Genomic DNA, 288,358 nt, shown 5'->3' with positions numbered 1-288,358 from the left:
TTTCGTTATAGTCAGGGTATGAAACTGCTACACGATTGATTTGAAATTCCCCAATAAATGTATTGGATGCCCGCCAAGTTTTTTGTTTAGAAGGGTTCATTTTAAAATGTGTTGACATGATCTTAAGGTTAAAAATATTTGCACGTTTCAACAAGTCTTTGGCCATTTTGGTTTGTCCATTTATGCACAGGAAATCCACCCATTGTTTTCTTATATTTTTTTTCTTTTTACCTAATTGAGCATTAAAATCAGTAATTAAAATTTTAACATGGTTTGGCGGAATTTTCAAGATGATGCTTTCTAACGTTTCCCAGGCTTCATTAACGTCTTCAGACTTTTACGGCTATCCTCATTGACTGGCATATGGGTATTAATTAAAGTGTATGCCTTATTTGCGCATTTACGAGAAATTGTCATAATAATAATGGGTTTTACCTCTGTTATTAATTTAAAACATATTTGAAGACTGCAAAAGCATCTCCCAGATGTCATGCATTATTAAGTATTCTTTTATTAGTTTTACTTTTAAAAGGACGATAATTACCGAAATCCATGGTGTTATTGTCTGTCATTCGTGTTTCTTGAAGTGCCAAAATTTGAATCTTCTGTTCTTTTAATGTATCTCCCAATTCATGAAGTTTACCTGGTTGCAAAAGTGTTTGTACGTTAAGTGTTGCAAAAAATGCATTTGTTTTGGTTTCGTTGGCCAGAGTGTAAGCGTATTGTCATATCGCTGGTTTTGGTTGGGAAGTATCTTTGCAAGCGGTTGCTTTTGCAGAGTCGAGCACGGGACACGGACCTGTTGTGTTGTGTTGTGGGTATCTCTGCATGGGAAAGGCATTATTATGGAAGTTCAAGTGTGGCTGCAAGTGCTATTATTGTTAACTAATGAGATATGGAAGTGGATTCAGTGACAAGTGCGTAAAGAAATAATTAAGTATGAGCAGTGCCACCGATAACGTTTTTGAGTATCCGCCCGTTTGCGTGTCATACCGTACATCAATCATTCACGCCGTGTTCAGTCTCCCAGAATGGACTAATGTGTATCAGTAAAATAGTTTACCACGAAAGAGAGCATTCAAGTGCCAGTGTCTTGTAACGAGCATGAGAACGTGCGTTCGGTCATCAACAATCATCAACAATCAGCCGCGTCGCGACGGTTACGCACACGCTCATACAAGTGAGAACTGGGAACTGTAAATTAACTTTATGAACGGTGATGTATTATTTCAAAAGTCAAGAAGGACTGGTACCAGATATCTGTGTGTACGTGACGAGTGTAAGAACTTTCGTTCGATCATTCGGCTTCCGAATCATCAACGATCACTCGCGTTGTGTCGGTTACGCGTACGCTTGTCCAAGCGATCATTGTGGAAATATAATCATCATCATTGCCTGTGTATCTATCGACGAAGGTTCGGCTAGAGTAAGCCTGTAAAATACGTGTGACGGCGTAAAGTGCAATATTGACAGACATTAACGTCGTCATTAGTACTGTGCAGTAACAAGGGACTGATAATTGTGGACAGATAATCATCTATAATGTTAATTTGCATCAACACTTACGACTTAGAGTGTAAACAGTGCATCTTTCGATTTCCATATCGTCTCAGAATATAATTATTCATACCAGTCGTAGGACAGTGTTATGTTTAATATTGAGTGGCTCCCCTAAACCCGCTTGCATATTTAGATACATTATTTCAGGCAAGCCAGCAGCAGTGTGGAGCAGAACAATACGACTGCCGCGGGAGTACCAGGTACGTGGTGTGGACAGGGCGCACGGTAGAAGCGAGAAACAATTTAAGGGTCCCCCACCCAGTTTGTAACCCGCGAGTGTTACGACTATGACCTCCTCTTTGAATCACACTGCATTTTAACCTGGCCGTCCCAGAATCCGAAAGACGGGTTGCTCCAGTAATACTGGCGGTGGAGTGACCACCTGGGGTAATATTGTGATTATCAAAATGCTCCTTGATGATTGTACTGGGAGTCAGGTGGGGGTTGAGTGGACTCATTGAGTGAACTCAGAGTGTTAAGACTGGAAAGGTTAGTTCCAGGATACAAATTTCAGCCGCACCACCGGGGAACAGACACTGACCACTTTGCCACTTTCTACAAGACAGACGCAAAGTGCATTTGGTTTTATTCTGCCTTGATCCGGGACTGATTATCCTGTATTGGCAGCTATCCACCATATCTGGTGGAACGTTCATTACCCGCCACCTGTGGCCCGTCCAGTACCTAGGCAAGGTCGGCTTCTTAGACTTTTCCTTACAAAGTCTTGAAGCCTGGACGTCCTCATTAATTTATAACCAAAATTCCGTCGCATCTTCTGTGAGAAATTAGCATCAGATCGTCGAAATGTGTTTCATATTATACAATTAAACTAAAAGAAAATTAAAAAAGGAATTTACATCGATTCCAACATGAGACACTTACAGTGATGATTTACGATATTTCATATTCAATTAATGGCGGCCGAAGACTTCCAGCACAAAAAGTCACATTCGTTCTATCAATACCCTCGTCAAGGAGGGCGGAAGAGTGGACAGAGGTTCAGGGCACTCTCTTGCCATTTGGGTGGGAAGCGGACCTCAAACGGTTGAGGATGCATAAGGCAGTGGAAAACTCTACATGAAAGACATATAAAGTGTATCCACAGGACATGTGCAGTTTAACTGAAAAAAATGTTATGATGATCTCTCCATTGGCAAAAGATTCCAGACTAGTCACCCAGTTGGATCCCCAAGAGGGGACCGCCAAGGAGGAGGTGACCACGAGAAAAAGACTGAATAACTAACTAAAGGATAACATTCCACGAATAGGGATTTTGGAATGTTAGAAGTTTGAAAATACTACGAAAGCTAGCCGACCGCGGTGGCCGAGCGGTTCTAGGTGTTTCAGTCCGGAACCGCGTGACTGCTACGGTCGCAGATTCTAATCCTGCCTCAGGCATGTATGTGTGTGATGTTCTTAGCTTAGTTAGGTTTAAGTAGTTCTAAGTTCTAGGGGACTGATGACCTCCGATTTTAGGTCCCATAGTGCTCAGAACCATTTGAACCATTTGAACGAAAGCTAGAAAATCTGAAAATGGAAACGCAAAAGCCCAGTCTACATAAAGTTGGGGTCAGTGAAGTGAAATGCAAAGAGCATAAGGATTTTGGATCAGACGAATGTAGGGTAACGTCAAAAGCTGCAGAAAATGGTATAACAGGAGTAGGATACGTTTCGAACGTGAAATTAGGGCAGTGAGTGATCGATTACTGCGAACAGTTCAGTGATAGGACTGTTCTCATCAGATTCAACAGCAAACCAGCGCCGACAACAGTAGTTAAGGTATACATGACGACGTCGCAAGCAGAAGTTGAACAGATAGAGAAAGTGTATGAGAATATTGGACGGATAATTCAATACGTAATGGGAGATGAAAATCTAATAATAAGAGGGGACTGGAATGCGACTATAAGGAAAGGAATATAAGGAAGAGTTATAGGAAATAGGGCTGGGTAGTCGGAATAAGAGAGAAGAAAGACTAACTGAATTCTGCAGTATATTTCAGGTAGTACTAGGAAGGAAAGTGCGAAAAAAATCTTGTGTAACAGATTAAATACTTCTATTGAAAAGTGAAAAAATGTTCAGGGAAAGACAGGAACATAAATAACTCAGGAATGAAATGAATAGGAAGTATAGGGAAACCAGGACGAAGTGCCCGCAGGAAAAATACGAAGAAACAGAGGAAGAAATGATCATCAGAAGGACTGGACAAGTAAAAACAACCTTCGGTGCAATTAAAAGTGTGGTGTCACCGCCAGACACCACACTTGCTAGGTGGTAGCCTTTAAATCGGCCGCGGTCCGTTAGTATACGTCGGACCCGCGTCTCGCCATTATCAGTGATTGCAGACCGAGCGCCGCCACACGGCAGGTCTAGAGAGACTTCCTAGCACTCGCCCCAGTTGTACAGCCGACTTTGCTAGCGATTGTTCACTGACAAATTACGCTCTCATTTGCCGAGACGATAGTTAGCATAGCCTTCAGCTACGTCATTTGCTACGATCTAGCAAGGCGCCATTATCAATTGCTATTTATCTTGTGATGCATGTACCGTCAGACCGATGTTCACCAATTATGGATTAAAGTTAAGTATTCCAAAAGCTACGTACCTTTTTTGCTAGTAAATTACTTTACCTGTTCCAGACCTCACGCCAGCCTGCGTGAGCTTAAACGCGTGCCTTTCGGCTACCTCTTAGTGGCTTGGCTATCTTGCCAAGTCACAACAAAAAGCAAGGGCGGCAACGTTAAGATTGCAATGGGGTTCCACTGTTAAATGTTAGGGGGACGGCGTGTGTGATGATACAAGAAGAAAGTGGAACTGATATACAAGAAATAGGGGATGCAGTGTTAGGATTTAAAAGAGCTTTCGAAGACATAAAGTTAAACAAGGCATAAGGGTTAGATAACATTCCATCTGAATTTCTAAAATCATTGGGGTAAGTGACAACAAAACGACTATTCACATTGGTTTGTAGAATGTATGACACTGATGATATACCATCAAACTTTCGGAGAAATATCATCAGTTCAACTCAGATGAGAGCAACAGGATATAATTTCGAGAAGTGCCTCACAATCAGCTTAACAGTTCACGCATCCAAGTTGCTAACAAGAATAATGTATGTGTCGTTCGACACTTTCCCGACATAATAACTGCTTTAAAGGTTCACTCGCCTCGCGTCGGATAATGTTGTGGAAGCCGCGCAATATTTCAACGAGACAGCTGCTCGTCGTCTTCAGGTGATAAGACGCACGAATAGACACGCTTTAGTCATCCAGTATTTGAAAATGAGCACACCTAGTGACTTGCAGCAGACTTTACGAAAATGATGAAAGAAAAAAAGATGAAATAAAAAAGTTTGTCGTTTAGTATATTTTCGCTGTTCATGCAGTGAAACTGCTGCCTGAAGCATGAAGTTTTACTTCTTTACTACTAACTGTAGTCGCGATACATATTCGTATATACCACTGAACGTACCAGCAAAATTACATCACTATACAACTAATAGATGACGTCATAATTCTAAGATGCGTGAAAAAGTGCTGCATCATGCATGACGTTTTAATTTTTACTTTTTTACGACTAACTTTATTTGCAACATATTTTTCAGACAGTATCAACATATGTTGCTGAATGTACCTACAAAAATATATCTTTGTACAACACATAGTTTAGGAGATAAGACGTCATAAATACTGAGATGAGTGAAAAACTGCTGCATCATGCACGACGTTTTTATTTATTATTTCGGACGATGTACCCCAAAAATAAAAAAAAATTAAAAAAAACTAGAGCGCTTAGTATGTTGTGCGGGAAGTCAAACCGATCGGTTTTCAAGAAGAAAACCTTATCGTAAACGCATGGTTTAGTTGCTGGAGAGGGTCTAACTACGAGAACGAACGGTTTTGATTGTTTGTTCCGATTCGTTTTGGTGTATTAAATACGGAAGGTATGCAACCCTTTAGGCATCTGTGTACTGCGGATGGACGACCTGAGCCTAATAGCGTTCCTGCGCATGCTTTACATTCCGTCGCACAGCCCTTGTGTGCATCCTACTGCGGACCTTGTGTGGTCTGTCAGTGCAGTAACATTGTTGAGAGCAGTTCGAGATGTACAGGGTGAAGCGCGGTAAATTGCTGGTTTGGGAACGAAATAAAAAAATAATGAACACTTATAAACTTACATTCTTATTTTTCTCATATTTGACAATAATGGAAGTTTCTAACTACGTGGTTTAAACAGTAGATCTGGCAGATGTCTACCTTGACAATCCAGACACTGCCACAGTCGTTTTCTGAAATTCTCGTGCACTAAGGTGATTGTAGGCCAGTTGAGATCCCCGAGCCGTGAGATAAGCCTTCCGGGAAACGTTCGCCTCAAAAAATTTATGGTAATGCCCGCAGTGTGTGCAGTGGTACCGTTTTGTTAAAACCAAATATTCCGTAACTGCATTGCCTCGAAAGCCGTTTGGAAGAAGTCTTGCAGCATAGTGAAGTAACGATCCGAATTCGCATTTACAGCACGACGATTTTCCTGGAAGAAGTAAGGGCTAATTTTGCCTACTTATGGTATGGCGCACAACACAGTGACTGAATGCAGGGGTCTCTGGTGATTTCGCCTGGGGTTCTTGTCGCTCCAGAACCGCAACTTCTGTTTGTTTACACAGTCACTGAGGTGAAAATGTGCCTCATCAGAAAAGAACGCATATGAATCACGGGGTATAGTTGCTAGCATGTCTTAACAAGATGTTCTTGATGTTACATAATCCCATACTGTCAACTGCTGGACCATACACATTTTATACGGGTGAAAATTCAGTTCATTATTAAGAATCCGGTGGAGAGAACGTCTTTAAATGCCAAGAGCAAGTGCGTGTTCCCGAGCTGAGCGTTTCGGAGACTGCAGTACTGCTGCTCTAACTCTCTCGACATTTTGTGGTGTTGTAACACTTCTCTCAGGTCCTCTCCGTACACATGACACATCCCCTGTTGTTCTTAATGCATTTACCCAATTTAAAATTGATTGCCCTCTAGGAACACGTCCGCGTGGGGGTGCTGCAAAACGAAAAGCACGCTGCACTGCAATGATCTACATCTACGTGACATCTACATCTACGTGATTACTCTGCTATTCACAATAAAGACTCTGGCAGAGGGTTCAATGAACCACCTTCATGCTGTAAGCGTAGGCTTCCGCGGCCGCTGTCTTCTTCAATAAAATTCTTCAGGGTATCAGACCGCATCGTCATAATTTAAAATGCGCCAACGTTTCGGCCCTGATTAAGGCTAGCTGCAACGCTGGCCGAAACGTTGGCGCATTTTAAATTATGACGATGCGGTCTGATACCCTGAAGAATTTTATTGAAAAGGACACCTTCATGCTGTCTCTCTACCGTTTCACTCTCGAACGGCACGCGGGAAGAACGAGAACTAAAATTTTCCCGCGCGAGTCCTGATTTCTCTTATTTTAACGTGATGATCATTTCTCCCTATGTAGGAAGGTGGCAACAGAATGTTTTCGCAGTCGGAGGAGAAAACTAGTGATTGAAATTTCAGGAGAAGATCCCGTCGCAACGAAAAACGCCTTTGTTTTAATGATTTCCACTCCAATTCACGTGTCATGTCTGTGACACTATCTCCCCTATTTCGCGATTATACAAAACGAGCTGCCCTTATTTGTACTTTTTCGATGTCATCCGTCAGTCTCACCTGATGCGGATCCCACACCGCACAGCAGTACTCCAGAATAGGGCGGACAAGCGTAGTGTGAGCAGTCTCTTTGGTAGATCTGTTGCACCTTCTAAGTGTTCTGCCAATGAATCGCAGTCTTTGGTTTGCTCTACCCACAATATTATCTATGTGATCCAATTTAGGTTATTTGTAATTGTAATCCCTAAGTATTTAGTTGAATTTACAGCCCTCAGATTTGTGTGACTTATCGCGTAATTGAAATTTCTTTATTCGGGGTCAATTGCCACTTTTCGCACCATACAGATATCTTATCTAAATCATTTTGCAAGTCGTTTTGATCATCTGATGATTTTACAAGACGGTAAATGACAGCATCATCTGCAAACAATCTAAGACGGCTACTCAGATTGTCCCCTACGTCGTTAATATAGATCAGGAACAATAGAGGACTTATAACACTTCCTTGGGGAACGCCGAATATTACTTCTGTTTTACTCGATGACTTTCCGTCTATTACTACGAACTGTGACCTTTCGGACAGGAAATCACGAATCCAGTCGCACAACTGAGGCGATACTCCGTAGGCACGCAGTTTGATTACAAAACGCTTATGAGGAACGGTGTCGAAAGCTTTCTGGAAATATAAAAATATGGAATCAATTTTACATCCCCTGTCGATAGCACTTATTACTTCATGAGTGTAAAGAGCTAGTTGTGTTTCACAAGAACAATATTTTCTGAATCCGTGCTGACTATATGTCAATAAATCGTTTTCTTCGAGGTAGGCCTACTTCATAATGTTCGAATACAGTATATGTTCTAAAACCCTACTGAAAATCGAAGTTAGTAATATAGGCCTGTAATTCGGCGGATTACTCCTACTTCCCTTTTTGGGTATCGAGTGGTAATTCTAGAAATACAGTTCAACACAAAATGAGCGCTCCTCACGTGTCCACAGCATTATCGCAGCTGAACAACAATTGAACACAAACCTTCCGTCGGTCACTACAAATCACGTCCACTCACCCCTCTATTCGACCAACAGTGCCGCCATAACGTGAATTCTAAAATAGCAGTTTACCACGCTCCAACTTGTAGATTACCAGTCCACAGCTGCGGAAATGACAGACATGGTGCATTCATAAGGCAAAGGCAGTGGCAGAGCTACTGCAAGATTGTGTGCGGAACGTTTACCAAACAGACGTTTCGCTCATCATTCCACGTTCGCGGCATCGAGAGACTCCTCAGAAAAGCCTGAAAGACGCAAGTAGGTAGTTTCGGCATGAGGTGTGCCCCTTGTACAGTAAAGTAGTAACACTACGTGCTTAGTACTTGCTAACACTATCTCCAGTCTACTGTTTGTCCTCTGGTAGGTGGTGAAACGCGATGCGGGTCGTCCGCTCTCGGCTCGAGCACAACAGTTGGAAGAGAACGTGCTGACAATGTTCGAAGAGAACCCAGCCACCAGCACTCGGCTGGAAGCACAGGCACTGCACGTGGGTAGAAGTACCGTGTGGTATACTGTCCATGACCACCGGCTCCATCCATACCATCTGCAGAAAGTCCAGGCATTACGGGAGGACTACCCACGACAGTTCAGTTTGTGCAGTGGCATTTACAACAATGCATACACCAGCCACAATGCCCGCGCTTGGTACTATTCACGGATGCATTCACGTTTACTAGAGAAGGCATATTAAACTTGCACAACATGCACGCTTTGGCGGACGAAAATCCACGTGCGCAGGCGATTCAAAATCACCAACACAGGGCCAGTATTGGCATGTGGGTCTTATCACTGGGCCATATCTACTGCCAGAGAGGCTAAAAGGACCGATCTACCTCACATTTATTGGAGATGTTTTGCCTACTCTATTATATATAGTGCCTCTAAATGCTCGGATGGACAAGTGGCTGCAACATAATGGAGCTCTGAAGTTCCAGCACACTTTGACATCGACGTGCAGAATCATCTCAACGTCACATATACCAGTCTATGGATTAGTAGAGGTGTACCAGCTCCATATCCACCACAGTCGCCAGATACGACACATCTTGACCATTTTCTGCGGAGTAATGGTGTATGACACAACTGTAACGTCAGTGGAGCGATTGAATACTTCAAAGGCGATCGCATGTCTTTGCTCATGTGGATGAAGCTCAGTACCGCTGACCTACGCTCTGCATTGATATAGGAGGTACGCAGTTCGAAGCCCATTTGTACTGTAGACAGTGCAATGTGTTACTCATGCTGGGTTTATCGACATAATGCGGAACGCACACTCGTCTCAGACTTCGACGCTCTCCAGCGCCATGCCGTGCACTTCTGAAAACTAATCTGTATGGTTTCCCGCACAACATACTAAGCGTTGACGGTGTTTCTTGTGTCACCCTTACAGCAATAGATGTAACTGCAAACTTATATCGTTTACAGCACATAGTTCTGGAGATACCATGTCATAAATATTAAGCCGTGCAAAAATGAAACTGCAATGCGGAAATTGCTAAAATTAAACTGCAATGCGAAACTTGCTATATAGCTGAAATACTACAGTTACGTTTGAAATATATTAAATATATTTGAAATAAACACTCAAGACGAAAAGACACTGGTATACCTGCCTAATATGGTGTAGGGCCCCTGCGAACACGCAGAAGTGCCGCAGCATGACGTGGCATGGACACGACTGACGTTTCAAGTAGTGCTGGAGGGAATTGACGCCACGAATCCTGCAGGGTTGTCCATAAATCCGTAAGAGTACGAGAGGGTGGAGATCTCTTCTGAACAGTACATCGCAAGGCATCCCAAATATGCTCAATAATGTTCATGTATGGAGAGTTTGGTGCCCAGCGAAAGCGTTTAAATTCAGAAGAGTGTTCCTGGAGCCACTCTGTAGCATTTCTGGACGTGTGAGGTTTCTCATTGCTCTGCTGTAATTGCCAACGTCCGTCGGAATACGCAATGTACATGAATGGATACAGGTGATCTGACTGGATCCTTACGCACGTGTTAGCTTTCAGAGTCGTATCTAGATGTACCAAGGGTCCCATATCACTCCAACTGCATACGCCCCACATCATTTCAGTGGCTCCACCAGCTTGAACAGTCCCCAGATGTCATGCAGGGCCCATGGATTCATGAGGTTGTCTCCATACTGTACACGTCCATCCGCTCGATACAGTTTGAAACGAGACTCTTCCGACCAGGCGACATGTTTCCAGCCATCAACAGTCCAATGCCGGTGTTGACGGGCCCACTTGAGGGGTAAAGCTTCGTGTCGTTCAGTCATCAAGGGTAGACGATTGGGCCTTCGCCTCTGAAAGCCCATACCGATGATGTTTCGTTCAATGATTTGCACGCTGACACTTGTTGATGGCCCAGCTCTGAAATCTGCAGAAATTTGCAGAATGGTTGCACTTCTGTCACACTGAACGATTCTCTTTATCCGTCGTTGGTCCCGTTCTTGCAGGATCTTTCTCCAGCCGCAGCGATGTCGGAGATTAGATATTTTACCGTATTCCTGATATTCGCGGTACACTCGTGAAATGGTCGTATGGGAAATTCACCACCTCTTCGCTACCTCGGAGATGATGTGTCCCATCGCTCGTGCTCCGACTATAACACCACGTTCAAACTCACTTAAACCTTGATAACCTTTCGTTGTAGCAGCAGTAATCGGTCTAACAACTGTGCCAGACATTTCTTGTCTTATATACGCGTTACCGACCGCATCGCCGTATTGTGCCTATTTACGTATTTCTGTATTTGAATACGCATGCCTATACCAGTTTCTTTGGCTCTTCAGTGTGTTTTACATGTGTCTACTCGGGCAAAGTGACGGGTAAAAAGCTGATCCTCAAACGATTTGAATCAAATTAGTACACGTACTAGTTACGATCTGGAAAAAAATACTGTGGGAGTGATAACCACCAGCGTTCTGTTGGCATGAGCGTGATAACTTGCAGAGGGAAGGGGGGAGGGAGATGGATAGACAGAGATGGGGAAGCAGGAGCAGGACATAGATAGGGTGAGGAGGAAGCGGACAGGGAGAGAGGTTAATGGGAACTGGACAGAGAGAGGGTAATGGAGGAGATGGACAAAGACAGGAGGAGGAAGAGACAGGCCGAGAGACAGGGAAGAAAGAGATGAACAGAGAGAGGGGGAGGAGACAATAGACAGAGGAAGAGCATGAGATGAACAAAGAGGGGGAGAGCAGGAGGAGAAAGAAAGGAAAGAGAAGGAGATGAATATGGAGAAGGGGAGGAGGGAATGAACAGAGAGAGAGAGAGAGAGAGAGGATGGGATGGACAGAGAGTGGATGAAGGATGAGATCTACAGAGAGAGGGGGAAGAAGAAGATGGACTAATAGAAGATAGGATTAAATACATACCCGGGCAACATTGGTTGTTCGGCTAGTTGTAAGAATACAAAACAGGCGATATACCCAACAAAATATGAGACCCTTGTATGGCACTATGTTTCGGTTCAACGAATGGATAGGGCTACAGACACGAATATTTTCAGACTCCCTCATACGGCCACTTCCGTAGAATTGTTCGACGCGTACTGGAGTAAAGGGACAGCCCATCCCACGACTTTGTGCGCTCAGAATCTGCACGGTAAATTTACCATCCCAAAAAGCTGTATTTCAGGAGCACTGCAAGTGAGACATTAAAACGAACGCCTGACGGCTACGCGCGTTCGCCCTTCTTCCCTTGGCAGGCTGCCAAAGACCGTCCAGGCTCGCTTAATTTGCATTAATCCGTGGTCTGGCCTGTGCTACTTCGTAACTCGGCTACTGCGGACCCTCCCATGCTCCAGGCGAGATATGAACATGCAGATTCCGCTTCCTTGCGCCACGTGACAGTTCTGCACCACGCGACAACTCGAGATCACGCGCACCCGATAATCTGCAGCACTATCTTGTTATTGGCTATAATGGCGATGTAGAGCTCGTTAATGGGCGCCAACATGGCATTTAGCGCCCACTATCTAGCTGAGATGGCCTTGAGGAAGAAATACTACTAAGTGTCTTTCGTTTCCAACAACATCGTCCTCGGCACAAATTATAGGAAAGGAGGAACGAAGGTTATCTGTCGTTGGCTTATACAACCAAACATTGCCCTTACATTTTCCTTCTATTAAATAATAATAATAATAAGAGTCATTTAGAATCAATCGCTTTGTGTGCAGGGGTGAATGTCATCTGTAAATGACTATTCTCTCCAGTTGAATGTTTCTAGTTTATACAACCTTCTGCTGTCCAAGTTTTGACCACTGTTGGTTGTTACACCTTCTTCCAGGAGAAAATTAGTATTTTAACTTATACGTTTTTGGACACCTCATATGTTCCAAAGATTAAGTTTTTATTTCTTATGCCAATGATCACTTTTAAACTGACCTCAGATCGGAAACACAGTCAATTAAGATAAATACATATTACAAGACTTATAGCATATTATAACAAGCGCAAATTTTTCGTTGGTTGGTACTCCATGTAACCTAAAAATGACTTGATGCTTCTGGGATTAAGAGCTGAAACGGTGTGTATAGTATGCACCATTCCGAAGAGAAAGCATTGTACAGTAAACCGTCTCTAATTCGGAATTCGCGATAGGTTACACTAGTTTTTTATCGTGAAATGAAACGCCTTCTTAATGTACCAGAAAACATTAGCGCCACTCTCCTTTATTGTAAAATATTAAATTCATCCCCTCAGTTCCATTCGCTTAAACCGTGAGTAACTTATGCACGAGGGGAGTTCAGCAAGTATGTTACACATTATTATGGGAGGCCAAGCAGCCTTCATTGAATGCTGCATGTGGCGCTCCTTTTACTATTTTAAGCTAGTTTGGTTTTTTTAGCCGTTTTTACAATTACGTATGTCAAATTAAAGATGTAAAATATTTGAGATTTTGGTTCAAAAATGGTTCAAATGGCTCTGAGCACTATGGGACTCAACTGCTGTGGTCATAAGACCCCTAGAACTTAGAACTACTTAAACCTAACTAACGTAAGGACAGCACACAACACCCAGCCATCACGAGGCAGAGAAAATCCCTGCCCCCGCCGGGAATCGAACCCGGGAACCCGGGCGTGGGAAGCGAGAACGCTACCGCACGACCACGAGATGCGGGCGAGATTTTCGCAAAGTGCCTAAGGAAACATTGTCATTTATCAAAGAAATGTAACGCGATCCAAAGAAATTACACTGAAGAGCCAAAGAACTGGTACACCAGCCTAATATCGTGTAGGGCTCCCGCGAGCATCCAGAACTGCCACAACACAACGTGGTATGGACTCGACTAACGTCTGAAATAATGCTGGAGGGAACTGACACCATGAATCCTGCAGGGCTGTCCATAAATCCGCAAGAGTATCTACATCTACATCTACATTTATACTCCGCAAGCCACCCATCGGTGTGTGGCGGAGGGCACTTTACGTGCCACTGTCATTACCTCCCTTTTCTGTTCCAGTCGCGTATGGTTCGCGGGTGGAGATCTCTTCTGAACAGTACATTGCAAGGCATCCCAGATAAGATCAATAATGTTTATGTCTGGGGAGTTTGGTGCCCAGCCAAAGTGTTTAAACTCATAAGAGTGTTTCTGGGGCCTCTCTGTAGCAATTCTCGATGTCTAGATTAGATTAGATTAATACTAGTTCCATGGATCATGAATACGATATTTCGTAATGATGTGGAACGAGTCGAATTTTCCAATACATGACATAATTAGGTTAATTTAACAACATACTTAAGTTAATATAACAACTTTTTTGTGTTTTTTTTATTTTTATTTTTTTAATATTTTTTTTCTTAATTTATATCTAAAAATTCCTCTATGGATACCTCTGAGGTACCGTATTGCCCTGCTGGAATTGCCGAAGTCCGTCGAAATGCACACTGGATATGTATGGATACAGGTTATCTGACAGGATCATTACGTACCTGTCACCTATCAGAGTCGTATCTAGACGTATCAGGGGTCCCATATCACTTCAATTGCACATGCCGCACGCCATTACAGGGCCTCAACCAGCTTGTACACGTCCATCCGCTCGATACAATTTGAAACGAGACTCTTCCGACCAGGCGACATGTTTCCAGTCGTCAACAGTCCAATGCCGGTGTTGACGGGCCTAGGTGGGTTGTAAAGCTTCGTGTCGTGCAGTCATCAAGGGTACACGATTGGACCTTCGGCTTCGAAAGCCCATATCGCTGATGTTTCGTTGAATCGTTTGCACGCTGACACTTGTTGATGGCCCAGCACTGAAATCTGCAGCAGTTTGCGGATGTGTTGCACTTCTGTCGCGGATTCTCTTCAGTCGTCGTTGGTCCCGTTCTTGCAGGATCCCTCTCCGGCCGCAGCTATGTCGGAGATTTGGTGTTTTACCGGATTCCTGATATTCGCTGTACACTCGTGAAATGGTCGTACGGGAAAATCCCCACTTCATCACTACCTCGGAGATGCTGTGTCCCATCGCTCGAGCGCCGACTATAACACCAAGTTCAAACTCACTTAAATTTTGATAATCTGCCACTGCAGCAGCAGTAACCGATCTAACAACTGCGCCAAACATTTCTCTTATGTAGTTGTTACCGACCGCAGTGTCGTATTCTGCCTGTTTACATATCTCTATATTTGAACACGCATGTCTATACCAGTTTCTTTGGCGCTACAGTGTATTACGTAAGGTTGATAGTCGCACCGAGATTGTTTTTCCTGCAATGGTTAAAATATGATGCTTCAGGATTCTATAAGAGAATCTATCTCTCTGTTTGACACGTCTACCTGATACGTGGAATTGTTCTGTAAGTGCGAACTGTTTTACTTCTATAGTACCAGCATACAAGAATTCCTATTTTCACTCAAGTAATTTTGAGCATCCTGAGTCACCTTTTGAAGCCTTTTTAATCAACATTTTTGGTCTTAGTAATTGTATTAACTGTTGCCTGAGTAGACGTGTGGGATATCGATCTCCATTTTCGACCGATCATAATTTCAGTATCCGCAAACGGAAAACTGATATGGTCATTATTAACTTACGAAATTCGATACTTTTACTTGGGCTACATTGAGGCTGAGTCTCTTTACGTAATTCAACTCTGTCTTAACACAGCCAAAAAGGGCAGATGCTACTCAGTAACCCTTGCTTAAACCGAACTCAGATACATGATACCAGGGGCGTTCAATACGTAGAGCAGGAGATTTTTCTTTGCGGCTAATTTGGTTGAAAAATTGCGGAATTTGTTGTAAGACATCGTGGAATGTTTCTGCTTCAGCCACTATAGTTCTGATACGTGGCGGCGCTATACGTAGCCCTCAAAATGGTGTCTGTGATGGAGGTGGGTTCCAGGCAGACGGAAAACCAGAGCATCGCACATACTCAAAGGCGCTTGCAGAATGTCTACGAATGGCGAATGGCTCTGAGCACTATGGGACTTAACCTCTGAAGTCATCAGTCCCGTAGAACTTAGAACTACTTAAACCTAAGTAACCTATGGAAATCACACAGATCCATGCCCGAGGCAGGATTCGAGCCTGCGACCGCAGCAGTCGCGCGGTTCCAGACTGTAGCGCCTAGAACCACAGAATGTCTACGGAGACCTGGCAATGAACAAAAGCACGGTGAGTCGTTGGGCGAAGCGTCTGTTATCATCGCCGCAAGGTCGCGCAGACCTATCCCGCGTGCCGGCCGGCCACACAGCTGTGACTACTACCCTACTAAAACTGAAGAAGCTACTTCAGCGTGACCGTCGCCATACAAATGCGAAAGAATTTCTGCTTCTCCATGGTAACGCATGCCCACAGTTATGTCTGTGCACCCGAGAGAAGCTCACAAAACTTCATTGCCCTGTTCTTCCTCATCCACCTTACAGCTCGGATCTCGCACCTTTCCACTTCCATCTGCTGGACCCAATGAAGGATGCAGACGGTGGCAAGCAATCAATACGTGGATTTTGGGAAGATTATTGATTCAGCAACACGTTGGTTCCGACATCGACCAGTTAAGTGGTACCGTGCGGGCATACAGGTCCTTCCAGTATAGTGGCGTAAGGCCGTCACGTTGAATGGAGATAATGTTGAAAAATAGCGTTTTTTAGCCAGCAGAGAGGGAAATACACTGAAACGGCAAAGAAACTGGTATAGGCATGCATATTCAAACACAGAGATACGCGAACAGGCAGAATACGGCACTGCGGTCAGCAACACCTATATAAGACAACAAGTTGCGAGGTGCCGCGGTGGAGAAGAGTTTGTACCTCTTTAATTCAGACGAATTTTGCATGAGAACGAGACATGCACTCAACCCACCCCTTATCTACCAGCTAATTAATTATGCGCACAACGGTAATGGAAGGAAATGATGGTGGACCCTGCTGGTTGGTAAAATAAGGAGTGCACACCCACAATAATTTAATAAAAATCGTAATCTACTCAAGAAAAGAATTTTATCGTAATAAACAACAGGAAATGGGATTCTGCCTATATCTACGAAATGATATGCGGATTAAATATTACAATGAGATTTATTATACAGGGTGTTACAAAAAGGTACGGCCAAACTTTCAGGAAACATTCCTCACACACAAAGAAAGAAAATATGTTATGTGGACATGTGCCCAGAAACGCTTACTTTCCATGTTAGAGCTCATTTTATTACTTCTCTTAAAATCACATTTATCATCGAATGGAAACACACAGCAACAGAACGTACCAGCGTGACTTCAAACACTTTGTTACAGGAAATGTTCAAAATGTCCTCCGTTAGCGAGGATACATGCATCCACCCTCTGTCCCATGGAATCCCTGATCCGCTTATGCAGCCCTGGAGAATGGCGTATTGTATCACAGCCGTCCACAATACGAGCACGAAGAGTCTCTACATTTGGTACCGGGGTTGCGTAGACAACAGCTTTCAAATGCCCCCATAAATGAAAGTCAAGAGGGTTGAGGTCAGGAGAGCGTGGAGGCCGTGGAATTGGTCCGCCTCTACCAATCCATCGGTCACCGAATCTGTTGTTGAGAAGCGTGCGAACACTTCGACTGAAATGTGCAGGAGCTCCATCGTGCATGAACCGCATGTTGTGTCGTACTTGAAAAGGCACATGTTCTAGCAGCACAGGTAGAGTATCCCGTATGAAATCATGATAACGTGCTCCATTGAGCGTAGGTGGAAGAACATGAGGCCCAATCAAGACATCACCAACAATGCCTGCCCAAACGTTCACAGAAAATCTGTGTTGATGACGTGACTGCACAATTGCGTGCGGATTCTCGTCAGCCCATGTGCTGGCCAGGGCAGCAGTCAAACATTTTCTGTATCCAAAAGACACCTACAGGACCTGCAACATGCGGTCGTGCATTATCCTGCTGAAATGTAGGGTTTCGCAGGGATCGATTGAAGGGTAGAGCCATGGGTCGTAACACATCTGGAATGTAACGTCCACTGTTCAAAGTGCCATCAATGCAAACAAGAGGTGACGGAGACGTGTAACCAATGGCAGCCCACACCATCATGCTGGGTGATACGCCAGTATGGCGATGACGGATACATGCTTCCAATGTGTGTTCACCGCGATGTCGCCAAACACGGATGCGACCATCATGATGCTGTAAACAGAACCTGGATTCATCCGAAAAAATTACGTTTTACCATTCGTGCACCCAGGTTCGTCGTTGAGTACACCATTGCAGGCACTCCTGTCTGTGATGCAGCGTCAAGGGTAACTGCAGACATGGTCTCCGAGCTGATAGTCCATGCTGCTGCAAACGTCGTCCAGCTGTTCGTGCAGATGGTTGTTGCCTTGCAAACGTCCCCATCTGTTGACTCAGTGATCGAGACGTAGCTGCACGATCCGTTACAGCCATGCGGATAAGATGCCTGTCATATTGACTGCTAGTGATACGAGGCCGTTGGGATCCAGCACGGCGTTCCGTATTACCCTCCTGAACGCTAACCTGCTAACAGTCACTGGATCTCGACCAACGCGAGCAGCAATGTCGCGATACGATAAACCGCAATCGCGATAGGCTACAATCCGACCTTTATCAAAGTCGGAAACGTGATGGTACGCATTTCTCCTCCTTACACGAGGCATCACAACAACGTTTCACCAGGCAACGCCGGTCAACTGCTGTTTTTGTATGAGAAATCGGTTGGAAACGTTCCTCATGTCAGCACGTTGTAGGTGTCGCCACCGGCGCCATCCTCGTGTGAATGCTCTGAAAAGCTAATTATTTGCATATTACAGCATCTTCTTCCTGTCGGTTAAGTTTCGCGTCTGTAGCACGTCTTCTTCGTGGTGTAGCAATTTTAATGGCCAGTAGTGTATTTGTCCACTGGATACCCGTTTATCATCTGCATTTCTTCTTGGAGTAGTAATTTTAATGGCCAGTAGTGTATTTCTGGCTTAGTCAGCCATCAGATTAGGCTCCAATAAGCTGTTCCCAGAGTAGTGGAGATGCAAGAAGTATATAGATGACGAAATTTGGTGTGAGGTACCTGTGACAGATGTTACATTCGGTATCATTCCCGTGAGAAAGACCGCCTGCATAATGCTACTGCTCTATGATTGGCTGCTGTGTTCGGAGCAAGGGCGCCAAAAGTTAAAGTATAGTTATCATTATTAGTTAAACTACTCATTGGAAAAACTTCACTTTTTAATATAAATATCTCTCAACAGCTGACTATCAATCAGTCATTTTAGAATTATTAAAAATAATTTAAATCAAAAACAAACAACTGACGAAATTGCAGACGAAGCACTTCGGAAGCGTTCGGGTCACGCCTTTTCTAGTATGGCGGGCGAAGTGTTTTGGGCTGTTCGTCACTCCGGATTAGGCAGTCGAGAAGAACAGACATGTTGTCTGTCGTAGGATGTATTTCCAATTTTTATTTAATTTCCTGTTCGTCACTCTGGATTAGGCAGTCGAGAAGAACAGACATGTTGTCTGTCGTAGGATGTGTTTTCAGTTTTTATTTTAGTTCCTGTTCGTCACTCTGGATTAGGCAGTCGAGATGTACAGTCATGTTGTCTGTGGCAGGATGTGTTTTCCAGTGTTCAGTATTAAAAGATTCACTCTGGTAGTCATGAGGCACAGAAACGTGCCACATATAGTATAAAGATACGAGTCCATTTTCGTAAACATTGTGTTTGATCATGTACTTTGCTGTATCAGAAGGTGTTGTATTAAGATCATGTAGTCTTCTCGAGTGGCTATATTAAAATACGCGAGTGGCATCCCAAAGAAGTGATAGATTATTTCAGAACAGAACCTCGCTGAAAGTCAGTTTCAGCCTCAAGATACAGAACCTACGACCTGCGTGCTGTTTTCTACGCTGGGGACAACAACTTGAAGACAGCAGGTTAGTGAACTATAACACAACCTTCATATTCCACACAGTGCAGTGCAAACAACTAGGCGCCTCACGTGTACTGCATGCACAGAACAAATGTGCTCAGTGACACGTCATCTGCAGTAATGCAGAGGAGGTAAAGGAGGATGATCGTTATTAACACCAACAATCAATTCCTTCTTCCTTTCTTGCCGTAGTGTGTGTGTGTGTGTGTGTGTGTGTGAATCAAATTGTTTAAACCCCTATACTAACTATTTAATTAACATTTCATGGGGTACATTGTCTGAAGCAACATTTGTGACATCTTCAAAATATGTGTGTGTTTGACAACGCACCGCACATTGCCTGACACCAGATTTAAGAAGTGCTGAAGCAGTTCGTGAGGTGTACCACAAGAAAGTGCGCCAGGAAGACTGGGGCAGTTTAGAGTCCATGGCAGAATGAAGAAGTGTAATTGTTTAAATACCCCATGCTAGTTCCTGTGTCATCTGCAGAGCAAACTACAGCTCTCTCTCTCCCTCTCTCTTTGTACTGAGCAAGGTGGCGCAGTGGTTAGCACACAGGAGTCGCACTCAGGGGGATGATGGTTCAAACCCGCGTCCAGCCATCCAGATTTAGCTTTTCCATGATTTCCCTAAATCGCAAATGCCAGGATGGTTCCTTTAAAAGGGACAGCTGATTTCCTTCCGCATCCTTGACACAATCGAAGTTTGTGCTCCATCTCTAATGACCTCGATGTCAACGGGACGTTAAATTCAGTCATCCTTCCTCCCTCTATTTGTATACAACATTTAGTTCAGATCTTTTTCAAAGTGTATTTTGAGTCAGTCTGCTACATGTTTTGTGACATCGTCAATTTGTGTGTGTGAAATACGAGGGTGAGTCAAATGAAAACCTTAAATTTGTAATAACAAATTCGAAATTTCGCGCCGTTATCCTGTAAGTTGGTAAACGTGCTACAAACAGCGTGCAGAATGACCTGTAGGTGGCAGCATAGTGCAAATGCACACTTACCATCGCAGTATCAGTATAAAGATGGCCGCCCCACTTGCAACTTGCACCAGGGAAGAACAGCGTTCTGTTATTCGGTTTTTGCGTAGTGAAGGTGTGAAACCTATCGAAATTCATCGACGACTGAAGGTTCAGTACGGTGATAGACGTTCGTCACAGCAGCAAGTCTACGATTGGAGTAGGAAGTTGGTGTGACTTCAGTGAAAGATGCTCCTCGTCCAGGTCAGGTACAACAAGTTGTGACTCCACAGAACATTGTAGCAGTTGAAGCCATAGTGAAAGAAAACCGCCGAGTGACACTGAATGACATTGCAGCATGTTTACAGATTAGTCATGGGTCAGCATACCACATTGTGCATGACGTGCTCCAGTTTCACAAAGTGTCTGCAAGATGGATGCCATGGCAGCTGACTCCTGAAATGAGAGAACGACGTGTTGATGCTTGAGAAGAACTTCTTCGGCGCTTTGAATAAGAAAGTGATGGCTTCTCTGCAAGAATAGTTACTGGGGACGAAACCTGGGTTCACTTCCACCAACCGGAAGCGAAGAGAGCGAGCAAGGAATGGCGCCATTCCTCATCACCAAAACCAAAGAAGTTTCGAACAGAACCATCAGCAGGGAAGGTTATGCTGACTCTCTTTTGGGATCAAAAAGGCGTCATTTTGGAGTATTACATGCCTAGAGGGACCACTGTCACCAGTGCATCATACACAGATCTCCTAAAAAATCATCTGCAGCCTGCAATCAAATCAAAGAGACGTGGATTGCTGTCAGCAGGTGTCCTTTTGCAACATGACAATGCAAGGCCCCACACTGCCCGAAAAGCAGTTGCAACAATCACAGACCTCCATTTTGAGTGTCTTCCTCATCCACCATACTCACTATACCTTTCCCCCAAGTGATTTCCATATGTTTGGACCACTCAAAGACACAGTGGGAGGAAAGAAGAGGTACGCCACGCGGTGCATGAGTGGTTGCGAGGACTACCAAAAGAATTTTTTTCTAAAGGAATTTATGCACTTTGTAAGCGCTGGAGGACTTGCATTGAACATGGGGGAGATTATGTTGAAAAGTGATACAGCTTTGTACCACTTCTACACAATAAATAATGTTTAAAAAATATTTAAAGTTTTCATTTGACTCACCCTCGTAGCTAGTGCGTCTGTCTTTTATCCCATACATCATGATCATGTAAACGGATATTAATTATTAATTAACTTCAGCAGTGTTTCTGTATCGATTCCCTGTCAGGCATTTACTTTGGAAGGAAGACGTCTCTTGTAAGTACTGTAATCCAACAGGTTGGTTCGCGCATACAGACCACTCGAGATGGCAGGGGACGCCGACTGGGAATTTGCTTTCGTTCCAGGGATTAGCGGTTCTTTACGGGGCTGTGGAGCAGTCGACAGCCACCACCAGTGTAGCGAGCCCGCTGGCGTTTCCAAGTCCCTTTGGTGCATCCCGAGTCTGAGCAGGCTGCGTGGGTGGCGAGATGCGAGAAAGTTTTTCAGATATGTTTGAGTAATCTATGTCAGCGTAATTACGTGTTTCGTTACACAATCGAAAATAAAAAGTACTGCAATTGTTTAAATATTCCACACACTGCAATCGATGTCTTGAAAAATTCTTTGAATTAACTGTATTCCGTACACCACCTTGTATCCTGTAAATTGTTTAAATAAACAGTATTCCACACATTGTCTAAACTGTTTAAACGATATGCCATTCACTGCAATCGATTTCCCGCCAAATGACCAATCAAATGAGCAGTTTTCCGCCCATTTCCATGTGGGGAAGGGGAGGGGGAAGGCTGGTAACCTTCCCAGAGGGGAAAGATTAATTAATTGATCGATTAAATTAACTAGTCAATCAAACTAGTATCAAAAGTGTGCTTGTGTCAGCGAGTAGAGTTCCCAGAGGGTTGAGGAAGAAGATGGGGGAAGGGGAGTAGGAGGGGGAGGGGGGTGGTTTCTCTGAAGAATGGATTATCCGCAGGGGTCATAATCCACTTAGCAGAACAATGAGTTAAGAACCTCCCAGTCAAAAGAGAACATTAGGTTCGCTCCTAATTGTATACTTGCCCCTGGTGTAGGGAATCTGCAATGTGTGCTGATAATGCCGTGGCCCCTGTATTGCCACCCCGCCCCTCTCCCCCCCTCTAATTAACCATACAGTACAGTACACAGTTTACAGTAACCTCAAAATACAGCCATAATACAGAACAGAATAACTTATGCAGAAATCTACAAGATGTCATTCTCACTCTAGCCAGTTGCCAACACCATGATAAAAATTCCCTAAAATCTCAGATCTGTGGTGCCATTTTCATTTGCCTGTTTAAAACTGTTACATAAAAAGCATGATGATTTCATATCCAGATAGTCTTCCAAAGAAAGTCAACCTCAAACTTTTTTTTTTCTTTTAGAGGTGGAGACCCTCCACGCCCACCGACATGATGGCCAACAAAATGTCTACTGCCATATCTGCATAAGGGTTAGTTTTCACTAAAGTGAAGTGTCACAGGATGTGGGCACTGCGATGTTTGTGTACGTCTGGTGAAGGTTAACCATTAATACGCGCTCATCTGGAGATAGATTAGGTCGAAAGTCGAACGAAGGGTAGTGGTTTGAAGGGCAGAAGGAAAGAAAGTGCCAAGGCAACAGCCAAGGGAAGAAAACCTCTGTGATGGTTAGGTGGGGTAGTAAGAGCAGTAGGGGATGTCTTGCTGCCTGCGACAGGTCATGCAAGGCTAGGTTTAGTTAGTAGCGGGTATCATGCAGATCGATACCTTTGACGTTGTGCAGTGCTGTTAGTCGGCGGCTGCCGCTGGGTGCCGGTGTTGATCTCTCGGTCAGCGTCAGCATACCTGTAACAGGTTCATCATCGTTTTGTGTCCGATAGATCATATATCAGATGCACAGTGTAGGGTGATGTTGGCGATTTGTTTGTGCATCAGTGTGCGAGCTCGTCGGTATCACTGCTGTAGCCTGTTGGTCGGCTTTAATAGCAACTGTCATATCCAGTCAACGTTGCTGATACGCAGGGGCTTGCCATCGTTTGTCGCTTGTTGGTGTATGTTAGCTTGACATAGGTGGTAATGCCCTAACTAGTAGTGTCTTTGGGTGCTTATGCTTCCACCTATGGTTGTGATCATAGTTTCCCAGAGTAAGGATAAAAAGATTGTTCGAGTGTCTCCAGTTCCTGCATGGTCATGTGGCGTGTTTTTTGAATACTTCCTTGAGGGTTTCAAGGCGGTATTCATTGTGAAGATCCACGGTGTGTGTTTGTAGCGTGGAGCGTTGATAATGATATGTAACGCATTGTTCTGTATTATCTGAGGGCAGCGCAGGTGTGTAGGAGCTGCATATCCCCAGACGGGAGCTGCGGATGTCATCAGAGGTCTAATCAGTGTCATGTATATGGACTTCGCCACCCTCCTATTCAGTGTACTTTCCCTGTTGAGCATTGAGTAAAGTTGTTTGAGCCTCGCGGGCGAATCCGGTTTGTGGACCACCACATCGTGGTTCTGCCAGCTGACAAGGGCGATGCATCCGTCATTCTGAATAAAGCTGACTACGACGCCAAAATTCAGTTGATTCTTGAAAAGGACACATACCGGAGACTGCCACGGGACCCGACGTCAGGAATAATGAGGAAGACATCAGAGCTTCTAAACAGTCAATACTGGAAGAGGGCGTTATTAAGAATCTCCTCCTTCAGGCGCCGAGACCACCTACGCCTTATGGACTACCAAAAATCCACAAACCGGATTCTCCTCTTCGTCCCATTGTGAACACCATTGTGTCACTCACTTACAGATTGGCAAAACACCTGGCCAGCCTCCTTGCACCGCATATGAGTCATTGTATGCATCACATCAAGAACACCGACGACTTTATCAACGGAATTAAACAATTAATAATGGTTAGTTTTGATGTGGTCTTCCTGTTTACACGTGACCCGGTCAAAGACTGTATAGATCTCCTCTCCCAGTTATTTGATAGTACAATTGTGGGACTGTTTAAGCACACGTTGACATGGTCGTATTTCTTACAAGGCGGCCGGTATTTCGACCAGTTGGACGGCGTGGCTATGGGAAGCCCAGTAGCTCCATCCATAGCCAACCTTTTTATGGAAAAATTTGAAGACATCGTCTTGAACACGGCTCCAGCTAAGCCAAGTCGCTTTTATCGTTAAGTCGATGACACTTTTATCATCTGGCCCCATGGTCGCGAAAAACTCGGAGAATTCTTAGAACACCTGAACAGCATTCATGGCCACATCAACTTTACGATGGAAGTCGAGACAGATGGTGCATTGCTCTTCCTTGACGTCCTCGTTCGACGGAAAACCAATGGGCACCTCAGTCACTTTGTCTACGGGAAACCGACACACACAGATCGGTATCTGCACGCTCTCAGCCACCACCATCCGGCCCAAAAACGTGGCATTCTGAATATCCTCGTCCATCGTGCTAAAGCACGTCTCTGACGCTGAACGTCTGACACTAGAACTGAGCCACCTCCGAAAAGTCTTCCGGGAAAACGGGTACAGCCACGGACAAGTGTCACCGACTATATCTGGTGTGACACGCAAGAAACACACCATCAGAGTAGAGAACACCACCGAGGAAGAAAGCAAGAAACTTGTGTTTTTGTCTTTGTGTGGTACAGTGCCGGGAAAGATTAGCCAGCTCCTGAAGAAATGTAACATTTCATCGGTGTTCAGGCCCACAGCAAAAATTCGACAGTTCACGAGGCCTGTGAAGGACAATCTAGGGCTTAGAACGCCTGGAGTGTGCAAGATACCATGTCAGTGTGGTTGTTACTACGTCAGCCAAATACACTCCCGGAAATGGAAAAAAGAACACATTGACACCGGTGTGTCAGACCCACCATACTTGCTCCGGACACTGCGAGAGGGCTGTACAAGCAATGATCACACGCACGGCACAGCGGACACACCAGGAACCGCGGTGTTGGCCGTCGAATGGCGCTAGCTGTGCAGCATTTGTGCACCGCCGCCGTCAGTGTCAGCCAGTTTGCCGTGGCATACGGAGCTCCATCGCAGTCTTTAACACTGGTAGCATGCCGCGACAGCGTGGACGTGAACCGTATGTGCAGTTGACGGACTTTGAGCGAGGGCGTATAGTCGGCATGCGGGAGGCCGGGTGGACGTACCGCCGAATTGCTCAACACGTGGGGCGTGAGGTCTCCACAGTACATCGATGTTGTCGCCAGTGGTCGGCGGAAGGTGCACGTGCCCGTCGACCTGGGACCGGACCGCAGCGAAGCACGGATGCACGCCAAGACCGTAGGGGACCCCACCGCCACTTCCCAGCAAATTAGGGACACTGTTGCTCCAGGGGTACTGGCGAGGACCATTCGCAACCGTCTCCATGAAGCTGGGCTACGGTCCCGCACACCGTTAGGCCGTCTTCCGCTCACGCCCCAACATCGTGCAGCCCGCCTCCAGTGGTGTCGCGACAGGCGTGAATGGAGGGACGAATGGAGACGTGTCGTGTTCAGCGATGAGAGTCGCTTCTGCCTTGGTACCAATGATAGTCGTATGCGTGTTTGGCGCCGTGCAGGTGAGCGCCACAATCAGGACTGCATACGACCGAGGCACACAGGGCCAACACCCGGCATCATGGTGTGGGGAGCGATCTCCTACACTGGCCGTACACCACTGGTGATCGTCGAGGGGGCACTGAATAGTGCACGGTACATCCAAACCGTCATCGAACCCATCGTTCTACCATTCCTAGACCGGCAAGGGAACTTGCTGTTCCAGCAGGACAATGCACGTCCGCATGTATCCCGTGCCACCCAACGTGCTCTAGATGGTGTATGTCAACTACCCTGGCCAGCAAGATCTCCGGATCTGTCCCCCATTGAGCATGTTTGGGACTGGATGAAGCGTCGTCTCACGCGGTCTGCACGTCCAGCACGAACGCTGGTCCAACTGAGGCGCCAGGTGGAAATGGCATGGCAAGCCGTTCCACAGGACTACATCCAGCATCTCTACGATCGTCTCCATGGGAGAATAGCAGCCTGCATTGCTGCGAAAGGTGGATATACACTGTACTAGTGCCGACATTGTGCATGCTCTGTTGCCTGTGTCTATGTGCCTGTGGTTCTGTCAGTGTGATCATGTGATGTATCTGACCCCAGGAATGTGTCAATAAAGTTTCCCCTTCCTGGGACAATGAATTCACGGCGTTCTTATTTCAATTTCCAGGAGTGTAGTTCGCACTGTGGAGCAACGCCGGACGGAACACGAGAACTGCTTACGCCTACGCTATGCAGAAAAATCAGCCGTGGCAAAACACGCCTTAGACAATGGACACCGAATTCTATTCGACGAAACATCTGTCGTTATGAGGACGAAGGAATTTTGGGATAGCGTCATAAAAGAAGCTATTAAAATAAAAAACTCTGGAAACACCATCAACAAGGACGGCGGTTTGCAGCTCAGCCCAGCCTGGCACCCGGCCATCGTGAGGTTAAAACGAGCGCGACGGACGCGGGATGAAAACATTACCATATATGGCGAGGAAGAGAGCACCAGTGACGTCACGGCCAGCAGTGCGACTGTATAACGACGCGGCCACGGCGACATAGCAGTCATTTTTACCACTTGACAATGACTGAGGAGAGCTCGGTCGAAAGATTTCAACCATATGACGCAGCTGGAAGCCCGAGAAAATTTTGTTGATTCCCGCTTTGTTCTACAAGGTATCCTTATTCCACTAGTCAGCCACCCGGGCTGCCTATTACTGTTAGTACCCTGTTTAGAACGTTCTGATGGAAAGCAACTATCAAAGAGCGTGAGAAATGTGTTAAGGAAAGCATTATATTTATCATCACACATCCCACCACTCTTGTTCCTTGACAAGGTTTAAAAAACTCTCTACTGCTGTTGAATTAACTTTCCTACATAGTTCGTAATTAAATACGACATTGGTTTGAGTACAAAAGCCTTTTAATGTTAAAATTTGGGCATCATGGTCTGTAAGGCCATTCACGCTTTCACTAACAGAATACCCATCTGAAAATTAAGAATGAATAAAAATATTGTCTATGGCTGTGCTACTGTTCCCCTGCACCCTAGTTGGAAAAAACACAGTCTGCATCAGATCATATGAATTTAGGAGATCTACCAACATCCTTTTTCTTGCACCGTCATATACAAAATTTATATTGAAGTCATCACATATAACTAGTTTCTGGTACTTCCTACCAAGTAAATCTAGAACCCTCTCCATCTTGAGCAGAAATGTTCTGAAGTCGGAGTTAGGGGACCTATAAACATCAACAATTAGAAGTTTAGTTTCATTAAATTCAACTGCCCCTGCACAACATTCAGATATCTGTTCAGTGCAGCGTCGTGATACTGCTATGGACTCAAATGGAATACTGTTTTTTTTACGTACATAGCCACTCCGCCACCCCACAAGGAACTCCTTAAGAAACAGCCTGCTAATCTGTATCATGACGAAGGAAGCCTCTGAATTGTCAAATGATTTAAGTGGTGCTCTGATATACCATCAATTTCAGAGTGAACATCTATAAGAATTTCACTAACTTTATCTCTAATGCTCTTATATTTTGATGAAATATGCTAATTCTTTCTCTAATTGGAAACATTACATCCTCGGAATGTGAGCCCTTCGTCAGAGGGACTTCCTTTAAGCAGGTATACCTATCAGCTGACTTCAACCTAAAAAAGATGCAGCTCTAACACCAACTACTACAGGAATTTTTCCATGAGTGATCCCACCACCACCCACTACACTGTCACCTATAAGCTTAGCCAGCCTCCCCTTCCCGTACCTATTGAGGTGCAGGCCATGCCTAGTGAGTGAAACCCGATCTACTGATAGACCCAACGTGCACCACTGAGACGTGACCCATGCCCTCTGGCATCAGCGCCCTCCCCAGCCCCATGTTAACGCGCCGAACAGCCACATTAACGTGAGGTCTATCATGACGCTGAAACAGCTGCACGAAATGCACATTAGTGCTACCAGTTTGAGCAGCTATCTTTACTAGGTCACCACCTACATCATATTCCCCAGACATGGCCATCAACCATCTTACTATTAAAGAACCTTAGAATAGTTAGGAATTTCGCTTCACAGTTGTGAACACCCAATATCAATATTTTACAACCCTGTGCGTATTTTTACTAATACTGCTATGACATGAAGTCATACTTAGAGTAAAAATAAACCTTAATAATGAAAATCAACACAAATTCCTAAAACACTCACAGAACGTCCTTGCGCAACTGTGGTAGGAAGATAGATCAGACCCAGTCTCACACATGTTGGAAACTGACATAGCAGCATACAGTACCTATCTTTAGAAGTTGTAAATATTAATAAAAGATAACATGATAATTATTATGTGAATTAATATGAACCGATAAACTTCAGACTTTGCCTGTCTTTGCCTGTTGAACTCCGCAGGATTCTCTTTAAAGTGAAGAACGGCATCTCTCCTGTGGCTGTAGCTACAGGAAGTGTGGCCAGGATATTCAGAAGCTTGGTAGTTGGATTCACGTCCTTGTTGTACAATTGGAATGCTCCTATGTCAGCTGAAGGTCTAGAATCTTCTCTCACACATTTCCTTTTTCATGAACATAATTCAGCAACAACGTCTTCAACTCCTCGCTCCATATCTTCCCTATAGGTCAATTAAGGCCTTGAACTCTTCTCATTCTCCACTATTTAAGATTACTTCGCTGGTGGAAATCGGGAACAGTGATGAAAATCCAGACAAGACCTTTTTATGTTCTGTAAATTTCAACCAAAACAATAAAAAAATTGGATAGGGACTGTCCCTCTGTAGGTTCAGGATAACGTGTCAGGTAGTTTAGTCTGCGCTTCTGGATTTTAACCATTCGGGGAAACAAGTTTTATATATCCAGCTGTTGACAAATTTCGGTTTCTCTCTCTCAAAAACAGTCCTGAATGTTGTAGTTGCACCAGACATCAGAATTTCCAGTTTTTTTCTAGTTTCTACAGCTACTTCCAACGCTTCTCTCAAACGCAGTGTTTGTTTCTGAAGTCACATGGCTACTCTTTAAGGGCTTTTCCCCAATGCATCTGTTTACGGAGTATTGCCCTTATTTTTAATGCATTTTAAAGGCCAACAGAAACAAACCATTTGTAGTTTAATTAAATGATATGCCCCGAAACTCAGTATTGAATGGATGGTGCAAAAGTTACATTTATTGTCGTGAAAGGTTAGCGCAATTACACTACTGGCCATTAAAATTGCTACACCACGAAGATGACATGATACAGACGCGAAATTTAACCGACAGGAAGAAGATGCTGTGATACACAAATGATTAGCTTTTCAGAGCATTCACACACGGTTGCCGCCGGTGGCGACACCTACAACGTGCTGACATGAGGAAAGTTTCCAACCGATTTCTCATACACGAACAGCAGTTGACCGGCGTTGCCTGGTGAAACGTTGTTGTGATGCCTCGTGTAAGGAGGAGAAATGCGTACCATCACGTTTCCGACTTTGATAAAGGTCGGATTGTAGCCTACCGCGATTGCGGTTTATCGTATCGCGACATTGCTGCTCGCGTTGGTCGAGATCCAATGATTGTTAGCAGAATATGGAATCGGTGGGTTCAGGAGGGTAATACGGAACGCCGTGCTGGATCCCAACGGCCTCATATCACTAGCAGTCGAGATGACAGGCATCTTATCCGCATGGCTGTAACGGATCGTGCAGCCACGTCTCGATCCCTGAGTCAACAAATGGGGACCTTTGCAAGACAACAACCATCTGCACGAACAGTTCGACGACGTTTGCAGCAGCATGGACTATCAGTTCGGAGACCATGGCTGTGGTTACCCTTGACGTTGCATCACAGACAGGAGCGCCTGCGATGGTGTACTCAACGACGAACCTGAGTGCACGAATGGCAAAACGTAATTTTTTCGGATGAATCCAGGTTCTGTTTACAGCATTATGATGGTCGCATCCGTGTTTGGCGACATCGCGGTGAATGCACATTGGAAGCGTGTATTCGTCGTCGCCATACTGGCATATCGCCCGGCGTGATGGTATGGGGTGCCATTAGTTACACGTCTCGGTCAACTCTTGTTCGCATTGACGGCACTTTGAACAGTGGACGTTACATTTCAGATGTGTTACGACCTGTGGCTCTACCTTTCATTCGATCCCTGCGAAACCCTACATTTCAGCAGGATAATGCACGACGCATGTTCCAGGTCCTGCACGGGCCTTTCTGGATACAGAAATGTTCGACTGCTGCCGTGGCCAGCACATTCTCCAGATCTCTCACCAATTGAAAACGTCTGGTCAATGGTGGCCGAGCAACTGGCTCGTCACAATACGCCAGTCACTAATCTTGATGAACTGTGGTATGGTGTTGAAGCTGCATGGGCAGCTGTACCTGTACACGCCATCCAAGCTCTGTTTGACTCTATGCCCAGGCGTATGAAGGCCGTTATTACGGCCAGAGGTGGTTGTTCTGGGTACTGATTTCTCAGGATCTATGCACCCAAATTGCGTGAAAATGTAATCACATGTCAGTTCTAGTATAATATTTTTGTCCAATGAATACCCGTTTATCATCTGTATTTCTTCTTGGTGTAGCAATTTTAATGGCCAGTAATATAAATTAACACAATTATTCCACAATGCTTCACCCTTCCAAATTAAAAGATTTACTGTCAAATATAACTTCAGGTACACTGGGGGAAACAACACATTTCAGTCACGCTAAGGACTACAACTCGTTTCTTGGTATCAGTGGGGCGAAACATTTTAAAACTTAGAGATACATTGAAACATTCAGGCACATTAAAAGGGTGTGCCGGACCGAGACTCAAACTGTCTGCAGACAAGTGCTCCACTAAGTTATCTACCCATGGACAATTCAAGACCCGTCCTCACAGCTTTACATCCGCCAGTAACTCGTCACCTACCCTGCAAAACTTCACATGAGCTCCCTTGCGAAATTTGTAAGACTAGCGTTGCTGGAAGAAAGGGTATTGTGGAAACATGGCTTAGCCATAGCCTGGGCGATGTTTCTAGAACGAAATTTTGGCTCTGCATTGGACTATCCGCTGATACGAAACTTCCTGGCACATTACAACTGTGTGGCAGACTGAGACTCGAACTCGGGATCTTTACCTTTCACGTGACAAGCGCTATACCAACTGAGCTACCCAATAACGATTCATGACCCGTCCTCGCAAATTTTCTTCAGTCACTACCTCGTCTCCTACTTTCCAAACTTTGCAGAAGCTCTCTGGCGAAACTTGCAGGACTAGCACTCCTGGAAGAAAGGATATTGCGGAGACACGGCTTAGCCACAGCCCAGGGGAAGTTTCTAGAATGAAATTCTTACTCTTCAGCAGAGTGTGCGCTGATATCAAACTTCTTGGCGGATTAAAACTGTGTGCTGGACCGAGACTCGAGTTCGTGATCTTTGACTTTCGTGGGCAAGTGTTCTTCTATTCGTCATTTAACCCTAGGACACACCCATGAGAAGTTGTTAGGGTACTGGATATAGGTCCAGCTTGTGTACCGCATGGTTATAATCAAACTGACAATGTTACGAATGCTGCAGTCAAATGAAATGATTTTATGGCATTGAAGGCCGTAAGTCCCCGACAGAAAAAATTCAGCAGTCGAAATGTGTTTTCAGCTGACATCATATGGGGTGACTTGCGTGTTGATGATGATGAAACGATGATGAGAACAACACAACAAACAGCTTCCGAGCAGAGAAAATCTCCGACACAGATGGGAACTGAACGCAGGCCTGCTGCATCAGTCAGACGTGCTCACCACTCTGATAAGTGGGCGGACCTGAGTGCTACAGCGTGGGCTGTAAGCACTGCAGGACACTGAAACATCGTGAGTAGGTTTATTAATAAGTGCGCTCGCGGAGTATGCTAAAAAAAAAAAAAAAAAAAAAAAAAAAAGATCTGTCACAAAGTGAAAATATGGCCTTGCAATGAGTCTGAATTTGATGTGGGTGCAAGAGAAATGATAAAACCACGTGATAACGGTAGTTATAGTACGTTAATTAGAGTATGGTCACAAGCTACAACATTTCCGTTCGGCTGATGACCCTGTAATTTGGTCCCTTACTCTCCAAACCAACCAACAACCACTATGGTATCCTGACTCAACAACATGTTGTATCTGTAACATAGTATGGTCCATAGTTGCTCACAGCATATCTGGTGTAATAAGACTAATATGTGGTCGTAAACGATCTTTTGGATCCGAAAGATCCCTGGTAGACATGATATTTCAGATAACCCGCACAACCAGAAGCCAGATGGGTTTAAGTCAGGGTATCTGGAAGGTCTCACAACTTGAAATTGTCTAGAGATGATGCAATCGTTACCGAAGGTTTCTTGAAGCAAATCTTTCACCTGGCAAGCTACATGTGCTGTCGCCCCATCTTGCATGAAAGTAGTGATGTGTACACAGTCGCGTTTTTGCAGGTCTGGAATCACATGTTGCACAAGCAAGTCCTCATAATGTGCAGATTGCACTATACAACTAACAGGCTCGCGAGGTGTCATTTCCTCGAAGTAAAACGGACCGAAAATGAGTAAGCTTGTGAAACCACAACATACCATCACTGGAGTGCAGTGGATGTACCTGCTCAACATGTAGCGGAGAAGAAACCCATATGCGACAGTACTGTGCATTTACGGCATTGTGCAGAGTAAAATGTGTCTCGTCCATCATAAGGATATTTCCTGGAGATGCATCATATATTTCCATGCTTTCCAAAAGATAAAGGGCAATGTTATGCCATTATAGCCTATCTTGAGGATAGATTTGGTGCACATTCTCAATCTTGTAGGAGCACCTGTTGATCAGGGGAGAGAGAACTCCATTGATGTAATCTTTCAGATCAGGAAGGTCCCTGGTAGACATGATCTTTCAGATCATGCAATCACGGGAGTGCAGTGGATGTTCCTGCTCAACATGTAGCGGAGGAGAAACCAGAAATCAGGTGGGTTTAGGTCAGGGTATCTGGAAGGTCACACATCTTGAAATTGTCTAGAGATGATGCAGTCATTACTGAAGGTTTCTTGAAGCAAATCTTTCACCTCACAAGCTACATGTGCTGTCGCCCCACCTTGCATGAAAATAGTGGTGTGGACACAGTTGCATTCTTCCAGATCTGGAATCACATGTTGCACAAGCAGGTCCTCATAACCTGCAGATGTCACTATACAACTAACAGGCTCGCGAGTTGTCACTTCCTTGAAGAAAATGAAGAAGTTTGTGAAACCACAACACTGCTTAATAAATCTGAGGCATATGCTGCACAGTCGACTATAGCTAAAGCATTTTCACCAACAACTGTCTTGGCATTGGGCCGCCGCCCTCGGCCTGTTGCACCACCTAATTCACCTGTTACTTCAAATTTTTTGAGCGCATTCTTAAGCCCAGTTCTTGACATGGGGCTTCTTCGCAGCTGCTTTCTTTTGGCAATATTCCACAATGCAGCACTGATACGGCTGCCATTCTAACAAACCAACTTAACCAGCAGTGAACACTCTTTCTTCTAAATAACTGTTGCATTTCATATGGAAAGCTTCAGCTTTCTTAACTCTTTACATCAACAGTCACATCACAGAATAAATTAACATGCGTCGCCGGTCGACAAACAGCATACTGAGGTCAAAACAGGAAACATTTTGCATTCTTACTGCTTTACATCTATTGGCAGAAAGTGGAACTGTTATTATTTTTTTTTTTCCAGCATACTCTGCGAGCGCACTGATTTATTAGCTCACCTACAACGTTTTGATCTTCTGCTACTACACTGTAGTTTAATTGTAATCACCTGGTATTACGTACATGATTCTTATATCACTATGACTGAAACTGTAAGACACCCTAAGATCCAAAGCATTAAAATCCTTCAAGTATTTAGTGACCACTTAGTTGTTTAAACCATGCTTCTTGTATTTCAAGTTTTAGAGGTCTCAGCAATAGTTCAGCTCTGTAGATATCGACATTAATCGATATAAGTTGTTGGTGCTAAGTTAAGCTTTGACCTCAGTGGAGTGGTGGAGTGTGTGTGTGTGTTTGGTGGGGGGGGGGGGGGGGGGGGGGGGGGGGGGGGGAGGGGGGGGGGAGCAAGAGAAAGGACAACTTTATCGCCATATTGAGGATGAACATAAATGGGGGAATGTTGTCTGTCTGCTATAAAATGATGCAACTTCAGGCAGATAAGCAGTAGCTATGCTATAAATTATCCACGAAAGTAAGAAGATTATGTGAAAGCATATGAGAGGGTTTTCTTGTTCAAACACACTTATTTTTCACTTTACGCACAACACGAGTTCGCCACGCTACCATAGTGCTACAACTGTTAGATCACCTAAGTCCGTAGCTGTCATAAACATAAAAGTCAACACGAAGTGTACTGAAATATACTGGTAATGATAGGGAGCCGTTGCTCAGCTTAGCATTGACAACTTATAGACACCATTCCGCTTCTCACTGTTGTTAAATTTTACAATTTAACAGTCATTGTAGGTGTTAAACAGGCAAAATTTAATGTTTAATCTCATATTCGTTACAAATAATAAGTGGCATATTGTAACGTAATCGACTTTAAACTCACTTAATAAAAAAGAAGACACTTCATGGCCCTGGGAGGGGGGTTGGCTATTGTTGTGTGACAAATAGCAATGGAGCAACATCTCCAAATCAATTATTCAAGACATTCTCCAGGATGTCTTGAAGAATAGGAGAGTGTGTGTAACACTTGCCCTGCACAGCTTGGCTCCTACACAAAAACCGTGACATGTGGATGTTGCTGCAACTTTACAGAAACACAAAATGCAGACAGCTATTTCCTGGAAAAATCATCATGGGTGACGAGATTTCATGTTGTGAATATAAACCTGCGACAAAATGATTAAGTGCAGAAATTCACACAAAGGGTCAGTGCTTTAACAACATAATCAACATTCAAGCCAATCTGATGCACAGGTTGAATAGCCTGCCAAAGAACAACTTCTCTGACATTTTTTTTCTTTATTGGGTTTCAATCCCCCCCAGGGGCGGGCTAGCAGCAGCATAATATGCTGCTCTACAGCCTACAGAAAATTTAAAAAACATAATGAGAATATAAACAAACAAGAAAAACAGGCAATAAAACGGTGACATTGTAAAAAAACTGTAAAATGGAGGAAAGTTGTGGAATTTAAAATATAAAAACGCTGGGGTGAAAATGTGGATGAAGATACACAAGAAGGAGACAGGTGCAATTAAAAAATATGGCGACAGTCTGGTTTCTGTTCGCACGAGATAAAAAACACAACTAGCGACAGTATGGTGGCTGTTTGCAATACTGACAGGGGATGCACAACGCTGAACACTCACTTATAACAGCACTATACAGATGACATGGCAGCAGAGTCAGGGGGGGGGGGGGGGGACCCAGGTTGATGAGGGGGAAAAGGGAGGAGGAGAGGAAAAGAAAAAAAGGCAAAAGGCGGAGCCAATGGAGTGAGGGGACATAGAATAGGGGGGTGGGCTGGGCGGACGCGAGAAGGAGTGGGAAAGGCAGTGGAGAGGAGAGCAAAAAGGACTCGGGGGAGAGAAGGGAGGCAGAGAGAGGGTAGGTGGGGATAAAACAGCATGGAAGGGGGGAGGGGGAGACCAGGGAAAGGACAGAGGAAGGGAGGGGGAGGTGAGGATCAGAGTTGATAGGAGGGATAAATAGAGGGATTCTCTGACAGTTCCACATGGTTCTATGAATGTCTGTGTGTTGGACACAAGTGAGGGAAGACTATGTAGAAAACCTGAAGAATTATAAGCGCTATTTTAATTTTGCTCTATTTTGTATTAATCCTGTTATATCCTAGCCAGTAATGCCACCCGAGCCCGCTGCCAAAAAGGTTGGCAGCATCAAAGTCCGGAAGCCGTCCACATAAGCAGCACCAGCGAGACAGGAAATCGCCGCAAGTTTGCGCGTGCCACCGCTGGCTTCTGGGTTCTTAAGCGCTGGAGTCGCGAGCGCTAGGACAGTTCTGTATTCGCCGCTCAGTTGGATACTCACCCCCGAATTGTGTACTTGCCGTTTCTACAGCGAATTGCTTGTCGCTACGAACACCGCCACAAAAAATCCAGTTTCCAAACTTTTTGGACCGATGAAGAATGTTGTATCCCGGATCACAGACTGACCCTGACAGGGTAGGGAGCTGCCACTGGCTGTCAGCAGTGTCACACCTTACTTGTGCAGCGAATAGATGGCACTCCAGTTGGTGCAAGTGTGTGGCAACATTGCCCGAGAGCATGGTGTAAAGGAAGAAGCGTGTGCCACTCAGGGTGATGAATGAACACAGTCTGCAACAAATAACAGGTAAGAAGTTCACGTAAGACCCATTATTCGCGATATGTATACAGTGAAAATGTTGCAACAATGGAAACACAAGTACAGGCAAATTATGAAAGTATTCTCAGCCACAGATAGGTGTAATTCCTCAAATTTAAGCGTTTTTGTCCTTCAGATCTTGGTGATCATGCATTTTCCTTTATAGTACGTAAATTTGGGATCTTCATCAGTTTGAAACAGTCTTTATTTACTGTTATGTAAATTGGAGGGAGAAAGGAAAGGGTAGGAAGTAATGATATCAGCTGCATTGGGACTTCATGCAAAATCTGTGACGATGAGCGAAAATGTGTGCCTGACTGGGTCTTACACGAACTCAAATAATTAGGTGAAAAGACTTCCACTGAGTATCACTAACATCTTGCAATAAAGGACAGTTCCCACTGGCTGTTATGTTCCATCATGTCCTGTCACTTCAGATCATTCTGCAACGCATTTCAAATGGCGGCACTCACACTGGCTGTCCCGTCACATCACGTCATGTCATGTCATGACACCATCAAGGTTTCTCTGGAGGAAAGTTTTGATAGCTGAAATCATCTGTCCATTGCCAATCATGTGGCCCACAACCTCATTTATTCCCAATATACAGCCATTTTTAGATCTTCATATTCCATTTTGTCGTGGTTTTCGTCATTGATATCACTTGTTTGTTGTTCATTATTTGCTATAAATGTTTTGTTTCTTTATTTCTTTTGTTAAAATTTATATTAAAAAAATTTATAAATGATGACAGATTAACTGAAGCATTGAGAAAGCAGTCTGAATTGTACGACATGAGGATACTACATTACTTGTCCTCTGCAATAATGTATTTAAGATTTTCAATGAAATTTATTGCAACATGGCTGCAACTTGAATTTAAAAAAGTGGTGTGAGTGGAACCAGATTGATTAGTCAAGCATTTGTGATGTTATGTAAAAAGATGCACTGAAACTTTTAAGACATTGCAATTTGTTTGTTTAAATATGTATTTGTGGCATACCTATTTATTATTAAGTAGCTCTCTGAATTGTGTGTGAAACAGTTTTGCAAGCATCAGTGGTCAACATTTATATTGTTAAATGATATTTGGATTGTCACCCATGTAGAGTAAAATGAGACATCAGCATTTCAATAGATTTGTTCAGTTAATTTCTTTTTTCTAGCCCTCAGCCATAGTACCTCAGGAACAGCTTGGTGGAGGTGTCCAGTTGCCTCCCATATGAAACAACAGATGTACAGCATTGCTGGTAGCACAAAGAGCAGGACCGAGCGTGACATCACTTTAATGCCACTGTCAGCGACATCTCTGGCTGTGACAGTGATGACAGCACGGCAGTGCAGCTGACGATGGCCATGAACTTCCTCCAGTGAGCAGACGGCTACCTCATGACTCAGGGCAGGCTTCCCTGTCTCATGGTCAAACAGCAGACCCCCTACTGCATTCCAGGATGTCACTCCTGGTTCCACAGGTTCACGGTGTAGGCTGTGATACTAAGATGAGAATGATTTAGTACACAAATGGCTGAGTATTTATACACTCCAGACTACATTCGTTTACAGCTTAAGGCACATACTCTGAACACTTCTGTGGTGGCAGTTGTGGAAAAGCTTCCATACATCCACTAGTGTACAGCATTGGCTGTTGCTATACCATGCCCAGCTGGCTCCACTTTGCAGCACCAGTCAGCTGTTTTTTGCTTTGCAATGCATAACGCTTTTTCCAGCCTGTAGCTGTCTCTTTTACAACTCACTTCCACTCTGGCATATTTTTTGACTGCATATGGCTGATATGCTACATTGCCTTCCTTTTTATCAACACTCATTCCTTCGGGTCATTGACACTACATTATCTTTAAACATGAGATCCTGGTGACAGGCCCTTCTGGCCCTGTTTCACCTCTTAAGACTTATTCTAGCAAGTGATTCCCTTAATCCTATCACTTAATCCTACACATTACCACAGGGGCCCCTGCCCTGCTCCTTGACTCAAACACCATGGAACTTATTTCATTGCTAGCCTTTTTGCACAATCACTTGTAACTCTCTGTTCCCAACTTACAAGCTAAAGTGATTCAATTATTCTTAATACTACCCCCTTTGCTTCCAGCTACCTTTTGCTGCATTTATACTTGTGGTATCCAATCCACTGGATTCTGAATGAAGGTTGGGTCTGAGCTCAGTCTTGTGCTTCGTCCTCTACATACCAAAACAAGGGCTATGCTCAACAGAACAAGCGCAATTGTGATGTTTGCTATGACAATAGTCAATGTTGTCTCTTTCTGGTACTGATTTTCCTTATCTCAATTTACATGCTGCAATAAAATTTGCAGAGAAACTCATCCCTCCTGCTGGTTTAGAAGTGTATTTATAGACGGCATTAATTCTGACCCTAGAGTTTGATTTAAGCTGGTAAGATCTGCAGCAGGTAGCACTTCCATGGGCTCCTCCCACCAATACAAACAAGGCTGATAAATTTTCAAGTGAGTTATCCCTGAAATCGTGGTGGGCAGATGGAAAGTAGGCCCCATTATCTCACACTTTGTTCCATTTAATAACTAACCATTCTCCATTAATTCTAGCCTCTTTGCTGTTGTTAGCTTTCCCTGCTTGAAATAACTAGCTACTACTACCATCTAGTCAAAGGTAGGGTACAACTAGTGCACCTCAACTTGCTGAAAGAACAATTCTAGCTCAATTAGTTCTTTAGTGCATTCTCTCTTCCTTTTGTTCACTGTGGAGAAAATCTTCCTGTCTCTTATTACCATATTCATACAGACTGTGATTTCCCCTCAGTGGCATTTTTGTAACTTTGCTTCCCTCATTTCTAGATGTCTTCTCTTGTCTTCTTCAATTAATATCAGTAGCTGCATTTTTACTCTTTCAAATGTCTTCAGTATCCCCCACTTGACAGGATATGCGTGAACTATGTAGCCCTAGTAATACGCTTGTTTCCCTGCTTCTGATACAGAAACGGAAACGGAAATGTAACTTCTGCTCCATCATTTCTCACCTATGCTGTAGCTATCTTGAAATAAAAGTGTAAGTTGTTATGCTCAGGATCTAAAATCAACCTCAACTCCAGTGTTAGTTGCTTCTGTACTTTCCTTAGACCCTCTAAATACTGCTCTGGTGACAACCACCTCTTACAGCCTGCTGCATAGTCTCCTGCATTTCTGTTACTTTCCCTCGTGCTTTCCAAATACTATCGTCTATGGACTGCAACCATTTTGTTATTGTTACTTACCTACTTAAGACTTCTTCTTCAGCTTGTAGTTCCCTAATATTCTGATTAACTGCCTCTTTTGCAGCTCCAACTTATCACATTACTTCTCCAGTCAGTTGTAGTAGCCATGTGTTACTCAATACATCTTTCTCTAAACCTCATCAATTGGCAAGAATACCTATTACTTTCATCCCCCTTCAATTCACTGCTGCTCTGCAGCTGCTTATGCTAATTACACTAAATCTATATCTAACCTAAAAAAAATATCAAATGACTGATCTCCTTGGCCTTAATCCATATAGGATCCTCATTAGCATTTCATTCACAACCTCTTGTTTATCTTCTGATGTCTTTCTCCTCACTCTCCCTTTTTAGTCCACATCTCCTATCTTTGGAATAACTTCTGGACTCCCTTAAGAACTGCTCTACATGCACAATTATCATTCTCATTGGCACGTGAATCTTGACATTTACTGGTGACATAGTCTCTACCACTTGGTAATCCCCATGATACTTTGCATAAAACTTCTTTGTCTTTCTCTTCGGTGTATACAAAGTCATAGCATCACCCACTGACCAACCACATAATGCGCCATTCTTGTTGTACAGCTTACAGCTTCTTCCTGTTTCTGCAGTGCATGTGCATTTGTTCTCCGTACTCTATTCCAGATTTCCCTAATCACTCTGGAAAATTCCTTAACAGACTCTCCAGTTTTCCCTTTCTTCACTTTCAATATGTCAAATGGAGATGGCATTTTACAACCATATACTACTTCCTAGCCGGCCACTGTGGTCGAGCAGTTATAGGTGCTTCAGTCCGGAACCACGCAGCTGTTACAGTCGCAGGTTCAAATCCTGCCTCAGGCATGGATGTGTGTGATGTACTTAGGTTAGTTAGGTTTATGTAGTTCTAAGTCTAGGGGACTGATGACCTCAGAAGTTAAGTCCCATAGTGCTTAGAGCCATTTGAACTACTTCCTATGGTAATAATCCTGTATTCGTATGCTGCTTTGAATTACAGGTGGAGATGAAGCACTTCAAATAGACATCCTAGTTGGTGTGGTGTGAGTCAGTGTAGTATCCAAGCATCTTCCTGATTGTCCTTTGCACTCTTTCAGTTCTTCCATTGAGTTGTGAATGGAGAGGACTCATCCTTAACTTCTTCACATTCAATAACTCACACAATTCCTTGAATAGATATGACAAGAAGTTCATTCCCTGGCCTGTTATTATTGTTTCAGCCACTCCAATTAATCAAAAGTGCTTGTGCCACTGTTGTTGCCTGCTGGTTTGCCATTGCGACCATTTCTATGTATAGAAAAACCGATCTATGATTGTGAGTAGGTGCTTATTCCCTGCAGGTGTTTTATTGAATGCACCTAAAACATCAATTCCTAGAAATTCAACTGGTGCTAATGCTTCAGGTAACCTCTGGAATGGTAGTCTTGTTTTACACAAATCTGCTCTTTGTGTGCACTGTATCCAATTCTGCTCATACTGGTTTGCATCAGTCTGCCTATTCTTCCATCAGTACCTTTCTGTTACTCTTCTGTTGGTAGATCTGCAACCTCCATGACCTGCTAATATGTGATTGTGAGCTTCTTGTAACACTCTATTCCTTAGTGTCCTTACCACAACCCACAGTCCCAACTTGGTTTCTCTGCATAGCAACCCTTCCTGCATACAAAACTGTGACTGCTTAAAATTCTGCTTACATTCATCATATATTTGTTGTGCATCTTGCCCTTCCTTATGCTCATTACCTCTAGTAAGTAATACCGCTACTTTTCTACTTACACCATCCACATTTCCATGCTTCTTCCCAGGTTTAAGCATAACTGCGATATCAAATTCACTTAGTCTTAATGTCCATCGTGTCAACCTACTGAAAGGATCATTTAACCCCAACAACCATTTTAATGCCACATGATCTATTATTACTTTAAACTTTTTACAGTACAGATAACATTCAAAAAATGTGATTCCATAAATAAGGCTTAACATCTCTTTCAAAACTGTGGAATAATTTCTTTCTGCAGAATTTAGTTGCTTAATGCATAAGCTACTGGAAGTCCTATGTTTTCTAACTCTTGTGACAAGACACAGCCGTGTGAGTGGTTTGATGGATCTCATGATAAAACAAATTCTCTGTTAAAATATCAGAAATACCAATACTGGACTCAATATTAAAGCTTGTTTTAGCTCCTCAAAAGCATGTTGGCACTCTTCTGACCACACAAATTTAGTACCCTTTTTCTACAATTGTGTCAATGGTCTGGCAATATCCATAAGTCCTTTTATGAACTGGCTGTAATAGTTTTGGAGTCCCAAGTATACCTGCAACTTCTTTGCAGATTCTGTTACAGGAAATTCACATACAACTCTAATCAATGTTGGGTCAGTCTTAATCCTGACTTTACTTATGATATGACCTAGGTATGCTACCTCCCCCATCACAAAATTACACTTTTCTGTACTAAATGTTAATTTTGCTGCTTTCAACCTCAGGAATACTTCCCTCAATCACTGCACATGCCATTCCATAACACTCCCATAGACGACTATGTCACTGACATACACTAAGCATTGCCATAGTTTCAAACCTCTGAGTACTCCATCCAACAATCTCTGAAATGTTACAGGTGCATTTCTAACTCAAACAGGATTTTTCTGCATTGGTAGTGTCACCAGAGTGCCAAAAACATTATTTTGTGTCAATTCTGCAGTGCAACTTCTATCTGGTGATAACCACTCTTCAAGTCCATTGTTGAAAAATATTTATATTGCTCTAAATGATCCAAGGGTTCTGTAATGTTTGGCAAATGGGAGGCATCCATTATGGTTTTCACGTTTAAGTCACTGTAACCATGACAAAACCAATATTTTTGTGTTCCATCCATTGACTTTTTGGCACAACAGCTATTCTTGCCCCCATGGACTATTACTTTCTTCAATTATGCTATCTTCCAGCTGTTGACTGATAAATTGTTCCAGAACTGGCTGCAATTACTTAGGTATTCAGTATGGTTTACAGTAGACTGATGATTCATTTCCTGTTGGTATGTGGTGCTGCATAATATGCGTAGCTGGTAACAGCCCTTTTGGAAAAAATAAATCCTTAAATTCCAAAAGTAATTTTTCCATCTGTTCCCAATTGCTTCCCTGTAGATGCTTCATTTTTTCTCATAATGCAGTTTCAATAGTGTCTGGAGATTGGCCATGGCTGACACACCTTGGGTCCCATTCTTCTGCCTCCAGGATATCCATACTAACGATTAACAACCCCTTTGTTAATCCTATGTCCTCTGCACTAAAATTATCTAAAGAAATAGATACCTTCTTTCCACCCTTTATTTCCTGTATGCATACTGTACCTCTTTCAACTAAGCAACCAACCTGATCTAATACTTCATTTTCTTCCAACAGTTCCACTACACACAAAATTTCTACAGTCAAGCTAGAGTCAACACAGGCCCAAACTGATTTCCCAGTACCCTTAGGTACACAATCATGTGAAACAAGTCTTCAGTGTGGTCTTTTGCAGTAAAATTGGTTCGTCTTTCATGACAGATTCCCCTCATGACATTACTACACGGGCAATGGCTTCACCTAATTAAAACATTTTTCTGTCAAGTTCCACCCTATGTTGCTGAAGACTGATTATTACACAATGCTGATATAATAAATTTAATCCCAGAATCATGTCATAGCTTTCACTCATATGTGGCACAATTCTACACATGCTCAAATTGAAGTGTACCCCACCAAAAGTCTATGTCCACCAATCCAAATGGTATGACATCTTTATCCCTCACTCCATGTAGCCCGTACCATGTTACATCCCATTGTTTACATTTTACCAGGTCATTACTAGTGATCAAGTCCAATAATACCCTGAACCCCTTTTTTCCTACTATTCCTCTTACTTAACAATTCACTTCTGCATACAATGTCGTAGCATCCAATCTTACTGGGAATGACCGTAGGTGGACTTGGGGTTCCTGTTGGCATTTAACACCTTATTCCTCCCCAGTCCTCTACTTCTTAAACTATTACATCCGCCTACTTTATTCACATCACTCTGAGGCTGATGACAATGCCTTCTTAGGTGCCTCATTCGGCCACATCTGAAACGTTTCATATTAGCTGCAAACAGTGTCCATTTACCCTGCATTCCACTTGAAAAATTAATCTCCTCACACTCAATAGCTAACCGCACTGCTGTGCACAAATCAATCAGACCCCCTGTCTGCACACATCTTGACATTTCTGCATGTAACCCTCTTAAAAGAGCATCGAGTGCACTCTCCTCAGCTTCTTGCAAAATAATTTCATTAACTGAAGCATCCTGTCCTTATTCATAGGTACATTCATTAATTTCCCTTATCCTATCTGCAAACTGTTCCATGGTTTCCATATTTTTCTTGGTTATTACTGTTAATTGCTCCCTATACTGCACGGAACTATTTCATTTCTTATATCTCTGAATTAACCTTTCCTTAAAGTCTTCAAATGTTGTGGCACCCTTAAGAGCTTCTGTACACCCTACGTAAGTTCTCGCTTCCTGTTAGTCTCAATTTTGCAACACTCAATAATTCCTTATCGGATCCACCTTCCATTTGAGCAAGATATTCAAGGTCTCCCACTAAGGCCTACACATCCTTGGTTGCATTATCAGAAGAAGGATCAATTACACTAGTGACTGACAAATCTACACCCCATTGTGATGACTGCAATTCTACCACCCACGCAGTTCTGTATTATCTATTGTTATTTGTGCTACCTTTCCTAACAATATGCATACTGCTTCCAGTTCTGACACACCTTATGTCTCCGGTTATGTGGAAGTTTTGTCATTGACAACACTCATTTTGAGAACTAAGACTCACAAACAAAATACATTAACTTAACTCTTACATCTAATCATAAGCTATCTCGACTCCTGGCATTGCCTACCCATGCCCTCCATGTAGCCCGTACCATGTTACATCCCATTGTTTACATTTTACCAGGTCATTACTAGTGATCAAGTCCAATAATACCCTGAACCCCTTTTTTCCTACTATTCCTCTTACTTAACAATTCACTTCTGCATACAATGTCGTAGCATCCAATCTTACTGGGAATGACCGTAGGTGGACTTGGGGTTCCTGTTGGCATTTAACACCTTATTCCTCCCCAGTCCTCTACTTCTTAAACTATTACATCCGCCTACTTTATTCACATCACTCTGAGGCTGATGACAATGCCTTCTTAGGTGCCTCATTCGGCCACATCTGAAACGTTTCATATTAGCTGCAAACAGTGTCCATTTACCCTGCATTCCACTTGAAAAATTAATCTCCTCACACTCAATAGCTAACCGCACTGCTGTGCACAAATCAATCAGACCCCCTGTCTGCACACATCTTGACATTTCTGCATGTAACCCTCTTAAAAGAGCATCGAGTGCACTCTCCTCAGCTTCTTGCAAAATAATTTCATTAACTGAAGCATCCTGTCCTTATTCATAGGTACATTCATTAATTTCCCTTATCCTATCTGCAAACTGTTCCATGGTTTCCATATTTTTCTTGGTTATTACTGTTAATTGCTCCCTATACTGCACGGAACTATTTCATTTCTTATATCTCTGAATTAACCTTTCCTTAAAGTCTTCAAATGTTGTGGCACCCTTAAGAGCTTCTGTACACCCTACGTAAGTTCTCGCTTCCTGTTAGTCTCAATTTTGCAACACTCAATAATTCCTTATCGGATCCACCTTCCATTTGAGCAAGATATTCAAGGTCTCCCACTAAGGCCTACACATCCTTGGTTGCATTATCAGAAGAAGGATCAATTACACTAGTGACTGACAAATCTACACCCCATTGTGATGACTGCAATTCTACCACCCACGCAGTTCTGTATTATCTATTGTTATTTGTGCTACCTTTCCTAACAATATGCATACTGCTTCCAGTTCTGACACACCTTATGTCTCCGGTTATGTGGAAGTTTTGTCATTGACAACACTCATTTTGAGAACTAAGACTCACAAACAAAATACATTAACTTAACTCTTACATCTAATCATAAGCTATCTCGACTCCTGGCATTGCCTACCCATATGCCCTCAACGATTTCATGTACAACATTTTATTGAAACTGATTTTGTACATTGTGCTAAGTGGCCCTAGAGGTTACACTGTGCAGATCTAACAGGCACTAACCAATCCTGACTTCTGTTACTTCTAAAACTAGACAAATCCATGGGTTCTCTACATTCAATAAAATCTACTTTACAAGATGCACAACTATCGAACTTCTTCTCCATGACCAAAGTACAATAATATTTTTTTTCTTTTTCTTTACTCACAGGCCATAGGTTGTAGGTTCATACATTGCTCTAAGCAAGGCAATCCCATTGCTTCTGACACCAGTGTTAAATGACCCTTGGATTGTCACCTGTGAAGAGTGAAATGAAATGTCACAATGACATAGATTTGTTCAATTAATTTATTTATTCTGGCCCTCAGCCATGGTACATCAGGAACAGCATGATGGAGGCATACAGTTGCCTCCCATGCAAAACAATAGACATCTGGCACCACAGTACGAAAAGCGGGCCATGGCTTCACTCAAATGCCACTGTCAGTAATGTCTCTGGCTGTGACCGTGATGACAGTGTGGCAGCACAGCTCACAATGGCCATGAACGTCCTCCAGTGACTCTTATGACTCAGGGCAGGCTGACTTGCCCCATGGCCAAACAGCAGGCCACTTGCTGCATTCCATGATGTCACTCTAGGTGTCACAGGCTCATGGTGTAGGCTGTGATACTGAGATGAGAATTATTTAGTATGCAAAGGGCTGAGTACTTATATACTTCAGATTATGTTTGACTAGGGCTTAAGGCATGTACTTCGAAAACCTCCATGATGGCAAGTGAGGGAAGGTTTCCATTCTTTTGCTCTACCGTGCAATGCAGCTGGCTCCGCTTTGCAATGCCAATCATCCGTGTTTTGCTTTGCAACCCATAACACTGTCACCCACCTGCAGCCGGCTCTGCTGCAACTTATTTCTGCTACAATATAGTTTCACTAGCTAACCTCAGTACAAATAAGGCACTTGAACTATTAAAGTCAAATTCAACATGTAAAGAAAACCTATGTATCTTGAAGGGAAAGTTATTGTGGGAGAAATGACTATTGCACAAACATTTGCACTGGGTTAGCAACCTTAAATGACCACATTTTTATGGGATGTGATGGCAGGTAATAACACTATATTACTTTTAGTATTTCTGGGTGCAATTTGACATGACAAATGAAAAATCTGATGCTTTGACTTTCCGAAATATAAAACGTGGATTCCTCTTCTTCAACATCCTTATATAGTGTGTAAAATTCCCCTTCTGTACCACACAATGACATTTTTGAGACCCACACACTTCCTTCGCACTGTTTTGCACTTCTGTCTCCCCTCTCTAATATACAAGCCATCCCTGCAAGCTGCAAACCATTTGAGTTAAACAAATCTCATTTTCGTACAAGTAAGCACTCCAGCAATCATGTACATAAGCTACCACTTTGTTTATATGCACTTTGCCTGTAAAAACAGTTGACAATCATCTTCTGAAGATCATAGTTCCCACAAAAAGAGCAGTTGAGGACACCAATGAGAGTTGAGATCACGTGACATGAATTGACTTGACCTGCTGTGACATGACAGGCAGTGCAATCAAAACTTGAACTGATGGTGCCATGCCATGACATGACAGCGCCATGATGAACAGTGTGAACTGTCCTTAACAATAAATCTCTTGCCTCATCAGTGTCAGCAGGCAGCAGGTTGAAATTTGTAAATTCATGATCAGTAAAAGGAAACAATCTCTTATGATGTTTTAAATCCCTGCCATTCTGGTTCTGATTGACAGATGTTGCAAAAAATCTCTGAATTCATACCACTGCCATTTACAGGTTTTCTGTTAAAACTGACTGCGAGAAACAAAGCAAAACATCACATTTTCATTTGTTTTTTAAATGATTTTTTTCCAGATCACCGAATCATATATAATATCATGTGTCTTTGAATGCACTAAAGAGTTGTTTTCCCCATGATTAATTCTTAACTATTAAATACAGTGAATCTGCCTCCATGCCTGAAGAAGCACCGCAGTGGAAATATGCATGTGATGCTATTGCCCCTTTTTCCACTTGAGTGGTAATATCCACTACCCTCTTCAGCTTAGCATTACACTGAATACGACAATTTACAGTTTCATACAAAATTACCATTTCATGTTATGATTTTTGTGGAAAATCATTTTGAATAACATTTTAATAAATGTACAGACACAAATCACAAAAATAAAATAAGAAATTCCATCAATAGCAGTACCACGATATAAACAGAAACAAAGCTGTTCAAAGAAACAAAGTTACAAAAGGAAAACAGAAAAAGCAGGAAAAGCGTAAAATAATCTATATCATACTGCACTTTTATCTTCACAGAAGCAGCCAACAGGCTGTAAAGTGCACATTTGTCCTTTCCCAGGAATGTAATCTCATCCTCCCACAATTTGTTGTTGTTTCACTCCTATTTTCAATAGTAAAGTCTCTTTTTCAAAATTACAAGAGGAGTGAGATTTACAATAAACTTTTTACTTATCTTCTTTTCTCATAGTTTGCTCCAGTTTTTCATGTCTAGGTGCTGATTCTTGAGCTGAAATTTTCATATTTTAGGATCTCATGGTTCCAGTTGACATAATTAACTTTGAAGAATGTCTGCACTGTATTTTTTGTTTTCAGGAATATTTTATTCTCACACATTTTTCTATATCACACTGTCTTTTGAATTTTCACATTAACAAAGCCAAAATTACATTGTTCTCCCCCAATACAAAAACAAGTCCAATCACATCAGAGGCATGCCCACTACTACCTCATGCGGTAATAACAATATTCCAAACACTTTACAGATTTTCTTTACAGATGAATTTCTATTAATTTATACTATTATTTTATAAATGAATCCAGATATAAACATAATAAATAGTATCAAATTGTGTAATTAATAGTATAAATTTTAAGTATGCCAAATATTTCGTAATTTCAAATGTCCCTAAAAAATAATTTCGACTGTAAATTCAGACCTAGTACATATCGATTGTAACAAAGAAAATAAAGTAATTTCTTTTTATAGATTTTAGCTTGTAATATAGCACATCGTGTACAAAATCATATGAAATTTTTTAGATTAACAGTTCAGATAATATTGATCTATTCAAAATTTGAAAATATTTCTCAAATCAACTACTGCTGTTGAGGAAAATTAATGCTAGAGGAGGGTGTCTCTTTAGAGTATCTATACTAGCGGTCTCCTTTTGGCATTTGTTCTGCCTGGCAGTGTATCCAGATATAGAAGTGGTTATTTCAACGCAGGTTTTGCTCCACTTATCATTTTGCAGTGTTTACAGGAACATGTGAGCAGAATCACAATTGTATGGCTGTAGATGACCCTGTAGCAGCTCTGAATGAATACCTAACTTGAAGCTAGGTATGTGAAAGGGATCCTGTCGTCCTGGTACACAGTGTTACCAATGGCGAACATGCATAATACCAAGGGGTGGACCTAATCAGCAAAAATGGTCACATATACCTTGGCAATAACGAACCTTGCAGAGTGCCCATGGGGCCCATGAGTGCTATAATATGCTCTGCCAAGCACTCGCCATTGAAATGCCCACTAAATCACGCAGGGCTAACAGGTAATTAGGATTGTGGAAAGGGCCAAGGGAGTTGCGGTCAGATTCATTTCACAATTGTAATTTATTATCATTTAGTTCACAAATACACTTTTGAAAGAATTAAATTTGCTTCGTGGCTGAAGGCCTCCAAACAGGTGCTTTAGAATAAGTTACTGAAAGCAGAAGGCCACAATGTTTTAAGATGCTAACATGGCTGATGGCCCACAAGGTGCACAGAAAGAGATAAACAAACTCAATAAGATGGCTGAAGGCCTCAAAGTTAAATTCTGAAAATTAAGGAAATATATATTGCAACAATCGATATAACAATACATTAAGTTTAAAAATTTCCTTTTTGCAACACCAACGGCGGAAGGCCCACAATAACTTGTAAAATCTTTTAGAGGAAATTGCAATAACCTTTCAAGAGCAGAAGGCGATGATGTTTGGACTTGAAGGAAACTCTGAGAACATGTTTCCAGGGCTGAAGGCCCACAACTAACCTTGCCAAATTAAAATATAAAATACAGTTAAATTCCCCCCATGAACCATGGACCTTGCCGTTGGTGGGGAGGCTTGCGTGCCTCAGCGATACAGATGGCCGTACCGTAGGTGCAACCACAACGGAGGGGTATCTGTTGAGAGACCAGACAAACATGTGGTTCCTGAAGAGGGGCAGCAGCCTTTTCAGTAGTTGCAGGGGCAACAGTCTGGATGATTGACTGATCTGGCCTTGTAACATTAACCAAAACGGCCTTGCTGTGCTGGTACTGCGAACGGCTGAAAGCAAGGGGAAACTACAGCCGTAATTTTTCCCGAGGACATGCAGCTTTACTGTATGATTAAATGATGATGGCGTCCTCTTGAGTAAATATTCCGGAGGTAAAATAGTCCCCCATTCAGATCTCCGGGCGGGGACTACTCAAGAGGACGTCGTTATCAGGAGAAAGAAAACTGGCGTTCTATGGATTGGAGCGTGGAATGTCAGATCCCTTAATCGGGCAGGTAGGTTAGAAAATTTAAAAAGGGAAATGGATAGGTTAAAGTTAGATATAGTGGGAATTAGTGAAGTTCGGTGGCAGGAGGAACAAGACTTTTGGTCAGGTGATTACAGGGTTATAAATACAAAATCAAATAGAGATAATGCAGGAGTAGGTTTAATAATGAATAAAAAAATAGGAGTGCGGGTTAGCTACTACAAACAGCATAGTGAACGCATTATTATGGCCAAGATAGACACAAAGCCCATGCCTACTACAGTAGTACAAGTTTATATGCCAATTAGCTCTGCAGATGATGAAGAAATTGATGAAATGTATGACGAGATAAAAGAAATTATTCAGGTAGTGAAGGGAGACGAAAATTTAATAGTCATGGGTGACTGGAATTCGTCAGTAGGAAAAGGGAGAGAAGGAAACATAGTAGGTGAATATGGATTGGGTGGAAGAAATGAAAGAGGAAGCCGCCTTGTAGAATTTTGCACAGAGCATAAATTAATCATAGCTTACACTTGGTTCAAGAATCATAAAAGAAGGTTGTATACCTGGAAGAATCCTAGAGTTACTAAAAGATATCAGATAGATTATATAATGGTAAGACAGAGATTTAGGAACCAGGTTTTAAATTGTAAGACATTAAATTGTAAGACATTTCCAGGGGCAGATATGGATTCTGACCACAATCTCTTGGTTATGAACTGCAGATTGAAACTGAAGAAACTGCAAAAAGGTGGGAATTTAAGGAGATGGGACCTGGATAAACTGAAAGAACCAGAGGTTGTAGAGAGTTTCAGGGAGAGCATAAGGGAACAATTGACAGGAATGGGGGAAAGAAATACAGTAGAAGAAGAATGGGTAGCTCTGAGGGATGAAGTAGTGAAAGCAGCAGACGATCAAGTAGGTAAAAAGACGAGGGCTAATAGAAATCCTTGGGTAACAGAAGAAATATTGAATTTAATTGATGAAAGGAGAAAATATAAAAATGCAGTAAATCAAGCAGGCAAAAAGGAATACAAACGTCTCAAAAATGAGATCGACAGGAGGTGCAAAATGGCTAAGCAGGGATGGCTAGAGGACAAATGTAAGGATGTAGAGGCTTGTCTCACTAGGTGTAAGACAGATACTGCCTACAGGAAAATTAAAGAGACCTTTGGAGAGAAGAGAACCACTTGCATGAATATCAAGAGCTCAGATGGCAACCCAGTTCTAAGCAAAGAATGGAAGGCAGAAAGATGGAAGGAGTATATAGAGGGTTTATACAAGGGCGATGTACTTGACGACAATATTATGGAAATGGAAGAGGATGTAGATGAAGATGAAATGGGAGATACGATACTGCGTGAAGAGTTTGACAGAGCACTGAAAGACCTGAGTCGAAACAAGGCCCCGGGAGTAGACGACATTCCATTAGAACTACTGACGGCCTTGGGAGAGCCAGTCCTGACAAAACTCTACCATCTGGTGAGCAAGATGTATGAGACAGGTGAAATACCCTCAGACTTCAAGAAGAATATAATAATTCCAATCCCAAAGAAAGCAGGTGTTGACAGATGTGAAAATTACCGAACTATCAGTTTAATAAGTCACAGCTGCAAAATACTAACGCGAATTCTTTACAGACGAATGGAAAAACTGGTAGAAGCGGACCTTGGGGAAGATCAGTTTGGATTACGTAGAAATGTTGGAACACGTGAGGCAATACTAAGCTTACGACTTATCTTAGAAGAAAGATTAAGAAAAGGCAAACCTACGTTTCTAGCATTTGTAGACTTAGAGAAAGCTTTTGACAATGTTGACTAGAATACTCTCTTTCACATTCTAAAGGTGGCAGGGGTAAAATACAGGGAGCGAAAGGCTATTTACAATTTGTACAGAAACCAGATGGCTGTTATAAGAGTCGAGGGGCATGAAAGGGAAGCAGTGGTTGGGAAAGGAGTGAGACAGGGTTTTAGCCTCTCCCCGATGTTATTCAATCTGTATATTGAGCAAGAAGTAAAGGAAACAAAAGAAAAATTTGGAGTAGGTATTAAAATTCATGGAGAAGAAGTAAAAACTTTGAGGTTCGCCGATGACATTGTAATTCTGTCAGAGACAGCAAAGGACTTGGAAGAGCAGTTGAATGGAATGGACAGTGTCTTGAAAGGAGGATATAAGATGAACATCAACAAAAGCAAAACGAGGATAATGGAATGTAGTCAAATTAAATCGGGTGATGCTGAGGGAATTAGATTAGGAAATGAGACACTTAAAGTAGTAAAGGAGTTTTGCTATTTAGGGAGTAAAATAACTGATGATGGTCGAAGTAGAGAGGATATAAAATGTAGACTGGCAATGGCAAGGAAATCGTTTCTGAAGAAGAGAAATTTGTTAACATCGAGTATAGATTTAAGTGTCAGGAAGTCGTTTCTGAAAGTATTTGTATGGAGCGTAGCCATGTATGGAAGTGAAACATGGACGATAACTAGTATGGACAAGAAGAGAATAGAAGCTTTCAAAATGTGGTGCTACAGAAGAATGCTGAAGATAAGGTGGGTAGATCACGTAACTAATGAGGAGGTATTGAATAGGATAGGGGAGAAGAGAAGTTTGTGGCACAACTTGACTAGAAGAAGAGATCGGTTGGTAGAACATGTTTTGAGGCATCAAGGGATCACCAATTTAGCATTGGAGGGCAGCGTGGAGGGTAAAAATCGTAGAGGGAGACCAAGAGATGAATACACTAAGCAGATTCAGAAGGATGTAGGTTGCAGTAGGTACTGAGAGATGAAGGGGCTTGCACAGGATAGAGTAGCATGGAGAGCTGCATCAAACCAGTCTCAGGACTGAAGACCACAACAACAACAACAGTTAAAATACAACATTAACACTGCGAATAGGATAATTAAGAGAATGGCACTCAGGAGTCTCCAGTGGATTGGTCTGCTCTCGTTCACTTAGGCAGGCAGGTGGTGAGTTCAACTACACTTAATTCATGTGAACCCAACCAAGGGATAGTCATGGACCGACCGACCAACCGCTTGCTTGTCACAGTGGAGTACACGAGAATTCAAGCCCCCCCCCCCCCCCCCCCAAAAAAAAAAATTACAAATATCACTATCCCCAAACAAAGGCGTATGTGAACTGAGCTGCCAAAACTACACACCATGTTGGGCAGCAACAACAGGTGAGGAAAAGACACTGCCTAAAAACTATGTTAGTGGCCAGGGCAGATAACCAGAACGCTAACAGCCTCAAGGCAGAAAATTCCACAGGTTCACGTAACTACAGAACAAGATAATATGGTTAACTTCACACAAAATGAACACTGCCTTAATTTACGTTAGTGGCCAGGGCAGGTAACCAGAACACTAATGGCCACAAGGCAGAAAATTCCACTGGTGCACTTGACTATGGGTACATTAATTTAATCAATTGCACCTTACGGCGGCTATCTTGAACACTTCACTCGTTGTTGCTCACAGGAAAACCTCCACAATAGCAATGCCGGAACCAACAACATAATGTTCAAAACCACTCAACCTTCACATCCTGTGTTGGCGAGTGATGATGCTCATTCTTCCCGCGAACCATACGCGACTGGAACAGGAAAGGGAGGTAATGACAGTGGCACGTAAAGTGCCCTCCGCCACACACCGTTGGGTGGCTTGCGGAGTATCAATGTAGATGTAGATGTAGATATCGATTGGACAACTCCAGACAGACTCCGACACTGCGCAGAGATCGCCAGCGGCCCAGTTGACTATGCCGCACGGAGATGTCCTCAGACAAACCGACCAACCAACAATCCACCAAAAGTCAGGCCCAGCTTAAGTGATGTGTGGTGGCAATGATCGGGCGGGCGATGTCCACACAGGGCTCATTGCTGCTGCAAGCCGACAACTGACTGGCCTGGGCTGTGCTCCAGACACATTGTAACTGACTGCCAGGGCCCAACTCATGGCCCAAACTACCGCTGTGAACTCTCCTCCTCGCATGTTCCAACTAACTCCACAACAGATGACGACACATCTAAAATAGTTGTCAGCAGAAATAACTCCAACTACACACACAACCTGACAAACACTTGCACAAAGACTTGAACAATGCCCAACAGTAACTAAGCACACACGAAGACAATCAGGAGTCGATGCACACACACAGCCGACTCATGAACGATCAGTGAGCCAAAACACGTCGTCTGGTAGGACGACCAATCAACAATCCACCAAGGCCGTGGCCCGGGTTAAGTGATGAGTGGCGGCAATAGTCGGGCAAGCCATGTCAGTGCAGACCTCACTGCTGCTCCACCAGACTGCACTAGTGCTGCATTACAACTTTCCGACTGGCAGGTCCGGACTGCACTCCAGACACATTCCAACTGCCTGGCAGACCCAAACTCGTGACCCGAACTGCCCTGCTGACACCTTCCAACTGACTACATGACATAGGACAACTGGGAAGTAATAGCAGTCCAGCAAAGATACTACAAGAGGAGATATATCGATACGCGCTGCTAGAGCCGGTCACGGTCAGGCAAAGCAGCAACTCAGTGACAGTAGTAATTTAAATTAACGTGGTGAGGTGGAAGTACATTAAAAACAGGGTGTAAATACATGATGGCGGGAACACGAGCCATGCACAGATCAGCCATGTTTCACTCTTGGGACATAAGTTTAGCCAGAAGTTGAAAACAGGACATATAAAACAAGCCAACAGTTCCATATTTTTTACTGCTGCCTTTTGAAATATTACTGAGCTCCAAGAGCTCTGCTCTTGTTTGTGTTTCAATATGTTGTAAATTATTACTTTGCAGTCATGAAAGAATGTCACTTTTTTGTGTGTTTGTAGTGGGAGGCATGTTGAGAACAACAGAATGATAGCTTGCATTGTCCATAACAATGACAGAGCCTGGATGCAAATAAGGTAACAGCTGATTCTGAAAACATTCTCACAATGTTTCTCCATTCATTTCAGAATGGCAGTCAGAGGTGGTTTTCCATGTTTATTGGAGTACAAGTTTACTTTGAGGCACAAATTCGGTATCAGCATAACTGGCAAGACATAGCATATTAAGACACCCTCCTTTTCCCCTGGACCTTTCAAGCCATCTTCTCCCTTTGTTGCTTGTCAAATAAAATTTCTAGTGTAATTTTGATTTATCCAAGTCTCCTCCAAGTAATATATAGTTGACATTTCTTCTGATATGAGTTCATGCATTATTCTTAGAAATGTCATCCTAGTAGTAGCAATATTATTTCACTCCATTAAAAATTTCTGTCCATCATTAGATTTTACACATTTAAATCCAATGTTCTTCAATATTCTTTGGATTGACTTTGCACTTCCTTCAAACCCAGCAGCTTTATGCATAACAATGAGCAATTTTGCTGCCATGGGAAACTTGCCTCTTTTATAAAATTTGAAAGCTTTCCAACGTAAGACAGCTTGATTGAAGTCATCGATTCCTGTTACCTGCTTTGGCATGGTATGTTTTTTCTTGGAGACCAAAATCCCACATTTCCAAGTTGCCTTCTGGGACAGCTTCGCCTGCTGCACACTTTTCCTGACTGTTCGTACACCAATATCACCACAGGCCGCTGCAGGGCATCCTGCACTTTGGCAACCCCACAGACTGGTTCACCTGAATCTGTTTCACATTTGAAGAATGAGTACACTTGAAAAATAGCATCCCTTGCCTGTCTGTGAAACACTTGGTGCCTTCCACGTCTTTCAGCCATTGTGAGAAAACCCACAGAAGACCACAGAAATCAGTCAATAGTAGTTTCACACACATAAAACATGATAGAATCCTCAAATATCATGGAAATTTACCCAGTACTCAACAGGAAAACCAACTGATTGTGAGTGCTAATTGGGTAGCTGAGCAGCTATCCACTGTGCATTGCCAGCCCAGACAGTCCAAATACACTGTTGCAGACTACAGCTGACAAACCCAGCATTACATGGGTATTTGTTTTGTCATGTTTCTATTAGAAATGAACGCAAAAAATTAACTTTGATTGTAGTGTAATATCGAAAAAATTTCATGTCCTTGTACTCCTGAAAACACATTTGAAATTATGAAACCATTTCTGTGCAATGGGCAAAGGTGCTTCGCATGTCTACAGTGCAATTTTGTAAACGTCTCAATGGCAATGCCTAATCATAGCTCTATCAATGGCTATTACTTTTGCCCATAGCCATTTGCACTTCACTGTTAGAATCTGAAAAAAGTGCTGCCACCTATTAGGGATTCTCTTAATTTGACTCAAACTTGCAAGTATCTTAGTAGCAAATAATAAATGTATTAAAGCTTTGTGCATGATGCATCAGTTTTTCAAGCATCTCATTGTTTATTATGTCAGATCTCCTGAACTATGTCTGCCTGCTTAGCTGAGTGACAACATGCTTGCCTCCCATGCCGTGGGCACTAATTCTATTCCCAGCCGGGTTGGAGATTTTTTCCGCTCGTGGATTGAATGTTGTGTTGTCCTCATCATCATTTCATCTTCATCACCAGCACGCGAGTCGCCCAATGTGGCATTGACTGAAATAAAACTCTCACACTTCCCCGGATGGGGCTCCCTGGCCAGCAATGCCATATGATCATTTCATTTTCTCCTGAATTGTGATGGTAGGTGGTTATTACCCACATAGCAATGTTTTCCAGGCAGTACGTGATATGTGTACCAGGTTGGGCTGAAATCAGTGCAGTGGTTTAGTAGGAGATGTGGTACATATGCACATAAATACATACATTTTTATATTATGTATGGATATGTAATTTGCAAATTACTGTTATTAGTGAAATGAAATAATATTCCTGTTATCAAAAACAGGATTCTCAGTGTCATTAGTAGAGTTTTAAATTGTGGTTACTAAGAGGCAAACAGAACTGGAAGATGCACTTTGCTTTGATGAGAATCCTGCAGTGTGAATCATTTACTGGTGATGATCAGGTTGTTGGAAGTGTAGTTGTGCATACACTGGAATCAGTTGGTAGCATTTTCCCAATAGTGGAATGGGTGTGGCAGGTTGTGTGTCTCTTACAACTGCAATCAGTTTCGTCATGGCTTTTATCAGACTACAAATGCCACCATCTCCTATTGAAGTCTCATTTTATGAGCCTCACCAGCAAGCATTTCCTTTGCAGTCCAGTCTCTGATCCCAGGATGATCTTGCTCTTCATGGTCTGCATAGTTCTCTCCCTTAGGGCATGGCGATAGACCCGACTGGCTAATTCTTGTTCTCCTTTGTAATATTTTCCTTAACTGATGCATACCACCCCTATTTTCACAAAAGAAAGATCACACACAACTGGCAAGAAAGTTATTCCTAGAAGGTATTCCCTCGCATGGAAAATTGCATGTCACCCATTAACAGTTGACATCCCTTGTCCTGTGTATGTGTCCATTAGTCATCTCTGCATTTATAATTGCAGACATCTGTTTTCGCTTTAGCTTCACCATATGTGTTTGGTTGGTTGGCTGGATGGTTTGATTGGTTGGCTGATCGGAGCTAAAGGACTAAACGGCAAGGTCATCAGTCCCTGGGTCAAGGTTCCATTCATCCTGAGGTAGTGAAATCCCCCAGGAATGTTCTCAGTTGAGGACAGTGTGTAGAGGTGGTAAAAGCAAGGCACAGAAGGCAATACTGATGCCAAAGCTGAAAAAAACTGATTTATCGGAAAGTAAAAGTATATGGATTGGATCGGTGTATAGGACTGAGCACACAAGTCATCTCCCAGACTGTCTACACAACTAGTTCACAAGGCACAAGTGTCCACTTCAACTCCACAATGATGGACTGGATCTAAGACCCATGGCAAAAGAAACCCCACTCACATCCAATTCCCACCAACCCAGTTGACAGTAGAGACACCTACAGAGCAAAAACTGCCTTCTAGTCAAGAGATCCAGAAAAATAAAAAGGAAGTAAAAGGGAGAAGAGGTAAGGGATATCATGTGAGTGGTTAATACTAAAACAAGGTGAGAAAGATAGTTAAGGTTGCACACGGGTATGCACTGGGGCTCTTCATGTGAAGGGGAGATGCCCTCCCACAGGTGTCCCACTCTCAGTCCATCATAGGCAAAGCAGTCCGCCCCTGGTAGCTGAGTGGTCAGTGTGACAGAATGTCAATCCTAAGGGTCCAGGTTTGATTCCCAGCTGGGTCGGAGATTTTCTGCACTCAGGGACTGGGTGTTGTGTTGTCCTAATCATCATCATTTCATCACCATTGACGCACAAGTCGCCGAAGTGGAATCAAATCAAAAGACTTGCATCCAGCGAACAGTCTACCTGACGGGAGGCCCTAGTCACACTACATTTACATTTATAGGTAAAGCATTAAAGAGGAGAAAAACAACTAGTAATCAACAGAGTGCTGCTCCTAAAACAGGAAAGAAGGCGCAGCAGAGAAAGAGCAATTAAAGCAGAGGAAAGGAGCGATGACATGGGTAGCAGGCAAAAGAGGCAGGGTCGAGGGTCCTCCTGACCAGCATGCGGCAAGAAACACCCAGTGCCCCAGCCACCCCACACCCACCCCAAAGATCATTCAAAATGTTATATATGAGAATAAAAACCACTGTCATGGAGAAAACTAAGAGCAAGTTCACCTGTACACGAGTCATTTGCCAACATGAGGGGCAAAGAATTCGGGAAACTTGCTTAGCACGGACGACCTAAGAGGGCACATTCCCCCATCACATGAGAAACTATCAGTAAGGTTCCACAACTACAATGTGGAGGTGGCTAGTTATGTAAAATGAAGCTATTGATCAGACTGTTGTAACCAATGCGGAGGCAACATACAATGGTGGATTCCTTTCAGGAGGGACAGAATGAAGGGTGGCATGCATCAGTAGTTTCTTTGATAATGTGAGGATTATTAAAAGGGGCAGTAAACCACCAGATAATGTTCTGTTACTGAGTGAGCAAAGGCCTTAGTTGCACCTGCAAATCCACATCTTGGATCATCAAAGCAAATACAGGGTGAGTAATCATATCTCAAGTCAAACGGTTGACCAATTCATTCCCTGGGGTACCCAGATGATGTGGGACCCAGAGAAAGACAACCGAGCAAGCAGCATGGCTATGAAGATCTTGAATAGCAGAGACCACAGGGTGACAAGAGTAAAATCGTTCAGTGGCTTGAAGATTGCTCATTGAGTCACTACATATTAAAACATGGTCAGCAGATGACTGTTTAATAAAATGGAGGGCTCTGTTAATGGCCATCAGCTCCACTGTCAAAACAAAACATGTTCTCAGCAGCGAATGGTGTTCTTGACCAGTGGGAGACATAAAAGCATAACTCACCCTATGTGAGGTTTTAGAGCTGTCAGTGTAAAAGACCCCAATACCCCTGCAGAACTGAGAGAACAGATACCAAAAGCTCATGGAGGTGAATGAGACTTTAGGTCCTTAAAATAGATCGGTCCTAATATGTGGCCTGGGTACCAATGAAGGGGGGGGGGGGGGGGGGGCAGTGGCAAAAAGCAAAAAAAGCATAAAGCATGGTGAGTACTTTCTAAGCAGGACAGGCAGAGATCCTTGCAGAGAGCTGTAATCTCACTCCAGGGTAGGTGTTAGGGGGATGAAATTGTTGACTGGCAATTGCTTAGGTGAGTAACATTTGGTAATATCAGAAGTGAAGAGGGGAGATCCTCACTTCCACACAACTAGTTCACAAGGCACAATTGTCCACTTAAACCTCACAATGATGGACTGGATCTAAGACTTTTAAAGCCGAAGGAAGCACAGAGCATTAAGCTTTTGTATGAACAGACTTAAATTGACAGATATGGGGAAGTCAAATCACTTTCCTGACAAAGAGGAGTTCAGAAATCAGGACTGTGCAACAACATTCAAGTACTGTGTACCCAAGTAGAGTCCTGTGTCAGGATGGACCGTGGTATGACGACAAAAATACATAACCCTCATTTTTGCAGGGGAGAATTGGAAACCATGAGAAAGGGCCCAATCTGATCCCCATCAGATGGTGGCTTGGAGGTGGCATTCAGTTAAGGCTACAGCGTGTGAGATGTACAAAATGCACAAGTCGCCAACATACAGTGTAGCAGTGAGCAACGACCTGACGAAGGTCACTAGCCCATTGATGGCAATGAGGGAGAGTGTGACACTCACCATGGAGCCTTTTCGGATGCCACTCCCTAGGACCCTTCAGAGAGGTAAGTGAAGTACCAACTCAAACCCAGAACAATCAGTGGGATAAAAACTGTTGAACAAAAATTGATTGAAGCCTTCAAAGGCCCAGTCATGCAAGGTAAGTAAGATGTGACGGCGCTAGGCAGTGTTGTTTGCCTTATGCACATCAAAAAAGCCTGCGATGAGGTGTTGTCATTCAGAAAGAGCCCATCAGACTGCCATTTCCAACCTAACCAAATGGTCAGTTGTGGGTCTTCTCTCCCAGATATCACACTGATGGGACAAAAGATCCCAATGATCTGAGAACCCAGCATAGTTGGTAGACAACTAGTCTTTCAAGTAGTTTGCAAAGCACACTAGGGGGCGGGGGGGGGGGGGGGGGGGGGGGCTATCAGCCAGTAACTGTTGATGGATGTTGGGTTTTTGTGTGGCTTTAGGATTGGAATGATGATATTATCACCCATTGCAAAGGGAAGACACCACCGAACCAATACATGTCAGAACAAACAGACACCACGCATTTATATAATTGATATGCCTAGCTGGGCAATGGATCCACATTTTTCAGTTCAGATGCGCAAATACATCTGACCTCCTGTGGGAATCTCACAGTAGTGAACATGGAGTCAATGGGCAAGGACTGCTGAAAGGTGGCACTCAGTGGGAATGTGGATTGGCAGTGAGGCATGCTGAGATAATTCACGCAGTTATGATAGTGCTGTGTCCCAGAAGGCACAGTGGTTAATGCACCTGCCTAGTAAGCAGGAGATCCTGGGTTTGAATCCTGGACCTGTACACATTTTCACTCATTGCCACTGATTCCACATAATGCCCGTTGGAGCTGACAGCAGTGATCACCTTTAATTTACATATTATGTAATCAGTATTACAGTATTATGAAACAGTGCTAATAGTAACAATCTCTTAAAAATAATTTAGTTTCATGACAGAAACACAGCTGAATTCTTTTATTTTCATCCTTTAGACAAATTAATTTTAAGCCTCAGGTGGTAATATTACCATTGTATCTGGGCAGCAGGCTGAAAGTCTCATCTGGTCAATACTGGACAGCCTTAATGCAATATTCCTCTTCTATAACAGTCACACTTCATCCATGATGTGCACTATGCTTGTATAACAGCAGCTAGTGACATTCGAAAGCATCCCTCTCTCAGTTGCAAACACATTGTTCCAGGAATACCCACCTTATATTCTCAAGTGGCAAGCCACAGAATAAGTGTGTCCACGATAGTTTCACAGTAATAACAATACGTGTTGGTAGCTGAAATTTTGGCTGTGTGTTTCAAGTGATAAAAAATGTTTTGCCAAGGTTCTACATGGTAAGAATAACGGAACAGATTAAATATGTTCCTGTGACACAAACCTATTTATAGAGATTTAAAAGATATTGTTGTTAAGGAAGACTGATTGTATGCAGTTGGCATAGTTATGGGAACAATTTAATTTTTGTGGCAAATAAAAACTACAAGCCCATTAGGATTCTAATGCAGACTCAAGGTGGAAAAGAAAGTGAGATGAGAGGTATATTTGTGGCTGACTATACTGGTCCATGCAGGAGATTTGCTGGATTAGCTCACTTTCTATAGTAGTGCATGAAAAACCAAGGAAGATAAAGTCTCTACCACTTGTCTGACATAACGAGAATATGTTATAACCATCAGTTTTCTTGAAACTAATATGTCCACAGTTCATTGCTGTCTTAATACATTACTTAACAACTTTTAAGATGCAATAAATGATGACACAATAATATAATAATAATCATTATAATTGCTCCAAACATATCCACACACCTGATTATACAAGAGAAAAATATTCTATTAAAAGGGCAGGTTTCCAATGAAAGCTGTAAAATATAATGTATATTACACAGTAGTTGAAGCGACTAGAAACTCTCTTTTTCCTCACAATATGTGCTATTCTCTCAACCATGAAAATACTTCACAGTATATATATATATAAGGTCTTTCCGCTCCCAGGATTGGAATGACTCCTTTCCCTCTCCCTTAAAACCCACTTCCTTTCATCTTTCCCTCTCCTTCCCTCTTTCCTGATGAGGCAACAGTTTGTTGCCAAAGCTTGAATTTTGTGTGTATGTATGTATCTGTTTGTGTTTCTATCGACCTGCCAGCGCTTTCGTATGGTAAGTCACATCATCTTTGTTTTTAAATATATTTTCCCCACGTGGAATGTTTCCCTCTCTCTCTCTCTCTCTCTCTCTCTCTCTCTCTATATATATATATATATATATATATATATATATATATATATATATATATATATATATATATATATATATATATATATATACGAGCAACAGTGGCACTAAATCTAAATAACCAATAACCAACTGTACTTTTTTTATGAAAGAGAAATGTGTTCCAGGCAGGGTTCAATTTGGATAGTGTCTTGGGGAGTTGGATCATTAGGAGTAAGTATATTTCTGGAAAGGTTGTGAAGGGTGAGTGAGTTGCCTTTCCGGAGGTGGGAAACCAGGAGATTGGATAGTTTTCTGAGGTGGAGGGTGGCATGCTGTTCTAATTTGCGGTTGGCCTGTAGGAGGATGCTCTGAACAGCTGGTGTGGATGTGGGAGAGGAAAGATTGAGGACTTTTATTAAGGATAGGAGTTGACGGGTGTGTTCATTGGCTGAGTTGATGTGTAGGTGAAGGATTAGGTGGGTGAGGGCAATGGATTGTTCAGTTTGGAACTGGTATAGGGACTGATGGAAAGAAGGATTACAGCCAGAGATGGGAACTTAAATTGTGAGGCCTTTGGGGGTAATGCCAAATGTCAGACAAGCCTGAGAAAATAAAATATGGGAGTGTAATCTGGCTAGGGCGAAGGCATGTTTGCGGAGGGAATGTAAATAAAACTTAATGGGGTTGTTGTGGTGATGTTGTGAGGGTGACATGGTATTAGAAGGTGGAAAGTGTAACATGAGGCTGAAATCGAAATGAAAATAAAAACATATGGGGAGAGATAAAGGTGAACTAAAAAGCAACTGGAGATCTGGTGTGAAAAAAAGGCGAAAAAGTGTTGGTTATAGCTGGGCTATGTTGATCCTGTCGTGAACTTGGGTTGGTAGACAACGATGTGCACAAAGGTTAGGTGCTTGTGTTGCCGCCAAAACACGTTAAAGGGTGGAGCAATTCGGGAAAATTTCAAAAAAACTGCGTGTAAATGTCTTAAAAGGAGTGGTTTTGTGGTGGCAGATTGTGAAAATGAGGCTAACAATTGTCTGACAAAGAAATAATGACGTTAAAACCTGTGGGAAGCGGCTAAAATAGATCAGTGATGTGGGAAAAACAGAAATGGAAAAAAAGCGAAAGTTATAAGTTATTAGAACTAGCTGAAATGGCTGTTTAATAGACGAAAGGAACTGTTTGTGAACTGGAAATGGTGGATTTTGTAGCAGCGGTAGTGTTGAAAGCGGAAAAAATTTTTTGGTTATGGTTTGGAAGTGGGTTACATATTATTGAGTACATATAGGTGGGATAAAATTGTATGGTAGATTCGGTAAAGAGGAGAAGGTGAATACAATGTGAAACTACTTGCAAAAACAGAAAGACACTATCCAAATTGAACCCTGCCTGGAACAGTTCCGTCCTCCGTCACAGCGGGACCCACCTCCTCTTCCTCAAAATCACCCTCTCCAAACCTTCCAGGAATTTCTGACTTCCAGCCTTGCCTCTCAATCCTTCTTAAAAAACCTTAATCCTACTCCCAACATCACAACTGCTGAAGCCCAGGCTATCCGTGATCTGAAGGCTGACCAAACCATCGTCATTCTTCCGGCGGACAAGGGTTCCACGACCGTGGTACTTGATCGTCGGGAGTATGTGGCTGAGGGACTGCGTCACCTTTCAGACAACACTACTGATGTCCAGGCGGAGCTTCAAGGAATCCTCAGAACCTTAGGCCCCCTACAAAACCTTTCACCTGACTCCATCAACCTCCTGACCCCACCAACACCCCACACCCCTACCTTCTACCTTCTTCCTAAAATTCACAAACCCAATCATCGCGGCTGTCCCATTGTAGCTGGTTACCAAGCCCCCACAGAACGTAACTCTGCATACGTAGATCAACACTTTCAACCCATTACATGCAGTCTCCCATCCTTCATCAAAGACACCAACCACTTTCTCGAATGCCTGGAATCCTTACCCAGTCTGTTACCCCCAGAAACCATCCTTGTAACCATTGATGCCACTTCCTTATACACAAATATTCCGCACATCCAGGGCCTCACAGTGATGGACCACTTCCCTTCAAGCCGATCACCTGCCACCCTACCTAAAACCTCTTTGCTCATTACCTTAGCCAGCTTCATCCTGACCCACAACTTCTTCACTTTTGAAGACCAGACATACCAACAATTAAAGGGAACAGCCATGGGTACCAGGATGGCCCCCTCATACGCCAACCTATTCATGGGTCGCTTAGAGGAAGCCTTCTTGGTTACCCAGGCCTGCCAACCCAAAGTTTGGTACAGATTTATTGATGACATCTTCATGATCTGGACTCACAGTGAAGACGAACTCCAGAATTTCCTCTCCAACCTCAACTCTTTTGGTTCCATCAGATTCACCTGGTCCTACTCCAAATCCCATGCCACTTTCCTTGATGTTGACCTCCATCTGTCCAATGGCCAGCTTCACACGTCCGTCCACATCAAACGCACCAACAAGCAACAGTACCTCCATTATGACAGCTGCCACCCACTCCATATCAAACGGTCCCTTCCCTACAGCCTAGGCCTTCATGGCAAACGAATCTGCTCCAGTCCTGAATCCCTGAACCATTACACCAACAACCTGAAAACAGCCTTCACATCCCGCAACTACCCTCCCGACCTGGTACAGAAGCAAATAACCAGAGCCACTTCCTCATCTCCTCAAACCCAGAACCTCCCACAGAAGAACCCCAAAAGTGCCCCACTTGTGACAGGATACTTTCCGGGACTGGATCAGACTCTGAATGTGGCTCTCCAGCAGGGATACGACTTCCTCAAATCCTGCTCTGAAATGAGATCCATCCTTCATGAAATCCTGCCCACTCCACCAAGAGTGTCTTTCCACCATCCAACTAACCTTCGTAACCTCTTAGTTCATCCCTATGAAATTTCCAAACCACCTTCCCTATCCTTCTGGCTCCTATCCTTGTAACAGCCCCCGGTGTAAAACCTGTCCCATGCACCCTCCCACCACCACCTACTCCAGTCTTGTAACCCGGAAGGTGTACACAATCAAAGACAGAGCCACGTGCGAAAGCACCCACGTGATTTACCAACTGACCTGCCTACACTGTGAAGCTTTCTATGTGGGAATGACCAGCAACAAACTGTCCATTCGCATGAATGGACACAGGCAGACAGTGTTTGTTGGTAATGAGGATCACCCTGTGGCTAAACATGCCTGGTGCACGGCCAGCACATCTTGGCACAGTGTTACACCGTCCGGGTTATCTGGATACTTCCCACTAACACCAACCTGTCAGAACTCCGGAGATGGGAACTTGCCCTTCAGTATATCCTCTCTTCTCGTTATCCGCCAGGCCTCAATCTCCGCTAATTTCAATTTGCCGCCGCTCAAACCACACCTGTCTTTCAACAACATCTTTGCCCCTGTACTTCCGCCTCGACTGACATCTCTGCCCAAACTCTTTGCCTTTACAAATGTCTGCTTGTGTCTGTGTATGTGCGGACGAATATGTGTGTGTGTGTGTGCGAGTGTATACCTGTCCTTTTTTCCCCCTAAGGTAAGTCTTATCGCTCCCGGGATTGGAATGACTTCTTACCCTCTCCCTTAAAACCCACATCCTTTCGTGTTTCCCTCTCCTTCCCTCTTTCCTGATGAAGAAACCATTTGTTGCGAAAGCTAGAATTTTGTGTGTATGTTTGTGTTTGTTTGTGTGTCTATCGACCTGCCAGAACTTTCGTGTGGTAAGTCACATCATCTTTGTTTTTAGATACATTTTTCCCACGTGGAATGTTTCCCTCTATTATATTCATATATATATCAACCTGCCAGCGCTTTTGTTTGGTAAGTCTCATCATCTTTGTTTTTAGATTTATATATATATATCTAAAAACAAAGATGATGTGACTTACCAAACGAAAGTGCTGGCACGTCGATAGTTCTGATAACTTTCACTTTATTTCCATTTCCGTTTTTCGCACATCACTGATAATTTTTAGCCACTGACCACGTGTTTTAACGTCATTATTTCTTCGCCAGACAATTGTTAGCCTCATTTTCATAATCTGCACCACAAAACCACTCCTTTTAATACATTTACACGCAGTTTTTTTGAAATTTTCCCGAATTTCACCATCCTTTTACGTGTTTTGGCGGCAACACAAGCACCTAACCTTTGTGCACATCGTTGTCTACCAACCCAAGTTCACGACAGGATCAACATAGCCCAGCTTTAACCAACACTTTTTCGCCTTTTTTCACATCAGATCTCCAGTTACTTTCTCCAGTTATTTTCATTTTCATTTCAACCTCATGTTACACTTTCCACCTTCTAATACCACGTCATCCTCACAACACCCCCACAACGACCCCATTAAGTTTTATTTACGTTCCCTCCGCAAACATACCTTCACCCTAGCCAGATTACACTCCCATATTTTATTTTCTCAGGCTTGTCTGACATTTGGCATTACCCCCAAAGGCCTCACATTTAAAGTTCCCATCTCTGGCTGTAATCCTTCTTTCCATCAGTCCCTATACCAGTTCCAAACTGAACAATCCATTGCCCTCACCCACCTAATCCTTCACCTACACATCAACTCAGCCAATGAACACACCCGTCAACTCCTATCCTTAATAAAAGTCCTCAATCTTTCCTCTCCCACATCCACACCGGCTGTTCAGAGCATCCACCTACAGGCCAACCGCAAATTAGAACAGCATGCCACCCTTCACCTCAAAAAGCTATCCAATCTCCTGGTTTCCCACCTCTGGAAAGGCAACTCACTCACCCTTCACAATCCTTTCCAGCAAACCTCAACCTCCTCTCATTGCACACGAACGCAGTCTCTCCCATCTACTCAATCTCCCACTTCCAGCTCCACTCCCTCCAAAACCTCAAAATTCCAATCAACACAATCTGGTACCACAACACCCTAATTCAGTAGTTAACCTTTCCTTCAAACCTCTCTCCCAATCCGAAACCTCTGTCCTATCCATAGGCCTCACCTTCAGCCCCACTCCCAGATTCAACCAAACAGCCCTCGTCAAAGATTTACTGTCCTACACTCGTACTCTCTGCTGGAAGTATCACTTTGCCACGAAGAAAAACGATCCTAATCCTACCGCTAATGATCCAACTCCCCAAGACACTATCCAAATTGAACCCTGCCTGGAACAGTTCCATCCTCCGTCACAGCGGGACCACCTCCTCTTCCTCAAAATCACCCTCTCCAAACCTTCCAGGAATTTCTGACTTCCAGCCTTCCCTCTCAATACTGCTTAAAAAACCTTAATCCTACTCCCAACATCACAACTGCTGAAGCCCAGGCTATCCGTGATCTGAAGGCTGACCAAACCATCGTCATTCTTCCGGCGGACAAGGGTTCCTCGACCGTGGTACTTGATCGTCGGGAGTGTGTGACTGAGGGACTGCGTCAGCTTTCAGACAACACCACATACAAAGTTTGCCAAGGTAATCCCATTCCTGATGTCCAGCCGGAGCTTCAAGGAATCCTCAGAACCTTAGGCCCCCTACAAAACCTTTCACCTGACTCCATCAACCTCCTGACCCCACCGACACCCCGCACCCCTACCTTCTACCTTCTTCCTAAAATTCACAAACCCAATCATACCAGCCGCCCCATTGTAGCTGGTTACCAAGCCCCCACAGAACGTATCTCTGCCTATGTAGATCAACACCTTCAACCCATTACATGCAGTCTCCCATCCTTCATCAAAGACACCAACCACTTTCTCGAACGCCTGGAATCCTTATCCAATCCGTTACCTCCGGAAACCATCCTTGTAACCATTGATGCCACTTCCTTATACACAAATATCCTGCACGTCCAGGGCCTCGCTGGGATGGAGCACTTCCTTTCACACCGATCACCTGCCACCCTACCTAAAACCTCTTTCCTCATTACATTAGCCAGCTTCATCCTGACCCACAACTTCTTCACTTTTGAAGACCAGACATACCAACAATTAAAGGGAACAGCCATGTGTACCAGGATGGCCCCCTCATACGCCAACCTATTCATGGGTCGCTTAGAGGAAGCCTTCTTGGTTACCCAGGCCTGCCAACCCAAAGTTTGGTACAGATTTATTGATGACATCTTCATGATCTGGACTCACAGTGAAGACGAACTCCAGAATTTCCTCTCCAACCTCAACTCTTTTGGTTCCATCAGATTCACCTGGTCCTACTCCAAATCCCATGCCACTTTCCTTGATGTTGACCTCCATCTGTCCAATGGCCAGCTTCACACGTCCGTCCACATCAAACCCACCAACAAGCAACAGTACCTCCATTATGACAGCTGCCACCCATTCCACATCAAACGGTCCCTTCCCTACAGCCTAGATCTTCGTGGCAAACGAATCTGCTCCAGTCCTGAATCCCTGAACCATTACACCAACAACCTGACAACAGCTTTCGCATCCCGCAACTACCCTCCCGACCTGGTACAGAAGCAAATAACCAGAGCCACTTCCTCATCCTCTCAAACCCAGAACCTCCCACAGAAGAACCCCAAAAGTGCCCCACTTGTGACAGGATACTTTCCTGGACTGAATCAGACTCTGAATGTGGCTCTCCAGCAGGGATACGACTTCCTCAAATCCTGCCCTGAAATGAGATCCATCCTTCATGAAATCCTCCCCACTCCACCAAGAGTGTCTTTCCGCCGTCCACCTAACCTTCGTAACCTCTTAGTTCATCCCTATTAAATTCCCAAACCACCTTCCCTACCCTCTGGCTCCTACCCTTGTAACCGCCCCCGGTGTAAAACCTGTCCCATGCACCCTCCCACCACCACCTACGCCAGTCCTGTAACCCGGAAGGTGTACACGATCAAAGGCAGAGCCACGTGTGGTAGCACCCATGTGATTTACCAACTGACCTGCCTACACTGTGACGCATTCTATGTGGGAATGACCAGCAACAAACTGTCCACTCGCATGAATGGACACAGGCAGACAGTGTTTGTTGGTAATGAGGATCACCCTGTGGCTAAACATGCCTTGGTGCACGGCCAGCACATCTTGGCACAGTGTTACACCGTCCAGGTTATCTGGATACTTCCCCCTAACACCAACCTATCCGAACTCCGGAGATGGGAACTTGCTCTTCAATATATCCTCTCTTCCCGTTATCCACCAGGCCTCAATCTCCGCTAATTTCAAGTTGCCGCCACTCATACCTCACCTGTCATTCAACAACATCTTTGCCTCTGTACTTCCGCCTCGACTGATATCTCTGCCCAAACTCTTTGCCTCTGTATATGTCTGCTTGTGTCTGTATATGTGTGGATGGATATGTGTGTGTGTGCGAGTGTATACCCGTCCTTTTTTCCCCCTAAGGTAAGTCTTTCCGCTCCCGGGATTGGAATGACTCCTTACCCTCTCCCTTAAAACCCAAATCCTTTCGTCTTTCCCTCTCCTTCCCTCTTTCCTGACGAGGCAACCATTGGTTGCGAAAGCTAGAATTTTGTGTGTATGTTTGTGTTTGTTTGTGTGTCTATCGACGTGCGGGTGTATTGTTGTACAAATATCTTTCACTATTCCAAAAAAATTTGGAAAGATTTTTGTACTAGTGTTTCCCCAGGTATTCAATGTCTGTCATATATATAGGCATCCTGGTAATACACAGATGTGAATTTGTGAATATTGTATTATTTAAAAAAAGTTCTAATTAATGATATGAATATAATAGAGGGAAACATTCCACGCGGGAAAAATATATCTAAAAACAAAGATGGTGTGACTTACCATACGAAAGTGCTGGCTGGTCGATAGACACACAAACAAACACAAACATACACACAAAATTCAACCTTTCGCAACAAACGATTGCTGCATCAGGAAAGAGGGAAAGACGAAAGGATGTGGGTTTTAAGGGAGAAGGTAAGGAGTCATTCCAATCCCGGGAGCAGAAAGACTTACCATAGGGGGAAAAAAGGACAGGTATACACTCGCACACACACACATATCCATCGGCACATACACAGACACAAGCAGACATTTGTAAAGGCAAAGAGTTTGCATTTCTCTTTCATAAATGAAGTACAGTTGGTTATTTAGATTTAGTGCCACGGTTGCTCATACTGATTTCATGACATTTAGGAGTTCCTGAAGCTCTTCGCTGTTCCAATTTCTTACAGAATGAAAAAATTCTTTGACTGGAAAAATGAAAATTAAGTTTCCTCCAGCACACTTATGAAATAAGACAATAACAATTGTCTTAAGTCTCAAATTAATCTTGGAAGTTGTGGAGAACACTATAGAACCAACTCGGGCATAATACTCTACATTACTACAGCGATGCAGCTTTGACTAACTGTTTCTAAATGATATATGAAAAACTATTGTTACATGGAATTACACGGGGACTTCAAAAACTAAGTTACAAATTATTAAGGCATGTCAAGTAACTTTTACTAAATGCTCCATTACATTTCAAAGTAGTACAGATAGACAACATTATTTTTCAACCTACTTGCCAAGTCTCGGTAAACAACAGTTGGAACATTCTACCAACCATTCAATTCCTCGACAATAGAAATCTGCTCCTTGGTCATGTAGTCATTTGAGAACCACTGTGTGAACTTCCTCACAGTTGGAAAATCTCTTTCCTCGAGATGTTCTTTCAGCTTGTCAGAAAGATGGAACTCACACAGTGCAAGACCTTGACTTCTCAATCAGCATAAGCCATGTCTGTGGGGCCTCAGTCAAATTTTTGGCACTATTTCACTATGGCTAAACCCAACATTTCATCTGATCCACAAGTTTCCAGGATTTGATGGTAAATCTGTGTGCAGTTTACATATTTTGTCCACAAGAATTTTACTGTCCCACATACCTCAACTGCGGAGTACATTTCCAGTTGGTACACCATTTCAGTCACACACTGTGATGCACCTATTATCTGTATTGCAGCAGAGTTGTGTTCACAGGAAACTCCAAACATCCAAACATGTACCCTCTTCCGACAATGTGCCAAACTTGTTGCACAATATGGATGTCATGTGTAACATACTTTCTGAAGTCCCTACATATATTTCATTCATTAGTTTCCATTTTGTTAATTACACTCAGCTCCACACTCAAAGCAGCTGCTTTTCTAATTACACCATTTACCTGCTGCCCATCCACTACTGCATATGTAGCTATTATCAGAGTATACATATTAGTAGTCAATTGCACAAAAATGTGTCATTTACCTTGTACATTGTATCCCGCAAGAGGGGTTCTCTACAACACAGATATACTGAACAACATAAAAGAATATTTTAAAAAATTGGAGCACCCTCCATCCCCTCTCCCATGTCCAATCTATATTATTTTGATTTTTTTCAAGACAATTTGTACAAACTATAAATGGTGCTACCTGAATATATTGATATCTCCAAGTAACACGATTTTTACAGAAGACATGTATAAAGTGCTTTTAGCACAGGAAAATTTTCTGTATTGTAACCTCCAGCAGAGTTAATTTCAGAACTCAAAGGACATGCTCCAAGGTTTTCTGCGCACAGTTAGCAATGGCAATCCTATAGCTATACCAGTATATATTACAGCTGCATGGTGAACCCTTTTCACAGCACTCATGCCCCATCACTCAGTATCCTGACAATATGGCCTTCCTCACTTCCAGCAGGCGAGCCTCACAAAGTGCGGCCCAACTGGCACATGGTCCTTTCCACACAGTAAACAAACATGGTGATTAGCAGCATGAGATCAATGGAAGAATGTCAAGCCTGCATACACTGCAACTCTGTGGTTTGTGCATCCATATTATACCCTTATGGCTATGCAATCCACCTAAGCAGCTGTGTCATTAGGCAAGATAGTGTTGATCATCTTCAGCAGTTTTCTCCAAGCTGTACAAATTTTACTCACCTTCTCTCTCACACACTCCAGCCACGTGAACTCCATGTGGCTATGGCATTCACTTGCAGTGCTCTTATAGGTATCGTCATCAACCAATTACAGGAGGAGTATTAGAATATACCTATTCATGAACTGAGAAATTGTACTCTCTCCCAGATTAAGCAATTACAGGCAAGGTGAGATGGGGCTTTAGTCTTGAAATGATAAAGTTGCCCACCCACTTTTGTATCTCATATTTTGTACAGCAGTATCTTAATATGGTAATGGAAAGCCTTTGACAGATCATTCCAGAAGATGAGCATAAATTCTAATCACTACTCAGATCCTTAGCCTCATCCCCAAATACATCTACTTTCCCACCCCACACATCCAGAACTCTAATAACCATTCTGAATGCCCTATTGTAGCTAGCTACTGTGCTCCCCTGGAAAAAAATCTTGGCTCTTGTTGACCAACACCTCCACATCACTATTACTGCATAGCTTCCCACACCCATCATATGCACCCCATTGCCATATGCATCCTTATCTGTCCCTGGTGATACTACCACCCTACACACCAACAACATCCATGCTTGGTGCTATCGAACACCATCTTTCCTAATACTCAAAGCCACCACCTCATTACTTCTACACCTGATAGACTTCATCCTCACACAAAAATGCTTCTCTCTTGAGGGCAGATATACAAGTCAACCTAATAATTTGAAGAGAGAGAAAGTTACAAGGTAATGTGGTGTAGCAGTGACTGGTTTAAGAAATCTGTAGTTTATTGTATATTAAATAAGTGATGAGAACATATACCAGTATCAGGCATCAAAGTAGTACTATCAGACATTAGATCATGGGTGTCTGAATAAATTTCAAAGTGGGCCACATTGTTAACTTTTATCAGTGTGGCAGGCCAGACCAAAAAAGATTTCGTAAAAGAACTAAACCAATGGAAATAAAATGTTATTTTCCTGAGTAGGTATGCAAAATGTACTTATATTAAAATATTACAAACTTATAATGAAACTTAAAACTAAAGAAAAATAAAATGAAACTTAGTGAGACAAATAACATATTTTTCGCTTGCATAGTTCCTTGATATTTGGAGAAGTATTCAATGTCAAAATTTTGAGAATTCCTCTCAGATGGTCATCTGTTAGTGAATATCTCATTTTAGATTATATGTTTTTCATCTGTGAAAAAACCGGCTTGCAGATATATGTGCTTCCAAATAAGTGCTAACTTTGATAGGTTGGGATACAGATCAGGTTTAATGCATTTTTTTGTAAATTTCTATCAGCCCAGTCTGCAGGCAACTATGAGAGGCTGTTTTAAGGCTTTATTACTTTGAAGTTCAATAAATTCTGTCTGTAGGTGTAAGTGCCTTCAATCTTAACCGCAAAAGGATTTTGGAACACTTTCATATAGGGCTCTTGATTTTGAAAATCTGTGAATCTTTCCTCAAACTCATTTCTTATTTTTTGCAGCAAAAATACATACTTATTTGTCAAAATCTAGCATCTCTCAATGATCCAGCTGTCTTTTCCATATGTTTCTCAGACAAGATGAGATTTTTTATAAATGCTTGAATGTGTCCATACGCTTCTACAGGTAGTAGATTTTTTCCTTGGTGTTTTAGTTTTAGGTTAGTGAGATATTTAGATATGTTAACTAAAAAAGTCATGTCATTCAACCATTGTTCATTCTCCAAAATCTGACATTTTCTTCTTTGTCGGTCATAAAAGGTTTATTTCTGACAACATAGAATAATATCATGCAAGTGTTGCTGATATGGTAAGCCAGTGAACTCCACTATAGTATATGATATCATCATGCCCTGAGCTTACTTCAGACAGCAAAGTCTGAAATGGTCTATGATTTAGTTCAAAGTTTGTTCTCCCTGTCATCGCTGGTGCACCATCTTTTGCTGAGCCAGAAAGGTTTTCCCCCTGAAGATCAAAATTTTTCCATACAACTTCTTACATCTGCATATATGTCTTGTCCTGTTGTCGTACCTTTCACTGCATACAATTTCTGTAACTCCTCACTTACAGGGTTGTTCTATGTAACTCCTCTCACAAAGAATTCCAACTAGAGTGTATCTGGTACATCAGCACTTTCATTGAGTGCTAAACTGTAAAATACACATTCCTTTAATTGTGCTTTGAGTGAAACTTCAATATGTTTTCCTATGCCATCAACTCTTTGATGAATTCTCAATCAGATAAAGGTTTTCCTCTTTTGGTAATATCTTCTGCTGTCTTAAGAACTGTTACATGAAAAAATTGAGGAAAAATGATTAAAATTGTTTGGGTAAATGATAAAAATGTACAAGATGAGGATGCCTAAGCAGACGTATGAGGTGAAGATAAGGGGCATTAGACCAATGTGGAGGCTATGGGCCATGTGGCTAAAAGGTGCAGATGAAAGCATTTGGATGAGAGGAGAAGACTGGACCAAAGCAGTGGCAGAGAGGTGGTGGGAATGTAAGAGATGGAGGGGCTCATGTTCCAAACAGGCCTTGCCAGTGATGGAAACTCTACGAGGTAATGATGATAAGTATTGCTAATGGCTAATAAAATGTATTAATTTAACATTCTTAATTTAAGCATGTATTTGAGACAAACACCACTCTGTCCTACGACTAGTTCAGAGAGATCATATCAGCAGCACTAATTATATGGAGCACGTCAGTAACAATTAGTAATGAGCTACAATGGGGGTATAATAAACTATGGAAATACAACTACTTAATGTAGTTTGTACTTCTTTTATGTGATAGGAATGTAATCTGTCAGGGTGTGTTGGACAGTTAGGTCCATGCAGATAAAATTTTCAACATTAAATTTTGAAGAGATCAGATGTAATAAATACTGAATTGAGTAGAAACACAGAATTCTGACATATAATTTCATTTGCATTGATGCCACTGTCAAGGTGAAATATTATGGAAGTCTTATAATATCTCCAACATATTCTCTCCTGATTAAGGAATTATTTAAGAAGCATTACAAGCCACAAGGTCTCTCTCTTACCTCAGGCCTTCACACTTCCTTCTCCCTATCCCCCTTTGTCTGCCAATCATATGCTTCAGCAAAGGAAAGAAGATTAGGATTTAACATACTATCAATGATGAGGCCATTAGTGAAGGAGTACAACCGTGGATTGGTAAGGATGGGAAGGGAAATCAGTTGTGGCTTTTCCAAAGGAACTATCCCAGCTTTTGCCGTAAACGATTCACAGAAATCATGGAAAAACTAAATATGCAAGGCAGATGGGGATTGGAACCGCCATCTACCCCAATAGCAAGTCCATTTGCTTAATATCACACCACCTTGATCAGTCCTGCTTCAGCAGTCAGTTTAAGAGGGCACTTATTCTGTTGTACCATTATAAGTTTATTTTTATATTCATCTGCAGAAATATTTTTGTCTTGTGTTCAGTTAATGTACGTTACTTATACACAGGACTAACACCAGGAGGTGATTTCTGACAGGCAAACAAACAACATTAATATCAATGTAAGTCTGGAAATGGATGAGGAGCCTACAATAATTAATGGTTGTGCCCATTAATAAATTCAAGTGGGAGGATAAGTTTGTCCATTATGAGGTTTTCCTTAACTGCGCCTCCGAGACTAAAATGTAACTGACTCAGCTAGGGAATAATTTAGTGCCCAACACCATGGTTTATTGAAGTACACAATGTCAGTGTATTTTATAATCAAAAGATTGTTTTCACCAGTTTGGTAATTTTGCATGCCGATAAGTAGTGGGACAAGTTATTTGAAAACTAGTTAGAGCTTTTTATTATTTTAAAATTGTTTCATGTAAACGTGCAAAATACCTAGAGAAAAAAACAGGTTTTTACACTACTATATAATACAAAGTAATTACTGAATATTTGGGCAGTTGCTGAAGCCCTATATAAACAGTGAGGTTTTTTATGAGAGATGTAAATACAGTCAAAGGCAGTTAATGTAAAAAATATATAATGTTCACAAATGATTATGTTATCAACTATGCAATAATATACTGAATAATTAAGATGTGAGATAAATTATAAAATTTTTACTGTATACAGAAGTTAATGGAAATTGTTTTTATAATAATCTATTAATGTTTGTCAGTTATTAGAAAAATGTAAATAACCTCGCGGCAGAGATTACACGGTTCTTTGTTTCATTTTGTCAAAGTTGACCATTATGTTACTTTGATGGTTGTTTGTCTCCCTCCATGCCCGATTTATTCCAATAATTGAACACTGTCACATTCAAATGATGTATGATTTGACCAATCTGCCAAATGCAGACTCACAATGAGGCCACTTTCAAACTGTGTCAAATAGTGATAAGACTAAGTCCTCAAGTGCTGATAAGACTGTGTCACATGATTAGCCAGCATCTCTGTATCCTTCTCAGTAATCATTCAGCATCTGATGCTGTTCAAGCCCCTAATATACGCCACCAGGCCTGGTAACAACATTAAACACAGACAACACTGATGCACTCTGACGGCCATTCTATACCTGTCACATAGAACTGCAACTTTATTCATTTACTTACTAGCCACATGTGTACATATGTAAAGTTACATTGACATCCAATGAAGTTTCCCGGTTATGTCACACATTTGGCATGTAGTGTAGTTGATCTTCTGTTTTATTGCATTTACTGCAAGTATGTAATTTTATCTACCCTAATTCTATGATCTGATCATTCTTCTTTTATTGATGACAGTGATCTACCTACTAGGCCAGGAATGTATTTACAGTTGACTTTTGCTAATTAAAACCTCTTGCACCAACAAAAAATAAATTACTGTGTATCAAACTAATGTCTTGTTAATTAAACATAAACTCTGGCCCTCTGTTTATGTCAAAAAGATAAGTATGCAACTACAACTTGTAATTATGAATGTTTGATATCCTTTCTACATCAGTTTTGCATTTGGTGCTCTGGTATGGGTTGTTAGCCAAATTAATGCACCTACAGTTTGATTTGATGTGTGAATAATATTGTTTTCTGAAGGTGTAGGAGGGAAGGGGAGGTTAAAAGAGTCACTTGCCAATTAATATTTCTGTCTTTAAGGCACTGCAGCAAGTGAGATACATTTGTGAAATGTGTAATCCCATCTGCTTAAAATCCCTGAGTATACTTTCAGCTGTCAAGTGCATGTACTCAACAGAGAAAGAAGTCCATATGATACAAAACTTATTTTTCCACTGTCAAAGGTTGCAAAAGGCAGTGTTACTATCTATGCAAGAGGGCAGGCCATATTTGAATTATTGAAAATGAATTCTGAGTTTCAATAGCCAATCACAACTGCACTATTCATACTACAGTTCAGTTTGCCATCCTCCCCCCCTGAACCATGGACCTTGCCGTTGGTGGGGAGGCTTGTGTGCCTCAATGATACAGATAGCCGTACCGTAGGTGCAACCACAACAGAGGGGTATCTGTTGAGCGACCAGACAAACGTGTGGTTCCTGAAGAGGGGCAGCAGCCTTTTCAGTAGTCGCAGGGGCAACAGTCTGGATGATTGACTGATCTGGCCTTGTAACACTAACCAAAATGGCCTTGCTGTTGTGGTACTGCGAACAGCTGAAAGCAAGGGGAAACTACAGCCATAATTTTTCCCGAGGGCATGCAGCTTTACTGTATGGTTAAATGATGATGGCGTCCTCTTGGGTAAAATATTCCGGAGGTAAAATAGTCCCCCATTCGGATCTCCGGGCGGGGACTACACAAGAGAATGTCATTATCAGGAGAAAGAAAACTGGCATTCTACGGATTGGAGCGTGGAATGTCAGATCCCTTAATCGGGCAGGTAGGTTAGAAAATTTAAATAGGGAAATGGATAGGTTAAAGTTAGATATAGTGGTAATTAGTGAAGCTCGGTGGCAGGAGCTGGTCAGGTGAATACAGGGTTATAAATACAAAATCAAATATGGGTAATGCAGGAGTAGGTTTAATAAGGAATTAAAAAATAGGAGTGCGGGTAAGCTACTACAGACAGCATAGTGAACATATTATAGTGGCCAAGATAGACACGAAGCCCATGCCTACTACAGTAGTACAAGTTTATATGCCAACTAGCTCTGCAGATGACGAAGAAATTGAAGAAATGTATGATGAGATAAAAAAAATTATTCAGGTAGTGAAGGGAGACGAAAATTTAATAGTCATGGGTGACTGGAATTCAACAGCAGGAAAAGGGAGAGAAGGAAACATAGTAGGTGAATATGGATTGGGGCTAAGAAATGAAAGAGGAAGCCGTCTGGTAGAATTTTGCGCAGAGCATAACTTAATCATAGCTAACACTTGGTTCAAGAATCATAAAAGAAGGTTGTATACATGGAAGAATCCTGGACATACTAAAAGGTATCAGATAGATTATATAATGGTAAGACATAAATTTAGGAACCAGGTTTTAAATTGTAGGTCATTTCCAGGGGCAGATGTGGACTCAAACCACAATCTATTGCTTATGAACTGTAGATTAAAACTGAAGAAATTGCAAAAAGGTAGGAATTTAAGGAGATGGGACCTGGATAAACTGACTAAACCAGAGGTTTTACAGAGTTTCAGGGAGAGCATAAGGGAACAATGGACAGGAATGGGGGAAAGAAATACAGTAGAAGACGAATGGGTAGTTCTGAGGGATGAAGTAGTGACGGCAGCAGAGGATCAAGTAGGTAAAAAGATGAGGGCTAGTAGAAATCCTTGGTTAACAGAAGAAATATTGAATTTAATTGATGAAAGGAGAAAATATACAAATGCAGTAAATGAAGCAGGCAAAAAGGAATACAAATGACTCAAATTGAGACCGACAGGAAGTGCAAAATGACTAAGCAAGGATGTCTAGAGGAAAAATGCAAGCATGTAGAGGCATGTATCACTAGGGGTAAGATAGGTACTATGTACAGGAAAATTAAAGAGCTTTGGAGAAAAGAGAACCACCTATATGAATATCAAGAGTCAAGATGGAAAACCAGTCCTAAGCAAAGAAGGGAAAGCAGAAAGTTCTCAAACTTCCAGTACAACTTAATTATCTGCTTCCGCGCTTCAAAGCTCAAACGCACGTCCGCCATGCTGCAGTCACTTCCTTGCCACTGCTGCTACCTGTTGAAGAAACATAAGGTTACTTTCTCACAGATATTTAATCTTGTAGAATGGGAAATAAATTGTCTATGATAGTTCAAAGTGTGTATACATTTTTTTTGACACACCCTGTATATGAGACAGGTGAAATACCCCGTAGATTTCTCAAGAATGAGATTAACAGGAAGTGCAAAATGGCTAAGCAGGCATGGCTAGAGGACAAATGTAAGGATGTAGAGGCTTATCTCACTAGGGGTAAGATAGATACAGCCTACAGGAAAATTAAAGAGCCCTTTGGAGAAAAGAGAGCCATTTGTATGAATATCAAGAGCTCAGATGGAAACCCAGTTCTAAGCAAAGAGGGGAAAGCAGAAAGGTGGAAGGAGTATATAGAGGGTCTATACAAGGGCGATGTACTTGAGGACAATATTATGGAAATGGAAGAGAATGTAGATGAAGATGAAATGGGAGATACGATACTGCGTGAAGAGTTTGACAGAGCACTGAAAGACCTGAGTCGAAACAAGGCCCCGAGGGTAGACAACATTCCATTAGAACTACTGACGGCCTTGGGAGAGCCAGTCCTGACAAAACTCTACCATCTGGTGAGCAAGATGTACGAGACAGGCAAAATACCCTCAGACTTCAAGAAGAATATAATAATTCCAATCCCAAAGAAAGCAGGTGTTGACAGATGTGAAAATTACCGAACTATCAGTTTAATAAGTCACAGATGCAAAATACTAACGCAAATTCTTTACAGACGAAAGGAAAAACTGGTAGAAGCCGACCTCGGGGAAGATCAGTTTGGATTCCGTAGAAATATTGGAACACGTGAGGCAATACTGACCTTACGACTTATCTTCGAAGAAAGATTAAGGAAAGGCAAACCTACGTTTCTAGCATTTGTAGACATAGAGAAAGCTTTCGACAATGTTGACTGGAATACTCTCTTTCAAATTCTAAAGGTGGCAGGGGTAAAATACGGGGAGCGAAAGGCTATTTGCAATTTGTACAGAAACCAGATGGCAGTTATAAGAGTCGAGGGGCATGAAAGGGAAGCAGTGGTTGCGAAGGGAGTGAGACAGGGTTGTAGCCTCTCCCCAATGTTATTCAATCTGTATATTTAGCAAGCAGTAAAGGAAACAAAAGAGAAATTCGGAGTAGGTATTAAAATCCATGGAGAAGAAATAAAAACTTTGAGGTTCGTCGATGACATTGTAATTCTGTCAGAGACAGCAAACGACTTGGAAGAGCAGTTGAACGGAATGGCTAGGGTCTTGAAAGGAGGATATGAGATGAACATCAACAAAAGCAAAACGAGGATAATGGAATGTAGTCGAATTAAGTCGGGTGATGCTGAGGGAATTAGATTAGGAAATGACTCAAAGTAGTAAAGGAGTTGTGCTATTTTGGGAGCAAAATAACTGATGATGGTCGAAGTAGAGACGATGTAAAATGTAGACTGGCAATGGCAAGGAAAGCGTTTCTGAAGAAGAGAAATTTGTTAACATCGAGTATAGATTTAAGTGGCGGAAGTCGTTTCTGAAAGTATTTGTACCGAATGTAGCCATGTATGGAAGTGAAACATGGACGATAAATAGTTTGGACAGGAAGAGAATAGAAGCTTTCGCAATGTGGTGCTACAGAAGAATGCTGAAGATTAGCTGAGTAGATCACATAACTAATGAGGAGGTATTGAATAGAATTGGGGAGAAGAGGAGTTTGTGGCACAACTTAACGAGGAGAAGGGACCGGTTGTTAGGACATGTTCTGAGTCATCAAGGGATCACAAATTTAGCATTGGAGGGCAGCGTGGAGGGTAAAAATCGTAGAGGGAGACCAAGAGATGAATACACTAAGCAGATTCAGAAGGATGTAGGTTGCAGTAGGTACTGGGAGATGAAGAAACTTGCACAGGATAGAGTAGCATGGAGAGCTGCATCAAACCAGTCTCAGGACTGAAGACCACAACAACAACAAGTACAACAACAACAACACACAACAGCACAGTATAACCATGCAGCAGTATAGGGGAGTTAGAGATAATATGGAGCAGTTGATGCTAACTACACAGCTGTTTCATATCTGCTTCCAGCAATTAGAGCTTTTTGATTTTTTTCTCAGTGCATCACTCATATATGTTGTATGAAATGTTTTAAAAAGATACAAACAGCTTAAATGAAACCTAGAATGGATGTAGATGGGCACTTTATTTTTTAAGGGTCTTACAAATTGTTAATAAGATTTACATTATACACATGCCCAATTGTAGGTAGATTTGAGGGACAGTACAAACTGTAATGAATTTGTAATAACTGTAAGTGATATATCAGCTTCATGTGATTATATAGGTCATGTAAATCATTCTAAAATTCTTCTGATATGGTATGCAATGGTATTCATCAACCAAGCAACACCACAAAGTGTACACCTCTCCAATGGCACCTAATCCTCTCTGCTTCATAAAGGAGGTATCTTGAAAATATTTTAGTACAGAGATTTATTAAGATTTCAGATGTGAATGAATGCAGCAGTGATTCAGATTCATTTTGTACAACAATTTATGAGTCAAATGGTTTACTTTACTGAGGTAAGGTATCTGTTTGCTGCAGTTGTAGAAGAAAAGATTCCTTTTCTGAACCATATGCTGCCATATACAAATTATGTGAATGAAGTACTGTTTTGATCTAAAATGTGTTTACAATTGACGAATCCAACTTCAGTAGCATCCTATAAATCACATTTTGAAAATCAGTTACTTCATATATCTGTTATCACCTGGGAGCACTGTGTATGGCATCACTAGACTCACTGTTTCCTCTGAATCATGCCAGTTGTTGTTTCCCATAAATAAGTTGCAGTGTTCTAGTATGGTGTAACTAAATAATATTGATTGTAGACAACACAAGGAGCAAAGATAACTACACACACTACACAAAAAAGGGAAGCAACCAGAAGGCATGGCCAGACACAGATGTAACTTCTGACAGGTCCACACCATCGGCTGGTATGTAAATGATTAGGATAGCAGTTCTCTGTGATGAGTAAAATGGTCACCAGAGTGCATTTGTGTTGCTCATGGTTATTGTTGTTATCATGGTAGGTATGATATATAAGGGGTGTGAACAGCATCAGATGTTGGGGGAGCATGGAGATACAGTATACTAGTGTGAAAGTGTTATCAGCACCTGACCGAGTTTGGAAATGGCCTCACTGTCGGTCTCCAATTGGCCGGTTGGTCAAATCATATAATATCCTTTCTGTGAGGCATTTTAATGGGTAGCCACATATTGGACTACATGGGAACATGGAGACAGGCACACTCATCATTAAGGTTCAGGTTGACCATGTCTTACCATCACGTGGGAGGATCACTGTATTGTACAACAAGCACACTGTAACTCCTTCGCATCTGTGCCTGCCATCTGACGACAAATAAGGACTGCTTGCAATATTCTGTGTAATCTTGCATCATTAACTGGAGACTAGCAGCAGCCAGAATAGCAAATTATCATCACATCCACAGGTGCAGGCCAACACAAATGGTTGCATTTGGAGTGAGGCCATGATCAGGAAGCATGAACTGCTGACTGATGGTGTCACATTGTGTGCAGTGATCAACTGTGGTTCTGTACTACTCTGTAGGATCGTGAGCAGCAAGCATGGTGTCGAGCCAAGGAGAGGTCCCATTCTTCCAATGTTTTAGGGAGGCACGGCACGGTGTGGGAAACTATCAGGTCTGATAGTGAGTGAGTGAACACTGACGGCACAGCAGTATCTCAAGGACACCCTGTGTCCTCAAGTGTTATCTCTCACGCGACACTGTCATTGTGACATTCTTCAACAATGCAATGCTCATTCACACATGGGTCATTTCTTTGTGAACTATCTGCAAGATATTGAGGTTCTACCATGACCAGGAAGATCCCCAGATCTGTAGAACATGTGGGACTAGCTCAGACACCAGCTCTCCCATAATGCCAGTATCCATGATATGGGAACCAGTTCCAAAAGTTATGGCTCAGTTTGCCTCTCTGAAATGACATCAAACGAACACTCTCTGAACCTGTCGAAATGTGACACCCTCCTCTGCATTACCTTTCTTTAACAGAAGTAATCGATACCACAAATATTTTCGAGTCTTGTATAGGTTAATAGTATCTCAGCTGTTTAACTAAAAGAATTTCATATGATTTGTATACGATGTATCATATTTCAGGCTAAAGTGTATAAAAAGAAATTACTTTATTACAGTCGATATGTATTATCCCTGTATGTACAGTTAAAATTACTTTTCTTTTAGAAACGTTTGAAATTACGAAATATCTGGTATACTTAAAAATCCTATTATTAATTAAACAATCTGTCATTATTTATTAAATTTATCGCTGGATCCATTTATAAAATAATGATATAACTTGGTGAAGATTTCTTTATGTCAAGAAAGTTTGTAAACTCTTTTTGTTTTATAAATTCTTTGGAATATTGTTAGTACCACAGAAGGAGTAGTAGTGGGCATGCCTCTGACAGAATCAGACATGTTTTTAATTGTTTTTAATTTTGGTAATAACAATGTATTTTTTGGTTTCATGGAAGTGGAAATTATAAAGACAGTGTGATATAGAAGAATGTGACATAATAAAAAAAGGAAACAAAACAGAAATTATGCAGCAGACTTACTTAACAGTTATCAAGTCATCTGGAACCCACAAAGTCATAAATTTCAGCCTCAAGAATGTACCCCTAGACGTGACAAACTGCAGCCAACAATGAGGGATATGTATTATCCCTGTATGTACAGTTAAAATTACTTTTCTTTTAGAAACATTTGAAATTACGAAATATCTGGTATACTTAAAAATCCTATTATTAATTAAACAATCTGTCATTATTTATTAAATTTATCGCTGGATCCATTTATAAAATAATGATATAACTTGGTGAAGATTTCTTTATGTCAAGAAAGTTTGTAAACTCTTTTTGTTTTATAAATTCTTTGGAATATTGTTAGTACCACAGAAGGAGTAGTAGTGGGCATGCCTCTGACAGAATCAGACATGTTTTTAATTGTTTTTAATTTTGGTAATAACAATGTATTTTTTGGTTTCATGGAAGTGGAAATTATAAAGACAGTGTGATATAGAAGAATGTGACATAATAAAAAAAGGAAACAAAACAGAAATTATGCAGCAGACTTACTTAACAGTTATCAAGTCATCTGGAACCCACAAAGTCATAAATTTCAGCCTCAAGAATGTACCCCTAGACGTGACAAACTGCAGCCAACAATGAGAAAATGAAGGTAAGTAAAAAAGTTTATTTATAAATCTTACTCCTCTCAAAGTTTATTAAAGGAAGTTAATTATTATGAAGAGACTAAAAATGGTGATGTGTGGGAGGATAAGATTACAACTGTGGGCATCATCCATATTCAATTGACTGATAACAAAGTTTTGTCTGTTGCAGTAGAAGAAGGGACAACGAAACAAAGATGCTGTAACTTACCAAACGAAAGCTTTGGTATGTTGATAGAGACAATAAAAAACACACACACATAAATTTTAAGCTTTCGCAACCCAAGGTTGCTTCATCAGGAAAGAGGGAAGGAGAGGGAAAGACGAAAAGATGTGGGTTTTAAGGGAGAGGGTAAGGAGTCATTCCAATCCCGGGAGCGGAAAGACTTACCTTAGGGGGAAAAAAGGACAGGTATACACTTGCACACACACGTATCCATCTGCACATATACAGACACAGGCAGACATATGCAAATGCCCCAACGGGTCATGAGTCGTGCATGGGTAGCTGAGTTGGTAGAGCACTTGCCTGCGAAAGGCAAAGGTCCCGAGTTCGAGTCTCAGTCTGGCACACTGTTTTAATCTGCCAGGAAGTTTCATATCAGCGCACACTCTGCTGCCAAGTGAAAATCTCATTCTGGAAACATCCCCGAGGCTGTGGCTAAGCCATGTCTCCGCAACATCCTATCTTTCAGGAATGCTAGTTCTGCAAGGTTTGCAGGAGAGCTTGTGTAAAGTTTGGAAGGTAGGAGATGAGGTACTGGCTTTTTTAAAGCTGTGAAGATGGGGCATGAGTCGTGCTTGGGTAGCTCAGTTGGTAGAGCACTTGCCTGCGAAAGGCAAAGGTCCCGAGTTCAAGTCTTGGTCCGGCACACAGTTTTAATCTGCCAGAAAGTTTCATATCAGCGCACACTTCGCCGCAGAGCGAAAATCTCATTCTGGAGTAAAAACTGATATTTTGCAGTTGATTTTGGCAAAATCAGAGGAAGTGAAGACAGATAACAATAGCAAATTTAGTGCAGTCAATGCTCAGTTAACAGAAATACAAACTGAAAACAACAGTAAAATGGACAGGGTACAATACCAAATAGACCAACATAGTAATCAGGTTTCAGAGCTAAAAAATGGTTGCCAGAGGGATTAAAAAGTGTGAATGGAATAGTTGATGTCTTAGGAAATAAATTTATTGTTTTGTAAAATGAGCTAGTAAGTGATTTGGCAAGACAATTGAAGAATGTTAATGACGTCAGAGTTGAACAGAAGGCTGTAGCAGAAAAAAGTGGAACAGAACTTTAGTAGTTTAGATAAAAAAATTTAAACATTGAAAACAGTATGAAAACTAATGTATATGCTTCAGATCAAAAAGTTTTAGCAGTTCAGGAAAATTGTGTTCACAAATATCTGTATTCAAACAATGGTATTGTGTGGTCCAACATTCCAATCAAAAGTTTTCCATCAGACAATTTACATTCAGTGGATTTTCTGCACCAATGTAGAGATAGTTTTGTGTCAGGCACGAGAGATGACCAAAAAATTATATTTGTTAAAAGATGTCTTGAAGGCGAAGCTCTGTCTTGGGTAAATCTAAATTTAAGTCAGTGGGAAACATATCAAAGTTTTGTAAATAAATTTTGGTCAAAAGCTGAACAGGGGAGAGTTAAAAATGAGTTTTTGAATGGTCCTAATTATAGGAATAGGGACAGTATTCCGAAAGGTTTCTGTGAGAATCAACCCAAGAAATTAACACACCTTGACGTATCATTTAATGAAATGATACTGACTGATGCATTTAAAAGATCACCAGAAAGGTTACAGTGGGATTTCATGCATGGAGCTGACAATTGCATTGAACAATTTTTACGATATGTTGATGGACTGGATAGGGCAGTAGAAAGAAGCATGTATCATAATAATCAAAATGATAGAGACCACAATGCTAATAACTACAGAAACAGAGATAATGGTAACTTCTGTCAGGGTCAAAATGTTAATAGAGACAGAAATTTTGAACTTCAGCAGAATAGTAATAATGGGGATAAGCACGGGCAATTTATTAGGAGAAACAACCATAGAGGTAACTACTCAGGAAACAGCAGTCCGCCTCAATGAAGGTCCACAGTTTTGGGGCGAGGAAACACAACAGGCGCAGGACCCCCATTTACATTTGCAATTAGACAATAATAACAGTGTTAATAACGTGGCACAGGTATCTGAAGTTGAACAAAAGGAATATCAGATTTCTCATTTATGTTTTGATCAAAAGTTTCGGGATACTACATGGTTAATTATAGTGATTTAGGTACTAATCACAAACCAGAATGTGAGAGTAACGAAAATTTTGATGTAGTATGTACTAATGATTTCTTCTCTTGGTCAGAAAACAGTATTATTGGTGTATGTAAAACAGATGATGACTGTATTGGATCTGAATTACATGGTATATTTGATATAGATGTGAATGAGAGCTGTGAAATAACTGAGGTTGTAAATCTGATATTGCTAGCTTATTGGAAATGAATGTGGGTGAGGTGTGTGACTTTCATGATGATGAGACTTGTGCTGTTAATATTGTTGTTGCTGAAGTAATTTTGGAAGAATGTGATGATGATGATGATGATGATGATGAGTATCAGTTATTTGTGGAATTTAAGAATAATGAAGTTTCAGAGTTATTTGTGAACACAGATAAGGTAAGTGATGTATGTGATGATGTAAGTAAGAGTTGTGGAATACCAGTCAGATAATTAAGTTGTACAGTTTTTCATTAATGTCATGCAGAGTAATGACACAGACAGCAAAGGTGAGTTATCTGTAACCTAAAGAATAAAGTTGAAAACTTTTTGAAGTTTGTTTGGGACCAGATTGATGATAACATACATTAATGTGCATTCTGGAATAAGGTGGCTGTGGTTAGTGAAAATTTGTATCCAAATTGGTGGAATGAAGTGAAAGAAGATCTAAGTAGGAAATGTAATTTTTACAGTAGTGTGTTTTGAGTTCCTTCTGTAATAAATGACATTAGTTGTGCTATGGAATCCATTCAGTGTGTTCAATATTTACCTGACAACATGAGTAACCAAAGTAATGCTACAGTATCAGTAAAGTTGAAAAAACCCTGCAAAAACAGTGTGGCTGTAGCATTTGATGAAACTGCATAAAGTGTCTAATACCAAAGATGATGATTCGGATTTTGGATGCCCTTACATTAAGATTGATCAGTGAGAAGGGAGCTGTTTGATTGATACAGGTAGTCTGATTTGTGGTATATCTGAACAATTTAGAGACAAGATCCAGTATAGTAAGAATTTTGTGGAAATATCCATTGCACGTGTAAAGATAAGAGAAGCCACTGGTATGCAAAGAAAATTGGTAAAATCTTAGGTACTGTTAACTTTTAGTATAGAGAACAAGAGGGTTGAACATGGACACTTAATGATACCTTGTCTAGAAGAAAATTTACACTATCTTAGTAGATTTAAAACACTATTTAATTGTGTTTTGTTTGTCATGAATTTACGAGGGCAGTTCAATAAGTAATGCAACACATTTTTTTTTTTTTTTTTTTTTGAAACAGGGGTTGTTTTATTCAGCATTGAAATACACCAGGTTATTCCCCAATCTTTTAGCTACACAACACTATTTTTCAACGTAATCTCCATTCAATGCTACGGCCTTATGCCACCTTGAAATGAGGGCCTGTATGCCTGCACGGTACCATTCCACTGGTCGATGTCGGAGCCAACGTCGTACTGCATCAATAACTTCTTCATCATCCGTGTAGTGCCTCCCACGGATTGCGTCCTTCATTGGGCCAAACATATGGAAATCCGACGGTGCGAGATCGGGGCTGTAGGGTGCATGAGGAAGAACAGTCCACTGAAGTTTTGTGAGCTCCTCTCGGGTGCGAAGACGTGTGAGGTCTTGCGTTGTCATGAAGAAGGAGAAGTTCGTTCAGATTTTTGTGCCTACGAACACGCTGAAGTCGTTTCTTCAATTTCTGAAGAGTAGCACAATACACTTCAGAGTTGATCGTTTGACCATGGGGAAGGACATCGAACAGAATAACCCCTTCAGCATCCCAGAAGACTGTAACCATGACTTTACCGGCTGAGGGTATGGCTTTAAACTTTTTCTTGGTAGGGGAGTGGGTGTGGCGCCACTCCATTGATTGCCGTTTTGTTTCAGGTTCGAAGTGATGAACCCATGTTTCATCGCCTGTAACAATCTTTGACAAGAAATTGTCACCCTCAGCCACATGACGAGCAAGCAATTCTGCACAGATGGTTCTCCTTTGCTCTTTATGGTGTTCGGTTAGACGAGGGACCCAGCGGGAACAAACCTTTGAATATTCCAACTGGTGAACAATTGTGACAGCAGTACCAACAGAGATGTCAAGTTGAGCACTGAGTTGTTTGATGGTGATTCGTCGATCATCTCGAACGAGTGTGTTCGCACGCTCCGCCATTCCAGGAGTCACAGCCGTGCACGGCCGGCCCGCATGCGGGAGATCAGACAGTCTTGCTTGACCTTGCGGCGATGATGACACACGCTTTGCCCAACGACTCACCGTGCTTTTGTCCACTGCCAGATCACCGTAGACATTCTGCAAGCGCCTATGAATATCTGAGATGCCCTGGTTTTCCGCCAAAAGAAACTCGATCACTGCCCGTTGTTTGCAACACACATCCGTTACAGACGCCATTTTAACAGCTCCGTACAGCGCTGCCACCTGTCGGAAGTCAATGAAACTATACGAGACGAAGCGGGAATGTTTGAAAATATTCCACAAGAAATTTCCGGTTTTTTCAACCAAAGTTGGCCGAGAAAAAAAATGTGTTGCATTACTTATTGAACTGCCCTCGTATTTTGTAAAGTGATGCGATTTCTACAGTTCTATCTTATCCATTGGTTGAGTTTAAACTGTTTGTAGATTCAAAACACTATATAATTGTGTTTTGTTTATCAGGAATGTCATATGCAAGATGATGTAATTTTTGAAGTTCTATCTTATCTATTGACTGAGTCAAAATCTATGATACACTATATAACTATGTTTTTTAATATATTTGTGCTTTAGAATTAGATACATATATATGCCATGAGCCTAAATGAGGAGATACTTTTGCAATTTTGAAATGGGACAATATTCATAATTTGTACTGAAAAGAATCAGGAATAGTATCTTAGTATATCTGTGTGTATCACCTTGTTAGTTCATTTTTTCATTGCATTTAACTCTGACTATTAATGGTTCATATGTGATTTTTAATCACACCTGACATAAATTCTAAATACCTGACTTTGGAAAATGAATAGGAAGAGCATATCTCGTGTGATGTGAAGAAGGTACTGAACAGCATATTTAGTACACAAAACAATGTTTCAGGATTTGATGTGAATGCAAGACAGCAAGTTACCTATCTGTTGAAGCGTGTAATGAGAACTCTAGGGAGGAAACTGAGAGATGTGGGTGGATACATCCCCACACTGCTGTATGGCTTTACCCTGCTGGGCCAGTCGACTTACAAGAGATCATATGTGCTGGGTAATGCACTCAAGCATCTGTCAGTGACATCAGTGTTGTCATGATATTAGTAAATTGTTAGCCAAGACTGCCGAAGACAGTGTTATTTCACATAAATGTATGTTTTTTTTAAGTAGGGGGAGTGACTTCCCAATACAGTATGTAACTTTAAATCAGTATGTAATATTTTATCAATTGTAAATGAACCTTCTAGGCTTTTATGTATGTAGGTTAGTTTGTACGGACAATTAGCAAATAGTCTGGAAGATATTTACTTGTATAGGTAATATAACAAGATGTATACATGTCTGCTTTCATACATACATTGATTTTGGTACTCAAGCTATTCGATTATGTCACCATTCAAAGCTAACTATGACTCTGTTTACCTGTATTTATCCTGAGTATTGCAATATTGAAGCTTGAGCTGTGGACAGACTCACACTTACCTCTGTTTTGGGTACCCCTGGTCATTGCGACTGTGCGTGTTTGTGTTTGTGTTTGTGTGTGTACTCAAGGAGAGCGTACAACTATTGATTGAGGCTACATGGATGTAAACTTACAATTTGTAATTATAGTAATTTACCTTGTTCCTGTACTTATTTCATATTTCAGTGTTGTACTTTTGACTCTGTATTATTTGTCTTGTGACAGTATATTCCACAGATCTGACAGTTTGAATGCCATATCCTGATATATGCATAGATTATGACTTGATAGTAGATATTTTTCTTATGTTTTCTGTAATATGTTATGTACCAGATTCTTCTATACATCTGTATTCTAGCGTTTGGCATCATTTTGAACACAATTTGGCAAACCTTACAGTCTGCCATAAAATATTGTAAAAACGATGTTTCCAAAAGTTGTGAGGGGGGTATTGTAATGGGACACCCTCCTTCAACATTACCTTCCTGTAATAGAAGTAATCAATACCAAAAATATATTCGAATCTTGTTGTTGTTGTTGTTGTTGTTGTGGTCTTCAGTCCAGAGCCTGGTTTGATCCAGCTCTCCAACCTACTGCAACCTACAGCCTTCTGAATCTGCTTAGTGTATTCATCTCTTGGTCTCCCTCTTCTCTCCAGTACTAAATTGGTGATCCCTTGATGCCTCAGAATGTGTCCTACCAACCAATCCCTTCTTTTAGTCAGGTTGTGCCACAAATTCCTCTTCTCCCCAATTCTATTCTGCACCTCCTCATTAGTTACATGATCTACCCATCTAATCTTCAGCAGTCTTCTGTAGCACCACATTTCAAAAGCTTTTATTCTCTTATAGTCTAAACTATTTCTTGTCCACGTTTCGCATCCACACATGCCTACACTCCAAACAAGTACTTTCAGAAAAGACATCCTGACACTTAAATCTATACTTGATGTTAACAAATTTCTCTTCTTCATGACCACTTTCCTTATCAGAGCCAGTCTCCATTTTATATCTTCTCTACTTCGACCATCATCAGTTATTTTGCTCCCCAGATACCAAAACTCATCTACTACTTTAAGTGTCTCATTTTGTAATCTAATTCCCTCAGCATCACCTGATTTACTTTGACTACATTCCATTAGCATCGTTTTGCTTTTGTTGATGTTCATCTTATATCCTCCTTTCAAGAAACTGTACATTCCATTCAACTGCTCTTCCAGGTCCTTTGCTGTCTCTGACAGAATAACAAAGTCATCAGCAAACCTCAAAGTTTTTATTTCTTCTCGATGGATTTTAATTCCTACTCCAAATTTTTCTTTTGTTTCCTTTACTGCTTGCTCAATATACAGATTGAATAACATCGGGGACAGGCTACAACCCTGTCTCAGTCCCTTTTCAGTCACTGCTTCCCTTCTGACTCACAATTGCCATCTGGTTTCTGTACAGATTGTAAATAGCCTTCCGCTCCCTGTATTTTACCCTTGTCACCTTCAGAATTTGAAAGAGAGTATTCCATTCAACACTGTCAAAAGCTTTCTCTAAATCTACAAATACAAGAAATGTAGGTTTGCCTTCCTTTAATCTATCTTCTAAGATAAGTCGTAGGGTCAGTATTGCCTCGCATGTTCCTACATTTCTACGGAATCCAAACTGTTCTTCCCTGAGGTCAGCTTCTATCATTTTTCCATTCATCTGTAAAGAATTCGTGTTAGTATTTTGCAGCCATGACTTATTAAACTGACAGTTTGGTCATTTCCACACCTGTCAACACCTGCTTTCTTTGGGATTGGAATTATTATATTCTTCTAGAAATCTACGGGGTATTTCACCTGTCTCATATACAGGGTGTGTCAAAAAAAATGTATACAGACTTTGAACTATCATAGACAATTTATTTCCCATTCTACAAGATTAAATATCTGTGAGAAAGTAACCTTATGTTTCTTGAACAGGTGGCAGCAGTGGCAAGGAAGTGACTGCAGCATGGCGGACGTGCGTTTGAGCTTTGAAGCGCAGAAGCAGATAATTAAGTTGTACTGGAAGTTTGAGAACTTTCTGCTTTCCCGTCTTTGCTTAGGACTGGTTTTCCATCTGCACTCTTGATATTCATATAGGTGGTTCTCTTTTCTCCGAAGCTCTTTAATTTTCCTGTACGTAGTACCTATCTTACTCCTAGTGATACATGCCTACATTTTTCCTCTAGACATCCTTGCTTAGTCATTTTGCACTTCCTGTCGATCTCAATTTGAGTCATTTGTATTCCTTTTTGCCTGCTTCATTTACTGCATTTTTATACTTTTTCCTTTCATCAATTAACTTTTGTTACCCAAGGATTTCTACTAGCCCTTGTATTTTTAACTACTTGATCCTCCGTTGCCTTCACTATTTCATCTCTCAAATTCAACTATTCTTCTTCTAATGTATTTCTTTCCCCTGTTCTTGTCAATTGTCCCCCAATGCTCTCTCTCTGAAACTCTCTACAGCCTCTGGTTTAGTCAGTTTATCCAGGTCCCATTTCCTTAAAGTCCCACCTTTTTGCAGCGTCTTCAGTTTTAATATACAGTTCATAGCCAATAGATTGTGGTCAGAGTCTACATCTGCCCCTGGAAATGTCTTAGAATTTAAAACCTGGTTCCTAAATCTCTTACCATTATATAATTTATCTGAAATCTTCCAGTGTCTCCAGGCCTCTTCCATGTATACAACCTTCTTTCATGATTCTTAAACCAAATATTAGCTATGGTTAAGTTATGCTCTGTGCAAAATTCTATCAGGTGGCTTCCTCTTTCATTCCTTACCCTCAGTCCATATTCACCTACTACTTTTCCATCTCTTCCTTTTCCTACTATTGAATTCCAGTCCCTCATTACTATTAAATTTTCATCTCCCTTCTTTCTTCTTTTCCTTCAGCATTTGTCCCGCGTGCCTGCGGGGTCCGCTACATGGGTCCGTTGTCTCCATTTCACTCTATCACGGGCTGCATCTGGGTGGATGTTCACACATTTAAGGTCTTTATGAATTGTATCAGCCCAATGTTGCTTAGATCATCCTTTGGGCCTACTGCCGACAACTTCAAGTGTGTAGCCCGCCTTGGCAATAGTGTCATCACCGGCCCATAAAACGTGTCCAAATCATCAATGACGACTCTCACGTATCTGGTCTTGGATTGGCGCAACACCAAACTGTTTCCTAATGCTGTCATTAGAAACGTGATCTAACTCAGTGAGGCCCACTGTCCAACTTAGCATCTTCATTTCCATTACACATAGGCGATGTTCTGCCTCAACTGTAGTCTGCCAGCACTCACAACCATGCAGGACAACTGGTCGGATGACAGTGCGATAGATTTTTTATTTTAAATTATCTTTCATCCTGCAGTCACAAGTGACTTTGGTTGTTGTTAACCACTTCATCCAGGGTGCCTGAGTTCTGGTGTTGACCTCTTTGATGAGTCAGCCGTCAACAGTGATCGTGGAACCAAGGCACTTAAACTTACTGACATGAGTCAGATCTTCACCATTAATCATGATGGTTCCCATTTCATGTCTGTCTGATGTCATGTACTCGGTTTTCTTCAAATTAAGGTACAAACCGTGTTGCACTAACCGGTCACTCCATTCTTGAGTTAGGCTCTGCAGATCAAATTTGTTTTCTGCTGCCAGCATCACGTCGTCAGCATAAAGTAGGGTCCATGGTAATGGCCGGTGCAGATCAGCTGACACGGTGTCCATTACGAGAATGAACAGAAGTAGTGATAATGCAGAACCTTGATGGATACTAACTGTGATGGGGATGTCATTGGATAGTCCCGAGGTTGTACGGACATAACTTCTCGGCTGTGCATAAAGTAACCGCACCCAGTTAATAAGCTGCTCCGACACATCATGCTGTCGAAGTACTAGCCAGATGAGACTATACTGAATGTATACAGAGAAGGACAGCACACATGGTGGCAGGTTTGTTTGACCCATTGGAGAGTATTACAGAGATGCCGAAGAAACTGAACTGGCAGACTCCTGAAGATAGATGGAAACTATCCTGAGGAAATCTACTAACAAACTTTCAAAAACAAGCTTTAAATGATGACTCTAGGAATGTACAACCCTCTTCATATTGCTCATATACGGATCTTGTAATAACTGGTACAATGAGATGTGCCCTTTGCCCTGCACTTCACAGTGGTTTGCAGAGTATAGATGTTGGTGTAGAATGGTGATTGTACTAAGTCTTCAGAAAATTTATCATCTATTGTGCAGGAAAAACTACAAACAAATACTATCTCAGAGAATGAGTTAATTTCTAAATTCAAGCAAATCCAGTTCGGGAATGATTACATAAAAAAATGCATCCCAGACCCTAAATTAGGCAATTTGCAGGGTATCAAAAAATTTAGTCTGACATGTGCAAATTTTATCCTAATAATCTGCCCACATCTCAAGTGTAAGTGGTCCTCGGTAAACAGAAAATAATTTTGATTCATTCACCACAGTTTTTAGAAATCTTTGTTTGGAAAATTTGTTCTTGTTTGTCTCTTTATCTCACTGAAATAGAAAAGAAGTAAAGGGTAAAATGTGTCCAAAAACTCAGGACAAGAGTTGAATACATCATACTCTGCAAGTCACTGTACAATGCACGATGGAGGGTACTTCATACCAGTGTTAGTAATTTTCTGTCGTATTTCATGCGTATGCGGTACAAACAACAAATGGCTGATTGTGTGCAGACACTGTCTCTTATCTTAATTTCATATTCCCTTTACGAAATTTTTGAAAGAAGTAGCAAAACTGTCTTTCAGTCCTCTTCAAATATTGGTTCTATAACCCTACCCACAGGATTTTGTAAGAACAAAGTCAGATCTCCTGGCTTAAACATGAACACAAAACTACTTCACAACAGTTCTTCTCAGAACCAACCAACCAACCAGACACCTAAGCCATAACATTCGGATTTTACGGCTCAACATCGAAGGGCTCAGCCAATCTAAATCGCAACATCTCTCTCATATGCTACTCAAAAATAATGTAGATGTGGTAGTCATTCAAGAAACTCATATAGATAACGAGCAAAGACTGTATTCAAGAGGACGTGTAGCTGGATATGAAGTCCTGGGAGTTACATACCACCAGAGCTATGGCTGTGCTACCTATATACGCAGTAACATTGAAAATGCACATCTGATATCTGCAAACTCCGTGCAAAATATTGAGACTGTCTGAGTTAAAGTTGAAGATGTTACTGTAACAAATGTCTACAAGCCTCCAGCAGATAACTGGCCAGCTCATGTTCTTCCCGTTTCCTCGCATCCAAGTGTATATATTGGCGACTTCATGCCCCAATGGTCTTAAGTAATTTTTTTAATGATTTTTGATGTACGATAACAGCCATCACAGCAATTGGAAATACAGCGATGCTGACAAAAATGGTGAGGACCTGGCAAATTGGGCTGAACATAACAACCTTAGCCTATTTTTTGACTCAAAGGACAAGAGAACATTTGAATCTGCAGCCTGGAACAAGGATTCCAACCCTGACCTATGTTTTGTAACACAGGACTCCCAGGGACAACCTCTACATACAGTAAGGACAGTCCTTGAAAGTTTCCCAAAAAGTCAACACTGGCCAGTAATTCTAGATGTAGGAATTCAAATTCCTGTAATCAGATCAATGCCTAGACCAAAATGGAACTTCAGAAAAGCAGACTGGACTAAATTCTCCAAAGAACTTGATAAAGTGATCAGATGGATCCCCCCACTAAGTGAAAATTATGAAAGATTCGTCAGAGCAGTTCAAACAGCAGCAAAAAAATGATACCTAGAGGATTCCAGAGAGAATATATCCCAGGCTGGAGTAATGACTGTGAAGAATTGTATCAGTCCTATTAAACCACCAATGACAGCAGAACTGTTGCAGAACTCCTAAAACACCTTGATAAAGCTTGTAAAGAGTGCTGGGAGCGAAAAACAAAGTCTGGATTTTAAGAGGTCAAGCAGAGAGGTGTGGAACCTCTTGAGAAAACTGGGAGGAAGTCGACCACCCAACCGAAAAGATCCTGTAGTAACACCAGACCAGACTGCGAATAGAATAAGTTCTCTCTCCAGAGCACCCCCACATAAGCCACACACAAGAATGGTTAAGAAAAAGCTTAGAAACCTGAAGCAGAAGGTACCCAACAAATCAGAGTACTCCAGAGACTTCACTGTAGGCAAGATCACTGCAGCACTCAAAGAAATTTAAAAAAGGCAAAGCTCCAGGATTTGATGGGATACACCCAGAGTTCCTCATCAATTGTGCAAACAGGACTCGTAGATGGCCTGCAAGTTTCTTCACTAATATTATGCTATCAGGGAACATGCCAAAATCCTTCAAAAATACAAAAATCACAGCAATATTGAAGCCGGTAAACCAGCAAACAAAACTGCTAGCTATCGCCCAATCGCCCTCCTGAGCTGCTCCTACAAGCTTTTGGAAAGAGTCATCCTCAACTGAATCGGTCCAAAGATCGATGAAGTCATTCCCACCGAACAGGCAGGATTCAGATCAAACAGAAGCTGTGCGAGATCAAGTGCTCAGCTTAACTACACACATAGAAGCTGGATTCCAACGTCGCCTTAAAATGTCAGTGGCTTTTATTGATCTTACAGTTGCCTATGATATAGTGTGGAGACAAGGACTCTTGTACAAACTCGCCAGTGTGATACACTGCCAAACCACAATCAGGCTCATAAACAACATGCTGTCTGAGAGATACTACAGAGTAGTCCTTGCCAACCAACTAAGCAGACAGAAAAAACTTAATAATGGTCTTCCTCAAGGCTCAGTTTTGGTGCCAATCCTGTTCAACTTGTATAAATCTGACCTCCCTGAAACAGAGTCACAGAAGTTCATCTATGCAAATGATCTGGCCTTGGCCACCCAGCAGAGAACTCTTGAAGCTGGTGAGGAGATCCTATCCGCAGACCTAAGCACAATAGATGAATGCTTCAAAAAGTGGAGACTTGTACCAAATTCAACGAAGATTGAAGTCAGCTGCTTTCACCTTAACAACAGAATGGCCAATGTGAAGTTGAATGTCACCTTTAATGGTCAGGTCCTTCACCACTTAGACTCTCCACTTAGACTCTCCAAAATATCTAGGAGTGACTCTTGATAGAACCGTCTCTTACAGGAAGCACATAGAAAACACCACAGCAAAGCTGAAATCACACAATAACATCATTCAGAAGCTGAGTGGTACCTCATGGGGTGCAAGAGCTACGACACTGCGATGCACTGCCTTAGGGCTGGTCTACTTTGTTGCTGAATAATGTGCCCCAGTGTGGCTCAATAGCACACATGTGGAGCTAAATGCAGCAATGAGGACAATAACAGGCTGCATCAAGTCTACTCCTGTACCCTCGTTACCACCTCTAAGCAACATTGGGCCACCAGACCTCCGAAGACAGAATAACCTCAAGGAATACCAAAAATTACTTAAAATCCCCGAGCTTCCAATGCACTCTGATGTTCCTGCACTGCGAATGAACCGCTACAGGCAGCTACTTTCAGTATCAACAAAAAGTGGACAGAAATGTGGAACACTATTGCCCATGAGGAACATCAGACCCTCCAAAGACCTGACACAAGACTAGCCGGCATGGAACTAACGTGGCATGCCTGCACAGGCCACGGCATCTGTGCTGAAAACCTCTACCGATGGGGAAGGGCTTCATCTTCTCAATGTGACTGTGGAAATGAACACCAGACAATCCATCACATTGTAACAAGCTGTAGCAGAAGAGCCATATCATGGGAACTTGGAAGATTTCTTTGAAGTGACAGAGGCAGCTCTTGAATGGATTGACAAATTAGATATTAATTTATAGACTTATTTTTTAAATTATAAATTACGAAATTAATATATTTTTGTAAAATTTTGTAAAACTATGTAAACCACAACTGCTGTTCCCTGTTTATATGTAATGCCATGTGCTAAATAAATAAATAATTCTACTGAACATGACAGCCAGTAGAGCTTATAGGATTTTTTTACTCAAAAATTGTTTAAGCTAGTCACATATTTATAACTGTATCCTGGTTATTAATCAGCAATGTGGCACACTGCCATGCTCTTTTCAGAAATCTTAGTAAATAGAATTTAGATGTTCACATGCATTTACTATTATTTTATTACATTTGAGTGGTTTTCATGGTTCTTTGAGAAATACTTATTTTCTACAGAAATTGCATGAATTTTTGATGTTAGAATATGTTCTAGGGTCCTGAAACAGATAAAAGCTTGCATTATTGGCGTCTAATTCTGTGCATGTGTGCTTTTACCCTTTTTGTACATGAATTTTACTCAGTCTTGACCTCCGTAGATGGGATTCCTTCTACAACACTGTAATCACACAGAAGCAACAGAAAAATAATGGTGAATACATTTTTCTTTGCTAGGGAAAGTGTTGTAGTGGTCACTTAGGAAGATCACAGGACTGTTTATAGCACGTTGACGTGGCACAATTTGCCTAAGCATCTCACTTAGGCGATGATCAACAGCATGTACATATATGTTGCTGTTTGTTAATGTACCACTATATTTTAATCTTGTCCCAATTTTTTTATTTTTCTTGGCATTTATGGTTTCCAGTGGTAACTTATGTCAAAGCATGTATGACATGTAATACACCTGTGATAATTCTCCTGCCATTGATGATAGTTCAGAACTGAAACCACCAGCAAAATAAAACAACATTATTACACACAGCACAGTGTTATGCATTTCGTACAATTTAGCTACACATTGTTTTCCAGTTCATCAGGGACTCAGAGACAATGAATGGATTCTGCAGTATGTCGGTAGATCACAATAACCCCTCTCTCAGACCACCAACCAGACAAAGAGATTTATTCTATCTTTTGCTTCAAACTGACTAATCACATAACACAATGATTTTGAATTAAAAACAGTTTTGGTTGCAATTTATTCTTTTATAAACAACTCGTTTTGCCTTTGATAAGGAATTGTTACTAACCTTAAAATTTTCCTTTTACAGCTTTTTAAAAACCACAAGACTGCTCAGATAACTTACGGGTTTGCTGCCGGGTGATGTCACCCGGCAGAAAACCCGTAAGTTATTTGAACATTCAATTCGCCAGGAAAAGTTAAGGTCTCACACAAGACTGCTATTTGCTAGATTGAAAAAGTAACTGATTGTTTCCAACATTAAGAAGACATACGGGAACTTACTAAACATCAATATTCATGTGTCAAAGGATCGAGAGAATCTCAGTGTGTATAGTTGCTTTGTCCACCTGAAATGTGCAATAGCTGTTGCGTAACTGATCGATTAACTGCATAAGTAAATCGTCAAGTCGAAACTGCCAGAACATGGTGACCAAAGTGAGTTGGACACGAAAAGGAGGAATTTTTTGAAGAAGACTGAGATGAGAAAAATTTGAGAGTTGCCATAGCAACATATAACAAGATGAAAAAATTGGTCTGCAAGATTCGATTAAGATGATTTGGTTGTGGGGAGGTAGAAATCCTCACACACACAGTAACCAGCCGACACTGATGCAGTAACCAGCCAACACCAATGCAGTAACCAGCTGACGCCAATGCCGCGTTCAACATTTGATGCTGCCAGCACCCATGCAGTTCACCGGTGCCATTTCTTCACCTCACCGACACAGCCTACAAACCTATGCCGGGTGAGCTCAAGATAATAAATATTTGAATGTAAATGGGGTTGTCATTATTCACAGAGGTGATTATTTTTTTAATGTTCACAAGATCAAAGAAAATTAGGACTATGGAGAAGGAACAACACCCTACAGAAACTGTAGAACCAGCCATGGCGAAGACAGTGACTAAGGTCACGCCAGACTGGACTTAAGTAACTAATTTAAGTAAGGGACTAAGACTGAAGTTAGACTCAGTGAATACTCAGTTAAGTGAATAAGATCTTTCTTTAAGTAAAAAACTAGAAGCACAAGGTGAAGCTTTAAATTCTAAATTTGAGGTGTTAAATGATACAAGTGGAAAATTTACAAGTAGATTTAAAGAATGAATTTAGTAATTCTTTAACTGTACAAATGAATCAAATGTTTATGTACTTTAACTAAAAGCAGGATGATCAATTTAAGAAGTTGACCCAGAAATTAGAATTTGATATTGAGGACATGGGTACCAACATAGTGTCTGAATTTAATGATAAGTTAGGGTCATTTCAGTGTGTAATGTTACATTCGACACAGTGTAACAGAGATTTCATACCCTAAAAGATATCATTGGAAGACTAGACAAACTGACCCCTATTGTCCAATCACAAATTGCAGGGACCAACACTTGGGTAGATGAGGTAGAGAGAAATTTCAATGAAAAGCTAGCAACCTCAGACAGCACAAATAGAAGCGGTCTGGAGGAACAGGTAGAGTAATTAATTGACCATAAAGTTGTCGAATGGGTAAACAAAGACCAACATTCCACCACGTTTAGTGTCTGAACCTGATGATACTAAAAAAGACATAGACGATTTGTGGAAGGAATTTAAACTTATCCAGAATAAGATAGAGAAGGGGGAAGCTTCACAGGCTGTAGTGTTGACTAGTAAAGTGGTAATTGTTTTGTTGAGGGGAGACTTTCACACAAAATGTAATGAGAAGTGCTGGTCTGCACTTGCTCAAGTGAGGTTAAGAGCAGCTCCATGGGATCCACGCGGAGTCACATTATTCCCCCCAGGGATGTTAACATTCTGTGTTAACGGGCGGAGTGACAACCGTCGGATCCCGAGTTGGGTTTGATGTTACTTCCATGCTCGTTTTCCTTCAAGTATTATACTATCCTGTATTCTGTTTTCTTCCTCTTATACTGTCATATAGTTTAGTACTTGGACACACTCATCTAGATGTCGCGGACAAGCAGGGTTGATATCAAGGTCATACTGCTTTGTGTGGAGGTAGTAGAAAGTGATCTTGTCAATATACGCAGTCTTATTTGGTTTACAGGCGCTGTGATTCCCCATTGTATATTCACTGTGATGAATTGGGTTGTTATATCAAGTCAAGGCTGAAGCATTGGGTAATATATCATAATATGTGAACTGAAAGCGTGCTCCGCTCCAGTCTTGATGTAAAGGTGAGTTGACAGCATGCTCCACTCTAGTTATCAAGGATCTTGAATCTGATCATAGTTAGGTTTTATTTTTGCCGAAAGTAGTCTTTGAATGTAACATCTTCACCAGTTTTCCATATGAACCTGTGTGCAGAGGTATTCCTAGATGGCAATGTAAAAAAAAATTATACCCGCTGGAATGTTCTGCTCAGTTATTCCAGGGGTGCCATTGCTGGTCTTCGTGACTGGTCCTGGGGTCTCGTTTGTAGTGTCGACAGCAGCCAATGCAATCTCCATGGATTTTTAGGTCATATTTTTGCCTAACCAGGCAGTCTCTCCCGCCATCCGCGTATAGTTAGGTCATATTTTTGCCTAGTGAACCAACGTATAGTTAAGTCTTATTCGGGTCTAAGCTATTGGAGGATACGATATAATATCAATATTTCTATATTTGCAATGATATTGTACATAGTTTTTTTTTTATTTACTAATGAATATTTTATATCCTTTGTGAAAAATGATGTGAATCATACAATAGGGGGTAAGAGGAATAATGAGATATTTGTGATATGATACATAGTTTCTGCTTATGATGATAAGATACATAATTTCTACTTATTATGGAATAATTTACACCTTTTGTGAAATGGGATATGAATGGGGAGGTTTTATATAAATTATGAAAAGGGTGGGTGGTGTAGGTGCAAACATGACTAACACTACACACATTCCACACCTTTCAAATAACCCTCGCAGACAAGTGTGACTGATTCTTCACCACTGCCATTCCATATGATTTGCTAAGATCTTCCTTCGGGGTCTTCAAAGGTGAAGGTGAGAATGTCCGTCCTGCAGGAGACTTTTAACATCATACCTCCTCCGGTTTCTCACTCAAGTACCGGTGAAGTGGGGACAGGAAGGGTTCCTGTCTTTGGGGCTATCTTCTTTCTCTCTTTCGATCTTAGCAACCATTTCTACTTTTTCCTTTCTTACTTCTCTTTTGAGTACCAGTCTATCTTACCCTCTGTCCATATGCACACACTTCTATTGCTGAAGTCCTTCTCAATTTCCGTGGTTTTCTACAACCTTCAACTTATTTGCCTTAATCTGGCCAAAGAATCAGGCTACACAACTACCTATACGTGTACACACAATGAAACACAAAAACACAAACAGAAAGAGTATAGTTTAAGATAATGTGGGAACCGTCATGTGTTGGAGGGAGAAAAGTGTGCACATAGTGATAGGTATGCGCACCTGGTTATGTGAGGTGATGTAAAGGTATGTACAGGGATATATTTATATATGTAAGAACTAAGAGTATTTATGGTTATGATGATGGTATTACACTAGTATGTGTACATGAGAGGAGGAGGAACATATTGTGGTTCGTTATGCTACATCGTATACTCAAGTAGAGAGAGAGAGAGAGAGAGAGAGAGAGAGAGAGAGAGTGAGTGTCGCCGAGCCCACCTAAGAAGTTACACATCCAGCTCAAGGAATACACACACCACACACTGTGCAACATCAAACATTATTGGGTGAAGATTTGACATTTAAATGTTGTTGAAAGAAGAGAAGAGACAATTACTTATTTGACACACACACACACACACACACACACGATTGGATGGAAACACACACACACACACACACACACACACACACACACACACACACACACACACACACACCCGATTGGATGGAAAAGGGCAGGTAGGCAGACCCAAGAAAGGTTGACATATACTGTGCGGGCAGGGGCACCAAGAAGGGGATTGACCTGTACCATAGTATATCAGGAATTTGTTTAAAGGGGTGTACCTACCAAAACAGAGGGAGGAAGTGCTTTCATAGTATCAACCCGTGTGTGAGTTATAGGTACTGTGCCTAAAGAGAAAAGGGCAGTATCATGACAAAAGTCACACATTTTGTAGAGATTATTCTAGTAAGTTTGAATTCTCATTTCCACTCGCATTGTTATGTTTGTGTGAAGTTACATGTGTTGAAAAGAACACCTTTATTTACCCACAGTTCCTCCAGATTATAAAAGGTATTGAATAAATCCATACTTAGAAAAAGTAATATGCAAAGGAAGGGCAAATAACAGCATACGCTTGGGTAATGCACACTTGGAGTTTACGACTGGAAAGGGAACAGAAAGATTCTTGTCCTTAAAAAGTTTACATTGATCAAAAGGTCCATGATTATGGAAAAGGAAAGAGAGCTACGTATGAAGTACCCGATAGTAAAAAAAAAAAAAAAAAAAAAAAAAGTTATATAAATTGATGGAAACGTAATATTATATGAATACAATATTGATGTACATAACAAACATGTATAAAATATCCTGTGTTCAAGCAAAGGGGAGGGATATGTAGTGCCTCGAGAATTTCGGGGTAAATTCTAGAGACCCTCGTATTTCCACCGTCTCGAACACGTTATTTTAGAGATGAGTGTGGTAAAGTATAACTGTGTCTACTGCACGACAATGATGTGTGTGCAGAACGTACGCGTATCAGACGGATGATCAGCATGCGCAGGTAGTTGCCAAGCCCGCCTAAGAAGTTGCACGTCCAGCTCAAGGAATAAACATGCCGTAGTCCATGCAACATCAAACATTATTGTGTGAATATTTGATGTGGTTGAAAGAAGAGAAGATACAATTACTTGTACATTCATTCTTTTACTTTCGTAAGGTGCAGACAGTTGTCTTGTTAAACTTGGAGAGATTTGTAGACTGTATTTATGGAAAAATAAATGTGATAGTTCCGACGGACTGGAAGGTGTTGAGCTTAGGAAAAATGTTTTAGTCGTATGAAAACTGCTATGTGTGATGAAAATACAGTGATATTGAGTTCAAAGAACTCTCGAGTGTATGGAATTATTTTAAAAGTATAAAAAATTCCTCCAAAGTAGCATTTTATCTTCAGAGGGAAGTTGATCAGGACATAGCAGCCGGTTATCAGGAAAAGAAGATCGTTGAAGCAACTCCAAGTAAGTTCGATAGCCAAGACGGAGTGCGAGTCTTGCACACCAGTACCACAATGTCACCCTTAATCACCAGAAACCGCCAGATCAAATTATCTATACGGATAACAAAGTAAGCAAAAATTAGGGTATGGTCCTATCATGCACTATTCTAAATGTAAATAAGGAATTGTTACCAACCTTAAAATTTTCCTCTTACAACATTTTAAAAAGCATAAGACTGCTCTGTGCTAGACTGAAGCACATGTCAAATCAGGTAACGCCCCAGGCGCCTAGTCAAAAAAAAAATTTATTATATCATGCAACAAAGGACTAGAATGTTAAATAAATAATCAAACTGAATGAAACAGACCTTAATAAAGTCGTACCAGCAGGCCAGAATGGTGAAATTGTAACACCACACTCACAAAGAAGTATACACTATAAACAGAATACACAGAGGTGCTGTCACAACCTCACGGCAGTAGTGTCAAATGAACAATGGAATGAGCCTCGCATACAATGACTGCAGAGGACACACAGAGGTGGTGGTCAAAGCAGTTATATGACACTCGGCATATTTAATGCTTAAGAAAACATCTACGTATGTGTACAGTTGACGAACAATTGCTGAAAGCTGAGCCAGCTAGTGGGAACCAAAGCTATTATGATTAAATGAGGTCAGTTCTTAAAATTTACTGGATAATATCGGTATGCTTTTCTAATGGGTTTCGGTTTCAGCTTATTAATCCCCCCCTCCCTCCAGTTGATTCATTCTTACGCATTATACTTTTAAAAGTCGAAGGGGGCTTCCTGTTTTAAAAATTTGTAACTTACATTTTTATTCAGTTACAGCTGGTGTTACTGTTTATCTATTTGGAGTAATTTAAACTTTCCCTTTATGTGTGAGTATTGTTTGATTAATTATAAGCTCTTAATTTCATTACAGTGATTCAATCATTTTTAGATTTATTTATTTATTTATTTTGAGCATTCAATACGTTGACTGCCACATAATTGCTTTTAACGACACCTATATGTGTCCTCTGCAGTAACTGTATGTACACTTCATTCCATTGCTCATTGACATTCCTGGCACGAGCTTGTGGTGGCACCTCTTCTGTTTGTTGTTTATAGTGTATACTTTTTTTGTGAGTTTGGTCCAAACCATTGCACCATTCTGACCTGCTGGTACAACTTTATTAATGTATGTTTCTTGTAGTTGGATTATTTATTTTACACTACATCATGGCATAGTCGTTTTCGACTAGGCCTCTGGGGGGTTTATCTCATTTGACACGTGCACCAATCCAGCACAGAGCCGTCTTACGGGTGTTAAAATGCTGTAAAAGGAAAACTTTAAGGTTAGCAATAATTCATCATTCACATTTAGAATTATGCATGCCAGGACCATATTTTAATTTGCGCTCATTTTGTTATCCTTGTAGATAATCTAAAGGTGCCCTACACGGGCCAAACGTGTTGTTAATATAAGAATAAATTGCAACCAAAACTGTTTTTAATTCGAATATTCTACATACGGTTGCTGTACCAGATGACTCTGCTCCATGTTATTTTTTCCAACTGCTGAAGTTCAAGGGCAATTTTCACAGCTGCAGTTTTGAAAGTTTTTAAGGTTCGCAGACAGCAAAACAGCATTAGCTGATAACTCAAAAGAACATGAACTAATGACTGGAGGCTTTGTTTAGGAGGATGGATCTGTGTGCACAAAGTGATGGTAAATATTTTGAGACTATAGGGGTAAAACATGTCAAGCAATTGTTGAACCCAGAAAATGTTATTGTGTCCCTTGTACAAAGAGGGATGTAAAAAGCACTGTAATAAAGATACTGGCATTAAGAACATATTACTTCACTGTTGATTTATTTTTGAACTAGCAGTCCATCAATACAAAACACACATTTTAATCTGATCTATTCTAAAGGAGCAATGATACTATAAAACAATTTAGATATTTTATTGTGTCTTGTACATGTAGAAATATATTTTATTTACACTGAAAACATCAAATAAAATATCTACATCGCTCAGTCATGACAACAGATATACGAAGTTAAACACGTAAAAACAGTGACAGTATTCAAAAAGAGATAAACACAAATAACTCTTATGAATAATAAATTACATAACAGGAAGAGGAAAAAACTTTTCTAAGTGCTACTGGAGGAAAAGGAAGGCGAATGACAGCATATCATAGTTCATGTAAGGATCAATCATTGACCTATCACCGCTACCATCCACTCATTTAAAACAGAAATTCCCTCCTCTTCCTATTCCTAATCTTCAGACTATTTAAGTTTTTATTTCTCATCAACAGCAACCCTATCAACATGTCTGTCTACAGAACTCTTTCAAACACCTACATTATAACTTAAAGTTAACATCATATTTGTTAATGTTTTGAATTGTAAAACTAGAACAATATGCACACAAAAGTCTTCCTTTACTTGGAGGTCTGTAAGAAAAATTAAAACAAAGACAAATACAAGAATGTGCTCTTCTTTGCAGTTTTTACAGGGATACACTATGTATGACTATAGGTAAATCAGCACACAAGAGACTTACGTTCACAGTCAGTTTTGTACATTAGGTGATGACGGACACATTGGTTTGTTTATTTTTTGATTGGTGCCACTCTTTTCCAAAAGACTGCTATAAAATGGAATATACCCACACACAATTTCAAACTATCCAGCATATGCCAAAATCATTTTTATATTAAAATCATTTGGAACTATAAAACAAAGAGCTACATTAAAACCTAAGAAGTCTTTGCGTGTTTGAGAGAGGGATAGATGGACTGAACATAGTAAAGTACAAATCACTAAATGTAAAACGGAAATAAAAATTACGAGAGAAAGAGCAAGATTGAACACTTTTAAGGGTAAATCACATATGCATGAAAAAAAACTATGACATAAGAAATCATGTGATGGGCAGCACAATGCCATTTTTCACTGAGAAAATGTACTGCAATTGTGTGAGAGGTGCAACTAAGATCAATGGAATCTCCAAGAAACCAACAATTACATTCAATGACAATGTTGTTTGTGTGTCGGCAAAGGACACTACAGACTTTTAAATGAAACTACAGTTTATTCAAAAGGTTCTAAAACAATAAACCCCTGCCCGCCTCTCCCTCCCCACATGCACACAAATAGTTTCTATGTATGTTCCATTAATAAGTGAAACAAATGATTGATTAAAAGAAATTACCAACATTTTACCACATTTTTTAAATGATTTGTTTTCCTAAAAGTCACATATGTTCCTGACTAATTTATCTGGTATAAACGAGTGCATTCTATGCAATAACATTCACTTCAATACATTCTCCACCTTCAAGTTCCAGATCCACAGCAGTATCACTCGAGTTCAAAAGTTCACCATCAAACATAAACTTCAGTCTTTCCTGAGGCATTTCCAACATCTCAGCAACTTTTATCATAAGAACTTTCATTTTCTCATCTTTGTGAATTTTAACAGTTAATGGCTTCTTCCTATCTTTACATAAAATTTTTAGCTCTACATCTTCATCATTTAAGTCTTCTTCATGGGTAACTGCAGTTGGTGCTGGAGCATTTAGAGTGGTTACACCTCCATCTGGAAGTAATCAGAACAATTACTAACACTTCATACATGAAACAAAAATTTAAACTAAAATTTTTTGTTAAAGAAATTGAATCATTTCCATTTGAAAACACATGCATGAAATTTTTGCCTCATTAAGACTGATGACTGGGATGCAGCTGACATAAATGCCCAAATGAGGATACCTACATTGCCTACTCCAAAGTGGCACTTTTTTTTACACAGAATGAGGGGATGGGATGGGCTGGGGTGAAGGAGGGTGGTGAGGAGAGAGAGGGAGAGAGGGAGAGGGAGAGAGAGAGAGAGAGAGAGAGAGAGAGAGAGATAGAGATAGAGAGTGGTTGACTTGGGGGAGGGGACCAAACACGAAGGTTATCACCCCCATCGGATTAGGGAAGTAAGTCAGCTGTGCCCTTTCAAAGGAACCATACCAGCAATTGCCTGAAGCAATTCAGTGTGATAACCACTGTGCCACCTCATCCGGTGTCTCAGAGAGAGAGAGAGAGAGAGAGAGAGAGAGAGAGAGAGAGAGAGAGAGAGAGAGAGAGCGCTGTGAAAACAGAAAGAGTGCGCAAAGTTTAAGTTAACTCTGTAAACATTAAAACAATGACCAGCGAAGCAAACAGTGGAAGAAAAAATTTATCATACGACTGATCAGTACAACACGAACTGTGGAGAACTGTGAAAAACACAGCATGGCAAGTTTAAAAGCAATCCACTGATATGTAGAAAAATTCCATGCAAGGTTGGGATCAATCAGCACTGTGAAACACTTATTTTGCGAGAACACAGATGGAGGAAAAAAAAACTGTAACACCAAGAAGGAGTTGTGCAACATAAATGAAAGTTGGCTGGTGTGTTTCTACATATGAAAGCTGATGTCTATTCAAATTTGCACCACCCACATAAAAGTGGCACTAGTAGTGTCACCACAAGTATAGAAATAAGGTTTGCTTTAAATACACACTGTAACAGTCGAGAGCATTAGTTACCTTTGAGACTGGATGTGGTGAGCTGATGTTAGTCAAGACTGCCTATCAGGCAACAAAGATGCCATTAACCACACCTCACTGGGTTGGAATGAGATCATGTAATAAGACTATGATAAGGTGTACATGACAGCTGACAGCATTGGTCACTAGAAATTAGTATCGCAAGAAGACTGGACACCAGACAGCCATGTGTCACTACCAAGAGGGAAGACTATTGTGTTTGGAGTGCAGCTCTCGTGCATCACAGTGCATCTGCAGCAGTAATTTGAGCAGCAGTTGGCACCATAGTGACACAAAAAACTGTTACAAATCAGTTATTTCAAGAACAGCTCTGAGCCAGAAGCCCTGTAGCATACATTTCACTGACCCCAAACCACTAGCATTTGCAACTCCAGTGGTGTCAAGTGAGAGCTCACTGGAGATCAGGGTTGAGATCCAGTGTGTTTTCTGATGAAACCTGGTTCTGCCTCAGTGCCAGTGGTGAGTGTGTGTGGGTTAAGAGGAGGCTATTTGAGAGCCTGCAAGTAATGTGTGTGTACTAGACACACTGGATCTACACCTGAAGTTATGGTCTAGATGCAATTTTGTATGACAGCAGGACGATTCTTGTGGTTATCCCATGCACACTGACTTGCAAATTTGTACACCACTCCGCCAATCCAACCTGTTATTCTGCCATTCATGAACAGCATTCCAGAGGGTGGTGTTCAACAGGATAACAACACTTGCCCACATACAGCTGTTGTAAACGCATACGTTCTACAGAATGTCGACATGTTGCCTTGGCCTGCTCAATCACCAGATGTCTCCAATCCAGCACTTATGAGACATCATCGGATGACAATTCTGGTGTCATCTACAAACAGCTTTAACTGTCCCTGTATTGACTGACCAAGTGCAACAGACATGGAACTCCATCCCACATACTAACATCTGGCACCTGTACAACACAATGTGTGCATGTTTGCATTCAAGATTCTGGTGGTTACACTGGTACCAGCATTTAACATTTGCAACAGCTTATCTCATGCTTGCATCAACATGTGATCCTGCAATGTTATCCACCTAAATGTGTTACCTAGACAAATGTTTCCCCGAAATTTCATTACTCTTCACTAATTATTTTTTGGTGTTCTGAATTTTTTCCATCTGTGTATATCGTGGCTGGAACAATGAACTTTTATAGCTACTGGTGACATCCTTTATTCAAACAAATAATGTTCTTGTGAATGAGTGTGATGCAAAGAGCAGAAATGACATGCCTGTTACAGATGTATGTCTTTGACAAGAGTAGAAGACAGCATTTCCCGGGTCATTAATATTGTCCAATGCCACTTTACTCTTACAGTAAACTCCTTCACCAAATGCACAAATCTCACTTTTATTACCCCTTTTACATTAATGTGGGTTGTCATCACAGTTTCACAAAAATTAAAAATTAACCACACTCAAGTATAATTATTTCTTAGAAAATCATCAATTTCATCTTCATTTAGGTATTTTAACTCTATAAGCCACTATAATTAACCAAAATATCCATGTAGCAAACACTATATCTGTACAAGTCCGAGCATTTAGTGACAGCCTGCATTAACATTAAACAAGTGTCACCTCTCAGTGATGTAGCATATTTGATTAGCAGAAATAAGTCTGTGGATTCTAAGGCAGTCAAGTATAAAATTCTCTCTCTTTGTGTGGCTTGCTGTATAGCAGACATACTTTATGTACAGTGCACGGAACATCGACACTATACGCACCTGCTTGTGTCTGATCAATCTGCCATGAATAAGCACTGTAGGACGCCAAGATACAGCATGGGCTACAAGAATATCCAGACTTTAATGTCTGTTTCATCTTATCTATGGATTCTTCTGTTACTTCTAGGTATAGAATTCCATATTTAAGGTCGGTCAGTCGGTTTGGGGGATTAAAGGGACCAGACTACGGTCCTCGGTCCCTTTTTCCAAAAACTAAAAACACCCACAGAGAATAAAAAAACGAACAACAGAAAAGACGGCAGACGACACAGGACAAGAAAGACTCAGACAGAGATCAGACAAAACGAGTTATAATCACACAGAGTGTGACAATGGTTGGCCGACCATAGAGACAAAAAAGGAAAAGCCAACCACCAAGAAACACACTAAAAAATCAGACTAAAATCGGAGGCTATAGGCCAGAATCAACACAGAAAGACAAGCACTTAGATTAGTTGATGATGGGGCTTCCCTGCCCGAATAAAACGGAAAACTAAGTCTGCCATAGCAGGGTCATCAGTTAAAAGGGCAGGGAGCGTATCAGGCAGCGCAAATGTCCGCCTGAGCATAGCTAAAAGTGGACAGGACAATAAAATGTGCACCACCATCAAAACCGCCCCGCAGCGACAGAGAGGTGGGTCCCCACGGCTCAGTAAATATCCATGCGTCAGCCGGGTGTCTCCGATGCGGAGCCGACAAAGGACGACTGAGTCCCTGCGAATGGCTTGCATGGATGATCGCCACACAGCTGTCGTCTCCTTGACAGCACGGAGTTTATTACGTGTGGTCAGATCGTGCCATTCAGCGTCCCAAAGCGTGAAAACTGCGCGGCGTAAGACTGCCCTCTAATCAGTCTCCGGAGGGCCAATGTCCAGAGATGGTTTACTGGTGGCCTCTTTCGCCAGGCGGTCTACATGTTCATTGCCGGGTATCCCAACATGGCCTGGGGTCCACACAAATACCACAGAGCATCCGCAATGGGCAAGAGCATGGAGGGACTCCTGGACAGCCATCACCAGACGAGAGCAAGGGAAACACTGGTCGATAGCTCGAAAACTGCTCAGGGAGTCGCTACAGATAACGAAGGACTCACCTGAGCAGGAGTGGATATACTCTAGGGCAAGAAAGATGGCGACCAGCTCAGCAGTGAAAACGCTGCAGCCAGCCAACAAGGATCGTTGTTCGTAATGGCCCCCCAGATTTAGAGCATAACCGACACGACCAGCAACCATCGAACCGTCAGTATAAACAACACCAGAGCCCTGATACATGGATAGGATGGAAGAAAAATGGCGGTGGAAGGCCTCCAAAGGGACTGAGTCCTTCAGGCCCTGGGCCAAGTCGAGCCGAAGGCAAGGGCGGGGCACACACCACGGGGGTGTACGCAGAGGGGCCCAAAAAGGAGGTGGAAGAGGGTAAACCCCAAACCCGGAGAGAAGCTCTCTGACGCGGACGGCGATCGTACAACCCGACCGGGGCCAACGTTCTGGGAGATGGACGACTGACTGCGGGAACAGGAGACGATAATTAGGATGCCCGGGCAAGCTACAAACATGCGCAGCATAAGCAACCAGTAAATGTTGGCGCCATAACCGCAGTGGAGGGACACCTGCCTCCACAAGTATGCTGTCCACAGAGCTGGTCCAGAAAGCACCAGTGGCAAGTCAGATCCCGCTGTGAAGAATTGGGTCCAGCACACGCAATGCAGATGGGGATGCTGAACCATAAGCCAGGCTTCCATAATCCAGACGGGACTGGATTAATGCCTGGTAGAGCCGTAAGAGGGTCGAGCGGTCGGCGCCCCACCTGGTGTGGCTCAAGCATCGCAGAGCATTAAGATGCCGCCAACACATCTGCTTAAGCTGCCAAATATGTGGGAGCCAAGTCAACCGAGCATCAAAAACCACACCCAAAAAGCGATGTGTCTCCACCACAGCAAGACGTTCGCTGGCAAGATAAAGCTGCGGCTCAGGGTGAACTGAGCGTCGTCGGCAGACATGCATAACACAGGTCTTGGCAGCCGAAAACTGGAAGCCAAGCGCTACAGCCCAAGACTGCGCCTTGCGGATAGTGCCCTGCAGCTGACGTTCAGCAGCGGCAATGCCAATGGAGCTGTAGTAGAGGCAGAAGTCGTCAGCATACAAGGATGCTGAGACAGACGTTCCCACGGCCGCAGCGAGCCCGTTAATTGCAATTAAAAACAGGCAGACACTTAAAACAGACCCCTGTGCAACCCTGTTCTCCTGAAATCAAGAGGAACTATGGGAGGCCGCGACTTGCATGCGGAAGGTACAATGCGACAGACAATTGTGTATGAAAAATCAGCAGCGGACCCCGAAGACCCCAATCATGAAGCATAGAGAGGATGTGATGGCGCCATGTCATATCGTATGCCTTCGGCATGTCGAAAAAGACAATGACGAGGTGCTGACGGCGGGCAAGGGCCGTACGGATGGCTGACTCCAGCCTCACCAGATTGTCGGCGGCAGAGCGGCCTTTACGGAACCCACCCTGAGACAGAGCCAGGAGGCCCTGAGACTCGAGTACCCAACTCAATCACCGGCTCACCATCCATTCGAGCAACTTGCAAAGAACGTTAGTGAGGCTAATGGGGTGGTAGCTGTCCACCTCCAAGGGGTTCTTGCCAGGTTTCAAAACAGGGATGACAATACTTTCCCGCCATTGCGACGGAAACTCACCCTCGACCCAGAGACGATTGTAAAGCTCGAGGAGGCGTCGCTGGCAGTCCACTGAAAGGTGTTTCAGCATCTGACAGTGCATGTGATCTGGCCCAGGAGCGGTATCAGGGCAAGCAGCTAGGGCACTGTGAAATTCCCACACACTGAATGGAACATTGTTGGATTCAGGATGGTGGGTGCGAAATGAAAGGCTCCGACATTCCATCCGCTCTTTAATGGAGCGGAAGGCCAGTGGGTAATTCACAGAAGAGGAACTCAGAGAAAAATGCTCTGCCAAGCGGTTGGCAATTACGTCGGAGTCAGTACAAACTGCTCCATTCAGTGAGAGCGCAGGGACGCTGACAGGGGTCAGATAGCCATAGAGGCGTAGAATCTTGGCCCAGACCTGCGATGGAGAGACATGGAGGCCAATGGTGGACACATACCGTCCCAGCACTCCTGCTTGTGTTGGCGAATGATGCGGCGGGCCCACACACAGAGCCGTTTAAAGGCCACGACGTTTTCTAAAGATGGATGCCGCTTGTGACACTGGAGCGCCTGCCGGTGATCTTTAATCGCCTCAGCAATCTCAGACGACCACCAAGGCACAGTCCGCCGCCGAGGGGACCCAGAAGAATGGGGAATGGCAGATTCTGCGGCAGTAATGATGGCGGTGGTGACCGAGTGAACCACCACATCAATGGCGTCATTAGAAAGAGGCTCAATAGCGGCAATGGAGCAGAACAAATCCCAGTCAGCCTTATTCATAGCCCATCTGCAAGGGTGCCCAGAAGAGTGACGCTGTGGCAGTGACAGAAAGATCGGAAAGTGGTCACTACCACACAGGTCATCATGCACACTCCATTGGACAGAAGGTAAGAGGCTAGGGCTGCAGATTGAAAGGTCGATGGCGGAGTACATGCCATGCACCACACTGAAATGTGTGAAGGCACTATCATTTAAAATGGAAATACACGCTCAACGGTGGCGCCTCGACCTGTTGCCACTGACCCACCCCACAGAGGGTTATGGGCATTGAAGTCGCCAAGAAACAAGAAAGGTGGCGGCAATTGGGCTATCAGTGCAGCCAGGACATGCTGTGGGACATCACCATCCAGTGGAAGGTAAAGACTGCAGACGGTAACAGCCTGTGGTGTCCACACCCTAACAATGACAGCCTCTAAAGGTGTTTGTAGACGGACAGACTCGCTGTGAAGAGTGAAGGTCATAGATGCAGACGCCACCAGACACCCTTTCATAAGCTGCCCAGTTCTTATAATAACCCCGATAGCCACGGAGGGCGGGAATTCGCATTGCTGGAAACCAAGTTTCCTGAAGAACAATGCAGAAGAAAGGGTGAAGGCTGATAAGTTGTCGGAGCTCAGCTAGATGATGGAAGAAACCACTGCAGTTCCACTGGAGGATGATATTGTCCATGGCTCAGAAAGGCGTGAAGGGACTGGGAAGGCAGTTTACGCCGCTTGTTCACTCGCCACTGATTCAGTACCCGCACGAGTGACATCCATGGCATCTGAGGGACGCCTTCGGTGGTTCAGGCTGGGAGGGCTTCACTGGGTCAGTCTCAGGGACGGACGACGACCATGAGGCCCTACGACCAGCGACCGGTGGTTGTTTGAGCCACTTGCGGGTGTCCGCTTTTAAACCGGTCAGAACTTGTGAAGGGAGGTCCCCTTCCTGGCGAGAGGAGCCGAAGAAGTCTTACGCTTCTCTGGCTGGGAAGGGGGAACTGATGTCCCCAATGGTTGGGAGGGAGGGGGGGTGTTGCTCCTGAAGTAGATGGAGCAGGAGCAACAGGGAGTGAAGTTCCCCCCACCATCAAGGGGGCAGGTGTGGTCCTCTGGCTCTGAGAGGCGACAGTGTGTGGTGCAGCTATGGGAACTGTAGCAGGAGTGAGAGTGGCGGCATAAGAGGACGTCATGCGTACTGGATGTAGTCGTTCAAACTTACTCTTAGCCTCAGTGTAGGTCAGTCTATCCAGGGTCTTGTATTCCATTATTTTCCGTTCCTTCTGTAGAATCTTACAGTCCGGCGAGCAAGGGGGATGGTGCTCCCCGCAGTTGACACAGATGGGAGGCAGGGCACATGGAGTATCAGGATGGGATGGTCGACCACAATCGCAACAGATGAGGGTGGAAGCACAGCGAGAAGACATATGGCCGAACTTCCAACACTTGAAGCACCGCATCGGGGGAGGGATATAGGGTTTTACATCACAACGGTAGACCATCACCTTGACCTTCTCAGGTAATGTGTCACCCTCGAAGGCCAAGATGAAGGCACCGGTGGCAACTTGATGATCCCTCGGACCCCAGTGGATGCGCCAGACGAAATGGACACCTCGCCGCTCTAAGTTGGCACGCAGCTCGTCATCGGACTGTAAAAGAAGATCTCAGTGGAAAATAATGCCCTGGACCACATTTAAGCTTTTATGTGGGGTGATAACAACAATAACATCCCCCAGCTTTGTACAAGCGAGCAAGGCTCATGACTGGGCAGAGGATGCTGTTTTGATTAAGACTGACCCTGACCGCATTTTGGACAAGCCCTCCACCTCCCCGAACTTGTCCTCTAAATGCTCTGCAGAGAACTGCGGCTTCACGGACACAAATGATTCCCCGTCAGCTCTGGTACAGACAAGATACCGGGGCAAATACATTTCACTGTCATTCATAGCCTTTCGTTCCTCCCATGGTGTGGCCAGGGAGGGGAACGATTTAGGGTCATACACATGAGCCTTAAAGTGAGCTTTCAAACACTTAGAGACTGCTGGTGGCTGGCCACCAGCAAGAGATGATGTGCCATGCTTCATTGCACGTCATCCACCCTGATGCCTCCTACTCCGACCACGGGCCCTCCCCACGGGCGCTACCCAGCCACAGCAAAGGCCATCTGGCAGGATGGCCATTGCCAGGAGTCCTGATGCCCCAGGGAGATGGGCATCTACTCCTTGGCATACATGGGGAGTAAACGGCGCAGGCATCAGTAGAGCGATCCCTGTGTTGTCAGGGGGGCTACAACCGACAGGGTACATGGCAGCCCACCACAACGGACTAGCTACCGTGTTGGATTTTAGGCGACATGTAGTCCATGGTCGCCATCAGTGCAGAAAGTGGCACTGCACATTGCATGGCAGAAAGTGCACACAGGAACGGATCCACGCCCAAGAGATGGAGAGCAGACAGGACTGCAATGCAACGACGAATAAGCTGGCGAAAGTTCTCAATGCAAGATGGACACAAAGCACCAAGTAAGGTGTCCTTCCCCAGCCGGCTCGCTCTTCGGAAAAATTTTGAGATATGGAGGTCAAACCCGACAGGGGACCATCACATAAGGCCGAAACGTTTGAGACTCCTTTTAGTCGCCTATTACGACAGGCAGGAATACCGCGGGCCTATTCTTACCCCCGAACCCGCAGGGGGGCCATATTTAAGGTTGAATAACAAGTTGTTCTGCCTTCAACATGTTTCATCTTTCTTGGATTCAGTTTTCGGGGGAGCTACTGAAATATGGTTGATTAATGATTTAAAGAAGTGTGATGATGGTTTTTAATCTCAACAATATGTTGAATCCAACATTGGCAATTGTTAACTCTCACAAGGAAACATCTACCAACTTGATCTCTCATATTTAAGGAGAAAAAAGCACACTTGTAAGATAAATGTCCCAGCAATCAATTCTGTGCATAAGTTTGGGCCACAATTTGGCTAGCACATAGTTAAGACTTTCTGAAAGTTCAGCTTTTAAACTTTTGCATGCACAGGATGTTTGTCACGTTTCACCCTCCTCAGCTGCTTAATGCCCAAGTGTGATGTATTGTAAAGTGGAGTGAATAAAATATTTGTGAAATACTGCTTTGACTATGGTAACATGATTTATACATTGCTTCAAAGTTTGCAGTTTCTAACCTCTAGATGTTGCCAGAGACCTCTCTACTTTGAACATTTTTATGTTGTGATTCACAAATGCGGTGTAAATGAATGAAACTACGTAGCTTAGCATAATCTAGTTACTAACATAGCTGTTCTGTGTTATTTTCTTGGTATTTTAAAGCTGGCACTGTTACAGAAAAGTAAGTTTGCAGCAGATGAACAATTCTTCAACATGATTGGCATGATTTAACAGCAATTTGAGAATTGTTAAGTTCGTTCCTTAATAATTTGTATATCAAAATATAACAATATTGTTCAAACTGTATTTGTGTGTTGTTACACAGCCATTTTCCTCTGAAACTGTTCACTAACATATTTCGGAGCATGATCTGCAAATTACCTTGAACAAGTAGTCATTCAGTCACATTGCTCAGTAATTGCACACCTGGATCAGTACCACCTGCAATTGTTTTCATTCACTGTTTTTCTTCCCTTCTCTCTATAGTATGCTAGAGTTTTTAAGTGTTTACAGCAAGGCTGGACAGCACAAGATAAGGCCCCCCTTAAGTGAACACGGCAGAGTTATAAACTTGATCCAGCTAGAATGGGTTTCGGGAGGCAGCCAGAATACCATTCACCTGCACCCTTAACCCCCGTGCAGCAGGGAGTACTCATGCTGTATTCACTTAAAGACACAGCATTCTGGAAAGAGCCCCTTTTGACTAGATAAAAAACTTCTACACAGGAGTCACTTCATATATGGTTCAAATGGCTCTGAGCACTATGCGACTTAACTTCTGAGGTCATCAGTCGCCTAGAACTTAGAACTAAGGACATCACACACATCCATGCATGAGGCAGGATTCGAACCTGCGACCGTAGCGGTCACGCGGTTCCAGACTGAAGTACCTAGATCACTTCATATAGCCCAGCATGGAAGGCACCATGGCCCCATAGCCATGCCAGCTAATGGCTTGTTCAAAATTTTCAGAATACAGAATTCCTATTGGGTTATCTGTGTCAGCATGCTTTTGACTTGGGGACTATGTGCCAAGTTTGTCATTTGTCAGTTTTAGAATCATGTTATGGAGTGAGAGAAGTCTCCTGGCTCCATTTCCCTGCCTCTGATCAACTGATTTAAGAATAATGACATAGAAAAAGAGTAGGAGATTGTTTGATGCAGTTAAATATATTTCATTTGTCAGAAATCGCAATCTCTGTGCTCACTTGGTGGCGAGTTCCTCCTCTGGGGAAAAGACAGCCAAGTTGTGGAGCATTCACCGAGTCAATTTGCTTTACATTTTCAGGAGAGTAAATACTTCACATTAGGACATGGAAGAGTACACTTCAATTTAGGCTTTTGTAATGACTTCCTGTTAGGCTTTAGCAGAATTTAGGACAGGAGAGAGACTTCTTAAGAGAAGGCTGATGAGATATACCTAGCTGCCGCTAGAAGGATGTCTGTACTTGAGCATTAAGAGCAAAGAAAGGGCTAAAATCATATTCGATAGCCACTACTGCTGCCGCCTTCCTTAATTATGCTCTGTGCGTTTCATAAGATGTGACATCATTGCTCCTGCCAATGCCTTTCAGACATCAAGTTAATTCACTCTCTTCAGGAGCAAGTTCGCAGTTTTAAAGTCACACATCCAGGCTCCTGCCCTGCCCTCAATGTGCATTTTGGCAATCCTATAATGTTCGCACCTACCTTTCCAGATACTTTCTACATATAATTAGCAACTTGTACAGTCAATGGTCAGGTCTACAAATTATTAATGTAACTGTCTTTCATCCCCCCAGCCCACTTGTCATAAGGTTACGCTTTAGCGTTATAATTTCTTGTCTGTTTGTCAATGGTTCTTTTTAATATATCAGTGGGTAACTTTCATGTTTAAAGACAATAAATCTAATTCTTCATAGTTAGAAAATCCCACTCCCATTAATAAGTCTATGTCAGTGGTGTGGCACTCATTTGTATCACACATAATTTGGCCAGTCTTATTAATATTCACTTAAATAAGACTTTTCCATTGTGTGGCAGTATCCTTGTTTTAAATTAATTTGTGTGACCATTTGTGGTGGTTTCTCACTCTTGTCGGTTACCAGAGTTTGTTACTGTGCATCACAGAGGTGCATTCCAACTACAACCGACACCGCACAGCATGGTGGTGACATATTACATACTCGTAGCGCTTACTTTTTTTTTGCACGGAATAACATGTTCTCGAACAAGATTTCAAAACATGCTGGGTGGATGCGACCACTTCCTCCCTCTTCTTCTCTTGCCTTCTACATTTTGCATATAAAAGGGCTCTGGCAGTCATTCCACCAAACAGTGCTTCACACTAGGGCATTAGGTGGCTGCAGCGGAGCAGAGCAAGTAACAGACAACTGGTGTGAGCTGAAGTTTACAAGCTGTACTGCATGCTATCAGAATTGTGGCCCAAATTTTCACACAGGATTGAATGGTGGGATTGATAATTTACAAATGTGCTTTTTTTCTCCTTAAAATATGAGGTCAAGTTAGTGATGATTCTTTGTCAGGCACAACGAACTGCGCGAAGCGAGTCAAAGGCTTCCATCGAGTCAATCAGTGCCTAGTCTGGCATGGCAAAGGAACACGATAAAAGGAAAACTGAAGTTTTAAATTTTGTATTTAAGAAACCCTTCATGAAAGAGAATTGTACATACTGTAATTTGAATATCCCACAGACTCCCATATGGAGGACTTAGTACTAGGTATCCCTGGCGTAGAGAAGCAACTGAAGGAGATAAATACAAACAAGCCACCACATCTGGATAGAATCCCAATCTGGTTTTACAGAGAGCACTATACAGCACTGATCCCTTACTTAGTTTGGATTTATTATAAATCTCTTGTCCAGCACAAAGTCTCAAGCAATTGCAAAAAAGTGCATGTTCGAATGGTAAAAGAACAGACCCATAAAATTACAGACCAATATCCGTAACACTGGTTTGCTGCAGAATTATGGAACATATTCTGAGTATGATTATAATAAATGTTTTTGAGACGGAGAAACTTTTGTCTGCAAATCAGCATGAATTAACACTTTACAAATGAGTTAACATGTTAAGTGCTACACTGGATGAATGTAGTTTTGGAAATTTGCAGACTATTTTAAGCAAACGTATCTCAATATTTATTATGTCATATCTCCTGAACTGTACATCATACAATGGTATCATTTTGCATGTACATTCAATGGTATACATGGATACTGTCTGCTGACTGTGCTACAAATAAGGTCCGTAGTAAAGAAGTAATAAATTAAAATACCATGTCTGATGCTGAAGTTTTGCTACATGACCAGCAAAAGTGTAGCAAATGATAAACTTTTTTCACTTCATTATTTGGGGTGGGGTGGGGGAGGAAGGTGGGGTTGTCAGCAATGACAGCTTTCATAAAGGTTTGAAATTAAGTATGAAGTCTGTTCCAGGTCCCTAAGAGCCCTTATTCTCAAATACTGGATGAATATAATCTGGGTATTTGCACACCATGAATTATGCTGCCTCAAGACAAACACAGTTTCTAACTGTAATACTTGCCTTAGTATGTTAAACTTTTAATATAAGATTATACCTCTTAAAAAGTAGATTATGACAGCATTTTAAATTTTTAAATTTGGCAATAATCACACAAAATATTAAAAATCAATTTTTTGTTGCCCTTGGAAGCCATTAGACAAGCAACCTGCAATTGGTACCAGGTTCCAGGAGAGTCGCTTAGTACTATAGACAGACACTGCAACATACTAACAACTATCTTGAATTGCCATGTCAATGTCTAATTACTACCTGCCCAAGACACTACCATCACTACAATAGTACTGGTGCAACCTGTTATTTTACTGATTGTACTTGTCACTGATGCTTGCTATTAGAAGCCTAAGTGGCACTCAGTGTACCAATCATAACATCTTACAACAAAGCACAGCAGACAACCAATAACACACATTCATTACTGTTACATACACCATTATATTGCATCATTTTACTTATCTTGACCTTACCCAATCACTGCAGTGTAGTGATTCAAGAATGCCTGCGTAAATTCTAGAACCACTCGGTCTTCCACCATTTCGAACACACAATATTTTAGATGTGAGTGGGAGAAAGGAACACTATCTACTGTGCATCACCTGTCTGTATGTGCAGGTCTGAAATTTGTCATGAGAAGACTGTAGGCACGGCGGTCGAATGGCACCGACAAGTACTTGTCAGTCGATCCATGGAAGTCATAGTGAAAGCACACGGAAGAATCAAGGAACTTCTGTGTTATTCTGTGCTGTTTTGTAATTGTGACTATTGTTAGTGACAAAAGAACAGTTGAGTTGAGAAGACTTTTAAGTAACTCTTAACTTGGACTTGCTAGAGGCAAGACATGTTTCTGATATCTGTGTAATAGAGACGTGATTGTTAAACCAACTCTGTTGTAAATGTAACTTAATGGAGTCTAATGGGAGACGACAAGGGCACCTTACAAGAAGTCAAATATTTATGTGAGAAATGACAAGTTGTTCTTTATGGAAGTTGAAATACACTGAGAGTGAACTAAAAGTATTGCTTTGAGTACCTACTTATTTCACAAGTAGGGAGAGAGAGAGAGAGAGAGAGAGAGAGAGAGAGAGACTTATATTTTCCTTTAGCTATCATCATTCTTCAGACAAGAAGTTTTTAGAGATTCCAGTAGCCGTCTAACCAATGAAGAAGATCGGCTGCACATTCACAAGTAAGTTGACTCATGCAAAAGAAGTGGGAAGGTTGCACACATACTTCACCACTTTAAGTAGTCCAAACCGTTAGAACAGTACACCATCCAATCAGTCACCACACAACAAATCTTACCAACATGTTAGCTAAGTTTATGACACACTTTTATTGAAAACTGAAGAACTGCAAAGGCTTTCCTGTTTTGGGAAAAAGGGCCATTTTCTTTTTGTGTTTAGCAAAAGTTACTCTGCTTTGACATTACATTCAACAAACCTTCTGTCTTCTTGCTGCAATTCCATGTGGTTTTCTTCAGTTAGTTTTTAAAAAAGAATCAATACTTATTCCAAATCTTGTTATTTATTTTAACTGTTGTCAGTACTTAAAAGTACAAGATGAACAATGGTCACACTAGAGAGACAGACAGAGAGAGAGAGAGAGAGAGAGAGAGAGAGAGATATGAGAATGGAACACAAATACAATGCTTCAATTTTTTTTTAATCAATAAGGTAACAAGGTTTATTCATAAAAGGACATGGGGTCTGCCTCTAGTACACTCTTTTTAGAGACAGATGACAGTGGAAGTCAAAGCCTAAATATACTCGGTTACCCCACCCTTTCCCAGAAATAGGTCCCTGTGTTCAATCCACACAAATACTCCTCGCCTATCAGCTGATGAGACACATAGAATCGCTTCTGTCACTCATTGCTACCCACGAGAGGAACAACTAAATCACGTTCACCACCAGCATTACAATTATGTTTTGTTGTGACTTGAAATAAGCAATATTTTCCAGTTATCCTTCCTAAGATGGTATTCTGAAAGACTATGTTCAGTTACTCAGAGTGTCACTTAATATTCTTTACTATCTTTATTCCTAATTTATTATTTAATCTTTTATACTGAGCATGTAATCACATCTTCATTAGCAATCACATCAAATTATTTTTTACCTGAAACCTAAACACTGCTTGGTATCTACAACATATAGAACTACTGATATGTGCAACATTAAGTATGAGACACATTTGTCTGGGAGAGCAGGTACTATGCTTGCCCTTTACTTGAACTGCTGGGTGTCTTTGTTTGTACTCCAAATGTACATTGTGTCAACTCATACTGCACTAGGCCCCTTTCCAACACCAACTCAAGGTCGACTATTTGCTCAACAATGAGAGTGATGTTTATGTTCTCACTTCTTGTCCTTCATCAAATTTAAAACCTTTTAAATATTCACCAACAAACATACCACAATTAATGATTTGCAATGAAAAACACAGTCCATAGGCTTAAAGCCTCATGTTTCTCTCGCTCTGACCACACAGGAGAACCTTCACGCCTGCAATGTTGCATCCCACTTTGAGATGAATCTACCAGATCCCTATCAACTTCCTACCTTGTGGGTAACTGACAAATAATTGCTCTGTTGGTGGATATGCAACAAGGGTGAAGCCAAGAAACTCAATGCGTGACTTTTGCAATGATGAACAGCCCTCAGACGGGTAGATGCTGCTCACTCGCTTCTAGGCAACAGCTCTGAATGAGACCTTTCTTACAAGCTTCACTTGCAATTCTAATAGCCTCACAATGCAATACATTTATGAGCTTAAAATACTGGCACTTTGATGTCGCAACCGTAATGGAGTTCCCACCAAATGAATGCCCAGTAACATTGTAGTACATATAATCTAACTGTTCCTCAGTTCCTCCTTTCAAGGCATTTCAAGAAGTTCAAGGCTTTGATGTGTTCACCTTAAAGCCCCCCAAGTGTGGTAGTCAAGTGACTTTGTATCAAATTTGAAGACCATAAATATCATTGAGTTGTCAAAACTAAACGTGGTATCCAATGTGCACCTAAAGTAAACCAAAAATACGTCGTTTCTTCAAAAAATCACTGATTTCGTACAGTAGAGCCAGTCACAGTTGATGATTTGTCATTGCAGTAGGAAGAAAAGTAGTTTATATAATTACCGATGAACAGTGAGTGCTTTATTAGGGTTTTTGCAGTTTTGGTTGTATTCTAGTGTTATTATCAGGGACTTGCAAAATTAACGTTTGTGATAAATGTAAATATAAACCCAAATTCTGCCCCAAAATGAGAAAATGCAAAATTACTTAACAAGTGCTGTTTCATAACAAAATGTGTGCACATGAACAATTTTGTCAGAGATGATTTGAAATAGTTTTTTTCCTGCACATCAAAAAAGTAAGAAATTTTCAATTATTGGTTTAGCTTATCTGACAAAGCCCAATTTGGAAGGAGACTGTGTGTTTGAACATGTTTCCAAAAGAAAGTGTGTACCTATATATGAATGCAACAGCATATCAATGCACTTGTATGTTATACTCTGATGCTATATCCCCCACGGCTGACTGAATGGTCTGAATATGACACACACTGTCTATGGAAACTTACACTGAGGTGGTAAAAGTCATGGGATAGCTATACGCACATAAACAGATGGCGGTCATATCGTGTGCACAAAGTATAAAATGGCAGCACATTGGTGGAGTTGTCATTTGTTCTCAGGTGATTCATGGGAAAAGGTTACCAATGTGATTATGGCTGCATGATGGAATTAACAGACTTTGAACACGAAATAGCAGTTGGAAGTAGATGTGTGGGATATTTCATTTTGGAAACCATTAGGAAAACCAATAATTCTGAGAGCCACAGTGTCAAGAATGTGTCGAGAACACAAAATTTCAGGCATTACCTCTAACCAAGAGCAGTGGCGTTTGTATAGAATTGTCAGAGTCAACACACAAGCAACATTGCACGAAATAATCACAGACATCAATGTGAGCAGTATTACAAACGTATCTGTTAGGACAGTGAGGTGAAATCTGGCATTCAATAGGCTATGGCAGCAGACGATTGAAGCAGGTGCTTTTGCTAACAGTACCACATCCACCTGCAGTGCCTCTCCTGGGCTTGTGACCATATCAATTGTACTCTAGACGACTGGAAAACTATGGCCTGATCAGATGAGTCCTGATTTCAGTTGCTCAGAGCTGATGGTAGACTTCGAGTGTAGTGCAAACCCCACGAAACTATGGATCCTAGTTGTCAACATGGCACTGTGAAAGGTGGCAGTGGCTCCATAATAGTGTGGACTGTGTTTACATGGAATGAGCTGGGTCCTCTGGTCCAACTGAAACAATTATGGTTGGAAATGGTTATATTTGGCTATTTGGAAATCATTTTCAACCATTCGTAGACTTCATGTTCCCAAACAACAATGGATTTTTTTTTAAGGATGACAATACGCCATGTCACCGGGCCACAGTAGTCTGCGATCGGTTTGAAGAATATTCTGGATAAGTCAAGCGAGCGATTTGGCCACCCACATCACCTGACATGAATCACATCACAGATTTACTGGACAGTATCCAGAAGTCGTGCACAAAATCCTACACTGGCAACACTTTCACAATTATGGAGGACTATGGAGGAAGCATGGCTCAATATTTCTGCAGGGAACTTCCAATGACTTGTTGAATCCACATCACTTCAAGTGGTTGCACTACACTGACCAAAATGAGGCCCGACACAACATTAGGTGGTGTCCTACAACTTCTATCATCTAGTGTAGTCACTAGGTAGAAATATGCACATTTGTCTGTGTGCTTAAGTTGTTACTATGTGGACATTTTAACATGACAGTTTTAGGTGGGGCAGGAGGGTTCTGAACTATGACTGTGTAAGACAGCGGTAGAGGTTGCCCCTGAATTATTTCGTTTATGATGCTACCAACTTCAGCAAGCAATTGTGCGGTAGCCGTTATCAAATGCTATGTCCACTCTACTTTTCTTTGCGTTGTGCATTGCTCATTGTTTTCTTTTCTTATTTTGAAATATGTGAAGAATCTAAACTTGTTCCATCACAGGGTTCTGTATGACTCGAACAACATCGGAAGGGATCAGTGATCCCTAAGGTCAGTTCTGCTTTCACAGATGCACAAACAATGGGTGTAGTCTACCAGCCCTAAGACACTGCGGCATGGCTTATATCACAGCACTGCTCTTCAACCCTTGGATAGTTGAATTTTTTGATTCCAGTCAACTGTCACATCATACACTGGGGTTTCGGGTTCCGCTGAATAGGTCAGGAGTCCACTACACGCAGCAAGCGGCTACATGGGTAGCAGGGGTTGTGTGGCGTGGACTGGGCGGTTTTTTAGGTTAGACGGCCTCGGGCAAGTACAGAAAGGGCAACAGCCTCAAAGGGTGCGGGGCAAAGTCAGGACATGCGGGGACCAAGCAGCAATCGGTATTGTAATTGTAAACTGTCGAAGCTGCATTGGTAAAGTACCGGAACTTTAAGCGCTGATAGAAAGCACTGAAGCTGAAATCATTATAGGTACAGAGAGCTGGCTGAAGTCAGAGAGAAATTCTGCCGAAATTTTTACAAAGGCACAGACGGTGTTTAGAAAGGATAAATTGCATATAACCGGTGGTGGCGTGTTTGTCGCTGTTAGTAGTAGTTTATCCTGTAGTGAAGTAGAAGTGGATAGTTCCTGTGAATTATTATGGGTGGAGGTTACACTCAACAACCGAGCTAGGTTAATAATTGGCTCCTTTTACCGACCTCCCGACTCAGCAGCATTAGTGGCAGAACAACTGAGAGAAAATTTGGAATACATTTCACATAAATTTTCTCAGCATGTTATAGTCTTAGGTGGAGATTTCAATTTACCAGATATAGACTGGGACACTCAGATGTTTAGGACGGGTGGTAGGGACAGAGCATCGAGTGACATTATACTGAGTGCACTATCCGAAAATTACCTCAAGCAATTAAACAGAGAACCGACTCGTGGAGGTAACATCTTGGACCTACTGATAACAAACAGACCCGAACTTTTCGATTCTGTAAGTGCAGAACAGGGAATCAGTGATCATAAGGTCGTTGCAGCATCCCTGAATATGGAAGTTAATAGGAATATAAAAAAAGGGAGGAAGGTTCATCTGTTTAGCAAGAGTAATAGAAGGTAGATTTCAGACTACCTAACAGATCAAAACAAAAATTTCTGTTCTGACACTGACAATGCTGAGTGTTTATGGAAAAAGTTCAAGGCAATCGTAAAATGCGTTTTAGACAGGTACGTGCCGAGTAAAACTGTGAGGGACGGGAAAAACCCACCGTGGTACAACAACAAAGTTAGGAAACTACTGCGAAAGCAAAGAGAGCTTCACTCTAAGTTTAAACGCAGCCAAAACCTCTCAGATAAACAGAAGCTAAACGATGTCAAAGTTAGCGTAAGGAGAGCTATGCGTGAAGCATTCAGTGAATTCGAAAGTAAAATTCTATGTACCTACTTGACAGAAAATCCTAGGAAGTTCTGGTCTTACGTTAAATCAGTAAGTGGCTCAAAACAGCATATCCAGATACTCCGGGATGATGATGGCATTGAAACAGAGGATGACACGCATAAAGCTGAAATACTAAACACATTTTACCAAAGCTGTTTCACAGAGGAAGACCGCACTGCAGTTCCTTCTCTAAATCCTAGCACAAACGAAAAAACGGCTGACATCGAAATAAGTGCCCAAGGAATATAAAAGCAACTGGAATCATTCAACAGAGGAAAGTCCACTGGACCTGACGGGATATAAATTCGATTCTACACAGAGTACGCGAAAGAACTTGCCCTCTTCTAACAGCCGTGTACTGCAAGTCTCTAGAGGAACGGAAGGTTCCAAATGATTGGAAAAGAGCACAGGTAGTCCCAGTCTTCAAGAAGGGTCATCGAGCAGATGCGCAAAACTATAGACCTATATCTCTGGCGTCAATCTGTTGTAGAATTTTAGAACATGTTTTTTGCTCGAGTATCATGTCGTTTTTGGAAACCCAGAATCTACTCTGTAGGAATCAACATGGATTTCGGAAACAGCGATCGTGCGAGACCCAACTCGCTTTATTTGTTCGTGAGACCCAGAAAATATTAGATACAGGCTCCCAGGTAGATGCTATTTTCCTTGACTTCTGGAAGGCGTTCGATATAGTTCCGCACTGTCGCCTGATAAACAAAGTAAGAGCCAACGGAATATCAGACCAGCCGTGTGGCTGGATTGACGAGTTTTTAGCAAACAGAACACAACATGTCGTTCTCAATGGAGAGACGTCTACAGACGTTAAAGTAACCTCTGGCGTGCCACAGGGGAGTGTTATGGGACCATTGCTTTTCACAATATATATAAATGACCAAGTAGATAGTGTCGGAAGTTCCATGCGGCTTTTCGCGGATGATGCTGTAGTATACAGAGAAGTTGCAGCATTAGAAAATTGCAGCGAAATGCAGGAAGATCTGCATCGGATAGGCACGTGGTGCAGGGAGTGGCAACTGACCCTTAACATAGACAAATGTAATGTATTGCGAATACATAGAAAGAAGGATCCTTTATTGTATGATTATATGATAGCGGAACAAACACTGGTAGCAGTTACTTCTGTAAAATATCTGGGAGTATACGTGCGGAACGATTTGAAGTGGAATGATCATATAAAATTAATTGTTGGTAAGGCGGGTACCAGGTTGAGATTCATTGGGAAAGTCCTTAGAAAATGTACTCCATCAACAAAGGAGGTGGCTTACAAAACACTCGTTCGACCTATACTTGAGTATTGCTCATCAGTGTGGGATTCGTACCAGATTGGGTTGACGGAGGAGATAGAGAAGATCCAAAGAAGAGCGGCGCATTTCGTCACAGGATTATTTGGTAACCGTGATAGCGTTACGGAGATGTTTAGCAAACTCAAGTGGCAGACTCTGCAAGAGAGGCGCTCTGCATCGCGGTGTAGCTTGCTCGCCAGGTTTCGAGAGGGTGCATTTCTGGATGAGGTATCGAATATATTGCTTCCCCCTACTTATAACTCCCGAAGAGATCACGAATGTAAAATTAGAGAGATTCGAGCACGCACGGAGGCTTTCAGACAGTCGTTCTTCCCGCGAACCATACACAACTGGAACAGAAAAGGGAGGTAATGACAGTGGCATGTAAAGTGCCCTCCGCCACACACCGTTGGGTGGCTTGCGGAGTATAAATGTAGATGTAGATACTGTTGAGAAAAAAAAAAAAACAAAAACTGTTGGACTTTTTGCGAAAGCAAACATTCCACCCAACATGGTGAATTATTTATTTATTTATTGCAACCGATTTCACTTTTAGGCACATAGCACGGCAGCCTTTTAAAGCTACTGCCTAGTCATTTAAAAAAATGCATAAATAAATGCTAATATCACCCACAATAGATGTTACATTTTCAAGTCCCTAGTTGTGGGCACAAAGAATTTGCGAAAATAATTTTTTTAGGCATCTTCTTCGTAATATGAATTTTTAAATATATTCATAATTATCACAAGGAATGTGAATAATATGTAATTTCTTTCCAAATGAGCATTCACTGACAGCTAGAAAACATATCAAAATTTATGTAATTCACTGAGTAAGTGGGGCAGCTAATAGGCCAGTGCGAGACACGACACACAAATTCCACAATTCATGTTATCTCTGAAAATGCAAAAATTTGGTTGCATTTCTCCAATGTTACTTTGTTGAAAGTTCATAAAAGACAATCATTCACTTGCATATCGAAATTAAGAAGCATAAGCTTCAAGTTTTGATAAACACCATTTCTTGTCCGGAAAAAATGATCATGGAAATGGGGGAGGGGGGGGGGGGGAGGGGGGGGGGAGTTATTTCTCATCACATTCTACCCTGCAAAATATATTTACCTGGTGTCTCTCCAAAGAACTGTCAGGTGCATTTTCTCTGGTGTTTTGGCAGATATTTACAATTTTGTTGTTGCATTGTGTAAGCAGGGACAGCCCAAGTAATTTCTGCTCATCATGGCTTTCATGTCACTCCCAATGTCCACAGAAAATGTTTGTTTGTTTCCCATTACAAACAAAATAATTTTACAAAACTCCCAGCATGCTGAAGCAATTATTTTTAGACCAGAATTTTATGTGCCCATTCAATAAGCACTCCCAAATTAGTCTCATGCGATACTTGTTTTATCAATAAATATTAACAGTGACGGTAAAACACGAATAACAAAGGGTGATCCAGCTGTGATTCAGCACGTTGCATGCTCAGCAGTACCAGTCAAAGTAGTCCAGGGTAGTGCTGTCACTGCTGGAGTACTGGTTATTCTTCATGTTTTACTGTCCCTGATAATACATGCTGATAAAACAAATATTGCACTAGACTATTTCTGAAGCACTCTTTCAAACAGGCACTTAAAATTCCACTTCAAAAATCATTTACCTCATAACGGGAAACAAGCTGACACTTTCTGTCAACACTAGGAATCACATGAGGAGGAGGAAGAGGAGGAGGAGACTAGTGTTCAACATCCTGTCAACAATGAGGTCATTAGGGAAGGAGTGGAGGCTCGGCTTAGGGAAGCATGGGGAGGGAAATCGGCTGTGCTCTTTCAAAGGAACCATCCCAGCATTTGCCTGAAGCAATTTAGGGAAGTCACAAAAAATCTATATCAAGATGGTCAGACATGAGTTTGAATCATCATACTCCCAAATGCGTGTCATGGGCATCACATGAAAGATGTGATGAGTACTATTTGTTTGGGCTCACTCCAGCTACACAATACAAAAACAATACTGATATCAACTGAAACACCAGAGAAAATGCACCTAATGACTCTTAGGAGGGACACCCTGTATATACATATGGTGAGGGAGCACAGGAGAATGTCAAGAAACACTGGTCTACTGGTAAGTTCATGGCCACGTTCTGCATGCACTGAACTGCACTCAAACATTGAGCCTACCATACAGAACTGTCACTATATGGATTTCATACATTTGGACCCATCAAGGATGTTCTTGGTGAAGAGTGTTCCATGACTAATGCAAAGATGTAACAGTTTGTGTGGAATTAGCTTCAGTCAAGCTTTCATACTTCTTTTAAGACCAACATTAAAAACTTCGTTGACCGACGATAAAGAACCAATAAAATGGATGAGTGTAAAACAGTAACACCAATATAGTAATTCTGTGTTAATTCTGGATGATAAAAATTTCATTACACAAGACTCAGATATGTGATACATCCTCAAAGTATTCGAATTTGTCAGATGACACGTACCACAACTATGTCATTGAATTTTGTTGCGGCCATGAGGATGTAAGAAACCTAACTGAGGTCACAACAAACAAGAAAAGGAAATTAGCAACAATTCAAAATAGGACATAGCTTGCACATAAGTAAGTGGATTGATATTTAACATTTTGCATTAATATTTGGATACAAGGACGCCATTAATATGAGGAATTTAATAACTGCTACAATTGACCAAAACTAAACTTTTGTAATTAATTTCTCATAATAGATATCTCTCCTGTGTGCTGCACTGTTGCCGTACTTCGCGACAATCAAATTACTCATTCAACAGTCATTGTTTTCTTTCTTTCCTTTTTTTTTTAATAATATGGCTGGGAATGTGTACCTGTAAATGTTCTAGTGCAATTAAAATAAGGTCAGGTGATGGCAATAAACATGAACTGCTTCACGAGCAGGTGAGCGGGATTATTTACCACATTCATAACTTTTTCAAATCTGAATTTTAAAGCAGAGCTCCTACTGATGACATCTGAAGACACTAGAATGGACTGCAGAAGCTTGTCGTCTCACCAAAAGAACTGTAGAGAGGATTGTAAACAGAAGTGTCAGAGCTGTAAGAACCTTATGAAAGGATGGTTTTATGTCGCCTGGAAAGCTTCAAATCACAAGAAACATGTAGCACAAATGGATGGTTCTGACAATGATGTTTTACAGCACTCCATGTGAATGGTGAATATCCAATATCACAAAAGCGTGTTACAATCAAGCATGATACAATTGACTTTCAAAGGCAGTGCTTTGTCGATGTAAAGATATTTTAAAAGATATTGGTTTCAAATTGTTAAGAAGAGTGTTTTTAGTTGAAAGAAATGACATGGTGCAGTACAAAACATATCCCATACAAAGATGCATGATAAAAGAAGAGGTGGTGGTTCAACATTGTATTACCTTGTTGAAACATGGGAGAATCAGAATCATTTCAAGAAGACCCACAGGAAAATGAGTGAGAGTACTGATAGTTTTAAAATTTCCGTAGGAAAAGGTACTCAGATAACTGGGTTTGCTCTTGAGAGTAAACTTGTATTTAGGTGTAAGAAAAAAGCAGTGACTACTATTCACAAATTAATGGTGTCAGTTTAAAGAAATGGTTCATTGAATAATACTCTTGCCATACTGTGTTTCAAAGTTGGTCACTGTAATGTACCAAGGCAGTTTTCATTCAGCTATTAAGAAAACACCAAGTACAAACGCCAGGAAAATGCATATTGTGCTCTGCCTTAAGAATGAAAATATCCCAGACAATATAAGCCAGACTCGTTCCGAACTCCTGCAGCTCATTAATTTATACGACTCACACGAAAGAATGTACGAACTCAAATCTTTTTTCGAGTGAATGTGGTCACACAGTTTGTGTTTACCTGCATATCACTGATAGCATAACCTGATGGAATTAATTTGAGTACAGATTAAAGACTGTGAAGGAGAGAAAAAAAGAAACATACAAGATAACAGAAAATGAATCGCTTGTCCAATATGCAAGAGACAATGTCCCCTCTTCACCATGTGTATACAATGTGCGGCACACTGAAAACCTTTAGGAAGAAGACTTTGATAGAGACGGGAAGATGAACCTAAGCTTTGGATCTATTCTTGTAAATTTACAGTTAGATGGTTCGGACAGAAAGTCAAACAGCAGTGACAATGGTATTACAATGTAGACCTTGGAACAAAGTAAAGTAATAATATATCTTGGTCTTGAAGAATTGTGGTTTAAAAAAATGTATTTGTCAACTTATCAGTTGCATACATAGTATGTGAGAACTTTCTATCCTTCATTCATTAGGAATTTCTATCCTATGAAGTATGCAGACCATAATGTTCAATATATTGCCCAAAGAGAAGTTAGGCTTTTTCCGGAGTATTTTATGCACTAATAACTGGTGAGAATGTGGCCAGATAAATTCGTGAAAAGTCCGTTATTTTGACAAATAAACTACTGTCATTTTCAAGGCACAAATTGGAAAATGCCGTAAAATGAAAGGGAGGGTTATCTGTTGAGATATTTATGGTTTTCAACGTTGTCAGTCAGTATTCCCTTGTTCAATGGATCATACATGAAGTCTCTCACTGTAATGTCAAATGAGTTAATTTACAGTCATTTCAAATGAGTTAATTTACAGTTATAATGTCCACTGACAGAGAAAATATGTCAACATACTGACCATTTTTACAATAGTCTTTTACACTAGTCTTTTCTACCAGTAATTCTTCTCTACGCACAGTGATTACACTTAAGAATAGTCAAACACACCTACATATATGCCTAATATACATTTTTAACAGTTCTATGGAGTAGAAGTAGCTGTCGAGCAAATGTAATGATTTCATTCTGTGCTCGAGTTAATTTTGTTGTGTATTACATATTTACTTATAATGCAATCCAAAAACACAATAAATGACAATTATTGCTATTCACCTCATAGATCTAAATGTATAATATGATGTACCATAGGCAAATGAACCTGACTGTTGTCCGTAGCAACAAAGTTCAGCAATACAGACTATGTGTGCTTGTTTTCTGCTGTCAAGCACACACAGATCTCATCCCATCCACACTTCCCTGCCTCTCCTCCTCAATGGATGGAAGCACCATCCTAAATGACGCAGGTTATAGTAGATAGGAATCGTAACCACACTACATCCAACAAAAGATCAAGAAACAATTAAATCAATGGACTGCCATTTGCAAATGTAATGCAAAGAATCTGAAACCTATTCTATCAGGAAAAGTCATAAAAGCAAATTTTTCAGATTCACATACTGCAGCATAAAATCTGGGAAAAGATAATTAACAAGAACACAATAGTCTTGTTCTTCAAACTTCACAGGATTTCAAAATGTAAGGAATCAGTCTTGAAAAATACACTGGACCTAAGAAAGAAAAATTTTCTTTTCATTTAAAAATTGCCAAATTTATGTAATTAGCAAGGCAACGAGCAATCTTGGTGATATTAGGTTCTTTCATTAAAAATCTTTAACTGTATCATAAAAGGCACAATAGCAGTTGTCAGATATTTATGGATAACCAAAGATAATTCTGCATCTTGTGAAAGACAGCCATTAACATATTACTACAAGTGCTCAAAACTTTATCTGGGGAAATGATAGATACTTACCGATGAAATCTACAACTGTTAGTTTCAATGAACCTGGCGTATCATCGGGATGAATTTGTTTGTCATTGAGCATAAATAACAACTTATCTTCAGTAACACTTTCCATATCACTGAAGAACTGGAAGATAGTTTTCATCTTCTGATGCTGAAAATTTTGGAAATATATTGTACTATTTTAGATTAGTATTGTTAAAATAAAAAACTGGCAATGTTAACAAGTTTGTATTCTTGCAGAGTAATAAAACATAGAGAAAAATTTTATAAATTCACCACAAGTACATTCACAATATCTAGATGCAATCTTCTGGTTATACGGGACTCTTGTTTCCTGCATCCTGCAATTTGCAGGACATGCACAATGATAGGTCCCCTCACTGAAATGTGTCAAGTTACATGACTGTAGCTGGCATAGCTTATCAGTTTAAGGCAGCCATCATTACATCTGTCCATTAGGTAGCAGTGCAACTGAGCATGCAGTTAAGAGGAGTTCTTTACATTCAGTTTCACAGAAGGAAAGATACACAACATTTTTTCCATCATATTTTAAAATAAGGAAATACAGGATGTTCTGAGAGTCAAATTCAGGGATATGATAGGAATGATCATTCAAAGCACAAAAAAATGTAGTTAACTTGGGTTCTAAAATGGATACCTCAAGAGCTAGGAGCACTTTTTCATCTTCACTACTGTGAAACACATCTCCTCAGCTGAAAAAGTGCTCATGGCTCTTAAGGTACTCATTTTAGAGCCCATATGTACTAGACAATGTGGTTCCTCTCCATACTACCTCCTCCAAAAATATGGAAAGGAAAGAGCCAGGAGTAGAAGAGATTTGTTTCACAGTATCTAAGATGAAGAGCTCACAGCTCTTATTAAGGTATGCACTTTAGAGCCCATCTTTATTACACTTTCTTGTCTTGAATGAGTGATCCTGTTATTATATTAATGATCATTCCTCCCATATGGTGAACCTGAAATTGAATAATTCAGATCCCACATCTCTCCAGACTGCAAAACATTGAAATAGAAACTGCTGTTACTGTTATCATCATTTATCTATTTCTTCCATTGTTCTCAATCTGCAGACCGCTTGACAGCACATTTCATCCTCTATCTTTGCAATTCTATTCAGTTCACTTATTACTTTTAGATTATGTGCTATCTGCTTGATGTACTAAATTGTTGGTCTCTCTAGAGCATTCTTACTCGACATATTTTCTTGTACGATTTTTGCTGTGAAAGAATAATGTCTATAAAAGTATCCAACTCAGTGGTTCTATTCACTGACAGTCCTCCACAGCAATCTTTTTTCTACTTCATTATTGAAAATCTCTTTTCATCAGGCTTTCTGAAAGGCCTGTAGCCTTTTACTATTAGCAAAAGTTTTTACTTGTTGATACTGGTGTTTCAACTACTGTTATTCAATGTTATTATCTTCTTATTACTGAACAATGTTTTCATTTGTGAAATTCTGCATATGATCTTCTGACAGAATCTACCCTCACTGGTAATTCTGCCACCTAGGTATTTAAAACTAGTTAATTATTTCAGAGTCTCTCAATCCATATTTACATTTTGCTGCTATTGCAATTCATTCCTTGCCAAGATATCATTTTTTTTTTTCTTATTTATGATCATACAATTAAGTTTCTGAAAAGATCCTGTACATGCAAGAATCTAATAATTTCAATTCTAAAAAAGGCTAGTGATGCCACAGACCTCTGCTTCTGCAACTGGGAAGTTATGCACATTTTTTTCACATCCGTATCCATTCCAAGTTCTGCATTTTTATATCGGAAGTTTATCAAAAATTTCAACGAAGGGGATATTATCAATGTGTGGGCTTATTGGCCCAATACATCAGCTGCTGCACAGATGGGAGTTCATTGAGTGGGGCATACAGCAAGCTGACACGTGCTCATAGCGGTTATTGCATTTATTGGATTATTAAACAGTGATCTTTGTCCATTGCCTCAAAAGTGCAGTGTTTTGTCACTTGTCAGTCTACTTTGTGTTGCTGTATAATATTACTATGATGTACAGTGTTTTTTAGTCAACGGTTTTGTGGTGAATAATTAGTTAAGAGTGAAATAATGAAACCAAAAACAAGTCACTTGAAATTGTTTTAATGGGATGAATGATTTGAGTGTCAAATGCAAAATCTGTGACAAACTATATCCGCAAAAAGGGTGCACAACCACTACACTGAAGAGTCATCTTAAATCATTACATGGCAAGAAGTTCATGGAGTTTGGGAAGTTAGATCAAAATTATCAAACTTTCAGTGGAGGTGAAAAAACAAAATGTTAATCAATATTTATCTAACAATGTAGTCAATACTAATAATATATTTCAATTATTATAGGGTGACCTCTGTCCACTGCTGGTGCAAAAACTGTTTTATCTGAATGATTCACAATACAATAACATTTTAAAGAGCTCACCCAAACCTTAGTTCTGGTTACAAGTTGATAGATAATGTGCCTTTTCTTGTTGGTGCCAGCACTTAATGACATAAGCATATAATAGTCTGTAGCATTGAATAAATACACCACTGCAGTACATGAGCTGCACACGGGTGTATGTTAGCAATATTCCACAAAATTTAAATTGCCATTCATCCAATCTAAGGTGAGCGCTTTAAAAAGTAATTGCACTCTATATAAAAACATTTCTAAGAATTCTATCTTTCATTTATCTGTAGCAGAGTGAGTGTGCACACGTAACTGTTTATAATTTGAGCCAATACCAATCACGTTGCATTTATTCAGTGGAATGCTAATTTCTTTATTGTATTTTATTCTCCATATTGCATACCTGGTGTCAATAACTTTTGACCATCACCAGTTCTAAAATAAACGCTAGTGATGGTAAATAAGTTACTGAAACCTAGTATGCAGTATGAAGAATCAAATCCAATATTTATAAACTAACACTCTACTAAGAAACTGCAGCTTGATTTATAGTTTGTTTCAGAAATGCTCCTTTTATGACTGCCGCTTTAGCTGGGCATGTTATAAATTACTGGTGTGCTCTACTTAACAACTTGGAATTTTATTTTTGTAGTACTTTTTACTTATTTAACTTCTTGGGGTGTTTTATTTTACTATTTTTATTGCGTCGATGTTTCTTTTACTCTGGCCAAATATGCTAACACAACAACTTACTTGGTAAGAAAGTCTACAAGTAAATGATTATTGCGACTCCTCACACCTTAAGTCTCAACAAATGGATCATGTGATTGCTGAAATGATTGCTCTCCAGAACTTATCGCTTAATTTTGTCAATGGTACTGGCTTTCACTGAATAATGAATGCTGCTCTTCCAAAATATAAGTTGTAAGGTCATGAATTTTTTACTTCATATTTGTGCAAGAACTTGTATAATAAGCTGGCAAGAAAAATCAAAAATTTACTTAAGAGTTTGAAAAAATGTCTTTCACAACTGACATATGGTCTGATCTACATTCTGGAAATCCATTACTTAGTTTTACTTCTCATGGTATTTCAAAGGATTTTCACAAGATGCCTATAATTTTAGAATGTAAAGTCATGGCCGGGCATCATACAGGTGACATACTAGTATCAACAAAATTTGAAACGATGCTTCAAGAATGGGGCATAAATCACCAAGCAGTGCATTGTATTGCTCGTGATTATGGATCTAACATAATTAAAGCACTGCAGGTTTCCGGCTTTGATGATGTGAATTGCACAATACATCAGATTCAGCTTTGTATTCGAGCTGCTGCGAAATCACAGAAGTAGCTGCTACAACTTACTGCTAAATTGAAAAAACCACTACCTACTTAAATCATTCCTCGGTCACACAAAACTGAGCTGGCAAAAATTCAAAGGGAATGCCTCAATCAACCTGCTGTATCTGACATTCAGGATTGCCCAACATGGTAAATATTATTAAATATATATAAATTGATTTTAATTTTATGGTAAATCTTTATTGTAAGTATTGTGTGCTTCGTTTTTATGAAAATCCTATCTCTTAATTTAATTTCTTCTATTTCCAGCTGGAAAAGCACGTTCTATATGATGGAACGATTTTCAAAGCTCAAGGATTCGCTAATTTTGTACTTACATTCAAATCCAATAATGATAATCTGCACATGTTCAAAAATTTGTAGAATTAATGAAACCATTCAAATAAATTACTAAAAACTCTAGCAGTTCTAATTTCATGACTCATACAGCTAATTCAAGATTTTGTGGCCACTTTACAGCAAGAAGAAACAAAAACTGATACTTCTGAACAATTGCAAAATTTTACAAGAAAATTACGTGATGATATGAATTCAAGCACAAGATTTGGAGAACTGACCAAAAACAATTGTGACGTATGTAGATCTGTGACAAGTCAAAATTTTTCAATGGCATCATCACAAAGCAAGCTAAGCCCAAATACTTATTTTGATAAAGATGAAAGCCAGATACAGAAACTCATTTCAAGATGACTGCATACCTGCTAGCTCTAAAAGGTGCCGATTTATAACTGAAAATCAGCCTTCAATACGTTGTGGCTTAATCACAGAATCTCAATTAGAATCACCATTACAAGTGTTACATTTTATGTTAAATATGAAGGGAGATCAGCAAGCCCCAACTACATTATGTGATCAAAAGTATCCGGACACCAAGCTGAAAATGACTTACAAGTTCATGGCGCCCTCCATTGGTAATGCTGGGATTCAAAATGGTGTTGGCCCACCCTTAGCCTTGATGACAGCTTCCACTCTAGCAGGCATACGTTCAATCAGGTGCTGGAAGGTTTCTTGGGGAATGGCAGCCCATTCTTCATGGAGTGCTGCACTGAGGAGAGGTATCGATGTCAGTCGGTGAGGCTTGGCATGAAGTCAGTGTTCCACAACATCCCAAAGGTGTTCTACAGCATTCAGGTCAAGACTCTGTGTAGGCCAGTCCATTACAGGGATGTTATTGTCGTGTAACCACTCCGCCACAGACCACGCATTAAGAACAGCTGCTTGATCATGTTGAAAGATGCAATCGCCATCCCCAAATTGCTCTTAAACAGTGAAAAGCAAGAAGGTGCTTAAGGCATCAACGCAGGCCTGTGCTGTGATGGTGCCATGCAAAACAGCAAGGGGTGAAAGCCCCATCCTTGAAAAACACGACCACACCATAACCACAACTCCAAATTTTACTGTTGGCACTACACACACTGGCAGATGACGTTCACCGGGCATTCGCCATACCCACACCCTGCCATCAGATCGCTAAATTGTCTACCATGATTCATCACTCCACAAAACATTTTTCCACTGTTCAATTGACCATTGTTTACGCTCCTTACACCATGCGAGGCATCGTTTGGCATTTACCAGCGTGATGTGTTGCGTATGAGCAGCCGCTCAGCCATGAAATCCAAGTTTTCTCACCTCCCGCCTGTCATAGTACTTGCAGTAGATCCTGATGCAATTAGGAATTCCTGTGTGATAGTCTGCATAGATGTCTGCCTATTACACATTACGACGCTCTTCAATTGTCAGCCGTCTCTGTCAGTCAACAGACGAGGTTGGCCCGTACGCTTTTGTGCTGTATGTGTCCCTTCACGTTTCCGCTTCAGTATAACATCGGAAACAGTGGACCTGGGCATGTTTAGGAGTGTAGAAATCTCGCATACAGATGTAAGACACAAGTGACACTCAGTCACCTGACCACATTCAGAGTCTGTGAGTTCTGTAGAGTGCCCCATTTTGCTCTCTCACAATGTCTAATGACTACTGAGGTCACTGATATAGAGTACCTGGCAGTAGGTGGCACCACACACACATGCAGCAGTCCTCAGCAGTTAGGAGGCCTAGATCAGCTGCAGAGTCCGACAGAAAGAAGAAGGTTCTGTTGCTAGGTAGTTCGCACGGTAGAGGTGTGGGCCATCAGTTGCAGGAAGTGTTGGGGAGTGAGTACCATGTCACCAGCATTGTGAAGCCTGGTGCATGGTTGGCTGAAGTGACTGACAGCATAGGGGAGTTATGCAGGAATTTTGTGAAGGAGTATCAGATAGTGACAGTGGGCCAAGCAGGGAACAGTCTTGATAGGGACGGGGAATATGATGTAGGTGGTGAACTGATAAAGATAGCTAGTCAAACTGGTGGTACTAATGTGCATTTTGTGCAACTGTTTCAGCGTCATGATAGGCCTCACCTTAATGCGGCTGCTAGGTGCGTTAACGTGGGGCTGGGGAGCGTGCTGATGGCAGAGGGCATGGGTCACATATCAGTGATGACAGTTGGGTCTATCAGTAGATCGAGTTTCACTTGGCATGGCCTGCACCTCAATAGGTATGGGAAGGGGAGGCTGGCTAACTTATAAGCGACAGTGTAGTGGGTGGCGGTAGTGGTGGTGGGGGTGGGGTCACTCATGGAAAAATTCCTTAGTAGTTGGTGTTAGAGCTGCACCTTTTTTAGATTGAAGTCAGCTGATAGGTATAACTGCTTAAAGGAAGTCCCTGTAACTAAGGGCTCACCTTCAGAAGATACACTACTGGCCATTAAAATTGCTACACCACGAAGATGATGTGCTACAGACACGAAATTTAACCGATAGGAGGAAGATGCTGTGATATGCAAATGATTAGCTTTTCAGAGCATTCACACAAGTTTGGCGCCAGTGGCGACACCTACAATGTGCTGACATGAGGAACACTTCCAACCCATTTTTCATACACAAACAGCAGCTGACCGGCGTTGCCTGGTGAGACGTTGTTGTGATGCCTAGTGTAAGGAGGAGAAATGCGTACCACCACGTTTCCGACTTTGATAAAGGTTGGATTGTAGCCTATCGCGATTGCAGTTTATTGTATCGCAACATTGCTGCTCGCTTTGGTCGAGATCCAGTGACTGTTAGCAGAATATGGAATCGGTGGGTTCAGGAGGGTAATACGGAACGCCGTGCTGGATCCCAACGACCTCGTAGTCGAGATGACAGTCATCTTATCCATACGGCTGTAACAGATCGTGTAGCCACGTCTCAATCCCTTAGTCAACAGATGGGGACGTTTGCAAGACAACAATCATCTGCACCAACAGTTCGATGACGTTTGCAGCAGCATGGACTATCAGCTCGGAGACCATGGCTGCTGTTACCCTTGACGCTGCATCACAGACAGGAGCACCTGCGATGGTGTACTCAACGACGAACATGGTGCACGAATGGCAAAGCGTCATTTTTTTGGATGAATCCAGGTTCTGATTACAGGATCATGATGGTCACATCTATGTTTGGCGATATTGTGGAGAACGCACATTGGAAGCGTGTATTCGTCATCACCATACTGGCGTATCACCCGGCATCATGGTATGGGGTGCCACTGGTTACACTTCTCGGTCACCTCTTGTTCCCACTGACGGCACTTTTTACAGTGGACATCACATTTCAGATGTGTTACGATCCGTGGCTCTACCCTCTATTCGATCCCTGCGAAAACCTACATGCACGACCGCATGTTGCAGGTCCTGTACAGGCCTTTCCTGATACAGAAAATGTTCGACTACTGCCCTGGCCAGCACATTCTCCAGATCTCTCACCAACTGAAAACGTCCGGTCACTGGTGGCCAAGCAACTGGCTTGTCGCAATACGCCAGTCACTACTCTTGATGAACTGTGATATTGTGTTGAGAAGCTGCACGGGCAGCTGTACCTGTACACGCCATCCATGCTCTGTTTGACTCAATGTCCAGGCATATCAAGGCCGTTATTACGGCCAGAGGTGGTTGTTCTGGGTACTGATTTCTCAGGATCTATGCACCCAAATTGCTTGAAAATGTAATCACATGTCAGTTCTAGTATAATATATTTGTCCAACGAATACCCGTTTATCGTCTGAGTTTCTTCTTGGTGTAGCAATTTTAATGGCTAGTAGTGTATTATGTTTCCAAGTAGAGAAGGAATTAGCATATTTCATCAAAAAATAAGAGGTATTAGAGGTAAGGTTATTGAACTGCTTATAGATGTTGACTCTGAAATTATTGGTGTATCAGAGCACCACTTAAATAATTTGACAATTCAGCGGCTTCCTTTATAAGGATACAGATTAGCTGGCTGTTTCTCAAGGAGTAAGAATGTTAATCCAACAGCAATAGAGAGTTTTTTTAAGCCTTGCCAAGGAACAAGAGTGGCAAGATGTTTGTAGTGTCAGTAACATAGATGATATATATAATGCTTTCCGTAACACATTTCTCATGCTCTGTAAGAGTTGCTTTCCATTAGAACTTTCTAATCGGGGTACTAGCAGTAATAGGCAGCCCTGGTGGCTGACTAGTGGGATAAGGACATCATGTAGAACAAAGCTGTAATTATATCAAAATGTTAGAAGAAGTCACTATCAAGCTACAGTAGCCCATTACCAAAAGTATCGTAAGGTGCTTAAAAATGTTAAACCATGTGGTCAGTTGCGAAGGATGTGTCTGGTCAGCAGCACAAAGTCGACAATTTAAAGTCAGTTCGCAGTAAAAATATTTCTGTTACCGGTCAATCAGATATATGTTCAGTATTTAACAATCATTTTATAAGCATTGCTAGTGAATTAAATACAAATTTAGTTTCTACAGGGAATCACATAACTTTCTTGGCAAATGCCTTTCCTAGATTGATGTCTGAAATACTCCTCTGTGATACAGACAAGAGGGAGATTGAGTCAATAATTAAATCACTGAAGACTAAGGACTCTCATGGTTATGATGGAGTGCCTACCAGGATATCAAAGTATTATGCTGCACATGTTAGTCCTGTACGTAGCCATATTTGTAATTTTTCCTTAAGGAATGGTCAGTTTCCTGAGCGATTAAAGTACTAAGTAGTAAAGCTGCTTTATAAAAAGGGAGAAAGGGATAATGTAGATAACTTTAGACCTATTTCTATGCCATCAGTGTTTGCTAAAGTTATTGAAAATGCTGTGTATGTAAAGATAATTGATCATTTTATATCACACGATTTGCTATCAAATGTACAGTTCGGATTGGAAGTCGTTTAAGAACTGAAAATGCTATACTCTCTTTTCTCTGTGAGGTACTGGATGGGTTAAACAAAAGGTTTCAAATGCTAGGCATATTTTTTGATTTAGCTAAGGCATTTTATTGTGTTGATCACAAAATGTTACTCCAGAAGTTTGACCATTACGGAATATGGGGAGTAGCTCACAATTCGTTCACCTCTTACTTTAGCAACAGACGGCAAAAGGTCATTATTCACAATGTCGAGAATGACTGTGATATGGGGTATGAGTGGGGTACGGTTAAGTGAGTGGGGTACGGTTAAGTGAGGGGTGCTGCAGGGATCAGTGTTGGGGCCACTCTTGTTCCTTATTTATATAAATGATTGCAGATTCAGAAGGATGTAGGTTGCAGTAGGTACTGGGAGATGAAGAAGCCTGCGCAGGATAGAGTAGCATGGAGAGCTGCATCAAACCAGTCTCAGGACTGAAGACCACAACAACAACAAAATGCCCTCTAGTATTAGGGGTAACTCTAAAATATTTCTTTTTGCTGATGACACTAGCTTGGTAGTAAAGGATGTTGTAAGCAATATTGGTTCAGTTTCAAATAGTGCAGATGACCTAAGTTCATGTCTTGTAGAAAATAAACTAATGCTAAATCACAGTACAACTCAGTTTTTACAGTTTCTAACACACAATTCAACAAAACCTGACGTTTTAATTTCACAGAATGGGCATAAAATTAGTGAAACTGAACAGTTTAAATTTCTTGGTGTTCAGATAGATAGTAAACTGCTGTGGAAACCCCACATTCAGGATATTGCTCAAAGACTTAATGCTGCCATTTTTACTATTTGAACGGTATCTTAAGTGAGTGATCGTTCGACACAAAAATTAGTCTACTTTGCTTATTTTCATTCGCTTACGTCATATGGTATTATATTTTGGGGTAACTCTTCCTATTCTAAAAGAATACTTTTGGCTCAGAAACGGGTGGTGCAGGCAATAAGTGGTGTAAGTTCACGATCCTCTTGTCGATTGCTGTTCATGAATCTGGGCATTTTGACAATGGCCTCTCAAAAAAAAAAAAAAAATATATATATATATATATATATATATATATATATATATATATATATTCCTTACTGTCATTTCTTGTTAACAATATTAGCTTATTCCCAAGAATAAGCAGCTTTCACTCAGTTAATATTCAGCAGAAATCAAACCTGCATTTGGATCGCATTTCCTTAACTTCTGCGCAGAAAGGTGTGCAGCATACTGCTGCATTCATTTTCAATAAGCTACCACTTGAATTCAAAAATCTTAGCAGTAATTCACATGCTTTCAAATTGAAACTGAAGAGTTTCCTCATGGGTCATTCCTTCTATTATGTTGAGGAGTTCCTTGAGAAATTAAGCTGATTCTTGTTGTATTGTTGATTACGTTTACTTAAACTTATTGACTGACTTTTTTCGGGTTCATAAACATTTTATTTTTATCTGTTATTACTTTTCTGTTGTAATTTCATGTACTGACATGTTCCATGACCTTGGAGATTTGCTCCTTAATTTGAGCTTATGGAACTTGATGTGTAAATAAATAAATATAAGACTGCATGATGAAAAAGTGACAAAATTACCTTTTGTTAAATATAAGCTGCCATTGATAAATTTTGAGTATTAGTAAAATAAAAAAGCAGTGTTTGATAAAGAATTGTTACCAAGCCACAAGTTTAATAAGTCATGGCTGCAAATCATTGACACAAATTATTTACAGGAGAATGAAAAAACTTGTAGAGGATAACCTTAGCAAACATCAATTTGTTTCCAGAGACATGTAGGAACACGTGAGGCAAATACTGGCTCTTCGACTTACAAGATAGATTGGAGACGGGCAAACCTATGTTTATATCACTTGTCGACACAGAAAAAGCTTTTGACAATGTGGACTGGACTACACTCCCTCAAATTTTGAACGCAGAAGGAATTAAATGCAGGGACCAAAAGGTTATTTCCAACTTGTGCAGAAACCAGACTGAAGATATAAGAGTCAGAAGTCATGAAAGGGAAACCGTGGTTGAGAAGGGAGTGAGATGGGTTGGGCATATCACAGATGTTATTCAATCTGTACATTGAGCAAGCTGTGAAGGAAACCACAGAGAAATTTGGAAAAGGAATTAAGGATCAGAGTGAAGAAATAAAAACTTTCCAGTTTGCCAATGGCATTGTAATTCTGTCAGAGATGACTAACAACTTGGAAGAACAGTTAAATGGAGTGGATAGTGCCTTAAAAAGAGATTATAAGATGAACATCAATAAAAGTAAAACCAGGATAATGGAATGCAAACCAGATGATGATGCGGGAATTAGATCGGGAATGAAGACACCAAAAGTAGGATATGAGTTTTGCTATTTGGGTAACTAAATAATTGACAATGGTCAAAGTAGGGAAATATAAAACGCAGTCTGGCAATAACAAGGAAAGTCTTTTCGAAAATGAGGAATTTGTTAACATCTGATATAAATTTCTTAAAAGATATTTTATGAAGGTATTTGTCTGGATTGAAGCCTCGTATGAATTCAAGTATGGATGTTAGTCAATTCAAATAAAAAGAAGAAGATAGAAGCTTCCGAAATGTGGTGCTTCACAAGGATGCTGAAAATTAGGCGGGCAGAGAGAGAGAGAGAGAGAGAGAGAGAGAGAGAGAGAGAGAGAGAGAGAGAAGGAGCTGAATCAAACAGAAGAAAAAAGAAATTTATGGAACAACTTGACTAAAAGAAGGAATTAATGATGATAATGAGTGTATGGCATTGGTGGTCGGGAGACCCCTCGCAGAGTGGTTCAGCAGCCACTCCACAAGTTCTTTAACGCCACTACGGCAACTTGCGAGTGAATGAGGATGAAATGATGATGAAAGACACACAACACTCAGTCATCTCAAGGCAGAGAAAATCCCTGACCCGGGACCCCGTGCGCGGGAAGCGAGAACGCTACCACAAGACCACGAGGCGCAGACAGAAAGAATTGATTGATAATGAGACATACTGAGACATCAAAGAATTGTTATTTTGGTAAAGGGGAAGAGAGAGAGAGAGAGAGAGAGAGAGAGAGAGAGAGAGAGAGAGAGAGAGAGAGTCAGTGGGTGGGGGAAGCAAAACTGTTGGAAGAGGCCAGAGCCTGGATACAGAATACAGTAAGCAGGTTTAAATGGATGTAGGCTGTGGCAATAGTGTAGAGATGAAGGAGCTTGCACACGGACAGGCTAGCATGGACAACTGCACCAAACCAGAATTCAGACCGCAGACTGTTGACAAACGTATGAGTGCTAATGACACTGTGGTGTACAGGAAGGTGTCATCCTTGAGTGATTTAGGGGGATACAAGATGACACATACGAAATTTCTAGTTGGTGTGATGAATAATAGCTTGCTCTAAATGCAGAAAAATGTAAGGTAATGTGGATGAGTAGTAAAAGCAACCCTGTAACGTTCAAATACACCATTAGTAATGTGCTGCTTGACACAATCACATCGATTACATATCTAGGTGTAACACTGCGAACCAATATGAAATCAACTGAGCATGTCAGGCTGGTAGTCAGGAAGGCGAAAGCTCAACTTTATTTAATTGGGAAAATTTTGAGAAAGTGTATTTCATCTATAAAAGTAACAGTGTATAGGACACTAGTGCAACCTTTTCTTGAGTACTGCTAAAATGTTTGGGATACCCACCAGATAAGATTAAAGGAAGACATTGAAGCAATTCAGATGCATGCCACTAGATTTGTTACTGATAGGTTGCATCAGCATGCAAATATTACAGAAGTACTTCGTGACATCAAATGGGAATCCCTGGAAGGAAGATGGCACTCTTTTTGTAAGGCACTATTGCAGAAATTTAAAGGACTGACACTGAAGCCGATTGCAGATCGATTCTACTCCTGCCAACATACATTTTGAGTGAGGACAACGAAGGTAAGATGAGATAAATTAGGGCTTGTACCAAGGTTTACAGTCAGTCATTTTTTTCCCTTGCTTTATTTGTGAATGAAACGGGAAAGGAAATGACTAGCAGTGGCTTGTGGTACCCTTTGCTATGGACCGTAGAGTGGCTTGCGGAATAATGGATGAAGGTGCAGACAAGAACCACAACAACAACAACAACAACAACAACAACAACCGCAAAATAGAGCTTTTTTTCTATTACAGTAAGTTAGGTAGTTGTATTGATTTTAACCTTTGTATCCATTCCTGTGAGCTTATGCAATATTTAGATTCCCTAAAAATTATGCGGAAAATGATCCATTTCTACTTTGATGATGTCACTGCATGGACACATGCAGCATAGAAAACATACCACTTTTGTAGGCCCACTTGGAAGAAAAAATCATTTTTGTGAGTTATACAACTGACATGGCTGCTTTTATGAGATGTCATTTAATTAATCCTTGAAAGCGAGACGATTTGCAGAAGCTGCTGATTTTAGCAGGCCATTTTATCACCCCGCACCCCTAAAGTAATACTAGGTGAGCGATTTTTAAATTAGCTTGGAATGGTGGATGGAGGTATTAAATTTGCTGGTAACATACTCAACATTCACATTGATTTATTTACATTTGATTGAGTTATTTCCATTTTTTATTACTCTATCTCAAGGAAAAGAGCATGTTACTGTAAAGCACTGCAATCAATACCTTGAAAGCAAATATACTCAGTCACACTTCAAATGGCCTACTTTTTATCTGTTGACAGCCTTGTTATACTTGCAAACCAGCGGAGGAAAACACTTCTGTTTGTATAACTGTGTTGTACAAAAAACACACAAGTACAAAGTAAATAGCAAGACTTAACATTCCAATATGCAGAGAGATTGCCACATCAATAATTTTTGAACGCACATCGAGTATAGATTTAAGTGTCAGGAAGTCATTTCTGAAAGTATTTGTATGGAATGTAGCCATGTATGGAAGTGAAGCATGGATGATAAATAGTTTGGACAAGAAGAGAATAGAAGCTTTCAAAATGTGGTGCTACAGAAGAATGCTGAAGATTAGATGGGTAGATCACATAACTAATGATGAAGTATTGAATAGAATTGGGGAGAAGAGGAGTTTGTGGCACAACTTGACCAGAAGAAGGGATCGGTTGGTAGGACATGTTCTGAGGCATCAAGGTATCACCAATTTAGTACTGGAGGGCAGCATGGAGGGTAAAAATCGTAGAGGGAGACCAAGAGATGAATACACTAAGCAGATTCAGAAGGATGTAGATTGCAGTTGGTACTGGGAGATGAAGAAGCTTGCACAGGATAGAGTGGCATGGAGAGCTGCATCAAACCAGTCTCAGGACTGAAGACCACAGCAGCAGCAGCAACAGCAACAACAACAACAACAACAACAACAACAACAGGTACGCAGTGGCGTCTCCACCACTAATGAGACAGTGGCTCTCACATCACTCCAGTTGAGAGATCATAGAGCTTGTTAGCCTGGGAAAAAATGGATTCTGTGCTTGACCATCTCACATGCAATGCCGTCACGAGACTTTTTTTAGTGCCATGGTAGATCCTGTCTACTACTACTTCCGTCAGTATGTCAAGCTGCCACTCATGTCGCCACGTGCCTCAAGAGTCACAGTAGCCTACCATGGTACAGCTGGAACCTAGTGATTATACTTTTTTCACGTCTGTGAAAACTACCGAACACTCAGTTTAATAACTCATGGTTCAAAAATACTGGCATGAATTATTAACAAAAGTATGAAATATCTGGTATAAGCCACAATCAGGAAAGATCAGTTTGACTTTCAGAGAAATTTAGGAAAACGGGAGGCAATATTGACGCAATGACTTATCACATAAGACTGAAGAAAGACAAAACTTCATTTCTAGTCATAGTATACTCATATGTAGATTTAGATAAAACTTTTGACAATGTTGACTTAAACACTCTTTTCAAAATTGTGATGGTAGAAGGGACAAGATGCAGGGATCAAACAGTTATCTACAAGCTTTTACAACAACCACACTGCAGTAAGTCTATCAAAGTGCAGCCCCACTGTGAATGCCATTCTCAAACACGGGGTGAGTTGGTTGACATTCATAAGCAGCTGGAAATTGCCCTGACTACTGTCAAATGATTGCCAGCTGCTGTGAATCAATGTGTTAGAAGAGCTCCCAAGAGTCATGTACCTCTGATACCTGCACCACAGGTACCTTAAGTACTATACTTTCCTGTGGATCCTGTCTCCTCTGAAGGAAGTACAGCATCTGTCATTACCCGTCTGCCTGACCAAGTGCTGTGTCAATGGTACATCTAGGCATCCTATACAGGGTGGACAGGGACAGGGAAGGACTCAAGGTGTTGTTCTAGTCCCCCTAACCAACAAGTTTCAGGTGCTGTCTTGCACTGAAACTGAGTTAGTGGGACTCTCTTCACCTGTTTTGGGGAAACCTGTTTTGTCTGTTGTCAGGAGGAGAAAAACGCAAAAGAGTAGGTGTCTACTAATCGTTCACAGTTGAAACATATGTTGACTGATGGTACCCCTTAGAGAAATGGCAGCAATGAAAAGGAAAGGGCACCAGGTGCATTCAGTATGTATGCCTGGGGACCTCACTCAATATGTTGAAGAGGCTATTCTGGCAGCCACTGAGGGAACAGGGTGCAACCAACTGCAGACTGTTGCACACATTTGAACAAATGATGTCTGTCACCTGGGCTCCAAGATTATTTGGGTCATTCCAGCAACTGGCAGAGAAAGTTGAGAAGACTGACCTTCCATGTGGTGTTTCAACAAAGCTCACAATTTGCAGAATTGATAGTGGCCCTTTGGTTCTGAGTCGAGTGGAAAGATAACCAGAAGCTTCGAATGTTCTGTGACTTCCTGGACTTGCCCGTAGGATTGAGAACTGTAGGGTCCTACTAAATAGGACAAGTGTGCACTACACATCAGAGACTGCTACTCAGTTAACTGTTTGTGAGGGGTGCACACAGGGGTTTTTCACTGATTAGGCAACTCTCCATCCAATTCATGTAACAATGGATGTAGAAAACCCAGAAGTATCAGTATACGATCAGAATACATGCCTTTCTTAATGTTAAACTACTGAAGCATTCACAACAAAGTGACAGAGTTTGAAGTGTTCACAAAAAGCAGCGAAGCTTGCACAATACTAGGTACAGAAAGCTGATTGAAACCTGAAACAAATAACAGTGACATTCTTGGGGAAAATTTCTGTGTATATCAAAAGGCTAGGCAAATGGGAAATGGAGGTGGTCTATTTGTCACAGTAGACAAGAAACTCAAATCCACCGAGATAGAAATTGAAGCTGCATTTGAGATTCTTCGCGCGAGACTCAGTATCAAGAGTGGGCATGAAATGATAATTGGATCCTTCTGTCACCCACCTGACTCATCTCCTAATAACTGAAAGCTTTAGAGAAAACTTCAGTTTACTTGTACGTAGATTCCCCAATCATACTGTAATCATCGGTGGAGACTTCGATCATCCTACAATTAACTGGGAAAATTATAGTTTTGTTAGTGGTGGGCGTGATAAGACATCCTGTGAAACTTAACTAAATGCCTTCTTTGAAAACTACCTATAACAGGTAGTTAGGAACCCACTCATGATGGAAATGTATCTGATCTAATGGCAACAAATAGACCTCATTCTTTGAGGATGTCCACATTGAAACTGGTAACGGTGACCACGACTCGGTTGTGGCAACAATGATTACCAAAGTACAAAGGACAACTAAAACAATATAATTTTTTTTTTCAGTAAACTACTTAAAAAATCACTGGTGTCATATCTCAATGCGGAATTTGAAACTTTCAGCACACCTCAAGAGCATGTAGAGGAACTCTGGCTCAGGTTCATAATGGGAGGGAACCTCCATGGTATACAGTCACTGTGCATAAATTTCTAAAGAAGCAGAGATTACTGAATAACAGGTGTAAAACAAAGTGTGGGGAGGGGGGCTATAGATAGATAGATGCTGAATGAAATGTGTTTGGCTGTCAAGAGAGCAATGCACAACGCCTTCAATGGCTACCATAGCAGAATATTGTCAACTAACATTTCCAAAATCCAAAGAAATTCTGGTCATATATATAGGTTGTTAGTGGCACCAAAGTTAGTGTCCAGTCACTAACGAATGAGTAAGGAACTGAAATTGAGGGTAACAAATCAAAAGCTGAAATGCTTAACTTTTCAAATATTTCTTTAAAAAGGAGAACCCAGGAGAACTGCCCCAATTTAATCCTAGTACCACTGAAAAGATGAATGAAATAAACATTAGTGTCAGTGGTGTTGAGAAACAGCTGAAATTGTTAAAATTGAACAAAGCTCAGTTCTTGGAAAAAGGCACGTCCCACCCGTCTACAAGAAGGTTAGTAGAAATGATACACAAAACTACCAAGGGACATTGATTTGTTGTAGAATCTTAGAACATATTCTGAGCTCAAACATAATTAGGTATCTTGAACGGAATGAACTTCTAAATGCAACCATCATGGATTTCGAAAATATCTATCATATGAAACCTAACTCGCACTCTTCTCACATAACATACTGAAAGCTTTGGATCATGGCAACCAGGCAGACTTGCAGTGTTTCTTGACTTCCAAAAAGCATTTGACTCAGTACCACACCTACGCTTATTGTCAAAAGTACGATCATATTGGGGATCAAGTGAAAATTGTGACTGGATTAAGAACTTTTTGGTAGGGAGGGCACAGAATTTTATCTTAGATGGAGAGTCATCATCAGATGTAGAAGCAACTTCAGGTGTGTCCCAAGGAAGTGTGTTGGGACCCTTGCTGTTCACGTTGTACATAAATGACCTTGAAGACAATATTAAAAGTAAAAACCAGGCTTTTTGCAGATGATGTAGTTATCTATACTGAAGTATTATCTGAGAGTAAGCTGCTAAATATTCAGTCAGATCTTGATAAGATTTCAATGTGGTTCAGAGCTTGACAACTTGCTTTAAATGTTCAGAAGTGTAACATTGTGCACTCCATAAAATGGAAAAATGTAGTATCCTATGACTATAATATCAATGAGGCATCGTTGGAATCAGCCAACTCTTATAAGTACAAATACCTGCATGTAACACTTTGTAGAGATGTGAAATGGAATGATCACATAGGTTCAGCTGTGGGTAAAGCAGGTAGCAACCTCTGTTTATTGGCAAAATACTGCAGAAGTGGAATCAACCCACAAAAGGGACTTCTTACCGTCTGCCATGCACCTCACAGTGGTTTGCAGAGAATAGATGTAGATGTTGATGTAGATGCAGAAGAGTCAAAGGTCGTGTAAGAGAGGTAGTAGTTGAGAAAAGAAGGAGTTTCGTTATTTCAGCAGCAGAATAACTGACAATGGCTGAAGTAGATATGATACAAAATGCAGAATGGCAACAGCAAGAAAAGAGTTCGCGTAAAAGAGAAATTTGTTAACACTGAATATAAATTTAAATTTTTGGAAGTCTTTGCTGAAGATACTTGTCTGGTATGTAGTCTTGTGCCGAAGTGAAACATGGACAATAAACAGTTCACATAAAAAGAGAATAGAAACATTTGAAATGTGATGCTGTAGAGGAATAATGAAGATTAAACAGATAGATTGGATAACTAATGAGGAGATACTGAATCAAATTTGGGAAAAAATTCAGTTAATTCACTTTGCGCCAAAAATAAATAGGCATGATGACAAACTACCGGGTGTCTCAAGAATCAAATATAAAGATGGGCAGTTTGGTATTTGCAGCTGGAGGATTTCTCGAGAGCAAAAGGAAGGAAATCTGAATGTTGTCTGTGCGATCATCAGAGCAGACAGGAAATTTTATTGTATATTCTAATTGCTACTAATGCAGAGTGAATGACTTAATGTTGCATAAGATACGAGGGTACCAGATGCAATCAATGCTACTATCTACCTATCATTTGCCTAAATTAGACTGAGAACTACTAAATGTGAGTTGTGTGGTCTAGTTGACCATTTGTTCACAGTGTCATCATCATCATAATTAGTAGTAGTAGTAGTAGTAGTAGTAGTAGTACTAATGGTGGCACAGGTGGTGGTACTTTTACTCATCCTTAGATCACTTTGGGATTATAGTTGAAGAGGGGCTGGGGGGGGGGGGGGGGGAACAACTTTATTCATATACGCAGGCATGGCCTTATAGTAGCAACCATCCCAGCACTTGCCTGAAATAATTTAGGAACAGCACAGAAAACCTAAATCATGATGGCCAGACGGGGATTTGAGCCTGATCCTCCCAAATTCAATAAGTCTGTTAAAAAAGAAAGAAGACTAGAATTTAATGGTGGTGATGAAGTCACCTGAAATAGAGAACAAGCCTGGATTAGACAATAATGTAGGAGAAAATTGTCTGCAGCCTCATAAAATGATTTAGGTACGCCACATAAAACGTGACAGACAGAGATTTTAACCCCATTTATCCACATGCAAGCCCACTGAGTTTCCACTTCACTTTCACTACCCACTTATGAATATAACTGCAGGTATGGCTCTGAGTGCACCATCTAAGCAAACCTGCAGGGTAACACTGGCCACTAATTTTTGGAAAATGTGTGTCACCAAATTCAAATCTGACTATAAATAGTATTAAGTGAGTAACTTTTCCTCTTGTTTTGTTTATCACATAAAGCTATCCACATTTTCACCACAGACATGGGATGCAAGAGTTAAAATACATGTGATGCCTGCTGGAAAGATTTCTCTTGAATGTGGAAAGCCATCTTATTTCAAAGAACTTTAGTGTTTCTATTTTATTAATGAAATGCTGCAAATTAGATACGGAAAAGTACATGAAAATAAAATGAAATTTTTGGAGGACAGACACCAAACTACTTACTTTATTTAAAAGAAGAAAAAATAAATCTAAAAAGACGGAAATGAATGCTGTTGATATGACACTTGTATGGAAGTGGATAGTGAAAGTGAAAATGAAGTGAATATTGTGTGTTAAGGTAAAGTCTAAATTACGTGGCAAACAACTGAGCGAATGACTAGAACTTATAGTTGGATACTGTTTACATACTTCACAGTCTAATTAAAACTTATGGAACACGGGGAGTGCCAATGATATAATCTGAAGGTATCATGTCTCATTCAACGTTACACCATTTCCTTAACATAAATGGCAGTTGGAGCATATACTATAATTTCCCGTCTCAACAGTACTTATAATTCATAGCTCTTTTCCTAATGGAAAATTTTCAGTATAATGTAAGTTTACGTTCAGAAGAGTGTTCTTTTTTTCTTTTAACATAGATAGTGTCTACTGAGGTGTTTTTAACACCCCGTCCATACCAACACCATTTGGAATGGAGCACAAAGTAGTTGATTGCAACATTCTCTGACAACAAGCACCTGAAGCACCTCAACTGATACACATTACATTTTATATAGAAAAGAATTACAAATTTCTATAAGAATTACACATCACATCCACTAGACACTAATGACTCACAGGTTTCTCTTTACATTTTAAGATTCCACAGATACTGCAGGCATATAATGTATATAGGAATGACAGGTACAGAAAACTTAAAAACCAGTATTTATTTATCCAGCAAATTTCTTGCTTAATCTAAATTTGACATGTAAACATACTTTTAATACTTCCTTAAGTTTATCCTACATTTCCTGAAAGACTGTATCAACTTATTGTCTTGCACAGGTCTAATGCTAAATCATTTAAAAGGAGAACATACCTTCCGGATTTTAAACCTGTGTATATCCTTACTCTTCCACATAACTTTAACAGACATCTCATAATTTTCAAGTTCATCAGGTATTTCAAGGCTCACATTATTAACATTGTCAGTGTTCTCCTCATCCTGTAATTCATACAAGAAAAATTGAATAAAACTGTATACATGTTACATTATGATCAAAATTTAGTTATAAACAAAATTAAGAAAACAGAGTCAAATTATAGACTGACAGTCCAAAAGTGACTCAACCAATAACAAACTACAACGATCTGTTCTCAAAGGAGTTCACTCAAAACAATCACTTTCAGAAAGGAAGACTAGTATGATAAGCTGAAACACCAATACGAATAAAACTCATCTTGTTATTATAAATGCAAATTTGGAAAACTTCAGATTGTACAGTTACAACATATGTCACCCACACCTGGCGACAGGACCAGGAATTGTAAAGACATTTGCAGTAGATACACAGTCAATGTGAGTCTGTGGTTTCAACATGTAAGAAATAGTATATATTTATATAAACTTAAAAGAGTTTAAATTGAAATGTGTGATGTCACCAAATCATCAATGCTTATTTCATTTCAATCATTGACATCTGAAAATTGATGGTTACTATTAATCTATCCCAAAAGTTTGTAACACTGATGTTACATGATGAATTTATAGAATAATGCAAATAGCAACATATGTACATCTAATATCATATTTATTAATGATACAGCAATAATTAAATTACATATTCCACAGATTTTTGTCTATAGGCTGTACAAAAAGTAAAAAAATAAAAATTTAGAGAGATGGCTATTGTGTTGTTGACAGAGTGCATATCCTACTTTAGATAGCAGTCTTTCAGAAGCTGACAAAATGGTGGTACAGCTCAAACATCTAAATGCAGTTTTTTGTAGCTTCAGATAAGTAGTAATGATGATGTTAGTCCATACTTCTAGCTGATCTTGTTTCAGATATAGAAGGTGATCTTTCTAATAATTACTGAATAGATACGGTAGGTCTGTTCCTGTTACTGTTTGCAAATCATTCTTTTCTTGTGCTATTTTATAAAGTTAACTCTATGTTGTTTTTCTATTATGTTCAAATGGCTCTGAGCACTATGCAACTTCTGAGATCATCAGTCGCCTAGAACTTAGAACTACTTAAACCTAACTAACCTAAGCACATAACACACATCCATGCCCGAGGCAGGATTCGAACCTGCGACTGTAGCGGTCACTCGGCTCCAGACTGTAGTACCTAGAACCGCACGGCCACTCCGGCCGGCTTTCTATTATGTATCAACGTGTTACCCACTGTCACTGAGAGTCATTTCAACAGCTGCGAGCAATTCATGGTTAGTATGATTGTCTTTGAACATCCTAAAGCACCTCGAAAGTGTAGGTTCTTGGATCTAGGCTCGAGCTATTGATATTGCTAGTACATTAATATATTCAGTTGTTAGATGTGCTTTTTGGTTTCTGTTATGATGTTACTCTTCATATTCTCTCAGTCTGTATTGATTGTATGTCAGATGATATGATATTCATTACTTATTGGAATTGCTTCAATACTTAAACATACATTTCTATGCATATTTCGGGAGTAGCTACTTCTGTAGCTCACAGAATATCACAAATACAGATCTACAATATCTGCAGCTGTTAGCATGGCTGGTGTATAGGTACATAAGGGAAAGCCCCAACAAGCTACGACAAAAATTTAAAACCAATGATAATAATCATTAGCGCGGCCTCTGTAAGCACCAGAAAAGATGTAATTTGCTATACTGGAAAGCGAATCACAAATGATAAAAATTCCATTCAATTTTTTTTTGGTAAGTATTGCACAGACTGTCTTTAGTTCTCGTGGCGAGAAGACATATTTCTTGTGATACAGTGTGTTGTCTGAATAATAATCCTATGAAAATATGAAGTCTGAGAGTTCGTTTTTGTGCAAAATCACAAAGTTTTCTTTTCTTCCACACACTATCCCAATGTCATGTCAATATAGCTGCCTGCATCAGAAGAGGAAGTCCGATTAAAAATTAATATTGTACACACAGTCAAGAATGAAAAATACTTTTGGCAGAGGAGACTAATATAACGAAGGATACCAGATTCGACATAAGTTCACGACACCACTGGCTCACAATTCACCAGATTTGTGAATTAAAAGTGAAAGACAATTTATTCGCTGCAAAATTCATAAAAATCAAATATGTCAATTGTATAATTAATTTGTTTAATTATATATTTTCATATACATAATTTGCACACTGGTGCAATAAGATGGCAGTAAATGATATTATTCATCACTGGAATTAATTTCATGTTCCATGGATCATTTGCATGATTAATCACAATGATATACGGGGAGAGGGGAGGTGGGGCCAAAAAGTGCCTAGCCTAACAAATAAAGACTGACAGAAATTTCATAATGCCTATTTATTTTTCAATATAATATCTGTGTACACTAATCCACTGGCAGGCATTCTCAAATAACTTCTGCAAACCATTCAAGCAAAAGGTCTTCGATTTTGAGTCCAACCTTGCATTCACAGCATCAATCACTGCATCATCATTGCCAAATCGTCGTCCTTTGAGGTCTTTTTTTAGATTTTGGAAAAGAAAAAAGTCTGAGGGAACCAAATCTGGAGAATATGGCAGATGACATGACAATTCGAACTTGTAGTCATGCAGAGTTTCTCGCATTGCGAGGGCTTTGTGTGCCGATGCGTTGTCATGATGCAAAAGACCTCTGCGCACACGTTTTCCAAGCTGTTTTTTCTTTATCTCTTCTCTCAAATGGTGAAGGAGGGTGCATGATGCATTGATAGTTACATGCTTTTGCATGCCAGAGACCAATGCCATCATCTTAATGGCTGATTTTTGCAACCGGAATTTTTTTTAGGGTACGAGATTAAGGATGTTTCCATTGTTGTGACTGTTATTTTTGTCTCAGGATCAAAGTGGCGAACCTACGTTTCATCCATTGTCACGTACCTTGCAAGAAAGCTGTCTTCATCTGCTTCAAATTGGCAGACGATTTCTTCACAACACTACACAAGCTCCCGTCTCTGAACTGCATTCAAGCCTTTCGGGACCCACCAAGATGAAACTCTCCGCATTCCCAAAATATCCACAACAATGTCATGAACACACCAATGGGAAATTCCAAATTGACGATCCTACAAAATAGTATCATGAATTGGAGTCACTGTTTCATCTGTGGCAATGGTGAAAGGTCTTCTGCTCCTTGGTGCATCTTGGACACTCATTCTTCCACATTTAAAGTAGAATACACAGTTTTGCATTGCGGCATAAGACAGAGCACTGTCCTTAAGTGTATTCTGCATGTCCTCCGCAATTTTCTCGGGCATCATTCCCTTCAAATGAAGATACTGAATCACAGCACAGTTCTTGATTCTCTCAATATTCACCATTTTGCTTACACATGGCAATAGTGCCAGTAAATCATTATATTTCTGCAGAGAAATAAGTCTAGGGACATCTGAGAGTTGGTTCATATCTGCTGGAAATGTAAGTCCATGTCTGTGTAACCTAACAAAGTCGGCCTGTTTGTTGTCACCATCAAAAGATGTTTTGAAGTGCAGAATTCCCATGTTTTCCTGTTTCACTTGTAAATGCACACACTTTGATTTAAAAAATGGCTGTTTCTCCATATCCATTTTCCTCTGAACAAGGGGAGGCCTTTCAGAGTCTTTTGTGGCATACAGTGAATTAAAACTGTTGAAATCTTGAAGTTCCATATTATGAATGAGGTACTTGCTGGAAGTGTGTCTTACCAATTGTTGCCAGTCCCACGGTGTTAAAATGCTCATATTATTCAATTTCTTCTGTTTCCTCTCTATCAATGCATGAACACTGTCATCCTCAATATGGATATGGCCTTTTAGTAGAAACTTCTCAGTTATGGTCTTAATTTGTGGATACTTATGCAGTAGCCAGGAAAAAAAAACCACACACACACACACATTATAATATTCACATTCTTATTTTGTCCATAGCAGCTGTCTGTTCAAAGTGTGATTTCTTCCACGTCACTGTCAGGTATGACTATATGCCCGCTTCAAAATTGCTAATGCAATTTTGTTTCCGCCTCGCCCTCCTTTTGACTCATCCGACATCACACAGTGAACTGAGGAATCTGATGCAACATACAAGGTAAAATTTAAGGCCCAAAGTTTCCTGTTATAGAAACTAACACTATTTGATATGAGTGGTGATGGCAAACATTTCTGAAGGTCTCCGGTTAATACTGTGTGTGTTGGTGTTCCTCTTGTCTTGTTAGTGTAATTACTTTTTAGAAGATACCTGTTTTTTTATTCATTCAGATGAGCAGTATGCTCAACTTCAACAGATTCTTTTTCTTCTGGAGTCAGATTACTTTTCAGCTTTGCCTGAAACGTATCACATGTATCACAGGTGTGGTTTTCATGACAAATTGAACTGTTTATTAAATATGTCTGTGTAAAGCCATTTTTTACCCCTTGTCTCTGGATCAATATTGTTTTGAAAACAGTCATCTATGTATAGGTCATACATTTTTTGTATGTTCAATTCTGGTCCTAAATATTTGCTGACACTCTGTTCTCTACTGTAGTGACTAATAATGTGGGAAAGACGAAATGTGTCTTTTGATACGTTCAACGGTTTCATCAGGTGTTTTTCTGCTTGGAATACGCCTACCCCTTTATCTTTTCTTGCTACTCCACTTGGCTCCATATTTTTTAAAATGTTTACTACAACTGTATTTGAGGTAAAAAATGTGTTCAAAAACATAATCTTGCACACCTTAACTCGTCCACCATTTACAGTAAAATAGTAGCTGGAGTGTTTTCTTTACACTTACTCGAGGTTAAGTTTCTTTTTTTTTGAACAAGTTGTACTACGTTGCTCAACACACGCACCAACAAATTGAGTTTTCATGTATGTAGACATTTCCTCATGCCAGTACGAATGAAAAATCTCCTGCCTTTCATTTTCAGGTAGTTTTTCTGAGCATTTCATTCTACACATGCACGGAGGCTGCAGTACATTAGCAGGAACAGTCCTACCTTTTTTATTAACATATTCCTTCCCACCAGCTACTTTGCATTTACGGATGTCACATTTCCATTTGTCAGTATGAGCTACACCCTTTTTACCATGCTGTGGAATATTAGTTTTATTGTTTACTTTCCTTCCCACACATTCACTCATTTCTAAAACTGCACAACTTTTTACAGCACTTTCACTATCACTGCTTAAGTATAAATCTTCCTCTAGTATATTTGGTATTTGTTGTTCATTTGGGACAGTATGATCATTACTGTTGTTTTTTAACCTATTCTCTAATTGATTCTGTGTACTGTTATTGTCATCTGAATCAGAACTTGTCCCACTTGAAGGTTCTTAGTTTCTGTCACAATTGGAGTCATCCTGTTCATCATTATTCGAATGCTCCCCTATATCTTATTTGCTGCCAATAGTATGATAGCTAGTTGGATTAGTATTTGATTCTGAAACAAAACAGACCACATAATGGTTCCTCATCTGGTAAAATAGAAATGCCTCATAAGTTAGGTTACGTTTACAACCACATTATTCATTAATATAACGACTGTAGAAAACATTACAGCTTACCTATTGAGGCAGCACTATTACTGCCACTAAGCAATGTCATAATTTTGTACAGTCTGAGAGAGTTTGGATTCATAATTAATAACTTGTACAAAGTAAACACTGGAGATAACGCTATCAATTCCCGTGTAAAACTGACTGGACTGACCTTAGTTCACACTAGCGCCACCAGTGTAGTGAAGTATACAGCACTATGTCCAGATGGTGTTGTATACCTCTGAGGCACAGTAGACTTGGTGTTATTTCCTGGCACCGTAACTCTGCCAATGTTCAATGTAGGACACAGTGTGGTATATCTCTGAGTAGAGGACAAGGAACTCATATGATTGTGCCAATAATCTCAAAAAAATGGTTCAAATGGCTCTGAGCACTATGGGACTTAACATCTGTGGTCATCAGTCCCCTAGAACTTAGAACTACTTAAACCTAACTAACCTAAGGACATCACACACATCCATGCCCGAGGCAGGATTCGAACCTGCAACCGTAGCGGTCACGCGGTTCCAGACTGAAGCGCCTAGAACCGCATGGCCACACCAGCCGGCCCAATAATCTCATTTTGACCAAAAATGAACATAGTGTCCTATACCTCCAACCCACAGAATTATACAAATTTCATGTGGGGATAAATATACTGTGTAGGAGCTGTCCAAATTCTCAATACCTTACACAAATTTCTACAAGATGAATGTGAGAGAACAACATCTATTAATCTTACAGCAGCACATTTTCGGGCAACGAAGACTTTCTTTCTTGAACAGAAGTTACTCCATAACCTTAATCCATATGGCATTATTCGATGAAAATGCAAAACATGTCAACCTGCTGATTTGTTTCTCTCCAAGATCTGAAGTGATTCTAAGTGCAAATGTGGTTGAACAAAGTTGTTTTAGAAGCTCCCAAGTGCGCTTTTCCCAGTTTAAATTCTTATCAATGTGAATACCTAAGAACTTTCAAGGTTCCACCCTATTTATTATTTCCTTGTCATGTATTGTTCTTATTATTGATGTAGTACCCCGAAGAAGTGCAGAATGGAATATGTTGTTTCTTTTTAAAATTGAGAGCAAGACCATTCACATAAAACCAGTCAATCATACTTTCAGCAAAACTTTTTTCAAACAACTTACGAAAATTGAGCCAGGTAATATTTGCAGCGACTGCTGATATTTCAGCAGGAGTACACCCCGCCATTTTCAAGGCACAAACTGCAACGGACAGGCGATGTACAAGCAAATTTAAAACCTCAGTTCTTGGAGTAATTCAAGAAAGATAAAACACACACACACACACACACACACACACACACACACACACACACACACACTCAACACTAGTGCCACCAAAGGTGACCAAAGTCAGAGGTATCGATAGTGAAAGACTACAAACTAGCATGTGAGATAACATTGACTCTGTCCCTCTGTTTTTTGACAATGGAGAGAGCACAATTCCAAGCAGAGTTTAAACAAAAACCGCCATCCCTGTTTACAAGGTTGCTCACTAATTTAATCTCAACAGCTCCCTTAATAACACTGTCCCAATAGCTGGAGGTGCATGTAAGTATCTAGGTATTGTTATATAACACAGGGTGACCAATATCCAAACAATGTTCGGCAATAGCAGATCTACTTGGCTGCTGTAATTGTGCATGCCTTTTATGCTCAGTACATCTGTCTTCCATGGCCATGATAGTCTGACCAACGTATGCCATGCCACAGCTACAAGGAATGCTGCCTTACACAAACCAAGATTCTGGTACCGAGCGCCACAGGTTTTGAATCCGCGCCAGATGGCATGGACCTCAATTACCACTAATGGTCTCTCCCGCTGTGGCGCCCTAAGCCGTGGCTGGCCCACATACAATGTGAGGGTGCCACGGTGGAGCACATGGTCCCAGCAGCCAATAGCAACATACTCTATCAGGTATTTAAGCGCCTGCCTCTCACTCAGCAGGCAGCCTGATATTTGCGTTAGTCTATAGACATCTCACCTACAGACAGCGTGTCTACTTGGTTTCCGTGTACGAGTGGACGTTGTGGATTCGTGAGGTTTTGCTTGTGACCCCGTTGCTATTTGCGTGTTGTTCGTTAGGTCTTGCTCGGTCGTCCGTCATTGCTCGTGTCCATCCTTCCCCGTTCATTTTGTTTATTCGCGGGCGGCTCCCATTTGGTCCCACCACGCTTTCGTTCTCGGCAGCCCCGCGACCGTTCTGGTCGTGGTTTCAACATTTTGGCGACGAGGTAAATGGTGGTTGTTGTTAGCATGGAGGCGAAGTTGGTCGGTCTTCTGGAGCAAAAGCAGCTCATGCAGCAGCAGCACCAGCAGCTCCAGTTAGACATCTTAAAACAGCCGCTGTGGTTGCTAACGGACAAAGTCGATGCCCAGGACTCATTACCACAACGGCTTCCGTGTCCGATGCTTTCCCACGTCCGCCGTTGTTCCCACCATTAAATGACACTAAAGACTGGGAAACATAATTACATTGGTTGAAACAACATTTCACGACTTTTCAAGTCACAGATGACTCCTTGCAGCGGTTGTTTTTGTTTTGTGCCTCCCCAGACACGTTTTTTCTTCTTCACAAGTTGGCACCGTTGTCCGATCCTGTGGCTCTCTCTTTCCAGGAGATATGCATTTTGCTGGCGAACTGTTATTCCCAACACTACCATGTGGTCACCTCTCAGCTGGAGTTCCAACAATATCATAAACAGCCTGGTCAATCATATCGTTCCTGGTCACGGACATGCAGGGTCTCAGCCGTAAATGCAATTTTACATACACCAATCAGCAGTGTAAGGCTTTGTATGCAGGCTCCCTGATCCGGGATGTGGTGGTCCAGCTGGCTCCTGATCCTGAGGTCCACTCTGTGGCGCTAAAACTCAATAAACCCTCCTTCGAAGAGATTCTCTGGATTGCACACTCCTTTGAAATTGCTCAGGCGGCTAATGATCATCTTATGGCGCAGCCGCAAGTGACGGAGATTGATGTGTCTCGGCGTGTTCCGCCCTCGTGATATCGACATGGCCCTGCCGATAGATGGCAGCACCATCGGGATCCCTCTTTGTCCGACGTCTCTATGGCATCAGAGCCTCCTTCGCCCTTCGTCGCCGGCCGTGTGGCCCACTGCAATCTTGCCCACAGTGCTTTACCACACATTCTCGAGCTGATTGTCCCCACCGCTGGAAAACGTGCACGCTGTTGGTTTGTCATAGTCACTCGACTCGCTCCAGTCCTGCCCCTCAAGATACCGTCCATGCTCTACAATCGGTAGTCCCACAGGATGACCCATCAGTGCGGAAGGTTTTCCTCATGCTCCGCCTTTTCGCTTAGGATATCAGTTTTCAGGTCGACACTCGGGCCACCACCTCTCTGATTAAAATGGCGACATACACCTGCCTGGGCTCTCCTGAGTTATCACCTCCCTCTCGGCATTTGGTTGCCTACGGAGACGGTTCCATTCCCCTTTGAGGGCAGTTCGTCGTCCAGGCAACGTGCAAATGTGTTCCCCAACTCCTTACCCAATTCATCATCAACCATCCGCCAGCTTTGAATATTTTTGGCCTGGATGCATTTCAGCTGTTTGGCATTTCAATTTCCAATGAAGTTAAGGTCGTTTCCACAGCTGTTCCTTTTCAGGACTTGGATGATCTGTGCTCTGCTTTTGTGTCATTGTTTGCCACAGATCTTGGATGTGCTTCTGATTTTCAGGCACACATCACACATCGGCCGGATGCACAGCCACACTTTTTCTGGGCCCAACTCCTTCCAGTGGCCATACGGTCGGCAGTCAAGCAGGAAATTGATCGGATCCAGGCCGCTGGCGTTCTGGAGCCTGTGACATACAGTACCCGGGTGACGCCGTTGGTGGTCATACGGAAACCCAATGGGTCCCCTTTGCCTGTGTGGGGACTTCGGCACTACTGTCAATGCTCAGTCTCTAGTATACACTTACCCCATTCCCCAACAGGAAGACCTATCTAAACTTGCCAGGGGAGAGTACTTTTCCAAGATCAACCTGACTGAAGCATACCACCAGTTACCCTTGGATGGAGATTCCCAGAACATCTAGGTTATAAATACATCTTTCGGATTGTACAAGTACAAGCGCCTTTCATTTGGTGTCTCTTTGGCGCCGGCCATTTTCCAGTGGTTCCTGGAGTAGCTTACGCGGCCTATCCCTGCCTGCGTGAATTATCTGGATGACGTCTTGGTCACTGGGCGTTCCCGCCGGAACATCTGCAAAACCTCAGCACCTTATTTCACGCTCTGCAATCTGCAGGTTTACGCTGTCAGCTGGACAAGTGTTGCTCTTTTTCAACCAGAAGTGGAATATTTAGGCCACTGGCTTAGCAAAGATGGTATTCGCCCTTCGGGTCATAATGTCGAGGCCATTGAGGCCCTTCCTCGTCCCAAGGACTTATCTGAACTCCAGGTTTTTTTTGGCAAGGTTACTTATTACCTAAAGTTCTCACCCCAGGCTGCCTCCATTGCCCAACCCCTCAATCACTTGCACCGCAAAGGGGTGCCTTTTGATTGGACTCCTGCCTGTGACCAGGCTTTTCTCCATTTAATGGCAATGCTGAAGTCCGCCCCTTGCCTTACTCCTTTCTCACTGGACCGTCCCTTGGTTGTGGCGGCTAATGCGTCAGCAAATGGCATTGGGGCCGTCCTCGCACATCGGAATGCCGATGGCTCCGAACAGCCCATCACTTATGTGTCGAAAACATTGACCCCCAGCGCAACGGAACTACTCCCAGATTGAAAAAGAGGCCCTGGTGATCATGTTCGCCATCCAAAAATTTCACACCTATCTCTTCGCGGCAAAGTTCACCCTCCTGATGGACCATAAACCCTTAGTTACGCTTTTCAGACCCCACTCTCACGTCCCAGAGCGGACGGCCTAACGTCTACAGTTCTGGGCGTTATTTTTATGAAATTATGCTTACACCATCCGTTATAGGCCCACTACCCATCATGCTAACACGGGTGCATTGTCACGTCTCCCTGCAGGCCCCAATCCTGCATTTGACCCACAGGAGGTCCTCTGCTTTCACATTGATTCTGCCCGCCGGGATACGCTGGACTGCCTGCCTCTTAGGGTTGCTCACATTGCTGTGGCCACCCGCCGTGACCCTATCTTGCGGCAGGTTCTCTGCTATGTGCTCCACAGGTGGCCCTCCTACATTACTTGTTGGATGCGAACCGATTTCAGCCCCTGGTGCCACCTGTCCCACAGGCTCTCCATGGTCGATGATGTCCTCCTGTTGGCCACGGAGTCAGATGCCCATCGGGTGTCATCCCTCCAGATTTGCAGATTCAAGTGCTCAGCTTATTACACCTTAGGCACTGGGGTATGTCCTGCATGAAAGTTTTGGCTTGCCAGCACATGTATTGGCCCGACATCGATGATGATATTGACTGCCTGGTCTGCGGGTGCACTGTGTGTGCGCGTCACCAGGCAAGCCCCCTCAGTCATTCGCACCCTGGCCTGTGCCTCGCCGGCTTTGGGATCGCATCCATCTCGATTTTGCAGGCCCATTTTTGGAGTCCATGTGGTTACTTATTGTTGATGCCTACTCCAAATACCCATATGTCGTCTGCATGGCGTCCACCACCACGGAGGCCAAACTCACGGCCCTGGCCCAGGTTCTTGCCACAGATGGCCTGCCTCACACTTGGCCATCAATAATGGCCCCCAATTCACAGCATCCTCCTTCCACATCTGACAGGCCAACGATATCAAACATATCCATAGCCCACCTTTCCACCCTTACTCAAATGGCGTGGCGGAGAGGCTTGTCTGCACATTTAACCAACAGTTGACGAAGGCGGCCAACACCTCTCCAACCATGTCAGACCTCACCCTGTTTTTGAGCACCTATCGCACCACGCCGATTGATGGCCACAGTCCGGCAGAGCTCCTCCATGGGCGACAGCTACGGACCCTGCCCGCACTCCTGGCCCTCTCAGCATTACGCCCCCAGCGCGGCCATGGGGGCCCGTGTGCATTGGAGCAAGACGGGTTGGACGCCTGCCATGGTCATCACGGCCCTTGGGCGGCATGTGACGTCAGTGCAAACGTCGAAAGGGTTGGAGCGCCGCCATCATAACCAGCCCTCGTGTGCACCCGTTGGACTCCCACCGCCACCGCCTCCTCCTCCTTGAGTCACTGCCATTGCCCCCGGTTGCTGCCTCCCCACGGGCCTGCTGCCAGCCCTCCCCGCACCCAAGTGGATCGGCAGCTCCCTCCGCTGCCCTGGCCTCTGGGTCAGCCATCATGAACACCTCGGATGTCACTTCCTCCCGGCCACCAGCGGTTGACGAGCCTGGGTCTGTTCCCATCTGCCGACCGCCTCGACACCGTCCGGGGCATATCCACCCCTAAGCACAAGTTTCAGGGGGGAGGGATCTGGTACCGAGCACCGCGTGTTTCGAATCCGCGCCAGACAGCATGGACCTCGATTACCACTAAAGGTCTCTCCAGCCATCACACCATAAGACGTGGCTGCGCGCGCTCTCCTGGGTCACATATAATGTGAGGGCACCACGGTGGAGCACGTGGTCCCAATAGCAACACACTCTATCAGGTATTTAAGCGCCTGCCTCTCGCTCAGCAGGCAGTCTGATATTCGCGTTAGTCTACTGACATCTCCCCTACAGACAGCACGTTTACTTGGTTTCCATGTACGAGTGGACATTGTGGATTCGTGAGGTTTTTGTTGTGACCCCATTTATATTTGCTTGTTGTTTTTCGTTAGGTCTTGTTCGGTCATCCGTCGACGTTTGTGTCCGTCCTTCCCTGTTCATTTTGTTTGTTCACGGACCGCTCCCGTTTGGTCCCACCGCGCATTTGTTCTCAGCAACCCCGCGACCGGAACGGTCACGGTTACAACAAAGATCATCCTTAATAGAACCCAAATGCACTCTAATTTTAGATGGAGGTTGGAAAACACACATCACATTGTATTTCTGTAAAATACGACTGATCTTGTTGGATGTGCTTCCTGAGTAAGGCAAAAAGGCAGTAGACTTAGGTGTCGGCTCAGTATTATCATCAGTCACCCGATGCACAGTTGGTTAGTAGCACAATGCATGTTAAATCTGTCTTTCACTATAACCATTCTGATGAAATGTAGCTTCAAGATGGACCAGCTCAGCTGACGAACTCTCATTGTCGGAAATGACATGTGCCCTGTGTCCAAGGTACAAAATACCCCTTCACGCTGAGCCAGATGGTGACAACTATCAGCCTGCAAATACAAGTCAGTATGAATACATTTCCCTCCCAGGGGAGACGGCCTTACCATAGGTACCTCCAGTGCTGGGCATGCCTCGATGAAGTCGAGAGCTATGCTGGCAATAATGTAGCTACTGGCAGGGTCACCCAAGCCTGACAGGTCTTGACTGAGGAGCCAGACAAAGTGTGTCCCTCAACATAGGGAAGGGTGGCTCTGTAGGCGCAGGGAACCCAGCCTCCCTAGGGGAGTAGACCCTACAGAAATCCAGGTCCTCCAAGATGGGGGTTGGGTGTGGGGCCTATAACCCCACACTGTAAAAATGACATATTACAAAACCTCAACAACAGCCTTGGATGATGGATGAGACACAAAAATTACAGCCTCGGCAGAGAAAAAGGACAAATGATTTGGCTATAGTAACATGGAATGCACGAACAATGTTGAAACCTGGAAAAATGAAAGAAATTGCTGATGAGATCATAAAGTTCAAGTACAACATTGTAGCGCTACAAGAAATAAGATGGTAAGGACAAGGACTTATAGATATGCCCCAGTATTCTCTGCTGTATAGTGGACCAGACAGAAGAACAGGACAAGCTGTAAAGGGATTCACAGTAATAAAAGGAGGTTCGTAAAAGTGTTTTGGAATTTTAAACCATAAATGAAGGACTTAGCAGACAGAGTGAAAGGTAAATACAGAGATATGACGATAACAACAGCATATGCACCAACAGAGGAAGCAGAAGAAGAAACAAAGGAAAAGTTTTATGACGATCTAGAAAGGTCATGCATTAAAGTATAAAAGTATGATCTGTTCTTAGTTATGGGAGATTTTAATGTACAGGTTGGGCGAAGTGAATATGGAAGAGTATCTGGGAGATACACATTACATGAAGAAAGTAACGAGAATGGAGAAATGTTATGTCAGTTTGCTGCTAGAAATAATCTAATCATCATGAGCATATGTTTCACACATAAAAGAATACATCTTGGAATATGTAAATCAAATGTAAGTGGAATAGTCAATCAAATAGGTCATGTGTTAGTAAAGTCACGACATGCCACGTAAATTATTGATGTGAGGAGCTGCAAGGGCCCTAACTGTGACTCAGACCACTATGCTGTAAAAGCTGTAGTGAGACAGAGACTATTTGTAACACCTAAACCAGGAATGGAGAAAAATACAAACTGGGACCAAGAAGTTGTGAAAGAATCTCCCCTGCTTACTTTGGTTGAATTATGAGGGTTGAATGAAAATTAATGGCTCCACCTTTGTTACTTGGGTTTGGATGGGAATACTTTAATGAATCACATGCAGAAATAATCCTCAGAATGTGATATTTAATTACCAATATTCACTTTTCCACATAATCACCAGCCAATTTGATACATTTCGGCCAACAATGAACAAGTTTTGTGAAGTCGTCATGGAAGAAGTTGACACACTGTTTCCACAACCACAGTCTCACAGTTCTCTCAATGTCTTCATCAGAAGCATAATGACGTCCCCGCAGATCATCTTTCATTATCAGGAACAGATGAAAGTCAGACATGCTAAATCTGGACTGTATGGAGTATTCCGTACAGTGGTGAGATTGTCTCTGAAGTTCTGCTTTGGTGGCACGTGGAGTGAGTGGGTTGGCATTGTCATGCTGCAGGAAAATATGTGACCCACACATTCTTATGAAATTACAATTGTGCTTGCAATTTCTCTCTGAGTGATACGACGATCGTCCTGAATCAATCTGTCAACATTTTGCTTGTGAAACTTCATAGTTACTGTCAGAGAACATCCAACTCTTTGTTTGTCATGCAGGTCACATGTTCCCACCTCAACATCTTTAAACTTACTCATCCAATGACACACAGTACTCACATCAACACAATCACCATATTCTGCTTTCATTCTCTGATGAATCTCCTTTGGGGTGACACCTTCTGCTGTCAAGAATTCACTGACTGCACATTGCTTAAATCACATTGACCAACCGTCTGCGCAGAGTTCCATACTTTACATTATAACAACACAACTGTTCAATGCTAAGGCTTCCTGCCAACTGGAGCTGCAGAGAAGAGGCTATGGAACAAGCCGTGACCCGCCACATACCGATGCTGCCAACTGCTGAAGAGTTACGAAGGTGGAAGCATTACTTTTCAGTCAACCCTCGTACTATATACAACTTTATGCATTCTTTTGGTTAACCACTGATCTAGTATACCATGAAATTCATAAAACTTCAGTTTATCTAGGAGAATATTCTGATACCGTTGAATGCCTTACATAGGTCACAGAAAAATCCCAACCAGTGCTATTTTGTTATTTAATGCTTGTAAAATTTGATGACTGAACAGTTTCAGTTACACAGCTCTTCTGAAATCCAAACTGATTTACTGAGGATATTACTGTTGCTTCCAGAATACATCACCTTCTCAAAACTTTTGGAAAATACCATCTGTAGTGAAAAGGGTAAATAATTATTTATGCCTTTCCTAACACCTTTCTTGTAGAGGAATTTAGCAATGGCATATTTCAGTCTCTCTGCAAAAATATCCTGAGTTGCTGATGCATTACATATTTGAGACTATAAGCACTATAGTAGCCTAACCCACAGCATACTGGTTTGTGGGAATGGTAACTGGGAGATATTGACGTTCGCAGAATTTGTGTGTAAGGTAGTGATTGTGGCTTATAGAAATGATTGTGGTATCCACAATGTGGTATGGTGTCCAGTAATCGGCTATACATGGAGTTAACTGCAATAGTGATTTTAGACCATTTTTTGTGTGGCTTAGGCCACTATTGTTTTGGCACACTTGGCCGTAATACATGAAATACGTGGGATAGGCCGTTATTGCTTTACACACTGTAGTCAAACACTGAAAAGACACACATGAGGTATTAATGTTCATCATCCATATCATCATTTACAGGGATGGTGTCGCCACATGGCTGTGCAGATGTCTTCAAGTTACAGTAATAACCATGGTACACTGGGAGTACAAATTGCAGCAAGGTCATTAAATCGGTCTTTTTCAATGTGCTAATAGTGTGCCCATCGGGATATAGTAAGTCCAGAGTTTCCATTACTTTCAACCCTTGTTTAGCAAAACTGACGTTGACAAACGAGACATCTGGCTCATTGGAGTACTCGTTGTGGAGAGAGGATGCTTTATACTGCAGCCACTGAATATGGAACCACTGCATCCTGGTATTTTGTGTTGACATTTTAAGGTTATGTTTGTTTCTCTTTAAACGTACAGTGGGCACAAAATCATGCCTTGTCATTGGTATAGCAGTGAAGGGTGGTTGTTTTTGTGCATTGATAACAACATTCATCCAGTCAGAGGGTTTGTATACGTTTGTGTGAAATTTCCTGTTCTTAGCGATGATACCAAAGTGCTGGTCATACGGTAGATATGAATGCCCACTGAATAGGAAATTATGGTGGATTACTTCCATTGTGAAGTCTGCATGCAGAACCATGAACTGACACAGTAAGGCCGTTTTTATATTCTGATTTTGCCCACCACATTGATCCGAGTACATATTCAGTCGCTTTGTTTGGACTCCAGTTTCTTGCGGTCCTTGGGATGCTTCAACCTCATTCCGTAGATACATGGTAGCTTTCTTGGTACGTATGTCATGTATTCCAAGGCAGTAGGTCCACAATTGCTGCTTGTAGTAACACATACCTGTTGTAAGTACCGGTGCCAGTAAAGTCCTCATCAAATAAAAAGCAATCATGGTCATATTGTTGTCCTGATGTGATGCATTCCCGTCCACGCGTTCTCGGCCTTTCGTTGATGTAACTCTCTTTCATGTTCCCATTTACCCTTCTCTTCCGCAGTGTCAGCTGCACCATGTTTGATGTTGTAGAGGACACATTTACAGCAGGAATCACTTACATGGGGATGAAAGGCTGGATTAAATCTTGTATTAAATATCTGACCAAATACTTAACACGAGACCGGATCATCATGCTTGGCTTTATATAAATGGTATAACTTCCCCATGCTCAGGTCTGGTGACAAATACTTCCAATCCACTGTTTCATTCATTCGTGCATAATGGCTCCGATATGCTGGAAGCCATTTTATGAAGTTCTCTACTGCAACCGCCTTTGCTATTGGTGTTTTGTTTTTAGCAGGGAATGAGCTTTGCTTACCTATGGGTGGGGTCTGGTGCTGCACTTTGTATGAAAGAACCCTTGTAATCCTACCATCTGATATCTGCAAAATGTTCTTAAATAATGTTGTACACACCTTCATGTCCATTCCCTCTTCATTCTGGAAATGGTATAGGCATGTTGTTACTCGTCGCGATTCTGTAGTACCAGAGGAACACGTGCACACCGTAAAGACTACCTTCACCATAGCAAAAATGTATGACGACTGTAAGCTGAAACTACCTAATGCATAGAACGAGTCAAATAGATGTTGCTGATGTTCAGCTGAAAAATATCGACCACATTCCTTCTGACAAGCACATGCTCTGTAGATGGGACATTTCTTTGGCACTACATTTCCCTTCATGTTAATGTATTCTTCCCCTTTTCATCGCTTTTCTTTTCGAACGTTCCATGCCCACAGGTGTGCATTCCAGACCCATTTTCTTCCTTGTTGTTGTGAAATTACGGTATCAGTACTACTAGCCCCCTCCAATACGTCCATGGTTGACGTAGTGGCTGTGGTATCCTTCAATGTACCAGATAGAATGGGCTCTGCTAACATGACACGTAACTCATCCACTGTACCACTTGCACACTGGCTGGATCGGCCAGGTGGACATTCCACATCTGAGGCATCAGTAGTTGTGCCTGATCCAAATAGGTCTGAAATGGATATGTTCCTTATCTGTACCAGTGTCCATATCAAATCATAAGAGTCCAACAAGGGAACATAACACCATCCTTACCTCACAATGCGGCTTCGACATCATCACCAGGGCAACTGCACATGTCGTTCTGTAGTACACACACATTAATGACCGTTCAGCGGTGTGTCAACTACAATACTGTGAGTCTATACTGCAGCTGTGTCCTCCACCAGCCATCACGTGCTGTATGACATATGGTACGTTGTCCCACCGGCCTACTCGCTATGCATACATGGCGCAATAGTGGCCTATGTAGCACAGGCCACTATTGCGCCCCATTTCGTATGGCACTGCATGTTGCATAAACAACATCTGACGCTGCCACATTGTACATGGTGTCCGAATACATGTTTGGTGACTGTAGGACGTAATGGTGATGTTCTGTGTGAATACCTCATTTTTTCCAAAAATGTGGGTTAGGCCACTACTGCGCTGATAGCCTCACTTAAGACAACACTTATTACATGAAAACAAGTCTCTAATAATTTGTTGGAAACGTCACCAAATCCAGAATGAGTTTTTATTTTTGACAAAATATATATTTTTCTTAACTGCAGAAGGAGAAGTTGGTGAAACACTCATATGATTTAATTTTACACGAGTTGTTTTTTCAATATGCTGCTTTGATTTTTCTCTTGAACTGTGTGTCCCTGTATTTTTTACTACATTTAAGAAATTATATCCAACATTTCTGTTACTTGTGACTGACCATTTACGGCCCTCCCATTTAAATCAACAGTGATGTTGTATCATTCTATGGATGGTTGTCTTGTCTCTAATTTTACTACATTCCAATAGCCTTAAGTCTGATGTCTGAATTGCTGATTTCTGACATTATGCGCATGTTCCTTGATTTTTTAATAACTTTTAGTAATAATTTTGAGTAGTTTTTGTAGTGTGCAACTACTGTAGGATTTGGACTTGTTCTTGCCGATAGATACATTTCCCTTTCCCTTTCGCAAGATACTTTAATCGCTCTAGTGATCCATTGCTTTTTACAGAGCTGTTTAATTTCCTTTCTTATTAGCTTGTGCAGAAAGCTAATTTCAAATAATGAAGTGAATTTATCATGGAGTTGTCTGCCCCTGGTAGCTGAATGGTCAGCGTGAGGGATTATCCTGTGGATCTTCACATAAGACACAGTACTCTTGACGTGAATGGCACACTGGAAAGACACACAACAGGACCCAATGAGCAGTGCTCTGTGCCTATATATGCACAAGTCGGTGGCAGATGGCACGGTGGAGACCTCACTGTGTGTTCGCCTCCCACAGGCAGCCTCCAGCGGCCGTTCCGCAATAATACAGTTGGCGGCTGATTCAAAGGTGCACACTCAGTGACACCTCCCTCAGCTCACACGCACTGGGCACAGGATACAACACACTTCTCCCTTGTGCCAAGTGGATGCCCAGGCAAGGGTGCCATTGCCATATCAACGTCGTCATCTTGAGGCAGGTCTCAGTGCGGGGGCGGAAGGTCTGGATCCACTTGCAACAAAGGCTCATGTGATGATGGAGAGGGGCCTGGTGGAGACAGCCTGACCAGAACGGTGGGCTGCAGCAAAGGACACACGGCCAGAGACAGACTGGCATCCAGCACTGGAAAGTTGGAACCCTAAGTTGCCACACATGGAGGAGGTAGGCACTGGGATGGGATGGGGGCACCTTCACAACAGGCGATGACGGGCTAAAGATGGAGGGCAGTGGGACGAGCTACCGTGACGGGGGCCACATCCGCGAATCGGCAGCTTCTGGCGGCTTTGCCACACATGGAGGATGCAGGCACTGGGATGGGATGGGGGCACCTTCACAGCAGGCGACGACGGGCTCAAGATGGAGGGCAGTGGGACAAGCTACGGTGATGGGGGCTGCATCCGTGAATCGGCAGCTTCTGGCGGCAAGCACACGTGCAACTGATCAAGCTGGCATGCCATCAGCCCATCGGCCATATCAACGTTATAGAGACGGCGTCCCTGGCAGTAGACAACAGTATCTGGTAAACACTTGTGCCAGTGACCAAATGCTCGTGCCCTCACCTTCGATCCTGGCACAAAGCTGGCAGACCAATCCGACAGCAGCAGGCGCAGTGCAGGCTGCTGAAGATGGAGGAGCATGCATGGCTGCCAGCCACGAAGCAATAGGTGTTCAGAAAATGGAGAAGGGCGTCATCCAGCGAAGAATCCACAACAAACTTTTTCATTAGGGAACTGAACATACACACTTGCCGTTCCACCCCACCCTTTGATCGAGGATGGAATGGCAGAACTATAACGTGACAAATGCCATGATGGGAACAAAACAACTGAAAGGTGTGAGAAACAAACTGGGGCCAATTATCAGCAACTAGGATACAAGGCAACGCTTCAATAGAAAAAAAGAACCTTAAGACTGTACAAATTGTGATCTTAGCCAACATTGATGCACAACAGAGACTGTAAGGAAACTGGTAAAATGCATAAACAACCAAGAGCCAATAGAAATTCAGGAAGGGACCAACAAAGTCTACATGAATGCATTCCCATGGCTGCTGTGGTGTGAGCCTGTGGGACAGACACTCTGGAAGTCGCCTATTCTTGAGAGAGAATGTAGCTAAACAAAGAGCCAATAGTAGTCTGGATTTAAACATTTGAAAAGATCTTCTGCTATCCACACCCCCCTCCTCCCCTGCAGGAATTTATGGTTTTAGGCTATCCCGAGGAAGGCCTAAAGCTCATTTGTGGATGAGGGGCAAGGCATAGATGTAACAAAAGAGATGTGGTCCAACAGAAGGAAAACCACATCTGTGACGAAAAAGGCTGGGGTATTTTTACTTCCCCTCTTGTTTTGCATCCGCCTACTTAAATTAGTTTTTTTCAATTTTAATCAATTACCATTAACACACGCGAATGTGATCTGTATTTTCATAAGAGAGAAAGGTTGGGCCTCAGTTTTAAAGAATATAACACCAGAACTAACTTTGTGCTTAGTTTTATGTATGTAGTTGATTTTCTAATTTATTTTGACTATGCCTAGTTAGTATCTTTTGTTACAGGGTGAAATCAGCGATTGTTTCGTAACTTAAATTCTACTGTTCACATATAAACAAATATAAATTCTGTAATAATTAGAAACATTCGGAAGGCGAAATGCTAGTATTCTTAAAGTATCTATTTGGCTCTAGCCGGAAACATGTTAGCAAAATCAGCCCTTAATTAATTCCAAAGTAATTAACAGTTTTGTGAAAAGTATTGTTTGTGTAATGATATCTGTTAATTTCATGATTTAAACAAATAATTCGGCCTAACTCTTGTAGTAGAAGAAACTGTTAAAAAGAACCAATTTTCTGGTGTATTCTGTTAATTTAATGAGTTAAGTTTTAATTGTAATTTCTGTAAATTTAACTTTGAACTATGTGTAGTTTCAGCACCTATTATTGTGAGGATAAACCAGGGCGAGATTTTTGGTCCCGAGACAGTCAGTTTACAGCCGAATTTCAAATGAGAAACCTGTGTTGGTTAGAACAACAACAATGCTTCAACTTAACTGTGAAATAAGTGTTACACTATTAGGCTGTGTGTTCAAACAATGACAGTGTCTGCTCCCTATGTACCTTCTGTTCTTCAAGAACAGTGAACTTTGTGCTAAGGTTTTTACTGCTCGTAGACGTTCAACAGGAAACAATTGTAGCATTAGGTGGATGTTCACCTGCAATCTATTAATGAGGGTTATAGACAGTTAAACAATAGTGCACTGGCCATATATAACTGTATATTATTGGGGGGGGGGGGGGTGTAAACAGTGAGAGTAAACTACTGTGAAATGCAACTGGGCACCTGTCGGCTACATTACTTGAAGTAGTCAGTGTTGTACTTCCAGACTCCAATTTTCAGCCAGTATCACAACACAGTATGTCGACACCAAGGACAACAATGAAGAAACAGAAGAAGGAGACATCGTCACACATCTCACAAGACCTGAAACCCCACATAAACAATAGAATGCCGAAAAATCTGAGATTTCACGAGGTTACGCCATAAGCCCACGGACTGTAAGACAGACAATACAGTGCACAAAGTTTGCAAGTGACTGGCTGTGGAGTAGCCCATGACAACAATATCATTCATTCAGATAATTAATGCAACCTGGAGCAGGCATAGTAAATCACTCTAAAAAGTCACTGGAAAGTAGCAGGGACTCTAGCCACATGAAAAGGAAGATGCTAACATCGATAGAAACCACAATGGTTATTCAAAACTAGAGCTCGCCGAGGCTCTTCATAAACAGGAACCTGCAAGTATGCTTCAGACAAACCAATTTTAGAAAAATACTGAAAACTCAATAATTTCGCCAACAGTTCCTCCTGGTATGGGAGAGGATACGTATCTGCGATTGACTGCACATTGACTGTAGTACTGAAGTCGCCACAGAGACCAAGTTTCCCTGACTGTTTCCAAACTACATCCATCAGAGACGACCATTCACTAGTCATAATAGGTTGCACCACTCCTAGAGATTGAAGCCCATAAAATTCCGCTTTCACTTGATCTTTCAGGGTGACAGGAATACATCATAATCACAAATGAGGCCGAGCAGTATATTTCAAAGAAATATGAGCAGGAAAATTCGTAGCACACCCTATACCTTCCACAAACAAGTCCAAAAACTCCTTCCACAGTGTTTCCAATTGAGAATACAGTACCCGATCAGACATAAGGTGAAATGTGCAGGCGCTGGTAATAAAAATCAAAATGACTGAAATGCATCCATCCCGAACAAGTTCTCAACACCAGCATCAGCAACCACCAAAAATTTAATGGAACGAACCACTGACTTGTAAGAGGCAGGTGCCATAAACTGTCCCAACAGAACCATGTTCTGTTTGTTATAACGGTGGCGAGCCTGAACTCACATTGGTTTGAGAATCCAATAACATCACTACACCACTTGTGTCGACCTGTAGCCAGATCACTTGCCAAAAATCACTTAACTTGAAAAACAACTTGTGAGAAGTCACAAGCATTTGAGTCACACAATTGGCATCCATGTCCATATCCCGAGCAACATGCAGCAAATGACACATGAAGGCAATGTGGCCTTTCTTCCAACAGCCATTATAAGTAACCCAGCACATAGGACACTCCAAATGTAAGCTGCATATTTTCATATTACGAAGGTATAACTTTGATTTCCACCAAACACAGTATGTCACTTTCTGAAGCATTGAAATCGAGAATGTGATGTGCTTTTTTAAGCCAGTCATAGATCATGTCACTTGATCTTGCCCGCTGATGACAGCATAGTACACGTGATGTAGTCAGCCAATAGCAAGACCACTCTTAACTTGCACGAACACCCAAATAAGAAAAGTTCATGGTTTAAATTAAGAATTTAAATTTATTAAAATTTTTAATAACGGGACGTAAATGTCTGATCTGGGCTCGAAATTATTCTAAATGGTCATCCCCAAAGAGTTGAATTTTAAATGGAGTTGAACGCTTTGTGATTTAATAAATTCATCGTACATTCTCGCACATAGTTCATCTTCCGCAGAAGGAAATTTGCTTTGAATGTAACACTTTTCAAACTGCGATTTGCAATATTTTCCTGCAACCTGTTAGAAATAGGTTTGTTTCAGCAGTTGCAAGAAAGCACCAGATAACAGGCATCATCGCACTCGTGCAGCTACGACAACACAGGAAGCCCATATGTTTGTACGTGTAAAACATTAAAAGATCTTACATTATGTCATAAAAGAAACAGGACACCAGAGGATACTTCAAGAGCATCGGAACTTCGTGAAACACACTAAAATGCATGATTTGGCTTAAAGTGTGCACTCGTATGTCCATATTCGGATGTAAATTTTCTTGGAGTACCAGTGCTGTATTATCTCATGTTTGGTTCTTTATTATGGTACAATGCCATACGTGCACTTGAAATGCAGTGAACAGTTGAAACCAGCCAAGAGTGTGAAATTAAACACTTTGTTTCAAATAAATTTACTGCCTCCGCAGAAAAGATTAATAAAAGCCAAATCTCTTTAGCAAACTGACAAAAATAACTTCATTGTTCTGCAAGGTGATTAATAGCCTGACTGTCAGAAAAGTGGAAATAAAATCTGAAACTAATAACATATTTTAGCCTTCTATTACTAAGCGAACGTATTTTAATTCATTTCATAGCTCCCGGCCACAAAAATCCGTTTCATCATCATTTAATGTGAGAGCAATAAACGAAGACGAAACAACAAAATCACTGAACGAAAACACGGGTCACGTGGAGACGACCTACCTCCCCAGCACAACTCTGACTGCTCTGTGCATCAACCCCAGATTTACTATATTTCCGAACCGGGGCAATATTAGGTAGTGGCGCCCAGCCACACTTCTGTAACCAGAAGCGGGAGAAGATACTACTCATACGCGACTAAACTGCGCATGCGCAAGAGCCCCCCACAACTGCTCAAACAACTCTAAGGTAAACAGTTGTCATGTCATGCTCATTGTAGGCAATTTCTTATTATGAAGCATTGCATTTTCTTCCTAAGCCTTCGACACACTGTACTGTTGGCAGACGCTTGTATGAGCACTGTGTTTTGTTGTTGTATAAGGCGCATTTGTTCATGTTTTGTTGCTGCAGTAGGTGGATACAGTAATATCCCTTGTTAGAGTATTGGTTCTTACCAGTCAAAATCACAAAAATTTAACTGAAAATGAAAACCATAAAAATACCTGGGATTCTAAACAATTCCCGGGTTTTTCCCAGTTTTCTCCCGGATGAAAAAATTCCCAGGTTTTTCCCGGATCTCCTGGTTATTCTGGGTCGTATACACCCTGAAGAAACTTTAATATCACGATCAGATTTGTGAAACATGATGAAATTAAATAATGGTGATCTGTAAGTGCCTAACTAAACTTTTAAAAAGCATGAAGTAATAAATTATTATTACAGAACATGCAGTTCCAGCTCATGGAGCATCGTCACACTCTGGAACAATAAAATAGGCAGGCACACTGTGGAATATGATCACTGGCCATGAACAATCAAATGTGCCTTATAATCTGTCGGCCATGCCATACATGACCATCAACCTCATACTCTTAACATCCACACTGCAAGGTTTCCGAACTGCTGCAGTGAGCAGTCCAGAGAGCTGCTGCTCCTCCATGAGACTCACTGATCCTTACTTGGCCTCTACATCAACAGAAACAGCGTTGTCTTGAGAGATCCATTTCCATGTGCAACTTCAGGAGGTAAAATGACTTTACTGACAAGACTGATGAATTCTTTTGTTGTGGCTACCTTGAAAAACCTGTTGATGCAAATACAAAAGTTCTGGATGCAGACAAGGGTCTTGCATACACGGATAGCATTTTCTGTATCTGTGCAGTTATACATGAGTTGAAAGGTCACATTAAGCACCAGGAAAAGATTCAGGAATCAGCCAGGAAATGAACCCCTAACCTCTGCATTCTTAGTCTGGCTCTTAGAGATTGACTGGACAAAAATAAAGAAACTATGTAAGAACTGCATGCTTGACCATAAATCCACATGCTAGCCCAGTCTGCAGGTTGTACTGTTGTTTTTGACCACTAACAGTACCTTTGCAATGTCCTCAATAAGTTGCAAGACTCAGTTGTGGTCAGAACAGTGTTTTGTGTAGTTGTAAGTGCATTATGTCTGAGCTAGGTGAATTCAAACTTGGGCGAATTGTTGGTGCATGTAAGGTGGGTGCTTTCATAACCAAGGGTTTGTTTTGTTTTAGGGTGCAAAAACAACGAGGGTCATAGCACCCACATAACCAAGGCAGCTGAAGTGTTTAGTGCTGCAAGAGGCGCTATACTGCAGATTTATACCACATACAGGGAAAGCAGGAAAACCTTATCTGCTAGGTCACGAGGCAGAAAGAAGTGTGTGTTGAATGATCGAGAGAGATGACATTAAAGAGAATTGTGACCTGCTTCCAACTTCTGGCCAAGTTCACATCCCAAGAGTGAAACATGGCACGGGATCAATGAAGATTTGGGAAGCCGTTTCATGGCATTCCAGGCACTCCATGGTTACTCTGCAAGGTTGCATTACTGCCCAAGATTATGTACCATTCTGGCTGATCAGATCCATCTCATGGTACAATGTTTGTTTCCCAATGGTAACGCAGTGTTCCAAGATGACCAGGGCACTGCTCACATAGCTTGCATTGCCAAAGACAAGTTTTGTGAGCACGGGGATGAATTATCACATGCCCCCTGGCAACCAGACTCACTACATCTCAATATTATTGAGCATTTACGGTACTCTTCAGAGAGAAGGGTGTGTGATTGCGACCTGCTTCCACCATCATTAAGGGGGGTAGGACGTCAAACGGGCCGACTTGGAGCAGGAGAGGCACCACAGGACATTTCAATTTCCACTGTCTATACTTTTATAAATAAATATAATGGAAGGAAACATTCCACGTGGGAAAAATTATATATAAAAACAAAGATGAGGTGACTTACCGAACAAAAGCGCTGGCAGGTCGATAGACATACAAACAAACACAAACATACACACAAAATTCAAGCTTTCGCAACAAACTGTTGCCTCATCAGGAAAGAGGGAAGGAGAGGGGAAGACGAAAGGAAGTGGGTTTTAAGGGAGAGGGTAAGGAGTCATTCCAATCCCGGGAGCGGAAAGACTTACCTTAGGGGGAAAAAAGGACAGGTATACACTCGCACACACGCATGTATGTGTGGATGGATATGTGCGTGTGTGCGAGTGTATACCTGTCCTTTTTTCCCCCTAAGGTAAGTCTTTCCGCTCCCGGGATTGGAATGACTCCTTACCCTCTCCCTTAAAACCCACTTCCTTTCGTCTTCCCCTCACTTTCCCTCTTTCCTGATGAGGCAACAGTTTGTTGCGAAAGCTTGAATTTTGTGTGTCTGTTTGTGTTTGTTTGTGTGTCTATCGACCTGCCAGCGCTTTTGTTCGGTAAGTCACCTTTTATAAATAAATTCATAGAACTTTGTCAGCATGACCAGGAAGGATTCAGAATTTACACTCATAGCAGCGGAAGTTCTAAAACATAACGAAGTAATTTTTTTACGCGTGAAATTTCATCATTTTTTTCACTTACTAATGGCAGCATTTGTTGCTATATTTCTTCATAAGTAAGAGAGATTCTTCGATGAATTTTGCACAGCATACAAAGCATACTTAAATGTGTATGAAACTCTAGAATCTTCCAAATCTGTTAAAAACTGTGGTAAAAATTGAGGTAATTAAGTATAATATTTGTGTTTTTTCTAAACATGAAGTTTAAAATATAACAGTTCATTCGTTTTTTCATAAATTAAATAAATTCTAGAGTTTCATACACCTGTGAGTATGGTATGTATGCTGTGCAAAATTCATCGAAAAATCTCTCTAACTTATGAAGAAAAGTGTACCTATAGCAACAAATGCAGCCGTTAGTAAGTGAAAAAATGATGAAATTTCGCACGTAAAAAAAAATTATTTTGTTATGTTTTCGAACTTCCACTGCAATGAGTGTGAATCCTGAATCCTTCCTGGTGATGCTGACAAAGTTTTATGAATTTATTTGTAAAACTATAGACACTGGAAATTAAAATGTCCTGAGATGCCTCTCCTGCTCCAAGTCGGCCCGTTTGACGTCCTAACCCCCCCCCCCCCCCCCCCTCCTTAACTGAACTTGCCATTTTTTTTTTGCAGGAAGAGTGGTATAAGATTCCCTTGAAAACCATGTAGGATCTGTGTTTAGCCATTCCACAATGACCAGAAGCTATTTTGAATGCCAGTGGGTTTCCTATACTGTATGAGCCATGGTAATTTCTTGCATTTTTGGTGTTTCCATATTGTGTCCATCACATGCACAGACACAATGTATTTTCATGAGGTAGCACATTGTCACTGCACTTTACGAAAGGTAATCCTGCAGATGCTTCGATGATTAAATAGGCTTTTACGGTCTGAAATACTGCCAGCAAGACTATTAAACTGGTACCACCACTGCATTTGGTCAATGGAAAACTGAAAGTATGATATATCTATAAGTAATGAGAATTAATGAATTGCAGAACAAAGTATCAATATACTCTTTAAGGTTTTTCCAACATTGGAAATATTGTCAATGATCTAGGGATTGTCACTGGATCGTATCGTGGAAACTTTGTAATATTTCAGTGTGACACTCTCTCACCATCTTCAGCCAATTAGTCATCCAGATGCTTCATTGGCCTTAGATGTGAAAGCACTTAAACAAATGTAGGGAAATGTAGAGTGCCCTCAAGATGGAATTTTAGAACAAGTCTGCTGTGGTTTCAGCATCTGCCATAGATGCCACAGGTTATTTGATGTCCCAGACAGGCACTTAGGATAAATACCAACCAGTGAAGCCTAAGCAACACTGTCACAAGCATTATATCCTCTTCCGGATGTGTAATGCCAATTTCAACTGATACATATAAGCCCAGGCTGAAACTTTAAGCTGCATTTTCTACAACATTTATCTCTAGTCTGGTTATCACTTTGTGGAAATTCTTTTAGTTATATTTATTTTTTATGTTAAGTTATGCCATTAGCTAGGCTGCTTCCATTGCTGCAGTACCATAAGACAGTAAGTCGTTCATTTGTGAGTTATTTTTTTAGCTTCTAAGAAGTGACTTATTTTTCTTTTGCCTGAGTATTTAGTAGTTTCATTCTAAGGTTTACTGAATATCTGTGTATTTGTTAGGCACTGATCCACATTTTTAACAACTGCCTAGTGTATAGTTCTGCCATCTTTAGTATGGATAGAAACTGTGATTGCTGTGTTTTGGTGGCCCTCTGCTCACAGCTGGCTTCGGTGATGTGGATTGAGGCCGTTGCCAATGGGCATCACTCTGGGGAGACAGATGTTGAGATCCAGCATGTCCCACACATCCACCTATTGGTCCACTACTGTGGCTGCCCTGGTTACTGCCTGTCCGCGGTGTTGACCCCTCACCCACAATTAAATAGGATGTCGTTCCAAGGTGTAGCTGGCAGAGAAAGACTACTCATGGTGTGGGGGAAGGGGGACAGGTACTGAATTGGCTCCCCAGTTCATCTGGCACACAAGTTTCAGGCACTATCTATGACTAATGAAAGATCCTGAGCTTGTTGCTTGTCATGTTTCGAGGAAGCCTCTCAGCCTGCAAGATCCAGGCATTCACAGAGGGTGGGATTGCTGGTAGTTGGGGGCTCCAATGTAAGACACATGAAAGGGGCCCCTACTTACCAGGGGCGAGTCATCCCAGATGGTCCTGCTGGATGCCATGAAGTGCACAGGGCACAGACAACTGCAGGTGGAGGTTCATATTGTTAGTAATGACGTATGACACTTTAGCTACTCTCTGGTTTCTGGCAGATATCTGAACTGGTAAGAATTACTGGTCTTGCTTACAAGATGAACGACCCATCGTCAACAGGTCTGACTGTGGATCTTTGCCAGAAAGTGAGTGGAGGGGGAGGGGGGGGGGATCAGAAGCTCAGACAATGCTGTGACCTGGTAGGCTGCAGATAGCTCAACATATTTAAAGGGTTTTTTAAGTTAGAGGATCTCAAGAAAGAAAAAAAGTGCTTTAGTCTCAAATGGTGCAAGTCAAACACAGGGAAAAGGCAGATTAGGAACCATAGGTGCTATAGTAATAAACCGTCATATCTGTGTTGGGAAAGAATCAGAGTTTCAAGCACTAAACAAACAGAAAGCACTGGAGCTCAAACTGTTATAGGTAATGAAAGCTGGCTAAAGCCGGAGATAAGATCAACCTAAATTTTTATGAACAATTTCACCATGTTCAGAAAGGATAGATTACAGAAGGCTGATGATGGCATGTTTCCTGATGTTAGAAGTAGTTTATCTTGTACCAAAATTGAAGCAGATAGTTGCTGTAAGATAGTATGTGTTAAGGTTATACTTGGCAACCAGAATAAATTAATAATTGGTTCTTTTTACCGGCCTCCTGACTCCAATGATGGGTGAAAGATTCAAAGAAAACTTCAGTATCATCTCAAATAGGTCCTCCACTAATACATTCAAAGTTGGAGGTTACTTCAATCTACTGTTAATACCACAGCAATTGTTATGCATCCACTACTTTCATACGTTCAAGAAGAAGACATAATTATCTTCACTGACAATGCAGGTATTATAATCACGCCAAATAAAGAAATGTCAAAACAATGAAAAACAAATAACATTTTTCTGAAAATTAATGACTGATATTAATCTTGGATAAAACACAATGCATCCAACTCTGTACCGCACAAGACCCGACTGCATTGTTAGAAGTAATGGGTCAGGCAAAATCAATAAAGGAATCAAAATATCCAGAATTTTTGCCTGTTCATACTCATATAACTCTTAACTGGAAGTCACACATGTCAGATCATCTTAAATGTCTAAGTCTTACACCTTTTGTATTAAGAATAACAGCAGATTTTGGAGATGAAAAATTTCGTTTTCCATTTTAATATGGATCTGCCAGAACAGTCTTTCCGGATCTTCATTTACTAATGTCTTATGGCATCACATTCTGGGGTAACACTTACCTGAAAACAAAAGTTTTTGCTGCAAAAAAAATTTTAATAATATATATAACTCTAAAACCTCTTTTAGATGGAAATTTAAAGTCATACAATACATTTACTCCTATCTGAAGTTTGTTATCACAAGTCAATCTTATTTTGAAAACAACAGTAACATTTATAAATATAATACAAGAAAGAGAAATAACTGACACTATCCATTGCTCAGAGAAAGGAGTGAGTTATTCAACTATAAGATCTTTATATAACTTTGTGACAAAGCAGGTTTGGCCCCCACCATCCTACTCTGTCTTTCACACTCCTATTTATAATAGTTAGGATATATACTAGTTTTTTTTTCTTTCCTTGCTGTTATTCTTCCCAAAACTTTTGATGATAGACTCCATTATCTGAGCACACATTACATGAACTTTTGTATTAAGATGTTTTGCTGGAAATAACATATTTCAAAATTTATTGCACTTCAAAGCTTTCAATCTAGAAGGCATCCATAAAAATCTAGTGAGCTAATACATAGATTCAGCAAAGTGGTTTATCTCTAAACTGTAGATCAATTTTTGCTCATTTACAAGACATGTTTATTTTACTCAAACTTCATTAACTCAGGAGATTTCAACCAGCCCAAACTCTCACCTTATATTCTGATCAAACCACTATAAATTTCTGAAATATGTTAACATGCTACTGATTGGCTAAATTTTCTCAGCCGAATGATGCCAATAACAAATATGCAATTGCCACAATTAAGAATTGTGTAATTTTTAATACCCAAATTTTAATAATCAATATGGATGTCGTACCTAAGCATCAGGAATTCCCATAGTGTAAACATAAATTGGTTCTGTATATTTTAATACGATGATCTCTGCCCAAACTCTTTGCCTTTACAAATGTCTGCTTGCGTCTGTGTATGTGCGGATGGATATGTGAGTGTGTGCGAGTGTATACGTGTCCTTTTTTCCCCCTAAGGTAAGTCTTTCTGCTCCCGGGATTGGAATGACTCCTTACCCTCTCCCTTAAAACCCACATCCTTTCGCCTTTCCCTCTCCTTCCCTCTTTCCTGATGAAGCAACCTTAGGTTGCGAAAGCTCGAATTTTGTGTGTATGTTTGTGTTTGTTTGTGTGTCTATCGACCTGCCAGCACTTTCGTTTGGTAAGTCACATCACATAATATTCAATTGCACGTCCATATAAAGACAAAATGCGCCCAATTCCATAATTACACTTCTCGTTTTCTGAGAGTTACATCTTAGTCAGTATATAACTTGCTCCGAGATTTCAGTACTACCTACACTGTGTGGTTGTAGCTTGAACTAGTCTCGGGTTTATTCGAGGATAAGAGCAGTGATTATTAGAATCAGTGATAGACTTAACAAGTAACATTTGCAAACATTCTACTGTATCTTAACGAACATTTATCACCATTCCATGTGCCTTTTAGACAACTTGTTACTCTGATATTGGAAAAATTACTTTGTGTGCCAACTGATTAATGATTCTCATCCTTTTGGTAGAATATAAGTTAAAGTTATCTGTCAAATGTGAGTACAAGGAGACCTGAATAAACATTTTGGATCTTTAATGAGGCCTGGTCTTTAGCGATAGGAATCAAATTCGGTAACTAAATATGCAAAGCAATTTTGTGTGAACATGTGAAAAGAATTACTGGGCTTCTCTTTTTATGTATTAAGAGACACAATCCTATCACGAACATTTTCAGCTAGAGGAACAGTGGCGCAGTTACCAAGAGGCCACATTAAACTACAGGCTGGGGTCCTTACATCATTACAACTTCAAAGACAAAGATTAGAGTAGATGAAATCATGTCTTAGTCCTCCTTAACAACCCAGTCTAACCCATAGAACAATATTTGAATTTTAATCATGTAGTTAGTTTGGGGGAGGGGGGGGGGAAGGGGGGGGGGGGGGGGAGACCGCAGCTAAATATAAATCACATTATGAAACAAAAAAATATAAAAACAGGAATGATACCTTAGATTAATGTAAAACTAATTAAGTAAATGTTGCATACTTTTTGTTGAGAAAGTGTACTATAACTCTAAATCAACTTGTTCTACAGCGTAACAAGAGATCGCAATTATGATCCATGCAAATAAGTAATTCACTAACTACCACCATTTCATCTCACATCATATAACAAGAATAAATGGGTACATGGAAAAAATTTAAGTTACATATATTTTTTACCAGTAAAAAAAATACATTGATGAGGTAATCTGACATACCGAGTCCTCCACAGTGAGTGGCACTTCATTGGTGATAACGGGCATACTCTTTCTACCTCTACTATCACCCCCGGTTCCTCTAGCATGGCCTCTACCTCTACCTCTAGCTCTAGCTCTAGCTCTTCCTCTTGCTCTCCCTCGCCCTCTGCCTCTGGTGACACTTCTGGTTTGTCTTGCAGGTTCAGGAGATGTGTCCCGAATTTCAATAACACTGTACAGATAAAGTGCATGAGGTATAACGAGAGTACATTACATGGAAAGCTAAACACACACACACACACACACACACACACACACACACACACACAGCAGTAAGACACTGTCAAAATTCTTGTAAGAAAAATATAAAAAGGATTAAAGTGTACATTCTTCTGTCTTAAATGCACAGAAATTCAAATCAGTCTTTGAAACTGAAACACACACAATGTTACTCGAAAGTGCATGAAAAAACCTTATTTGTTGTGCAGTATCCTACATTCAAATCCAATTCCTGAACAGCTCTCCAGAACATTTGCTATTTCAGTTACTAATGAACTTAAACATTTAATTTATGTATTTACAAGGCCATTACCGTATAGAAATGATACAAATATAACATTTATGCCTGAAAGCAGACTGCATTAAGATCACAGTTGAACCGTTGTCAGAGTCAGGTTGGGCTCAGAATTTATGCTGCAGCTTTAGCTATGTGTGTTAGTTCAACAAATGCAAGTAAATGAAATGTTTTACGAAGAGTCTTCAAAAAATATCGTGACTGAATTTTTTAGCAGCAACTGCTGACACTACAATCATTAGATGTAATATATCTGATAGCCTGACCCACTGAGACAGGTAGCGTCAAGTTGGAACATGTTCTGACTCGTCATGCAGTATCCAGAGGAGCTAAAGTGCGGTTGGGTTTACCGTGTCTGTCGCACATCATGGATGTCAAACAATGCGTGAACATTAAGTTCTGTTTCAAGTTGCAAAAATCTGCCCAAGGAAATAATGAGAAGTTGAAATTAGCATATGGCGATAATGCTGTAACTCTGAAGACTGTTTACAGGTGGTACGAGAAATTAAAAAGTGTAAATACATTGGTAGAAGATCGAGCAACATTTGGGACATCCATTAGCATCAGAAACAGAAGAAAACATGCTAAACGGAGCAAAAATTGTTCATTCAAACAGGTGAACAACAATTTGAGAACGTATTGAAGAACTTAGCATCTCATTTTGACCAATAATTTACAAATGAGACAAGTGAGTGCAAAATTTGTTCCCAGACTTTTGAGTAATGAACAGAAGGAAAATCGTGTGTCTGTTTGCATGGAGCTGAAGGATCTCTTCATTCAGATCTGGATTTCATCTCCAAAAATGTAAGTAGAGATGAAACTTGGGTCTACAGGTATGAGCTGAAAATTTTGAGTTCTCAATGGAAAACAAGAGAATCTCCTCACCCAAAAAAGCTAAGTCTGTCAGAATTGAGCATCAAAGTCTTTCTCCCCCCCCCCCCCCCCCCCACCCCCTCCCCCAAATATTGAAGGCATAGTGCAATCAGAGTTCGGTCCAAAGGGGAACGCCTGTAAATGTCAAATTTTGCAAGTGTGTACCATAACATGTACAAAGAAAGAGGGAAGAAAAATGGACCAATGGGTTCCTTTTTCATCATGACAGTGTGTCATAAATGCACTGCTAGCAAAGTACATTACTTTGAAGGAGATTAACTCAAATTCCATGTAAGCTTATTACTTTGTTTCTAATAAAATTATTCATTCCATTTTTTATCACACCTCATATATGTAAGTGTAGAGGCAGAGATCATCCCAAGCCCTGAAGTGAAATGTATCATGCAAGAACCCCTAGCAAACACACAACACATATGCAACAAACTGACTTAAACTTCTTCAAAAATTGTGTTGTACGTTCTAACACATCAACATACAAATGAAGCTGAATGAGTTACAGTTATGGAAACCATCACTTGCTGGCAATACAACAAAATGTTCGAACTTAGTGCTTCAATTATACATGATATGGAAGAGGTGTACTTTTTAACAGAACTAATGTTTCCAAGTGAATTAATATTTCATCTCTTTGGTAAATCTCATTACTTTAATGTTACGATACAAGGGACAATCAAAATTTTTCCATCGGAGAGCACTGCTGCAGCATATATGCAACACAGCACAACTTCGATACAGGTATATAAGCACAGACATGTAGGCAAGGGATTAATGTGCCATCCATGTCTTTCCAACCTGCATGTGCTAAATGTGGAAATGTGAACTATGACAATGCAATTATCAAATGCATCCAAACAGGACCAGTGTGCTGTTATTCTTTTATTGGCTGCTGAAAGACAAACATCAGTAAGCATTTATTAGAGAATTAAAAATATGTATGGGGCAACATACTTGCAGAAAAGCACCATTGTGGAATGGTGCACCAAGGGGTGCTGCTGCCCCATGATAATGCACATCCCCATATCAAATGTCATAATGCAGAAGTTATGCCCACTCAAGTGAGACACACTTGAGTACCCACCCTACAGTCCAAAAACCCATCCCCCATGTGAATATCCAAACTGGAGGGTTGGTAGGACAATTGCCACAATACTCATAGCAATTTTGCCAAACTGGCACAACGATTCTGTACTACACAGCATTCAAACAGGGACTTTTTGATCATTCCTTATATAAAGAAGTGAATAAAGTAGTATAGGTTTGGCAAAATGGAATGTGGTTTGTGGTTCTTCCATAACCATGTTCATGGATTTTTTTTTTTTTTAATTTGCAGAGCAAACTCTAATAACATTTAGACATACAAGAAAAGCCAGTTATTTCACAATTTGAGAGGAAATATGAATGGCCACATTCATAAAAAATAGCATCCTTCCTCACTAATATGTGAAATGTTAATTAGGAAAAAGTATCAATAAACTATTGCTTCAAACATTCTCACAACTTTACATCGTTGTGAAAAAGATTACTACATTTACATCCACACTCTGCAAGCCACTGTGAAGTGGATGGCAAAGGACACCTCATACAGTACCAGTTATTACAGTTTCTTCCCATTTCACTCAAGTATGGAGCACGGGAAAAATGACTGACTGAACATCTCTGTGCACACTGTAATTAACCTGATCTTGAACTCTCAATCCATATGGGAGCAATACATAAAGAGTGGTAGTATATTCCTAGATCCATATTTTGAAGCTGGATCTCGAAACTTTGTAAGAAGGCTTGCTTAGGGTCCTTTCTATCTATCTTCACATGTCTGCCAGTTCAGATTCTTCAGCATCTCAAAAAAGAACTTCCATGGTCCAAACAAACCTAAATATCATTTGTGCTGCCCTTCTGTTTATATGTTCAATATCCCCATTAGTTCAATCTGATAAGGTTCCACACATTTGAACAATATTGTAGGACAGGTCGCATATGTGGTTTATAGCCAATTTCCTTTGTAGAATGATTGCATTTCTCTAATATTCTGCCAGTGAACAGAAGTCTGCCAACTGCTTTACCTACATCTGAGCCAATGGATTGTTCCATTTCATGCCCCTAAAAATTTTTACACCGACACACTTGTATCAGTTGACTGATTCCATATGAGAATTTCTGATACTATAGTCAAAGAATACTATAATTTTTGGTTTTCAAAGTGTGCAATTTTTCATTTTTTGACATTTGAAGCAAGTTGCCAATCTTGTCACCATTTTTAAATCATATCAAGATCTTACTGAATATTTGTACAGCTTTCTTCAGACAGTACTTCATTACAGATAATTGAATCAACTCTGAAAAGTTTGAGGTTACTATTAATATTGCCTGCAAAGTCATTAATATACAACATGGACAACAAGGGTACAAACACACTTACCAAGGGCACATCCAAAATTACTTCTATACCTGTCAATGACTCTCCATCGAAGGTAACAAGCTGCATCATCGAACCAAAATATCTTCAAGCCAGTCTCAAGTTTCACTTAATACTCCATCAGTTGTACTTTCGATGATAAACACAGATGTGGTAACAGTCAAATGCTTTTCAGAAATCGAGATATACTGCATCTATCTGATTCCGCTGATCCATGGCTTTCAGGATGTCATGTGAGAAACATGAGAGTTGGGATTCACATGATCAATGTTTTTGGAATCGATGCTGGTTGGCACAGGGGGGGATCATTCTGAGATTATTTTCTAAGATTCTATAACACACAGATGTTAAGTATATTGGAAGGTAGTTTTTTGGATTATTTCTGCTACCCTTCTTGTAGATGAGGGTGACCTGTGCTTTCTCGTAACTACTTGGCAGTTTTGTGTTTGATGGGACTAACAGTACACTACAGTTAATAGCATGGCTGCCTCAGCTGCAGATTCAATATAAAATCGGACAGAATTCCAGTAAGCTCTAGAGGTTCGTTCAATGTTAGTGATTTCTGCTGTTTCTCAGCACCAGACACTAATATCTTATCTCACTCATCTTTTGGAGTGGTGTGAGAATTAAATTGGGGCAATACCCATAGATTTTTCTTTGTACAGGAATATTTGAAAAAGTATTTCTGTGTTTCTGCTTTTCCCCTGTCATTATCAATCTCACTTTCTGTCTCGTCCACAGCTGTCTGGACACCAACTGTGTACCACTAAAGCCTTTATATATAAACAGAATATCTTTAGTTTTATAGGCAATCCTTCTATAATATCCTACTACGATAATTGTTGAAGGCTTCATGCACTGCCTTCTTGACAGCCAAATGTGTTTCATTCAGTATCTCCCTATCTATAACACTATGCTTTCTTGTACACCTGTTATGCAACAGTTTCTGTTTCCTTAGAAGTTTCTTTAGAGTGACACTATACCATAGCAGGACTGTCCCCCATTATTAACTGTTCTACTAGGTACATGCCTGCCATGTACATGGTCAACTAGTCCTTTAAACTTCAGCCACAGTTCTTCTGCATGCTCCTTTGCAGACCTATATGTTTTGACTTCCTCACTGAGATGCAATGCTACTGGCACTTTATTTAATTTTCTGAACATATAAATCCTCCTACTTTGTTTTAGTTGCCCTTTCTACTTTGATCATCATTGTTGCTACAACCGTCAGTCACGTATTCCAGTTCCTATGTGGACACCCTCAAAGAGGTCAGGTCTATTAGCTGCTATTAGGTCCAATACATTTGCACCATGTGTAGTCTTCTGAACAATCTGTTCTTAGCAGTTCTCAGGTAATGTTTTTAATAATCTATTGCAGGACATCTTGTCATGTCCACCACTCAAGAAACTGTAATTTTCCCAACTAATTGTTGTATGATTAAAGTTTTCTCCAATGACAACAGTGTACTTGGAGAGCTTATGTGCTAGCGAACATAGGTTTCCTCTAACAGAAGAATCACATTGTAAGTTTATGCCAACCCCTGATATTGAGTCTTGGCCAGACAATCTCACATGCACTTTCAATTTCTATCTCATGAAATTTGAATTTCTGGTCTACTGCAACAAATATACCATCTCCATTTAACATTTGCCTAGCCTTACAATACATTCTTAAATGTTCCCCAAAATTCTCACTTCTCCCAATTTTGGGTTCTAAACAACTTTCTGTACCTAGTATTATGTAAGCTCCATTGCTTTTTAGGAGCACTTCAAACTTGAGCACCTTGTTTTGAATATTTTGGCAGTTAATCACTTGGATTTTAATACTTTCACTTGTAGGGGGCATTTCTTTGCACCACATACTGATACCTCCGGGGACCTACAGCTATCATTATCTGGAATGGATGGAGACAAAACTACTCTAAAAACTTGCTGAGGGCAACCCACACACAGTCAGCTATGTGGGTAGCAGTGTTTAATTTACAGTATGCAGAGTGATTCAGAAAGATATGCAAATATTTTAATATGTTATTAGGGTGATTCACAAGGAGATGCAAATATTTTAATATGTTATTCTCAAGTAAAACTAAAGAAAAAAGTTCATATAAACATAATTGCAAATGTTTAGTTACGGAGTTACGGCTAATAAAAATTTTGCTTCAAATTTGGCAACTTCATATTAGCTAAGCCATCACAAAACTGTATGACATTAAAGTAAAGCAGGATTTCCATTTATTTTGTTGTTATTGGTCTGGTGTATCTAATAAAACATGTCCCAGACATGTACCTGCAGTAGTCTTCTAGAACATCCATGTTTTCTGTATTGTTCAGTGAAGGAACATGATAACAACAGTGTGTTTAAGTGAAACCGCATAGTAACTGCTGTAGTTTGTAGATTATTTATGAAATAGGGATGCCTTTCAAATTTACGACAGAGGAATATGCCAATATTTATGGCAAATGTGATGGTAATGGCTGCAGTTAACAAACATCACATACATTATCCAACTCAGAGGGTTCCGAATGCATGAACCATTTGCAGAGTATTTCCAATGTTACGGGAGACAGGTTCTCTACCTAATGTTCACAATCAGTACGAGCACTCGATACAAGAAGATGATGATGAGGATATTATGGATGCTGTTCAACATAGCCCGGGTATCAGTACACGACGTATCTCTCAACGATTAGGCATTTCACAATCTAATGTATAGCGTACACTGAAGTACAATAATCTGTATCCTTACCATAAAAAAAGGTGCATCACTTAAATCCGGGAGATCCTGCCCTTCACTTCGAGTTCTGCAAGTGGTTAAATACTAATAGGCAGTTACACAAATACATTTTATTTACTGATGAGGCACAGTTTACTCGAGATGGTATAAACAATTTACATAACGAGCACATATGGTCTGAAGCAAACTGACATGCAACAATGCAACACAATTTCCAGCAGTGATTTAGCTCAGATGTGTGGTATGGTATAATCAACACACACTTTACTGGACCATTCATTTTCCCAGGACGTCCAACTGGTGAAATGTTCTTACAATTCCCTCAAGAAGAAATGCCCCACTTGCTCGAAGATGTTCCACCTGCTATGCAATTGCAAATGTATTTTCATCATGACAGCATGCCTCCACATTTCACCAATGCCGTTACAACACATTTAAATGAACATTTTCCCCATAAATGGATTTAAATTTTCTACAACTTCTGTTGAAAACTTTGTGCAAATGTCTGGATTTTAAAAAACAAATTGGGCCAAGTAGTTAATAAACTAAAAATTTTACAAAATTACATCTTTGCTTCTCTGGATGTTCTGGAAAACTACTGCAGATACGTGTCTGGCACATGTTTTATTAGATTCACCAGACCAATAACAACAACAAAATAAATGGAAATCGTGCTTTACTTTAACCTCATACAGTCTTGCGATGGCTTCATATTAGCGAAGTTTCAGGAAAAATCTTTTATTAGCCATAACTCTGTAACTAAACATTTGAGGGCCTATGTTTATATGAACTTATTTTCTTTAACATATTAAAATATTTGCATATCTTCACGAATCACCCTGTATACTGCACACCCAAACTCTTTATCCTGTCAAGTAGTAGTTACTGCTTTGGTTTCTCCCTATTCTACTTCTGTTATTATTATTATTATTATTATTATTATTCAAATATGGGCCCAATAGGACCACATGATGTACAATCAATCATGTCGCTTTGGTGGTTGGCCTTCCTTTGTGTCCAAATTTATTTCACCCTTTCAGAATGAAGTCTCTTTCTTTCATCAGACCACGGTGTTCCAGTCTGTTTCCTAATTTCCCTGTGACCAACTTTCCAATCAAATATCTTTTGTCTGAATGTTTTTCTATCTGTAATGGCTGCCTGAGTTGTATCAGCTGCTTTAAGATCCTCCTTAACCACAATGGTCCATTTAGTTGGCTCAGGTTTGGCCCCACTTTTCTTTTCATAGAATTCTACTATTTGTTTTGTCAATCTAGTGGGCACCCATAAAATTTAAATCTCCTTTTCCTCATGTCACAATGTATGTCTGTGTACTCTATTATTATCTGGACTTTCCCAGCTAAAGTATATAACTTCATTTTATTGTTATATACCCATGTGTTCCAAAATACCACAAATATCTCAGGTTCTATTGGTGACAGAAAGGTAGTTTTCGGATAGCCCTTGGGCTAGGGAACTGCTGTATGCCAGACAAAAAAACTGTCTTACTGCGACCATCCTACATTACAGCATCAGAGTTTGAAAATTACACACTTCCTCCAACTTAGGCAAATGGAGCAAATTGCTTTGTTCTTTTTGCATTACATTTGATCTATTGTGCACATTAAGGAGCTTATGGAGCCACCATTTAGTTCATGGGCAACTTCTGAGAAAATCCAAGAAAAGCATTTTTTCACCATCAGCAGCAGATATCTAAATAACTAAAGCAGTGAATTGCTTGAATCTTAACAGTATATTCTCTAGGTATTTATCTAGAAGTGCCATATTCCTGTTTTCAAAAATCTTTAACCGTTTTAGAAAAACATCTAAAAAATGCGGTTTTTTGGTATTAAAACTGAGTTTGAGATTCCAAGATGGCAACATACAGTGAATTGTTGACGTTTTCACAATGTGTTCCTAAGGCTCAAATCTTGAAAATCCTTCAAAATTTTCTTGATATCTTTATCTGTTTCTAATAAATAGGTGTTGAAATTTACCATACCTGTGCACATAAATCTGTTATGAGGTGAAAATGTAAGTTCATAAAGTGATGTAATCATGGGAAAATAAGCTATAATGTGGCTCCATTATCCTCCACAGTGTTCTGGAAACCCTATGTTGCAGTACTGAAGCACAGCCAAAATTTTTGCGCACATAAAATCCAGTCTGAGGTGTAAAATAAAACTGAGTTATTTCAATTTCACATAAGTAAATTAACAAAATTTTAATGACCCATAGAGTTCCTTTCATAAGAGTGGCATGCCCTACTGCAGCAGGGAAAAAAAGAGGGTAACCAGCGGGAAAAAGCTCCTATCAGAGCCCAAGAAAGGCAAATATGCTCCTGCTTATTAACAGACAGGCTGGAAAGTGAGATACCAGCTGCCTCACTCCACTTCCTTCAGGATCTTTAAAAATTCTCTTTCACATTTTGGCATGTGAACATATTCACTCTTTTTTATGCTGAGAGAGGAGATAGTGGCAGTAGGTGAGGAATAGAGGAGAAAGTAGAAGTGGGTGAAAGCCAGTGATAATGTGTGTGTGTGTGTGTCTATGACAATAACAAGAAGAGAGAGATAGTAACAGGGAGAAGAGACAGCAGCAGTGGGAAGGAAGGAAGGAATGAGATAGTAACAGTAAGAGAGAGCAAGAGGGAGACACTGAGAATGACAGGAGACAGTAGCGGTGGCAGAAGCAGTAGTAGGACAGAACAAAGAATACTGTGGCTGTGAGACAGGAGATGTGACAGAGAGACACAAAGGGAAAATGTCAAAGAGTTGGGCAGGATAAGTGAGTGAGAGAATGGGCAAGTGCGAGGGGATGGGTATGAGCGATTTACAGCGATGGACTAGTGACTGTGAGCGAATTATGGTTAGGGGAGCTTGTGGGGGTGAGAAGTGAGTAGCATGATAAACAGAGTGTGAATAAATACACATTCCCAAATTTTTGGGAATCTTTTGAAAGGTACTATGTAAGGTAGAATGAGGTAAGTGGTATCCCAGTTTGCAGTCAGGGTCTTTTAAACAAGAACATATTCACCTTTTTTTGTGTTCTAAAGGGCATTTTTCCACTGGTTGTTACTACTTTTTTGTGTGAATGCTACCCATGCATTTTATTTTCATTCAAGCATGAAATTCAAGATTGAAACCAATCCAAACTGTGTAAGATGGCACTGATAATTGCTAACACTGGACCATCTGATCAAAAGTACGTGGATACCCGTATATAGAACAGAACTGACCATTAGATCTAATGAGATATGGGCCTGCTAGTATAATAAAAGATGGGGAATATTATGTTGTCACAAGAAAAGCAATAACAGCAGGTTGGCCTGGAGAGCTCAGTGACTTCGACTGTGGACTAGACATTGAATTTCACCTGAGTAACAAATCCATCAGGGGCATTTCAACCGTTCTAAAGCTGCCCAAGTCAACTGTTGGTGATGTGACTTAAGTGGAAACGCAAAGGAACAACCACAGCTAACCCAAAACCAGGCAACCTCATGTACTGATAGACTGGAACCATTGGGCATAACTGAGGGAGGTTGCACAAAAATCACACCAAATCAGCAGAAGGAATCACTTGTGAGTTCCAAAGTGCACCAACAGCCCAGCGACAATGACTGTACCAGTATGATAATGCACCCCGTCATAAAGCAGTGCCTGTGAGGCATTTGTTTGTGGGAAACTTTCCTAAAGTAGACTGGCCTGCCTAGAGTCCCAACCTGAACACAATGGAACACCTTTAGAATGTATTACAACATCGCCTTTGTTCCAGACCCCAGAGTCCAAAATCACTCTGGTTTGGCTCCTGAGGAAGAATGGACTGCCATTCATCCACAGACATTCAAACACCTAACAGAAAGTGTCTGCAAATTTCAAGCTGTCATAAACGTGAAGGGTGGATGAAACCCATATATATTTCTACTACTGTGTGTTCCTTGCAAAGAGCACTTTTTATTGCAATTAATGCATAGGTTTCTGGTTGTACCATGCACAGATGGATAGATGCAGTGCAGAAAGCTTGACTGTTTCATTGCCTCTACAGAAGTTGTTGCAATTTTCCCCCACCTTTCATAGTTTCTACAGAAGTGGTATGTAGAGTCCCTGAGAATACCTGTTGATTATATCTGGAAAAAATTTCTTAAGTTTATTTTTAGGCACTATCATTCAATTTTCTTCAAGAACCTGCACACTGGAATTTTTCAGCATTTAGGTAACACATTTCTGTGATTCAAGTGGGCCTGTTGCCAATCATGTCTCCCTATTTTGCGAAATCTCATGTTTCTTTGGTTCCAAGTGATACAGATCCCACCTATTTAAGGAATATTCCAGCATATGTAGTACAAACAGTTGTAGGCAAACAGCAGATCCCCACTACCCTGATAAAAACATCAGTTTTGATTATCACCATCTTCCAGGGACTATACCAAATAGAAAGAAAGGAATAATACATGTTACTTATGAAAAATGCACAATCCATAGTCATTAAGTACTAAAGCATTATACATGCAGATAACTGAAAAGAAGTACTGACAAAGCAAAATACCATATAACTTTTACACTTCATGTATCATGTTGCAAACAAATGCCATACTTCAGGGCATATTATGACACACTTCAATAATTACCAGTCAAATATTGTAACCACAGATGTGCAAAATAGTTTATTAAAAACATTTAAATTCAAAATACAAATACTTCATTATTTTTTCTATTTCAAGCGTAAATACAAAATGGTTTTCAATAAATGTGTTCAAATAAGGCCTAATACATATTTTCAAAATACTTTTATTCAAATAAAATACCTCTTGTCGGTGAACATTTTTCGCTGATTTTAACATCCATAATTGTTCAGATGTTTCGTCTTTTGCTTATGTGGCCGCATTATTAGTTCACCAAAGGAAAAAAGTTGTTCAGCAGGAGCAGAAGTTGATAAACAAGTATCACTACTACACCCCCCCCCCCTCCCCCCAGTTGCATATCTGTTCAAGGAATCTAAACTACCGTCATTATCTTTTAAACATTGTAATCTTTCCAGATTCACTGTAGTGTTGGCACTATCACTGGTTACAGGAGACAGAGAGACCTCAACAACATATAATAAGATTTAACCTTTTTTCTATCAAAAAGTTCCAAGTTGTTCCCATCATCATCATCATCTTCTTCTTCTTCTTCTTCTTCTTCTGGTTTCATTCTCTACACTTCTGAAATAAACAGTTCTTTAACATATTCTCTGCTAGACTTCGATACCCATTTCAATTTGAAAAAAGGATAAGATATGGATGCTAATACGCCATCCTTTGCTTTTGGTTCCTCTAATTTACAGACTCTATTAAAAAGCCTATTAAGACTTTCTTTAATAATTTATATCATCACATTATCCTTTGCAAGCTGCTTAGCATTCTTTGCATTTTCTTTAGTTCTGGTAGAAGGCATCTACATTAGGTATCTTTGTCCCCTCCCAAACTTCCGATGCTGTCAGCAATAGGTTTTGCACAAGTTGTATTCATTAAAACATTGTACTTCAATTTCTTCAGAAGCTGCTAATATGAGTTTCCTGGAAGTTTCATTTACAATGCACTTGCCTGTAAGTAGATCTTGAATAGAATTATAGTGCGAATTTCATCATATTGGACACGGAGAAGAAGAGGATTTTCCACTTGGTTCTAAACAGGTTTCACAAGCTTTAGGAGATCTTTAACACAGATTTAATAGTGCTTGACGTTTTGATGTGGCTGCGTCATTAACTTTTTTGTATGAATTACTTTGAGATCTGGCTTTATAGATATTTTCTGAAGCTATTAAATGTAACGTGTGTGACCCCACTCCCTCCTTCATTCAGTTACTTTGATATTATCAGATGACTTTTGTACATTTTACATTAAGCAAACAATATGGTAAACATGTAATGCGTACTCAAGTCTTACTGTCTTTCCTAATAATTACGGTCATGGCCATATTCCCTTGACAGGTATACCTTTGGCACACATTGTGCCATCTGTATGAATTGTGGGACCACTTTTGTTCAAACAAATGGCTCATTAAATGAACCATGAAGAAATAAATGAAAAAAATCAAGAGAAGCATTTTGCATTTTACAAATACAAAAATCTGTAGTTTACATATTTCAAATAAAATAGGAAATGCTTTTTGAAAAAAAGAAAATATTTCAAATGTAAAGTAAAAATAGGTATTTTGTATTTGCATTTCAAACACAAGTATTTCACATGATTCACATCTCTGATTGTGACTCATTCAACTGAAATACAGCAACTGAGAATCGAGAAGCAAGCTTACATGTAGAACCCCAGTAAGCATTTGGTGATACAGCAAAGACCACTGTAGTTGTACATATTGCTATAAACTATAAAGCATAGCAACATTCCCACTTTCCTTTTACTAGACTGACGAATCATGTACGTGTGAAAAATGTGATTTTAATTAGTAGTAGAGTTCAGAGCATCTATTACACTTGGGATTTTGGAATTTATGTCCAGATATGAGAAAGAAAAATGTGGGCACAGTGCAGAAAGCAACGACTGATGTGTAATTTCGATAGCCAGTGAGGCGTCACTTGCACTTTGCTGTTGTGCTTTGGGGAGGTTGTGGATTCCAAAGAAAAAAGGGGCCTGACGAAATGGTCAAGCACTAAAGAAAAATTAATGTTGTTAAATAGTCCCTACGCCAGGCAACCTGGAGTTAAGTATGAACTTATGATTTTGGTGAATCACTGACGCATCATGTATGAACATGTTGCCTGAAAGCTTTGTTAATTATCATTTTTTATGAGTTGATAACTTATTTGAATTAGGAATAATTATGGAAACAGTGTTTTGTGATTTTGTATTGAATTATTTACATGTAGAAGCCCTCTTATAACCCTCACTCCTCTGCAACAGGAAACAAAGTCAGCAGTTAAATACATGGAGCAGCACAGCAAGAGGAAACAAAAGGGCAATCAGAAAATCTGGAAAAGAAGGCATCTGTTACTACATGGGAACGAGTAAAGACTTGGCATCTGCAATATACAGATCACTTACAGTCAACCTCTGGTGCCAATAACATCATCGTGGCATGGAAGGAATGAGGCCTTCATAGGTCACTGGAGGGAGTTGGTACATATGCACACACGAGTAACCTAATTCCCATAAATTCCAGGGAGGGGGGATGATGAGTTCTAATGCCTTGTTCAATCACATCGCAGATGTGATCGATCAGGTTCAAATCTGGTAAGTTTGGGGGCAAGTACATCAACTGGAACTCATCACTGTGTTCCTCGAATCACTCCATCACACTCCTGGCCTTGTTATTTGGGAAGCATTATAGTCATGCAGTGGTGTACATAGTCTGCAAACACCTCCCCCCCCCCCATATTTTTTCTTAAACATTCCACGTGGGAAAAATATATATAAACAACAAAGCAACAAAGATGCTGTAACTTACGAAATGAGAAAGCGCTGGTAGATAGACACAATAAAAAACACACAAACACACACACAAATTTCAAGCTTTCGCAACCCAAGGTTGCTTCATCAGGAAAGAGGGAAGGAGAGGGAAAGACGAAAGGATGTGGGTTTTAAGGGAGAGGGTAAGGAGTCATTCCAATCCCGGGAGCGGAAAGACTTACCTTAGGGGTAAAAAAAGGACAGGCACACACACACACACACACACACACACACAAATATATATATATATATATATATATATATATATATATATATATTTCCGCACATATACAGACACAGGCAGACATATGTAAAGCATATATATATTTTCCCACGTGGAATGTTTCTTATATATAATAAAAATAATTTTAAAAAAAGAAAATCAGCAGCAATGGGAACGAAACTCAAAAAGTGGAGAAACTGAAAAACAGAAGGAAAGCTTGGAAAACTACTATAGAAGGGGGGAGGGGGGTGTTTCTCCCCAAAAATAACTTCAAATGACCAACGACATCTCACTGACACTGATAAACTCGAGGATGCGAACGACTGAGCACGTGTCATCTGCTAAAATGGGAGATATATCGGGCGACAGCTGTAAATGGGCGTGTAGCGGAGTGAAATAGGGGCACTACCCCCAGTGGTGGACAGAGTCGAGAAGCCGAAGAACAGACGCCTGAGCAGAGGAGTAAACTATGCTTCCATAGTCCAATTTCAAGCACACTAGGGCGTGATATAGGCGGAGAAGGACCACTCAGTCTGCTCCCCAGGATGTACCATTCAGAACATGGAGGGAGTTGACGGATCGCAGGCAGGGAGCCAAAAGATAGGAAACGTGGGAGGACCAGCACAGTTTTCTGTCAAACATGATTCCCAAGAATTTAGCAATGTCCGCAAATGGAAGGTCGATAGGGCCTAGATGTAGGGAAAGCGGAAGAAACACCGTACGATGTCAAAAATTGACACAAACGGTCTTACTGGGAGAAAAGCAGAAGCTGGTTCCGATGCTCCAAGAGTGGAGGCGATCAATAAATCCTTGAAGACGTCATTCAAGAAGGCTGGTCCGTTGAAAACTGTAGTAGATTGCAAAATCGTCCACAAAGAGGGAGCCCGAGACATCGGGAAGGAGACAATCCATAATTGGATTTATGGCGATGGCAAACAGTGCAAATAGGGGGGCGGGAGCAGACCCAAGGAGATGAAGGAGATCAGCTCTCGCCATCAGTGTGGACGATGGAATGTATATGGTAGAAAGAGAGAAGGTGTATCCAGAAAGGGAAAGACGGACAGCAAGAGCTTGGAAGGAACTGTTTAAGGGGATTGGGTGATAATTGACAGTATCATGGAGAAGAATCATAAGTCCCCTGTGTGCTGGAGTGCCATCAACAGAGGGGAGATCAAACCGGACTGACTGGAAATGATGGAAAACAAAGTGATCATGGGGATGCAACTTTGTTTCCTGAAGACAGAAGATGACCGGCGAGTAGAATCTTAAGAGGATCAACAATTCATCCCAATTGGCTCTAATGCCACAGATATCTCAATGGATAATTGACACACGGTGAACAGAAAAGGGAAGAATCTTACTACAGTTGCTCTCAACTCAACGACTGCTGAGAGCCGGCGGCCGACAGCGTGGAACGGCATTCAGCCAAAGGCAGCTAATCCTGATCCATAGGTTGTTCGGGGGCAGCTCCTGCCATCAGCAATCGGCCAGTTGATAGGCCGCCAGCAGTGCGCCTTGGCGACAAGTAAGACAGCCGAGGGAGGTTACCACCAGGTGGTGCTGTACATGAGACACACCGTGGCGGAGAAGAAGAGGAACTTGGTTTCTTATGAGCCTTCTTGGAAACAGGACGTTGAGATGAGGGAGGAATCAATGGTTGTGAAATCTGGGTACGTAAAAAATCTTCCCGAGTAGGCTCTTTTTTTAGAAGTCCAGATGTCTGATTTTGGGGTTTGTGATTTAACAGGAGCCGATGAAGGGTGAGCCGTAGAGTGAGCAGCTGATAGTGAGGAGGCTGAACGGGAAATCTTTGTGCTGGCTGATCTGACAACCGTGGCACTAAAGGTGAGATCACTAGTCCATGTGGCTGCCTCCTTAGTAGGCTGAGGAGATGCAAGGACAGTGCTATATTTACCTGCTGGAGGCACAGTGGGCTTTCAACTGGCGTATATGAGCAGCAAATGTAGACACCTTTTCCTTTACTCTGATTTCCTGAATAAGTCGTTCTTCTTTGAAAATTGGGCAATCTCTAGAGGAAGCAGCATGATCGCCCATACAGTTGATGCAATGAGGGGATGGAGGTGGACAAGCACCTTCATGGGCATCCTTGCCACACATAACGCATTTGGCCGGATTGGAACACGACTGGCTGGTATGATTAAAATGCTGACACCGATAGCAACGCATAGGGTTGGGAATGTAAGGGCGAACTGAAATTATCTCATATCCCCACTTTAATGTTCGATGGAAGTTGAACTCTGTCAAATGTCAAGAAGATAGCACAAGTTGGTACCAAGTCCTTGTCAACCCTTTTCATGACTATGTACAGCCATTACGCCCTGGTCAGACAGGTAGTTTTGAATTTCCTCATTGGATAATCCGTTGAGTGAGCGTGTACAAACCACCCCGCGTGATGAATTTAAAGTGCGGTGGGCTTCCACCTGGGCAGAGGTGTGTAGCAGTGTAGTTCGCAGCAATTTTTGTGCCTGGAGGGCACTGACTGTTTCTAACAACAAGGTGCCATTTTGTAATCAAGAACAAGACTTTACAGGACCTGCAATTGTGTCGACACCTTTCTGAATAATGAAAGGGTTGACCGAGGAGAAGTCTTGACCTTCGTCCGACTGAGAAACAACAAAGAACTGTGGCACTGATGGAAGAATTGTCCATGGCTGAGACTCATCTAACTTTCGCTTGTGAGCAGAAATTGTAGACATAGAGGAAACCATTGTGGAAGTATCCTCCACGATTACTGGCGTCTCCGATGGTGCGTTCCTTCCTTGTGGGGGCCCTTCTGAGGGCACTCCTGCCTTAGGTGATTGTTCACACCTCAGGTCACACCTCCTGAGAAATGAACAGAGGGACCAATCGGCATGTTCAGAAGGTACCAGCTCAGGTAATCACCCTTCCCTGGGGCTGGCCATTACCAGGGGGCACGTATGTGTCCTACCTGTCTACCCGGGGCGGGGAATTACTCATTACCTCACCACCGGCTATGCATGGGAAAGCATAGGTCGGCCTTCAGACATGCATAGGGAGGAAAGAAAGAGAAGGGGAGGAACAAAGAAAAGGAAAGAAGAGAGGTCTCAAATGCCACAGTGGACAAGAGGGTAAAGAGAAGAGGCAAAGAAAAGAGAGCAAAGAAGAGAGACTATGTCTTACCTGTCTACCCGGGGCAGGGAATTACTCATTACCTCATCACCGGCTATGCATGGGAAAGCATAGGTCGGCCTTCAGACATGCATAGGGAGGAAAGAAAGAGAAGGGGAGGAACAAAGAAAAGGAAAGAAGAGAGGTCTCAAATGCCACAGTGGACAAGAGGGTAAAGAGAAGAGGCAAAGAAAAGAGAGCAAAGAAGAGAGACTATGTCTTACAGTTGCAAGCATCTGTCTCCGGACGTAGGCACAAAACATACTCCCACAGGGGGAGAAGGGGAAGGGGAAGGGAAGAGGCGCACGTGAGGGGGGGGGGGGGGAGGGGGGGGAGGGAGGATGGGGGGGAGGGAGGATGGGGGGGGGGGAGGGAGGATGTGGAAAAGGAAGGTATGCAGCCGGAAAGGAAAGAGAGCCGCACTAGCTCGGGGTCCCGTGCTTGCCACGCACATATCCACAAAAGAGTTGTGGAACCCCTAGGGGAGTTGGCAACCAGTGTATGATACTCCTTGGTCATCATGGTGCCTTGCACAGTCTCTATTGGACCCACGGATGCACACATGAATGTTCCCCAGAGCACAATGGAGCCGCTGCCAGCTTCTCTCCATCCCGCAGTACAGTTTCAAGGAGCTGTTCGCCTAGAAGACGACAGATTCACGCCTTCCCATCAGCATGATGAAGAAGGTATTGGGATTCATCAGACCATGCAACACTCCGTCGCAGCAGAAACATCCAAAGTTGATGGTCGCATGCCCATTTCAGTCATACTTGCTGATGTTGTGGTATTAATGCATGAGTCATCAGCTGCGGAGGCCCATCATTAGGAGTGTTCAGTGCACTGTGTGTTCAAACATACCTGTTCTCTGCCCAGCATAAAGTCTGGTGTTAGTTCCGTCACAGGTCCTATTTCACTAGTCTGCCTAGCCTATGACATCTGACATCTGTAATAACTGGTGGTCACCCAACCTCATGACGTCTGGACATGGTTTCACCTCTGTTTCGCCTCGTGTTGAAGACACCCACCACAGCACTCCTCGAATACCCGACAAATAGTGCAGTTACCGAAATGCTTGATCCTGGCTGATCAGTGTATAACAGAACTTTTTTTTTATATCTAAAAACAAAGATGTTGTGACTTACCATACGAAAGCGCTGGCAGGTCGATAGACACATAAACAAACACAAACATACACACAAAATTCAAGCTTTCGCAACCAACGGTTGCTTCATCAGGAAAGAGGGAAGGAGAGGGAAAGACGAAAGGATGTGGGTTTTAAGGGAGAGGGTAAGGAGTCATACCAATCCCGGGAGCGGAAAGACTTACCTTAGGGGGAAAAAAGGACAGGTATACACTCATGCGCGCAGCGCGCGCCCACACACACACACACACACACACACACACACACACACACACATCCATCCGCACATACACAGACACAAGCATTGTCTGCTTGTGTCTGTGTATGTGTGGATGGATATATGTGTGTGTGTGTGTGTGTGTGTGTGTGTGTGTGTGTGTGTGTGTGCGGATGGATATGTGTGTGTGTGTGTGTGTGTGTGTGTGTGTGTGGGTGTGGGTGTGGGTGTGGGTGTGGGTGTGGGTGTGTGGGTGTGGGTGTGTGGGTGTGTGTGGGCGCGCGCGCGTGTATACCTGTCCTTTTTTCCCCCTAAGGTAAGTCTTTCCGCTCCCGGGATTGGTATGACTCCTTACCCTCTCCCTTAAAACCCACATCCTTTCGTCTTTCCCTCTCCTTCCCTCTTTCCTGATGAAGCAACCGTTGGTTGCGAAAGCTTGAATTTTGTGTGTATGTTTGTGTTTGTTTGTGTGTCTATCGACCAGCCAGCGCTTTCGTATGGTAAGTCACACCATCTTTGTTTTTAGATATATTTTTCCCGCATGGAATGTTTCCCTCTATTATATTCATATTATTAATTAGAACTTTCTTTTAATAATACAATATTCACAAATTCACATCTGTGTATTACCAGGATGCCTATATATATGACAGGCATTGAATACCTGGGGAAACACTAGTACAAAAATCTTTCCAATTTTTTTTGGAATAGTGAAAGATATTTGTACAACAATACACCCGCAACTTTATAATTACACCAGTGTTCTAACATGTATAACATCCAAACTCCAATTATGTAAAAGAATAGGTAGCATGAAGTGAACATACAAGGGGGAAACGTGCAACAATATCAAGTACCTAGACATATTTCTGGGAGTGAGCATCAAAAAGGATAGTCATCCACAAGTCACATACGTGCAAGAACAACAGGGATAAAACAGCAATTTCATCTCTTTACTAGGAATTACAAAAGAAATTCAATACCATATTTATTGGAACATTACAACAATTTTGTGACAAGGTACATTCTCAAATACCTAAGAAGTGAAGTGTTATTGTAAGACAAACCATAACTTAATTGTGCCTGTAATTATGTAACATGAGTTAGATGGATCTTTGTCATCATACTTAGTTTACAGACATAAATCGGAAATCATCAGGAAGACCCACCAGTGTAGAGTCATTAAAGACATCAGTGTTTGATGAACTAGTAAAGTAACTGTCCAGCATTAACAGGAGCTTAACAATTCTGAAAAGTACAAAAATTAGAAGAAACCAGATTTTAAGCACTGAATGGCGACAGTTCGAGACATGCAGATAGAGGTCTGAATTGATTTCCTTACTATATAGTGTATGGCCTAGTGTATCATCTGTCATCTTCTTTATTAGTATGTTCAACACAGGGAGACAACCATTCTCCCCTATTTACACAGCAAATTTAATGTTTACAATGGGTCACACAGTACATAGCAGGAAGCTGAACTGGCAAGAGAAGTTGCTATGAAAGGGAAGGTTTGAGTTTTGTCTAGTAGACAGTTTTAAACTGTAAGAAATTTTCAAATCAGCTGAAGGTATCTGGATGTTTTTGATTTTAGAAATTATATCCATCCTTCTGCCTTGGTTATCACTAGCCCTTCAAAGCTATGTCAAACAGTGAGTCTAATACAGAATCCCCTATTTCCTCCAAAGCAGTACCGAGGCCATCTTCTACCATATTAGCAGACAGTTTCTCCCTTTGGTAAAGATCCACACTGTGCTCTTTGCACCAATCTGGTCTGTTTCTGCTATTAACAGTAGTTCTTTTCCACTGCCAATGTTCTGCCAACAATATTTTTTCAATCTTCCAAAAGTTACTTTCACTTTTCTGTATGCTGAAACTATTCTTCTACTGATAATTTATTTTTTGGATTTCTTTGCATGTTTTCTGCAACCATTTCACTTCACCTCCTTCGCACTTCCTACTGATTTCGTTTCTAAGTGACATGTATTGCTGCATAGATCAAAAGGAAAATTCACTTGGGAAAATTGTAACATTACAGGGAGACAGAATGTAATTCACAACTACTATTCTTTACCGGTATTTGTCTGACAAACTTCTGTGATAAACCTTTTGGGAGACATATACTTCTTCTACACTGGAATACCTATTGAGATATTTATTATTCCAGAATCTACAGCCACAGAGAACTTCTAATTCATGGCATCACTCCCAGGTAATTTAACATTCTACGTCCCTGTACACTGAGTCTTCCTAATGATTTTCCTTATATTCGGTCTACTCCTATACATTGTAAATTATGATCTGAGCCTTTATCTGCTGTTGGATACACTATACAATCCAATATCTGATTTTGGAATCATCTGATCACCATTGTGTACTCTAGCTATTATCTTCTTGTGTTTCCTGGCATTTTCAAGAATACCACCACCTCTTGCAATTTTTAAACACTGTATTTTCTATAATTTATTTTATAACTCAAGTAGTCTTCCTCATCTCTCATACCTATGACTGAGTCCACATTCTTCCATAACTCTGTCTTCTATTTTTTCAGCTATTATAGCACTGCAACCTCCCATTATTTTTAGATTTTCATTTCTCTTTACATACTGACAAGGAGAGGCTGTGACAGGATCACGGACTTACTTCAAACTTTGTACACTTTTAATAGTCCATTATGACAACATAATGTAGTAAGGCATGTTACTTGGGCAATTTTAGGAAAATCACAAAAGAAGTGTTAAGCATGAATGATGTACCAGCACATTGCAGCCCCGAGCACAAGCTGGCAGTGGTCGTGGGGTTAGAGGTGTGTCTCGCACCAGTAAATGGATTGGCCGCATTAACATTTTGGTCCGGAAACTGGCATCACCTGTCTATATTGTATACAAGAATGCCCACAAAGACAGATGAACAGCTGATGTGGAGCTCTGTGCTCAAGTGGAATATGATCGCATATTCATAGCTATAAAATACATGTACATGTCCTCATTTTGATCCCTCAGTTATCTATATGCACTAAACACATTAGCGAGTATATGAAAATGGCTGACTACTATTAAAGGGAAAAATAGGGTGCTAATTACATTTCAATTGCACTTCAGAACTTTTGCCAGTGAGAAAGAAAGTGGGTGATCCCATTGTAGAAACAGACTCAAAATTAAACGGTAGTCAACAGTTGTTGTAACAATGTGCACTGTGCATCAAACATTGAGAAATGTATTAAGACTTTTCCCACAAAACGTAATACAAGCCCATACCATATGCTACTGGCACAATTGTGGATTACTTTAAATACATTTATGTAGATACTTTAAATATAATTATTACTCGATGCCCATAAATTACTTTAGTGTTGTACAACTGTTTAAACCAAGTAAAGAAAACATTCAAATTTCATAAACACTTCTCTTTTAGTAATTGGTGTATGACAATAAACTTTCTTATTTTTCGAGGTGTCTTTATCACTGTCAAAGGTAGTTCACCAACATCTTCATCTCAGGGAAGTTAAAACTATTAAAATTTAGTCAGTCTAAAAGTGAAATCTAGAGTACAACCACATCAAATGTATATCACATCTTTTTTTAGTGTGCAATGGTAACATAATTAATGTTATAAATCACTGAAAAGGATGGTTTCTTTTACCACAGGAGTAGTGTTAGTGTAAAGCATAATAGCCACAGGACCAATACAAAGATGAAAATGTTAAGAAGAAAGTGTAGTGTGCAAGCAACTTTCTTTTTCACTTACAATGTTGAAGGATTTGTGAAGGATAAAACCACTTAATAGCTTCCTTTATACCAGCTGAGTGTGTGCCTACAATATCAATTTGAGATCTAGGTATATGACCAGCATACTTATTAACTCCGTCACTGAGTTCAGCTTCAATGTTGTTTGACGTCATGTGAAAAAACAATTAAGAGCACCTATTATGCCTACTTTCTTTCCCACTTTTAATATGGGGTCATATTTTGACATAATTTGGCTGCAGCTAAGTTAGTTTTCAGAATACAAAAAAGCCCATTAGAATCATGAACCTAGAAACACCTCTATTCCCCTGTTTAAGAGTTTAGGTATTCTACCTTTACCATGTATTTACATTATGAAGACTATGGTAACGTGATCAGCAAAGAATAGCTGACTAAACAGTGACAATCACCACAATCACCACCACAGCAATACTGTTGTGATCTTCAGTCCAAAGACCGGTTTTCTGCAGCTCTCCACGTTACCCTATCCCATGCAAGCCTCTTTGTCTCCAAATAACTGCTGCAACCTAAATGATTACGAACCTGTTTTAGTAAATTCCAGCAGCAAATATCATCATCATCATCATCAGTGTTCTACCAAGAGGCAGGTTTTCACATGGTAGTTCTCCAGGCTGTCCGGTCTTCTGCCATCCTCTTCAGGTCTGCATAATTTCCTCTTCCCTTTATGTCGTTTATCATCTTGTATCTCCTTCTTCCTCTCAGTCTTCTCCCACAAACCAATCCTTCAAAAGCATCTGCTAGCAAGCACTCCCTTCTCAATGAATGTCCCAACCAGTTCTTTTTCCTTTCTCTTACAACCTTCAGCAGACATCTTCTCTCACCAACCCTTTCCAGTGCTCTTTCATTACTCACTTTTCCATCCCGCTTATTCTCTCCATTCTCCTCCACATCCACAGCAAATATAAAACAATAAAAACAAAACAAAAATTCGAAGAAAGCAAGTGAATTGAAAGCAGGCAAAGCCGGGTGGGTGTGGTTATGTGATGTCAATTTCCGGTCCAAAATGTCAGCACAGCCAGGCGTTTTGCTGGCACGAACCATGCCCTGCTGGTTAGCGTTAGAGCTTCATAATAGGTGGATCGCAGGATCAAGTCCCGCTCATCCTTTTTTTTTTTAATTTATGCTTTTTTTTCAACACTAGCAACATTACTTCTTACACATTGCATCTGAAAGATAATATGATGAAAAGACACACCTATCTATATTAACTTCTTTTTTTCAATTTCCAATGTGATTATGCAGTTCACTAATTTTTATTATTGCAACAAATATTTAAGCGACTTTTATTTCCACAAGCAAGTTAAAAACTTGATCAAGCACTTTCGCACATGTTCATATTTGACTGACAAAGAACGAGAAACTACTACATGTGAAGATGATATTAAAATACATTCAATTGTATAGTGCCAGTTTTTGGCATCAATATTTGCAAAGATTTTGTGTTAAGCCAGTTTCATATACAAATCTAATGTGGTGCCACAGCTTGTGGCTTTCTGTAGTGGCATTGTGAGCTACCGTTCACACGGGACGCCACAAATTCTACATAGTTGCACAGCTTGTAACCAGACATCACAGTTTACAACACACCAGTACATCAGTGATGCTTCGAACTTCTCTTGCAATTTTCTGGAAATTGCCCGCGTAGTATGCCTTACCACTTGCACACTATGTTGTGTTAAGTTTGAAGTATATCCGTGATCCGAACATTATGGTCTCTCCTTGTGAGTTACATATTCAGTCAATTATATACTCTCATTATCTTTAACTTAAACACAAAATCACACAGGAGGCATTCAATCATAATATGAATATTGTGCACATTTTTTTCACTGTCGTTTTGGCTACTAACAACAACAATCCACTTGGACTGTTGTTATTAGCAGCCAGACAGCAGTGATAATGATGTGCACAGTACCTCTCTACCTTGTCACCTTCACCCTCTGACTTAAGCATTTATATCTTACCTATTAGTCCAGTCAAGGAAGACAAAAGAGATCGACTGGGGGGAAAAGAATTGTATAGTCACAATTTTATGTACAGCGGTAGGAATGACTGCCATGACAAACTAAAAATCCTTTTTATGTTTTTCTTGAATAACTCTAAAATCATGGATACTAACGAAAATGTTTCTCGTTACAAAATTCAACTACATACAATTTCCTACAAAAAAGTCCTATTTTTCTTTACAAGTAATAGTTCGCATGTTGCAGAGGATGGAAAAATTTATGTAGATTCTGTCCCTTTGCGTTATCTACATCACATCTAAATCTATGCTCCACAAACAATCGTGAGGTGGATGGCAGAGTGTACGTCCCATTGTAACAGTTATTAGGGTTTCTTCCTGTTCCATTCACATATGGAGTGCAGGAAAAATTATTATTTATTTGAATGCCTCTGTGTGTGCAGTAATTGTTCTAATCTTATCCTCACAATCCCTATGTAAGCGATACGTAGTGGGTTATTACAAATTCTCAGAATTAACATTTAAAGTTTGTTCTTGAAACTTTCAGGTGATATTTTACGTCTATCATCAAGAGTCTTCCAGTTCAGTTTCTTCAGTATCTCTGCGACACTCTCCATGGATTAAACAAATCTGTGACCATTCATGCTGCCTTTCTCTGTACTAATTCAATATCCCCTGTTAGTCGTATCTGGTATGGATCCCACACACTTGAGCAATATTACAGAACCGTTCACACAGGTGATTTGTAAGCAATCTCCTTTATAGACTGACTGCACTTCCCCAGTATTCTACCAATAAACCAAACTCTATCGCCTGAACCCACAACTGAACCTATGTGATCATTCCACTTCATATCTCTACAATGTATTATACCCAAGCATTTGTATGAGTTGGCTGACTCCAACAGTGACTCATTGGTATTATAGTCATAGCATACTACATTTTTTCGTTTTAAGAATTGCAAAATTTTACATTTCTGAACATTTAGAGCAAGTTGCCAATGTCCACATCACACTGAAATCTTATCAATATCTGACTGAATATTTATGCAGTTTCTTTCAAATAGCATTTCATTGTAAATAACTGCATCATCTGCAAAAGGCCTGATTTTACTATTAATATTGTCTGCAAGGTCATTAATACACAATATGAACAGCAAAGGTCCCAACACATTTCCCTGGTTCACACCAAAGTGGTGTGCTATGGACGAATAGTATAATTTTCTGAAACACCCTGTAGTTGCATCTTCTGATGCTGCGAGATAGAGAGAGTGCAGAATCACACGCTCAATCTTCATTTGGCAGACCTGTGAAGGACTGAAGTGCATGACAACAATCCAGCCACCTAACTTCCTTCGCACTTTTACCCTTAACCTCCACCCCATCCATTCTGTTACCACCCCCAGAACACAATTTATCCCTTAACATTGCTCTACTGCACTTCGACATCGTACATACATTTAATATTTGTTTACAATCCACTTCATTTAAAGATAAGCATTTATTTTATACTGTCAAAACATTTTTTAAAATCTGATTTGTCAATCCCCTGCTCCCCTGCAATGTGGAAACTATTAGTACTAGAGGAAATGTGAATAGGACCTTTTTTGTAGCAAATTTAATGTAGTATAGTTTTGTAATGGAAAAACATTTTCACTAGAAGCCACAATTTTTTACTTAGCCAAGAAAAACATAAAAATGTTACTTTTAAAGGCTCTTCATCCCCACGCCCACAGCAACAGTCAGGATTTTTAGTATGTTACTCATGGGTGTCCCTCATACCACTGTACAAAAAGTTCCAACTACATGAATTTTTTCCCCAATTTTCCTTCATTGACTGGACTATACAGATGATGGATTTGGCTTGGTTCCAGTTTTGATGATAATAAAATAGTGTCCTTTGAGCTGTCAATGGTAACTCACTCTTCACCTTAAATTCTTACTCATAGTAAATTCTACTCCTATTATAATTTATCCAATTTTTTGTGTATTACCCTATACTCATCTGTTCAGATATTTTAAAATCTTATTTGTGTTTGCTTCACTGACCCCTACTACATCTAGTTTTGGCTGTTCACAATTCTTTTCAGATTTTCTAGTTTTTCTACATCCTTCAGACTTAGGACATTCCACAATCCAACTCTAAAAAAGTTACCCTTTTCATTGGGTTTTCAGTCTTCTTTCTCAGGGCCACCTATCCCATGGCAATCCCAGTGCAAATATCCAAACGAGGGACTAATCCAATGGAGAGATCATCACTGAGGTCACATTTCCTGTGGGTAAACTCATGTCTTTTATGCAGTAGTTTCATCAGTTGTTTTCTGCATCCCTGTCACTGATCAATGTCAATTCGTCCACCTCTCATGGAAAATCTCCCTCTCCAATGCCAGTTTTGGTACATCCTTCACATAAATCATATTCAAGAGAAGTATGATCATGTCTGAATTTGGCCAGCCATTTGAAAATGATGGGAGCAGACTCTTATAAGCTTATCCACTAGAACAAAATAGGCACACTATGACTCCTTTAAAAAAATATATGAAGAAAACTGCTCAAAACATCAAATTCACACTTCAGTTACATTATTTCACATGAACCAACAAACATAACGTCATTGATATCAGTGCCATTTCTGTTCCAGGCAAAGCCATTTTCTCCTTGGCCTCATACATGATGAAGATTTACACACAACATTCTTTAACAAGCAGCTGAATTCCACACACCTGCCCAGAAACAAACATATCTTGCACTCTGAGATGAGACCACCTTGTCATGGTAAGAATTCTGTTAGAACTGTGATAGACTATATCTTACCTACAAGTGTTCAAAAGAAACTCATATCTCACAATGATTAGTGCAAAGTATAAAACTCACACAACCCAATTGTTCTCAAACACAATGTTCAGTTAATCTTAGTGTTCAAGCAATTATCCTCATTCTGTAGTATACTAAACGTATCACTATGACACAATTGGGCAGCAATGGTGTGATGCATTATCTTTCTAAATGTAAAGACCTTCAGCAGGGTGCCGATCAGAATACATGTTTGTACATTATCTGCCAACAGATTCATATCTCCATTTCTTATAGGCTACAACAGAAGCTGCACTGTGGATGCCATTTTGTCCTATATAAGCGTTCTCAATAAGACACCTCATCGGACTGAACAGTATAATGACTGATTGTACACGACAGGCAAGTGGGAAACATTACTCCATGTGATTGTAAAAGCATCTATATGAGATGTGATCAAAAAGTAAGGGGAATTTTTGTTTTTCTTAAAGAATGTCTGCTCCAATGTAATCCCCCTCAGATATAACACACTTGTGCCAACATTTCTTCCAATCTTGGAAGCACTTCTGGAGCTCACTTTTCATTATGGAGTTCAGCTCATGCTGTGATACTGTGTCTATCTCCTCAATTGTGGCAAAATGATGTCCTTTATGGTTCTCTTCAGCCTTGGGAATAAAAAGAAGTTGCAGGGGACCATGTCCAGCAAATACAGAGGCTGAGACAACGTAACAGTTTTGTTTTTTGCCAAAAAGTCACGAACAAGCATTGAGGTGTACGCATGATCATTTGTCGTGATGCAATTTTCATCAATAGTTTGCCACAATTCTGGTTGTTTTCTTCATATCGCTTCACACAAATGGTGCATAACTTCCAGGTAGTATTCCTTATCGACTGTGTGACCATAAGACATGAACTCATGATGCACTATCCCATTGCAACAGAAGAAAACAGTGAGAAGAACCTCCTTCCAATATTATCAAACTGTTTGATTTCTCCCCCCCCCCCCCCCCTCCCTTCCCTTGGCTCTTCAGGCAGTTCCATTGGGACAATGGGACAATTGGGCCTTGTTTTCAACGTCATATTTTATCACCTGTTATAACCTCCTTTAAAAGTTCTAGAGCATTGTCAACTTCGTTTAGCAATTTCTGAATGATACCTATGCAACATCATGTTTGGTCAAAATTCAACAGTTCCAATACAAGCTTTGCTGCTACATGTTTCATGCCCAAAACATCTGAAAAAATTGCTTGGCATCAGTCACAGGATATGCCAACGTCACCAACAACCTACATGATGTTTCAGTGATTTCCCAAAACCATTTTCTTTACTTCTTCCACAATGTCATCTGTAATGACCATACTAAGGCATCCAGGACGGTTGTCGTCTTCAACACCTTCTCGACCCTCTCTGAAATGTTAGTGCTCGTGTACTCATCTTACTCATAGCAGATTTTCCATAAGCTACAGTCAACATTTTGAATGTAATGCTGCACTTTATTTCATTTTCCAAGGAAAATTTAATGTGAATTCTTTGATCCATCTGTTTTGAAAGTAAAAATTCGCTGAGTACTAAGAAACCTGTATAACCTTTTCGGCTGTCAGCAATAAACTAAATATTCTAAATGGTTAAAAATACAAATATATATCAGGAACATGTGTACCAAAAACATTTTAAAAATTCGAAATCAAATCTATGAGCCCATGAAATTAAGCCATTCCTATTACTTTTTGATCACACATTGTATATGGCTCAATATACAACATGTATTATGACTCATTAGCCCCAAAAACATTTAAGTATGTAATGTAGATCCTGTAGCTATGACAACTGCTGTTGCCAGTGGCATGCAATTATGAACTAGTGCAGGATGTCTTAAGCAGCTCACATGTTGTTATCACCCAGAATGGAATTCTTGAGTGATTACATAATATTCATGTCTCACAACACAATCTTCTATACTTCACTGCTTTATAAAAACAGGCATTTAATCAAGCAACCTGTATTCAAACAACCACATAACAGTAATTTCTGACAATGAAATATTGGCAGTAGGTAACCAATATAGAGGGGATGAGGATTTTTTTTTTTTTTTTTTTTTTTCCATGTGGAAAACTTATTAAGTCTCAGTGGGGGAGAAGGTGCAACACTAGACAACACTAGATTGTTAACAACTAGCAAACATTATTATTGCAAATATGACAGTTATACATGTCACTTCTATCTACATATATATACTCTGCAAAAGACTGCACAATACATGGTCATGATTATTGATTTTGTATCTTATTTCATTCACATATTGAGTGAGGTAAAAATGACTGTCTGATTGCCTCTATATGCATCCTAATCTCTTTTTACCTTAATAGTGTGGTTTTGGATGTTTAACTAAGCTGTTAATTCCATTTTTATGCACAACAATTTGAAGACCGACCCAGTCATTTTCTCCTGCTCTGATGGATGAGATAGTTGGTAAGATCTTAATAAATTGAGTGCTGGATCCTAGTGTTGCTTAAATTTCAACTGCCATCCTGGTTCATTATATTTTCAGACATTTTTATTTGACAGACTATTTCTTCATGCTGACCCATGAACTTGACATTTGCACCATTGGTTTCATATTTCCTCTCACAACTGTAATAGAGACAGTGCTCAGTGACTGCTGATTTGTTTGGTTGTTCTAATAGTCTGTCCCCAAATAAGGAATGCCATATTTGCATGGAATAAGGTACAGTTCAACTTTTGGACCCACATTGTCTTTAACATTACAAAGAAACTTTATATTTTTGTTGATGGGACAAAATATGTAATGTGATCAAAAGTATCCGGACATCAGGCTGAAAATTACTTCTGGTGCCTTCCATCGGTAATGCTGGAATTCAATATGGTGTTGGCTCACCCTTAGCCTTGAAGACAGCTTCCACTCTCGCAGGCATACATTCAATCAGGTCCTGGAATGTTTCTTGGGGAATGGCACCCCATTCTTCACAGAATGCTGCACTGAGGAGAGGTATCGATGTCAGTCGGCAAGGCTTGGCACGAAATCGGTTTTCCCAAACATCCCAAAGGTGTTCTATAGGATTCAGGTCAGGACTCTGTGCAGGCCAGTCCATTACAGGGATGTTATTGTCGTGTAACCACTCTACCACAGGCCATGCATTATGAACAGGTGCTCGATCATGTTAAAAGATGCAATTGCCATTCTCGAATTGTTCTTCAACAGTGGGAAGTAAGAAGGTGCTTAAGGGGAGCCAGAACGATCCATCTCCTCCATGTTAATTTTAGCAAATAGAAGGAACATTTTTTCTAAAACAACTAAACATATTGCTCTTAAATTTGGTCTACACGTTCAGTGAATATTTCTCTACAAAGTAATAATGCCATGTTAAGAAATATTTATTGGTTTTTGTTTTACAATTTTTTTTAAACAGATGCTTATTTTTTTTCTCTAAAATTTTGCACTTTTCCTTCTATAACTCTTGAATTATACAATATGTTTTTTACAATTTGTTATAAAAATGAAGGAAAAGAAGTAAACAATATTGTGTATAAATTTCATTGCTATACTGTTAGCAGTTTTTGAGAAAATGTTCCTCAAAGGTGAAAATTTTAAAGTTACGGGAAATGGCTTCCAAAGTTTTTTTAATACATTCCTGCCCCATATGATGGATTATCAGCATCCTCTTCTTTTTCCAGTTTTAGTTTCCTTTTCACTGGTCTTTCTTCCCTTTTGCTGCATGTTGTAGGCTTTTGTCTCTTCTTCCTGCACCTCTTAGACTTTCTTCATCAATTATGTGCATTGTGGTAATGTTGTTGTGTCCTGGTTGGAAACCCAAACATTTCTGAACATCACATTTGATAACGTTTCCTTCATTGTATGTTGCCACTGCATCATACAATGCAAAATGCAATGTTTTTATCTGTACAAACACTCTTTTGGGAATACTAATCCAAATTAAATTATTTACACTTTCATATGGATTTTGTGTTTTCCCATGTAAACACTTTTCCAATAAACTTGGCTGTTTTTATGGGCATATTCCTTACATGATTGGTGCTTACACCATGAGTCATCGCCTGTGGGGCACCGTGCACGTTGTGGGTGTGGGTGCTCATTTGTTGCTGCAGTATGAAAAAATAATGCCCATACTGCTCTCCTCATATGCTCAATGCTTCTTGTATTTTGGCTAATAGCACGCCCATAATACCTCTGCAATCTATCAATTGCTTCATCTGTCAATTTTCCTCTTCCTCCAAGGGTCTTACCATCACTAAGCTTCTGGGATTCTAATGTCTGCTCTAGTTTGCGCAAGCAAGCCCCCCATGCACTTCTGCACATGCCCAATGCACTCCTGTTTTTTAATGTGAATTTCATTGCCATAAGGTTTGAGTTCCTCTACAGCTTTATATCCCTTATAATCACTTTGTTCGTCATTGGTATTGCCCTTACATCTACAATGTTTTGAGACAATAGCAACATCAATTACTTTGCAACTGTCAGCACTGGTAGCTGTCACAACTCCATTTAGAGATTTATGACCTCTATGTTGCCATGATCCATCTAAAGCAACAGTTAAATCTCTACAATTCCCATTATCTGTCACAGCTTCTTCAACTGCTTTCTTCATTGTTGCTTGAGCAATATCTTCAGCAGAAGATCCCACCAATTCACCATAAAATCCAAACTTGGTTGGTGGTTTTGGCAAGTTCATAATTCCACATAACATTGTCCCCGCAGCACTGCCTTTGCCAATGCAATCCAAGCCATACACTAGCCTAACATTTATATCATACACCTTCTTTCCACTATTACCATTATGAGGAATACTGTTAGAATTAGAAAACGAAACTTCTGCAGCACATTTGTTACACTTCAATAACATTTTACATGACAAACCAATGTGTGAAGTTATTTTCAATTCCAGGCTTTCTTTGCAAACTTGGCATAATACGTTATGTTTCAAAATATTTGAGAGCAAGGAAATGTTAATTATTTCATTCACATCATTACTGTCACTTTCATAGTTTTCAAATTTTTCTTTGCTGTCACAAAGTGTCTTGCTGGAAGAAGTTCTATCGTATTCATTTGGAGTAGTCGGTGAAGCAGTCTGAGCAGCATCTCCCGTCGAAACAACAAAAGATTTCTTCTTCCACTCATTATGCCTTTTCTTAAACACTCGATTGCTGAAACGGGGCATATTGATATCCACAAACCAAATACGTAAAATAGGTATGAACAAAATTTGTCAAATATGCAAAATTGAACAGCTAAACAACACAAAGCAAACTCCACAAGTCAACACACACGGTATAGTGTTTATGTTTACCGATATGAACAGTCACCTGTCACAGAGATAAAGCCACACAACATTGGAAAACAAAACACTGTCTAATTCTGCAAAGATACCCTGCTTGCAGCCAGCGAGCGGTGCCCTCAGAGGTGACACACCAAGTCGCTACAACCATTTACACGGCGCGTCAACTCTGCAGCGATAAAAAACACAGTTAGAATTCACTTAGAAGGGTGAAACTTGATTGGTTTTATTCAGAAAACTCCAAATAATTTTTTAATGAAAAAAAAGTTAATTTTGTCATTTTCATCACTCCAGCTCCCCTTAAAACATCAATGTAGGCCTGTGCTGTGATAGTGCCACACAAAACAATAAGGGGTGCAAGCCCCTCCATGAAAAACGTGACCACACCATTAACACCACAACTCTGAATTTTACTGTTGGCACCACACATGCTGGCAGATGACATTCACCAGGCATTCGCCATACCCACATCCTGCCATTGGATTGCCCCATTGTGTACCGTGATTTGTCACTCCACACAACGTTTTTCCACTGTTCAATCATCCAATGTTTACACTCCTTACACCAGGCGAGGCATTTACTGGCACGATGTGTGGCTTATGAGCAGCCGCTCGACTATGAAATCCAAGTTTTCTCACTTCCAGCCTAACTGTCACAGTACTTGCAGTGGATCCTGATGCAGTTTGGAATTTCTGTGTGATGGTCTGGATAGATGTCTGCCTATTACACATTACAACCCTCTGCAACTATCGGCAGTCTCTGTCAGTCATCAGACGAGGTCGGCCTGTACGCTTTTGTGCTGTACGTGTCCCTTCATGTTTCCACTTCACTATCACAATAGAAACAGTGGACCTAGGGAGATTTAGGAGTGTGGAAATCTTGCATATAGACATATGACACAAGTGACACCAATCACCTGACCACATTCAAAGTCTGTGAGTTCCACAGAGCACCCCATTCTTCTCTCACACAATGTCACACAATGTCTAATGACTACTGATGTCACTGATATGAAGTACCTGGCAGTGGGAGGCACCAGAATGCACTTAATATGAAAAATGTATGTTTCTGGGGGTGTCTGGATACTTTTCATCACGTGGTGTATATTATATGCTATGCTTCCAAAAGGAATATACTGATCTCTCTGGAGATGTAGGCAGCATAAGGAAGATAAGTTATTCTAGGCTTTTCTTTTTTTTTCTAAGTCTTTTATCTTATTGTTATGATCCATACGCAAGATATTTGGTGGTGGCAGTATATTGGTAGCTGAGTCTTTTTTGAGTACAGTTTCTTTAAATTTAACCAACAAGGTTGTGCAAGACTATGTGAGCTCTCTTCCAAAGATTTGCATTTAAGTTCCTTGAACATTTCTGTTACACTTTTGTATGGGCTATACTGACCTCTTACGAATCTAACAGCATGTCTCTGACTTTGTTTGATGTCTATTGACATGCCTGCTGAATAAAGTCTCCAAACAATGGAACAGTACTCTGGAATTGATCTCAATTGTACCTTATATGTGATTTCCTTTAGAGATCCATTTTACTTTCATGGAAACCTTCCAACAAATCTAATTCACCCTTTCACCTTCTCTACTACTCGCTTTGTTTGATTGTCCCATTTCATATAACTTATTTGTATCAGCCCTAAATACTCATACAAAGTGACATATTCAAGATGTTCGCCACTGCATATCCTTATGATTGTTGAATGAAAATACTTTCCTGTAAAAAACAGTATTGTCAGTGAACAATCTCACAGTATTGCTGATAAATAACTTAAGTGAACTGAGACAGGTATCATCCTTCTGGTTCACATCCAATATTATTTTCATTTTTATGGCAGATTTGCTGCCCTCTATTAAGTACTGTGTTCTATTAGTCAAATATTCATCAAGCCAATCACATATGGGTGAAGATAACCTGTATGGTCATATCTTCATTAGTAGGCAATGGTGTCGCACAGTAGTAAATACCTCTTAAAAATTTAAGACAATAGTATCTCTCTGTTCACCTGCATCTATTGTTCACAAAATGTCATGTGTGAATATGAATGGGTAGCTTTAAGAGATGAAACGGTGACTTCACCAGAGGGTCAAATAGGCAGAAGGACAAGACTTGGTAGAAATCCTTATAACAGAAGAGATATTGAATAGATATTGCATTTAACTGATGAAAAGAGAAAATATAAAAATGTAGCAGGCGAAAGCGAATACCAATGTTTAAAAAATCAGAGTGACAGGAAGTGCAAAATGATTAAACAGTTATGGCTAAAGGACAAATGCAAGGATTTAGAAGTGTATGTCATTAGGAGAAAGACAGATATCGCCTACAGGAAAAGTAAAGAGGTCTTTGGGGAAAACAGAAGCAGCTGCATGAATATCATGAGCTCAGATGGGAAACCACAAAAAAAAAAAAAAAAAAAGGGGGGGGGAGGGGGGGGGACTGAAAGGTGCAAGGAGTATATAGAGATATAGAGGGTCTATACAAGAGAGGTAAACTTGAAGGCAATTTTATAGAAAGGGAAGTGGACGTAGATGAAGATAAGATGTGAGATGCAATACTGCAAGAAGAATTTGACAGAGCTCTAAAGACCTCAGTCAAAACAAGGCCCCAGGAGTAGACGAAATTTCGTCAAAACTACTGATAGCCTTGGGAGAGCCAGCCATGACAATAACTCTTCCGTCTGGTGTGCAAGATGTACAAGACAAGTGAAATACCATCACACTTCAAGAAGAATGTAATAATTCCAATTTCAAAATAAGCAGTTGCTGAAAGGTGTGAAAATTACTTAACTATCAGTTTAATACGTCACGATTGCAAAACAATGACACAAATTATTTACAGACAGGAGCTGTCTTCATTCATTATTGTATAGCCAACAGATATATACACTGGCCATGTATAAACAGGATAAGGGAAATCGAGACATCAGCCACATTCAGGCACTGAAATAGCATCATGGTCACTAATTGTTCTCTCATTGGTGATGTTCTTAAAAAGATTGGGACTGTTTGTAGCCAGTTAATCTACGAGGGTCATTTGGAAAGCAAAGAACTTTTTTTTTTCCTACAGAAATTTTTATCTGATATAATTAAACGAAGCTGTATTTTATATATAACTTTTATACCCAGGCTACTTTTCCATACACATTCAATGTTCAAATTTAGGCATTAGTCATATTGTTTTATCAGCTTTTTTATGCCTTCTACATATGCAGTTGCCACCAAGGTGTTGAACTACTGATTAACAGCTTCATTAAGTTCATCTCTTCTGTAGTGCTGATCACTCAAAAAAATCTTTTGATTTGGGGAATAAGTGATAATCACTTGGGGACTAAGTCTAGACTGTATGAAGATATTGAAATATTTCCCACTGAAACTGCTGAAGCAAGTCCTGTGTCAATACTGCTGCAGGTGATTGTGTGTGAGGAAGAATGACTCCACTGAATAGCATTCCACAGCACTTTGTTTTAATTGTGTGGCAAAGTCGCTGAAGCATCTGACAGTAGGCCACTGCATTTATGGGCCAACCTACTATGCATGTTGCCGATGAGCAGGACTCCCTTATGATCCCAAAATATCTTAGCCATAATCTTTCTGGTGCTCAACATTTGTTTTGCTCTTTTCAGTTTCATTGGGGATTGCGAATAAAGCCATTCCATTGACTGGCACTCAGTTTCTGATGCAAAATGTGATATCCAAGTCTTATCAACTGTGAACTGTGATTCAAAAATTCATCACCATCCTTTTCATAGTGACAGAGAAATTTCAATGTAGCTGCCATTCATTTCGTTTTGTGTTCATCTGACAAAATCCAAGGAACTCTCCTGGCACAAAGTTGTTTATAGTCCACAACTGCACTAAAAATCTTGTACAACACAATTCTTGGAATGTTTGGAGAGATCATCTTGGATTTTCGTTTCAATCCTTGCTCTGAATCCAACGGTCACCAGTAAGGGCTGGTTTGAGCGATCTTCGTCATGAACGTTCTTCCATCTATTATTAAATATAATATACCACATCTGAACTGACACTTCATTCATCAAATTACTGTAAAACTCAGTTATCTGTCTGTAAATTTCAATGGGATGGACTCCTTGCGCATTTAAAAAGCGGATATCACCGTGCACCTCAGACCTGGTGAGCAGTCAATTCTCTCACATTTTAAGGTTGCATAGCTAAGCAGTAAGCAACTGCATTGGAGAACAGCTGCCCCAAAACTGAAGCAGACTAGTACCAAGGTCAGTGGTCGGTCAGCAGTGGTGGTGTCAAAACAAAACATTCTTTACTCTCCGAATGACCCTTGTATATTATCTCTTTCATGTGTCGACTGTTGAACTATGACAATATTACAAAAAAGACAGATTGCTACTCACCATATAGAGGATCTGTTGAGTTGCAGACATGCACAAGAAAAAGACTGCTATACATTTGAATTTCTTCTAAACTATTAAACAGATACACATTCACACAGGCACTACCCACACACAGATGACCACTGGCCACTGAGGCTGTTCATGTGTGTGCGTGAGTTGTGCTTGTGTGAATGTTCATGTGTTTCCTACTTTTGAAGAAGACCTTTTGGCTGAAAGCTTAAATGTATAGTAGTCTTTTTGTTGTGTCTGTCTGCGACTCAATGTCTCTATATGGGGAGTAGCAATCTATCCTTCTCATACTGTTATTGTTATTCCAGTCCGGATTTTCTATTGCTGAATAGTTGAACTAGTTTTCCAATCAACTTTTAGACACTGTATTCAGTATTACTTCAGAGGACTGTCCTTACTGCTATTAGCATATGTGAAGTTCTCCAAGTTGCTGCTGGGCATGTTGAAAACACAACCTACTGTTGCCATATGTGTTGGAATTACGAATAATGGTAGTCAGGAAGAACCATGGAATGCAAATTTCTGTGACTATAATTAATCATTTACTTACAGCAGTACACTACTGTGATTGTAGACACAAATTGGCAGCACAAATAAAAGCACCTCTCCTACAAGGTAGATGGTTGTTAGACACACTGCAGGCTACTCATACTGCGTGTGCTCACTTACCATCTAATCTGACTGTAATGATACTGTGAATTAAAAGGTGATTTCAAATGGTGTCTTCGACTTCATTTTAAATACCAATGACAACTTCTTGAGTTGAAGGACACATTTCGAATCCACTATTTACCAACGCAACATGGTCATGGCCAATTGGTCAGTGTCAAAGTAAAAAGACCTAAGGAGTTAATTAAGCCTGACTAATGTGGATAAGCAACTGACTGCTCACTCATTCCAAGACTATGTCCCCTGAAAACACCAAGAACAGCCAACCTCAAAACATCTTTAGGTCCTATGACCAGCAACCTAGGTTTGCAATGACGAGAGTGGAACCTGACACATTTGTGCCTTGCATATATATGGTTAAATCTATTAACAATGGGCCCTACAACATGTATCAAGGCAGCTAACTCTAAAGAACTGCAGTTTTATTAAGGTTAAGCTACTCAATCTAGGTCCTTGATACAGTTATCCATTAAAATAGCATTACTGCAACACTTTTTGAGATAAAGACTCAATTCCAAATCGTCAGGTCACAGTGGAAAATGCTGCGATTTCAAATCTTGCTCATACTGTGTTGTAACTGTCACTGGGGTGGCCCTTACGTGGCCTGGTGACACTAAATTCAATTACTATACCAAACTGTTTACTTCTCTGGCATTACTAATACTATCTCTTCATCATGTCATCTATTTCTAATTCAAACATTCACCAGTGTATATTGCCATGCATAGCGTACCGTTAAACCACCCTTTGTTATTTGTGTACGCTATGTTAATAATAGCACTTATGACAAAATTTATTCACAAATCCTAATAGTTGAAAATCTTTAGAACACCAATAAATTATACTGATTGATGGCTGTGAGACAATGTGCAAAGATTTGCTTTAAGACTTACTCATCATCTTCTTCTTCATTCTGAGTTGAAGTGTCACCTTTTCTTCTTTTACACTGTCGTGTTTCTACATCATTTTCAACCGGTTTTAAAGGAAGAGCGTTTGGATCACGCTTAAGCATGAACTCACTGAGATCAGTATTCATCCATCCTGTTTATTTTTGTGCATTGTGAGATACAATAAGATGGCAGAATTAAAACAAAATTTTGTCCAACAATATGATTGAAATACATTTTTGGATAATGTTAATTAATAACTCTTGGTCACTAAATTATTTCAACTAGATGTGAACTGGCAGTACTGTATACAGAATATAACATTACACGCAGGAAACAGATATGTCAATGAATTACATGAATCCCCACCAACATGATGTAGTTTTAATGATAGAATCTTTAAACAAAAACTGCAGGAGGAATTATGAAAAATGCATTTGGCTTTGTACATGGTTAGGATTATACTATTGTGCAGCCAGTAACTGGACATGATGACTGGAAGTAAGAATGATAATAGTGTTGGTTTTACAAGACAAGAACTTTGTTATTAAAACTGAAATTCCTTCACTAGTAACTGTATCTATGTTAATGTACAGTGCATGTGTACACTAGTAAATGGGTTTTGGTATAGACCTCTCACTGCCAATCATTGCTTTGTGGCAGTAGTTATCACATTAGAAAGACACAATGCATCTAAGTAACCATGCCAGACACAAATTTCAAAGACAAAAAAGGTGAAATACACTTGCAAAAGGAGTATCATTGGGTGATGTCCTATAACACTGTCCAATCACATTAATGTGACCACCTGTCAAAAGCCTGAATAACCAGCCTATGCAGCCCGGACACTGCAAGATGTGTAGGACAAGAGTCAGTGAGGTTCTGGAAGGTACCAAAAGGGACCTGGAGCTATGCTGACACCAGTGGCGACTGAGGATCCATGGCGCATACAGCACAAATGAGATGGTCCCAAGATTCTTGATTGGGTTTAAATATGGGGAGTTTGTTGCCCAGGAGAGCACAGTAAACATGTCTTGATGCTGTTCAAACCACGCTTGTACACTGCAAGCTGTGTGACCCATTGCATTGTCCTACTGGTAGATGCCACTGTACCAAGAATAACCAGACTGCATGTAGCAGTGAACATGGCTCTTAAGAATAGTTTCATACATGTGATGATCCACTGTGCCTTCCAGAATGATGAGGCGACACAGAAAATGCCACGGGAACATTACTTATACCGTAACACTTCCTCCTCCAGCCCGGACCCCTCCACAGGTTGTTATAGAGTGTTTGCTTTCAGATGTTTCACGCCAACAGTCATCTGTCCAATGGAGCATAAAATATGATTCATCTGAAAATATGACCTGCCACCACTCAGTGTGAACATCCAGTTGCAGTATTGGCATGCAAATTCGAGCCTTCATCACCCATGAATGCCAGTCAGCATTAGTGCATGAACTAGGTGCCTGCTCCAGAAGCAGACATGCGGCAGAACTGTCACTGAACGATCTCTGAGGAGACACTGTCAGTAGCACTTTGGTTCATCTGGGCAGTTAGTTGCTCACCAATTGAATGTGTATTAGGCTGTATACATCTACACCTGTCATCTATGGCCCATGGTGCACTACAGCTGCCTCAGCACAGGTTTTGGATAGTGGCATCCTGCCATTCACTATATACTTTAACCAAGATGTTACGCAAAAAGTTTGCGAACTTAGCCATCTCAGAAACGTTCCACCCTTGTCTCAAAGGTCAACAATCATGCTCTTTTGGACATCAGATAAATCACTTCATTTCCACATTGCAACAATGATTGAACTGTTTTCCTCATTACCCCCCACCCCCTCCTCCAACATGCTTTATATACCCACCACTGCTAGTGCAACAACCTGCCGTTTGTGAGTGGTTATCGCAGGTTGATGTCAAACATAGGTGATGGTCGCATTAATGTGATTGGACTGTGTAAATATAAATGCTGTATTACTTTTCATATTCTAAGCCTTTTGCAAGCCTTTGATGACAGTGTAATTCATATTTTACTCTGGGATGAAGAATTTAGTAAAACTAAGAGCATGTGCTTGTTGCTGTTAAACTCCCTTGTGGTGAAACTGACACACAAAGCAACAGCTACATGAAACAAAAGCCACATTATAGCAAACAAAATATTACTTTCGAAATAATGGAAGACAGATAGAAGAAAAGATTACATGGAAATTGCATGGATGGGACCTATGAAAACCATACTTTTTGCGATCTATCTCATTAGGCAACAATGACATAAATTATCAGAATATTGAGATTATAAATTTAAAATTTCATATTATAATTAATATAAGACAGAATATTCAATGTAAGTGAACAACAAACGAAACATCAATATTATTATTCAAGATTAATCAGTATACTCTTGCTACTGTTAAGAGTTCACAAGCAAATGAACATATCACAGGACTACAACAATTAATAAAGCAGCAGCTTATTTGAAACAACAGATTTTCTGCTGGTTAAGAAGTCTACAGATTTGTATCTTGCGTAATTGTAGAGAAAAATGTAGCAAGGGCTTCTGACAAATAACATACACTGTTTGACAATTGCTAAGGAACAACTGTGAATTGCTACGGAACAACCGATAAATGATAGTAAAAGAAATGTAGAGGGTGGGGCATGTTAACTGCAGTGAAGCCTGTGCATTAACACTCAGTATGCGTTCGACAGTTCCTGCAGTACCTTGCCTGACGAAGGTGGTTGTGGAATCGATTAATTGACATTTCTTGTGGTATGGTAACATCTCTGCAAGACATTATTTGAGCGATTACAATTGTGGACGTGCAGTTGGATGGCTTGAGGCTGGTCAAAGAGTCACTACAGTGGCCACAGACATGGATGTGTCCAAAAGTGTCATCTCATGATTAAAAAAGGCTTCTGAAGATGGAAATGCTATGTGAAAGCATGCTGTTGGTAACAGACAGATCATCACACTGCGAGAGGAATGATATGTAGCCCTAGTGGCGAAAAGGAACAGACATCTCATTCCTTGGCAAATCATTGTAGACCTTACAACTGCCAGCATTAAACATGTCTGTACCGGAACCATTATGCAGTCATTGTATCAGGCTGGTTTTTATGCTTGGAAGCCTGTTAAATGGATCCTACTTCAACCATACCATCATCAAGCAAGATTTCATTGGAGTAGGGAGGAAGCTGATTGCGGTCAGCAACAGTCGTCCAGAGTGGTGTTCTCCGACGAATCCTGCTTCACTGTGGCATGTGCTTCTGCCCACCAGTTAGTGCAGAGAGAGAGGGGAACGTATTACACACCACAGAACATTTACGAGCATCATCAGTATTGCATAGGTGTTATGGCATGGCGGGCATTAGAAACAATGGCCAAACACCGCCACATATTGCTGCGCAAGGGAACATCACAGCTTAGCAGTACTGCAGGGAGATTATTCTGGATCATGTCCATCTGTTTAGGGGTGAGGTAGGTCACGACTTTCTGTTTATGGTTGACAATGCCCATCCACACAGGACTTCTGAGATGTCAGATACACTAGAATGTGAAGATAATGAGTGTATGGAAAGACGTGCATATTCCCCGAACTAAACCCTATACAGCGTACCTGGGAAGCCCTTGATAGCCGTGTTTCTCAATGATCATCATCTAGCTGACCTGTGGAAGAACCGAAAACTGCCTTGAGAGAGGAGTGGGGCAATATCCCCCAAGGACTCCTCAAAAGTTTGATAGCCAGTGGGAATGACGTGTGTAAAATGTGCGTTAGGGCCTGAGGAGGGCATATTTCTTACCGGAAGTCCGATGTTTACCTTTATGTTGGGAGTCTGACATGTGTCCGACCTGTGTCAAACAAGAAAATTATTTATGTCTGTTATACTGCTTTCCCATGTGATGAGACATGAACCACTTTTCACTATAAATGTACCACTTGTCCTCTATTACATGTGCACCTACTGTGTTTCATGTTGTCCTTCATTTCCTGTTTTTATTCCTGTCCCTTAGAAATTGTCAAGCAGCATATGTTGCTTATTTTTTAACAAAAGCAATGTTAGTTATTAATGTACATTACAGAAGTAATTATACGAGTTACATCCATAAAGTAAGTTCTGTTTGTATTTCTTTCCATAATAGTGCTATAATCGTAGTTTGGCACATGCATGATAGTTGCTTTGAGTTAAGGAGAAGAAGATCATGACATTTTGAATCTCCATGTGAAGTTAATGGTGTATAATGCTTGCTTAGTACGGCAAAGTTGAGTGAAAATCCTGTTACCTGCAAGATTAGATCTGTAAATTATTTTCTGGAAGTGAAGAACATTAAACCAGTCAACATTCTTTGGCACATTCGTGAAGTTTACAGAGAAAATGTGATGTGCAATTCAATGGAAAGGAGATGGGTCCAACGGTTCAATGAAGGATATGATCAAGTACACAATGACAAACAAAAGCAGCATTCATGTTGGTTCATGCAGTTGAAGAACCCATAAAGGAAAATCATAAGTTTATAGTGCACAATCTTTCCATTACTTTTCACTAATTTCAAAATCACTTCTTACAAAGCAACACAAAAAAATCAACTCTGGGCAGTTCAGTTGACTTTTTGACACATTATAACAAAGATAGTAATGATTTTGGCTAAGCAAGATAGTGACTGGGGATGAGAATAGGAGGTTCATTTATGAAACAATCCAACTGAAATCTGAAATGACAGCCAACGAATGGAGGCACATTGCTTCACCAGTAAAGCAAATCTTGATACGTTAACTAATTCTTCTGTCACTTCTTGGTAGAACAACTTCATAATTACAAATGAAAATCACAATACTGTGTGTGTCCTACATTATACCATAGAAGATACACAATATCATGATTTTCATTTGTAAATCTTACACCTCTAAAATTTATATGCACACTCTTTCTGCATAGATTCCACTGGTGTATTTTTACTGTGAGGTGCAACAATCAACGCAAGTGTTTACTGCAAGATGCTTACAAAACTGTGTTGCACAATACAAAATAACTGTCACAGAAAGCTCACAAATGGTATCGCTTTGATTTGTGACAGTGCCTGTCCTCAGACAGGAGCCACATATGACAACTCTTATTAGACTTTGGGTGGAGCCAGTTTCACCATCCTCCATACAGCCCTGACCTCGCCCCTAGCAACTTCCATCACTTTTTGCACCTGAAAATCTTTCTTGATAGTCAAAAATTTAACAATGATAATGAGCTCCAAGAATATGTTACCACATGGTTGACGACGCAGGCAGTAACATTCTGTGATTAAGGCGTACAAAAACTTGTGCCACACAATGACAAGAGCCTACAAAATGGTTGGAGCTTTGTAAAAATATATTTTAAGATTTGTTATTTTTTTACAATAAATGATTTTTATGTATCCATACTGATATTGTTTTAGTTGTGGAATTTAGTTTATGGTCCTTGCAACATATGATAACGTCTGTTTTGACTCATTTCACATTCTACCATCATTGGATCTACAGAAAACATTATATGAATGAAAGGAAGAGGTCATGATAATTGTAATGATGATGAAATGAAACGATCATATGGCATTGCTGGCCGGGAGGCCCCATCTGGGGAAGTTCAGCCGACAAGTGCAAATTTTATTTCAGTCGGCACCACATTGGGCGACTCACGTGCCGGTGATGATGATGAAATGATGATGAGGACAACACAACACCCACTCAACGGGTGGAGAAAATCTCCAACCTGGCTGGGAATTGAACCCGGGCCCGCTGTATGGGAGGCAAGCATGTTACCATCCAGCTAAGCAGGATCACAAAAGGCGAAATCAGTATCTAAAAGTAATGATAAAATTATTGTAGCAAAAAGGGAGAGAGATAATTACGTGAAAACATGGATAGGGCTCCAGCTGTAGCTGGTAGCAGCTCCAGGACTGACACCAGAGTGTGGCGAGGCACCTGCCCCCACCCCCCATCAGACAACACCATGCATAAAGTACTTTAGGATTATCTTAAAGTTTGTGTAATGTGCTAAAGGGATAAAAAACATGGAGTAAATATAGACTTAATGGGCTGGGGTAGCTTAGCACTGCGCACCACCAGCACCAAAAATGCATTCTGTCCATGGCTGCCCCAAGCACTGATATACAAAAGTGTGAAATTAAATTTTGTCAAACCGTTTAATCATAAAATGTGTAAAACAATCCCAGCAGCTGTTGTATTGTCAGCTAGTATCTGAGGTAATAACATAATAACATATCCACCTTCAGCTCACATCACAGTTTAGCTGAACTGACACACACTAAGAAGATATGAGACACCCTCAGGGGTGGTGCACTGGCACACTGGGGTGGTGCACTGGCACACTGGGGTGGTTCCAGTTGTCACCCAATACATACCAATATAAGATTACTGCATCTTTTTGAGAGACCTAGGGTGAAACTCACCACTCCTTAACAGTCTCCTTGATTGCACACAATTTGCTAGGGAGTGTAGAAATTTGCCATTTCTGTACACAGGCAAAGTTGTAGATGTGTTCTTATGTCAGTACCAGGAAGGGGGGGGGGGGGGGGGGGTTCCCAGTACTTAACCATCCTGTCGGCCAGTTTGTTGCATGGTATGCTTGCACGCAACCTAGCTAAAATGATCTCTTCAAGTGAGAGGACCAAGAGGAGGTTGTTCAAGCTGCTGGGAGAGGCTTCATAGCCCGGACCTTGTTCCCATGAAGGAAGGACCAGTGGTGATGCAAAAGTAACACCACCTGCTGACAGATGGACAGATGGCAACACACAGATCATCGACGGGAATGTAAGAACTAGCAGGCTAAGGTACTAGGACTGCTGCCTTGGCAGCAGTGTCAGTGGCCTCATTTCCTGTCAGACCAACGTGATCATGAACCTGTATAAACATCACAGTGACTTCATCGAGAGTGAGCAAGTGACCTGTTGTACTAAAGGATAGATGGTGTACAGCACACAGAGGCTTTGAAGGGATCTGAGAGAGTCAGAGCAGATGATGCAATTGAAAAGCCTGTGTCGCCAGATATACTGCGTGGCCTGATACAGGGCGACGAGCTTTGCTGTAAATACTGAGCAGTGTTCCAGAAGCCGATATAGAAAAACATCGGTGCTAATGATGATGGCACATCCAACACCATGGTTAGTACAAGAACAATCAGTGTACACAAAGATACAATTGTGAAGTTCAGTGCGAAGGTCGTGAAACTGAAGGCAATAGAGTGAGGCTAGAGTAGCATCCTTAGGAAGTGAATGAAGGCCAAGGGGAACACGGACTACCATATGAAACCAAGGTGGTGAAGGGTTCACACCCATCGGGAAAGTGGCAGGTAGCGTGAAGTTAAGCTGTCAGAGAAAGAGCCGAAAGTGAACTCCAGGAGCTAACAGAGATGAGGGACACACCCTATACTGGCGATCAAGGGAGTCATCGAAGGAGGCACGGGTTAGGTGGCCAAGCATGGCAGACAAATGGCATGCGTATCTGTTGAGGAGAGAGTCACGGCAGTAGACTTTCTCCAGTATACTTTCTCTTTTTTTTTTTTTTTTTTTTTTTTTTCTTTTTTTACACACAGTACAATATTCAGAAAACATAATTTAATCATCGCTAACATTTGGTTTGAAAAATGAAAGACGATTACATACATGGAAGACACCTAAAAGCACAGGAAGGTCTCACATCAGTTACATAATGGTAGGAGATAGATTCCAAAACCAGATTTTAAACTGCAAAACTTTTCCAAGGTCAGATGTGCAATCTGACCATAATGTAATGGTCATGAACGGCAGATTAAAACTGAAGAAACTGTAGAATGATAGGAAATAATGCAGATGGGACTTGTATAAGTTGAAAGAACCAGATGTAATTGAGAGTTTGAGAGGGAGTATTAGACAATGGTTGACTGAGTAAGAAATACTGAATCTAATCGATGAAAGAAGAATATATAAAAGTGCAGCAAACAAAGAAGGCAAAAGGAATACAGATAGACACCAAGTGAAAAATGACAAAGCAGGAATGTCTCAATGAGTAATGCAAGGATGCAGAAGCACGAATAACTAGGGGAAAGGCAAAAGCTGTCTCTAGGAAAATTAAAGAGCTCTTTCGACAAAAGAGAAGCAGCTGCATGAATATAAACAGCTTAGATGCCAAGCCAAACTAAGCAAAGAGAAAGCTGAATGGTGGAAGAAATATATAGAACGGCTACACAAAGAAAATGAACTTGAAGATAATATTATAGAAAGGAAACAGAAAGTAGATGAAGATGAGTTGGGAGTAGCAATACTGTACAGCAAGTTTGACTGTGCACTGAAAGACCAAATCCCAAAAAGGTCTCTCAAGTAGCTGACATTCCCTCAGAATTATGAGATCCTTGGAAGAGTCAGCCATGTTAAAACTATACTACCTGATGTGGAAGATCTATGAGATAGATGGAATACCCTCACACTTCAAGAAGAATGTGATAATTACAACTGCAAAAAGGCAGGTGCTGAAAAGTGTAAATATTACTGAAGATTAATAAGTTATGCTTGCAAAATACTGACATCATTTATTTACATAAGAATGGCAAAACTAGTAGAAACCGACCTCAAGCAAGGTCAGTTTGCATTCTAGAAAATACTGACCCAACAACTTATCTTAGAATATAAGTAAATGAAAAACTAACATATGTTTATAGCATTTGTAGAGTTAAAGAAAGCTTTTGGCAATGTTTACAGGAATTTTCTCTTTAGCATTCTGAAAGTAGGATGAATAAAATGAGGGAGAACAACATTATTTACAACTTGTACAAAAACCCAGATTGTAATTATAAGAGTCAAAGGACATGAAGAGGCCACAGTAATTGAGATGGGTGCGTGACTGGGTTGTAGCCTATTCCGAATTGTATTCAATCTGTACACTGAGCAAGCAGTGAAGGAAACTGAAGTGAAATTAGGTAATGGAATTAGAGATCAGGGAGAATAAATAAAAACTTTGCAGTTTGCCAATGGCATTGCGATTCCCTAAGAGACAGCAAAGCACTTGGAAGAGCAGTTGTACGTAAGAGATTGTGTCTTGAAAAGAGGTTATAAGACGAACATCAACAAAAGTAAAACAAGGATACTGGAACTTAGTTGAATTAAATCAGGTGATACAGAAGGAATTACACTGACCAGCACGAAAAACGCAACACTTTAACTTCTTACAAAAACTGAAATTTATTTTAAATTTATGACATTAATCCATTATCTTATGATGGAATATTGTGGTACGATCCCATGTAAGCATCCAACAATAAAAAAAGAAAGATGATTATAAAGAAATTTAACAAATTAAGCCAGATATGCACACTTCCAGGAAATTTTGAGCAAGCGCATAATGGTAATGCATGTCCGTTTTGATGTTATATAAGTCACATTTTACTTCATAGACCTGAGACACGATCTTGGAGATCTCTGTTCACACCTTCAAAAGTGTGTATTGCCACCTTTTGCACCAATGGATGGCATTCAACCTTTCAGCATGCTCCCGATTAATGCGGTAATGTCCTGTTTATGAAGCATTCCCACTGGTCCAGGAGGGCGTTCTGTAGGTCCTGTAGGTTCTCTGGATAGTGTTGACAAGCTCTTCCCCCAGCTGGTCCCAAATGTGCTCAATAGGATTTAAATCAGGCTTCGAGCAGGCCGACCCATAGCATGAATTCCTTTTTCATTCAAGAACTCTTGCACAATTCTCACAATATGTGGGCGTGCATTGTTGTGCATTAGTGTAAAAACTCAGCACCAATAAACGGAGCAAAAGTAACAAGCTCCAGAAGGATTTCCTTCCTAGGTAAGGCTCCCATGCTCCAAGAAGACCAAATCCATCCTTGCAGCTGTATTGATTCCTGCGCATACCATCACAGAACTGTCCTAAAAACATGTCCTGGATGAGAACGTGCAAGAAGAATACCTTTCCCCTGGCCTTCTCCAGAACCTCTCTCTTGTCACATAATCTGTGGCCAAATCGTGACTCATCAGTAAGCAACACTGTTGTACTATCCAGCCAAGATGTTCTCTTGGGAAATGTAGTTTAGCTGTACAATGCTCTCTGATGAGTTCTGGACCTGTAGCAGGTCTTCTGGACTGAAGATTGGCTTCTTCCAGTTTTCTTCAAATGGTTCTCTCACTAACATGGTGGGAATCGATTTCGTGCTTCAATGGCAGAGGTGTGACAGTTGCAAACGACTTGAAGTTGTAAACAGCAGTAATCTCTCTCCGATGCTGCTGTTCTCGGGCATGTTCCTGGTCTCCTTACAAAGCCTCCAGTTTCCCTGTACCTTCATATGTATGTTTCTGGAAATTATGGAGATGTAGTCCTCAACAATTCTGCAACATAATGAATGCTGTGGCCATCTTCCACCAAAGCAACAGCTTTCGCAGCATGTTTATTTCAGAAAGCTGATTACAACAATCACAGAATGATTTTACAAACATGTGATTGATAGGGCAATAATTCGGGGAATAACAATAAGCGCTACAAGAGTGAGAAAACATTATTCGCTCACATTCAGTGATGTGTTTCCCAGGTAATACGGGACACAACAATTGAGACTAGTGCAATAAACAATCAGCACTTCATTGTTTGCTTGCAAAGCAACACCAGTAACATAACCTTGTCTCAAAAAATTGGTTAAGTGTTTCACTCTGATTAAACAGATAATCCCACAAAGATTACACATCATTTACTGGGTGTTGCGTTTTTCGTGCCGGTCAGTGTAGATTAGGAAATGAGACAATAAAAGTAGCTGATTTTTGCTATCTGGTCTGCAAAATAACTGATGATGGCCAAAAGAGAGAGAATATAAAATGCAGACCAGCTACTCCATGAAAAGCATTTCCAAAAAAAGAATAATTTGTTAACATCTATGTAGTGTACCTCCTACAATAGCAACTAGCTAACCTACAACATGCTTGCACCTTGTGGGTGGCCAATCAAGCACTGTCCACCATGATAGGCACACTTGGTTACAAGCCAAACAATGATCCGCCTTCATCCCGCATGTTGGTAAATGTTCCAGACCACAACATCAATAGTAACACCAGCAAACTGATTCTGGCAGCCGAAGGCAATAAGGGTGCTCCCACCAGAACATGCTTCTATGACCAGTGTGTTGCAATTGCAATTGCAGGCACTGTTTTCCTACATCATGTCATGTGTTCGCTATTAGCTTGTGCTGTATCCATGCACTGTGACAGTATTTAAGCTGGTGCTCAACCATGGACCAGCAGTTTGGTGTCAGCTATCGAATTAGTCATTCCTTCATATTCTCTGGGCCAGGCGCTGGCTGGAACACAGCCCAATCAATCACACTGAATCAGTCATTGCTTTGAATTCTCTGGGCCAGGTGCCAGCTGCATCCACAGCCCATCAATCAGAAGCTCGCTAAGGGATCATCATTGGACAGTCGCCATGCAGTGTTTATCTCCGAATCACTACCTACCTTAGGGCAGTGACTTTACTTCTTCATTACGCCAACTAAGCGCTGATCATGTGATTAACCTTCAAACATTTACAAGTCATAATCAGCTCTGAATTTCACAAGCCCAACATTAGTGCCTCTTGACTCTAGCTTTTTGTTACTCACCTTACCTTTTGTTACTCACTTAATCATTATTTGCCTTTCTTCCTTGTAAATAACTTACTCCACTAAGGAGATTTGTTTATGTTCTTTAATATTTAAATAAAACTATTCTTCCTTGTTTACCTGGGCAGTGTTCTCACTGCACCTCTATTAGTACATGACACATCGATCTAATACAAATTGAAGTGTCAGAAAGTGTTTTCTGAAGGTATTAATTTGGAGCACATCCTTGTATGGAATTGAAACGTGGATGATAGGCTATTCAGACTAGAAGAGAATGGAATCTTTTGAAATGTGGTGCTACAGAAGAATGCGAAAGATGTGGGAAATTGAATAGCTAGTCAGGAGGTACTGAATCAAAATGGGGGAAAAAGACTTTTATGCAGAAACTGACTAAAAGAAGGGATCGACTGACAGGACACATCCTAAGGCTTCAAGGAATAGTCACAATTTGGTGATGGTGGAAAGTGAGGGGGGATTAAAACTGTAGAGCGAAACCTTAGTATGAATACAGTAAGCAGGTTCAAAAGGATGTAAGTTGCAATACTTATTCAGAGATGAAGAGGTTTGCACTGGATAGACTAGTGTGGAGAGTTGCATCAAACCAGTCTTTGGACTGAAGATCACAACATGTTGGTATAAGTTGTACAGCAGTGTAAGTCAAGTGTCAACTTGATCTCCAGAACAGTTCTGTTTATACAGCTTTCTAATGTAGCTGTATTGTGTGTGTTTTACTTCATATGAATAAATTGAAGTAATGTATCATCACAAAATTCTTTGTTTGTGATGGTTTATCATCAATGGAGATTCGTCCAAACATAGTGAAGATTTTATCACAAATCATTTTCTTTATTTTCAACAGTTAACAAATGTCACAATCAATACAGTTAAAATGTTTTATACTTCTCTCCAAAAGTACCCACATGAAGGATGTTCTAAAAGCTACAGTGACTTATGAAAATATCAAAAGACTGCCCTATTTAGCACTGCACAACTGGCTTTTAAAAGCGCATGTAGCTGCTGATGCCACAAGGAATGCTTTAGTATGAACATATCTGCAGAAATGGTTTGTCAAGACAGAAAGTACATCATAGTAAATTTTGTTCAATGTCATAAATTATTTTTGTTGTCATTAGCCCATATTTTCCATCAAATCCCTTCTCCTAGAAGTGTTACTACTGTAGCGTTAGTAGAAATTGAAAGTTAAAGCAAGCTGAAGTGAGATGCCGGAGATCAGATCTGCTGCTACGTGTACAAGATGGTAACAGCCATGATTCATTCAATAATATGGCATCTTGGATAACAGAAGAAATACTTCACTTGATAAAAGAAACAAGGAAGTATAAAAACGATCATGGAAATTTAGGAACACAGAAATTTAAGTCACTTAGGAATGAAATAAATAGGAAGCACATGGTAGCCAAGGCAAATTGATGCGAAGAAATCTAAAAAGAAATGACTGTTGGAAGGACTGATACAGCACATAAACAAGTATTAGGTTGTTGCCCAAATTCATAGTGTTTTTGTTCTGCACACTGACATTCCTGTTGCTATGGATTTATTTATCAACTGTAATTTTTTTAATTTGTAGTTTACTGTTGCTACATGAGTTTACGTATTATCATTTGGAGGTAGTATGTGGAGCTGTGGATGTTCGAAAATGAAGTGTAAAGAGGAGAAATCTCAACATTTCCAACATGAATTAAAAATGTAGTAACCACAACCAACAGCGGGAATGCCTTGGGGTGCGGACCGGAGCCACCAGGCGGGGAACCCGCCGACGGTGGAGCACGCACCACCGGGTAAATACAGGATGAGTCGGACGACAGACCAACGACAACTGACAACAACCGACCACGACCGACTATGAGCGACACAACAAGGAAGAGATACACAACGGAGGCTTGTGGAAACCACAACACCAAACACCAAACGTATATCCACTCGGAACCAGAGCCAGGCAAATGTCAACAACACGCAACGACCAGAACACAGTACCGCCGAGGTAGAAACGAAATCCAGAGCGAGTACCAGACTGGCTGGACTAGGGCAGAGCGGGTCCCTATATACGAAACCAGAGGAAGCGGCTATTGGCCGCTGTCTGCACGTGGCTTAGCGGTGGCGCCCACGCTGCGCGAGAGCCGCTGCGCGGAATAGCCGCCGCGGAGGCGGAGCCCTCTATGGGCTGACCACGTCCATTTGTTCTGCTGCGTGTTCGACTTCCGCGGCGGAAGGTACTAGAAAAAAGAGGGGTGACAGCAGCGGAGGCAGCCAGAAACATTTGTGCTGTGTATGGGGATATTGCCACTGGACAGAGCATGGCAAAAAACACATTAATCCATGATGATCCATGTCAGTGTACTCGAAAACTGGCAAACGTGATGACCTGTTACCATTCCACCATCTACCAACATTTGCATGCTATGGGGAAGGTTCCAAAAAATGGGTGTATGGGTACTGCATGCTCTAAGCCAAAATCACAAAAATCTGTGCATGGCCAAAGTGAATCTCTACTTGCTCATCATCAACTGACTCAAGAAAATCATTGACCATTGCTATACTGCATAGTTACTGAGCAACACAATCCCCAAGATATAACCAACACTGCTGACATTTACTGTCAACATCCGAGACGTCTTGCAGATGCAATCCAAGAAAAATGACCAGGAAGACCGCAAGAAGTGATGCTACTCCTGCCCGCATTATGCTAGACTGACAAAAAACGCTGCACCAAGAGTTGGGAAGTCATTCCACATCCACATTATTCACCTAATCCTACATCCTCAGATTTTCACTTTTTCTACTCTCTACCAAATAACCTTCATGGAACTTCCTTTCTAGGTGAAAAGGTAGTCCAAATATGGCTTGACTAGTTCTTCACCTCAAAGCCATGTTATTTCTACAGTGATAGAATAGAAAAGTTACCCCAGTGTAGGCAGACTGCTGTAAACTGTAAAGGAGAATATATTATTGATGACTAAACTTTCTGTTATGTGTATCTGTTGTGTTTATTAAACTTATGGAAAAACACCATGAACTTATGCACCAAGCCATTAAAAACAATCATTGGTAAAATTAAAAGCTACAGCATCAACATTAAGAGAGCAAATGGAACTTCACTATTAAGCACCGAGGAGAGAGCAATAGATGGAAAGGGTACAAAATAAAGGTCTCTACAAGCGAAAGGAACTGTCCGATAAAATGATTAAGGAAGAAATGGAAGTTGATATGGATGGCATAGGGGATCCAGTATTAGAGAGCTTTAACAGAGCTTTGGAAGACTTGTGATCAAATTAGGTACAAGAGGTAGATGGCATCCCTTCTGAATTTCTGGAATCACTGCGGGAAGTGGCAATCGAGCAACTACTTAAACTGGTGTGCAAAAACTACAAGTCTCGAGATATATCATCAATCTTTTGGAAAAATATCATCTACACAGTCATGAAGACAGCAACAGCAGTTAAGTGCAAGAACTATCACACAATCAGCTTATTGGCTCACAGATACAAGTTGCTGAGTAGAATAATATGCAGAGGAATGAGAAAACAATGAGGATATGTTAGATGACAACCAGTTTGGCTTTCAGAAAGATAAGGTCACCACAGATGCTGTTCTGACACTGCAGTTGATAACAATTACGAAAAATTAAAACACGTTCAAAAGATTTGTTGACCCGGAAAAAGCATTCAACAATGTAACTAGTTGGAACACATACAAAATTCTGAGAAAAACAGGATAAGCTATAAGAAAATAGAGATGATAATCAACATGTCCACGAAGCATGTAGGAACAATAAGAATTGAAGACCACGAATGTGCTCAGATTAGAAAAGTTGTAGGACAATAATGTAGTCTTTCACTGGTACTGTTCAGTCTATACATTGAACAACCAATGATGGAAATAAATGAAAGATTCAAGAGTGGGATTAAAATTCAGTGTGAAAGACATCAATGATAAGATTCACTAATGACATTGCTATTCTCAGTGAGAATGAAGAAGAATTAAATGATGTTAGGAATGGAATGAAGACTAATGAGTACAGAATATGGAATGAGAGCAAACTAGAGAACTAGATGAAAGTAAATGATTTCAGTACACAGATTGCAGCTCTCAAATTTCGAAGAAAATACTTTTTTAAATGTTTAACACCAAACATGATTTATTTGCTGACTAGTTTGGGCTTTGCCCATTTTCACAAGCCATCTACTACATAGATAATGAAGGTACCGCAATTAAGAAAAATATATATATTATTCTCATACATTAACATACTACAGTCATGTGTAACTACAATTGTGACAGCACTGAAACACAGATCTGAGCTATATCTAACAAGGGAACCTCCCCATCGCATCCCCCTCAGATTTAGTTATAAGTTGGCACAGTGGATAGGCCTTGAAAAACTGAACACAGATCAATTGCGAAAACAGGAAGAAGTTGTGTGGAACTGTGAAAAAATAAGCAAAATATACAAACTGAGTAGTTCAAGGGAACATAGGCAACATAAAGGACGATGGGAACGCAGGAGCGCCGTGGTCTCGTGGTAACGTGAGCAGCTGCGGAACGAAAGATCCTTGGTTCAAATCTTCCATCGAGTGAAAAGTTTAATTTGTTATTTTCAGTTTATGTGACAAACTCTTATGTTTTCATCACTTTTTTGGGAGTGATTATCACATCCACAAGAAAACCTAAATCGAGCAAGGTAGAAGAATCTTTTTACCCATTCGCCAAGTGTACAAGTTAGGTGGGTCGACAACATATTCCTGTCATGTGACGCACATGCCGTCACCAGTGTCATATAGAATATATCAGATGTGTTTTCCTGTGGAGGAATCAGTTGACCTATGACCTTGCGATCAAATGTTTTCTGTTCCCATTGGAGAGGCACGTCTTTTCGTCTACTAATCGCACGGTTTTGCGATGCGGTCGCAAAACACAGACACTAAACTTATTACAGTGAACAGAGATGTCAATGAACGAAGGACAGATAATAACTATGCAAAAATAAATAAAGTAAAATTTTCAGTCGAGGGAAGACTTGAACCAAGGACCTCTCGTTCTGCAGCTGCTCACGCTACCACGGGACCACGGCGCTCCTATGCTCACATTGTCCATTATGATGCTTATGTGGCCCATGGACTACTCAGTTTGTATATTTTGCTTATTTTTTCACAGTTCCACACAACTTCTTCCTGTTTTCTCAATTGATCTGTGTTCAGTTTATCAAGGCCTATCCACTGTGCCAACTTATAACTAAATCTGAGGGGGGGTGCGATGGGGAGGTTCCCTTGTAAGTGTTATGACATAAATTGAACTGACCACAACAAATGTATCCCAAATGCAAAATATGACATAAGTAATTACCATACGAACCATATTATTACTGATACCTTTATTATCCACATTCCAAAAATACACTCTTAAGAAGAGAAGAAAAAAAAAGTATTGAAAATGCTACCAAGAAGAAGGGACAGGATGATACATTTGCTCTGACATAGCAGAATCAGTACCATGGTACTAGAGGGAGCTGCAGAGGTTAAAAACTGCAAGGGAAGACAGACTCTGGGACACATCCATTCATGGCGGACCACAGAAAAACAGTTGGAAGAGAGACGACTCTAAAATGGGGAAAAAAGGTGTCAAGTGGTTTTACTTCTGTCAACGACTCACCTTGAAGACAGATGTACAGTTATCAGCCTAAACATTGGAAGAAGAAATAATACTGTCCCGGATGAATGCCCAAAAGGTGGAGTATTCAGTCCATCAGGAAAACATCAAGAAACACATCCTAGTACATGCATAATGACCCACTTTTCTCTTCCTGTTCATTTTCACTGACTTGCAAATTGTTACTACTTTTAGCTCACAGCAACTGGCTTCATCTCAGTTTCTGATTTCCCGTATCACCTCATACGTTTCAAGACTGCTTGTGCTGCTCAAAGGTTCTACAGGGGACCCTTACAACAAACTTCAGTAACTCTCACACTTTCACCGTACCTAACAATAGCCACCTTCTATGCACCTTCACTGCTTCACTCAATAGTGTCTGATAATATAGTTCTTCCAATTAATAATGAATGTTTTTAATATAATTTTATGTTTTGTAGCAATCTATATATTAGCATACGCATGCTAAGACAGGAACCTAATAGTAGTCTGTTTGAAGTGGTTTAATTGTTTGGATAAGGGTTAGTTTTGTGTAGCTTTATTACTGTAACATAAATAAATCTACTTTCACTTTATTACTTTTTCATGTTTGTGCCTCTTCATACAAAAATTGTTGTCAATTTTCACCCAACTTAGGTCCACAGTTTTCTCGCAATCAAAGGACCTGCTACAGAATTGACATGATTCATAGACTGATTTTCCTATTATAAAAATTTATAGGAATAATTTAACACAATCTATTTTTTCCTTATACTGTTGATATCCCATCCTGCAGTTTCCATTACAAGAAGAATTTGGTAGTTATATAATTTTCATATCTTTTTCACCACGCCTTCAACAAATATCTTTTTCATCTATATTCAATAACTGAAGGCCCTGTCTGACGTAACCACGGCCTTCAACAGCAACCACGGCTACCCACATTACAAGCACAGACTGCAAGTTACACGAGCTCTGGCTCCACAAGAGATACTCCCTTGACACACCCAGACGGCAGCAGTACAGCAATGGTGTATCAACCATAACTAGCTACCATTCATAACAAGGTGCTTTCACACAACCAAATACCCTCTGCATTCAAAACATTTTCAAATTTCCCGTACAAAGTATCCTCATGATACTTCCTTCAAATTAGGAAACTCCCCTGTGGCACCATCTCCAGTAATCGGTCCTTTTCTGGACAGATATTTTCATCTGCAGATCGATTCCTTCTCTGTTTTGTTTCATGTAGCTGATGCACATGTATGCACCTTCTCTGCATCCGCTCTAGTTGATATACACGGCCACATTCCAGTGAGTAGAGATGAAAATCCTGATGGAGGGAAGTGAGATGCATTCCAACCGGCAGTCACATCCATGGGCAGTTATCAGGAGGGAGACATCCCTCGTCTGCAGACAGGGTACACAGGATGGTGAAGGAATCGGCTAATGCCAATTGCATAAGAAACCAGGAGCTGGCTCCATTGTATTTGTAGAGGGGGAATCCCTTCTTCTGTAAGGAAATTGTCAATGGGACTAGTCCGAAAGGCATCAATAGTGAGACGCAGCCCACAGTGGTAAACAGGGTCAAGTATTTTCAGAGTGGAAGGAGCTGCTGAGCCATAAACCTGGCTACTGTAATCTAGTCTGAGCAACACCAAAGCACAGTAAAGATGGAGAAGGGTAGCACAGTCTGCACCTCAAGATGTGTGGGCCAGTTTCAGCATGCATTTAGTCTTCAGGTGCCAAATATGGGGCGGCCACGTCAGTTTTTTATCAAAAATAAGGCCCAAGAAACGGGACTGTGCAACAACATCTACAAGCTGGTCCCCTAAATAAAATTTCTGAATCATGGTGTACAGCAGGAAGACAACAGCTTATAGATGTTGACTCCGAAATTATTGGTATATCTGAACACTTCTTAAATAAGGAGATAATTCTGAGGCTTCCTTTACCAGGATAGAGGTTGGCTGGCAGCTTTTCTAGGAGCTCTTTGCGGTGTGGGGGAGTAGCCATGTATGTGAAAAACAGCATCCCATTTGAGTCAGTTGATGTTTCAAAGTACCGCACTGAAAAGGTGTTTGAATGTTGTGCAGGTGTGGTTAAATTTAGTGGAGATAAACTTCTAACTGTTCTTATTTATAGATCCCCAGACTCCAATTTCACAACACATTACCTAAAGCTAGAGGAGGTTCTTGGTTCACTTTATATGTGGTGACTTCAATATTAATTGTATAAGTGATTGTGCAAGGAAACGATGCTGGTAGACCTCCTTAATTCATATAATCTTAAGCAACCATATTCTTTCCAACGAGAGTGCAAGGGAACAGTAGAACAACCATAAACAACATTTTTGTTCATTCCTCATTACTAGAAGAGCATTCTGTTAGCAAAAAGGTGAATGGCCTTTCAGATCATGATGCACAAATTTTAACTCTAAAAGATTTTTGTGCTGCAACACATGTTAAATATAGTTATCAACTGTTTAGGAAAGCTGATCCTGTTGCTGTAGAGACCTTTGTAAACCTTACCAAGGAACAAGAGTGGCAAGATGTTTATAGTGCTGATACAGTAGACGATAAATATAACGCTTTCCTCAAGACTTTTCTCGTGCTCTTTGAAAGTTGCATTCCGTTAGTACGTTCAAAACAGGATACTAGCACAAACAGGCAGCCTGGGCGACTGACTAGAGGGATAAGAATATCTTGTAGAACAAAGTGGCAATTATATCAAAACGTTAGAAACAGTCAAAATCCAAATGCAGCAGCCCATTACAAACAGTATTGTAAGGTGCTTAAAAATGTTATTAGGAAGGCAAAAAGTATGTGGTATGCAGATAGAATAGTGAAGTCTCAGGATAAAATTAAAACCATATGGTCAGTCGTAAAGGAAGTGGCTGGTCTGCAGAGACAGGTCAAGGATATAGAATCAGTGCGTAGTGGGAATGTCTGTGTTACTGATAAGTCGCATATATGTACAGTATTTAATAATCACTTTCTGAATATGGCAGATGAACTAAATGGAAACCTAGTCCCAACAGGGAGTCATACAGCGCTCTTAGAAAAAAGTGTTCCGAGACTGTTACCTGAAATGCTCCTCCATGATACTGACAAGAGGGAGATTGAGTTAATAATTAAATCACTAAAGACCAAGAACTCTCATGGATATTATGGAGTATCTAGCAGGATCCTGAAATATTGTTCTATGTATGTTAGCCCAGTACTTAGCCATATCTGTAACTTTTCCTTTAGGAATGGTCGGTTTCCTGACCGATTAAAGTACTCAGAAGTGAAGCCACTTTATAAAAAGGGAGACAGGGATAATGTTGACAATTTTAGACCTATTTCTCTTCCATCGGTGTTTGCTAAAGTTATCGAGAAGGTTGTATATAAAAGGTTAGTGGAGCATTTAAATTCACATAATTTGCTGTCAAATGTACAGTTTGGTTTTAGAAATGGTTTAACAACTGAAAATGCTATATTCTCTTTTCTCTGCGAGGTTTTGGATGGATTAAATAAAAGATTGCAAATGCTAGGTGTTTTCTTTGATTTAACGAAGGCTTTTGACTGTGTTGACCACAAAATATTACTGCAGAAGTTGGACCACTATGGAGTAAGGCGATGCTTACAATTGGTTCACCTCTTACTTCAAGAACAGAAAGCATAAGGTAATTCTCCGCAATATTGAGAGTGGTAGTGATGTTCAATCCCAATGGGGCACTGTTAAGTGGGGCATTCCCCAAGGGTCGGTGCTGGGGCCACTGCTGTTTCTTATTTATATAAATGATATGCCTTCTAGTATTACAGGTGATTCAAAAATATTTCTGTTTGCTGATGACACCAACTTGATAGTGACAGATCTTGTGTGTAATATTGAAACAGTATCAAATAATGTAATTCGTGAAATAAGTTTTTGGCTTGTGGAAAATAATTTGATGCTAAATCACAGTAAGACTCAGTTTTTACAGTTTCTAACTCACAATTCAACAAGAACCGATATTTTGATCAGACAGAATGGGCATATTATAAGCGAGACGGAACAGTTCAAGTACCTCGGCATTCGGATAGATAGTGAGCTGTCGTGGAAAGCCCATGTTCAGGATTTTGTTCAGAAACTAAATGCTGCTTTATTTACCATTAGAACAGTATCTGAAATAAGCCACAGTTCAACATGAAAAGTAGTCTATTTTGCATATTTTCATACGCTTATGTCGTATGGTATTATTTTTTGGGGTAATTCTTCTGATTCAAACAGCTCAAAAACAGGCTGTTAGAGCTATATGTGGTGTAAGTTCGAGAACCTCTTGTCGACCCCTATTCAATAGTCTGGGAATTCTGACATTGCCCTCACAGAATATATTTTCTTTAATGCCATTTGTTGTTAGCAATATTAGCTTATTCCCAAGAGTTAGCAGCTTTCACTCAGTTAATACTAGGCAGAAATCAAATCTGCATGTGGAATGCACTTCCTTGACTCTTGTGCAAGAAGGAGTGCAGTATTCTGCTGCATCCATTTTCAATAAGCTACCACAACATCTCAAAAATCTTAGCAGTAGTCCAGACACTTTTAAGTATAAACTGAAGAGTTTCCTCATGACTCACTCCATCTATTCTGTCGAGGAGCTCCTGTAAGAGCTGAAAAATTAAGTAAATTCCAGTGTTACATTGTTGATTTTCTTTATTTAAACTTACGACTTGTCGCCTGAATATGTTTCTTATATTTCATTTTATCTGTTTCTACTATCATGTTATAATTTCATGTATTGACTCGTTCCATGACCATGGGGACTTCTCCTCAATTTGGTCCCACAGAACAATAAATAAATAAATAAAAAATAAAAAGAAACAAAAATGCATAACCCATATTTTGGAGGGAGAAACCTGGAAGCAATGGGAGACAGCCCATGCAGAGACCCATCGGATGGCACCTTGGAGCCGGTGCTCATCAGATGCTACCGAGTGGAGCTGCACCAGATGCACAAATCAACATATTCCGCCAGGATAACCAGAGACCCAACAGAGGTTACAAGCCCATTGATGGTTATAACAAAGAGTGTGACACTTAACACAGAACCCTGTGGGATACCATTCTCCCGAATCTGAGGGGTGCTGAGTGAAGTGCCAGCTCTAGCCCAGAAGAGCCAATGGGATAAAAACTTGCAGATAAAAATTGAAAGAGGGCCACAAAAGCCTCAGTTATGGAGGGTAACTAAAATGTGACGGTGCCAAGCCATCTCATGTGCCTTATGAAGGTCAAAATAGAAAGTGACATGGTGCTGGCTGTTAGTAAATGCCTGTCGGATTGCTGTTTCCAATCTGAGTAAATAGGCAGTTGAAGATCGTCCTTCCCGGATGCCACACTGGTACGAGGACAGAAGGCCCCGAGATTCGAGTACCCAGCATAATCAGAAGCCAACTATCCTCTCGAGCTGTTTACAAAGTACATTCATCAGGTTAATCGGGCCTTAGCTGTCGAGGAATGTTGGGTTCTTCCTGGGTTTACGGACAGGGATAACTATACTATCCCATCATTGTGGCAGGAAAACATCCGTGAGCCAAATGCGGTTGACCACATTGAGTAGATGATGCCTGTAGGTAATAACATCCAAGTGTTGGATCATTTGGTTGTGCATGGAATCCAGGCCTGGGGCCATGTCATGTGAAGAGGCAAGAGCCTGCAAGAATTTCCTTTCAGTGAAGGATTCATTATGGGGGTCAGCTTCGTGGGGGTTGAAACAGAGGGGTCTGTTCAACTCTGTGTTTCTGCCAGAAAAAGGTAGCAGGATAGGAATAGGACACTGAAGCTGTCGCAAGGTATGTCACAATTGTTCTGCAAAGACCAACGGATAAGTGTGCAGAGCACCCTGGAGGATAAGACCCTGGACAGTTGATTGTCGCTGGCAGCCCAGAAGGTTACAGAGCTTGGGCCAAACCTGCAATGAAGAAGCCTATGTCCCCAGGGAGGAAACATAGCACTCTCCGCATCCCTTTTTTCCTCTGCTTAATATGGGTAGTGAGCTTTAGCAAGGAGACACACTTAAAAGTGAGGAGACTGGTCTGTGAAGGGTGTCATTTAAATATTTGCAGTGCCCATCAGCAGTCCTAGACAGTAACTGCTACATCCTCGATCCACCATGGTACTGGTCCACGATGAGGGGGACCTGTGGATAGTGGGATAGCAGAGCCAGCAGCATGAAGAATAGTGGCAGAGACGCCCTGCATGATCGTATCAATGCCATTAGAGAGAGAGTTGCTGAAGTGCACAGCAAACACAAATAAAGGCCAATTGACCCAGCGGAAGGCCCAATATGGGGGCCTGCCTGCCTTGTGGTGGCAGGGGATGATAGAATCACAGGAAAGTGGTCACTGTCACAAATATTACCACTGGGTGACCAATGTAGGAAAGACACAAGAGCAGAAGATGAGATGGTAAGATCAATAACGGTAAAGGTGCTGTAAGCGACAATGAAGTGGGTAATGAATTAATGAGACACAAATCAAAGTCTGTAATAAGTTGGTCAATTAATTAGAAAACCCCTACCATCTAGTTGAACCCCCCACCCCCGACAGTGGGTCGAGTGCATTGAAGTCCTTGAGGAGGAGATATGGGGACGAGAGTTGCTGCATTAAAGTATACGGTTCAATGTAAGGAAGTGGCTTACCCAGCGAGCGATAGACACTGCAAACAGTGATTGCTGGGGTTGTTTGCACTCTAACCACTATAGCTCCCAGGTTCGTACAAAAGGGGGATGCAGTCACTAATGAAAATCGGTGCAAACCAAAGGGCAGTCCCCTAAAGATGCTATCCCAGGGCCTGCAAGGTTCTGACAGAATGCCCGATAACTACGAAACGTTGGAGAGTGGTCATCACGAAAGTGCATTCTTGAAGAGAAAGATAGAACACAGAATAGTAGGAAACAAGTGGTTATATTTTCCACAGGTGACTTAATATCCATTGCAATTCTACTGGTTTATCGTGTGGCAAGAGTCCAGGTGATACATAAAGAAGCTGAGGGGAGGTTATGTCACTTGGTCAGTAGTTGTCACCAACAAGGATGGGGTGACATCCATAAATCAGATGTAGAGTGCGGTTGTGAGGGGGAAGATGGCACCTCCAGGGGCACCAGAGAGAGGGAGGCAATGGGGGTGCGGGCACCTTGGCCTGGGACTTTGTTTCTTCTTCTGGAGGAGGACAGGGCACAGCGAGAGAGCAGTCTTCTGCAAGATCACGAACAAAAAGAGAGTGAATGACCTCAGGGCACACAGATGGTGTGTCTCATGGCCAAGTTGTGGTGGTAGGCTTCCGGCCTAAGAGACACCCGGAAGGGGGGGGAGAGGGGCGCAAGGGCCCCATCACCGACAGATGCCAAAGAAGGACACTTCTTCACCAGGGAGAGGTAGCAGTTCCCAGAAGGGATGGCTTTGAAACTGGAGGAAAGAGGAAAGTGATGCTGACTGCTTTCTTGGATTCCCCCAGCATGATACACCACAAGTACCTACCACAGGGTAAACAATTAGCAAAGGGATGTATGTGGTGCGAGAGAATGGGCTTGGGGTCAACAGCAAATTGGTGCCTGCATCACGACAATGTTCCAGCCATTCCTTCACTTGACTCTCAATTTTTTGGTGAAAAACCAGATTCCTGTGCTTAAACAGGTTCCTTACTCTCCTGCACCCTGCGACTTCTGGTTGTTCCCAAACTCAAGAGGCCATTGAAACGAATGTGATTTCAGACAATAGAAAACATTATAGCAGCAATGACAGCTGAGTTAAACTCCATTCCAAATGAGGCATTTTCAGCATGCTTCCAAAAATAGCGCCACTGCTGAGAGCAGTGTGTGTAGTCCCAAGCGAACTATTTTGAGGGTGGTTAGATGTCCAACACCCTGGTTAAGCCTGTTCTCTCTTTCCCAGCCAATGGTTGGAAACCTTTCTAACAAACCTCATATAGCTACACATGCTCTGCTATACAAGTAGCTTTTCTGTATGTACTGCACCTCTAAAGTGCCCATTCCAAATACAGGAAATTATTCATCAATTTGTTGATTTCAGTGAACCCTGATTCTTTAAAGAATGAAACTCCCATGTATAAAATAAGCTTCCAGAGCTCCAGGCACTAACAGAAAGTACTGACTTACAAATTGTTATAGGTACTGAAAGCTGGCTAAAAACAGAAGTTCAGGTGAAATTTTTACATAGGACCTGATGGTGTTCAGAAACCATAGATTGAATACAGTTGGTGGTGGCATTTATGTTCCTGTTATAGTGGTCTACCCTGTAGTGAAATTAAAGTAGATAGTTCCTGTGAGTTATTAAGGGTCAAGGTTACACTTGACAACTAAAATAAATTAATGACTGGTTTCTTTTACCCGACCTGCCAACTCAGATGATAAGTTGCTGAATAGTTCAAAGAAGGCTTGAGTCTCATTTCAAATAGGTACCCACTCATACAATTACACTTAGTTGTCACTTCAATCTACACTCAGTATATTGGCAAAATAACAGGTTTTAAGTCAGTGGTAGGTGTAAAGCTAAGTCCAAAATCATACTGAACGCTTTCCTCGAAAATTATCTTGAACAAACTCAGAGTGTACAGGGCTGTGAAAACATACTCAACCTCTTAGCAACAAATAGCACCGAGCAAATAGGAAGCACTGTGACAGATACAGGGACTAGTGACCACAGGGTCGTTGTAGTGAGACTGGATACCAAAACACACTAAAAGAGACACAAATTTATTCCGAAAGCAGATAAAAATTCTGCTCGACGCCTTTCTCAGAGACAACCTCCATTCTTTCCACGCTAACTGTGAAAGTGTAGACCAGATGTGGCTTAAATTTAAAGAAATAGCATCAACACCAATGGATAGTATACCTAAAAAATTAAAAATAGGCAGAACTGATCTGTCATGGTACACAAAACATGTCAAAACACTGTTGCAAAAACAATGAAAAAAGCATGCCAAATTTAAAAGAATGCAAAATCCCCACGACTGACAATGTTTTACAGAAGCTCAAAGTGAGAAAAAGTGTTGTAAAGGTTTGAAATGATGTGTAAAGTTTGTTGCAATTCACTAAGTGCTATTATCAAATTCTGGGTGTATAATGACTGTATTTGTGTACGGTGTAAAACCATAAACCTGAGATCATTTAATGAGCAGATTATGACAGCATTAAGTTTTTAAATTTGGTCAGTAATTTTATAAAATACTGAAAATGAAACTTCCCTTGCCTTTAGAAGTCATTAGAGAGACAACTTTTAACTGAACTGGGACACTGTGAAGCATGAACCGCATTAACCATTTAGTAATGGCACACAATAGCCTTACTGCTGTGTGTGTTTATGAATACAACGTTGCAATGGTAGGCTATGCTTTCATTCTACCATCAAGGCCAGCAGCAAACACTACATCCTCTAGCTTTAATCAGAAACTGAAAGCAGCCTCAGAAACTAGCTGGTATGGGTTCCACACATTTGAGCAATAGTCTAGGACAGATCAGACAGGGGTTTTGTAAGCAATTTGTTCTGCAGACTCACTGCATTTTCCCTGTATACTACCAATGCATAAAAGCATGTCATCTGCATTACCTACGGCTCAGCCTATGTGAACATTCCATTTCATACACATACAAATTGTTACACTCGAGTGTTTGTATGAGCTGAATGCTTCCAGCTGTGACTCAGTGATATTGTAGTCATAGTGCACCACATTCTTCCGTTTTATGAGGTGCACATTTCTGAACATTTAAAGCTACCTGCCAATCTTTGCACCACTTCGAAGTCTAACTAGAATCTTGCTGAATATTTGTACAACTTTTTTTAGAAAGGTTTTTCATTATAGATAATTGCATCATCTGCAAAACTTTTGAGGTTATTATTAATGTTTTGTAGCACATTATTATTAACATACAACAGGAACAACATGAGCCTCAACACAGTACCAAGAGGCACACCTTAAATCATTTCCATATCTATCGACGAGGCCATCCAACACATGCTAGTCCACCCTACCAAGACTTCCTCAATGCATGTACCTGACTACCTTTACCCATAGCTTTCCCAATGTCATGTGAGAAGAGTGTGAATTGGGTTTCAAATGGCCAGTGCGTGCAGAGTCACTGCTAGTTGTCACGGAAGAGGTCATTCTGCCTGAGACACATTCTGAGATTCTACAACAGATAAATGTCAAATATGTTGGATGGTAGTTTTGTGGTTCACTTGCACTACCATTCTTATAGATGGAATAACCTTGTCTTTCTTCCAGCTCTTGGGCATTGTTTGAGAGATCTACAGTACATTACGGTTAAAAGAGGTGCTACATCAACTGCAAATTCAGTATAGAATTGTTGATAGACGTTACTTCATATCCCTGAAGTTTTGCTCAATTTTAGGGACATAAGCTGTTTCTAAGGCCTCTGACTCTAATATTCATGCTCCTTATTTTTGCTGTGGTTTAACCGGCACACTACTCATGGACTTTCCTTTTTAAAGGAAGATGAGATGAGTTGGTCGACGTTCTTAAGCTGGAAATCGTCCTGACTACTCTCAAACGATTGGCAGCTGCTGCTAATTGGTGTGTTGGAAGAGCTCCCAAGCGTCATGTACTTGAGATAATGGTACCAGAGGTACCTCAAATACTATCTTCTCCTGTGGATCCTGTCTCCTCTGCAGAAAGTACAGGATCTGTCATTACTCAATCACTTGACTGCAAGGGTGTGTCAATGGAAGATCTAGGCATCCTGCACAGGGTGGACAGGAACCAGGGAGGACTCAGGGTGTTGTATCAATCCCACTAACCAGCAAGTTTGAGGCGCCGACTTTCGCTGAAACTGAGACAGTGGGACTCACTTCATCTGTTTTGGGGAAACCTGTTTTTCCAGTGTCAAAAGGAAGCAAACACAAAAGGGTACAGGTGGGTCACTTAATTGTCGACAATTTAAACATATAGTGAATGACGGTAAACCCTAGAGAAATGGCAGCAAGGGACAGGAATGGACACCAGGTGCACTGAAGTGTGTATGCCTGGGCACCTGATTCACCATCTTTCAGCCACTGAGAAAACAGGATGCAACCAACTGCAGACTGTGGCACACATTGGAAAAATGATGCTTAGGTCTGGGCTCCAAGGTCATACTTGGGTCATTCCAGTGACTGGCAGAGAAGGTTGAGAAGACCAGCCTTGCACTTGGGACTTTCAATGAAGCTCACAATTTGCAGCATAATTCCCAGAACTGATTGTGGTCCTGGGGTTCTGAGTTGACTAAAAGGATTGAATCAGAGACTTCCAAACTTCTGTGACAAGCTACACTGCAACTTTCTGGACTCGCGTCATGGGTGGAGAACTATATGGTCCCCCTAAATAGGTCAGGTGTGCGCTACACGAGAGGCTGCTACTAAGGTAGGCAACTCTCTATTCAACCAGAAAACCAGAAATAATAGCTGTAGGAAACCAAGAAGTATCAGATCAAAAGAAATGCCTCCCACAGGTGAGGCTTAAAATCCTAATGGCAAACTGCCAAAGCATTCAGAACAAAATGCCAAAGATTGAAACACTCTTGACACTCATAAATACTAGGTATAGAAAGCTGGTTGACACCTGAAATTGATAGCAGCGAGATTTTTGGGAAAAATTTAAGTGTATATTGAAAGGATAGGAAAATGGGAAACTGAGTGGAGTATTTGTCGCAGTAGACAAGAAACTGAAATCACCAAGTTAGAAATTGAAACAAGACTCAGTATTAAGGGTGGACACAAAATGATAACTGGATCCTTATATTACCCACCACACTCATCTCCTGATGTAACCGAAAACTTTGGAGAAAACCTCAGCTCACTTGCACGTAAGTTTCCCAATCATACTGCAATCACTGGTAGAGACTTTAATCATCCAACAATTAATAGGAAAAATTACAGTTTTGTTAGTGTGGGTGTGATAAGACATCCTGTGAAATGTTACTAAATGCCTTCATTGAAAACTACGTAGAACTGAGAGTCAGATACTCCACTCATGATAGAAATATATTGGATGTAATGGTAACAAATAGCCCTGACCTCTTTGAGGATATCCACTTTGAAACTGGTATCAGTGACCACGATGCAGATGCGGCAATAATGATTACCAAAGTACATATGATATCTAAAAACAAGCAGAAAAAAATGTATGTTTAGTAAACTAGATAAAACATCAGTAGTGCATATCTCAATGAGGAATTTTAAACTTTCAGTACTGGGTAGGAGCATGTAGAGGAACTACGAGTCAAGTTTAAAAGAATGGTTTACCATGCACTGGATACGTATGTACCCAGTAGAATAGTTAATAGAGGGAGGGAAACTCCTTGGTATATAGTCACTGTAAAAAAAGTTTAAAGAAACAGAAAATACTGCTTTATACAAGTAAAACAAAGCCTAGGGATGTAGTTAGTGCAGAATGAAATGCATCTGGCTGTCAAGAGAGCAATGCACGACGCCTTCAAATACTACCGTAGCAGAATATTGTTAAATGATCTTTCACAGCACCCAAAGAAATTCTGGTCATCTGTAAAAACTGTTAGTGACACCAAAGTTAGGGGTCAACAGAAGCGTCCGATTCCACCACTCGGCTTTGAGCTGCGATGTAAGGCTGTTGTGGTGTGTGATGTCACAACGGCGCAGAATTTAGTTTGTGAGAGTGGCGTGTTTGTAGGTGTCGTTTTGATGTGATTGGTGGTGCTCTCTGGTGGTATGTGTTGTGTCTTAGGTGATGTTTTTGGTTTAGTTTGCATGTGTGGCATGTTTACAGGTGGCGTATTGTTGCGGTCAGTGGTTCTCTCTGGTGGTGTGTTTATGGGTAGCGTTTTATGTGGCATATGGGATTCATTTGTGTGGTAGCATTGCACATGTGTCGTATCGGTAGCGACTGTGCTTTCAGCGGAATATTTTTCAGTGAGTTAACGATTTTGGTTTTGTTATGTCAACGTTATTGTAGTTTTTTTATGTTCTCCGTGTGTGTTGTAGGTATGGATATGACTGACAAGGTCATGAAGTGTTTAGTGTGTCATGAAGAAATGAGGCTTACTGAAGTTCCGGCGTCTCGGACCAGGGACAGCTATATGTAGAGATGTCGCAAGGATAACAGATCAAGGGAAGTGTTCAATTCCATTTTTGATTTTCAAGGATTTTTTTTTTTTTTTTTTTTTGTAGGATTAAGTGTGGTGGTGGTGAAAGTTTTGAGATTTATAGTGTGGTATCGGTTGTTTCTGTTGACCTATATAGGTCAAGGGAAGTGATCGATTCCAGTGGATTTTGCGTGTAGTGGAATTTGGAAAGGTTGTGGGGGTCTTGTTATTTTAATGTTTTTTGTCATTTGGTGTAGTGGTGTGTGTTTATATTTAGTTTGTCCCCACCCAAAAACCCCCAATTTCCCCGTTACTTTCATTATATTTTTGTAGGAATATCTATTTGGTGGTTTTCAATCTATTTTCGTGTTTGTTGTCATGTTTACGTGATGACGTCATAGGAGCGGTATGGGAGTTGTTGTGAATGGTCATTTCCGCCGTAGTGGTGATGTCATTGGTCAAAGCAGAGGGGTGGAATCAGACGCTTCCATTATCCCAAAGTTAGTGTCCAGTCCCTAGCAAATGAGAAAGGAATTCTTTTTTTTTAGAGTAGCAAAGCAAAAGCTGAAATGCTTAACTCTGTTTCCAACATCCATTTACAAAGGGAAGCCTAGAAGAATTGCCCCAATGTAATCCTCGTCCAACTGAAACGACGAATGAAATAAGTATCAATGGCGCTGAGAAACAGCTGAAATAGTTAAAATTGAACAAAGCTCCAGGGCCCAACAGAATTCCTGTCAGATTCTATGCTGAATTAGCCCCTCTTTCAACTGTAGTCTACCAGAGATGCCTCTAACAAAAACCCGTGCCCAGTTCTCAGAAGAAAGCACAGGTCACATCCATCTACAAGAAGGGTAGAAGAAGTGATCCACAAATCTATCAATTTGTTGTATAAACTTAGAACATATTTTGAGCTCAAACATAATGAGGTATCTTGAATAGAACGACCTCCTCAATACCAGCCAGCATGGATTCTGAATACACCGATCACATGAAACCCAACTTGCACTTTTCTCACATGACATACTGAAAGCTTTGAATCATGGCAACCAGGTAGAAGCAATGTTCTTCGATTTCCGAAAAGCATTTGACTCAGTAACAAACCTACGCTTATTGTCAAAAGTACGATAATATGGGGGTGTCAAGTGAAATTTATGACTGGATTTTGATAGGAAGGACAAAACACCATGTTAATCTTGTTGGAGGGTCATCAGTAAATGTAAAAGTAACTTCGGGTGTGCCCCAGGGAAGTGTGTTGGGACCCTTGCTATTCATGTTTGATATTAATGACCTTGTAGACAATATTAAAAGTAGCCTCAGACAGAATAACCTGCCAAAATTTGCTGCTGTTAGACCTCAAAAAAAAAAAAAAATAAATAAATAAATAAATAAATAAAAATAAAAAAAAGAAAAAAGAAATAAAATAAAATAAAATTTGGAGGAGGTTTAACTTTAGAAAGGCTGACTGATCGAGATTTGCATATTTATTGGTTGCCAAAGTGTCATCTATGGAACCAACACCAGAACAGTGCAACAACTACCAAAATATCTATACATCGTGATTGTCAAAAATCTTACGTTCCTAGGCTTACATGATATCAGACAGCCTTATTTACAGCATTCAGCAACTTATTTACAGAAAACCCTTTCAGTGAAACAACTATAGAAACAGGAAACAAGCTCATTTCCTCTATAAGAGAGTCAAAAATGGAAAAATGGATTAAAACAATAGAAAACCTGGATCCAAAAAGAGACAGTTATAACACTTGGAGACTCTGTGCCACCTGTGCAATGTTCCAACTGAGATCACTAAACACACCAAAATATCACCACCAACCAAATAGCACACCAGCCACTGCTAAATGGCAAGCCCAGCCATAAATACAAAAAACCAAAACTATGAAGATGTGAGGAAGATGAGAATAACAACTCTTCACTTCCATTCACAATAGATGAATTACAGAAAGCTATTAAACAGAGTAATACTGGTGAGTCAGTTGGTTTGGACAATTTACGAACTGAGCAAATCAAGCACTTTGGATTAGCAACAAAGGAATGGATTCTCCAACTCTTCAATAAATGTGTTGATAGATGTAAAATTCCAAAGATATGGCAGAAGGGTCAAGTAACTGCTATACTGAAACCAGGTAAAGAATAGTCCAAAGAATTTTAGACCAATCGCATTACTGTGTCACCTTTACAAACTGCTGGAGAGAGTGACTTTAAACCAACTCTCACATTTTATTATTGATACCTTGCTTATATCGCAGCAAGCTGGATTCTGCCCTGGTAAAAGTTGCACAGGACAATTACTCAGTCTTAAACAGTTTTAGAAGATGGCTTTGAAGCCCATAAGGTGACAGGAGTGGTATTTATGGACTTGACAGCAGTGTACGACACCATCAACCACCAATTACTATTAAAAAGGTCTACAACCTAACCAAGGATTTCAGCCTCAGCAGGCTTAACGCCAATCTTCTACAGAATCGAAGATTCTTTATTAACCTCCAAGGACAGCACAGCTGATGGAGGCTACAGAAAAATGCCCTTCCTCAGGGAAGTGTGTTGGCTCCAGCTCTGTACAATATATATAGTAGTGACCAATCTATAGTCTCCAACTGCAGGAGTTTCTTGTATGGTGATGATCTCAATCTGGCAACCCAAAGCTCAAACTGTGATTCAATAGAAATCACCCTACAGAATGCTCTTGAAGATCTGTCAAAATACTACAGAATAAACCAGCTTAAACCAAAACCATCAAAGACACAACAAGTGTGTGCTTTCAATCTGAGAAATAGGGAAACCACCCACAAGAAAGACTGAATGGTCTGGGGTTAAATTGGAACACTGTGACACTCCAAAATACCTAGGAATAACAGTCAACAGATCTCTAACATTCAAAACACATCGCATGAATTTCAAATCAAAAGTTTCCACCAGACCAACGTAGTGAGAGAACTGGCCAGATCACAGTGGAGCAGCCAAGCTGAAATGATCCGAATTTCTGCAATGGCATTATGCTACTCCGCTGCAGAGTATACTTGCCCTGTTTGGTATAAGTCAACACATGCCAAACAGGTGGACATTGCCCTAAATGACACATGCAGAATTATAACAGGCTGTTTGAAGTCAACTACAGTTGATTGGCTCTACCACCTTGCAGGAACTGCACCACCACCTGTTCGAAGAAAAAGTAGCAGCAAACCGGGAAAGAATTAAACTGAAGCAGGAAAAAATGCATCCCATGCATGGGTAACAATCCTACGCACAATGACTAAGGTCAAGAAAAAGTTTCCTCAGAACATCAGAGAAACTAACAACCACTGATGAAGAAGTCAGGTTGCAACTATGGAGGGCTGAGACATCCCACCCTCCTGGTTGGAAAAGATTTTCAGAATCTTTAACCCCTGGTCATGGTGAGAATTGACCAACCTGGAAGTCCTTGAATACGCCGAGGTCAGGTGTGGGCAGAACACGGACTAACCTGGCAAAATCGGGATACATTGAAGGAAACAAAACTCAATGTGACTGTAGGAAAGAACAGACTGTTCAACATACGTTTCAGTGTCAACTGTGTCCTGCAAACTGTACAGAAGACTATCTTCACCAGGCAACTGAAAATGCACTGCAAATGACCAAATTTTGGTCAGAGATTATATAAACTGTGTTGACCTGTCAATAATTGTATAAACAGTGTTTTTATGTATGAACGTTTCTGAGATGAGAATAATAATAATAGACTTTTTGCAGATGATGCAGTTATCTGTAATGAAGTATTATCTCAAAGAAGCTGCATAAATATTCAGTCAGATCTTGACAAGATTTCTAAATGTTGCAAATATCAGCAACTTGCTGCAAAAGTTCAGCAATGTAGAATTATGTACTCACTAAACGAAAAAAGGTTGTACCCAATTACTAGGCCTATAATTTCAATGAGTCATTGTTGGAATCAACCAACTCATACAAATACCTGAGTGTAACACTTTGTAGGGACCTGAAATGTATTGATCACCATAGGTGGTAAACTTCAGTTTATTGACAGAATACTGAGGAACTGCAATTAGTCCACAATGGAGATTGCTTACAAATTACTTGTGCAACCAGTTCTTGAATATTGCTGAAGTGTGTGAGAACCATATCAGATAAGACTAATAGAAGATATTGAACATAATGCAGAAAAGGGCAGCACAAATGGTCACATGTTTGTTTAATCTCTGGGAGAGCATCACAGAGATACTGAAGGAACTGAATTGGAAGACTCTTGGATGTAGACATAATCTGTCCCAAGATAGTCTATTAACAAAGTTTCAAGAACAGGCTTCAAATAATGTGTCTAGAAATACACTACGCTCCCCTATGTATCACTCACATAGGAACCGTCAAGACAAGAAATATTAGAATAATTACTGCATGAACAGTGGCATTCAATCAATCATTCTTCCCACACTCCATACACGAATGAACTGACTGATACAATGGAATGTATCCTCTACCATGCACCTCACTGTGTTTTGTAGATTGTTGATGTAGATTTCAACATGGAGTTCATTATCTGTTATGTGAGTTCCACTGGTTTTCATTCACATTTGCTGTGAATACTTCGCCGTTGATCACCAGTATTTTGATGGTAATCTGTGGGGGTCATTTCTTAGGATCTTAGAGTAGGCCTAACACTTCTGTCTCTGACATAAATATTACTTTTATTTTCTTGGTCAATAAATTTCTTGAAAGCAAAAAGAAGAAATCAAGACAGACATGACAGTATGACATCAGAATAGAAAGCCACTAACAAATCTGATAACAATAAACAATTTCACCTATGGTAGTAGTGGACTAACAGCGGGCAAAGTCTCTCCAGTATAAAGTGTGACACATGAGTAATGGACCTTACAGCTGCACTAAGCAGATAGTTAAAGATGCAACAATTTCCAGATCACAATGAAATACTATTACTCTTTCATCCAGCAGATGCAAGACACTAGTACACATAATTTTAAATGCTTCTTCCTGCAGTATGAAGATGGTGCAATTGTTATTTGGGCTTCTCATACAAACCCTACCTACGGTACTGAGAAAAATAACGTATCTACCAGTTAACTAACACACCAAATCTTAAAAGCAGATTTGAAACACACTAATTTTATGTTTCCATTCTTGAAGTTAAGAAATTAATGTCCTCATGTATTAGATAAAAATGTTACATAGCTTGATTTGTGGTCAATATGTACATGATATAACATAACTGATAGTGATTATATTTAAAATTAAAGCATTCAACTATATGATAAGATGCCAAGTACGTCAACAATATGGCAGTGACTGAATGGTACTCGCTCTGTCACAAAATATATGTGACACAGTGAGTACATAAAAGAGAAACACTGCCAAGCAAATTCTGAATGGAAACAGAATAGACTTAAGTAATGCCTATGCCAACAATTTGTGGCAATGCAGTTTGTTAATTTAAGAGGAAAACTAGAATATCAGCTCTTCAGAGTGTAAATGAATTTAGAAATAAGGCTATTTATGACAAAACAGCGAATTTTTATTTAAAAAACAACCTGATGTTCAGAAAGGCAATGATGGATAAAAAACCGTAAGAGTAATAAAAACTTACTCTGATATTCCTTACTGATGTCCGGAAAAAGACTGAAGTTTTCACTGCTGTCGTCGTCGTCTGTATCAGACATTATGAAGGCTCTTAAAACCTACAGAAAAAGAAAAGATAGTCACTTCTCGTACTCATACGCGTTGTAAACTATAGTACAGTATTTTATTGGTCCCCTTGTATCTTCTTCTGTTGATAAGAGAGAGAGAGAGAGAGAGAGAGAGAGAGAGAGAGAGAGAGAGAGAGAGATACATGACATCAACATTTTAACCTACAACTATTCAATATCGTGTAGCAACTTTGTATAACCTAAGTAAAATTGAAACTTTTAGTACGGCACCACACTTTTATTCAATATCAAAGTTTATGCAATAGGTCAGAGTATCTATACATTCGATTCTATTGGTTCACGAAAACAAATGTATACGTCAATAACAAAAGCTAAAAACACAACACCGCATACATATTCCCATATCTCGCGCGCTTAGTTATTGCTTGCTTTCCCACGCTGCCAACATACCAAGTACCAACCCTGTATCACAAAATCATAATTTCGTCTGTACTACTCACTAAGTATAGTTTAACTGTGATGCAGTCACATATATGCTAAAATTATCAAAATAGTTTGTTTCATATATCTCGGACCTGTGTTAAATAATACGGCGACTAACGAGTTTATCTGTTTCTTGTCCACATTTCATTTAATGGTACCTTTGTGGAGTAAACACAGGCGTGTAAATATCAACAAAAACATCGTGTTCATAATTATCATATGATGGTTAAATCGAAGATTTAATGCTTTCAGGCGCTAAATCACAATAAAAGCGTACTATGGCACTCAAATCGAGCAAAATTTACAAAAGAAAATGCTGGTATCAAATAGTAATATTGTTCTATACGTTTTCTTTCCATTTAACGTCACAGGTGCAGTCTCCCAAGGCGCTAGGTCATCGTACAGTGTTTGTGTTACAGACCCTGACTTTGACAATACTGTTTTAAAATGGTTTCAAGGCAGTTTATGAAGTCATGTTATATCAGATGGTAACGACATAACTGAACGCGAATGTAATTCAGAATCTGAACAGTGTGAAAGTGAAAACGACTTTTTTTGCCTTTGCATCTTTAGCTACAGCTTCGTCTAGCAATGTAACTGGTCGAAACAAATATCGTCGAAACCTTCTCTCAAGCATTTTCAAGTGGCGGCAGCATATAGTGCGTTTAAAATTAGTTGCGACTTTTGACGTTTGGCTGACCGGAGAGGGACGTGACGCCGTTAACCAGTCAACACCATGACTAAACAGCACGAATGAGATGCATCAATGTTCGTCAGCTGTCGTTGTAACGTCGTATTTTATGAAACTGCTGAAGTGTTGTGTAGTCGTCAAGGTATTGTGAACAAGTGTTTGGTGTTGGTGTTGCATTAACAACAGCAGTGCAGTACATCTGAATAAGAGATTTTCAATAAAAATGTTCGCGAACACGTTCATGGGTTGGGAAGATAACGTTGTGCTGCAAAACACTCCTCGGAATTCGACAGTAGTAATAGACAAAACGCATTACCACTCTATTAATGCACAAAGCTTCAACAACGCAGTGAAGAAAAGCGGATATTTTGCGGGTACAAAGAAATGTTCCGTGAGATAAATGTGAACCTAGCATGTATAAGGCGAAGATATGGAACTTATAGTGCACAAGCCAAAACTTCGCGCTATCGGATCGACGAACTGGCTAACGGAAAAGGGAATAGTTCAATCAGGCTTCCTACATATCATGCTCATTTATTCCGACAGAGTTTATGGACGTAGATGAAAAGTCCCGTGGTAAAAACAAGAAGTTTACACTCAGTGAGGTTCAAACGCTGACCAAAGAAGCCACTGAAAATGTTGCACGACAGGACTGGTCTTGATTTGTCAGCCTTACCAAGAAGGTACTCCAAAAGACATTGGTTCACGAAGGACTGTTTCAAGTTTTGACGAATACGTAACTTCTATTATTGCCTGTCAAAACACAGCAGAGTTCAGAAATGTTCATCTCATTACCATTCTAATGCAGTTGAAATTTCAACAGAATCCTGAAATAGTGCCTTATTAAACTAACAAGTGAGTGCTAGTCATGTCAATATGTTATGAAACAGTCCATTCTTAGTATAAAAATAAACTAGTAATTTCTTCACTTATATTATCACAAAATCCACAGCAGTTCTCGTTTCACCAGCTATCGATGGCTCTAATTAATTAAATTATTTCATTGAAAAAACTCTAGTCGTCTGAATATCTCGATAGATACAGAAGTTTCGCATATTAATCTCACGGCTAAACACACACATCTTTGCGCGCTGTCATTTGCCAAAATTTTGTTTGGATATCTCAAACCATTTGAGATACGAGTAATATGTGAAAATTTTATTATAGTTTTTTCACTGACGCACGAGTTTGTCAGGGAGTGCTTTAAATACATGGAATTTTCTCGAAATTGGGAACAGACGGCGGTGTTCTTAAAAATTTAAAGAATAATTCAATCTATCATCTACATTTAATACGCAGTAACATGTAACCTATCACGCACCAAACACAAATTCATAGCGATACCTATTTTTCTCTGCAAACTAAGAATTTCTTACAGTAGTTTACGTACTATCGAAATTTCACAATAACTCTGATCACTAACGAAATGATAGCCGGTTCATCATAAAACTGGCGAATTAAACTATAAGATTTTTGCGAGAATTAGAGCTTATTACCGAATAGTTTCTTTAAAAACGTTCGAGAAAAAAAAATCGCAGATCTGCCAGCTTGCGCCGCTTTCTGTTCACGCTGTCAAGCGCGCCTGACAGGTTCCGCGCCTATAAGGTGGTGTTATACTGTCACATGACGCGTTCAGCACACGCTGGCAACCATGCTTTCCTCCACTTGCTCCGTACAGAACTGTCAAAAGTCCCAACTTATTTTATATGCACTATAACAGCATTCCTTCACCAACATTGCAGCCACCAGCTCCAGTAGGTGATCATCCGGATCCTCTTACTATTTGTAATTTGATTATGACTGTCAGTGTTTGAATATCGTATTTAAATTGATTAATGTAAAGATAAACAAAGAAAGGCCAGAAAATGATCCAGATGTTAAGTATGAAGTTGATTTATGTTGACTAAAACTTTTTTTCTTGCATTCATTCGCAGTGCTTTGGGTGTAGCGGAACCGAGAGCAGAAGTCGTTGCAGACCGATCGGAAAAACGCTATACATGCTGCACCAGTGACCCAGAGAAGAGGAGGAAGACGCCTTGTTTACCAATGTTACAATAAACCAATCTGCCATGGGAGTTGGCAGCCGCGGCGCAAATCGCACACCCTAGAATATTTGATTTATTATTGGTCCTGTAGATCATACAGTTTGTACAGCAAAGCACATCATGATATAGGACAAGTCAATTTGAAAAATTATGTTGACAAGGTATATGAAGAGAGATGACAGTAGTGGCGCATAACTCCCATAGCAGAATACATATAGGATATATAGACAAAGTATAAAAAATGTGGTGTGTGATGAGAGATGACAGTGGTGCATACTGCACATAGCAGAATACATATAAGAGATACAGACAAAATATGAGTAACAAACAATAATTAAATTATCTTACTACATAGAAATATCTACAACTGAATATACAGCTTATTACAAGTAATTAAAATATTGTGGTACATAGTTCACATAGCAGAATACATATATGAGATACAGACAGAATATAGATAAGATACAATAATTTAATTATCTTACTAAGTAGAAACATCTACAACTGAATAAACAGCTTATTGCAAGTAATTAAAATTTTGTTTCAAGAAATTCATGTATGGGATAGAAACAGTGATTTAGTAGCAATTCTTTTAATTTAATTCTCATTATTTTTGGGTTTTTCATTGTTTTTATGTCTGTTGGGAGGTGGTTGTATATTATAATGCCCATACATTTAACCCCATTCACATATAATTTTGTGTTGTGGGCTATAATTTGTAACTGTGTTTTGTTTCTGGTGTCGTGTGCGGTGGTCTGCATTTCTGTTGAGGGTGTCCCAAGTGCTGTACTGTAAAACAAGCTAGTTCCCATATATAGAGGCATGGCAGTGGCAGGATTTTTAGCTGTTGAAATAGTGGTTTACAGTGTTCAGTTCTTTTTTTACATTTCTTTATTCTTATTACTTGTTTTTGTAACTTGAAAATTGTGAGAGAATCAGAGCTCTTTCCCCAGAAGATTAGGCCATAGCTCAAGACAAGACTCAAACAGGGCATGGTACACCAGCTTCAAGGTATCTACACTGGCTGTGTCTTTTAATGATCGTAATAGATAGCAAGTTTTACTAAGCTATTGTGACAATGCCTCAATACGTGGTTTCCAATTTGGTGTGTTACTGATGGTAAGTCCAAGAAATTTGGTGTCCTGCCTGTTCGTAATGTCATCTTTGCCGATAACTATAACTGCATTGAAGGGGGTTAGATTTTGTCTAGTATGGAAGTTCATACTTACAGTTTTTTTTTTTTAGTATTTGTGAGTAGTCTATTTGCTTCAAACCACGATTGTAAATGACAAGTAGTTTCATTAACTGCATCTTGCAATGTGTCACCTCTACTGGTTATTATGATATTTGTGTCGTCCGCATACATAAAGGAGTTGGCATTTGGTATGTGTTCTGGGAGATCATTTATGAACAATATTAAAAGAACAGGGCCAAGGACAGATCCCTGAGGGACGCCATTTGTTGTATGTATTATATCTGACCTGCAGTGCATGAATGTCTCTGATTTTCTTATTTCTACATATTGCTTTCTTTGATTAAGGTAGCTATGGAACAAATTGTGGGCTACACCTCTAATCCTATGCTTATGGAGTTTCATAAGCAGCAGCTTGTGGTCGACCATGTCAAAGGCCTTGGACTGATCAAGAAATATACCGAGAGCAGGTTGTTTATGGTCAACGAAACTTGAACACTTTTCTAGAAATGCATACAGAGCACATGTGGTGGACCTATTTTTCCGAAATCCATATTGGGAAGATGTGCTTATGTTGTTAGAATTTAAAAATATTTCTGATCTAGTTAACATACAGTATTCAAATATTTTTGAGAAGGCAGATGGTATAGCAATTTGCCTGTAGTTTGTCATGTCCATTTCCTCTCCCTTCTTGTTGAGAGGTATAATTTTAGCAAGTTTTAGCTGATTTGGAAATGTTCCCTCTAGAAATGAGGTATTTTTGATATTTGGCAGGGGTCCACCGATGTAATTTGAACACTTATGAAGTAAGAATCAGGGTATCAGATCATGCCCTGCAGAATAAATCTTTTTGACTCTTTTTTGTAATAATATCTTCAGTTTCATATGACGTTGTAGGAGATAGGAAAAAGGAGTTCAGAGGAGTGTTATTTTTGAGACAAGAGTGTGCAGTATTTGGAGAGTTAGTCAGGAGATTTGTGGGAGGAGAGTGAACAGTATTTGAAGAGTTAGTTAGGAGATTTGTGGAAATTTCTGCAAAATAGCTGTTGAATTTATTGGTAATTTTATGTGCATTCTCAGTCTTTTGTCCGTCTATATTTAGTGTGATTTTATCCTCTATCCTTAACTTTCTACCAGTCTGTTCATTTACTATACCCCAGATGGTCTTACATTTGTTGGAAGAGCACCTAATTGTTTTGTCATTATGAGCTTTTTTAGCCCATTTGATAACTCTCCTGTACGTGTTTTTGTAATTTTTATTGTATACCTTGAACTCTTTGGATTTGCCGCTGTCCAGTTTGCTAAGTCTGTGCAGCAGCCTCATCTTTTCTGATGAAGTTATAATACCTTTCGTGACCCAAGCATTCTGTTTTTTGTTAGTGATAGTCTTTGTTTTCTCTGGGAAATGGCAGTTAAAGTAATATTCAAATATCTGCAGAAAATTGTCATATTTTTCATTTGTTATTGAGGAAGTAAATACACTTTGCCAATCTTCTTTCTCTAAGCTAAGTACAAAGTTCTGCATTTAATAACTCTTTCTCCTGTTGGGAGTACATTGAGTGGTGGATTAAAATATATTATTAGTGCACTGTGATCTGAAAAACCAACATCTATAATTTTTACAGTGCAATCAGTGTTAGTAGCAACCTGATCAAGGCAGCTGTTTAATCTCATAGGACATATAACTTTCATATTTAAGTTGAATGACATCATTAAATTTACTAATTGGGACTTTCAAACAGATTCTTGAAGGAAATCAATGTTGAGATCACCACATATTATTATATTTTTTGAAATTGTTGTGACAAGCTGTTTCTAGCAATAGTGAAAAGTTTCTGAGGAAGACTGAAAAGTTACCACTTGGTGATCTATATATACACATTATATACATATTTAGATCAGCAAGTACTACCCCAGTTATTTCAATGTCTTTGTCTAAGGAATACACTTCACAGGGATGGAAAGGTTCACAGCTAATGCTATTTCTTATGTATATACAAGTTCCACAACCTTTGTAATTTCTCCTAGAAGAGTGGTGGACTAATCTGAAGTTTTGAACATACTGATAAGGTATTTCAGACTCTTTTAGCCAGTGATCACTAATACACAGTAAGTGCATGTCTGACAAAACATTAGTATCACTTGTAAGAATTTCAAGTTCACTTACTTTATTTCTCAATCCTTGTACATTGTGACAGTATATGTTAAGGTTGTCACATTGTTCTATGCGAGGAAGATTTATGTATGCTGTGTCTTCTTGCGAAAGATGTGACTTGACCATAAAAAATCTTCATTATTAGCTGACACTTTTTTTGGTTTTCTTGACGATCTTCTCAGAGATCTTGCTGCTTGAAGCTGTACTCTCAGAAGAAAAGTGACTCTCCAATGATGAATATGTTGCAGTAGGAGTATGGTGTGATCTCATAGACTTTCCTTGTTGAGCTGTTGTTTGAATAGCGGTATCCAAATTTTGACTGTGTAATAATTCGCCGCTAGTTTCTTGTGATTTTGTAGGTGAAGCTTTCCTATCTGCTTCTTCATTAATTGCAAGGAAATTTTTTGATGCATCTGTTTCTTTTTCTTCCAATAGTACACTTTCATTAGGCACGGATGTAGCAGTTAATTTTCTAATCTCTGTGAATTAAGCTGATATTACACCGTAAGGTAGTTAATTGCAGCCTATTTCTTCTTATCTATTGAAGGTTTCACATATGTCAATGTATTTCTCCAAAAAGAAAAAGAAAATGCTAAGTGCCGGTAACTGTGTACTTGAAACGTAGGTTTTCATACACATTTAAGATGTTTGCGTACACACTAAGTGAAGAATTTAGATCGTTTTCATTACACATATATTTAGTAGTGATGCATCTACTCGAAGAATAAAGGGTTTTGAGTTCTGTCTTTTATTTCTTTTCAAATCATGCAAAGGCCTAATTTTTCGGGTGTTGGAGTTTTCACTTTTAACGTTATTTTAAGTGCATTATTTTACTATATTAATAGTATACACATATATTGGTGTTCCACATGACTTCAGTGAATCTTGAGACCTGTAATTAATAGAATATTACTGTTATTGTCTAAAATTTGTGAAAGGATTATAAACAACCACGAGCGAAAAGTGTTTGAGCTGCTGTAGGAAAGTTAGTTCTGGAATTCCATGCAGCTACTGTGACAGGTGGTTACATTGGGGGAGCGGGGGTGGGGGGAGGGGTATATAGTGGCATGGGAATTGGGAAAATAAAACACGATTCTGCTGCTTGACTCGCTGCGGGTCACATAGCTGCTGCTCTCACTCACTGCGCCAACATGCCTGGACACAGGACGGGAAGACAAGGAGAACAAGTCGCCGCGATCGTTAGCCTCCTGGGCCACGTGCCCGGGCTGGATTACAAGCAGAAGAGGAAGAAGCTTGTGCAGTGCTACAGCTGTCAGAAGCTGGGGCACTTTGTCACGGGCTGCACTGGCACACCCATGTATTTGAAGTGTGCAGCACCGCACCTCACATGCAAGTGCACGAAGCTGAGGGACGCTGCCATCACATGGATCAACTGTGGTGGCACACACGCTGCCAACTACTGTGGCTGTAGTTATCTCAACAGCTGTGGCCACGGGAATGGGCGGCATACAAGCCGAAGACAAGACACCGTGCAAGACAAGGTAGCAATGGATCAAGATGTGACAGATGCCCTGCCCGCGCATCACACCATCGGAACCAGTGCCAGTGTTGGCGTGGGTGGAGGGCCGTGCTGCTGCACCCCCAACAGCATTTGCAAGATCGAAGACACTGTCACCAACGCAGTCAACCACTCTCAAATCTGCCATGGTGGATGAGAGGACTGCACTCCAGGCTGAGGCAGGCAAGATGCACCTCCACCTCATGCAACTCCGCAAGTTGCTGGCCTGAGAGTCTCGCAAGGTGCAAGACGTTATGATTGCCACCATCGCCACACAGACAGGTGCTCATCCTGCCTCTGCAGCAATGTGGGGTGCTGTGGGGGCACTCACGGAGGTGGTGACAGAGAGGTCTGCCCCCTCCCCGAAAGGGGAGGGCCTGCAGAAACAAGATACCGATCCAGCTCCTTCAGAAACATGGGATGGCGTGGCCACAGACACCGAACCACCCGCCCGACCACCCAAGGACGAGGCAGAACAGCCAATACTGGGAGAAGAAGTCCAAACTGCTGTGCCCAGCCAAGAAACAGATGGATAAGAGGTTGTCTATACACAGCCAGGGGAGGCAATCATGCCACATCTACTGAAGGTGGTCGCGAAATCACTGCGTGACAACGCATATGCGTACCACAATAACTGCTATCCTTTCACCAATCCTAACATTTATAAACCTCCTCTACCTCACAAACCTTACGCCTTCGGTTGGGTCATTGCAAAACTGACCGCTGTCATTCCCAAGAGGGATCTGGATCTCATAAAGAGCTTCCCTATCTTTACTGAATATGACTGGCAACGTACTATCAATGCTACATCAAGAGTCAAGCAAAAGAAGAAGAAGAAGAAGAAGAAGAAGAAGAAACATTCCTCTTCCTCACACTGCTAGTTCCCTAGCACCTACAGTTTTTTATTCTATGTAGCGCAGACAAGTTTTAGTCAATCCTTTTAATCTTAAAAAACTATCTTCATTTGATCCTTGTAGAGTAAATGTCAACTGACAAAAACTCCAATATTGTAGGCTACCTCAGGTGAGGTTGTTAGTACCAGAGAGAGAGAGAGAGAGAGAGAGAGAGAGAGAGAGAGAGAGAGAGAGAGAGAGAGAGAGAGAGAGAGAGGGGAGGGGGGAATAAAGGTGAGGTTGTCAGTACGAGAGAGGGGGGGGGGGGGATAATAAATGGGTCTCTTCCATGGTAGTGCAAAATATGTTCAGGGGATAGGAAAATAGCTGAATGGGAAGGGAAGATCAGAGCCCTTAAGGCTGAACTTTGAGTACCTCTTTTCTTAGGCGAAGATCAGTGTCCAGTGATTCAGCATTGAATGAAATTATGCTTAATGAGAAGCTCAGACTGGCAGGTACTAGAGATGTTGATATATCACAAGATTCTCCTAAAACTAAAGTGAAAAATAATGTTAGTATATCACAAGCACAGTGAAAAATAATGTTAGCATATTGCAGAAGAATATCAGGGTATTAAAACACAAAGCAGATGAGCTTTTGTTTGTTTAGAAGATTTAGAAACTGAGGAGGGAATACATGTACTATGCCTCTCTGCATATCATATAGTCATGGATATGAAAAAGTTAAATGTCGGTGGATATAAGCTTGCAGCACATGTAAGTACCGTAGAGAGACTATGGAGAGAAGAGAATTTGTCTTATATGTTAAAATCTGTCATAGTGTGAAAAATTTAGAAACTAAAAAAAATTGCCTAGAGCAACATATAAGTGTGTGTGTGTGTGTGTGTGTGTGTGTGTGTGTGTGTGAATTTTTGAAAAAACTTTGTTACGCTGTCTGTCAGACAAAGGGAAGAAAGTCATTGTTTCTGGGAATTTCAATGTAGATTTTCTGAAAGAGTCTGATAGAAAGCTGGACCTTGAAGTATTACTTGGTTCTTTCAGTTTGATATCAGTTATTGATTTTCCTGCTCAAATGAAAGCAGCAAACTGATGGATAATATTCTTATTGACCAAGATAAATTTAATCAAATAAAAACTTTTCCTTTTAAGAATGGTCTGTCTTATCATAATGCACAGCTAGTTATAGCATAGGACATAGTTCCATTCAGTAATACAAAACAGTCCTCCAAAATACTGAGTTCAATTAATGATTTAACAATGGCAAATTTTAGGGAAATCTTACAACAGTTAGACTGAGATGCTAATTTAAAATTTAACCTATTTCAAGATACCTTTTGAGTATATTTGAAAACAGCTTCTGTAAGAAAATAATGAAACATATTTGTAAGAAACCATCTAGAAAGTCATGGAGTACTAAAGGGATAAAAATATCTTGTAAACAGAGAAGGGAAATGGATCTTGTAGCTAGAAGGAGTAATGATACCAAAACAAACATTATAAAAACTGCTGCACTGTATTAATAGAAAGTTATTAAAAATATGTGGAAGTATGTGTTTTATGTCTGGCATTAGCGCCTCTGCCAATAAAATTTAAACAATTTGGAATATTGTTAAAAGGGAAACAGGGAAATCCAGAGTGCAAAAAGACTGTATTCCTATGAAACTCAGTGAAACGTCTGTCAAAAAAAAGTCAGAAATAGAAAATATTTTTATAATCATTTTTAAAGTGTTGCAGAGGAAATAGGAGCCAGCTATTCATTAGAAAATGTGAGGCTGTATATGGAAGAGGCAGTACCTATGCAGTTTGATAAAACTTAAATTCAACTCATCTCTCCTACTGAATTAGGAAAATAATAAATTCACTCGAAAATGAAAGCTTGCATGAAATTGGTGGCATTTCCAACAGAATAATAGAAGCTTGTTCCCAAGGGGTAAGCAGGATTCTCAGCTACATATGTAGTAGCTCACTGAAACAGGGCATTTTTCTGGATAGACTTAAAAATGCTGTTGTTGAGCCATTGCATAAAAAAGGGGATAGGTCTGATGCTAATAGTTACTGCCCAATATCGTGTCTGACAGCTTTATCCAAAATTCTTGAAAAAGCAATGTGGTGAAGAGTAGCTTCATATGTTTGTCAAAATGAAGTACGAAGAAAATGCCAGTTTGGTTTTCTGAAAGGCCTTTCAACAGGAAATGCTATATATGCTTTCACTGACCAAATATTAAACACACTGAATAACCGAACATCATCCATTGGGATTTTTTTTTGTGATCTCTCAAAGTCTCTTGTCTGTGTGAATCATGAAATTCTTCTAGGCAAGCTTAAGTATTATGGTGTGAGTGGGACTGTGCACAAATAGTTTAATTCATATTTAACTGGAAGGTTGAAATTTCCCTCCAACTAGGGAGGTACCGAGAGTGTTATTCCATGGGACTCAGTCTTGGATCCCTTAAAAATTATGAATGATGTCTTTCACAAAATTATTAAGTGGTCTCTGCAAATGGCCTCTCACTAAAGTTTGAGAAAACATAGTACATACATTTCTGCACAGTAAATAGTATAACACCATTGATAAATGTAGACTTTGAACAGAAGTCTTGCAAAGTCAGAATATCCTAAATTTCTGAGTGTGTGCACTGATGAGAAATTGAATTGGAAGAAACACATTGATGATGATCTGCATCAGGTTAGTTTCAGCTATGTGTGATATTAGGGTTATTTCAAATTTTAGTGATAAACATATCAGTAACTTAGCCTACTATGCCAATTTTCATTCATTGCTTTCATATTTTGGGGTAATTAATCATTAAGAGAAAAAGTATTCATTGCACAAAAGCGTGTAGTCAGAGCCAACCCAAGATCACCTCAAAAGCATGTATTTAAGGAACGTAGGATATTCACAGTGCCTTCACAATACATATTCTCACTTACGTAATTTATTATTAATAACCCATCCTAATTCAAAAATTATAGCAAAGTGCATAGCCACAACACTAGGGGAAAGAATGATCTTCACTATTCTGTGTTAAATCTGACTTTGGCACAGAAAGGGGTGAATTATGCTGCCACAAAAATCGTTGGTAGTTTGACAAATAGCCGACCAGCATTTAAAAACAAATTAAAATAATTTCTGAATGACAAATTCTGCTCAATAGCTGAATTTTTGGATATGAAGTAGTAACTGTAAAGAATAAATAAATAAAGTGTTTTATGAATACTTATAGTAAACCAACTCATTAACATCATTACAAAATGTTGTATTCATTATCTAAGGAACAAATATTAATGTATTGTGTTAGGGAGGGTGAGACAGGTGAAGACAGGTGGGAAATGGTAGCAAGGAACAGGGGCCATAGAAAGAGATCAGTATCTGGCTGTATCATCATTGGCACCAACAACAGATTTGGCTTGCTACCTCATTTACCTAAGGAAGAGGCTCAGATGTATGCAAGTGCAATTAATACTTGACAGATTTTCACCAGGAAACGAACTGTTTCAAAAAGGTAGAAAATAGGAGAAGTGTTCTGTTGTTAGGTAGTAGCCATGGAAGAGGTGGGGGCCAGATCTTGCAGGAAAAAATAGGTGACAGGTACCAGGTCCAAGTTTTTTCAAGCCCACTGCAAAACTTAATCAAGTGATAGAGGATGTAGAATCATTGTGCAAGGGTTTTACAAAGCAGGATCATGTTGTGAAAAGGGGTGGAGTAGGAAACAGGGAACATGGCTACAACAATGAGTGTGACCTGGTAACAATAGCATCTGCACTGAGCCATACAAATGTTAGCTTGGTTCCTGCTTTCATGTGGTACAATCAGCCCCAATCGAACAGCTCTGTCAGGATAGTCAGTGTAGTTAGATCAGCTGCTCCAAGCAAGTACTTTGTTGGGCTAAATTTTCTTGCTTTCTTGATAGTGGTTCAGATGTATGTGCAATGTCAAAAAATTTTGTAGATGCTATTCCCAATGGTTCATGGCGTGTCATCTGCCCTGATGCCACCCACTCGGACCAGGAGCCCTCCCCAAGAGCGCCACCCAGCCACAGCAAAGGCCATCTGGCAGGATGGCCATTGCCAGGAGTCCCAATGCCCCAGGGTGATGCATTAAGAAAAGTTAGTAAAAATATGCAGAGAGAGAGAGATCAGAAAACTTTTGCTAAACTGATGAACCGTACATGAGATGTGTTCATGATCTGTGGAACGAGTACAAATGTAATGTTCTCAACAAAAGTTTGCAGTGAGTACAAAGAAAACTTTTTAAATACAAACAAATACCCTAAAAATACTAGTGTGATTTTTATTTTTCTATCTTTCATGGGAGTATAAAATTTAGATTTCAGGGTGTTTGACTTTTTATGGCATTTCATGTAATGTTATGCTATTCTTTTTTTTTTTCAGTGCATATTGTTCACAGAAATAAACACTAAAATTTATTTAAATATATTTTTTGTGTCATATTAAAGTAACCTTTACATAAAAAACTGAATTGTGTCAATGAAATAGCTTAATGTTTATGCCTATTTAAATATAACGGTCTGTCAGACCATACCTAGGACACAGTATGTCAAAAAATGACCTGGGAGGTAAGGATTATTATATTGTGTCATTGGTTTTTAAGAATGAGACTGAATTGTGAGGAGTTTTTCTTTTTACTTATTGCACAATCACTATTATTATAATACATTTTCACTATATAAGTGAATAATAATAATAATAATAATAATAAATATTGTTATTAGGCTGCCACACACACATAATACAGTCGATAATTTAAAAGAAAAACAGGCTAGTTATTAACATTACAGTTTTATGTTACATTTGGTAAATTCCTTTATATTATAGAATCTGTGGGCCACTAACCAGTCATGCAGTGTTTGTATGAATAGTTATGCTTAAGTGATTTTGACAGTCTGTGGTATGGAGTATAAATGCGTCTATTGCTTCTTGTGTTGTAACAATGTATATTTTCTTCACATTTTGCTTCTAGTAACTGCTTCGATGCCATTAGGAATCAAAATTACTAATGTTGTGTAGGTCAAAAACACACCATTTTTAAACTATGGAAACTTGGTGCCAGATTCTCTAATTGGCCGTGGGATTGCCCTGTTGTTGTCCATCGGTTGACGGGTAGTGCTATGGTTCTCGGTTCACACATACGAACGTCCCTCGCCCCGTCACTGCCCCAACGTAACACACACAGGTGTCTCCACCTCACGTCAGAGGTATTCACACATAAGCTTCACTTCGAAGCACACACGTCATCTGCGATTTAGTCATACAGTAAGTGTGGTGGTGCAGTATTTGTTTGAAGAACAACAAGATAGGGTTTTTGTTTATGGATTAGCTGACGGTAATGCACATGAAGCACGAGGTTTGTATGAGGGACAGTACCCAGAAAGACGTCACCCAAACCTGCTAATGTTTACAGTAATTCACTGGCGACTGGGCGAAACAGGCTCGTTAGCAGGATATCATGGTGATGCTGGGAGACCTCAAACACGACAGGATGCTGTATTTGAAGAGACTGGTCTCGAGCACTTCGAGGAAGCAACTATGACAAGTACTCGAGTGGTTGGACATTACATGGGGGTCACTCATCGGTTAGTCTGGGAGGTTTTGAAGGATGATGGCCAGCATCCATTTAGTTTCCACACTGTCAAAGATCTAAATCCTGTGGTGGACTATCAACACAGGCTAGGGTATTGCTGGTGCTTTCTGCACTGTGTTGCATGAGATCCCGACTTCCCCACCATTGTGTTGTTTACTGATGACTGCACCTTCCATTGGGATTTACAACACTCGAAACATTCATTACTGGGCAAGGGGAAATCCTCATGTCACGTATGCCCAAAGGAACCAGGAATGATTTTCGCTCAGCATTTGGGCAAGAATTGTGGGTGACAATCTGATTGGGCTGGTCCGTCTACCTCTTAGACTTACCAGGACAAATTACCTTCACTTTTTGCAAGAAACTCTACCCGTTACTTATAATCTGTCTTGACTGCAAAACGTTTATTTATATGACCAGTTTTGTGACTCAGCATGTGGAAGTTGCTGTATTTGGATGGGTTACTCCTGTAACCGAAATATCAGATCTGAAGATGGTTCTAGATGAACCAAAACCGGTCATATGAATAAACATTTTGCAATCAAGACGGATTAAAAGTAACATTGTAAAATCACTGACTGCGGCTATCCTATCAGACATTATGTCTGTTTTTGCAAAACTCTATCTGGCCTGCTGGAAGATGTTCCCCTGGACATAAGGCTATGACTGTGGTTGCAGCATGATGGGGCATCCATTCATTACAGTCATGCTGTATGTGGATATTTAAATGAACTCTTCAATGGCTGTGTAATTGGCAGAGGTGCTTGTAGAACATGGCTCGCATGATCACCAGACCTCACACCACCGGACTTTTTCCTGTGGGGATCCTTCAAGGTTCTAGTCCCCCCTCCCCTGCAGGTTTGGGGATTAGAATAGGCAGGAGCCTATCATAAGAGGCGACTAAAAGCCTTTATGTGATGGCTTTGACCATTTTTCAAAATTTTCCGAAGAGCGAGCCAATTGGGGAAGGGCGCCTTACATGGTGCATTGTGTCCATCATGCATCGAGATCCTTAGCCTACTTCCTTGTCGTCACATTTCAGTCCCACCCATTCTCCATTTCTTGGGCAAGGACACCTTCCTGGGTGCATTTTCCACCACACACAATGCAGTGTCACTTTCTGTGCTGACAAGGACCATGTTGGATATGAGGTACAAAGAATGACCATGGACTTCTTTGTACCTCATATCCAACACTGTAACCTGTCCGTTGTGTTGGGGCCGCCATGTACCCTGTTGGTTGTAGCCCCCTGACAACAGAGGGATCGCTCTGCTGATGCCTGCACCGCTAACTCCCCACGCATGCCAAGGAGTAGATGCCCATCACCCTGGGGCATCGGGACCCCTGGCAATGGCCATCCTGCCAGATGGCCTTTGCTGTGGCTGGGTGGCGCTCTTGGGGAGGGCTCCTGGTCGGAGTGGGTGGCATCAGGGCAGATAACATGCCATGAACCATTGGGAATAGCATCTACAAAAATTTTTGACATTGCTCATACATCTGAACCACTATCAAGGAAGCTTTTGACCAAAATCTACAACCTCTATTATTGGCTGTCCTGATGATTCTTCAACAGTTTTAGGATCTGTTTCTTCCAATAAATCTTGCACTATCTCACGTGTCGAATCCCATACCTCCTGGGAAAATAACACACACATTTATGGTGTCTTTTTCCTCTTTAATTGTGGCAGCTTTAAGTAATCTGTCTACTAATGGCAAGTCAAAACATTTCTCCAAAAATGCACCTCTGCTAATCCTTTCATATTCTGCAACACTTCCTTCTAAGTTGTCAGACTTTTCAAAATAACCCCCAGATTCATCTACTTCTGTAGCTGCATCACTATCCAATGAACTTGCTTCTACTCTACTTACATCTTAATTGACATCTGAAACTGCTCGATCAGTATCAGACAGAATCTCCTCTATTCTAGCTAAAACTTCACCTGATGGTATATCTTCCTCCTCTGCTACACTTGCCCCATATACAGTGTTTTCTTCCACGTTCCCTATAGGATCCTCTTTTAGTATTGCTGTGCTCAGTTAGACTAAGATCTTGCTCCACATTCTTATCAGGTAATGCCTGTTCCTTGCTGACCTGGTTCCTAGATACACAATTTTCATCTAATCTTTCACAAAATTCTGCCGCGTTTCCCTGAAAATTAAGTATTTTCACTTCCTCCCTTTCCTTTGATATGTTTATAGTACCTGTACCACTACTGTGTGTTGTGTTGGTTGCTGGCTTACAAAGGGCTTTACTAGCAGATTTAACATGCATTTTGGCGGTCTGCAGCTAGTTTTCCTCATCGCCTATTCTGCCCTTAGCTGTAGTGTTCCATTCATTCAGCTGTCTGGGATGCTATTCCATTTTCTCAGCTGACTGCTGATTATGATAACTGTCATTCCTGCTCCTGTCATAATTTCTATATCCAGTAAAGCCCCATTGTCCTCTGGACCTTCCTCTCTGATAGTTAGCTCTCTGCACACGTACTCTGTTTACTTGCACTTCATTTTGCCTAGTAGGAGCCCTATAACCTCTATTATTATTTTCTTCTTCTGTCAAAATATTCTCTACCCATTCCAAGTGACCAATGAAGTTGTTTATGTCCTCCCTGGGTGCAGAAATGATTTTATTTCGCGAGTACAAAGACAACTTGTTTTCTAGCCCTATAATAATTTGTTCCGTTTCTAACTTGGTAGTCATGTAAGACAAAATAGTTACCCACTTTTGCATTACTCTCTTCATAGCCTTTTTTGTGGGTTAAACTTTTCACCTGACCAAAAGCTGTTTAATACTTCCATCTGTTTTCTTTTTCCCCAGTATTCGTCAAAGAGAGCCTGTTTAAAACTTTCCATGTTGTCATACTTGTCTACAGCTAAATTTCCCCAAATACAAGCTTCTCGCATAAGTTTAGGTACTACAAAGCCTATTTTCTCTTTGTCATTCCATGACCTAGGCAACACATCCTCAAAATTATTCCAGAACTCGTTGGGGTGCACACACTTATTGGGATCAAATCTCAAAAACTGTCTGTGGCTAACATAGGCAATTCCAGAGGACTCTGCAACACTATTCAACACTATTTATTATTACAGGACCACTACTGCTAGTAATTTTCTGTTCTATATTTGTTAGTGTTATGTCATGCTCTTGTAGGTTACCATTTACTGCTGTACTAAATCCTGACAAGTTAGTTTCTAGTTTATATTTGCACACACTTGCCCTTCAAACAGTTTACATTTGTCATATTCCTCCTTTATTTTAATAGCCAGAACTTTATGATCCTCATTATACTTTTTGTGAACGTGATCTACTTGGGCCTGTAGTTTAGTCAAGTGAGCACTTAACTATTCATCTAGCTGTTCACTAACCTTCAGTAACTTGCTTTATATGAGTAATTAGTTCACCTTTTTCTGTTACTGGTCCCGGCGGAGGTTCGAGTCCTCCCTCGGGCACGGGTGTGTGTGTTTTTCCTTAGGATAATTTAGGTTAAGTAGTATGTAAGCTTAGGGACTGATGACCTAAGCAGTTAAGTCCCATAAGATTTCACACACATTTGAACATTTTTTTCTGTTACAATATCATTCTCACATTCTTGTTTCACGTGGGAAATTTGTCCATTCACACTTTTGTTAAGCTGTGATATCTCATTTTGTACAGAATCACTTAAGCCTGAAATTCTGTGATCCATTTCCCCCTGAATTACCCCTTTAAGATTTTTCAATTTACAATCAAAATCTTCTCACTGTTTTATAAACCCCTGATTAATTTCAGAAACTAATCTACTTACTTTACTATCCACATCAGATCCAAGTTCATTTATCCATAATTCTTATATCATTACCCAGTTCACTTATTTCAGATCTCACTCCATTCATACTACTACTAATACCACCCATCTGTTTCATAATGTTTTGTAACATGGTTGCAATGCAGACATTCTGCTCACCAGTCCCCAATGCTGGCTCTATTTTCATTTCAGTGACAGTAAATGGTACTAATTTAACATTAAGACCAGGTGTCTGTCCCCTACTTATTTTTTGAATGGGAGTGCTTATATTTTGCTTATCAACTTCAAAACCAGACTCCCTTTTTATTTTGTTTGCAATACCTGGTGCCATCTTAACATCATCTTCCACCGTGTCTTGCTCATTAATTGACCTATAATAATCGGATACTGATTTTGCTTAAACACTGTCATTAATCAGAGACATATCAGAGCTAAAATTTCCTATCATCTGCAACTACTGAAACATCAAAATCTACACCATACTTCCTTTCACTTATTACAGACTTGTCACTTTTCTCCATGTTGACAAGTTTCTTTCTACACTGACACACCACACGAAGCAAAACACTACTTACAAGGGAACCTCCCCATCGCACCCCCCTCAGATTTAGTTATAATTTGGCACAGTGGATAGGCCTTGAAAAACTGAACACAGATCAATCGAGAAAACAGGAAGAAGTTGTGTGGAACTATAAAAAATAAACAAAACATACAAACTGAGTAGTCCTTGGGCAACATAGGCAACATCAAGGATGACGTGAGCATGGGAGCGCCGTGGTCCCGTGGTTAGCGTGAGCAGCTGCAGAGCGAGAGGTCCTTGGTTCAAGTCTTCCCTCGAGCGAAAAGTTTACTTACTTCATTTTTGCAAAGTTATGATCTGTCCGTTCGTTCATTTACCTCTCTGTTCACTGTAATAAGTTTAGTGTCTGTGTGTTGCGACCGCACCGCAAAACCGTGCGATTATTAGACGAAAGGACGTGCCTCTCCAATGAGAACCGAAAACATTTGATCGCAAGGTCATAGGTCAACCGATTCCTCCACAAGGAAACACATCTAATATATTCTATGCGACACTGGTGACGGCATACGCGTCACATGACAGGAATATGTTGTCGACCCACCTAACTTGTACACTTGGCGAATGGGTAAAAAGATTCTTCTACCTTGCCCGATTTTGGTTTTCTTGTGGATGTGATAATCACTTCCAAAAAAGTGATGAAAACATAAGAGTGTGTCACATAAACTGCAACAAATGAATGCAACAGTTTCACAGTCGCACAGTTTTCCCTGTGCTCTGTCAAAACATATGTTTTTAACGTTTTCAAATTTTTCCTTGTGTAGACTGTCAAATCCTGCATATGTCCAAGCAAATCTGAACATGTCCTGGAATTTTGGAGAGCGAAGTTGATTATGTGCGAGTGCCTGAACTCTGACAATTGTCTGAAAATTAAAAATTAAACTTTTCACTCGAGGGAAGACTTGAACCAAGGACCTCTCGTTCCGCAGCTGCTCACGCTAACCACGGGACCACAGCGCTCCTGTGTTGATACTATCCTTGATGTTGCCTATCTTACGCATGGACTACTCAGTTTGTATATTTTCCTTATTTTTTTCATAGTTCCACACAACTTCTTCCTGTTTTCTCGATTGATCTGTGTTCAGTTTTTAAAGGCCTATCCACTGTGCCAACTTATAACTAAATCTGAGGGGGGTGCGATGGGGAGGTTCCCTTGTTAGCTTTTCCTCCACGTTGTCAGCACAGCTATTGTAAGTCCTCCGCCAAAGGCTGCCATGTCCGGTCCACAGCACTGTCCATGGCTGCCAACTACTCCTGCTGCCGACCTACTATGGACGCTGCTACAAGCCACTTCCATCAGCGTTCCTGAAGTGCACTTACCTCCCTGCCTGCTGTGTCCTGAACCTCTGCTAATATTGTTCACAGTTCTGCACTGGACTTAAGTCCTCATCCCATCACTTCAGTTCAAAAGTTTATCTGCACATGCACGGGTCTTTCTAACATGGATTTTACAGTGCTGCTTTTAAACTTCATTTGACTGTGAACTTTACTTTTCTCTGCCACTAAATGCACCCTATGTGGTGGGGCTGGTTCCTGTCTCACTACCCTTTAAACAATCTGTCCACCTACCTGGATACGCTTCAGGTTGTCTGCCACTTCACTCTGCAATGGTAGATACTGGTTTAGACAACAAAAGCAGTGTTGACAAAAATTCCACTAAATACCTACCATGCAAAGGCCACAAAACTCCATTCTATGAACATTCTGAAAGTTAGTTAAAATATTGGACTTTCGGGACTATTGCATGACTCATTTGAAAAATGTCTAAAATTTCCTGTAACCTAGCTCAGTCCAGTAGCCAGCTTCAGCTGTGTAAGAGTGAGAACAAAATGAGCTCTCCTCCTGGCTCCACAGCAAGCTATGCTTTCAGTGCATGACGACAACTCTTAATAATTTGCTACATTACAACTTGATGTCAATAGTACAGACACTGGAGACACAGTTCACTGTTGGACATTACCATCTCCCCCACCATGGTGGTTGCTTGGACAGTGACAGGAACAGAGTGATGCAGGGGGTAACAGCCAATGTATGAAAGATGCCAATATGAGCAGAGCAGCAGTCATCAGGAACCACATGCATATGACAGATCTGTTTGCTGAAATATTGTGGAGAGCTTACTATGTGACCCATGGACAGCTGAGTTTTCTACAAGTATATTATGAGCAGAAAAGGTGTATTCAGTGCAAATGTAGTTTCATAAAATGATGTTATGACTTCTTCGTTTGTGCAAAATTCTTGGGTCAGTTAGTGCCATGTTCCGTCCACAGAGAGCTAGCCAAAGTTTTCATTAAAGAACTATTCATACAGTAGGATTTGAAGAGATTGTTTTGCATGATTTGGAAAAAGATTCTTCCAAGCACCTATTAGTGTCTCCATGAAATACACACTTAAGAAAATATAGTGTGGAGAGTAATGGTGAAACAGCAGTTATACCTGTTTTGTCAGTGGACTGTGTTGTAATACTTGCATCAAGGATGGTGGTCATTACTTTGAACAGTTGGTATTAGCTAAAATTCTTGAGCTGTAAGATGTAAATTATTTATGTCAATAAAAACAAAATATTTATTTCCAACCATTAGTTCCTTACCTCAAAGACGCTAAAGATTTTGGGCACGTCAGCTGGTATCCTGTGGGTACATTTAAAAGCTGGCTATTGCGACAACATTTAGTATTTTGTTTTTCTGATGAACAGTTTCCATTGCATTACCGTGTTGCATGTAATGGCTAATTGCATATGTGGCATGTGTTCATTGTTGATCTTGTAAATTTGATATTTGGATCTTAAAGTGCAGACAAAATTTCCCACTAAGCTGTTGGATGCTGGGTGCAACAAAGTATTCTGCTGCTGTGTTGTAGTCATAGGTGTGGTGAAGGCCCACAGCAACAGGAGACATTAGGTAAGTAGTATCGAGTCACAAGCATTTTTATACTAAGTGTTGGGCTTAATAAGGTAACCAAAGATTTTGGTACTTTGTGTAAGGTTTTTACTATAGAGAGTCAGGTAGTGGGAGTGGGAGTGTTTGAGAATAGTTTTTGTAGGGAATGGTCTTGCGATATGGCCAGTGATTTGGATACGATTGTTGCTCAAACTCAACCACTGATGATAATGCCGTACAGCCATTCTTGACAGTGCTGTGAGGTAAGTTAGTATGGGACTTGAGAAGGTGCTGATGACTGCAGACAAGTCACACAGCTCAGTTGGTGCAGCTTATGAATGATAGTTTAGTAGATTGATCTGGGATAACTCAAGGTCAAATTCTGGTCATAATGTGGAGAAGGGCTAGATCATTTTCAGGATGAAGTCAAGAAGAGCTATCCCTGGTTGAAAGGTAAGTACATAAATTGCTAATAAAACTTGACAGTGAAATTTGTTTCTAAGGGCATCATTTACTTATCAAAGGAATACTAAGGCTTCCTGTGAAGGGGTACATCTCACTGACTTTTATGTGAGAAGTTTGTTGCAAAAGGGAGAAGTGGCCATTTATACTAAGTGTAATGTTTCATTCAGGAGAGTTTGCATTAAAATATTATAAAGACTACATATTTGAAGATTGTGCAGAAGTGTTTCAATTTTCAAGAAATAAATTCATTATAGGCCTTTACAGATCCCCTAGTAAAGACCTCAACGTTTCCCTTTCTATACTTGATGACATGCTACAATCATTTCTTAAGAAAGGCATGAAGTTGATGATGTGTGGAGATTTGAACATACACTTTCTGACTGACTCCCTGCAGGAAAGAATGTCAATGGACTTGCCTGAATGTCTTGGGCACATTGTGCTGTCCCAAATTCATAATTATGCTGATTAAAACTATCACGTAATTTTATAATTATATGACAATGGCAAACATCTTTGGCATGCACTAAGAAACCACTACATAAGACGTGTGACACTGATGATGGACATGCTCTCGATACTAGTCCAGCAATAAATGAATAATTACATTCCATCCTGGATTTTCCATTGTTTGAATGGATTAAAAAAAAAAAAACAAATAAAAGTAAGCTCTATTGGGTAGCTTAATGTCAGTAAGCATGCAAATATGATACATTTCGTAGACTAACTTGAATATTACAGCCTGATACAGACAGTGTCTTCATAGATTTTTCTCATATTGAAGAGGACAATGGCATGTCAAATCATGATGCACGGATAGTAATACTGAAAGGAATCAAATAAGAGTCATATCCCAGGGTAATGAATAAAATATTTTGAGATATGGGTCCACCTGCTCTGAAGACATTTGAAGCCCAAAAGGGGAATCTTGGCAAGAAGTCCACATACAATACAGATGACATGACTGAAAAACATAACATGTTTCTTCTTTCACCACTTTGATAGCTCTTTCCTGTTAAAAAATTCAGAAAGAGATGCGCTACTAATAAGCAACTGATTTGGATAACTATTGTCATTACAGTGTCATGTAATAGGAAACAGGAGCTGTATCATAATATGAGGGGCAGTCAGAGCCCAGTAGCAGAATGTCACTACACACAATACTGCCAAGTGCTGAGAAACGTCATCAGACAGACTAAAACAATGCATTAGAGAATAGAAAGCCTTGAAAAACAAAATTAAAACTTTATGTTCAACTGTGAAAGAGGTATCATGGCAGAATGTGGGCATCAAATATATGAGGCATTCAGGATAAAAGTGGTACAAGTCCTGAGAAATTGTTTCTGAGGTATCAGAGGATAAAGATATATGAGAATAAAAAAATTAGCACAAATTTTACAAACATGAATTTACTTTATTTTGAAACAGACAATTGTACTTCACTTGTTCCATGCAAAATGGAGTATGTAGAACACTCATTGGAGACTGCAACAATGGACTTGCTTCAGTAGACCCCTGAAAATAATTGCAAACAAAATAGTATACCATATAACAGTTCCATGTTTAATATTTCCATATCCGTTCTTGTATTGACTACATTTACCTATGTACACTTAGAGCAAATCATCATTGTCTTCAGACTTGGTGTCATTTTCAGCAAACCGTTTTTAAAGTGAGTTTGCAATGCAAGGAATATGTTTGAACAAAAGATGCTGAATGAGAGCAATAAAAAGCAGCAAATCCAACACATCCTCCTCCATTGCATCCATAACTGCATGTCACTGTTTGTAAAGGCTATCTTTCTGGTAGCTGATGTGCTGGTCTTCCTTTACCTTTTTTTGCCAAATTAGTTTCACAGAACTGTATGTCAGAATCGAGCCTGTTTTTATTTTTCATCTCTTTTCATACCTCAACCACTGAATGTCTACCCAGTTCACTTTGTGACTTTCAACAGTTTTCTTCTGGTTTGCAATGGCTGCTTCCAATTTCTTTGTGGATAAAAAGTCAGTATGCATCATGTGAACTATTTTAAATAGATTTTCTTCTTAGGTTCTTTCACAGTGGTTATCCAGTCACATGATGAATAAATATGGTTTTGTTTTTCTACCCTTCGCGTGGATCAAGCCCAAGTTGGCTTCGTTTTATAGGTACAGATGCCCTGACACAAGTAATTTATGGTCTATGATTTCTGTTTCCATACCAGCTTCATGTACTGGTTTCTAAAAAAAGCAAGTTCCATTTTTATGTTCTGATTTTGTCCTGTGCAGCTGTCGGAATATAAAATCACGTGCTTGCAGTGTTTTGCATGTTCCTTGAGATGCTTCATTAGGCATGTTGAAAGGTCTTGTGATCCTCTTCCCCCTTCTGTTTCATCCCACACATACATAATTCATTCTTTCCATTAAATTAATGTATTCCAAAGTTGTACACATACAGATTCCTCTTGTAGTAGGCTTCTGATGTGGAAAATTTTGGAAACGGGAATGCCTTCTGTAGATTGAAAGTCAGTATGTACGAGTCATTTGAAATATTTGTTGCATCTGATTTCAGGTTTTCCCTGGCATGTGCAGCTTTTCGTAAGTGAACATCTCTTTCCTGTGTCATGCACAACACTGTAGCTTCATTCCATTCTACTGAAATCTCAAGTTAATTTCATCACAGAAACTGTGCTTCTCTTTTGGTGGTCGTTAGAAATGGAGATTA

The 288,358-nt window shown here is 40.7% G+C and overlaps 1 protein-coding gene and 1 long non-coding RNA gene across 3 annotated transcripts; one reads left to right on the top strand and one right to left on the bottom strand.

Annotated features, from left to right (window-relative positions):
• Window positions 1-107,528: 107,528 nt before the first annotated feature.
• LOC126418970 (uncharacterized protein CG4449) lies at window positions 107,529-263,858 on the bottom strand. Of its 2 annotated transcripts, none has more exons than XM_050086018.1 (7): window positions 263,806-263,858; window positions 263,352-263,442; window positions 227,383-227,530; window positions 188,834-189,044; window positions 156,294-156,419; window positions 135,586-135,730; window positions 107,529-109,285 (listed from the first exon to the last, which is right to left on the bottom strand). In XM_050086018.1, the coding sequence occupies exons 2-7, from the start codon at window positions 263,422-263,424 to the stop codon at window positions 108,987-108,989; spliced, it is 1,002 nt and encodes a 333-aa protein (XP_049941975.1). In that variant the 5' UTR covers window positions 263,425-263,442; window positions 263,806-263,858; the 3' UTR covers window positions 107,529-108,986. The 2 variants fall into 2 exon arrangements, with proteins under 2 accessions (XP_049941975.1, XP_049941974.1); XM_050086017.1 differs by having other exon boundaries at window positions 263,652-263,840.
• Window positions 263,859-264,277: 419 nt separating this feature from the next.
• LOC126418969 (uncharacterized) lies at window positions 264,278-267,182 on the top strand. Its single transcript, XR_007575918.1, has 2 exons — window positions 264,278-266,340; window positions 266,521-267,182. It is a non-coding gene; the product is annotated as an uncharacterized LOC126418969 (long non-coding RNA).
• The last annotated feature ends 21,176 nt before the right edge of the window (window positions 267,183-288,358 follow it).

This window comes from Schistocerca serialis, chromosome 9 (genome assembly GCF_023864345.2).
Source record: "Schistocerca serialis cubense isolate TAMUIC-IGC-003099 chromosome 9, iqSchSeri2.2, whole genome shotgun sequence".
Classification (NCBI taxonomy): Eukaryota; Metazoa; Arthropoda; class Insecta; order Orthoptera; family Acrididae; genus Schistocerca; species Schistocerca serialis.
Note: the sequence above shows the minus strand (reverse complement) of the source record. Positions and strands in the feature narration are given on the sequence as shown.

Excerpts from the sequence above, each read along its gene's own strand:
- LOC126418970 (XM_050086018.1), bottom strand. The coding sequence starts at position 263,424 with ATGTCTGATACAGACGACGACGACAGCAGTGAAAACTTCAGTCTTTTT. Across the intron at positions 227,531-263,351 it reads CATCAGTAAGGAATATCAGA|GATGGATGAATACTGATCTC; the intron begins GTAAGTTTTTAT and ends AAAAATAAACAG. Across the intron at positions 156,420-188,833 it reads CACTCACTGTGGAGGACTCG|GATGAGGAGAACACTGACAA; the intron begins GTATGTCAGATT and ends TATGAATTACAG.